At 41.6% G+C, this 212,223-nt stretch overlaps 5 protein-coding genes and 1 long non-coding RNA gene across 8 annotated transcripts; 4 read left to right on the forward strand and 2 right to left on the reverse strand.

Annotated features, from left to right (window-relative positions):
- Nucleotides 1-13,806: 13,806 nt before the first annotated feature.
- LOC115137224 (storkhead-box protein 2-like) lies at nt 13,807-87,111 on the forward strand. Its single transcript, XM_065024688.1, has 5 exons — nt 13,807-14,825; nt 63,008-63,160; nt 74,345-75,783; nt 75,898-76,934; nt 80,905-87,111. Exons 1-5 carry the CDS (start codon nt 14,504-14,506, stop codon nt 81,107-81,109), a joined length of 3,156 nt encoding a protein of 1,051 aa, XP_064880760.1. The 5' UTR covers nt 13,807-14,503; the 3' UTR covers nt 81,110-87,111.
- On the forward strand, nt 30,981-32,885 carry LOC135573928 (uncharacterized). Its single transcript, XR_010465011.1, has 3 exons — nt 30,981-31,229; nt 31,334-31,435; nt 31,560-32,885. It is a non-coding gene; the product is annotated as an uncharacterized LOC135573928 (long non-coding RNA).
- A 10,744-nt stretch (nt 87,112-97,855) lies between the features above and the next one.
- Nucleotides 97,856-104,549, reverse strand: casp3a (caspase 3, apoptosis-related cysteine peptidase a). Its single transcript, XM_029673401.2, has 6 exons — nt 104,300-104,549; nt 103,328-103,467; nt 101,886-102,014; nt 100,885-101,060; nt 99,510-99,624; nt 97,856-99,272 (listed from the first exon to the last, which is right to left on the reverse strand). Exons 1-6 carry the CDS (start codon nt 104,362-104,364, stop codon nt 99,043-99,045), a joined length of 855 nt encoding a protein of 284 aa, XP_029529261.1. The 5' UTR covers nt 104,365-104,549; the 3' UTR covers nt 97,856-99,042.
- Nucleotides 104,550-104,669: 120 nt separating this feature from the next.
- primpol (primase and polymerase (DNA-directed)) lies at nt 104,670-126,555 on the forward strand. Of its 2 annotated transcripts, none has more exons than XM_029673397.2 (14): nt 104,670-104,856; nt 105,401-105,618; nt 106,028-106,122; nt 106,273-106,411; nt 108,614-108,761; nt 111,001-111,103; nt 111,905-112,014; nt 112,308-112,470; nt 113,926-114,029; nt 115,786-115,872; nt 119,633-119,741; nt 125,081-125,157; nt 125,373-125,419; nt 125,834-126,555. In XM_029673397.2, the coding sequence occupies exons 2-14, from the start codon at nt 105,436-105,438 to the stop codon at nt 126,113-126,115; spliced, it is 1,647 nt and encodes a 548-aa protein (XP_029529257.1). In that variant the 5' UTR covers nt 104,670-104,856; nt 105,401-105,435; the 3' UTR covers nt 126,116-126,555. The 2 variants fall into 2 exon arrangements, with proteins under 2 accessions (XP_029529257.1, XP_029529256.1); XM_029673396.2 differs by lacking the exon at nt 104,670-104,856 and adding an exon at nt 104,862-104,946.
- Nucleotides 126,556-128,977: 2,422 nt separating this feature from the next.
- Nucleotides 128,978-186,669, reverse strand: acsl1a (acyl-CoA synthetase long chain family member 1a). 2 transcript variants are annotated; one of them, XM_029673394.2, is made up of 21 exons: nt 186,587-186,669; nt 158,496-158,695; nt 149,918-150,032; nt 148,932-148,996; nt 148,518-148,619; nt 147,726-147,825; nt 146,953-147,128; nt 146,674-146,706; nt 146,427-146,478; nt 144,549-144,622; nt 143,844-143,921; nt 143,189-143,323; nt 142,494-142,628; nt 136,999-137,094; nt 136,359-136,431; nt 136,011-136,099; nt 133,945-134,061; nt 132,777-132,920; nt 132,425-132,526; nt 131,233-131,304; nt 128,978-131,015 (listed from the first exon to the last, which is right to left on the reverse strand). In XM_029673394.2, the coding sequence occupies exons 2-21, from the start codon at nt 158,688-158,690 to the stop codon at nt 130,875-130,877; spliced, it is 2,094 nt and encodes a 697-aa protein (XP_029529254.1). In that variant the 5' UTR covers nt 158,691-158,695; nt 186,587-186,669; the 3' UTR covers nt 128,978-130,874. The 2 variants fall into 2 exon arrangements, with proteins under 2 accessions (XP_029529254.1, XP_029529253.1); XM_029673393.2 differs by lacking the exon at nt 143,844-143,921 and adding an exon at nt 143,964-144,041.
- Nucleotides 186,670-201,198: 14,529 nt separating this feature from the next.
- Nucleotides 201,199-201,805, forward strand: helt (helt bHLH transcription factor). The gene has a single exon (XM_029673400.2). The coding sequence runs from the start codon at nt 201,199-201,201 to the stop codon at nt 201,766-201,768; it is 570 nt and encodes a 189-aa protein (XP_029529260.2). The 3' UTR covers nt 201,769-201,805.
- Nucleotides 201,806-212,223: the final 10,418 nt, after the last annotated feature.

Here is a 212,223-nt window from a genome sequence, read left to right on the forward strand (position 1 = left end):
GCTTCTTATTTCTCCACTTTACTTTTTTTTCTTACATTTCTCCAGTTCTTTCCTGAGCTCTTATAGCTCCTCTTCTTCACTCTCCCTGTCCTCTGTTTTTCTCTGCTCGTTCGCTCTGGTCCTTGTTTTTTGCTGTTACCTTTCTGTCTTTAGCTCCAGCACCCACAGCACCTTCAACAGCTCCTAATCCCATGGCTCCTCCACGTGGCACAGGCCCAACCCCCGCTTTCTTCTCTGGTTCCACTTGCTTTACCATCAGTCCTCTTATAGCTTTATATTTAGCATTTTCTGCTTCTCGCTCCCACTTTCTGAAATCGTCCCACTTCACTTTAACCTTCTTGTGTGTTTTTTAAAAGTTGCCCTCTCACAGACTCCAGGCTTTCTGTGCTCAGTGTCCCATCAACAGGGAAATGACCATCTATTAATTTTGTCCAGCCCTCTGTTTGGTTCAGTACCCCCCAACAAATATTTTTTTCTCCATTACACTACACGGCCCTTTTGGTTCCCAGCACTGATCCTCCATCTTACTCTTACTATTTCCCTTTCCCATACTCAAACCCTTTGTTGAACTCTTCAGAAAACAAATGCTGCTTAACACGTCATCCCACATACCAAAACACATTCCCAAACACAGTAATCTCCCGTATCACTCGGTCGTTACCTCCTATGCATACATATGCATCTTCTGCGGTACCTCTAGTCTCCATAGTTGCCATAGTCTCTACAGTTTCCATAGTCCCTGAGCATCTATAGTCCCAAAAGCATCCAGAGTCCCTATAGGTATAGCATCTATGGTCCCTACAACATATATAGTCCCTCAGCTTCTATAGTCCCTCAGCATCCATAGTATCAATAGTTTATATAGTCATAAATGCTATGGTCTCTATAGTCTTGCTGATTCTCATATATATAGAATAGCACCTTTTTCTCCCCAATTTCGTGGTATCCAATTGTTGTAGTAGCTACTATCTTGTCTCATCGCTACAACTCCCGTACGGGCTTGGGAGAGACGAAGGTTGAAAGTCATGCGTCCTCCGATACACAACCCAACCAGCCGTACTGCTTCTTAACACAGCGCACATCCAACCCGGAAGCCAGCCGCACCAATGTGCCGGAGGAAACACTACACACGGTCATAAGACGCAGGCCTCCTAATTGTCCCTAGAATTTCTAAGCAAACAGCTGGAGGCAGGGCTTTCTCCTATAGAGCTCCATTTTTATGGAACGGTCTGCCTACCCATGTCAGAGACGCAAACTCGGTCTCAACATTTAAGTCTTTACTTTAGACTCATCTCTTCAGTGGGTCATATGATTGAGTGTAGTCTGGCCCAGGAGTGGGAAGGTGAACGGAAAGGCTCTGGAGCAACGAACCGCCCTTGCTGTCTCTGCCTGGCTGGTTCCCCTCTTTCCACTGGGATTCTCTGCCTCTAACCCTATTACAGAGGCTGAGTCACTGGCTTACTGGGGCTCTCTCATGCCGTCCCTGGAGGGGGTGCGTCACCTGAGTGGGTTGATTCACTATTGTGGTCATCCTGTCTGGGTTGGCCCCCCCCCCCTTGGGTTGTGCCGTGGCGGAGATCTTTGTGGGCTATACTCAGCCTTGTCTCAGGATGGTAAGTTGGTGGTTGAAGATATCCCTCTAGTGGTGTGGGGGCTGTGCTTTGGCAAAGTGGGTGGGGTTATATCCTTCCTGTTTGGCCCTGTCCGGGGGTGTCCTCGGATGGGGCCACAGTGTCTCCTGACCCCTCCTGTCTCAGCCTCCAGTATTTATGCTGCAGTAGTTTATGTGTCGGGGGGCTAGGGTCAGTTTGTTATATCTGGAGTACTTCTCCTGTCCTATTCGGTGTCCTGTGTGAATCTAAGTGTGAGTTCTCTAATTCTCTCCTTCTCTCTTTCTTTCTCTCTCTCGGAGGACCTGAGCCCTAGGACCATGCCCCAGGACTACCTGACATGATTAATTTACCTTTATTTAACCAGGCAAGTCAATTAAGAACACATTCTTATTTTCAATGACGGCCTGGGAACAGTGGGTTAACTGCCTGTTCAGGGGCAGAACGACAGATTTGTACCTTGTCAGCTCGGGGGTTTGAACTCGCAACCTTCCGGTTACTAGTCCAACGCTCTAACCACTAGGCTACCCTGCCGCCCCATGATGACTCCTTGCTGTCCCCAGTCCACCTGGCCATGCTGCTGCTCCAGTTTCAACTGACCTGAGCCCTAGGACCATGCCCCAGGACTACCTGACATGATGACTCCTTGCTGTCCCCAGTCCACCTGGCCATGCTGCTGCTCCAGTTTCAACTGTTCTGCCTTACTATTATTCGACCATGCTGGTCATTTATGAACATTTGAACATCTTGGCCATGTTCTGTTATAATCTCCACCCGGCACAGCCAGAAGAGGACTGGCCACCCCACATAGCCTGGTTCCTCTCTAGGTTTCTTCCTAGGTTTTGGCCTTTCTAGGGAGTTTTTCCTAGCCACCGTGCTTCTACACCTGCATTGCTTGCTGTTTGGGGTTTTAGGCTGGGTTTCTGTACAGCACTTTGAGATATCAGCTGATGTACGAAGGGCTATATAAATAAATTTGATTTGATTTGATTTGTACCTGGCAACCTTGGTTAGCGCTCACTGCGCCCGGCCCGCCACAGGAGTCTACCTAGCAAAGAGTTATAGATGACCTGCAGCCAGTGGGTTTGGCGACAAATATGAAGCGAGGGCCAGCCTACGAGAACATACAGGTCGAAGTGGTGGGTGGTATATGGCACTGTGATAGACTGCATCCAATTTTCTGAGTAGAGTGTTGGAGGCTATTTTGTAAATTTTAATTTTTAAATTTTTAATTTCACCTTTATTTAACCAGGTAGGCAAGTTGAGAACAAGTTCTCATTTACAATTGTGACCTGGCCAAGATAAAGCAAAGCAGTTTGACACATACAACGACACAGAGTTACACATGGAGTAAAACAAACATACAGTCAATAATACAGTATAAACAAGTCTATATACGATGTGAGCAAATGAGGTGAGATAAGGGAGGTAAAGGCAAAAAAAGGCCAGGGTGGCAAAGTAAATACAATATAGCAAGTAAAACACTGGAATGGTAGATTTGCAATGGAAGAATGTGCAAAGTAGAAATAAAAATAATGGGGTGCAAAGGAGCAAAATAAATAAATAAATTAAATACATTTGGGAAAGAGGTAGTTGTTTGGGCTAAATTATAGGTGGGCTATGTACAGGTGCAGTAATCTGTGAGCTGCTCTGACAGTTGGTGCTTAAAGCTAGTGAGGGAGATAAGTGTTTCCAGTTTCAGAGATTTTTGTAGTTCGTTCCAGTCATTGGCAGCAGAGAACTGGAAGGAGAGGCGGCCAAAGAAATAATTGGTTTTGGGGGTGACTAGAGAGATATACCTGCTGGAGCGTGTGCTACAGGTGGGAGATGCTATGGTGACCAGCGAGCTGAGATAAGGGGGGACTTTACCTAGCAGGGTCTTGTAGATGACATGGAGCCAGTGGGTTTGGCGACGAGTATGAAGCGAGGGCCAACCAACGAGAGCGTACAGGTCGCAATGGTGGGTAGTATATGGGGCTTTGGTGACAAAACGGATTGCACTGTGATAGACTGGGTATTGGAGGCTATTTTGTAAATGACATCTCCGAAATCAAGGATCGGTAGGATAGTCAGTTTTACGAGGGTATGTTTGGCAGCATGAGTGAAGGATGCTTTGTTGCGAAATAGGAAGCCGATTCTACATTTAATTTTAGATTGGAGATGCTTAATGTAAGTCTGGAAGGAGAGTTTATAGTCCTACCAGACACCTAGGTATGTGTAGTTGTCCACATATTCTAAAAGCCAATGGTGACTTTAAAACAGCTACAGAGTTGAATGGCTGTGATAGGAGAAAACTGAGGATGGATCAACAGCATTAACAATACCAACCTAGTTGACAGAGTGAAAAGAAGGCTAGCTTGTACAGAATAAAAATGCATCCTGTTTGCAACAAGGCACTAGGAGGTATACTGCCAGAAATGTGGCAAAGCAATTCACTTTTTGTCCTGAATACGAAGTGTGTATGTTTGGGGCAAATCCAATACAACACATTACTGAGTACCACTCTCCATAGCATAGTCATGGCTGCATCACATTATGGGTGTGCTTGTAATAGTTAAAGACGGGAGTATTTCAGGATAAAAAAATAAACGTAATGGAGCTAAGCACAGGCAAAAACCAGTCTGCTATCCACCACACTATGGGAGATGAATTCACTTTTCAGCAGGACAATAACTTAAAACACAACACTGGAGTTGCTTACCAAGAAGATTGTGAATGTTCCTGAGTGTTTTGGCTTAAATGTACTTTAAAATCAATGGCAAGACCTGAAAATGGTTGTCTAGCAATGATCAACAACCAATTTGACAGAGCTTGAAGAATTTTGAAAAGAATAATGGGAAAATGTTGCACAGTCCAGGTGTGGAAAGCTCTTAGAGACTTACCTAGAAAGACTCACAGCTGTAATTGCTGTCAAAGGTGATTCTACAAAGTGACTTAGGGGTGTGAATAGTTCATTAAATTAGATATTTCTGTATTTCATTTTCAATAAATTAGCAACATTTCCTAAAAACATGTTTTCACTTTGTCATTATGGGGTATTGTGTTGTATTTGATATTTAATACATTTTGAATTTGTATTTGCCAAAGCAGCAGTTACTCTTCCTGGGGTCCAGCAAAATTAAAGCAGTTTACACAATTTTAAAACATGACAATGCATTCACAGATTTCACAACACACTGTGTGCTCTCAGACCCCTACTCCACTACTACCACATATTTACAGTACTAAATCCATGTGTATGCATAGTGTGTGTGTGTGTGTGTGTGTGTGTGTGTGTGTGTGTGTGTGTGTGTGTGTGTGTGTGTGTGTGTGTGTGTGTGTGTGTGTGCGTATGTCTGTGCCATTGTCTGTGTTGCTTCACAGTCCTTCACAGTCCTGTTCCATAAAGTGTTTTTAAAATCTAATTTTACCTCTTGCGTCAGTTACTTATTGTGGAATAGAGTTCCTTGTAGTCATGGCTCTATGTAGTACTGTGTGCCTCCCATAGTCTGTTCTGGACTTGGGGACTGTGAAGAGACCTCTTGTAGCATGTCTTGTGGGGTATGCATGGGTGTCCGAGCTGTGTGCCAGTAGATTAGACAGACTGCTCGGTGCATTCAACATGTCAATGTCAAGGTCAATCATGTCAAATTGAAACCTCTCATAAATAAAAGTAGTGATAAAGTCAATCTCTCCTCCTCCTTCAGCCAGGAGAGATTGACATGCATATTATTAATATTAGCTCTCTGTGTACATCCAAGGGCCAGCCGTGCTGTATATTTAAAACCAAATACTTTTAGACTTTTACTCATTTCACTTGAGTTATTTCCTATAAAGGTATCGTTCCTTTTACTTAAGTATGACAATTTGGTACTTTTTACACCACTAGCTCCATGTATTCTGCGCTGCTCCCCCAGGCTACGGCAGCACTAGGCTACATCTCTGTTAAATTCGCAAATGTTATCTCACCGGAGAAAGCATCCAATCAAGCAAAACAGCTCTCCTCCATCTTACTATATGGAGCCTATGTATCTGATGCTGTCTGGCCAAAAAGAGTATGACATGCCATTCTCTTTTTGTCCAGACAGCATCAGATACATGGGCTACACATACTAAGACAGAGGGGCGCTGTTTCGCTTGCTCGGATGCTTTATGTGAGATCGATATGTCTTTATGTCAGCATGCGTTTCGGTCAAATAAATTATCAACATTTAAATATTTTATTTGGACGGGCAAGAAGGTATGGGGCCAGGCCCCCTAAGGCCCATGTTTGTGATGGCGCTGATCTTCTCTGGGTCCGGCTCTATACTAGCTGTGCTGATTATGCGTCCCAAGAACAGGACCTCTGATTGTGCGAAGGTGCATTTTTCATTGAGTGTCATGCCAACCTGGATGTTTATTTAAATGTATTCAAACAGGGAAATCCCAATGAGACCAAGGCCTCTTTTACAAGGGAGTCCTGCACACAATCCTACAAATGCACAGTATTTACAGTTCCAACACAATAAAAACATACAATATTTAGAAGCAATTTAAGAAAAGTAACTTACAAAACACGATCATGAAAAACAAACATTCCTCAGTAAAAAAGCCATCAACCAGCCATCTAAACGGCCCTAGCGGCACCAAAACAACCAACTTTAGAGAGTTCTGGAGATCATTCCACAAGTAAGATGCAAAATAACTAAACACAGACCTTCCAGATCTACAGTACCTACCTAACTCAGTGGAGCATTTTGCATCATTGTGATGATGTGGCCAGTGATACTTTGCTTCTTTAAAGTCCAATATCTTGAAAACTTGACTGCTGACATGCAAAACATTTTGGGACTGTGTCAACAGTGATGAAAAAAAGACCAACAGATAGTTTGAGTGGATCCTCTGCTCTACAGCCCAATCTTGCTGTGACATCTTGGGAAGAGTGCTTGAACAAGGGAGTAGATCAGCGTGGGAGAACTCAGCTGGTATGGCACCCACATCTATGGCGATACACTGGACAGCGACAGTTGAGTCAATACTGCCATCTTTAGCACTTGAAGATCTGTATGGATTGTGTACGTGTGCCATTCAGAAGTTGAATGGGCAAGACAAAATATTTAAGTACCTTTGAACGGGGTATGGTAGTAGGTGTCAGGCGCACTGGTTTATGTCAAGAACTGCAACGCTGCTGGGTTTTTCATGCTCAACCGTTTCCCGTGTGTATCAAGAATGGTTCACCGCCCAAAGGACATCCAGCCAACTTGACACAACTGTAGGAAACATTAGAGTCAACATGGGCCAGCATCCCTGGGGAACGCTTTTGACACCTTGTGCACTGACAAATTAAGGCGGTTCAAAAGGAAAAGGGGGGGTGCAACTCAATGATAGGAAGGTGTTCTTAATGTTTTGTACACTCAGTGTACAGTTCTGTATGGACTCTTTTGGCTTATTAGTGGATTTCCTAATGCCTGGCCGTCCTCGAAGTTGAGAATTTTTCAGTAGTATTCCAAATTGATAAAGACCCTTTATGAGCTCCTGACTCATGGTTTGTTTAATCCTCTTGAAAGTACGAAGGAAGATGTGTGTCCCCCCATTCATGTACAATGTTGTTCTGTGTAGTCTTCCAGGGGATATTAGGTGAATGACGTCAATGCAGGTGTTCAAAGCAGGTATGAAATGCAGGAATAAAAAAATATATAATAATCTCTGGCTCTAGACTTTGTTGATGGCAAAAAGTCTAATTTCTTATCCGGTTTCAACATTGAAGTTCAAAATAACTATACAGAACAAAAACATAAACACAACATGTAAACACATCAATTTCAAAGATTTTACTGAGCTACAGTAAGGAAATCAGTCAACTGAAATAAATTCATTAGGCCCTAATCAATGGATTTCACACGACTGGGCAGGGTTGCAGCCACTGGGGAGCCAGGCCCAGGCCCAGCCAATCAGAATGATTTTTTCACCACAAAAGGGCTTTATTACAGACAGAAATAGAAATACTCATCAGCAGGTTTAGACAGTCCAGTAAGTTAAGGAAGTCAGAAGCCATAGAAAACTTGGGTGAGTCAACATGGATGTTAAAGTCTCCAAAAAGTACAATGTTAGAGAGGGTGGGGCATACAGAGGTTGTTAGTTTAGAAAAACTCAGAGATAAAAGTCATCAGGGATTTGGTTGTTTACATTTAAAAGCAAGGCACTCAAAAGACTGAAAATCAGCAACAGCCATTGGGTTTAAAATAATGCAGTCTTTTTGTAAAACAAGAAGGCCTACACTGTGACCATGGCTGCACAGCTTTTTTTTTTTTTTATGCATTTGTATCCAAGCGCAGCTGCTTCATTAACATGGTAAAAAAGTAACCTTCTCTGTGCCATGTTTCAGTGAGGCAGATCATGTCAAAGTCATTGTCATAGATAAACTCATACGGACATTTAACCCAATACCGCTAAATCAGTGTCTTGCCACGTTTGTGTTGTTTCCCAATCTACTCTGTCACTCTCTCTCCCCTCTTCTCTCTCTGTATCAGATGGTAGGGACCAAGACAGAATATATTACAAATCATATTTGTGCAATAGAGCCAACTAACACTGTTTATTGCTCTTCCTGCTATGTATCGTGTCATGAGTGATTGGCTGATATCTGACTGTAGTCTGATGGAGTGAGCCAAGGCATAATCTGTAGAGTTCTGAATTGTTTCTCTCCCCCTAAATGTTTTTGCTGCAAGGGATATAGCCGTACATGTATTTCCTTCTTCAAAGTGTATCTAATGCAAGGGCCACTAGAGGAAGATGTTGTATAATGTAATTTGTATGAGATGCACCACTTCAAAAGAACTGAAAGGTCGTATGGAGAAAGGAAAGGATGTATATGACAATGAATGAGCAATAGTGTTTGAGTTTATTATCAAGTCAGCATCGTCAGAATAGCTTCCCAGTTCCATGCAGAGTATCAGTGTAATGTATGGTAACCTTTGTTGGATATGGCAAAAGACATAGGTCATGGCGTGGAAAGCCAAGCGATTCATGCAGCACGACCAGAAAGCCAAAAACAAGACTATCAGGACCATGAAGACCACCTAGCCAGTCAGACCCATAGTCAGCACCTAACTGGTCAGGGCCATGGACAGCGCCTGGTCAGTCAGGACCAGAATACCTAACCCAAGACCTCACCTAGCTATAGGTGTGTGTGTGTGTGTGTGTGTGTGTGTGTGTGTGTGTGTGTGTGTGTCACAATGCCTCCTCATGCATGTCAAACAAATGTCCATCAAGGGAGAAACATTCCACAGCTTTATTCAGAGGTAACCTGATCCTAATGTTCACTAAGTGTATATCATTATTCCCTACTCAAAACTTGTTTCAAAACAGCACATATTAACAATTTTTAGATGAATTATGTTAGATCAGATAATAACAACAGTTATGAATGTTTAGTTACAGTATGTCTGATTTAAACATAAAATCTGGTGCAAACCTACTGACCATCGACGTAAAAAACAACAACAAAGGAAGTAGTATACGCTATATAAGTGTTTCCCAACAGTACATATTTTTGTTATGGCCCCAGAAAAGGAGCACTCTAAAAAGGAACATGATCAGGTTCCCCTCAACTAGTATAAGCAAACAAAACACTGAAAAACGGACATTCTCTATTTCCTGTTGAGGACACAATGGCATTCCTGCTTTGAATGAGAGTCCCCTTGTTTTTTTCTTGTTTTTTGGTAGTGGCCGTCCCACTCCTCACGTCTTTGTTTTGTTTGTTGAAAAGATAGATATAGAGAGGAGAGAGTGTGCTCAAATAGCGGTGGTATATGTGTTCTGGATGCAGTGGCTTAGACCGTTAGACCACCGTTAGACCGCTACACTATACACTATGAGTTCTCTTACAATGATAAAAGCTTTGGGACGTAGTGAAAAGTGCTATAAAAATTCAATGCAATCCAATTGTATCATCTATGAGTTTCACCTAAATAAATAAACATTATTATACAGTATATTGCTATTGTATTTATTACAGACAGACTCTCCCTCTTTAAATATGTCTGTAAAATACTGTATTAAATACTCTCAACCTTTGAAATAAAGCCTACCCCTTGAATACTTTTTGAATACTTTCTACCTGAATGCCAGTAGCAAGTACTTCTTTCTAACTTTGGTCATGATGTCAAATATTGTTATATTGTTTAGAATTTCTGGGATAATAACTAATAGTGAACCAGGAATAAGCAGTTGCTTGAATGGAGAGTGTCTGGGTTGGCCTGGCTATAAGTAACTATATAGTTTCAAACACCATTTTTGAACATGTTCCATTTTTCAATATTTCCTCTCAAGGAATTAAATTCCTTCAAATATAAAGGCATTATTTCTGTAGTGCTGCAGATATTTCAGCATTTTAGATGTACCTTTTTTGCTTTAGACCAGGTAGATGGAATCGCTATTATTTCATTATACTACTAATATTGATCAATTTGCTCAGTTGAGGGATTGTTTTTAATTGCATAATGGAGTTGTGTGTTTTGTAATTCCACATGAGGAATATGCCTACTATTCCTTAGTTCACTTGTGTAGCCCTACAAATTGCTCAACTATGCAAACAATAAGCCTACAGTAGCCTAATCTACTAAGTAAACATCATTACTAGCCTACATAGACTACACCAACCTGGTTTCTGAAAGGTTCTGTGTTTATTTTCTTAGTCAACCTTGTGTTCGGTTTCGTTGTGTTCTTGAACGTCGTCCTGTCTTTCACTTTTGTTCATCGATTTCACCTGTGTTAGTTATTCACCTGGTCTCATCAGCTCCTTATTTAGGTCAGTTCATTCTGTTTGTAACTTTGTGAGCTATTGTTCGTTCTGACCCCGCAAAGCCTTTTCCTAGCTTGTTTGTGAGGACCTGTTATAGCCTTCAGTCCTAGTTTTGATTCACCTGCCTGTTTGCCTACCTGTGTATGACCATTGCCTGCCTATGACCACGTTTCCTGCCTTCTGCGAAGGCAAAATAAACAGCTGCCGCGCTCTGCCAAGTATGCCCTCGAGTTCCGCACCATGGCTGCAGGGAGTGGAAGGAGTGAGGCTGCTTTACTTACCATCTACTGAAGAGGGCTCAACAGGGAACTTCAGGCGGAGCTAGCCTGTAGAGGTGACCTGGAACTACATTGATGAAACACTCAAACGGTTTCATTCGTCCTTCTTCCCTGGCAGCGTCCAGCTTCTCCTTTGGACAAAAAAGACGGTGGTCTTCATCCATGTATTGATTACCGTTCCCTGAATGACGTCACGGTCAAGAGCCATTTCCCTCTGATCCCAGCAACCCTTGAACAAGGGGGCCGTGCCAACATCTATACAAAACTCGACCTGCAAAGTGCATATAACCTTGTCCATATGCGTGAAGGCGACGAATAGAAGACGGCCTTTATCACCGCACGAGGGCACTACGAATACCTGGCGGTGGATGCCTCCGAAGTAGGAGCCATACTCTCTCAGCGGATGGGAACACCTCTCAAATCACATCCCTGTGCCTTCTTCTCCAGGAAGCTTTCCTCCGCTGAGAGGAACTACGATGTGGTGAACAGAACTCCTCGTCATCAAACTGGCCCTCGAGGAGTGGAGCTACTGGTTGGAGGGTGCACAAAATCCCTTTCTAATCCTAACAGATCATCGTAACCTGGAATATATCAGAGGGGCCAAGAGGTTAACCTCCAGTCAAGCCCGCTGGGCTCTCCACACGCTTCCATTTTCATGTTACTTACAGTACATCCCTAGAAAGAAAAACGTAAAAGCTGATGCTCTCTCCCGTCAGTCTGACCTTCCGACCAGTAACTCAGACCCTACACCCATTCTTCCTTCCTCTTGCGTTATGGAACCGGTACAGTGGGAGGTTCACTCTGCCATACAAAAATCCCTAACCTCAGACCCGGCTCCTCCTGAGACACGAGCTGGGAAGAGGTATGTACCAGCAGCTGTTAGACCCCAACTGATGCAATGGTATCATGTCCTTGGGGTCAGGACATCCGGGCATTACACAAACCACTGAACTTCTAGCCCGGAAGTTCTGGTGGTCTTCACTGGCATCCGACGTAAGGGATTACGTACTCTCCTGTCCAGTCTGCGCCCAAACCAAAAGCCCTCATCTCCCTTCCGGTAAGCTTCAATCTTTGCCAATTCCCCACAGACCCTGGTCCCACATAGCAGTTGACTTCATCACAGACCTTCGTAAATCCTCTGGTAACACCACCATCCTTGTCATAGTAGACCGTTTAAATTGTTTTGTCTGGTTCCACATTTACCTAACGCCATGGAATTGATTGGCTGAGCGTGTGTTCCGTCTGTATGGGATTCCGGAGGACATCGTCTCTGACCGCGGGTCCTAGTGTGGCGAGCCTTCTGTGACCGACTGGGGGTTATCCTCAACCTCTCCTCCGGGTACCATCCCCAGACCAACGGGCAGGCAGAACGCCTGAACCAAGAAATAGGGAAGTACCTCCGCCAACAGTGTTCTGCCTCTCCACATGACTGGAGTCGGTATATGGCCTGGGCTGAATACGCTCAGAACTCACTCATGCATTCATCCCTCCACCTTACTCCGTTTCAGTGTGTACTTGGTTACCAACCCCCCATGTTTCTCTGGGAGGTGGAGCCTGGTACTGTCCCAGCTCTCGACGACTGGTTTCGGCGTAGTGAGCGGGTATGGGAGACTGCTCACCGGCATCTAATACCCAGAAAAGCATTGCCGACAGACGGCGCCGCCCTACGCCACTCTTTCACCCCGGACAGCGTGTGTAGCTCTCTACCAGAGACATCCGCCTCCCCTGCAAAAAGTTCTGTTCTCGCTTCATTGGTCCCTTCAAGATAACCTTCCATGTGTCTCTGTTAAAACCAGTCACCTACAGTCCTCTTCATCCTCCAGTCTCTACCCGCAGTGTGCCCCCACCGTTAGACGTCGGAGGGGAACCTGCCTACGCCATTCAGGCCATCCTTAATTCCAAACGCCTGAGGGGCCGCATCCACTATCTAGTGGACTGGGAAGGTTATGGGCATCCTCGACCAGGACATCCTCAACCCAGAGATGATCCAGGCATTCCACTGTAACTGCGCGTGAATCTATACTTCTTTCTCTCTGAGTATCCATTACAGTTTCATAGCATTTCATATTATTCTGTATGGAAATCCGAGACACTCCATTTTGTATAATATTTTACGTTTCATATATATTAATTTGTGGATGTCCATCCATTTCATGTGATATGTTACGAATTGCAGTTAGTACAGTATGTTATGAGTTAGTAAAACGTATATGTTATGAATTCCAATTTGCTGTGGCTAACATTAGGAGTGGGTAACAGGTGCGCTCTCTCGCTTTAATAGCTGGGTGCTCTGCCATATGACAATAACCATGCAATGAAACCCCAAGTTCAAGCAACATTGGAAACTCCAAAAAGTCACACAAAAAAGACAGATGTCCCCTCCTTTTCATATTTTTATTTTCAGCTGGACAGGCTAATGCATTTTGGCAGTTATGCCTTCATCAGACCAACAGATATTTCACCAGATGTATAAATGTGAAGCATCCGGTTGGCGTTTTCACTCACTACCAAATGTGGTGATGAGAGGAAAACCAGTGGGAGAAGATGAAGCAAAATGGATTTTGGCTGACATTCTGCTAATTATTATTATTTTACAGTTTATTTATTTTACAGACTTTACCCTTTGACAAAGTTTCTAAAGGCATTGTTTAGGAGTGCAAGGGCGAATTGTGTTATTGCACACTTCACAGAGTAGGAGTTTCCTAACAGAAATATGCAAATAAAGGTTCGAATGCATTAATAGGGGCTCACTAGCTCGTTTTTGATTGTACTCACCTTCTTGCTTGTTCTGCCCACTATGATTAATTTACTCCCATTTGAAAACGACAGGCTCTGGTCTATCTTGGGTTAGTTATAAAACTCGTTGCTTCTATTTTATGTAACCATACCAAACGTAACATATCATACTAATTTGAGTGTCCTGGATTTACATTTACTATGTTACGTCTAGACTGAGACCAGTCTGCCTAGACAGGTAGTCTATAGTTCTATCGCCTGTCATTTGACTGTCAAATATTTTTATTTTCACCTGTTGCAATACCCCCGTATGGAGCTCGTGATGTTCAGAGGGTTGGCTGTAGGTGGAGTTACGGTCAAATATTGGGTGGTCCTGGTCCTCTTCGACTAGGCTTCTATCTTCTCAAAGAACTGAGGGTTTGACTGTGAATGGTATACAGTAGGCTATGTGTCAGGCGTTTTACACAGAACAGAAGAAAATGTAAACCAGTTTGGATTATTTCTTCATTTTTGGATGAATGCGGAGACGCGGTGCGCTCTCATTGAAAGGGAGGCTGCCTTTTGCACACCAAATGAAGTCATGAACGGCAGAACGATGATGTCATCGCCTGCACTTGCAGCTATATTCCCTATGCACTGATCGACGCACATACACAGCTGAGGGGTTCTCACCGTTTGCGAAAGTAATACGGATAGCCTTCCTTGGGAAGTGGGTCATGGAATAATCGGTTCACCTATTTTCTTCTAAAGGCTATATGTGAAAGCTTGGTTTTGAGAGTTCATTTGTCTGTTAAATTGGTATACTACTGTCGCCTGATAAAAACGTTTGACATGTTAAGATTCGTTTTTGGATACAGATAGCGGGAACATTTATTGTAAGAATAGGCTATAGCCTACATTTCCATTTTGCGTGATGCAGATCAAATGTGTGCTGTCAGGTTTATTGTGTGGTAGCCTACAGTTTTCAATAGGCCTAAATCAAGATTGAAATATCAAGAAGATGTGCTCGTTTTGGAAATATATCAAAGTACGGAATAAAACATACTGTAAAACATGCTGCTCTGAGAAATTGGAAGTTGGTATCATTCATAGTGTCGCGGAGAGCGAAGCACTGAGACATGGATAAGTTTCTGCAGATCGCGCCTCACTCCCTGGCCATAGTGCTGTCTCGGGATGGCGCCGAAGAGTCGCCCGCGGTAACCGACAAGCTCCAGCAACATCACACAGGCTACGAGATATTTGCCGACTTCAAAGCTGTCAACATGCAGCACTTCTGGAATAAGAAAGTGACCGATGCGATATCGGAGACTTTTTTCCTAGGCTGGATTGACGAGGATGTCCTGCTGATCCAAGGGAAGGAACACCACCTCGAGGTGCTCAGAGCGGGATGGACGAGGCGGGCCCTCAAACCGCCCGGAGGTTTCGAGATCAAGTGCATCGGTAAGACTGTACTCGATCCATCCTATAGGCTATCTGTGATTATCATCATAATGCCATCCAGGCAGGTTGTTGTCACTTGTTTGTTTTGTTTATTGAGTAGCCTAAAGTACGTTTCAGGTCATCTGAACACTGTGGTGGTCCACTCTGCACAATAGGATGGTGTGCCTCAACTTTAATGAAAAACAGTAGGCCTTTCCCACTGGGCACACACTGGTTGAATCAACGTTGTTTTCACGTAATTTCAATGTACACATTGAACCAACGTAGAATAGGCGTCGAATTGACATCTGTGCGCATTGGGTTGTGATCAAATGGAATGTGTGAGACTCATGGCGCCCAGGAGGAGTAAATGGGAGAACCCTGAGGCCAGCAGAAGAGTAAAAATACATGTTAATTTATAGCCCTACCTGTGGTTTCCTTAATTCCCACTTACCTCACCATTGTTCTGCTAGTAAGGGAAATATGTGTGGGCCTTTGGAGTTTCTCTTGAAATTAGTGGGATCTGTTTGTATTTCAGGTAAACAATCAGAGCAGTAGAGATGCATGTGTGGCTAGAGCGAGTGGTGTGTGTGTGTGTGTGTGTGTGTGTGTGTGTGTGTGTGTGTGCGTGTGTATGTGTATACCATGAAGTTTGGGGACATGTGAAGATGAACCGAGGTGGTTGTCTAGTGCGGAACACTTCAGGGTCGGTCACTCATAAATGCTTTGAAAGTCTGAACAAAATATGCTTTTAGGGAGAGTAGGCTATGTGTGTTTTTTTTAATGTACTGTAAGCAAGAAATCAAATACCTATTGAGAAACACCATTGCTTTGTGAAGAGACCAAGTTCAGGACCATGTAAACATCTCTCTACCTCTCTCTCTTTCTGCCACATCAACAATTTCAGAAGGATGGGAAAGTTGCAAAACAGTCAAATATTGATTGAGAAAAAGTTTCAAACAAGGGGAGATTCTGTGCTTATTTGTCCATGGAGGGGGGGTACCATGCCCTCCCTGACCCTACTACCAAAGCAGCCAGCACTGATAAGCTTTGGAATGTTTCCCTGATAGCTAATAAATAACCACAGATGAATACAGTCTCTAATCTAACGAGGGCTCTATATTAATGCTCATGCAAGCTGCTAGTGTTACTTGTCTTGCTTGGCCAGCGCAGTGCTGAACATACTACAGATGTGGAAAACTCTGTCTGCTGACCCATCTTTCATATGACAAAACACAGTCATACTGTATCAGGTTCATGTCTTACTGAGTGCTGGAAGTTGAATTCATATTCACAACAGTTAATAATCACATGCACATTGACTTGGCTTACAAGGTGAGGAAATAGAGCTTTTGAAATTGAAAACAATGGTTGGCTCTGGATAGCAAAGTTCAGAGTCACAAGTTGGTCTAACCTAATAAGTTTGTTTGGTTGGAGTTAGCTGGTCTGCTACTCCCATGTCTAGAGAAACTAAGGTGGGGCTTAGAATCACTGGCAGATTCCAGAATTTTCCACATATTTCTAATTCCAATGTTAGGCCATTCTATTCTGTATGTGGCTCTGTTGGACATTTTCTGGTAGTGTTGTGTGGGTGGGCTGTACTTCAGCCCGCAATCTGTATCACAGTCAGTACTTTCTTCTGCATAAACCACTCCCATAGATGTGTGGGATGGCCATGGTTACTTAGACTAGCTAGAAGTCTAGGAAAGTTGTTTCTGTTTACTTGGGATACATGTATATCTGTATGTCTAGGTATACATGTATGTCTGCTTGTTCCTTTTCATTCTGAACACATACACCATGCTAGTAGATACTCACAGACTTCCAGTCACTGCGTTAACGCTAGTTAGCATTGGCTCACAAACCTACCTCTAACTTCCTTCATACTGGACACAGAGATTTAAAAATGGTATCCACAAGACTCTTGGGAAGTAGATCATTTTTATCATTGCCAAAATCCTGAAATAGCCCTTTAACGAGGGTTTTCTCACTTGCCAGAGTCTGTTTTTGTTTTTGTCGGTTTTTGTTAGGTGCAATTGTGAACAATAGTCATGTCAGACATCAAATAAATTTAATAGGCCATTAATAATTCACTGCAGATCAAGGATAAATTGTCCTACCGGCGATGTGGCTAGATGTTCATGCACTCGACATTTGAAGGTCTGAAGACCAAAGGGCTTAGGTTGATCAAGCCATGTGGGGTGGGCTTTGCCATTTGTAGAAGATAGAAAATCACATAAATTATTGTTTTTACATTTTCGCTTTAACCAGACAAAACTTTAAATGTATATTTGATGCCAATTGTCAATTGTGTTTGTCATATGGTATTTGGCTGATTATAAATTGCTGTAGGGTTGGGATGTCTTCAGTCCTGAACAATGTCCGGAATTGGTAAGCTACTGATTACTGAACAACTAAATACCACCCAAGGGGATGTTGTGTTTCTTTGAATATCAAAGCTCTTGCATGTAATCTGATTTGTGAATTGCAGCATCCGGCAGCAAATGTTTTTTTGCTATTAGATGTGTGCATCTGTTGACAGTAGCCCCTTCTTCCCCATCATGTCATTGTGGTAGTCACTGAGTAACAAGGGGGGTAGTGGAGGCAGCTGCTCCATGTGCATACCCACTGGGCACAGATGTCAATTCCACGTTGGTTCAACGTTATTTCATTGAAACGACTTGGAAACCACGTTGATTCAACCAGTGTGTACCCAGTGGGTAGGTACCCTTCATTCACTGACTATTTATCTGGCCCAATTTGACAGAGGTAGTGGAAGAATGTTGTCCTTGGTTTTCTCAAGGTTAAAACCCACACACACCCTTGAATTGAGGAAGGAAAGGCGCATCCCACCTCAGCAGGAAAGCCCATAGCAGCTGTGACTGTGGGGTTCTATTCGATTAAACTCTAACCGGTTAAGACAAAAAACAAAATGTGCATTCCTGTACTTAACAAAACAATGTTTTCGCATTGAAGCCAAAATAAAACTATTGCAATTGGATTGAAACATGCTTTTTCTCGCTGTGCGGAAAAGCCTGTTTTTTTACTTGTCCCAGAAACCTGGTTACAAGTTTAATTGAATGAAAGCCCTTTGTTTCCATTTGCGGGCTTCTAACAAAGGGGCTACGAGAAGTGTCCCATGCAGGAAGGAAAGTAGAGGGTCTGTTCAGGAAAGGAACCATGCTAAACACTGAAGCACTCTCCCCGATGGAAGGAAGAGGAGGGGCCTGGAAGAGAGAATTGGGGGAAACGATAGACGTCACAGAAATGATTCTGGCAGTATGTCCCAGGTGGTAACAGGAATGACTCTGGCTGTATTTCCAAAAGGGTGACAGGAATAACTCTGACAGTGTTTCCCAAGTGGTGGGTTGGGGCCCCACTGATGCGTTGAGAGTAATTCCTCTCTAGGGTTGCAACTTAAGACTGGGTATCGGCCAGAAACATGTTTAATTACTTGGCGGTCGTGATGGAGGCAAAAACTTTTGAAATATATATTTTAAGTAGTATACTTTATTTAGCACTGTCTTTTTCTACATATTTGTGTTTACTTGGTGGGTCACAATAATATAACAAATGGGTCACACAATGCCAAGCTTTTTGTCGCCTGCTGCTCATTACTCTATCATTTGTATTCATATTTATTAGGGATCCCCATTAGGTGCTGCGAACACATTAAAGCACTTACATTACATATATAAAAATAGATAAAACAGTAACATTATTACACCACTACATACATATCTACAGTACAAAATGTATAATACCACCATACAACAATATTACAATGTTTGCGTGTGTCTTTACCTTTGTGTGTGTCTCTTCACAGTTCCCGCTGCTCCATATAAGGTCTATTTTTCAGTGGTGGAAAACGTAAGCTATTGTCATATTTGAGTAAAAATAAAGTTACCTTAATAGAAAAGGACTCAAGTAAAAGTGAAAGTCATCCAGTAAAATACTTCTTGAGTAAAAGTCTTCAAGTATTTGGTTTTAATTATACTTAAGTATCAAAAGTAAATGTAATTGCTAAAATATACTTAAGAATCAAAGGTAAAAGTAAATGTTCAAGTCACTTCAAAGTCCTTATATTAAGCAAACCAGATGGCGCCATTTTCTTGTTTTTTATTTATTTATGGAAAGCCAGTGGCACACTCCAACTCTCAGACATAATTTACAAATTAAGCATTTGTGTTTAGTGTGTCCTCCAGATCAGAGGCACTAGAGATGACCAGGGATGTTCACTTGATAATTGTGTGAATTGGACCCTTTTCCTGTCCTGCTAAACATTCAAAATGTAATGAGTACTTTTGGGCGTCAGGGAAAATGTATGGAATGTAGTGAAGTAAAAGTAGTCAAAAATGTAAATAGTAAAGTACACATACCCCCAAAAACTACTTAAGTAGTACTTTAAAGTATTTTTACTTAAGTACTTTACACCACTGGTATTTCTATCTGATTCTACTGCTTGCATCCGTTACCTGATGTGGAATAGAGTTCAATGTAGTCATGGCTCTATGTAGTACTGTGCACCTCCCATAGTCTGTTCTGGACTTGGGGATTGTGAAGAGACCTCTGGTGGTATGTCTTGTGGAGTATGCATCATGGCTTTCATGGTGGTAAATACAGTAGACATCACTCCCAGGTCCCTTAGTTACCTCACAAGGGCAGCACTCATAACCACATAACTTAATTTGAAGTTACTGTGAAATTATTTGTGCATGGAATTTCTTTAAATAATATCAACAAATTGTGTTTTAAAACAGGCATTTAAAGTCAATTGAACAGTTGGGTTGACAATGACTTTCTAAAGGATCTGAAGAAAGTACTCAACAAAAAAGACAGCGATGAATACATTTTTCTCAGCTTTAATCCATTGTTATGATGAGCATGTTCCAGGTGACTAACATTTCGATGTCAAGCTGATGTCCTCAGAGTGACCCAACACTTGCACTCAACTCCTATTTAGAGCCTAGTGCCCTATTGAGACACAACAACGTGCAAATAAACACAAGGTTTGGAGAAAGTGTGGGCAATCTTACCCTGTGAGGGGCCGATGTGGGGCCAGGCTTTTGCTCCAGCCAAACAATAGCACCTGATTCTACTAATCTAAGTTTTAATGGAAGACGATGAGCCTTCATGGAATTCAGTGATTCATTGGATGATTCATAGAATCAGGTGTGTTACTGCAGGGTAGACCAAAAAACTGCACCCACAGAATTGCCCAAGCCTTGGAGCAGGCTTAGTTTCTCAGAGATGTAGTACCCTATGCTTCAAGACATGTTGGCTTGCCCCCTGAGGTCAATGTGGAAACTGTGAGAATAATTTTTTAAATAAAGGTGTTGGAATTATGCTTTTAATTCGTAAGGCTTTCTCAATCCCCTAACCTGTTTCAACTTGAACGTTCACTAGATTTTACATACAAAATTACAGACCTGTAAATAATAGTCCACATCCTGGATGTCTCTGATGTGTGATGGAAAGTGTTCTGTATTTACCCTCATTAGAACACTTCCTTCACTATGATTATGCCAGCAAATGGGGATACTCGGAAAACTAAAAGTACCGCATTTGGAAATGTTTTTTAGTACATGTCTAAAGCGTTTTTTTTTGTGTGGATGTTTGTTTGGAAAATAAACTTTGGCAAAAGTTTCTGCACTTTTCGTGGCACCAAAATGTGTTGAATTGTAATTGTTGTCTGCCCAGGCAGCCTACATTGACAAAGCCATAGAGGGAAGTTGATACTGCAGCTGCACTGACCTCATTGGCCGATATCAAGTAGCAGTAGCTCTGCAGATGTGGTTGCACATTGAATTAAGCATAATAAATAGTATTTTGTTTTCTCTCACACACATACTTACTCTTTTCAATTTTCGGCCCAAACGAGAAGTTGGTCCCTAGCCTAATGCTGACCATATTTTGACCTATAGTGCATATTTCCTATACACCGGTTCCATAGAAATTCTAGAATTTAGAAATTCTCCTTTGAACATGCTTTTTAGTCCAGGACAAGGCTTAATCTGTGTCTCGTCAACTGGACAGATTAAGTTTAGTCCAGGACTAAAAAGCATTCTGAATGGAGAATCTCTGTCTGGGAAACCGCATAGGCTTTTCATTTAGCTTTTCATTTAGCAGGGTGAGATTGCTAGTATTGCATTTTGTCGCTGCAGTCACCTTGCTTAAAACCTGAAGATGATTATTGATGAATTACCCCAGCCGAATGGCGAGTTTACTTGTCTTGTTACTATTTATTATACATAATTGGTTTAGCAGTATTAGGAACTGATTTGTAATTAGGCATATAATATAATTATTCATGCATGTATCTTTAACCGTCTGTCCACTTGGTTTATTAACCAAGGAGAATCATGTCTCGTTAGTGAATTTTTAGATTTTATTTTTAATTAACATGCCTCTTGCTGTGGGCTTTTGGTCTCCATTGCTGTAGAGAAAGAAAGGCATGGAATAAAGGCTCAGTGCACAATGTTTCTTCTAAGACCTCTTCTAAAACTGTACTTCTTGTTCGCCAGCTAAGCGGATGACTCATCTAAGGGGATAGCAGCCACCAGGGGGCACAACACCTGGTTGCATATGACCAGTGGCCCATCTTTTGAGTTCTGCATGACCAGATGCGCATTTAAGAGCAAATACTAAAGGCACACCTTGTAAGGTGGACCAACTATTAAAGAGTGGGCCTTTACCACCAATCAAAATGTAAACATTGCAAATGCGTCGCACTACATTTTACTTGCAAATAGTGCCTGATCTGTGCTCAATTAATGATATTAGTTTTTTTTAAACCAGGCAAGTCAGTTAAGAACAAATTCTTATTTTACAATGACGGCCTACCCTGGCCAAACCCGGACCAATTGTGCATTGCCCTATGGGACTCCCAATCACAGCCGTTTGTGATACAGCCCATGAACAAACCAGGGTCTGTAGTGACGCCTCTTGCAATGAGATGCAGTGCCTTAGACTGCTGCACCACTCAAGCCCCAGACAGTTCATAGAAATATAACTTTTTGTTGTAATTGAATAGTCATCATCTGTTTACAAACTTTCCAAGTGCCATAAGACAACAAAAACAACTTTGGTTATCACCAGGTAAGAGAGCTGTACTAATTTATTAAGTCATATTCTTTAAACAACCCTAGAGGTTTACATTGTTTCCTCAATTGAAATTACTGGACATTTTACAGACTATGGCTTTAACACACACACACACACACACACACACACACACACACACACACACACACACACACACACACACACACACACACACACACACACACACACCAATATAAAGAAATCCCAAATGCTTGCAAACTATGTATTTCATGTATTTAATAGTACATTCCAAATACTCAACAAATGCTGTTTCAAATGAGTAATTCAAATACAGCAGATATGTATTTGACCCATATCTGGCTCACTGGTGTGGAACTGAATTGATCTGAACATGTCCCGGACCTGCTGTTTTCGACTCGTTCTCTCTACCACACCTGCTGTCTCTAACGCTGAATGATCGGCTATGAAAAGCCAACGGACATTTCCTCCTGAGGTGCTGACCTGTTGCACCCTCTACAACCACTGTGATTATTATTATTTGACCCTGCTGGTCATTTATGAACGTTTGAACATCTTGGCCATGTACTGTTAGAATCTCCACCCGACACAGCCAGAAGAGGACTGTCCACCCCTCAGAGCCTGGTTCCTCTCTAGGTTTCTTCCTAGGTTCCTGCCTTTCTAGGGAGTTTTTCCTAGCCACCGTGCTTTGACATCTGCATTGCTTGCTGTTTGGGGTTTTAGGCTGGGTTTCTGTACAGCACTTTGTGACATCGGCTGATGGAAAAGTGGCTTTATAAATACATTTGAACATTGTTGTACTCTACAATGCCTATTTCTCATACAGCAGCTTCAAAATGTCAGTCTTTTGTATTGCTTTTCCTTGCGTCTGCTGTCTGCCTGTGCCTGGCTCTGTCTGTTTGTCGGTAGTCTGTTCTGTGTCTATAGCTCCAACAACAACTCTTGGCTCTTTTAAGGGATGGCACTCAGGAGCAGCTATGAGATCATCGGACTGGGTTGTCATGGCTACGAGCGCTGTTAAAGCGCGATTGAGAAATAAGATGGCTGGTGTATTGCGTCTCCCTCCTCCTCTCTTCCTCTCCTATTTTCTCTTTGGTATGAATGAACTTCAACAAATTTGACACTGTCCCCTCCGTCCCCCTCCCTCCCTCATCTCCTCTTTCATCCCTCCCTCATTTCTCCCTCCATCTATACTTATGAGTCAGCAGGCTCTGCAGCAAGCAATGGCCGCCACGCTAGAGAGACAATGACTGGGGGCTCCATTATGAGCTGGGGGCTGTGTTCACACTCAAAAGAGCCCTTTGAGGGTCTTCAACAAAAACAAACGTGCTTTAATTAAGGAAGGCTCAGTTTCTGGAGTGGTTGGCCAAGTTCTTTCTGGCCAATGCAGTGTCAGTGTCAGTCTGTGGAAACGTATTGTTGCGGGCCGTACATATGTAGTATTTTACTTTGAGACTGTTTGCTACAGCAGGAAAATAATCCTGAAGCAACAGGAAATGTGAATTATTGTGTGGATTATTGTAGGGGTTTATACATGGTTCTTTATGGCAAATCAAGTCTGAAATGTCACAAAGTGAAAATTAAAAACTTTAAAAGCCTTTTAAAAACTAAAATATACTACAAGTTTGCATTTCCTACAAGAACTGGGTGTGAATAAGTATACAGTACCAGTCAAAGGTTTGGACACACCTACTCATTCAAGGGTTTTTCTTAATTTTTATTTTTTTACTATATTCTACATTGCAGAATAATAGTGAAGACATCAAAACTATGAAATAACACACATGGAATCATGTAGTAACAAAAAAGTGTTAAACTGCCTTAATGACAGTTTTGCACACTCTTGGCATTCCCTCAACCAGCTTCATGAGGTAGTCACCTGGAATGCATTTGAATAACAGGGGTGCCTTGTTAAAAGTTCATTTGTCGAATTTCCATCCTTCTTAATGTGTTTGAGCCGATCAGTTGTGTTGTGACAAGGTAGGGGTGGTATTATAGAAGATAGCATCCCTATTTGGTGAAAGACCAAGTCCATATTATGGCAAGAACATCTAAAATAAGCAAAGAGAAACAACAGTCCACCATTATTTTAAGACATAAAGGTCACTCAATCTGGAAAGATTCTTGAAGTGCAGTCACAAAAACCATCAAGCGCTATGATGAAACTGGCTCTCATGAGGACCGCCACAGGAAAGGAAGACCTGCTGCAGAGGATAAGTTCATTAGAGTTACCATCCTCAGAAATTGCAGCCCAAATAAATGCTTCATAGAGTTCAAGTAACAGACATATCTCAACATCAACTGTTCAGAGGAGACTGCGTGAATCAGGCCTTCATGTTCAAGTTGCTTCAAAGAAACCACTTCTAAAGGACACCAATATGAAGAAGAGACTTGCTTGGTCCAATAAACACGAGCAATGGACATTAGACCGGTGGAAATCTGTCCTTTGGTTTGATGAGTCCAAATTTGAGATGTTTGGTTCAAAAAGCAGTGTGTTTGTGAGACGCAGAGTAGGTGAATGGATGATCTTTGCATGTGCGGTTCCCACCGTGAAGCATGGAGGTGTGATGGTGTAGGGGTGCTTTGCTGGTGACATGGTCTGTGATTTATTTTGAATTGAAGGCACATTTAACCACCATGGCTACCGCAGCATTCTGCAGCGATATGCAAACCCCTCTGGTTTGCGCATAGTGGGACTATCATTTGTTTTTCAACAGGCACACCTCCAGGCTGGGCTATTTGACCAAGAAGGAGAGTGATGGGCTCCCGAGTGGCGCAGCGGTCTAAGGCACTGCATCTCAGTGCAAGAGGCTTCACTATAGGACCTGGTTTGAATCCAGGCTGTATCATGTCTGGCCGTGATTGGGAGTCCCATAGGGCGGCGTACAATTGGCCCAGCGTTGTCGGGGTTTGCCGGAGTAGGCTGTCATTGTAAATAAGAATTTGCCTAGTTAAATAAAAGTTTTTAAAAATGTGATGCATCAGATGACCTGGCCTCCACAATCACCCGACCTCAACCCAATTGAGATGGTTTGTGATGAGTTAGACCGCAGAGTGAAGGAAAAGCAGTCAACAATAACTCCTTCAAGACTGTTGGAAAAGCATTCTTGGTGAAGCTGGTGGAGAGAATTCCAAGAGTGTGCAAAGCTGTCATCAAGGCAAAGGGTGGCTGCTTTGAAGAATCTAAAATATATTTTGATTTAACACTTTTTTGGTTACTGCATGATTCCATGTGTGTTATTTCATAGTTTGATGTCTTCACTATTATTCTACAATGTAGAAATTAGTAAAAATAAAGAAGAATCCTTGAATGAGTAGGTGCGTCCAAACTTTTGATTGGTACTGTAGGTGGAAGGCTAAGCTGTGACTGATCAATTTGTCTAATACAAAACACATTTGAAAGTGTGACAAAAGTGTCAATAGCTGTGCCTTTTAGGCATACTGTACAGTCAGTCATAGTTTTTTTTGTTGTTGACATCTGCTGTGATGGCAGGAACCACGTACGGTCATGTACTACCATTAGCGGGCAAAGTAGGGTACATTAAGCTACTGAGAGGAGGCTATGACCACACTCAAACGCATGAACACAGATAAAATTGTATTTGACGTACATCATTGTCCGTTTTTGTTCGTCAAAAGTACAAATCAAGTCAACTATTTGGCAACGGACTGTCAGACACAAGGTCCCAGTGTGCCGATGGCCTACAGGTACGACCACATTGAGATGCATGAACACAGATGAAATTGTATATGACGTACATTGTTGTCCGTTTTTGTCTGTCAGCCCATCTCTATTTTTTGGGGACCAGTTGTATACTTTAAGGCAACCATATTGTGCAACTATTTTATGGACAATCATCTCTGTTGATATTCTTCTGGCAATAGATGACTCACATTCAAAAAACATTGGTTTAATCAGAATTTGCAGGCACAGCATCTCAGTGTGGCCATACCATGAGAGAACTACTGCCCGCTCTCATTGAAGCCACGGAGTTCAAGGCCGACCGCGGTACTGCAGGCTTTGTTAGCAGAAAACAGAAAATATCAAATTGTATTTGTCACATGTGCCGAATACAACAGGTGTAATGCTTTCTTACAAGCCCATAACCAACAATGCAGTTTTAAGAAAAAAAAGTTAAGTAAAAAATAATGTAATGGAGGGCAAGGGAGTCTCGAGGTTTTGCTCGCCTGAGGTACAGTATCTCATTATAAGCTGTAGACCACACTATCTACCTAGTGAGTTTTCATATGTATTTTTCTTAGCTGTCTTACATACCACCACAGACTGATGCACTAAGACCACACTCAATGAGCTGTATACCGCCATAAGAAAACAGGAAAACGCTCATCCGGAGGCAACGTTCCTAGTGGCCTGGGACTTTAAATGCAGTGAAACTTAAATCCGTTTGACCTCATTTCTATCAGCATGTTAAATGTGCAACCAGAGGAAAAAAAACTTACGACCACCGTTACTCCACACACAGAGATGCGTACAATTGCTCTCCCTCACCCTCCATTTGGCAAATCTGACCATAATTATATCCTCCTGATTCCTGCTTAAAAGCAAAAACTAAAGCAGCAAGCACCAGTGACTCGGTCAATAAAGAACTGGTCAGATGAAGCAGATGCTAAGCTACATGACTGTTTTGCTAGCACAGACTGGAATATGTTCTGATGGCATTGAGAAGTACACCACATCAGTCACTGGCTTCATCAATAAGTGCATTGATGACATCGTCCCCATAGTGACTGTACGTACATACCCCAAACAGAAGCCATGGATTACAGGCAATATCTGCACTGAGCTAAAGGGTAGAGCTGCCACTTTCAAGGAGCGGGACTCGGAAGCTTATAAGAAATCCCGCTATGCCCTCCGACGAACCATCAAATGGGCAAAGCGTCAATACAGGACTAAGATCGAATCGTACTACACCGGTTACGACACTCGTCGGATGTGGCAGGGCTTGCAAACTAATACAGACTACAAAGGGAAGCACAGCCACGAGCTGCCCAGTGACACAAGCCTACCAGATGAGCTAAATTACTTCTATGCTCGCTTCGAGGCAGGTAACACTGAAACATGCATGTGAGAGCACCAGCTGTTCTGGATGACTGTGTGATCACGCTCTCCGCAGCCGATGTGAGTAAGACCTTTAAATGGGTCAACATTCTCAAGGCCGCAGGATGGATTATCAGGACGTGTACTCCGAGCATGCACTGACCAACTGGAAAGTGTCTTCACTGACATTGTCCCTGACTGAGTCTGTAATACCAACAGATCCACAGATGATGCAATCTCTATTGCACTTCACACTGCCTTTTCCCACCTGGACAAAATTGAACACCTATGTGAGAATGCTATTCATTGACTACAGCTCAGTTTTCAACACCATAGTGCGCTCAAAGCTCATCACTAACACCTCCCGCTACAATTGTATCCTGGTCTTCCTGACTGGCCGCCCCTCAGGTGGTAAGGGTAGGTAACAACACAACCATCACGCTGATCCTCAACACAGGGCCCCTCAGGGGGGCGTGCTCAGTCCCCTCCTGTACTCCCTGCTCACTCATGACTGCACGGCCAGGCACGACTCTAACACCCTCATAAAGTTTGCCGATGACACAACACTGGCAGGTCTGATCACCGACAATGACGAGACAGCCTATAGGCAGGAGGTCAAAGACCTGGCTGTGTGGTGCAAGGACAACAACCTCTCCCTCAACATGATCAAGACAAAGGAGATGATTGTGGACTACAGGAAAAAGAGGGCCGAGTACACCCCCATTCTCATCGACGGGGCTGTAGTGGAGCAGATTGAGAGCTTCAAGTTCCTTGGTGTCCGCATCACCAACAAACCAACATGGTCCAAGCACACCAAGACAGTCATGAAGAGGGCACGACAATGCCTATTCCCTCTCAGGAGACTAAAAAGATTTGGCATGGGTCCTCAGATCCTCAAAGTTATACAGCTGCACCATCGAGAGCATCCTGATGGGTTGCTTCACTGCCTGGTATGGCAACTGCTCGGCCTCCGACCACAAGGCACTACAGAGGGTTGTGTGTACTGCCCAGTACATCACTGGGGCCAAGTGTCCTGCCATCCAGGACCTCTATACCAGGCGGTGTCAGAGGAAGGCCCTAAAAATTGTCAAAGTCTCCAGCCACCCTAGTCATAGACTGTTCTCTCTGCTCCCGAATGGCAAGCGGTACCGGAGAGCCGAGTCTAGGTCCAAGAGGCTTCCAAACAGCTTCTACCCCCAAGCCATAAGACTCCTGAACAGCTTATCAAATGGCTACCCCAAAATATTTGCATTGCCCCCCCCTCTTTATATGCTGCTGCTACTCTTTGTTATTATCTATGCATAGTCACGTTAATAATTCTACCTACATGTACATATTACCTCGACTAACCGGAGTCCCCGCACATTGACTATGTACCAGTACCCCCTGTATATATCCGCGCTGTTGTTATTTTACTGCTGCTCTTTAATTATTTGTTACTTTTATTTCTTACATTTTTAAGGTATTTTTCTTAACTGCATTGATGGTTAAAGGGCTTGTAAAGTAAGCATTTTTCTGTAAGGACTACTACACCTGTTGTATTTGGCACATGTGACAAATAAAATTTTATTATTATTATTATTATTTGGTTACTGTTGATATCTGTTTCGGACAGATATGGTCTTGTTATTTATAATAATAACAATATATTTTGGTTAAGGGACAGATACAATTAAAACATTAACACATTGAATCATTAACATTCAGATGCATTGCACCATCATGCTTTAACGTGCACTAATTTAAGTCCCGTCGGTCTCTAGATGGGTTTAACATAGTAGAAAGGAAAAGTTATGTCATCTTGCTGAATCTACATTAAAGGCCCAATGCAGTCAAAATTCAGATTTCCTGAAACTAACACTGCACAAGTGTGGAACATTTGATCAGTGTTATTTCCTGATAGTTGCTGGTTGAAAATACAATCTACAACAGACTTTGCATGGGTGGAGTTATGGCCTGCCTAGTGGCATTACCAGGCGGCGAAAGTTAATAGACCAACAACAAAAAGATTTCCAAATCTATCTGCCAATAACAGCTAGTTTTCAGGTTACATGTCCCTCCAATTTGGCCCCTCCAATTAGGTCACTCACTATAAGGACCACTCCTAGACAGTACCAAGCTAAATTCTTGCTTGAGAAATAGCTTTTTTGTGTTTAAAAAAAAAAAAAAAAAAAAAAAATACTGTAGGGAACTTAATTGTTACCCAGAAATGATTTGATATTGAGATAAAAACGTCTGAATGCCTTATGTGCCAGAGAGTAATAGGATACGGCATGTGTCAAAATTGATTGATTGCTGACAGGTGTCAAAAATGATTGATTGCTGACCTTATGACCTGATGACGTGTACTGAATATGTGCCCCCCCCCTGTTCTCCCTTATGTGTGGTCATGTGTTAGAGGGTGTTTGAACTTTTTTAAGGCCCATGTCTAAACTGGACAGTCTTTTCGAAAAAAAGCGTGAACAATTACGGCGATGGCCGAGGTTATCGTTGAGACATACCCGGAACAACAACAAGTTCGTTGGAAGGCGGATCTTTCCCTGGCAGGAAAGTGGACAGAGCTTCGACGGAGCAAATAATGTTCGGGAAAAGACTTTGTGATGGGGAATTGGAAACGGATAATGTTCAGGGCTAACAGGACCCCTATATCTGTAAGAAATAGTTAAAATAAATGTTGAATTATAACGTGTGTTAAAATGTAGGTGTTAATTTTTGAAAATGTATACCCCCCCCATTTAACTAAGGGGTAGCGCTCTTTTCTCTCAAGCTAGGGTCTGGCGCAGACAACTGTAAGATCTGAAAAAAAACATGTATTATTTTATAGTCTATTCCTACATTGGGTATGTTATGAACATTACGTTTTATTAAAGTTTGTAATAATGTACAAAGACCTGCATCCAAGTTTTTTTTTATTTTGACATAAAACACGTGTGCTGCATGTTTAAATATTATTCAAATGGGTTACTTAATTCAAACATGTCTTAAAGGTTGTACGAAATATTTTGGAATTCAATAAAAGGAATGTTTAAAAACGGTATCTCACCCTTTAACTATGGGAAAAGCCTATTTAACAACGTCTTCCAGCTCTGTCGCGAAGTAAAATAGAATCAGAGTGTTTGTGTGTGTGGGGAGGGGTCTTGAGGCGGAGCAACAGGCGTGTGTGTGTGTGTGTGTGTGTGTGTGTGTGTGTGTGTGTGTGGTTGGGTGTGTGTGTAACATAAATCCTAAGGTTGGGGGGTCCCAGAACTCTTATCTGTAGAGAACCGTTTGAAACCAAGGTGTGCACTATCATGCATAAGGCATGTCGAGATATCAGCCGAACAGCGGGGTTAAACATAGATATCTCTAATCTGCGGCCCCCACACACCCCGTTTGCAGACAGAATGTCACGACATCCCCTCCTGTTGTTTGAATTCACAGCCTGTGTTCTCTAAACCAGACATACATGGGTTGGGGTGTAGCATACATCTCTCAAAAAAACTCATTCCGAACTTTTAGATAGTTAGGGACAGAACTATTTTTTAACGTTGTCAGCATTGCTTTAGCGCAAACATAAAGGCCCGAATATTGAGCTGCACGGACAGATTAAAATAATAATAATAATATTCGGAATAAGGGAATCTCGCATAATGGATATTTCTGGAGGTGAGTAAATGAAAAAAACATATTTTAAGATTTGTTTGAATATTATTGGAATATTAAACCCTAGTTATTTGGGTATTTCAGGCCAAAAGCCCAATATAGGTTAAAAAAAATTTTTTTTTTTAAGTGTAGATATAGCGTATAACTGTTAACATTGTCTAATGGAATCTAGGATCCCCGACATTTACGCAGCTTTTACGCGATTTACCTGATCTGGAACATGATGGGGGTTCGCAGGAGCAAAAGTCTGGCAGACAATCACCAACGGCCTTTTTTCGTTGTAAGTCCTTATAATTAAACACATACCCAAGAAATATTTATATATAAACATTTTAAAAATAGGTTGTACTATTTTTTAAAACTATTTTATGTATTTACAGCCGACATATAGCCCTTTATGATAAAGGATGCGTTATGGACAGCTGACACGCAGGACTTTGATGCAATTCTACCGTTCTGTACGAGCGCTTTTTCAAACTCACCGCGAATCCAGGGAACATCGACCCCCTCCCGACATATTCCAGACCCCAACAGGCAACGATCAACTGTGGCCCAAGTACACTGCTCAGAATCAAGCCCACCCGAAAACTACTGTTGGGCCGGGAACTTGCTGCTTCACGAGCCGGCGCTCCAGGGACAAGGTATGGGACCATTATACAGTTTTGTTATTAGTTATCAGCCTTTTTATTAGTTATAGATCTGTTGATAGCCTATGTTAAAACAAGGACAAATAATGTTTTTTCAGACTGCCCGGAGACAGACCCAGCAGAATCTGGAACACTAGAGGGAAAAAGTCACACACCCCCGGTTTCGGCGATTCGTCACAACAAGCGCCAAAAAAGCCGAGGTATTTTAACTATGTACTGTTAATATATATTATTATAACGGAAAGGTATTTGACATTTGTATGTAGCTAACATATATATTTTTATATCTAATAACGTAATTATGTATGTATTATTTTCATTCAGACTCCGCACCGGCGAAAACGGCACAGACGACCACATAAATCTAGAGCTGGGGGATTCCGGCGCCCCGAGCATTCCGAATGAAACACCCAACAGACCTGTTTTTAATGACATGTCAGATGTTGATGACCAGCTATTCTGTGATGCGGCCAACCTTATAGACCCAGTCAATTCTACGGCCTCAATACCTGCAGCCGAACAAGAAAGGTTTTTCACATTATTTTCCAGGGCTTTGAAATCGAGGAATGTTTTGCTATACAAACGACTGGGGGATTTAATTGAGAGACAGTACAGAGACGATATGTTATTCTGGCATAGAACAATTCCACGCATGTTAAACAGCAACACCATTAAAAAACGCAAATACAGACGCTAAAATCATACATGTAACACCAACCATTACAGAAAAAAAAAAAACGAACACTCTTAATTATCCAAAAATGGCAGAACTAACGCAACACGGGGAGACAGATGAAAGCCTCTTATCCCAGATTCCAGACGAACTCCTAGAAGTTATAAGACGTATGAACGATTCAGGAACGTTAGATGAAAGCATATTAACACAGATTCCAGCCGAACTCTTAGAAATGATTAATCGTATGAACCAGTTGGGGGTTGAGGAAAACATGTTATCCCAGATTCCCGAAGCCCTCATAACCTTAATTAATCGTATGAACGAGAGTCAGACAATTTCGGCCCAGACAACCCCGACAGCGATAGAACAACCCGTAACGCCTAGGTCCGTAGAGTCTGAAACGCCACAAGATGTTTTTGGGGAATTGGACAATTATCTAATAAATCTGGCAGCAGATGTTCATGATAGACGTGTCAGGGTTGTGTACAGGAATAAATTCAACAATACAGAGATTCGACAGTTTTTCAATTTCCTATGTGTGAATCAGAATCTTGACTATGCTGTATTTTACATGATGATAATGGACACTCTGAATGACCTGTTAGAAACAGCAAGAGATTATGGCGAACCTCGTGATGTCTTACAGTTGGAAATATGTGGAGATAGCCTGCATAATTCAGTATCTCTTATTTTACCCAATGGCGAAGCAGATCTTGAACAATTTACAGCGCTGGTAGAACGCCTTGTTCAGTCAAATTTAGCCATCATAGCCGATCGAACCCTAGAGATTGTAGTGCAAATAATACGTCAACCACAGGGGGGCGGTGGGCAGAGAAGGAAGCTTGATAGCCTAATGCAGTCAGAAATCATAAGCAATAAAAGGGCCTACCTCATAAACGTTATCAATCCCGATAATAAGCTATGTTTTGCAATAGGCCTAGCGCATTTACTTAACCCCGGATGTACTGATCTGACGGCATTGCAAAAGGCTAGAGAGATCCAAACGGCGGTGGCTCTCGGGATCCATGAAGGCGTGGCATTCTCAGACATTGTCAAATTTGAAAACCTTCTGAATTTCAAGATTGTGGTTTTGTACCACAGTAGAGCTAATGCAGCTCTCTTGAAGTTCCAAAACACCCCCCAACCGCACCCCCAGATTCTGTACTTTTATGTGCAAAACAAACATTACTATGCCGTTACAAACGTCACGGCGTTCCTAGGGGCAACCTATGTGTGTAGATCCTGCCATACCGGCTACAGCCGAAAGGGGGGGCACTCGTGCCGTTATAACTGTTCTGTATGTCAGGATGCCGAGTGCCCTATGCAGACCCTAAACTTGACACCATGTGAGGATTGCCATCGCACATGTCGTTCGACCTACTGTTACGATAAACACAAAATTGAAACATGGCACCCTAAGGCCTGTAAATCTGTAAGCATTTGTGCCATTAACAAGAAATGCCCAAAATGTCATTGCAATTACAGCCTTAAAATAGATAGCCCTAAACCACATGTTTGTGGAATCCTACAGTGTCCAATCTGTAAAGGGGGTCTGAAAAGCAGAAATGCTGAAGTGGTTCAAGAAGTGCCACACGAGTGTTATATTCAGCCCTTGGCTGAAGATGAACCTTCAGAGAAATATGTGTTCTATGATTTTGAGACAAATCAACAATCGGGGATCATTTGCCTATTTTTGTATCTACCATGACATTCACGGGGAAAAGTGGTCTGCAGAAGGATCCAATTGTGCACTACTCTTTCTAAAACATTTTAGAAAACCACAGTACCGAAACTTTACGTTCATAGCGCACAATGCTAGAGCCTACGACTCGTACCTTCTTCTGAACCCCTTGATACAGCAAGGCATAGCGCCGAGGGTCCTAGCGCAAGGGAGTAAAATCCTGTGTTTTGTAGATCCCGCCTTCAACCAGAGATACATTGACAGTTTAAGCTTCTTACCCATGAGATTGGCTCAAATGCCAGAGGCCTTGGGTTTTGAAAACTCTGTGAAAGGCTGGTTCCCCCACTTCTTCACATCTGAGGAGAATCTACACTATATAGGATCATATCCCAGCCCAGAAATGTATGGGTGTGATCAAATGTCTCCCAAAGAGCGAGAGAGATTCATGACTTGGTATGAGACAGTAAGACATGGCACCTTTGATTTCCATAAAGAGATGGAATCATACTGTGACAATGATGTGGTTATACTTCGTGAAGGATGCCTCAGATTCAGAGAAGAGGTAATCAAAGATGCAGGTATTGACCCTTGGAGTTGTACAACGATTGCATCGGCATGCATGAAAACATACCGTACACACTATATGCCGACATCCTCTATAGCGATCCCCTCGCCTGACAACTACCGACGCCAGTTCAAGGCCTACTCTAGTGGGTCCATTCAATGGCTAGAGTATATGGCCCAGGATAAAGACATTTTTATTCAACATGCTTTGAATCGAGGGGAGAATGCGTTTGGCTCTTACAATGTAGATGGCTACACCAAGATTGACGGGGTTGAGACCGTGTATGAGTACAACGGTTGTTTCTTCCATGGTTGCAAATCTTGCTTTGTGCCCCAGAACATATGTGTCCTAACCCAAAAGACTTTTGGGGAAATGTACCAAGAGTTTCAAGACAAAGTTGATTCGTTACAGGCTACTTACAGTCTAAAAGTGGTTGTTTTGTGGGAGCATGAATGGGCAGCCCTCAAAAAGTCTGATCCTCATGTTCAAGCATTCCTTTCCAGCTTTGACATCCCAGAACCTCTGGAGCCAAGACAGGCCTTGTATGGCGGCCGTACCAATGCTTTGACATTGAGGTATGTAGCGCAACCCGACGAGACAATAGGCTATGTGGATTTTACATCCCTTTATCCGCATGTAATGAGTTCCTCATGCTATCCTATAGGTCATCCTGAAATTATTCATCGTGATTTTGACTTACCTCAAAACTATTTTGGTCTGATCAAAGCAACAGTCTACCCTCCAAGGGGTTTGTTTATACCTGTGTTGCCTTACAGGGGCCCTCAAGGAAAACTTTTCTTTCCCCTTTGTCGCACCTGCAGTGAAAACATACAACAAACCCCATGTGATCACACCGATCAAGAAAGAGCACTGACAGGTGTATGGGTCACAGCTGAATTCTCTAAGGCTTTAGAGATGGGGTATCGTGTGGCCAAAATCTTTGAAGTATGGAACTTTCCAAAGAAATCAGACACTCTTTTTAAAGAGTACATCAAGACCTTCTTGAGATGTAAGCAAATGGCTTCAGGCTATCCTGCATCGGTCACAGATCAAGAAAGTAAAGACAGGTACATTCAAGACTATCATGACAGAGAAGGCATCCTTCTTGACCCTGACAGAATAGAGGTCAACAAAACCAAACGAAATGTGTCGAAATTGTACCTAAATTCGCTTTGGGGCAAATTAGCGCAGAGGTGTAATATGTTGACAACGTCGATTATTAAAGACCCTGAAGAATTTTTGGAATTCATTTTTTCGGACCAATACGAAATTTCACATTTTTCATTCTTGAGTCAAGACATTGCCTTGGTGCAATGGCGACGTAACAAGAAGTGGGTTCTACCCCCGGGTAATGTAAATGTGTTTCTTGCAGCATTTACCACGGCCTATGGCCGACTTGAACTGTACAAGCTCATGGAGCAGCTTCAGAGGCGGGTACTTTACCACGACACAGACTCTGTGGTCTATGTAAGCAAACCAGGGGATTGGAGCCCCCCACTCAGCAACTATCTGGGTGGCTTAATGAGCGAACTCGCAGAGGATGACCATTTCGATGTTCCCTGGATTCGCGGTGAGTTTGAAAAAGCGCTCGTACAGAACGGTAGAATTGCATCAAAGTCCTGCGTGTCAGATGTCCATAACGCATCCTTTATCATAACGGGCTGTATGTCGGCTGTAAATACATAAAATAGTTTTAGAAAATAGTACAACCTATTTTTAAAATGTTTATATATAAATATTTCTTGGGTATGTGTTTAATTATAAGGACTTACAACGAAAAAAGGCCGTTGGTGATTGTCTGCCAGACTTTTGCTCCTGCGAACCCCCAGAGAGAGAACACAGGCTAGAGAACACAGGCTGTGAATTCAAACAACAGGAGGGGATGTCGTGATATCTATGTTTAACCCCCGCTGTTCGGCTGATATCTCGACATGCCTTATGCATGATAGTGCACACCTTGGTTTCAAACGGTTCTCTACAGATAAGAGTTCTGGGACCCCCTGGTTGAAACACCCCCAACCTTAGGATTTATGTTTACACACACACCCAACCACACACACACACACACACACACACACACACACACACACACACACACACACACACACACACACACACACACACACACACACACACGCCTGTTGCTCCGCCTCAAGACCCCTCCCCACACACACAAACACTCTGATTCTATTTTACTTCGCGACAGAGCTGGAAGACGTTGTTAAATAGGCTTTTCCCATAGTTAAAGGGTGAGATACCGTTTTTAAACATTCCTTTTATTGAATTCCAAAATATTTCGTACAACCTTTAAGACATGTTTGAATTAAGTAACATATTTGAATAATATTTAAACATGCAGCACACGTGTTTTATGTTAAAAAAAAAAAAAACTTGGATGCAGGTCTTTGTACATTATTACAAACTTTAATAAAACGTAATGTTCATAACATACCCATGTAGGAATAGACTATAAAATAATATATGTTTTTTTTCAGATCTTACAGTTGTCTGCGCCAGACCCTAGCTTGAGAGAAAAGAGCGCTACCCCTTAGTTAAATGGGGGGGTATACATTTTCAAAAATTAACACCTACATTTTAACACACGTTATAATTCAACATTTATTCAACTATTTCTTACAGATATAGGGGTTGAATTATAACGTGTGTTAAAATGTAGGTGTTAATTTTTGAAAATGTATACCCCCCCATTTAACTAAGGGGTAGCGCTGAACATTATCCGTTTCCAATTCCCCATCACAAAGTCTTTTCCGCGCTCCGTTGAAGCTCTGTCCACTTTCCTGCCAGGGAAAGATCCGCCTTCGAACTTGTTGTTGTTCCGGGGTATGTCTCAACGATAACCTCGGCCATCGCCGTAATTGTTCACGATTTTCGAAAAGACTGTCCAGCTTATTCATCAGGGTTCGGAAAATGTGGTAATCGCGCCATTTAAAACTGAACATTATTTGAAAAAAATTTACATCCTTGCATGCTTTGGAGGATACATATGAACTGACCGTTTTCGTAGCATTTGACCTGTCAAATTGTTCACATGCTAAAATTGTCACTCTGGAGTCCGGGGTATACCCCATGGAAGTGACTCTCAGAGCCATTAGATCCTGGCGTCCACAGACTTGTTCTTCCAACGCATATCCTGGCAGCCTTGAAGCACTCAGGGCACGTTCCATTTGACACAAAGCTAGCCTTATTTTAACCTCTTCCTTCTACCCTCTACTTTTTTGAACATTCTGTTAAAAATCGCGCAACATTTCAGCGCCCTGCTACTCATGCCAGGAATATAGTATATGCATTTGCTTAGTCTGTGTGGATAGAAAACACTCAGACATTTATAAAACTGGTTAAATCACTGCTGTGGCTTTACCAGAACGGCATTTACATCGAAAAGCACAGGAAAAACTGATCACTGAAAATGGGAAAATATATCCATGCGCTACTTGAACCCATTGATAAAGGTGAACCACAATTAATTGACTGAGGTTGCAGTACCTACAGCTTCCACACGGTGTCTAGAGTCTTGTCATTTCCCTTCGAGTTTTTTCTTGGTCAAACACATGCAAGGCACCATATTTCTTCAGGTCTAGGACCGGATATTTTCGTTGAGTTTCTAGCCGGACATTTTTCCAGACGGACAGCTAATGATCTTTACATCGCCTCCTGATGAATTTTATCGCTTATTAACGTTTACTAATACCTAAAGTTGCATTACAAAAGTATTTCGAAGTGTTTTGTGAAAGTTTATCATCGACTTTTTGAATTTTAAAAAATGACGTTACGTTATGAAACGCTGTTTTTTTTCGTTGATCACACAGTCTACATATAACGATATCTAGGCTATATATGGACCGATTTAATCGAAAAAAAGACCCAATTGTGATTATGGGACATCTACGAGTGCCAACAAAGAAGATGGTCAAAGGTAATGAATGTTTTCTATTTTATTGTGCGGTTTGTGTAGCGCCGAATATGCTAATGATTTTGTTTACGTCCCCTGCGGGTCTTTTGTGGTGTTACATGCTATCAGATAATAGCTTCTCATGCTTTCGCCGAAAAGCATTTTAAAAATCTGACTTGTTGCCTGGATTCACAACGAGTGTAGCTTTAATTCAATACCCTGTATGTGTATTTTAATGAACGTTTGAGTTTTAACTAATACTATTAGCATTTAGCGTAGCGCATTTGCATTTCCAGAGCTCTAGTTGGGACGCAAGCGTCCCGAGTAGAAGCAAGAGGTTAAGCCATTCTCGCATCCTTAGCGCTGGAGAAAAAGGCTCGGGTTCTGCACGATAAAAGGGTTGGGACACGCTGTCTGTGAATATCTTAACCGTAGATTCCTCCGGGTTGAATATGTACGAAATATGGCCCTCGCTTGTACACAGAAATCCGTTAAAACATTCGGGAGCCTCTACCAAAATATCCTCCAAGCTTTTGGCGTTGGGTTCGTGACATGAGCTACAGAGCACTCCGAGAATTCCCCTTGTAGACATATTTTAGATGTTTAATATTCAGGTCTTAAAAAATGGCTTGTTCTGGACATTTATAATGCTGAGGCCCCAGCGCTATCTATAGCCCCAGACATTCCTGCTTCATAGATAACAACCATAAGGGAGATGAAACTGGGGGGGGGGGGGGCATGGGCCCCAAAAGTTCAAACACCCTCTAACACATGACCACACGAACAGGGGGGGGGCGGGGGCACATATTCAGTACACGTCATCAGGTCATAAGGTCAGCAATCAATCATTTTTGACACCTGTCAGCAATCAATCAATTTTGACACATGCCGTATCCTATTACTCTCTTGTGCCCCTGACATTTAGACAGTTACAACCAAATTCATGCATGTAATTTTGAGTATGTTAATTTTTTTGTTTGTTGCATAAATAACATAATATTGGTTTTTCAACTGTGATTAAATGTACTCCATGGTGCAGAAGTAGTCAATAATAGCCAAGAGTTCACGTGTCACGCCCTGAACATAGAGAGCCTTTTTATTCTCTATATTGGGTCGGGGTGTGACTAGGGTGGGTAATCTAGGTTGTTTTTTCTATGTTGGCCTGGTTTTCCCAATCAGAGGCAGCTGTTTATCGTTGTCTCTGATTGGGGATCATATTTAGGCAGCCATTTCGACACTGTCTTTTGTGGGATCTTGTTTCTGTATAGTTGCCTGTGAGCTAGCACGGCATGAACTTCACTGGTTGTGTGTTCGTTATTGTTTTTTGTTCGGTTCACTTTAATAAAAAGATGTCAAACCGATTTCATGCTGCACTTTGGTCCGAATGTATTTACGACGCTCGTGTCATCACGCCATGACTCATGGAGGATGATGCCTGATAATAGCAAAGTTTCATTGAATTCGCCCCCCAAAAAGTTGAATCTAATTAGGTGTATGTGTGTGTGTGTAGAAGCCTCTCTGATCTCATTAATTTGTCTCTGCCATGGCCCGTATTAATTATTAACGTCCTTGAATTACAAAAAAAATGTCAATTTTGAGGGGAAAAGGATTAAACACCTTTGGCTCTGTACATACTCAAGTTGTACAACTGATGTACAACACATCTGGCACTACTGTTGTGATACAAGCATTTGTCTGCATAAAACTAATTACACAAGTGTTGTGGAGACACTGCACAATTGTTGTGTAAACATTTTGTGTGCAGACAAACTCTCCATTGTATCACAACAATATCAGTTGTATCAAAACCTTTGCATCAAGTAAGTTGTACATCAGTTGTTCAACCTGAGTGTGTATGGGGTCTGTGGGTTGGGTGAAGCTGCATATCATCATGCCTCTAATCCCTCTCATCTTCCCTGAAATGTTATTACATCTGGAAAACTCATGTAGACTTCAGGGGAACTCCTGACTTTAAGTAACACTTTAAATCCTTGCCTTTTGGTCTATGATGATTTCATCTACAGTAGAATCTCAAAGATACAAACCTCAGAGCTAAGGACTGACTGGTCTACCAAACATTGTTGTTGAAATACAACATTTATTAAATACAAAAATTGGCTTCTGTAGGCTACATAAATGTAGATGGGGTCTTACTCTATGATCGTGATGGGACACCTTTAAGTTGTCTTTAGTGGTATCGCTCACAAGTGGGAATAAGGGAAAGAAGTCCGAAGCATGACATTTCAAGGAAGAATCCCTGTTGTTTAAAATAAATTTTTATTTAACTAGGAAAGTCAGTTAAGAACACATTTTTATTTACAATAATGGCTTACCCCAACGACGCTGGGCCAATTGTGCACCGCCCTATGGGACTCCCAATCACAGCCAGATGTGATGTAGCCTGGATTTGAACCAGGCACAACAGTGACTCCTCTTGCATTGAGATGCTGTGTCTTAGACCACTGCACCACTCAGGAGCCCATTTAAAAATTGTAAGCCAAGTAAAACTATATGCGGTTATGAATAGAAATAAGAAATGTGAAATCAATTTAAGTAGGGACTCCTGAGTGGCGCAGTGGTCTCAGGCACTGCATCTCAGTGATAGAGGCATCACTATAGACCCTGGTTCGATTCCAGGCTGTATCACAACCAGCTGTCCCATACGGTGGTGCACAGTTGGCCCAGCGTAGTCTGGGTTTGGCTGGGGTAGACTGTCATTGTAAAATAAGAATTTGTTCTTAACTGACTTGCCTAGTTAAATGAAAATAATATTGATGAAGCAAATCCTTGATGGTGTTTCTGTTGTATTATTTAATACCATTCATTGTTATACAGTGGTTATATAGAGGGGCTAATCATTTTAACAATTTCATCTAACAGCAGAGCTTTCATAGGCTGGGCCAGAAGCTGGGGGCGGAGCCAAGCTTTGGGGGTTGTTCAGTTGCATGTAATGCAGGACAGTTCCTCAATTAGCATGGGACATGTCTCAAGAGGGTAGCGAGGGAGATGGTCTCATGCTTATCCTGCCCCCTTTCCTGCAGTGGCACTGCACAGCTGAGAGAGAGTTAGAGAGGGATGGAGAGCAAGAGTGAGGGGGGTGGTTAAAAAAAACACTCAGCCAGAGGCTCTCATCATTATTACCTTAATAAATTGCTTGCAGGACACATGTGGCTGCTGCATTTTTGTGTGTGTGGATGTTATTTTCTTTCTTCTCCACTATACTTGTGTCCTCGGTCTCTCTCTCTCTCTCACTCGCTCCCCCCTACCCCTCCCCTTGTCTCAGTCACCCAGACACAGACACACGCATGCTCACGCAGAATCTCGCACAGTGGGCAGGCACGCACACACACACCCTTTCTTGAGGTTCTGGGAGCAGTGGCAGCTGCGGTGGTTACCGTTGAAAGACATTGGCCGTTGACTGGAGTTAGCTGTAGCCCTGTCGGTTGAATGAATGGATGCTCCAACGAGCCTCTTAGGATTGGATTCTCGTATTGGATTTTCACGAGAGAGGAGGAGGATATCTATTCTGGGATTTGTTTTATTTCTATGCGCTCCATCTTTTTTTTCTCCCCACCCTTTCTCGGTGTGGTGTCGTCGAGGACGAGCGGGTCTTGCGCGGTGGATTTGGCCTCCGCTACACTCTGCAATCTATAGAGTTTTTCTGTGGAGGTCGGGGTAAAGGGCGCTATTCTTTCTCCTTTTTTCCTCAAAGGGGGGGCTCTTTTGTTTTCCGGGGCTCGGCCGAGCGAGCCCTATAGTTCCCATGGTGAATTGAGCTATTGTGGAGAAGAGCCTCGACAGCTAAACTGCCGATTCTCTACCCCTCTCTTCCCCCTCCTCCACAAAAAAACTCCATTCACCTGAATCAACCCCCCTCCAACCTTCCTTTCCCACACCTCCATCTCTCCTCGCCATCCTCTCTCCTTGCCTCCCATGCCCCATTTCCTTCATCCTTACCCCTGCCACCCCTCCCCTCCCGCAGCATAGCGGCTACGTAATGTGCCTCCCGACGCATGCGAACAGGGATGCTACAAATGGTGGTTTGGACTGATCGCTGACATAAAAAAAAGGGTGATGCCTCGCGCAACCAGCACCGCCTCCGCCGCAATGGATCAGCCTGGGAAAACGCAGCAGATGCCAATCCACCGCAGTCTGGATTGAGGGGCGGCTGTAGTAGTTTGCCTGTGAATGAGAAAACGTGCGTGTGTGTGTATGCAAGCGTGCACGCTGGTCCTCCGTCATGTCTCTCGCCTGATCCCTTGCACCGGGCATCCTTGATGATTTTTAAATTTATTTTTAATTTAAGGTTTATTTAACTAGGCAAGTCCGTTAAGAACAAATTCTTATTTACAATGACGGCCTACCCCGGCCAAATCCGGGCGACGCTGGGCCAATTGTGCGTCGCCCTATGGGACTCCCAATCACGGCCGGATGTGATGCAGCCTGGTGTGGGGGAGGCACTAAGCCTCTGGTCGGCCTCCCCCCGAACACAGTAGTAGCCCCGTGGCAAGCCGCTTGCCCCAGGGGTCGCTATGAAAAAGACCCGCAGCACTAATTTGCGGCGGGCCTGGCCCAGTTCGGACCTGTCCGAGCGGCTGCCAGAGCGCACCCGCTCCCGGAGCGAGAAGGACTTCCGTCTCCAGCAGAAACACCACCACACTCCCCCTCCTCCACCCCACATCTCACCAGGTCCCCCCCGGGGCTACCAAATGCCAGGTGAGTCTGACAGCACAACCACTACCATCCCTAATTCACCATCTTGTCAGATGTTGGCAAGCATGTGTGAAGTTGTACGTGAGGGTTAGTAAGGTCTTGGTTTCTTCCAAGATCACATTTTTTCCAAGGCTACTATTGGGTTTCTATGGATATGGAATATGTGATGACAAAGGGTTGAGTTTGTGAGTGTCTGTGTTCTATAATGCTTGTGAAATATAAAATAAAAAAGTTTAAGTGACAGAGTAAAAGGGTAAAGACAATATTGGAATTGAATGGTCCCAGGCAAGGATATTGCATCACGGCGGTTTGGTTATTTATGAATTAAAACGGTAATATTAGGATTTTAGTACAACCAAGGGCTAAAATGGTAAGCAATGGGATGTTGTTGGAGCTACAGCTTTGAAACCCTCCCATCACAGATGTTTCTTTCCCCTTGAATCATGGGTTGAGGTGTGAGTGATCTGCATATCCATATAGCATGCACATTTCTGTGAGATGCTTGTCCATCTGGTACTGTTGTGTGAAGTGTCAGATAGGACTGTGAAATGGTGTATAATCAATAATGTAGTTCATGTCTATGTTTTTAATGACACCATGGTACGTTTTAAAGGGATATTTCACATTGCTTTTGTTTAAACAGACAATCTAAAAAACTAAACATTTTCGGATGAAAATAATCTCTCCCGTTTAGCATATTTTCAATTTAATGTAGAAGTCATCTCAAAATAATTTAAAACCAAATCATTGTTGTGCAATACAATTCATTATATAGATGTTTTTGGCATGAAACATAAAAACATTCTAACTTTGGAGTTTGACTTTCATTGGCGTGACTTGTTTAAATTGTGATGTTTCAGCTAGCTACATGATCTCCTTGCTTGACTGCTTGACAAGCTAGCTAATTTATAAGCCAACATCAGCGACCTGTACTGAACAAAAATATAAACGCAACATGTAAAGTGTTGCTTCCATGTTTCATGAGCTGAAGTAAAAGATCATAGAAATGTTCCAAAAAGCTTATTTCTTTCATATGTTGTGCACAAATTTGTTTACATCCCTGTTAGTGACCATTTCTCCTTTGCCAAGACAATCCATCCACCTGACAGGTGTGGAATATCAAGAAGCTGATTAAACAGCATGATCGTTACACAGGTGAACCTTGTGCTGGGGACAATAAATGTGCAGTTTTGTCACACAACACAATGCCACAGATGTTTCAAGTTTTGAGGAAGCATGCTGAGTGCATGAATGTCCACCAGAGCTTTTGCCAGAGAACTGAATGCTAATTTCTCTACCATAAGCTGAATCCAAGGTTGTTTAAGAGAATTTGGCAGTATGTCCAACCAGCCCCACAACCGCAGACCACATGTAACCATGCCAGCCCAAGAACTTCACATCCGGCTTCTTCATCTGCAGGATTGTCTGAGACCAGCCACCTGGACAACTGATGAAACTGTGGGTTTGCACAACCAAATAATTTCTGCAGGGAAGCTCATCTGCATGCTCATCATCCTCACCAGGGTCTTGACCTGACTGTAGTTTGGCGTTGTAATCGACTTCAGTGGGGAAATGCTCACCTTCGATGGCCACTGGCATGCTGGAGAAGTGTGTTCTTCACGGACGAATCCCGGTTTCAACTGTACTGGGGAGATGGCAGTACAGTACAGAGATGGCAGTACAGACATGTCTCACCAGACATGTCACCCATTGAGCACATTTGGGATGCTCTGGATCGATTACAACTGTACCCTATACGTTCTTACCTTCCTTGAAGTAATCACAGACGTGAATTGGTTGGAAGTGTGAAAGTAATAGGATGGTACCTTGCTACATGTGTGTGTACCTCCAGAAAACAAGGAAGGAAGGATGCATTTCTAAAGTATTGAAAGAAGTTCCTGGTGGTTCCTGTCCACTAAGCAAAATATAGTTGACAATACAATAAAAAGGCATCTTTGTCTGACATTTAAGCCACGTTCATTTTCAGTTCTATGTGAAATAGTTTAAAATACAGTTGAAGTCGGAAGTTTACATACACCTTAGCCAAATTAATTTAAACTCAGTTTTTCCACAATTCCTGGCATTTAATCCTAGTAAAAATTCCCTGTCTTAGGTCAGTTAGCATCACCACTTTTATTTTAAGAATGTGAAATATCAGATTAATAGTAGAGAAGGATTTATTTTATATTTGATTTCTTTCATCACATATCCCAGTTGGTCAGAAGTTTACATACACTCATTTAGTATTTGGTAGCATTGTCTTTAGATTGTTTAACTTGGGTCAAACGTTTCAGGTAGACTTCCACAAGATTCACACAATAAGTTGGGTGAATTTTGGCCCATTCCTCCTGACAGAGCTGGTGTAACCTGAGTCAGGTTTGTAGGCCTCCTTGCTCACACACGCTGTTTCTGTTCTGCCCACAAATTTTCTATAGGATTGAGGTCAGGGCTTTCTGATGGCCACTCTAATACCTTGACGTTTTTGTCCTTAAGCCATTTTGCCACAACTTTGGAAGTATGCTTGGGGTCATTGTCCCATTTGGAAGACCCATTTGTGACCAAGCTTTAACTTTGTGACTGATGTCTTGAGATGTTGCTTCAATATATTCACATAATTTTCCTCCTCATGATGGCATCTGTTTTGTGAAGTGCACCAGTCCCTCCTGCAGCAAAGCACCCCATAACATGATGCTGCCACCCCCGTGCTTCACGGTTGGGATGGTGTTCTTCAGCTTGCAAGCGACTCCCTTTTTCCTCCAAACATAACAATGGTCATTATGGCCAAATAGTTATATTTTTGTTTCATCAGACCAGAGGACATTTCTCCAAAAAGTACGATCTTAGTCCCCATGCGTGGTCCCATGGTGTTTATACTATTGTTTGTACAGATGAATGTGGTACCTTCAGGCGTTTGGAAATTGCTCCCAAGTATGAACCAAACTTGTGAAGGTCTACCATTTTCTTCTGAGGTCTTGGCTGGTTTCTTTTGATTTTCCCATGATGTCAAGCGTAGAGGCACTGAGTTTGATGGTAGGCCTTGAAATACATTCAACTTTAGATAGAATAACGTATGGAAAATGTATTATTGCACTTCTGTTAGCATTTTAAAAGCTTCTGAACTGGCAGTAATCATGTTCAATGGGTCAAATCAAGGCCAGTCCATTTGGGACTAAGTGGACCAAGCGTTGATAACTATTTTTGGTCCAAATCAAGGCCAGCTCAAAAATCAACGGCCCAATAAAGGCCAGGGTGGACCAACTTAATTTCAACCATTTATCAATTTACATGGACGTCCTGCGTCAGTCTGTACTCACTTGATGGGTGTAGATGGGTGATCTGTAGAAAAAGACAGCCAAACCAGCATTTAGGTTGGTGAAAATAAGTCATTTGTAGGGATCAACTTTGAATCTCATTGGATAGTACTTGAATAATTAATGACATGTAACAGGATGAATTTGAATAAGTGACATATGATAATCAGCCTTTACTCACAGAAATTCACTTACATTTTTAGAGAATCATAACTTTGACAGGGTTTCTCCACCCGTCAACTGATTGTTAGCTGATTCAGAATTTGAAAAGTACACAAAATCATAGAGGAAATAAGAACTTTACTAGTCCCATTTTCTATGGGATCAAAGTGATTTACATTTGTGGAAAGTGATTTATTATTTGGATTGGTGATTCACATTTGCAAATACATTTGGCTTGATATTGATCCCATAATTTTCACCCACTCTATTAGTCTTATGTACAGGATGCGCATGGTATACACCGTCCAACGAAATGCTTACTAGCAGGTTCTTTCTCGTCAATGCAAAAACAATAATAAAAGATAAGAATACAAACGTAAAGTAAATGGCTCAGTAGAATGGAAAACATTTTAGCAGAAGTATTGTACAGGAAGGCACAATTTATAGCACAATATTTACACTGGTTTTGGGGAACAAGTGCTAAAAGTTTGCGGTATTTAGCAATAATAACACGAGTCTGGTAGCAGCAGTTGTGATGTGTGTGTGTATAACATGAATGTGTCATGAAGGTGCGGCGAGTTAGTGCAGGTGGTCAGTCCAATTCAAGTGTTCAGCAGTCTGATGGCTTGTAGATAGAAACTGTCTCTGAGCTTGTTGGTGTCAGACCTCATGCTCCGATACCGTTTACCCGACGGTAAGGGAGTGAACAGCTCATAGCTGGAGTGTGTGGGGTCCTTGATGCTGCAGGACTTTCTCAGGCAACGCTTTGAGTAGATGTCCTGGATGGGTGCAAGCACGGTTCCACTGATGTACTTGGACGTCTTCACCACCAGCTGGAGGGCCTTGCAGTCGTAGACAAAACAATTCCCGTACTAGAACATGATGCAACCGTTCAGGATGCTCTCGATGGTAGTGGTAGTATTTGGAGAGAACCGGGAGTGGCATGCCAAATTTATTCAGCCCCCTTAGGAAGTAGAGGCGCTGTTGCGCCCTCTTGACAAGAGTGGTGGTGGTGTTGGTCCATGTCAAGTCCTCTGTGATGTGGACACAGAGGAACTTAAAACTGATGACTCTATCTACTGCAGTCTCGTTGATGGGGATCGGCCCATGGTCGCTGCTTCCTGAGGTCAACAATCAACTCCTTTTGTTATGATGTTGAGGGAGAGGTTGTTGTCCTGGCACCACAATGCCAGTTCACTTACCACTTCCTTATAGGCTGACTTGTGGTTGTTGGTTATCAGGCCTACAAACGTGGTGTCATCAGCAAACTTGATGATGGAGTTGGTGTCCTGCAAAGCCACGCAGTTGTGGGTGAACAGGGAGTACAGCAGAGGGCTGAGGACACTCCCCTGAGGGGGCCCTGTGTCAACATGTCACACATTAAGTTGCATGAACTTACTCTGTGTGCAATAATAGTGTTTGACAAGATTTTTTTGAATGACTACCTCATATCTGTACCCCACACATACAATTATATGTAAGGTCCCAGATTCAACCACAAAGACCATGAAGCTTTTCCAATGCCTCACAAAAAAGGGCACTTGTTGGTTGGTAGATGGGTAAAAAAACAGACATTGAATATCCCTTTGAGCACAGTGAAGTTATTAATTACACTTTGGATGGTGTATCAATATACACCCAGTCACTCAGTTGCCAGAGAGGAAGGAAACCATTCAGGGATTTCACAATGAGGCTAATGGTGATTTTAGAACAGTTAGAGTTTTATGGAGAAAACTGAGGATGGATCAACAACATTGTAGTTGCTCCACAATACTAACCTAAATGACAGAGTGAAAAGAGCATGCATTGTGTTTGCAATAAGGCATTAAAGTTAAACGGCTAAAACAATTGCTAAGAATGGAACTTTATGTTCTGAATATAAAGCGTTATGTTTGGGGCAAATCTAACATAACACATCACTGAGTACCACTTAATTTTTCAAGCATGGTGGTGGCTGCATCATGTTATGGGTATGCTTGTCATTGGCAGGGATTAGGGTAGTTCTTTAGGATAAAAAATAAATGTAATAGAGCTAAGAACAGGCAAAATCCTAAAGGAAGACCTGGTTCATTCTGCTTTCCAACACACACTGGAAGAACAAATTCACCTTTCAGCAGGACAATAACCTAAAACACAAGGCCAAATATACACTGAAGTTGCTTACCAAGACGACGACATTGAATGCTCCTGAGTGGCCTAGTTACAGTTTTGACTTAAATGGCAAGACTTGAAAATGGCTGTATAGCAATGATCAATAACCAATTTAACACATCTTGTAGAATTTTGTAAATTATAATCTGCAAATATTGTACAATCCAGGTGTGCAAAGCTCTTAGACTTACCCAGAAAGACTCACAGCTGTAATCGCTGTCAAAGGTGAATCTAACATGTAAATGAGATGTTTCTGTATACATTTTTTTCATACATATGCAAACATTTCTAAAGTGTATTTAATCCATTTTGAATTCAGGCTGTAACACAATTACATTTTGACTAAGTCAAGGGGTATGCATATTTTCTGAATGCACTGCTTGTAATCTAGCAAACAGATTCTAAAATTTGTTTGTCTTTGTGAAGTAGAGCTGGGCCTGGTTTCCAAAAAGCATCTGAAGGCTAAATGTTATTTCTGGCTCAATTATTGGCTAGGACCATGTGGACCTGGGCCCCAGCTGCAGTTGAGGCGTGGGTAGAGAAATCAGGCCACGGTAGTGCTGCGGTGTTAGCCAGCCCTCTATGTAGTAATACGTATAGAGGAGAGGGAGGAGGCTGCGCATGAGTAAGCCCTTGTTCCCTGCCTCCAGTCAGCTGTTTGAGTTGTAGAAAATCAGTCAGCCACTAAGATGACGCCTCTTAAGCCTCTGGAACTGGTACTGTATATCTTTTTTTCTCTCTCCTCTCTCTCTCTCCTCGCTCTGTTACTCACTTCGGGCCAAATCCTAATTACAGTTACGTGCAACTCGAACGTTCATTCAAATATTCAGTATACAGTATATCAATGAAGGATTTGTGTGACAGTTTGAGCTACTCATCTCGTTGTCTCGCTCCACATTCATATACTGAACGAGGATAAAAAAAATAATCACCCTCATTCTGGCCATCCCAGATGCTGACATCACTGACTAACCTCTGTAGGATTTCCTCAGGATGATTGTATTAAGGGTAGCAGAGAGGAGCTTGAGAGATGGAAGCACTAATAGCTCTCTCTTCTCTGCATTCTTCAAACATGGACTGTACACAGGCAGCAGAGTTATCATTGTTGATGTTCTTATTAATGACAATGCAAAAACTCAGTTGTTACTGTACAAATTAAGTTATTTTGCTTTTACGAGAAGCTGTAAATTCTAGATGGCATCAGAAAAATGACGGAAATTTGGTAAAATGTGACAGATGAATAATAGTAAAACCGGTGTCCTGTCAGGCAAGAATAAATGAATGAATGCAAAGCTTAACTGCCCTGTTTTCGTCATTGGACCTGTGATAGCCTCAATAACCAGGTTTCCATCCAACCATTTCATGTGGATGAATTACCTGACACGTGAAAAAAGTCACGATGGGCTGATGGAAACAACAGGAAATGCCGGTACAATTTATAAATGTCGACAGAATTTGTTCGTTCGACATGATGGGGTCTTTTTGGTATGTGAATGGAAGTGTAGCTAATATTTTTTTAGCTAAGATATTTTTGTTCTACCAGTTTTCATCACTAGCTACGTTTCCATCCACAAAAAGATATGTGCATTTACCAGCAGTGGTGGGTTTCCATCAAACTGCCTCGTTGTGAATAGCAAGCTGTGTGTAATGACTTATATACTTTGTCCTATAACGTTTAATTGATCAAATAAAAAACATAATTTATTTGTTTTATTCTGTCAATGATTTTGCCACAAAAAGCCTTGCGATAAATGTCAAATTTGCCCACCCTGGTCTAGGCACTTGCACTCACTGAATGAACACACCGAATGAACACTTATTTTAACTTAATATAATACAACAATAAAATCAATTTAGCCTCAAATAAATAATGAAATATGTTCAATTTGGTTTAAATAATGCAAAAACAAAGTGTTAGACAAGAAAGTAAAAGTGCAATATGTGCCATGTAAGAAAGCTAACGTTTAAGTTCCTTGCTCAGAACATGAGAACATATGAAAGCTGGTGGTTCCTTTTAACATGAGTCTTCAATATTCACAGGTAGGAAGGGGCCTCCCGGGTGGCGCAGTGGTTAAGGGCGCTGTACTGCAGCGCCACCAGAGACCCTGGGATCGTGCCCAGGCTCTGTCTTAACCAGCCGCGACCGGGAGGTCCATGGGGCGACGCACAATTGCATAGCGTCGTCCGGGTTAGGGAGGGTTTATCCAGTAGGGATATCCTTGTCTCATCGTGCACCAGCGACTCCTGTGGCGGGCCGGGCGCAGTGCACGCTAACCAAGGTTGCCTGGTGCACTGTGTTTCCTCCGACACATTGGTGCGGCTGGCTTCCGGGTTGGATGCGCGCTGTAAGCAGTGCGGCTAGGTTGGGTTGTGTATCGGAGGATGCATGACTTTCAACCTTCGTCTCTCCCGAGCCCGTACAGGAGTTGTAGCAATGAGACACAATAGTAGCTATTGGATACCACGAAAAAGGGGGTAAAATTCCCCCCAAAACTGTAGGTTGTTGGAATTATAGGACTATTTCATATTGGATGTTCTTATAGGCACTTTAGTATTGCCAGTGTAACAGTATAGCTTCCGTTCCTCTCCTCGCTCCTACCTGGCATCAAACAAGGAAAACGTCGACATCGACAACAACCAACGTTCCCCATGCAGAGCACAACTACTCCAAGTCTCAGAGCGAGTGACGTTTGAAACGCTAACTAGCTAGCCATTTCACATCACATCGTTACACAAGCCTAATCTCGGGAGTTGATAGGCTTGAATTCATTAACAGCAGAGCTTCTGGCAAAATGCACTAAAGTGCTGTTTGAATGAATGCTTATGAGCCTGCCGGTGCCCACCATCGCTCAGTCAGACTGCTCTATGAAATCATAGACTTAATTATAACATAATAACACACAGAAATACGAGCCTTAGGTCATTAATATGGTCAAATCCGTGAAACTATCATCTCGAAAACAAAACATTTATTCTTTCAGTGAAATACGGAACTGTTCCGTATTTTAACTTAATGGGTGGCATCCATCAGTCTAAATATTCCTGTTACATTGCTCAACCTTCAATGTTATGTCATAATTACGTAAAATTCTGGCAAATTAGTTCGCAATGAGCCAGGCTGCCCAAACTGTTGCATAGACTCTGCGTGCAATGAACGCAAGAGAAGTGACACAATTTCACGTGGTTAATATTGCCTGCTAACCTGGATTTCTTTTAGCTAAATATGCAGGTTTAAAAATATATACTTCTGTGTATTGATTTTAAGAAAGGCATTGATGTTTATGGTTAGGTACAAATGCGCACTGCACCGATTTATATGCAACGCAGGACATGCTAGATAAAGTAGTAATATCATCAACCATGTGTAGTTATAACTAGTGATTATGATTGATTAAGTTTAATGCTAGCTAGCAACTTACCTTGGCTTTTTACCGCATTCGTGTAACAGGCGGGCTCGTGAGGCGGGTGGTTAGAGCGTTGGACTAGTAACCGGAAGGTTGCAAGATTGAATCCCTAAGCTGACAAGGTAAACTTCTGTCGTTCTGCCCCTGAACAGGCAGTTAACCCACTGTTCCTAGGCCGTCATTGAAAATAAGAATTTGTTCTTAACTGACTTGCCTAGTTAAATAAAGCTAATATATATATATATATACATGTAGTATACCAAACATTAGGAACACCTTCCTAATATTGAGTTGCCATCCGAACAGGCTCAATTCGTCGGATCATGGACTCTACAAGTTGTCAAAACCATTCCACAGGGATGCTGACTCATTTTTACTTCAATGCTTCCCACAGTTGTATTTACTTGTATTTATTAGGGATCCCCATTAGCTGCTACCAATGTAGCAACTACTCTTCCTGGGGTCCAAACACATTAAGGCACTTACACATAAAATAAAATATAAAACAGTACATAATAAAACATTATTACACCACTACATATAGAGTTCCATGTAGTCATGCCTCTATGTAGTACTGTGCGCCTCCCATAGTCTGTTCTGGACTTGGAATGTGAAGAGACCGACCTCTGGTGACATATCTTGTGGGGTCTATGATGTGTGCTAGTAGTTGTCTGGATGTCCTTTTGGTGGTGGACCATTCTTGATACACACGGGAAACTGTTGAGTGTGAAAAACCCAGAGCGTTGCAGTTCGAAACAAACCGCTACTTCCATACCCCGTTCAAAGGTACTTAAATCTTTTGTTTTGTCCATTCACCCTCTGAAAGGCGCACACACAATCTGTGTCTCAATTGTCGCTAGGCTTATCAATCCTTCTTTAACCTGTCTCCTCCCCTTCATCTACACTGACTGAAGTGGATTTAACAAATTACATCAATAATGGATCATAGACTAAATATTAAAGAACACCACTGTTCGCGGCAGAGTAGTGGGTGAAACCATTCACTTCAGAAAAATGTGTGATCTTCATCAAGTTTCCTTTTTATTATGTGTTGTCAAATTCATATAAATATTTACTGCCACTGTAGTAAGGAGGGGTCTTCAGACTTTTTTGTATTATTTTCCTTGAAAGAACAGCTAGTGGGTTTTGAGTGCTTCTCCCCTATTTGAAAAGTTGGTCTGCCTGCTCTTCAGTCTGATAGAGATATATTCTGAGAGCAGGTTTGTGTCTCCCTCTACATAAAAACGGTTTCAAACTGTATAACACAATAAATAGTGTCTTTTGAAAACTGGTTCATATATCCCAAGGTCAATAGCGAACCTGACTATGCATATATTTATGTTGCCGTTAATGTATTTAAAGCCTATTTTGGCAAGTTAACCACGTGTTTGCTGGCTTAGCAATATATATATATATTTTACCTTTATTTAACTAGGCAAGTCAGTTAATAACAAATTCTTATTTACAATGACGGCCTACCCTGGCCAAACCCTAACGACGCTGGGCCATTTGTGTGCCGCCCAATGAGACTCCCAATCACAGCCGGTTGTGATACAGCCTGGAATCGAACCAGATCTGTAGTGACGCCTCTAGCACTGAGATGCAGTGCCGTAGACCGCTGCGCCACTCGGGAGCACACTTGGAACTGCTGCGTCACTCAGGAGCTAGCCATGTTAATGACGAGCTAACTAGCACCGTCAGTCAGTGCACTGTAATGTCACGCTAGCTATTGCTAGCAGGTGATTTATTGGTAATTAAAGACTTCTTTATTGAAATATTAAGTGAATGTTTATTTTCTTACTACCTTAAAAGGTTTTATATAAAAAGGGTTGTACTTGTGTTCTGTATTTATGGATTTATTTCACTTCAGATTGAGGGCTTGTATCATTACTGTTGCTCCTATCTAAAATATATATTGTGTCCTACTTAACCAGTGAACATGTGGCTGTGACCAGCCTGTCATCACTGTTTGAAAACTTTTACTGCAGTTATGTCTTACTGTATTTTTGTTATTTTCTAAACACAACGCATTTATACTATGCTTTATACTTTGTGCATTCAGTCTGATAGAGATATTCTGAGAGCAGTGAGCATGTGGCTGTGACCGTACTGTCAATGCCTGTCATCACTGTTTGATATATTTTACGACAGATAAAAAGTCAATCTGAAGTGTGGGTGTCTGTGTCTTTCTTCTGTGTGGCTATATGAAGTTGGTTACGCTCAGTGTGTATCAGTGGCGGTCGGTGCCGTTTAAGATGAGGGAGGGCGATAAAAAATGGTTATGAGCATGGCCTTATTTCTATTACAGCACATTGTATGACATTCATATTCCATTCACCCAGCTCAATGTAACATTGATAGGTTTTAGGCTACTACAATGATACTCAAATTTCCCTATAACCATCATGAGTTTGATACAACCTAGCCTATGAATGAAAGTTTACAATGTGAAAGGTCGAGAGAAATTTGAATAATCAAGGTGACCGACATCAACACATTCAACACCGCCTCGCACACTCTTGCCTGCATCTAGCTGATCTAGGGTGTAACCATTAGTCCAACAGTTGCAAACAAGAGTTTCTATTGAACAAATTCAGCTATGTTTATCCACGTTTTGTTACGTTTGCTTCCGTTGAACAAAAATACATTTAACAGAATCGGCGGAGTGAATACACCGCTGATCACACGCAGACACAGTTCACTTTCATAACCGCCACATACAAACAGCATGATCCCTTTGATCATTGGATAGTTATTTCTCACATCTACGTACTCACCTTTGCCCTTGGCTTCTGGAATTGAGGACACAACACATCAGCTGTCTGTGACCAGGTGAAAAAACCTTTCCAAGCCAAACCTTCATAGCATAACCACTAATTGCTACACACATCCTACATCGTTGTCATCATATTAGCTGACATCAAGTCAACATAGCTACTAAAATGAATGCCTTAGTAAACCCGCTACAAGTGTACAGTTAGCAAGCAGTTACACCTGCGGGCCTCGTTGGCAATAAATTAATCCAACCAAAAGGTTACCTTAACTTGGAAGAGTTCCAGTGTTGAATAGTCAGCTAGGTAACATAGCATCCTTCTCAGTTTGAACCGGACGTTTGAGTAGGCTAAACTAGCTAGCTGCATTTGCTAGCAAAGTAAGTAAAAGTGGAGGACGGAAAAAGTGGAGGACGGAAACTAGCTGTCCTCCAGCTACACCAACGAGACCCTACAGAGTGCTGTTGAGGCTACTGTAGACCTTCATTGCAAAATAGTGTGTTTTTAATAAATTATTTGGTATAGTTTTATCTAAAAAGGATACATTTTTTTATGGTTAACTCTTTACATTTTTCTCCCCTGAGGAGTGTGTGTATAAATAATATGCCATTAATTAGACACTTTGATCCTAAGTGACTCACATCCATGCGTGCTTACATTGAATGGGTGGTGCCAGCAGGAATCGAACCCACTATCCTGGCATTGCAAGCACCATGCTCTACCAACTGAGCCCCAGCTGAGTCACAGAGAACTCAACTGCTAGTCCCTTCCCTGATAATCACCCAGGTTGAGTCCTGAAGAGTTAGCTATCAGAAATTCCATAGCTCATGCAGCATTCAAAGATTGATCTATATTTCATCCACATGTCGTTCAAGTGCATGGATCTGTGATACACCACTTTTGAAACTGGCGTGTTTACAAAGGGTTACAAAAACCCAGAATGAACATCACACTCTTTGTATAAGAAGGTGTATAATGTCACTTTTTTTCTTATTTTGTCTTGTTATTCTCTCTTCACTTTGTTTTCCCCTCTTTTATTTCTCAATTCTGTCCTTTGTTTTGTCTTTTTTAATGTTGTTGCTTTTTCAAATCAAGTCTGATTTTGGTTTGACCACATTCTAAGAGTGTCAGATGAGCATTTAAAATATTCTATTGTTATCAATTAACACAATTTACCCTAGAGATCTTCAGAAGAATGGCAGTTGATGCAATTAATGTAATTGATATCAATGACCGAAAATAAATAATCTTCTTAATATCTGAATGAAATGAGTAGAACCACAATAGACAAGTATTTGTTTACACTTACAGCAAACCTCAATTGACATCAGACACATTTAATCTGAGATTATGGCGATGCCCAAAAAGCAACCAAGGCAAAAGAGCTCAATTGGGATGCATTGTCACATCAACTGCTTGAGAGAATGTGTGTGCATTACTGGTGGGGAGCTTTGAAAACTTGTGAATGCCGAACTTGATTGTGATTGGTTACACCTCCCTTGTCTTTGCGAGGACTAGTTAACTTGGAACCGGGCTCAGAGTATTCACGCTTGGGTTTCTGAAGGCTTTTGCTTTATAATATGGTGGGATCTGGCTAAATGTGTGGTGAGTGAAGGCAGGGATATTATTTAAGGGGAGAGTAGAGCTCAATTTACCCCATTCTCCCCTATAGATGATCACCTTTGTGCCTCATTTATATGGATACATTCAGAGGAAGGCAATTGGGTAACAATTATTGCATGGGACACTTTTAAATGTGCCTTTAGAGGTCACGCAATTTAATACTCATCTTTAAAACAAAAACAATTTCGGTCAAAGTAGTTCATATTAACAAAGGAAATGGAATAAATAACAGTACAGATGGATAGCAATAAAAACTGTACCATAAAGGCACAGAATTAATTGGAGGAAAAACAAAAAGAAATGGAGGATCTTATTCCGGGACAATCAAGTATAATGTATTATAAAAAATAAAGTGAATTGGATGGAAAATAAATAAAATATCACCAAATTATTTTGGAATCTTCAACATAGAAATGCTACCAAAAATAATTTCCAGAAACAAATGATCTATGATTCACTAAATGATATTTTAAAAGTGTAAGCAAAGTACTTCTCTTTTCAGTCTCCTCCATTTCCACTAACTGAAGTTAACTGTAAGGAATTTTATCATAATAATAGTGTAAAATTAACAGCTGTACAGAAAGACTTGTGTGAAGGCCAAATTGCAGAGTGGGAACTTCTTGATGCAATTACAGTCTTTAGACCAGGGAAAACTCCAGGGCTGAATGGCATACCAGTTGAGGTATATGAAACCTTTTTTCTATCTACTCAAAGATCCACTATTGGCATGTTTAACCACTCCTAAATGGTAAACTATCAGGTACGCAGCAAGAAGGTTTGATTTCACTCATACTGAAACAGGACCCAGGTAGTAAGTATAAAGATCCTGTTCATTTAAAAAACTGGAGGCCCCTTAGAATGGTGTTGTGATTCAGAAATCCTAGCTAAATGCATAGCACATAGAATTAAAAAGGTGTTGTCGGATGTTAGTCATCCTGATCATCCCAGCTTTTTTACATGGATGATACATTGGAGATAATGTAAGACAATTCATTGAAACAATAGAACACTATGAAAAATCTAGGAAACCAAGTCTGGTAATCATAGAAGATTTTGAAAAGGCTTTTGATAAAGTTTGACTAGAATTTATATATACATTTCTGGACTATTTTAATTTTGGCGAATCTCCGGGGTAAAGTTATGTATAGTTACCCCAGGTGTAAAATAACAAATAATGTCTACTTCTCAAATTATTAAACTGTCAAGAGGAGTAAAACAAGGTTGTCCGCTGTCGGTGTATCTATGTATCATGGCCATCGAAATGTTAGCTATTAAAATCAAACAATAAAATCAAGGGGCTAGAAATCCAGAGCTTAAAAACAAAGGTGTCATTCCACGCTAACAACTGAAATGTCCTCTTTTATCTGCAATCTGGATCCCTGCACAGCCTCATAGAGGATCTAGATCATTTTTCTAACATCTCTGGATTACAACTGAACTATGATAATTGTACCATTTTACGTATTGGATTGCTAAAAAATACAACTTTACCATGTAGTTTACCAATAAAATGGTCTGATGGTGAAGTAGACATACCCGGTATTCATATCCCTAAAGAAATAAAGGAACTTACTACAACAAATTTGACCTAAAAGTTGGCAAAACAATATATTTCTACTAAGGTCTATTTGTGGAAAAATCACCATGAGTAATTATTTAGTCATATCCCAGTTGACCTATTTACTTATGTGTTCAGGGGGGGCATTTAAAAAAAATATACAGTACCAGTCAAAAGTTTGGACACACCTACTCATTCAAGGGTTTTTCTTCATCTTTTTACTATTTTCTACCATGTAGAATAATAGTGAAGACATCAAAACTATGAAATAACTCATATGGAATCATGTAGTAACATGTTAAACAAATCCAAATATATTTGAGATACTTTAAAGTAGCCACCCTTTGCCTTGATGACAGCTTTGCACATGTTTTGCATTCTCTCAACCAGCTTCATGAGGTAGTCACCTGGAATGCGTTTAAATTAACAGGTGTGCCTTGTTAACAGTTCATTTGTGGAATTTCTTTCCATTTACATTTTACATTTAAGTCATTTAGCAGACGCTCTTATCCAGAGCGACTTACAAATTGGTGCGTTCACCTTAAGACATCCAGTGGAACAGCCACTTTACAATAGTGCATCTAAATCTTTTAAGGGGGGGTGAGAAGGATTACTTTATCCTATCCTAGGTATTCCTGAAAGAGGTGGGGTTTCAGGTGTCTCCGGAAGGTGGTGATTGACTCCGCTGTCCTGGCGTCGTGAGGGAGTTTGTTCCACCATTGGGGGGCCAGAGCAGCGAACAGTTTTGACTGGGCTGCGCGGGAACTGTACTTCCTCAGTGGTAGGGAGGCGAGCAGGCCAGAGGTGGATGAACGCAGTGCCCTTGTTTGGGTGTAGGGCCTGATCAGAGCCTGGAGGTACTGAGGTGCCGTTCCCCTCACAGCTCCGTAGGCAAGCACCATGGTCTTGTAGCGGATGCGAGCTTCAACTGGAAGCCAGTGGAGAGAGCGGAGGAGCGGGGTGACGTGAGAGAACTTGGGAAGGTTGAACACCAGACGGGCTGCGGCGTTCTGGATGAGTTGTAGGGGTTTAATGGCACAGGCAGGGAGCCCAGCCAACAGCGAGTTGCAGTAATCCAGACGGGAGATGACAAGTGCCTGGATTAGGACCTGCGCTGCTTCCTTTCCTTAATGAGTTTGAGCCAATCAGTTGTGTTGTGACATGGCAGGGATGGTATACAGAACATAGCCCTATTTGGGAAAAGACCAAGTCCATATTATGGCAAGAACATCTAAAATAAGCAAAGAGAAACAACAGTCCACCATTACTTTTAGACATAAATGTCACTCAACCCGGAAAGTTTCTTCAAGTGCAGTCGAAAAAAAGGAAAGAGCGCTATGATGAAACTGGCTCTCATGAGGACCGCCATAGAAAAAGAAGACCCAGAGTTACCTCTGCTGCAGAGGATAAGTTCATTAGAGTTACCAGCCTCAGAAATTGCAGCCCAAATAAATGCTTCACAGAGTTCAAGTAACAGACACATCTCAAAATCAACTGTTCAGAGGAGACTGCGTGAATCAGGCTTTCATGGTCGAATTGCTGCAAATTAACCACTACTAAAGGACACCAATAAGAAGAAGAGACTTGCTTGGGCCAATAAACACGAGACGCAGAGTAGGTGAATGGATGACCTCTGCATGTCTGGTTCCCACTGTGAAGCATGGAGGAGGTGGTGTGGGGGTGCTTTGCTGGTGACACTGTCAGTGATTCATTTAGAATTCAAGGCACACTTAACCAGCGTGGCTACCACAGCATTCTGCAGCGATACGCCATCCCATCTGGTTTGCACTTAGTGGGAATATAATTTGTTTTTCAACAGGACAGTGATCCAACACACCTCCTTTCTGTGTAAGGGCTATTTGACCAAGAAGGAGAGTGATGGAGTGCTGCATCAGATGACCTGGCCTCCACAATCACCCAACCTCAATCCAATTGAGATGGTTTGGGATGAGTTGGACAGCAGAGTGAAGGAAAAGCAGCCAACAAGTGCTCAGCATATGTGTGAACTCCTTCAAAACATTTGTAAAAGCATTCCTCAAGAAGCTGGTTGAGAGAATGCCAAGAGTGTGCAAAGCTGTCATCAAGGCAAAGGGTGGTTGCTTTGAGGAATCTGAAATCTAAAATATATTTAGATTTTTTAGATTTTTCTACACTTTTTTGGTTACTATATGATTCCATATGTGTTATTTCATAGTTTTAATATCTTCACTATTATTCTACAATGTAGAAAAAAGTAAAAATAAAAACCTTGAATGAGAAGATGTGTCCAAACTTTTAACTGGGACTGTATATTAAAGCATTAATTAAACCTCCCACTAGAATCATCAGTCATACAAAAGTTATACTTAAACCTTAACTAGTTCTCCAGTAGGTTAGTAAGAATGACTCACCCCTTTTTACCTTTATCCAGATTACAGATTATTTGAAAATGGAACCTTTTTCAAAATACCGCCCTTTCTAAAAACAAGCCATGCACAGCCGGTTCTAATTCCAGTTTCATCCTCCAAAAAAGACTGAACAAATATTACAACAAATAATATTTTTTAATTCAAATAATGCTATATTTAAATAATGCTATATTTATATATAAAAAAACAAATGATCTTGTCAAATATATTATGAATAAGAAAGGTGGAGTTAGTGGGGCAAAAAAGTATTTAGTCAGCCACCAATTGTGCAAGTTCTCCCACTTAAAAAGATGAGGCCTGTAATTTTCATCATAGGTACATTTCAAGATCTCATCTAGAGCAGTGATGTTTTGGGGCTGTTGCTGGGCAACACGGACTTTCAACTCCCTCCAAAGATTTTCTATGGGGTTGAGATCTGGAGACTGGCTAGGGCACTCCAGGACCTTGAAATGCTTCTTACGAAGCCACTCCTTCGTTGCCCGGGCGGTGTGTTTGGGATCATTGTCAGCCAGCCACGTTTCATCTTCAATGCCCTTGCTGATGGAAGGAGGTTTTTACTCAAAATCTCACGATACATGGCCCCATTCATTCTTTCCTTTACACGGATAAGTCGTCCTGGTCCCTTTGCAGAAAAAGCCCCAAAGCATGATGTTTCCACCCCCATGCTTCACAGTAGGTATGGTGTTCTTTGGATGCAACTCAGCATTCTTTGTCCTCCAAACACAACGAGTTGAGTTTTTACCAAAAAGTTATATTTTGGTTTCATCTGACCATATGACATTCTCCCAATCTTCTTCTGGATCATCCAAATGCTCTCTAGCAAACATCAGACGGGCCTGGACATGTACTGACTTAAGCAGGGGGACACGTCTGGCACTGCAGGATTTGAGTCCCTGGCGGCGTAGTGTGTTACTGATGGTAGGCTTTGTTACTTTGGTCCCAGCTCTTTGCAGGTCATTCACTAGGTCCCCCCGTGTGGTTCTGGGATTTTTGCTGAGATCTTGCGTGGAGCCCCAGATCGAGGGAGATTATCAGTGGTCTTGTATGTCTTCCATTTCCTAATAATTGCTCCCACAGTTGATTTCTTCAAACCAAGCTGCTTACCTATTGCAGATTCAGTCTTCCCAGCCTGGTGCAGGTCTACAATTTTGTTTCTGGTGTCCTTTGACAGCTCTTTGGTCTTGGCCATAGTGGAGTTTGGAGTGTGACTGTTTGAGGTTGTGGACAGGTGTCTTTAATACTGATAACAAGTTCATACAGGTGCCATTAATACAGGTAATGAGTGGAGGACAGAGGAGCCTCTTAAAGAAGAAGTTACAGGTCTGTGAGAGCCAGCAATCTTGCTTGTTTGTAGGTGACCAAATACTTATTTTCCACCATAATTTGCAAATACATTAATTAAAAATTAAAAATGTGATTTTCTGTTTTTTTTGTGTGATTTTGTCTGTCATAGTTGAAGTGTACCTATGATGAAAATTACAGGCCTCTCATCTTTTTAAGTGGGAGAACTTGCACAATTGGTGGCTGACTAAATACTTTTTTGCCCCACATGTGCAGTTACAAACATATATGGAAATGTTTGCTCTATCCAAAATTACAACAAACTGATTGCAGCATTACCACAAAAATGTAGGTAGCACGTGGAAGGGGAAGAAGGTAGGGAACTTGTTTGTTTACCCTTTATTAAAGACCAAAAATGGCAACAACAAAAAATGTAATAAATAAGAAAAAATATCAGTTTTACTTGAGGACCAAAATGTTGAACATGGCGCCATAGAGGTTGCAAAATACTTTTTTTCTTTCTTTGATGTGCTGTTTCTGTGGCACATGGTTTATGAACTGATACGCAATACAACGATTGGTTCAAAAAATGTTGTTTTTCAATTGAAATTATTATTGAAAATTCTTGCCACAAACAGAATGTTATGTAAATGAGTCATACAACCATCTCAGATCTGCAGATTTTGCTACTAAGAGACAGAATCATTAGATAATTTGATTAATCTGTTATTGCCCCTATGTAGCTTGTTTCCGGTCACAGGTACAGGAATGGCAGAAAAATCACAACATTTACCTTAAATGAACCATACAAATAGCACTGTTGGGAGATTTGGAAAACCATAGTCAATCAACAATATAATAATACTTTTATTAGAAATATTAATCTTTAACAATCTTAATGTGATTAGATAGGTTCAGAATTTATGTGAAACAGCACAGTTGAAAAAGATATGGCACATGGAAATCATTAAAGGGCAGTTTACAGAGATGGGTGGATGGACTGAGAGTGGGGTGGATTTAAAAGCTAATTTTATACATTACATCTAGTCATAACTATTATGTCAAAATATCCAATTACTGTATTGTTGCTACTGTAAAAAGTGCCATGTATGTAGAATGTACATGTAACAACAAAATAAAAATATTTTTAAACAATGTTTATGGGGGTTGATGGGCCCCCCCATAATAGAAATAAAACACTTAATTGACATTACTTGAAAATGACCATATGGAGCAGTATTAGTTCTGGGAGGAGACTCAGTCATCAGGTGACAGCCAACTGGTGGAACGGGACAGACCGCCCACAGCATCAGCTGAGCTTTGCTACCATTCAGATTTGATCAGTTACTGCGTCCCGGGGCTGTATTATGTAGGAGTGCTGATCTAGGATCGGTTTTGCCTTTTAGATCATAGTAATTATAAGATTATTATCGGCAGGAGGGACCTGATTTCTAGATCAGCACTCCTACTCTGAGACTCTTGATAGATATGGGCCCAGGTTCTTCTCTTCTCTCCTACAGTTCATTCGCTGACTGTTGTCTATTTCTCCCTGCTGTAGGTGATGTGTCTCCCATCAGCATGTCTCCTATCAGCCAGTCCCAGTTCATCCCACTGGGGGAGATCCTGTGTCTGGCTATCTCAGCCATGAACTCTGCTCGCAAGCCCGTCAACCAGGAGGCCCTGATGGAACACCTCGCCACATGCTTCCCAGGTACAGTAGCTACAGGATCAAATTTCTAGCATTAGCTCAATGACTGTGGGTATCTGCTAGTATCTGCAGTCAGTGGGAGAAATGCAAAACTAACCCAAGAACAATGTCTAAGGGCAACTTCTTCACCCTATACAGTTGGCCTATAATACACCCCAAGACTGTGTTCATTAGGCACTAAAAATTAAAGAAACAGACTGAAATAAGGAGGAACTACCTTGCCTTCTCCAATAAGAAACATTATTTTTCATTTTCCATTGTGAAACATTTTTAAACACTTCCAGTTGCATGCCCTAATTAACACAACCCCTGTTACCCCCTAAACACACACACACGCACACACACACACACACACACACACACAATGTCCTTATGGTAATGTATGCATTCATGACCCATTGATGGTTGTATAGAGGCAGTTTGTTTAAGGCATTCAAAATCCCTGTCCCCTTCACTCATTCCAGGGTTCTGAAAACAGACCATAATACCACACTGCAGCAGCATGTTTTATATGCTGAAACAAAAAAAATGTAAAAAATGAATTTCGGATTGTTCTTATTTTCCTCAATTAAGTTGAAAAAATAGGATGATCGAGCAGCAGTAAGGGCTCTTCAATACTGCACGGTACTGTCTTTCCAAGCTAGTCGGAAGACTTCCAGTTTGGTGTGGCGCCATTTCCATTCCAATTTTCTGGAAGCTTGCTTCAGTGCTCGGGTATTTTCTATATACCAGGGAGCTAGTTTCTTATGAGAAATGTTTGTTGGCTTTTCATAGCCGATCATTGAGAGTATCTCTACCTCTCCTGCTGTCTCTAGAGAGTTGAAAACAGCAGGTCTGGGACAAGGTAGCACGTCCGGTGAACAGGTCAGGGTTCCATAGCCGCAGGCAGAACAGTTGAAACTGGAGCAGCAGCACGGCTAGGTGGACTGGGGACAGCAAGGAGTCATCATGCCAGGTAGTCCTGAGGCATGGTCCTAGGGCTCAGGTCCTCCGAGAGAGAGAAATAAAGAAAGAGAGAAAGCGTTAGAGAGAGCATACTTAAATTCACACAGGACACCGGATAAGACAGGTGAAATACTCCAGATATAACAGACTGACTCTATTCCCCCGACACATAAACTACTGCAGCATAAATACTGGAGGCTGAGACAGGAGGGGTCAGAAGACACTGTGGCCCCATCCAATGATACCCATGGACAGGGCCAAACATGCAGGATATAATCCCACCCACTTTGCCAAAGCACAGCCCCCACACCATTAGAGGGATATCTTCAACCACCATCTTACCATCCTGAGACGAGGCCGTGTATATCCCACAAAGATCTCCATCATGGCACAACCCAAGGGGGGGCGCCACCCAGACAGAAAGACCACGTCAGCGACTCAACCCACTCAAGTGACGCACCCCTCCTAGGGACGGCATGGAAGAAGAGAAGCTTGAGGCATGGAAGTCTCAAAGCTTGAGACAGCTGTGGCATTGTGTTGTGTGACAAAACTGCACATTTTAGAGTGGCCTTTCATTGTCCCCAGCACAAGGTGCATCTGTGTAATGATCATGCTGTTTAATCAGCTTCTTGATATGCCACACCTGTCAGGTGGATGGATTATCATGGCAGAGGAGAAATGTTCACTAACAGGCACAGCCTATTGCACAGCCTATTGCGGACAGTCTGAGCACTGATGGAGGGATTGTGCCTTCCTGGTGTAACTCGGGCAGTTGTTTTTGCCATTCTGTACCGTTCCCGCATGTGTGAGGTTCGGATGTACCATGTTGTTATACGTGGTCTGCCACTGCGAGGATGATCAGCTGTCCGTCCTGTCTCCCTGTAGTGCTGACTTAGGTGTCTCACAGTACGGACATTGCAATTTATTGCCCTGGCCACATCTGCAGTCCTCATGCCTCCTTGCAGCATGCCTAAGGCACGTTCACGCAGATAAGCAGGGACCCTGGACATCTTTCTTTTGATGTTTTCCAGAGTCAGTAGAAAGGCCTCTTTAGTGTCCTAAGTTTTCATAACCGTGACCTTAATTGCCTACCGGTCTTAACGACCATTCCACAGGTGCATGTTAATTGTTTATGGTTCATTGAACAAGCATGGGAAACAGTGTTTAAACCCTTTACAATGAAGATCTGTGAAGTTATTTGGATTTTTACAAATTATCTTTGAAAGACAGGGTCCTGAAAAGGGGACTTTTTTTTGCTGAGTTTATATCAACCATATTAATTTGTGGGGCATTTAGATCATCATTTTTATTTTTTATTTTACTAGGCAAGTCAGTTAAGAACAAATTCTTATTTTCAATGACGGCTTAGAAACAGTGGGTTAACTGCCTTGTTCAGGGGCAGAATGACAGATTTGTGCCTTGTCAGCTTGGGGAATCGATCTTGCAACCTTTCGGGTTACTAGTCCAACGCTCTAATCACTAGGCTACGCTGCCGCCGCAAAATGTCAAAACTACAGTTGTTGCATGTGAAAACTAAAAGAATAAGTCAATCACATTTATTTATATTGCCCTTTTTATGTCAGCAGATTTCACAAAGTGCTTATACAGAAACCCAGCCTAAAACCCTAAACAAGCAATTCAGATGTAGAAGAAAGGCAGCAACCTATGAAGAAACCTAGTGAGGAACCAGGCTCTGAGGGGTGGCCAGTGCTCTTCTGGCTGTGCCGGATGGAGATTATAAGAGCCATTAAGGCCAGATTGTTCTTCAAGATGTTCAAATGTTCATAGATGACCAGTATGGTAAAATAAGAAATACATAGGACAAAGTGATATTCTGTCAGAAGATGGGAATAAAAAGCAGGATCATCTTAGGAAAGCAAAGCAACTCTGACTCAATCTAGCTGTGGGTTTCAGGTAAATAGATACACGATTTACATTAGTAAAACTTTCAGTGTGAATGATTTGAGTTTGATTTGAGTTGAATGATGATGATGTAATGATTAGAAGGTTGTTGGCTATTATTTGGGTAGAGAAATATGACAGCTCTAGTGATGATAGATCTTTAAAAATATTTTAGGAATTATGTAGAATACAGTGCATTCGGAAAGTTTTCAGACCTCTTGACTTATTCTAAAATGGATTCGATTGTTATTTCACCTCATCAATCTACACACAATAACCCATACTGAAAAAGCAAAAACAGGTTTTCAGAAATGTTTGCCATTGTAAAAAAACGGAAATGTCACATTTAGATAAGTATTCAGACCTTTTACTCAGTACTTTGTTGAAGCACCATTGGCAGTGATTGTAGGTATGATGCTACAAGCTTGGAACACCTGTATTTGGGGAGTTTCTACAATTCTTCTTTGCAGGTCCTCTCAAGCTCTGTCAGGTTGGATGGGGAGGGTCGCTGCACAGCTATTTCCAGGTCTCTCCAGAGATGTTTGATCGGGTTCATGTCCAGGCGCTGGATGGGCCACTCAAGGACATTCAGAGACTTGTCCCAAAGCCACTCCCTCCTCTCTACATTTTCCTCATCTGTCTCTGCTGCTAAAGCCACTTTCTACCACTCTAAATTCCAAGCATCTGCCTCTAACCCTAGGAAGCTCTCTGCCACCTTCTCCTCCCTCCTGAATCCTCCTCCCCCCCCCCCCCCTCCCCTCTCTCTCCAGATGACATCTCGCGTCTTGTGACGGCCGGCCGCCCAACAACCTGCCCGCTTGACCCTATCCCCTCCTCTCTTCTCCAGACCATTTCCGGTGACCTTCTCCCTTACCTCACCTCGCTCATCAACTCATCCCTGACCGCTGGCTACGTCCCTCCCGTCTTCAAGAGAGCGAGAGTTGCACCCCCTTCTGAAAAAACCTACACTCGATCCCTCCGATGTCAACAACTACAGACCAGTATCCCTTCTTTCTTTTCTCCAAAACTCTTGAACGTGCCGTCCTTGGCCAGCTCTCCCGCTATCTCTCTCAGAATGACCTTCTTGATCCAAATCAGTCAGGTTTCAAGACTAGTCATTCAACTGAGACTGCTCTTCTCTGTATCACGGAGGCACTCCGCACTGCTAAAGCTAACTCTCTCCCTCTGCTCTCATCCTTCTAGACCTATCGGCTGCCTTCGATACTGTGAACCATCAGATCCTCCTCTCTCCACCCTCTCCGAGTTGGGCATCTCCGGCGCGGCCCATGCTTGGATTGCGTCCTACCTGACAGGTCGCTCCTACCAGGTGGCGTGGCGAGAATCCGTCTCCTCACCACGCGCTCTCACCACTGGTGTCCCCCAGGGCTCTGTTCTAGGCCCTCTCCTATTCTCGCTATACACCAAGTCACTTGGCTCTGTCATAACCTCACATGGTCTCTCCTATCATTGCTATGCAGACGACACACAATTAATCTTCTCCTTTCCCCCCTCTGATGACCAGGTGGCGAATCGCATCTCTGCATGTCTGGCAGACATATCAGTGTGGATGACGGATCACCACCTCAAGCTGAACCTCGGCAAGACGGAGCTGCTCTTCCTCCCGGGGAAGGACTGCCCGTTCCATGATCTCGCCATCACGGTTGACAACTCCATCGTGTCCTCCTCCCAGAGCGCTAAGAACCTTGGCGTGATCCTGGACAACACCCTGTCGTTCTCAACTAACATCAAGGCGGTGGCCCGTTCCTGTAGGTTCATGCTCTACAACATCCGCAGAGTACGACCCTGCCTCACACAGGAAGCGGCGCAGGTCCTAATCCAGGCACTTGTCATCTCCCGTCTGGGTTACTGCAACTCGCTGTTGGCTGGGCTCCCTGCCTGTGCCATTAAACCCCTACAACTCATCCAGAACGCCGCAGCCCGTCTGGTGTTCAACCTTCCCAAGTTCTCTCACGTCACCCCGCTCCTCCGCTCTCTCCACTGGCTTCCAGTTGAAGCTCGCATCCGCTACAAGACCATGGTGCTTGCCTACGGAGCTGTGAAGGGAACGGCACCTCAGTACCTCCAGGCTCTGATCAGGCCCTACACCCAAACAAGGGCACTGCGTTCATCCACCTCTGGCCTGCTCGCCTCCCTACCACTGAGGAAGTACAGTTCCCGCTCAGCCCAGTCAAAACTGTTCGCTGCTCTGGCCCCCCAATGGTGGAACAAACTCCCTCACGACGCCAGGATATAGCGGAGTCAATCACCACCTTCCGGAGACACCTGAAACCCCACCCCTTTAAGGAATAGAGCTCAATAGTGCATCTAAGTCTTTTAAGGGGGGGGGGGGGGTGAGAAGGATTACTTTCCTAGGATAAAGTAATCCTTCTCACCCCCCCCCCCCCCCCCTTAAAAGACTTAGATGCACTATTGTAAAGTGGCTGTTCCACTGGATGTCATAAGGTGAAAGCACCAATTTGTAAGTCGCTCTGGATAAGAGCGTCTGCTAAATGACTTAAATGTAAATGTAAATGTCTTGACTGTGTGCTTCAGATCGTTGTCCCCAGTCTGAGGTCCTGAGCGCTCTCGAGCAGGTTTTCATCAAGGTTCTCTCTCTACTTTGTTCTGTTCATCTTTCCCCTGATCCCGTCCCTGCCGCTGAAAATCATCCCAACAGCATGATGCTGCCACCGTCTGATGCCAGGTTTCCTCCAGGTGTGACGCTTTGCATTCAGGCCAAGGAGTTTCATCAGACCAGAGAATCTTGATTCTCATAGTCTGTGAGTCCTTTAGGTGCCTTTTGGAAAACTCCAAGCAGGCTGTCATGTGCCTTTTACTGGGGAGTGGCTTCCGTCTGGCCACTCTACCACAAAGGCCTGATTTGGTGGAGTGCTGCAGAGATGGTTGTCCTTCTGGAAGGTTCTCCCATCTCCACAGAGGAACACTGGAGCACTGTCAGAGTGACCATTGGGTTCTTGGTCACCTCCCTGACCAAGGCCCTTCTCCCCGATTGCTCAGTTTGGCTGGGCAGCCAGCTCTAGGACGAGTCTTGGTGGTTCCAAACTTCTTCCATTTAGGAATGATGGAGGCCACTGTGTTCTTGGGGACCTTCAATGATGCAGACATTTTTTGGGACACTTTCCCAGATCTGTTCCTCGGCACAATCCTGTTTCGTGGGGCTCTACGGATGATTCCTCATGGCTTGGTTTTTGCTCTGACATGCACTGTCAACTGTGGGACCTACACACATGAGGTGTGTGCCTTTCCAAATCATGTCCAATCAATTGCATTTACCACAGATGGACTCCAATCAAGTTCTAGAAACATCTCAAGGATGATCAATGGAAACAGGGTGCACATGAGCTCAATTTCAAGTCTCATAGCAAAGGGTCTGAATACTTATGTAAATGAGGTATGTTTCTTACATTGTACATTTGCAAAAATGTCAACCTGTTTTTGCTTTAATTATGGGATATATGTCGATTGATGATAAAATATTTAATACATTTTAGAATAAGGCTATAAAGTAAAAGAATGTGGAAAAAGTCTAGGGGTTTGAATACTTTCTGAATGAACTGTATGTGAGACCTACTGATAGCTAGCTTTAGGCTAAAAGTACATTTCCTGAAGAAAATGTGGTGTGTAGTGCTAGCTTGTTTTAACTTCTTATGGTTGCAGGGGCAGTATTGAGTAGCTTGGATGAGAGGTGCCCAGAGTAAACAGGCATATTTATAATTAGTATTGGATAGAAAACACTCTGAAGTTTTAAAACTGTTTGAATGATTTCTGTGAGTATAACAGGCACCTGAGAAGAAATCCAAACAGGAAGTGAGAAATCTGAGGTTGGTCGATTTTCAACCCAGGCCCTATTGAATTCACACTGGGATATGGATGAAGTTGCACTTCCTAGGGCTTCCACTAGATGTCAACCATCTTTAGAAACTTGAACGAGGCTTCTACTGTGTTGTGGGGCTGAATAACACCTGAATGAGTCAGGTTCCTGGCAGAGAGCCATTTCCTGGTCACGGGCATTTCACATGATATCTACCTGCGTTCCATGACTTCTCTAGACACAAAGGAATTCTCCGGTTGGAACTTTATTGAACATTTATGATAACAACACCCTAAAGATTGATTCTATACTTAGTTTGAAATGTTTCTTCGACCTGTAATATAACGTTTTGAAGTTTTTGTCCGAAGTTATGCTGGACCTGCATGAGCGTTTGGATATGTGTACCTAACGCCCTAACAAAAGTAGCTACTTGGATATAAATAATGGACATTATCGAACAAATCAAGCATTTATTGTGGAACTAGGATTCCTGGGAGTGCATTCTGATGAAGATCATCAAAGGTAAGGGAATATTTATAATGTGATTTCTGGTTTCTGTTGACTCCAACATGGCGGATTGTTTTATTTATTTTCTGAGCGCCTTCTCAAATTATTGCATGGTTTGCTTTTTCCGTAAAGTAAAAAAAAAAAATCTGACACAGCGGTTGCATTAAGGAGAGGTAATATCTATAATTCCATGTGTATAACTTGTATTATCATCTACATTTATGATGAGTATTTCTGTTGAATCGATGTGGCTATGCAAAATCACTGGATGTTTTTGGAACTAGTGAACGTAACGCACCAATGTAAACTCTGATTTTTTTATATAAATATGAACTTTATCAAACATGCATGTATTGTGTAACATGAAGTCCTATGAGTGTCATCTGATGAAGATCATCAAAGGTTAGTGATTAATTGTATCTCTATTTGTGCTTTTTGTGACTCCTCTCTTTAGCTGGAAAAATGGCTGTGTTTTTCTGTGGCTTGGTGGTGACCTAACATAATCGTTTGTGGTGCTTTCGCTGTAAAGCCTATTTGAAATCGGACACTGTGGTGGGATTAACAACAAGATTACCTTAAAATGGTATAAAATACATGTGTGTTTGAGGAATTTTAATTATGAGATTTCTGTTGTTTTGAATTTGGTGCCCTGCACTTTCACTGGCTGTTGTCATATCGATCCCGCTAACGGGATTGCAGCCATAAGAAGTTTAAAGTATGTAAGGTTTTGAAATATGTTATAGTAGTGGTAGTGTCTGCAGTAGTAATGATGGTGACTGATTATAGTTGGAAAAAGTAGGTAGATGAAAATATAGAATAGCCTGAATATATGAATGTTGGTTTGGTTTATCTAGCTCGAACGGTTCAAGAGTTACTGTTGGTGAATTATTTTATTGAAATATATGCAAATGTATATATTTGTACATTTTATTTAACTAGGAAAGTCAGATATTAAGAACAAATACTTATTTACAATGACGGCCTACACCGGCCAAACCCTAACCCAGACAACTCTGGGCCAATTGTGCGCCGGCCTATGGGACTCCCAATCAGGGCCGGTTGTGATACAGCCTGAAATTTAACCAGGGTCTGTAGTGATGCCTCTAGCACTGAACATTGGGTTTGTGTCTCTAGCTTGAACGGTTCAAGAGTTACCCAACAACAATAATTGTATTATATGCTAATGTATTCTCCTTCAAGTAGTTATAATTTATAGTGGAGCCCATTTCTAGACCAGAGTTAGTGAGAACCAGAGCTAGCTAGCTATGCCCAGGACCAGAGCTGGGGTCAGAGGAAGTGCAGACCAGACTGGTAGTTGTGGTCAGTAGGTCTGTAGTTGTGGTCAGTAGTTGTGTTGCAGGATCATTGGGCCCTACAGTATAGATGTGGTCAGTACTTGTGGTCTATATGTGATCAGCAGTTGTGTGGTTGTGGTCAGCAGTTGTGTGGTTCAGTTGTTTTGTGATCAGTGGTTGTGGTCAGTAGTTTTGATCAGTAGTTTGGTAAGTAGCTGTATATTCAGTAGTCGTGTGGTTGTGGTCAGTAGTTTTGTAGTTGTGTTCATTAGTTGTGTGGTCAGAAGGTCTGGTCAGTAGTTGTGTGGTTTTGGTCATTAGTTTAGGTCAGTAGTTGTGGGGTTGTGGTCAGTAGTTTTGGTCAGTGGTTTAGTAAGTAGTTGTTTATTCAGTAGTTGTGTGGTTGTGCCAGTGGTTGTGGTCATTAATTTAGGTCAGTGGTTGTGGTCAGTAGTTGTGGTTTGGTAAGTAGTTTTGCGGTTGTGGTCAGTAGTTTTTTGGTTGTGGTCAGTAGTTGTGTGTTCAGGAGTTATAGTCTGTAGTTGTGTTGTGGTAAGTAGTTGTGTGGTTGTGGTCAGCAGTTTTGGTCAGTAGTTATCTAGTTGTGGTCAATAGTTGTGTGGTCAGTAGTTGTGGTCTGTAGTTTTGGTCAGTAGTTGTGGTGTACTGTAGTTGTGTGATTGTGGTCAGCAGTTGAGTCAGTAGTTGGTGTTGTGGTCTATAGTTGTGGTCAGAGGTGGTGTGTTGTGGTCAGAAGTTTTGGTAAATAGTTGTGTGATTCATTAGTTCTGGTCAGTAGTTGTGTGGTTGTGTTCAGTAGTTATGGTCAGTGGTTGTGGTCAGTCGTTTTGTGGTTGTGGTCATTAGTTGTTTGGTTCAGTAGTTTTGTGGTCAGTGGATGTGGCCAGTAGTTGTGTAGTCAGTAGTTTTGTAGTTGTGGTGAGTCGTTTTGTGGTTGTGGTCATTAGTTGTGTGGTTCAGTAATTGTGTGGTCAGTAGGTCTGGTCAGTGGTTGTGGTCAGTAGTTGTGTGGTTGTAGTCATTAGTTTAGGTCAGTAGTTGTGTATTCAGTAGTTGTGTGGTTGTGGTCAGTAGTTATGGTCAGTGGTTGTGTATTCAGTAGCTGTGTGGTTGTGGTCAGTAGTTTTGTGGTTGTGGTCAGTATTTGTGTGGTCAGTCCACACAAATACTGACCACAACCACAAAACTACTGACCACAACCACACAACTACTGAATACACAACTACTGACAAAAACTATTGACCACAACCACACAACTACTGACCACACATCTACTGAACCACAATCACACAACTACAGACCACAACACAACTACAGACCATAACTCCTGAGTTATGGTCTGTAGTTGTGTTGGGGTCAGTAGTTGTGCGGTTCTGGTCAGTAGTTATTTGGTTCAGTGGTTGTGGTCAGTAGTTATTTGGTTCAGTAGTTGAGGTCAGGAGTTATGGTCTGTAGTTGTGTTGTGGTCAGTAGTTGTGGTAATTAGTTGTGTTAATTAGTTGTGTGGTTGTGATCAGTAGTTGTGGTCAGTAGTTTTGTGGTTGTGGTCCGTCATTTTGTGGTTGTGGTCAGTATTTGTGTGGTCAGTAGTTGTGTGGTTCAGTAGTTGTCTGGTCAGTAGTTGAGATCAGTGGTTGTGGGCATTAGTCGTGGTCTGTAGCTGTGTTGTTGTGGTATGTTATGGTTGTGGGTAGTAGTTGGTTGTGGTCAGTAATGGTCAGTAGCTGTGGGCAATAGTTGTGTGGTTGTGGTCAATAGTTGTATGGTTGTGGTCAATGTCTAAACTACAATTGTTGTGTTTGAAAACTGAAAGAAGTGCAATAAGAAGTGATCGCGTGAAATATCTAGAGTGAACTTGGCAATTGTTGTCCAAGGCAGTTTTTGCTAGGCAAACAGTTGCCTTGGCTAAAGCCAATATGAGAAACATGCGAACAAATGTGTGCTTTGAAACTAAGTAAATTACTGCACTCTGACCCACAAAACGTATTTGCTAGATTCATGATAGTGTTAGACAAAGCAAGGAAAGTGAACTTTAAAATGCTATGTATTGTTATTGGAATTTGCAGCTGTTGTTGGTAAGCAATGAATCTGCTAGCTTTTGACATTACTTACTGTATCTATAAAGAGAGAGAGAGCTGTAACCTATAAAGAGAGAGAGCTGTAACCTATCTATTGATTGGTAGAAGCTATTCCTTATCCACTTTCAGATTTGAATAGCAGGGAAGTAGACAAAGAAGTCTTACCCTCTAACTTGTCTAAGTTGTTTGCCAAGTGGTCAAAGTAGAGGATGTGTTTCAAATGTTACATTGTTGCATTTACAGTGAATGGAATGTTTGAAGTGATGATGTCACAATGGGGCCTTTAGAATTATGAGGAAATGCCACGAAAGTGGTTGGAGGACTTAAAGTATAAAAGATATCAAGAAGTTGTAGGTCAGCACACTGGTCCTGAACAGTCTACTCATTTTAAAGTTTGAACTGCATTTCTAGCTTAAACGGTGTAAGAGGAGTCGCGACCTAAATAATAATAATAAAAAGTCAGAAGTATGACAAAGCTTTAAAGTTGGGACTTTTGCTTTGCAAGTCCCACCTAAAAATACTTTACTCTTAAAATGTAAGTTCTAGAACTCTGGTTTTGAACTGCTGAATGTAAAACTTGTCTTTCCCCCGTCTGTGTTTCTCTCAGGTGTTCCAACACCGAGCTCTGAGATTCTGCGACACACCCTAAACATGCTGGTGCGAGAGAGGAAAATCTACCCAACACCTGAGGGCTACTTCATTGTTACTCCCCAGACCTACTTTATCACCCCCAACCTCATCCGATCCAACAGCAAGTGGTACCACCTGGACGACTGGCAGCAGCAACAGCAACAGCAGTGTACCTCCCCACAGTCGGGCACCATCACGCCCTCCACCCCGGGCTGCGTGAGGGAGAGGCCCAACCAGAAGAACCACGGGGACTCCTACAACACGTACCGCGATGATACGCCCATCCCTCAAGCCCCCACTTACCAGAGGAAGTCTCCCAAGGAGCCTCGGGGAGACCCTCCCTCCTACCCTCAGCCCCCTCCGGCTCCCGTTCAGATACCGACGTCACAGTTGCAAGATCCTTTGACGGACAAGAGCAAGAGTAATGCCCCCTTCCCCTACAAGACCGACACACTGACCAAAAAAAAGGAGGGTGGTGGCGGCAGCAGTGCCGAGAAGCAGTCAAAGAAGTTTGGGCTGAAGCTGTTCAGGTTGAGCTTCAAGAAGGACAAGCTGAGGCAGCTGGCCACGTTCTCGGCCCAGTTCCCTCCCGAGGAATGGCCCCTCCGTGATGAAGATGCGCCTGCCATCACCATCCCCCGCACTGTGGAGATGGAGATCATCCGGCGGATCAACCCGGACCTGACGGTGGAGAATGTGGCGCGCCACACGGCCGTGATGAAGAGACTGGAGGAGGAGCGTGCCCAGAGGAGAAAAGCAGGCAGCTCAGCTGAGCACAGTGCACGCAGCCGGAGGAGTCGTGGTCATCGTCGGGTGCCGCACGGCAAGTCCCGTTCACACAGCAAGACGCGCGCCTCCCGGGGCGACCCTTCCGATAGTTCCAACCTGGACATGGCCATGGTAGACAGGGATTACAGCCGCTTCTTCAGCCACTCGCTGGTGCGCTCCCCGCGTGAGGCCATGTACACCTTGGAGCGCAAAAGAAGTGGTGGGACTTACGTAGTCCACAGCAACCCCAACATCACAGAGTCCCACTTCCCCATCACCCCGGAGTGGGACGTGTCCGGGGAGTTGGCGAAAAGGAGGACAGAGATGCCTTTCCCCGAGCCCTCGCGCGGGACGTCCAGCGGGAGAGTGCACCGAAGCCACAGTCACACTCAAGAAGGAAGGAAGTCACGCGACGAGCTGACCGACCAGGCTAAGGAAAGGTCCCGCTCCATGGATAACGCTTTGAGCCCTCTGGACGGAATGGGCCCCTCCTCTTTGGGGATGTCAGAGGACTATGAGCGTAGTCCCGATGAACGAAGTCGTTACTACACAGACGATGGGACTTTGCGGGCCTCCCAGAAGTCACCCCACTATTCAAGGATCATGTTCTCGGCTGCTAAGTTCAATTCTGAAATGTGTGTGCCTGATGTGGGGAAGGGGAGCCTGGGAAAGGGGAGCCTGGGAAAGGGGAGCCTGGGAAAGGGGAGCCTGGGGAAGGGGAGCCTGGGGAAGGGGAGCCTAGGGAAGGGGAGCCTAGGGAAGGGGAGCCTAGGGAAGGGGAGCCTAGGGAAGGGGAGCCTAGGGAAGGGGAGCCTAGGGAAGGGGAGCCTAGGGAAGGGGAGCTTGGACGAGTCTAGGATCCGAAGCCCACTGGAAAGGAATAAGAGCAGAGACAGCTTGCCGGCCTACAGTGATCTGAAGGGACTCTCGCCCAAGTCCTCGGCGGACGACTACTTCCAGTGCAATACGTCAAACGAAACAATCCTTACCGCCCCTTCACCTCTGTCAAAAGCAGACCACGACACGTTAACCTCGTCTGAGGGAATCCGGAAGGGCACTCCAGCCGATCGCCACACCCCTCACCTTACCTCTCCCCTCACGATGGAATACAAAGAGGACTCTTTGGCAAAGGGGCAAAACGGCTCAAACCGATCAACACCAAGCCAGACCCCAGAGCCCATGACTAACGGACGTTTGACACAACACCAACACAACGTAGACCCTGGAGGGGGAGGCGGTGGTGGCGTGGCAGACAAGAGGAAGGAGATCTTCAGCAAGGACACTTTGTTCAAGCCTCCACACAACACATTGACTGCAGGCTACGTGGAGGGCACCTACACCAAGTCGGGCACCCTGCGAAAGACCCCACACATCAAATCAGCCGAGGTCCTTGACAATCTAGAGGCCCAGCAGCCTTCGAATTCAGCAGCTTCCCCCGCTTCCGCCCTGGTCCCCCAGGGCTCCGAGCCAGTGGTCCCGTCAGCCTCCGAGGCCGCCTTTGACTACTACAATGTGTCGGATGATGACGAGGAGGTGATGGCGGAGGACACTGCGCGGAAGGAGTTAGTGGTGGCAGAGGGCAAAGGGCACGGGGAGGGTGGGGGTGGAGTTGGAACCATGCAGTGGCTTCTGGAGCGGGAGAAGGAGCATAATCTGCAGCGCAAGTTTGAGACTAACCTCACGCTGCTCAGCCCCAAGGAGACAGAAAACAGTAGCAGCCAGAAGTCAGCGCATTCAGCACGTCTGGATAGCATGGACAGCAGCAGCGTGACTGTAGACAGTGGATTCAACTCCCCAAGGTAAGCTGAACCTAGTCTGTCCACTACAGCAACCAGAGGGTTATGACCAAAAAATACATATAGAAAGTGGATATAATCACAATCTGTAAAATGTAAACACAACTGGAGACAACTTTTGGAGGTATGTTTTGTACACTCCACTACGTATTTATTTGCACAGTGACACTAAATATTTGAATTTGGCTCTTTACACCAGCATTTTGGATTTGAGATCAAATATTTTATATGTGGCGACAGTACAAAATGTCACCTTTTATCTGAGGGTATTTTCATGCCTGTTTTACTGTTTAGATAATGAATGCAATTTATGTAACTAGTCCCTCCATTTGAAGGTGTCATTTGGACAAATTCATTTATGTTCAATTTAGTCAAAAGTTTAGTATTTGGTCCCATATTCCTAGCATGCAATGACTACATTAAGCTTGCAACTCTACAAACGTATTGGACGCATTTGCAGTTTGTTGATCTCAAATCCAAAATGCTGGAGGATAGAGACAAATTAAAAGTTTTAGCATCACTGTCCAAATAAATACGTATGTTTTTGGCACAACATTGTTACGGTATCTTACATTTTTTTTTTATTTAACCTTTAAGACAAGTCAGTTAAGAACAAATTCATATTTACCTTGATGGCCTTTTGCCTATCTAGCAAAACAGTGTAGGAACAGTTGCTAACTAACTGTAAAGAACTCGCTAACTGTGGGGGAAAACATTTCACTTACTTAGTTAGCCAGGTAGTGTACCTCTATTTTCTAGCAAATGTAATGTTGCCTCCCAAAGGGATAAGGTGGCTCCACTAAGGTTTTATTTGGATGTTTGTGATGTGTCCGCTTTCCAAGTGTATTAGCATTAGTAGAACAGACCCATTCTAAGCAATGTACACAGTAGTAGCATGCCAGTGGCTTGGCCATCCTATCCATGCATCATGTTACCACACACACTTGCTCAGAGCAGCTGTCTTTAGAATGGTATTAAAGTGATACTTCGAGATGTTTCCAATGAGGTCCTTTATCTACTTCCCTGGAGTCAGATGAACTCGTGGATACCATGTTTATGTCTGTAAGTCCAGTATGAAGTAAGCTAACTAGCGTTAGCATTAATGACTGGAGGTCTATAGGTATCTCGCTAGCACACAGAGACATGTAAAAATTATGATTTTCTTTGTCACTGGCCTACACACAATATACCAATTGTTTTTCGACATTTTTACAAATTACAAAAAAATTATAAAAGCTGACATGTCTTGAGTCAATAAGTATTCAACCCCTTTGGTATAGCAAGTCTAAATAAGTTCAGGAGTAAAAATTTGCTTAAGTCACAAAATAAGTTATGATTTTTGAATGACTACCTCATCTACATTATGTACCCCACACATACAATTATCTGTAAGATCCCTGAATTTCAAACACAGATTCAACCAGAAAGACCAGGGAGGGCACCTGGTAGATGGGTAAATAAAATAAGACATTGAATATCCCTTACATTTTGGATGGTTTATCAATACACCCGGTCACTACAAAGATACAGGTGACCTGTATCTTTGAGAGGAAGGAAGGAAACCGCTCAGGTATTTCATCATGAGGCCAATGGTGACTTTAAAACAGTTAAAGTTTAATGGCTGTGATAAGAGAAACTGATGATGGAACAACAATATTGTAGTTACTCCACAATATTAACCTAATTGACAGAGTCAAAAGAAGGAAGCCTGTACAGAATAAAAAAATATTTCAATATATGCATCCACTGTTTGCAATAAGTCACTAAAGTTATATTGCAAACAATGTGGCAAAGCAATTACATTTTTGTCCTGAATACAAAGTGTTATGTTTGGAGTACCACTCTCCATATTTTCAAGCATAGTAGTGGCATCATGTTATGGGTATGCTTGTAATTGTTAAGGACTGGGGAGTTTTTCAGGATAAAAAAGAAACGGAATGCCACTAATCACATTCAAAATCCTAGAGAAAAACCTGGCTCATATTTTCCACCATAATTTGCAAATAAATTCATTTATAAATCCTACAATGTGATTTTCTGGATTTATTTTTCTAATTTTGTCTGTCATAGTTGAAGTGTACCTATGATGAAAATTACAGGCCTCTCTCATCTTTTTAAGTGGGAGAACTTGCACAATTGGCGGCTGACTAAATACTTTTTTGCCCCACTGTATTTGTCACATTTTAGCTATATTCGATTCAGTAATGTTTTTTTGAAGGACGCATAAAATGGCTTAGTAGTGCTTCTTACTTTGTCATAAACCCAAAAACTTCAGTTGCAAGGATGTTTAGATTTTTTTTGCTATTGTTGTCAACCTTGTGAACACAAACTAAGCGTAATTAAGCCGAACCTTTTAGTTGCGGTGACCATGCTAATTACCGGTACAAATGCTCACTAGCAGTGCTGAGCAGCATTTTAAAAAGTGTTTTACTCTTGTTGATTTTTATTCCTTTGCTTCTATTGGTATGTAATTGACATTTAGTGGTAGTTTCATTTCCACTGGCTTTTTTTATGGCGGTTTTGGAGCAGTAGCTTCTTCCTTGCTAGCTTCTTCCTTGCTGAACGGCCTGTCAGGTTATGTCGATATAGGACTCGTTTTACTGTGGATATAGATATTTTTGTACCTGTTTCCTCCAGCATCTTCACAAGGTCCTTTGCTATTGTTCTGGGATTGATTTGCACTTTTCGCACAAGTACGTTCATCTCTAGGAGACAGAACGTGTCTCCTTCCTGAGCGGTATGACAGCTGCGTGGTCCCATGGTTATTTGTATGTGCATACTATTGATTGTACAGATGATCGTGGTACCTTCAGACGTTTGGGAATTGCTCCCAAGGATGAACCAGACTTGTGGAGGTCTACAAGTTTTTGTCTGATTTTCTTTTGATTTTCCTATGATGTCAAGCAAAGAAGCACTGAGTTTGAAGGTAGGCCTTGAAATACATCCACAGGTACACCTCCAATTGGCTCAAATGATGTCAATTAGCCCATCAGAAGCTTCTACAGTCATGACATAATTTCCTGGAATTGTCCAAGCTTTTTAAAGGCACAGTGAACCTAGTGTATGTAAACTTCAGACTGGAATTGTGATAAGTGAAATAATATTTTGTTTATTGTTGGAAAAATGACTTGTCATGCACAAAGTAGATGTCCTAACCAACTTGCCAAAACTATAGTTTGTTGACAAGAAATTTGTGGAGTGGTTGAAAAATGAGTTAGAATTTTAGAATCCAAAATTAGAATCCAACCTAAGTGTATGTAAACTTCTGACTTCAACTGTAACCAGCACAATTTGGGAGCGTATCAGGTTGTAATTTCTGTTGACATAAACGGTTGACTCATCATACTTGCGTGTGTCCTGATTTATACTCATGTATGCAACTTTTTGACAACACTTTCTGTAGTACAGCAATAACGTAGTTTCAACAACACAATTATTGCCATTAAGGAGAACAATTGGGGATGCTGCAAATGTTTAGTAATGATATGATACAGTGCGCTGGCTGGCTCGTGGGTGTCTGTGGGTCTGGGAGGAGCTGGTGTGTGTGTGTGTCTAGGAAGAGAAATGTGTGGCAATGCACTGCCTTTGGAGCACAGCATGTTGGCTGTGTATGCTTCACGGCAAAATGATTTGACACATGGGGTTTGGGATAGCCAAATTACAATTTTACACATTACCTTGAAAGAAGTCTTTGGACAAGCCTTTGCACCCAACCGCTAATATTATTCTAACCAAAACACAATGTCCCCAAGTTAGTATGGTGTAAATTGCATGCCCAAATCCTCCCAAAGTAACTTTCGACTAAGTCATAGAGCTACACAATCCCATTTTTGGTTAGAAAATGAAGCTGTTGGTGGCAGTGGCTAGTTTGCTTCCCACTTATTGCAAGTCTCCATTGTCCCCATCCTCTAATTTTCTTTCTCTCTCCTTCTCTTTACTACACGGACGTGTCTCCCTATTACTGTCGTGGCAGGACACGTGAAAGCCTGGCTTCCAACACGTCGAGCATCATGGAGAGCAATAGACGACAGAATCCAGCATTGAGTCCGGGCCACATGGGCACCACCAGCAACGGTCCGCCGTTCAGCTTTCGCGCCATTCCTGAACCCCCCCGTACTGCACAGCCTGAGAAACTGCAGAAGTCTTCAACCTGCCTGGCATCCATCACCAGCGTCTGACCTGATATACAGACTGACAGACATCAAGGCCTGAGATGGAGGAGGTGGATTATTATGGTAGGGACTGTTGGGGGTAATGGGCGGGGGGGTGGAGAAGGCAGAAGTTGGGTCACGTTGTGCCCCCACCTTCTCCTCACCCATCCACACACACATGTCCACCCTCCCTCACCCAACCCCCAGAAAATCCAACTACTACTGGGACTGTTAACCTCACAGGCATGGCTTCCAGAGACTGTTCCCACAGCTTCAAAAACTTCACTGCAAAAAACAAACAAACAAAATGACAACCACGAAATAACAAAAACTATCCTGACCAGATTCATTTTGTCTCCCATTGCAAGAGAGCCGATCAGGAATGATCTTGATTTGGATTATATCAACTTTGATTTTTTTGGGGGGGGGGGATTTCCAGATTCCTCAATGTTGGTATTAGAGAAATGTTGATACATTTAGGATTGGAGTCACATTTGGGAAAATCTATACTTTTACATGTTATTTCCAATCCATGTCCAATGAAATGTTTTCTATCAAGAATTAGAAATAATTTATCAGGAGAATTATCATATTTGTATGTTGATGCACAGTATTAAAAATAATGAAGGAAGAGATGAGAAGGTGGAAAGGCAAAATGTCAGAGGTTCCGATTTGTGTAGCGCAAAGCAAAATAGGCTATTGTAGTTCTATCCATACAGTATAATTTATTCATAAGTACAATAATGTATACTCAAATCTTTTTTTTATATTTAAATGACCAAAATGAAATCGTTAAAACGAATATTGACAATTTAGTAAGGGAAAACAGTTGGTTTACATTGTTAGTTGAATTATTAAGTTTCCATCCTGAAGCACTAATGTGCCTTTTCTGTGGTATTTATGACTAAATTAAAAAAAAAAAAATCTTTACCCAACATATAATCTCAGGTCATAAGAATATTTTCTTGAACACACGCACACACACTCTGTCTGTAATCTTGTTGGAGGTGTGTGAGGAGTTGGCCTCGCTAATTAGTGGCTTGCTGAGTGTTGTAATTGGTTTGACAGGACTTTACTTTTATGTTTGTTTCAGATGTGTTTGCCTTTTCACAACATGTTTGCCAGAGTATGAATAGATAGACCATCAAATAAATGGTTGCAGTGGGGTGCAAATTGTAACTATATATCCCAGGGGTATAGGACAGACAAACACCTCCCTTTAACATGTTTATCACTATCATTGCCAGAGCCATCAAGGCATTTATACAACTTATGTCTGCGGTGTTTATCTGAATTGAAATGTTTTATGAAATTGAACAGCTCCTAAATTGTTTTGCAAATTGCAAAATCTCTCCAAATATTAGAGCATGCGGACTAGTGATGGCTACCTTGCAAGAGAATAGTGAAGAGTTATTGCAGTCTTGCCTCTTTATTCACAATATTGTTTGTATCACAATACTGTAAGTATCGTGTATTGGAAATTTGTTTATCTTGTACAGGTGCTAAGATTTCTATAATGAAACGCTCTATTCAATCCGCAACGCTTTATAGCGTGACTGACAATTAAAGGCAATGTTTTGAAAGGACTTTACTTTATTGTAAATTGTCCAGAAACAAGTCCATGCATCAAAGCTACATTAGGGGTTAAGTTAATGACCTCCCACATGCAGAATTGCAATGTGCATTATTGAAGGAATTGATATATTTATGATGCCCATAAAACACAGTAAGTTTATCAATCTTGCATGATAGTGATCAATTAATGAACTACACATCCAATTGTACAATTGTATTCACTTCTACTTTGAAACTCTTTTAAAAAAAAGTTATCAACAGTCTCCTCCCAGTGGGCAAAAATGTTGGTTGAAATGTGATTAAAGTTATGTCATTTAACCTGACTACAACCAGTTAAAGATACCTTTTTCATAACAACATCAAGATGCCTGGGAAAGACTGCATAACCTGAATACAAAGAGGTAAAGGTGTCTTTTTATGGTAGTTTAAAAAAATATAAAAACATTATTTTACAGTCATTAGCTAATGACCTAACAAAATATGACCATGACATCACAAAATGTGAACCTGACGGCACTACAACCGGTTTTGCCCGCTGGGATGATTGTAAGGCAAGAAGATTCCATTTTTGTCATGACACAAACAGTGGTGTTCATTATAAAACAAGTGACATATCAACATGCTCGTGAATGTCATATATCACAAAGGCTATGTCAATCACTTAATCAATGTCTGGTAACTATAGGCCAATGGATGATCATGATCACACTTGATAAAAGATTCTGTGAAATCCTAGATTATTATCAAGTTAGTAACAGTGAGACAGAGTGGAGACAGGGAAAGATTAAATAATGGATCATGTAGATTAATCAATATAAGCATAGATTTTGTTTGCAGCCTCCATACAAAACTAGCTTGCTATTCAAGCCAGTTGCTGAGGCCGTAGTTAGTTCGTTTTGTTTTCCTAACGTGTCTTTAGCATGATGTCTGCTATCAGAGATGGTGCGGGAATCATTTCTGGCCTTTTGGTAGCCTATTTGATTGGCAGGAGTCTTCCTTAGTCTATACTCATTTATTGATAGTCTTGCTCACCAAAGGCAGGATGCAACATTTAGAAAGTTATAGATAATGAGGGTTGTTTGTAAAAGTTGTTTCTAACTGCTTACAGATAAATGTTGTGAGGGGAGCAACAATCATCAGAAAATCCACAGTGTTTAAACGTTACCGACATAGTTTAGGATGATTAGCCCTGAAGGGCATCTTATCTAATTAAAACATTAAGGTGTAACTGCTGGTAACTTGTTTAAAGATATTTATTTCATGGCTAATAAGCTATACTAGCCAAAGTCCATGAAATAAATATACTGTATGTCCTTTTATTTAAATTCTTTTTAAAGAAGGGAATGCAATGCCACGTTCAAAGTTAGACATTTTAGCAATGAAAATACATTTACAATAGCCTATACTAGAGAACATCTACAAGTGATACTTTTGGATTGTTGAACATCTTTGAAGTCAGTAAGAACCAGATCTGAGGTCAAATACCATTTGAAACCTCTCAAATACTTTGAGGTTTTGCGTTAGCCTGCCTGGTGTACCAGGAGGGTGCCGTTTGCACTTTTGGGACTTTTGCAACAGGCAAACTCAATCAAGCACAACTAAGGTATTTGAAATTATTTTAAACCTAGGTTTGAAGAACCTGGACCTCATGATTATTGGGTTATTTCTTTCAGTGAATGTGTGCCTCGAGTGATTTGACTATAGTCAATTGATAAAGGTTCCGGGAAATGTTACTATACTCCATTTTGGGGTAAACTATGTTTTTGGCCAAGGAATATTAGAGAGCTACAGTCATGGCCAAAAGTTTTGAGAATGACACCAATATTAATTTCCACAAAGTTTGCTGCTTCAGTGTCTTTAGATATCTTTGTCAGGTTTTACTATGGAATACTGAAGTATAATTACTAGCATTTCATAAATGTCAAAGGCTTTTATTGACAATTACATGAAGTTGATGCAAAAAGTCAATATTTGCAGTGTTGACACTTCTTTTTCAAGACCTCTGCAATCCGCCCTGGCATGCTGTCAATTAACTTCTGGGCCACATCCTGACTGATGGCAGCCCATTCTTGCATAATCAATGCTTGGAATTTGTCAGAATTTGTGCGTTTTTGTTTGTCCACCCGCCTCTTGAGGATTGACCACAAATTCTCAATGAGATTAAGGTCTGGGGAGTTTCCTGGCCATGGCCCCAAAATATCTGTTTTGTCCTATATATGTTTTGTTCCCCGAGCCACTTAGTTGGTTGGCACTTTTGCCCTATTCCATCATACTGGAAAGGCATTGTTCGTCACCAAACTGTTCCTGGATGGTTGGGAGAAGTTGCTCTCGGAGAATGTCTTGGTACCATTCTTTATTCATGGCTGTGTTCTTAGGCAAAATTGTGAGTGAGCCCACTCCCTTGGCTGAGAAGCAACCCCACACATGAATGGTCTCAGGATGCTTTACTGTTGGCATGACACAGGACTGATGGTAGCGCTCACCTTGTCTTCTCCGGACAAGCTTTTTTCCAGATGCCCCAAACAATCGGAAAGGGGATTCATTCATCACAGAAAATGACTTTGCAGTCCAATCCCTGTACCTTTTGCAGAATATCAGTGTGTCCCTGATGTTTTTCCTGGAGAGAAGTAGCTTCTTTGCTGCCCTTCTTGACACCGGGCCATCCTCCAAAAGTCCTTCGGCTCACTGTGTGTGCAGATGCACTCACACCTGCCTGCTGCCATTCCTGAGCAAGCTCTGTACTGGCGGTGCCCCGATCCCACAGCTGAATCAACTTTAGGAGACGTCCTGGTGCTTGCTGGACTTTCTTGGGCGCCCTGAAGCCTTCTTCACAACAATTGAACCGCTCTCCTTGAAATTCTTGATGATCCGATAAATGGTTGATTTAGGTGCAATCTCTCTAGCAGCAATATCCTTGCCTGTGAAGCCCTTTTTGTGCAAAGCAATGATGACGGCACGTGTTTCCTTGCAGGTAACCATGATTGAGAGAGGAAGAACATTGATTCCAAGCACCACCCTCCTATTGAAGTTTCCAGTCTGTTATTCTAACTCAATCAGCATGACAGATTGATCTCCAGCCTTGTCCTCGTCAACACTCACACCTGTTTAACAAGAGAATCACTGACATGTCAGCTGGTCCTTTTGTGGCAGGGCTGAAATATAGTGGAAATGTTTTTTGGGGATTCAGTTCATTTGCATGGCAAAGAGGGACTTTGCAATTAATTGCAATTAATCTGATCACTCTTCATAACATTCTGGAGTATATGCAAATTGCCATTATACAAACCGAGGCAGCAGACTTTGTGAAAATGTATATTTGTGTCATTCTCAAAACTAGGCTACGACTGTATGTCTGGCAAGCAAAGCTTATAAAGTATCTGCTAAAGGAAAGTCATGGGAGAAAGAGGATGACTGGATCCAGATTCCCACATTATTTTCATGTTGTAAGAAAAGGCTTGAGTTAAATTTAAACCACATAGCACTTTAAAGCACATTTAAAGGCAACCCTCCTGGAAAATGTATAATATTGACCGACAACAACTCATTAGTGGTGCATTACCAAATAGTTCACTGACGGCGCCGTTGGATTCATATAAAAAGTGAATTGTAATGAACCTTTACTTACTCAACAGTAGAGTTGAAGGTGGTAAGAGGGACAAAGGAGTTAGGCTACATGGTAGGCTTGTTACACGAGAGCTCATTTACATGAGCAAATTGGGAAATCAAATGCATTTAATTACACTGAAACCACTTACAACAGTAATTTTTTCATAGTTAGTGGACCATTTGTTAATCCAGCTATAATGTAGCTACTACATTATTATGGTCAAACATTCTTCTGCAGTGTGACCTAATCCTTCATCAGTGATAAATAAACAAGTTTTAGTGCTCCTCTGCTTTACCGTCTCCATTTGTAGACCTGGACTTTTGTGCACTGTCACTAAACTATAATGTTTTAGTAGACAAAATAGGAATGCAACACTTCCTCCAATGAAAACATTATATGGAAATGATATTGTTAACGTCAACTACTTATTTTACTGTACAGACTAAACATCATACAACTGACTACATTTTTTGTGTTGTTTTTCCCCTTTGCATTGAAGTAAGCTGCCTTAATAAAAACACCCTTGTGAATAATTGGCACAAACATTATACAACTGCAGAAGACATGGCAGTATGTATCTAAATGTGCATATTGGGTAGTGTGATGATGATGATTATAATGGGACAAAGAGGAATTCTGCTTTCAGACATTGCAGTGCGGGTCATCATCTACTGCACTTCTACTGTGATGTTTGTTTATTTGTTTATGAGGACACACAAGGTACAGGTTTTAATCTCCTCGCCAATGTTTCAGTACAAAGTAATGGACTTGTATCGAGTGACCCTATATAACGACATCAATATCGAACTTTGTAAAATACATTTCAATAAAACCTCCCACTACCGCGTATGGATTATTCATTCTCCGATCCAAAGTTATGCTTGCATTCAGTGCTTTGAATGCATTTTAGGGGCATATTCCCCACTGTTTCAACTGTGCAGCTATTGCTGCTCGAATTACAATAAAGAACAGGTGGGGTCCTGTGTCCAATGATTGGATAATGCTTGAAAAGTGTTTTGGTGCAGCCTGCTCTCATAGACTAGACGTTACATAGTAAACGGTAAATCCGAGACACTCAAATATGAAACAGTATGTTACATTTGGTAGGGTTACATAAGACAGAAGGGTACTTTAGGCAAAAATGAAAGGAGCGTGGTTGGCTGGGGTGCGAATGTCTAACCACCCAAAGGTTTAGTGATCGAATCTCATCATTGACAATTTTAGCTAATTAGCAATTTTGCAACTACTTTCCAACTACTTAGATTAAACAGTTAAGGTTAGGGAAGGGTTAGCTAACATGTTAAGTCCTAACCTTAACCCTTTAACCTAACCCCTAGCCTAGCTAACGTTAGCTAGGTAGCTAACGTTAAATAGGTGGCTAACATTAGCCACAACAAATTGGAATTCATAACATATTGTCCGAATTGCAATTCGTAACATATCATACAAATTGTTATTCGTAACATATCATACGGAATGGATGATGGACATAATATACCACAAATATACCATACAAAACATAACATGTCATTCTAAATATGAAATGCTCTGAGACCAGGTTTGTTGGTGGAGAAAGCTGACATCTCCAACCTATGCAATTTATATTAAAAAACAACTCATGAAGTGGCAATCCTGATGGTTAACATAGCTTTGTTGGGATGACATGGTATTTGTGTTGTTATGACCAGGGATGGGGTTGATTAATTCATTTTGAACTTGAAGATCTTGTCCCTGTCATTGACTTCCATAGTTTTTTGGTTAGCAGCAGCTAGTTAAAGAGATTCAACAGGATCTTAAAGATGCGTTATAAATGTTTTGTGTAATTTCAGTATGTAGTTTTGAAAGTAGCGTTGACGATCGTAAGCGGGTCCACGAAAGGTGGGCACAATTATGTACAATGTTATCCACTTTGTATGATATGTTAAATCCTGCAACACCAATTTTTAAGTGCTTAAATACATTTGACAGGATCTTAAGCACTTACAAGTTCATAACATATTGCATGAATTAGAATTCGTAACAAATACGAATTGCAGGATTTTTTTTTACACTACTAACCATGAAAAAAAGCACCAGACCATTATTCCTCATCCACCAAACTTTACAGTTGGCACTATACATTGGGGCATGTAGCGTTCTCCTAGCATCCGCCAAACCCAGATTAGTCTGTCGGACAGCCAGATGGGGAGGCGTGATTAATCACTACAGAGACTGGTCCAGAATCCAATGGCGGCGAGCTTTACACCACTCCAGCCGATGCTTGACATTGCACATGGTGATCTTAGGCTTGTATGCGGCTGCCTAGCCATGAAAACCCATTTTATGAAGCTCCCGACGAACAGTTATTGTGCTGACTTTGCTTCCAGAGGTAGTTTGGAACTCGGTAGTGAGTGTTGCAACTCACTACCGCTTCAGCACTTGCGGTCCCGTTCTGTGAACTTGTGTGGCCTACCACCTCGCGGCTGAGCCGTTGTTGCTCCTAAATCTTTCCACTTCACAATGACAGCACTTACAGTTGACCGGGGCAGCTCTAGCAGGGCAGAAATTTGACAAACTGACTTGTTGGAAAGGTGGCATCCATTGACGGTGCCACGTTGAAAGTCGATGAGCTCTTCAGTAAGGCGTTTACTGACAATGTTTGACTATGGAGATTGAATGGCTGTGTGCTCAATTTTATACACTTGTTAGCAACAGGTGTGGCTGAAATAGCCGAATCTACTAATTTGAAGGGGTGTCCACATACTTTTATATATATAGTGTATGTTAAGAATTCCCATTCATAGAATATGTTACAAAAAATAGAGGTAAGTCCTAGAATAGTACAGATATGAAGTGAACATGTTTAACCTATTAATGTTGCATTTAGGTCCATCGATGTACTTTCCTAGAAGGCCTATTGATGTTTATTGTAATCTACACCTCGATTAGGTTTATAGAAATCATTATTTTGATAAATTATTTTCAATTTGAGCTTCATTAATTCTATATTGCCTACACTTTCTCGTTCTGAACTTCTAATGCGAGTGGGGCGGGTGTGGCTTTGTTATAATGATCACAAGAGCAGCTGCTCAACGATTTGACAGCTCCAACGCTTCTGACACCGCCAAAACATCAGCTGTGCGGGTGTCGGCTATCGTCGGTTAAACGCTTGCGCTTGATCTGTTTGAATCTTGGCCTAATTAAAATGTTTACATTTGGAAACAGTGGCCAGGTAAATAAAACCAAAGCATGGGTTGCTGTCATACCTTGTCCATAGACTGCTGACAGCGTAATGAAACTAATATGTCATTTGGGTGCACTATGCTTTAACAAGTCACAGAACATATTCTGACTGTGTCAGTGTCACGGGCAACTAGCCACAGTAAGTTTAGTGATTGTACTGAATATCAACTGGCACCATATTTGCTTAAAGGTGTTCACTTCCTAGCCGGAGCAAGTTGTAGAATTCTTTGGTCATCATTTTGAAGGGAAAGGTCACTGGAAAAAAAAAAAGTGTACTTTTTTTCACATAAAGAGCATGATTTAAATGAATTTAGGAGTTGCCGCATTTCACATATCCAGGTGCTATATGGTCTCCTGTACATTTTATTAGACGAGTGGCTCTTGTACACAATCATGAGCGTAGACTGTAAGGATGTTCACAATCTTTTTGTATTTTTCTCTTTATTTTCGTCGCTTTTGTTAACTCCCAATGCACCAGACTCATACACACACATGCTACCTCCACCACCTCTCTGACAGCAGAGCAAGACAGTGTGTCAACATCTAGGTGCTGTGTCTGTGGTACACAGTCATATATAGAAATGACCAGCACTTGATTTTAGGAGTTTGCAACAATATAAAAATTTTAAGACCTCTGCATGGCTATTCATCTAAGATGTTACTTGGAAACTTGGGGCAGAATCAAACCAAGGACTGTGGGAGACTTTCACTGCACAAAAAATGTTAATGTTTCGTAAAAATATACTTTCATGTGATGCAGTAATGGCATCACTTTCTTGCAGCGCAGGTTTGTTGTAATTCCAGCCCTGGGGTAGTTTGCTGTAAAATTAAATGGTCACACAGCATTTGGACGGAATGCTGAAATATACAGATTGGTTAAGTAACCTTAATTTCCAGGCTTCCTCGCGTAATGAACGAGATTTGGGATGTATGGTAATGTGAGACTAGCCCGCAGTCTGCTAGGTAAAAAATATGTTGAGTAAGTTTTCCATCAAACTGACATTGAACATCAACAGATGTTTTGGTTGAATTCACAGAAAGTGGGCAACATACACGGTTTGTCTAATTTCAACCAGATTTCAACCACAAATCAACAATTTGGATTTCAAGGGTTGGTTAATTTCAAATTCGTTGACAACTCAATCAAATATCCACAAAAATATGATGTTGATTTGAGATTTCGTCAGGTTTTTGCCCCGAGGGGGAACATTTGGGATTTTAGCGCCGCATAAAACATTCCTAAATTATAACAGTACTGAACCATACTGTAAATGAGTGAAATTAGGGATTTTTTTTGTAATGTACAATATTACAAAAAAGTTCCTATTTGTGTAAAAATGTTGTTTAAGTGATGGTTATAGGTTTTGGTTATAGGTTTTAAATGGTGCTGTTGTTTTTAAAACACTATAAACATGGCCATCAGATTTGCACATTTTCTTGATATCTGCCTATACACAAAATGAATGTTAAGATCTGCCAACTTTTTGAAGAGTAAAGCAAGATATACAGTGGGTGTTGCAAGATCTTTCACATGTAAAACAATTATATTTGACATCTTTCATTTGGCAAATTATTACACTTAAATGACCACCTTTTAAATCACTTGTTTAGTGAGGTTTGGACTTGACAGGTGTGCCGCACACTCTTAAAAAATACCTAGTAGAAACTTTGGGTGTTTATGTGCTGGCTCTAAATAAATAAAAATACTAAGCATATAACTTTGATATCCTGTGTGTGCTTTTCTCTGTGGATATATTCTTACATTGACCCTTTTGGAATTAGCACTGCAAACATCTACTTGGAACCATTTTTTTATAATCTTGGCTGCAAGGACTTTTGTTTGAACTTGACAGGATGTTGACCAGAAAGGGAGTATTTATCAAGGGTTTCACGGTGTTTAGGTTTTAGTTTAGTTTTTATTCATGTTACACATTTTCATCTAAAACCTGAATTGCAGGTTTTGGATGAAATAATTATACTAGTGGTGGAGTTTAATGATGGAGTTATGGTAAACTTTTTTTGCTTTGTAATTCATAGAAAGGTTTGTGTCCTATAATTCACCCGGGGTGTGTGAAATCATAAAATTTATTAAATCGTTTTCCCCCCTTATCAATCTACACACAATACCCCATAATGACAAAGCAAAAACAGTTTTGAATTTTTTTGCACATTTTTTTTTTTAAAGAGAAGAAAATTAAATTAAATTCCGTAAGTATTCAAAACTTTTACTCAGTACTTTGTTTAAGCACCTTTGGCAGCGATTACAGCCTCAAGTCTTCTTGGGAATGACACTACAAGCTTGGCACACCTGTATTTGGGGATTTTCTCCCATTCCTTGCAGATCCTCTCATGTCTGTCAGGTTGGATGAGGATCGTCGCTGCACAGCTATTTTCAGGTCTCTCCAGAGATGTTCAATCTGGTTCAAGTCTGGGCTCTGGCTGGGCCACTCAAGGACATTCAGAGACTTGTCCCAAAGCCACTAATGTGTTGTTTTGACTGTGTGCTTAGGGTCGTTGTCCTGTTGGAAGGTGAACCTTCGCCCCCAGTCTGAGGTCCTGAGCGTTCTGGGCAGGTTTTCATCAAGGAGCTTTCTGTATTTTTCTCCGTTCATCTTTCCCTCGATCCTGGCTAGTCTCCCAGCCCTTGCCTCTGAAAAACATATCCACACCATGATGCTGCCACCATGCTTCACTGTAGGGTTGGTGCAAGGTTTCCTCCAGACGTGACACTTGGCATTCAGGCCGAAGAGTTCAATCTTGGTTTCATCAGACCAGATAATCTTGTTTCTCATGGTCTGAGAGTCTTTAGGTGCCTTTTGGCAAACTTCAAGCAGGCTGTCATGTGCCTTTTACTGGGGAGTGGCTTCTGTCTGGCCACTCTACCACAAAGGCCTGATTAGTGGAGTGCAGCAGAAATGATTGTCCTTCTGGAAGATTCTCACATGTCCACAGAGGAACTCTGGAGCACTGTCAGAGTGACCAATGGAGTGAGCACTGTCAGAGTGACCAGAAGGCCCTTCTCCCCCGATTGCTCAGTTTGGCCGGGCAGCCAGCTCTAGAAAGAGTCTTAGTGGTTCCAAACTTCTTCCATTTAAGAATTATGGAGGCCACTGTGTTCTTGGGGACCTTCAATGCTGCAGAAATGTTTTGGTACCCATCCCCAGATCTGTGCCTCGACACAATCCTGTCTCGGAGCTCTACGGACAATTCCTTCGACCGCATGGCTTGGTTTTTGCTCTGACATGCAGTGTCAACTGTGTGACCTTATGTAGACAGGTGTGTGCCTTTCCCAATCATGTCCAATCAATTGAATTTACCACAGGTGGACTCCAAGTTGTAGAATCATCTCAAGGATGATCAATGGAAACAGGATGCACCTGAGCTCAATTTCGAGTCTCATAGCAAAGGGTCTGAATACTTATGTAAATAAGGTATTTCTGTTTTTTTCTTTTATAAATTTGCAAACATTTCATAAAAACCTGTTTTCAGTTTGTCATTATAGAGTATTCTGTGTAGATTAATGAGGGGGAAAAGTAATTTAATACATTTTAGAACGAGGCCGTAACGTAACAAAATGTGGAAAAAGTCAACAGGTCTGAATACTTTCCGAATGCACTGTATATTAATATATGGGTTCAATTCAATCCAGCTTACATGCAGTACATTAGTTTACCCAAATACATAAACTGTACCTTTTTATTACCCAAATAAAACAGCAGAATGATTTTGTGGTAATGTAATCAAATAGCAGACAGACTCCCTTCTCAAGTAAACCTTATGAAGGGCACGTTCCTCTGCCCATGCGTTGCTGATGCATTCCATATCTTGCAACACCTGGATAGGTATTTTCAGTATCAGCTAACCACATCCATTATGTTATAGCAATTTGTCATTTGATGACCCTGTCGATGACGTGGCAAGCAACCATTGATTGATGCCTGCAAGGTCTGAGCAGGGGAACGCGATCCATATGTTATAGCATGCCGCTTTTCAAACCAACTGGGAACTCAGAAAAATACAAGGTCAAATCATGACGTCAGTGATCTTCAGGTCGGAAAGTCAGAGCTCTAGAAAGAGGCCTGAGTTCCCGAGTTGGAATTCTGAGTTGCATGACCATTCAAATTTCCCAGCCGGAGCTGTTTTTTCCTGAGTTCCCAGTTGTTTTGAACGCACTGAAGTCGGAATTTGGAGATTCCCGAGTTCTCATTTGTTTTGAACACAGCAACTATCTGATGCCCGACTGCACAGTCAGTGACGTGGCACGCAGACATTGGTTGATATATGCAGCGTCTGAGCCGGGGAATGTGACCAATATCGGCCTCAGTCTCAAATCCAATCACCTTCCAGTACTACTATCTGGTGACTGAAGGAGCACGCTGCTTATCCCGCGTTCAAAACAACTGGTAACTCAGAACTGGAAAATCTCAGACTTCCAACTTCAGTACGTTCAAGACAACTGGAAACTCTGAAAAAAACCTAGCTCCGACTGGTATTTTTTCTTTGAACGGTCATCCAACTCAGGCATCTTTCCAAAGCTCCGACCTGAAGATGACCGATGTCATGACTAGACCTTGTTCCCAGTTGTCTTGAAATCACCATTAAGAGGTTAGTGATGTACCCGTGCCATATGACTAAACTAATATGAGGGCCTAGACCCATTTCAGTCCCTTGCCTCTACCTATATAGTATAAAAGACCGGAAAGGACTAGATAAGGGTAAACAATATGTTGGTCTTCCTAGACCTGCAGTCGGCAGAGTGGGGATTCTTCCATATTGCTTTCATGTTTCCAGCCCTATCAGATCTGTGGAGACAAAAGGGGCTAGGTATTGAAATGAAATGTGGCCATTAAAACTTAATCTTCACTCCAGCCAACAGAAATTGCAGCAACAGCAACCTCTTGTGGCACAAGTAACAGCACCAGTGCCCTATATTGTTGTCATCAAAATCAGAAAGGTATTTTGCTTAGGGCCGGGATTCAATGTAATTCGCATTATAGCGAGCATGACCTTTAAATGTTAATGCAATCATTGTGAAAGCCAGAACATTGCCTTTAAAAAATGCATTGTCTACAAGTGTGATCGGATTGAATTGCATCCTAGTTTGGACCTCAAACATTGTACAAATATTTCTACTGTTGGCTTATATTGTGTTTTTTTTTTATACAGATGACAATTTTGATACTCCTCACTGCATCCTGTAGGCTTATCAAAAGGTTGGCTGGACTTCGCTAAAAACCCATAGATCTCTTCATTACTCCATTTTTGTATACAAGGCCCTACTTCATAGACTTCCGTCTTATCTAATTTTGCTCTTGAAGTATAGACACCTGAGTTGCCTAACCCCTTCACAGGATTGGTTAACTCTTGATGTTCCTAGGGTCTCCACCGAGCTAGGTAAATATGCTTTTAGTTTTAATGCACCGTATTGCTGGAACAAAATTCTAAATACATTTGATCTTAATATTCTTGTGCTGTTCGGTATTGATTGGGTAATTATTCATTTTTCGGAGTGATTTGTGATGTTTTACTTGTGCGTCCCATGACTGTATTTTAATTCATGTATATTTTGTGTATAATGTAGGTATTTGTGTTGTATTGTGCAGGACACATTTGAAAAAGAGGCCTAGGTCTCAATATGTCTTATGATAAAATAAAGGTAAAATAAAAACAATATTTACATGGTCATTTACCAGATGAAGGGTGAAATAATTTTACAAACTCCAAAAAACTACTTTTATTTTCTGTAGACAGCAGGTGGTACTGACTAGACAAACTGTGAGGACATTAAATTATTGAGGATGGTACAGTTTCTATGACAATGGAGCAGAGTATTTTTTCATTGCACTCAATAGAACTAACAGTGTAAAATAGACATGACCAATGTTGCCTCTAAGCGGTGCGCATGCTAGGCCTATATTATGACCAAATAGCCACAGTAGCCTACTTGACCACTGTTAAAACTAACTTAAAGCAGGTACAGTGTTCACAGTAAACGCGCTCCGGACGTTGCACAGAATTTTCGCAACATTAAAGTTTGCGCTCAGCAGACCTGAAATTTGCTCAGTGATTTAAAATTATGTGGGAACATTGGACATGATGTAATCATGTTGTACGGCGACAGCTTATGGACAAAGGTAATACATACACGTTTCTCTATGGACAACCATATCACCAAAGGACAGTATTAAAAAGTTATTAGCAAAAATCCATCATAACTCCATGCATTGAATTTGACAATGTAAATATGAGAAACGGTCCTACTTTAAAATTACAATATAATAATTGATTTACATGGTAGGCCTAATTACTTTGTAGGTACTGTCGGGTTCACCTAAGGGTCATGAAAAGGGTTGTACCAAGATGTTTGATGTATTGGAATAATTGATTATTCTCATGTTGTATTAATAGAAGGGGAGGGGCTATAAGACCTCTTTGCCTCATTAAAAAGAGGCTCCTCTGAGTAATGTGTGACTGAGAAGAAGAAGCTCTGCAGGGGAGGGAAGGAGATAAGACTAGTCAAACATTCCACAATAAATCAACTTTGGGGAGTGGACGTTTACTGCTAAGTTTTAGATAACACTAAAAGCCATTGTTTATATAGCTTGGGAGGCAGGGTTTTGGTCTCAGGAGTAAAAAGCTAATGATGTAGGTAGTGACATCACCAGGCTAGACTGAGGATCTAACAAAACAACTTGAGACTTTTTGTTTGATGCAGAACTTACTCTGAAACATGCCTGCTATGTTCCTGATTGTCAACTTCTGTCTGCAATTGCATTAAAAGGTTTTGAATTATTTAATTAAATATATGGTCATAATGCATGCACCCACGTGTCATCTCCTCGTTGGTTTTTAGGAGCATATACCCACGTGGGTGATTGAAAGAGGAAGTGAGGTCCACACTTCAGGTAAAATTACAACCCAATGTTTATATCACAGGACAAATTAGCTAGCAACAGCAAGCTAGCTAAATTGTCATAAATGTTTGCTTATCAACCTGTCCCGAAATTAATGTAATTGGTTCAGAATTTGTTTTGATATTTCAACCTGTGTGTCCGGATCGCATCTGGTGTGGATGGACAAAATCAACATGCGTGCGATGGCGCACATCTGGTCAGCATGTAACTGTACGCGCAGCAAATACATGCCCATTTCCACATGCTTTTGGAAACTTGGGCAGAAAAGTTAACTTCGACCCACTGAGAAAAAAGAGACAATGTTGAAGTGTAATTCAAAATGGAGAGTTGAAAATTAAAAGAAGTGAGGACCAGAACAGTGGCCTAATGTTTGGGAAAGATGTTATGTGTGATGATTTTGAGACACTATACAAATTTGACAGTCACAAGATGGGGAACTGTACTGTTCAGATGGATAATAAACTGTAAACTGCTATCACAATAAACTGTTCTCTGCCTAATCAGTGTAAAAAAAAGGAGGGGGGGGGGGGGGGGGTCAATGCAAATAGTCCGGGTAGCCATTTGATTAGCTGTTCAGCAGTCTTGGGGGTAGAAGCTGATCAGAAGCCTTTTGGAACTAGACTTGGCGCTCCGGCACCGCTTGCCATGTGGCAGAAGAGAGAACAGTCTATGACTAGGGTGGCAATATTTAGGGCCTTCCTCTGACATCCACCATCTGGTATATGGCAGGAAGCTTGGCCCCAATGATGTACTGGGCCGTACCCACTACACTCTGTAGCGTCTTGCTGTCAAAAGCCGAGCAGTTGCCATACCACGCAACCAGTCAGGATGCTCTCGATGGTGCAGCTGTTGAACTTTTTGAGGATCTGATTACCCATGCCAAACATTTTCAGTCTCCTGAGGGGGACTGAAAAGATCATCGTTGTGCCCTCATCACAACTGTCTTGGTGTGTTTGGATCATGATATTTTGTTGGTGATGTGGACACCAAGGAACTTGAAGCTCTCACATTGAGGGAGACCCTTCCAGGTCTCTGACGACCTTCTTGTGGGCGGTCTTATCGTTGTTGGTGATCAGGCCTACCACCGTTGTGTCATTTGCAAATTTAATGGTGTTGGAGCCGTGCCTGGCCGTGCAGTCGTTAGTGAACAGGGAGTACTAAGCACACAACACTGGGGCCCCTCAGGGGTGAGGATCAGTGTGGCAAATGTGTTGTCCAGTTTGAGGTGAATTATCACTGTTCTGATATCTAGAAGCTCGTTTCGGTCCTAATAGACGGTGGCAGAAACATTATGTACTAAGTTACAAATAACGCGACAAAAACACATACAAAATAGCACAATTGGTTAAGAGCCATCTCCTCTGGCACCATTATGATTATTTATAATATAATTAACTCCTGCAGAATTAAGCAGTTCTTGCATCCGAACTGAAATCTTATCAGAAACATGTTAGGTCATTTTCACAGCTTTAATTCCTGTCAAACTGATGTCACGTGTACATTTTGTACAGAAAATCTTATTGCATTTTCACTTTATCACATATAGTTGGGTGGTTGCAGATGGGTTATTAGCAATTGCGGGCGGGTGAATAAAACAGCTGACCCGCACATCACTACCGGAGTGCACCTTTAAGCTTCTACAACTGGGCCTTTAATATATAGACAAAATGTCTCTGCCAAGTTAGAGAGGACACATCCTGTCTATCAGCATACACATCCTATCAACATACCACACATTTGTTACGCCAGGACAGGAGAAAATGTTTTTAACCTACAAACAGAGTAAGCATTTGGTCATGTTCAGGTCAGGAAGAGCTTTCAATTGACCCACTTTGAAGCCTTATTTCTGCAGAATTAATTTAACAGGATTGTTTTTTTTCACAGAATAACTATAACAAACCTACACATTATCCGGCAATTTAAAAAATATCATCAATTTAAACCCACACAAAAGACAAATGTAACATAATCCCTTCAGAAATGCACTTCGACTACTCATTCAAGTATCCAACAAAATGTGTGGTTCTAGACATCGTAAAAATAATCAAATAAAAAGTTTAAAGAAAAATGAGGGAGAAATGCTGGTGCTTGTAGATGAGTTGCACATCCACGATTTGATTACTACACACTACCCCTGCATTCTACTCCCAAAACGTTATACACATCCTCCGTTAAACTTTACACACAAGGGATCATTCAGTAAGAAACAGGTTTGGGGTCAATTCAACTTTCAAATCAATCAGTGCATTTAGGAAGTTTTTTAAATGTAACATTTACAATTAGGATTTCACACTTCCTCAGTTGATGGAATTGAAATGTGAACTGACCCCTACCCTGAAGAATAGTCAACTTCTTGACATCAGGCTGAAAGCATGACAGAGGTTTCAACCTCCAACATAAAATGTGATACTTAAGTTTAAACCAAGTCCAACTTGAGCTAGAGTGATTGAGCAGTGGTGTTAAAAATTCAGCTAATACAATCCACAACCAAAACAAACACACATCTATTGCCCTCACTCAGATAGAAGCTGGTACCAGGAGTGTGACCATAGGAGTGGCGAGAAAGACCATAGGAGTTGGCGAGACAGCTAAAACCAATCTGGGACCAGGCAAATGAGGAGCTTCTTCAAACCTTTCTCCGTTCAGGATGTAAAGTACATCTCTTTGGTCAGCATTGATACAATGCAGGGGATCTGCTTCTTGGCATCGAAGCCGGGAGAGTTTGACGCAGACTCAAACTCTGTCGCCACCTTGTGGTTGACCCGGGTCAGGATGTGTTGGACCTCCAGCTCTTTGCTGTACTTGCCAATCATCTCACACAGAGATTGGATAAACCAGGAGCCAGTCTGAGTGTTTCTCCATGAGTAGTAGCCTGTGGGAAGACATGTGAGAGCACATAAGAGTCAAGGGCCTGGTTTGAATAATTCAGAAAATGCATCCATGCTCAGATAATAACAGATCTAAATTGGATGGATTGGTAAAGTAAGAGGGTGGTAGCCTTGCATTCACAGATCCAATTACTTATAGATCTGTGCACACCTCAAGGAAACCTGACTGGAGACTGCTTCTATGTGTGTGTGTGTGTGTGGCTTTGGAACATGTCTTAGACCTGGAGCTGTGGAGTAGGCATAGAGGAAGTCTGCTTCCACAGGGATCTTGGTTGAACTCCCATCTGAACTGCTGTCTGCCTCGATGCCCCCGTCCAGATCAGTACCTCTGCAAGCCTGCTTGTCACACACACGGGGGAACAGGAGACATGGATCAGTCATAGTCACACACGAACGCATATGGCTACCTTTTGAACAATCCCTCCCTCACCTCTTCCTGTCATCCAGGACCTCTATACCAGGCAGTGTCAGAGGAAGGCCCTAAAAATTGTCAGACTCCAGCCACCCTAGCCATAGACTGTTCTCTCTGCTACTGCACGGCAAGCGGTATAAGAGTGCCAATTCTAGGTCCAAGAGGCTTCTAAACAGCTTCTAGCCCCAAGCCATAAGACTCAAATAAAATGGTTACCCAGACTATTTGCATTGCCCCCCCCCCCCACCCCCTATTTTACGCTGCTGATACTCTCTATTATCAATGCAGTCACTTTAATAACTACCTACATGTACATATTACCTAAAATACCTTAACTAACCGGTGCCCCCACACATCGACTGTGTACCGGTACCCCTTGTATATAGCCTCGCTATTCTTATTTTACTGCTGCTTTTTAATTATTTGTTACTTTTATTTCTTAGTATTTTTTTCTTAACTGCTTTGTTGGTTAAGGGCTTATAAGTAAGCATTTCACTGTAAGGTTGTATTCGGCGCATGTGTTGTATTCGGCGCATGTGACAAATACATTTTTTATTTGATTTGACTGTGGACGAGACGAACCTGTTTTGTCAGTAGGGGATTCAATTAGCCTCTATCTTATACCTTCTTTTAACCTTAACTTCATATTGTTGTTCTAGTGCTTTGGAACTACAAAAATCTCTGAAACTGGAAACACTTATCTCCCTCACTAGCTTTAAGCACCAGCTGTCAGAGCAGCTCACAGATTACTGCACCTGTGCATAGCCCATCTATAATTTAGCCAAACAACTACCTTTTTCCCTACTGTATTTATTTGATTTGATTTATTTTGCTCCTTTGCACCCCATTATTTTTATTTATACTTTGCACATTCTTCCACTGCAAATCTACCATTCCAGTGTTTTACTTGCTATATTGTATTTACTTTGCCACCATGGCCTTTGTTTTGCCTTTACCTCCCTTATCTCACCTCATTTGCTCACATCGTATATAGACTTGTTTCTACTGTATTATTGACTGTATGTTTGTTTTACTCCATGTGTAACTCTGTGTTGTTGTATGTGTCGAAATGCTTTGCTTTATCTTGGCCAGGTCGCAATTGTAAATGAGAACTTGTTCTCAACTTGCCTACCTGGTTAAATAAAGGTGAAATAAAAATAAATAAATAATAATGGCCACAGTACCTGGATGAAGAAGAGTTTGGGCTTGCCCACCAGCGAGTTGCAGCGGTCGCCCCGGAACAGGCTGGTGAGGCTCTTGAGCTCGATGGAGGCATCCGTCCCGAAGAACACGCCATCATCCCCGTGACTCAGCAGGACACACACGAACGAAGCGGAGCAGCTGTGGTCCTCCTTGGAGGCTGGAAACAGCATCAAGTTTTTGATTGGTCCTTCACAGAATTTAGAAGGCTCTATCTGCTGTTGCTACATATATTTTTTTACTTATAAATGATTGATTATTGATGTACCCATTGATTCTTGAAGAACATAACATAAATTCCTCATGAGCTTAGTTAAACTGTCATACTCCATCAGAACCCAACATATAAGCTTGCATTACTTCAATGTTTGTAAACGAAGTAAATGTAAACAGACACTGTACAGCGTTTTAAAGCATGGATAAAACTATAATGTTGATATCATGGATGATCAGTCCTGGCATCCATAGCTCTGTCTATGAGTTGGGAATGGTTACATTTCTTCAGCCCCATCTCTCAACTTTTTACTGAAACATTTGTGGGGAAGGCGTTTTGTTATTGTTTCAACTGCGGATTGCCCCTTTAAAAAGGTAGACAAGAGCAGTAATTGAGACAATTTCCAGAACAACAAGAAGTGAGAAACGAGACGCTCATTTTCTTCACCGATGTTTTCACACAGCTATCACGTTGCAGGTGAGTGAATGAAGCGCAACAGACACAGAGCACATGTGCAGACACTGAGAGCGGATCGTTTTGCATCGTGCTCACCTGCTATGTTTTTGCTTAACCCTGTTGCTCGTGGAAACGTAATATTGTTGATTCTCAGTTTAAGTACAGGAGACCATGTACTTTCACTTGTTTTTATTGTGAATGGGCTGCTTTTAAAACGTAATTTACTGAATGTCTTCTGTGTATGATCTTTATACGAAGACAAACCCATCTTCGTGGTGGTTGTCAGTGGTGGTGCTGACTTTCAAACATGCTTACCTGTGGTTAAAACATGCTTGATCTGGTCCACTTTCTGGTCATTGTAAACCTTCACCTTATAACCCAGTTTCCCAAACACCTTCATCACGTTGCCTGCATCCACATCTGTGCCATTGCGTACATTCATACCTTTAAAAACAAAGTAAAGTTATTAGACTAATTCAATTTGCTTTCTGGATATGTAATGTGTGTCATCATTGTGTACATACAGCCTTTACACAGTAGTGGAAAATGTACCTGATTGTCATACTTGAGGAAAAGTAAAGATACCTTAAAATGACAAGTAAAAGTGAGTCACCCAGTAAAATACTACTTGAGTAAGTCTAAAAGTTTTGGGTTTTAAATATAATTAAGTATCAAAAGTAAAAATGTAATTCCAAAAATATCGGGGCCTCCCGAGTGGCGAAGTGGTCTAAAGGCACTGATTCGCAGTGCTAGCAGTGCCACTAGAGGCTCTGTTGCAGCCAGCCGCAACCGGGAGACCCATGGGGCGGCGCACAATTGGCCCAGCATAGTCCGAGTAAGGGGAGGGCTTGGCCGGCGGGGATGTTCTTGTCCCATCGCTCACAAGCTCCTGTGGCAGGCCTGACACAGTCGCCAGGTGTATGGTGTTTCCTCCAACACATTGGTGTGGCTGGCTTCCAGGTTAAGCGGGCATTGTGTCAAGAAGCAGTGTGGCTTGGCTGAGTTGTGTTTCGGAGGATGCACGGCTCTTGACCTTCGCCTCTCCTGAGTCTGTATGGGAGTTGCAGCAATGGGACAATACTGTATACTACCAATTGTATACCATGAAAAAGGGGTAATATATATATTTAAGTATCAAAAGGTAAAAACATAAATAATTGCAAATTCCTTATATAAAGCAAACCAGACAGAACCATTTTTATTTTATTTGGCTAGCCAGAGGCACACTCCAACACTCACACATAATTTACAAAACAAGCATGTGTGTTTAGTGAGTCCTCCAGGTCAGAGGCAGTAGGGATGACCAGGGATGTTCTCTTGATAAGTGTGTGAATTGGACCATTTTCCTGTTCTGCTAAGCATTCAAAATGTAACATACTTTTGGGTATCGGGGAAAATGTATGGAGTAAAAAGTACATTATTTTCTTTAGGAATGTAGTGAAGTAAAAGTTGTATAAAATCTGAATAGTAAAGTACAGATACTGCAAAAAACATTTTTTTAAATAGTACTTTAAAGTATTTTTACTTAAGTACTTTACATCACTGCCTTTACAAATATTCTTACAGTAGTAACCCAGCAGACAAAGCTGGGTGAGGTAATGTCATTACAACCATTTTACATAATCATGTTATAATGATGTAATTTCAACTAGTTTCCCCCACTGAGAAGAAGCTGAACAACAAGCTTTATGCAAATACAAAACATAAGTATTAGACATAGCCTAGACCCGGAGTCTACAAATGAACGAACACAATACCTGTTCTTCTGTCAAAGTTCTTGTTGTTAATGATGATACACTGGCCAATGCTGGGGTAGCTGAGGCTGTACCTGAAGCTATGGGACTGAGGCTTGGCATCCACCTGCATAGACCCAGAGCCACCACAGGGGCCCTCTGACCTAGGAAACAAATAGATGCCACTTAGCAGACGCTTTCATCCAAAGTCACTTACATTTTCGTGTGTCATGCACACTGAGAATCCCTCTGAGAATTGAACATACGACTTTGTCATTGGTAGCTCTTACCAACTGAGAAACACAGGACCACTAGTTAGATTACAGCAATACGCCAAGCTGATACTCTGTGTAAGTCAGATCTCAGACTGGGTTTTGAGTAAGTATACACTTGAACCGTTGAAATACTTTTGAGCATCCTTCCCTCAAAGTAATAACTGATCAGACATGTGGATTGTGTGGAAGCTGTGAGATGGTACCCTTACTTTTCATCTGTAGAATCAGTGATTACTTTAAGAAAGGGTGGAAGGATGCATTTCAAAAGCATTTCCCAGGCAGGCCCATAACCCAAAATTCTCCCAGGGGTGTTGCCATGTGGCTGACACTGTGCCTTCTCTCTCTCTCAGACTGTTAGCAATATCTATGAATAACAATATAATACTTGTTCAAGAGATACAATAGATCTATTGTAAAACGTCTCTTTTTAGTCGTATATATGGCTGTGTGTTCGTGTGTCAACTATAGGCGTGACACAATAACAATTTTGGCAATTTCCTGTATGTTGTCTAGCATGGACCAAATATAGGCATCAAACTCCATGGCCGCAACACGATCATCAAGTAACAATGTCGCCTAATGTCCTGATTTCATTACAAAAATGTATAATGACATGTGGTCGTCCGAATGACTGGTTAATATCGCAACTCAAAACAACTTTACCACGGTTTGCTAGGCTACTTCGTAAAATACATGCATTGAGATAAACAAAGAATCTCACTCTTGTCCATCGCCCCGCCTAGCGTCAACGCAGTCCCCAGCACTCAAATCGTTTGCTGCTGACATGGTATTCTGCGAATCGATTTCAAACAAATGTCAGTGACTATATAAAAATGTTGTTAGTAATGTTTTGGTCAGACCGTGCAAATGGCCACCCTTATATCAAGCCAATATATTGTATGCACATGTCTTCCTATAGTTCTTTGTTACAAACAACAGTCCGCAACCAACCAATAGTAGCGTCCGGAGTAAACAATATTAGAAAACGTCACAATCGAAACCAATGTAAGGGGGCGTTCGGTTTCCACACTTCCACACAACTCATATGATCCCATCTAAAATAATATTGATAATAATAAACGTGTACATATAAATGGTGGCTCCATATTGGTGGGCTATATGCATTTGCAATATTTCATATCCATATTGCACGAATTCAGCATGTGCTCAATTAATTGGATAGTAAGGCACACTTCTAGCGCACTGGAACGCACCATACGTTCTTCCATGAAGTACGTAACATTTCGCTGAAAAACAACGTTTTCAACACGGGTTCCTGTAAGTAGATAGATTCAGTTCCTGCTTTAAGTCGAATTCTGTAACGTTAGCTAGCTAGCCAATTAGCTTAGTTTAGGAAACGTTAAGCAGGTTTGACATATTATTATACATTTTAGTGTTACTAGCATTAACAACATTACATATTAAACTCAGCTCCGGCTAAATATGCAGTGTGTATGGCTAGTCTGATTTAATCAGTCTGTATACACATGTAATTGGTACCAATTCATACACAATCGAATGCTTGCAAACAAATGTATGAATGTAGCTAAAACAATCTTGTCATTCTCACGGGCTGTCAGTCATTGCATCCAATGTGTCTGAATTTGAAAGTTGGCCCTAGCTAGCTACATTAATCCAGCCACATTCCATCCATTCTCTGCTAGGCCTAATAATGATGGGGCTTCACAATCACATTGCTGCGAATGAAAAATCAGAGATGGAGCCATAGGTCTATTTTAATGCCTTCAGTATTGATCATTGCTAAGTTAGATATAAATAACACTAATCAAAAACTTGTTTTTATTTGATTTCTTACATGCAGAAATGACTGTGGTGGCAGCCAGCATCACATAGAAGATGAACAAGGGTGATTGGGGAAACAGATTGAAGAAGGTGGAAGAACTAGCTCAGTCCTTCCAGCAGTGTCCTTTGACCTCATGCTACAAACCTAGGCTGTCCCGGCCATGGCAGCCATCCTCCATATGGAAGCTCTTCCCTCGTCAATGTATGGCTATCAACTTTGCACAGAGTTGCAGAGAGGTATGCACCAGCATGTCTGGAGTAACATGGTGCCAGATCCGTTTGTGCTGTCATGTTTGACATTGACCATAGGATTTGACAAGAGAGCACAAACAGATCTGTGAGCAGGCTTTATGTCCTTTTGTGTGATGTGTGTTTCATTGCACTTCCATTTTATATTACCTTTATTTAACTAGGCAAGTCAGTTAAGATCATATTCTTATTTTCAATGACGACCTAGGAACAGTGGGTTACCTGCCCTGTTCAGGGGCAGAATGACAGATTTGTACCTTGTCAGCTCGGGAACCTTTCGGTTACTAGTCCAACGCTCTAACCACTAGGCTACGCTGCCGCCCCAATGAGTCATAATAACAGAAAAAATGACATTGTTTTCAGCTAACTGTAGTTTTGACTGCCCTCTAATTCAAAGGACGTACACGTGTTTGCACTTGAGAAGGAACAGACAAAGATGGGTCAGAGGATCTTCCTGGTCACCAGTTACAGTGAGCTATGGCATTACTACAGGTATGTATAAGGTTACACCATTCACTTCAATACAACTGTATTTATACCTTCATAGGCAGTTAAGAAATAAGAAAGTCCTATTTGTCATAACTGAAGACTGTTAACCAATGGTACTACTGCACTTCAACCCTTTCAATTTCAACTAATTAGTACCTACAGGCAATCTCTGATGCATTGCTATGAGGTGATCCCAGAGGGGGCTGTTTGCAAGCTATATTTTGACTTGGAGTTCCACAGGCCCTCCAATAAGGGCTTTGATGGGAAGTGCATGGTGGCCTCCCTCATCCAGGTACGCAAACATTGAATGCTTCCTTCCCTCTCAAGTGCAAAATAGACTTGGGTCAAATATGTTGTTTATGGTGTTAGTTATGTCATTGTTATGACAATTTACTTTACACTGACATGACACACACAATGTTTAGATCAGCCTATTAGCGAGGCTAATAGCTAGCAAACTGGCTAATCAAATGAATGGTTTGTGGCATGACAGTGTAAAGTCAGTTGCCATAAGGTGAAGCCAGCTGCCAAGACTGTTTAGGACAAATGTTATTTAATTGTTATGACAGTGTTATGTAGCCCCTATGACTTATGGTCCAAATGAAGTGGGATCTGTAGAAAGTTGTTTTTTGTTGTACATTCTGAGGAATTAAATATTAATGTATCCACTCTCAAATTCATAGACAGAGCTATGGATGAAAAGACTCACTTGCATAATTTTAATCATGTTTTGAGGCTATACAGTGTTTGTTTACAGCTACATTGTTTACAAACAATGGAGAAAAACGAGCTTATATTTTAGGTTCTGATGGTATGACAGTTCATCATAAGTTATATTCTTCAAGAATCAATACCGTTCAAACGTTTGGGGTCACTTAGAAATGTCCTTGTTTTCCATGAAAACAAATATGAAATTAGTTGCAAAATGAATAGAAAATATAGTCAAGACAAGGTTATAAATAATGATTTTTAATTGAAATAATAATTGTGTCCTTCAAACTTTGCTTTCGTCAAAGAATCCTCCATTTGCAGCAATTACAGCCTTGCAGACCTTTGGCATTCTAGTTGTCAATTTGTTGAGGTAATCTGAAGAGATTTCACCCCATGCTTCCTGAAGCATCTCCCACAAGTTGGACTGGCTTGATGGGCACTTCTTACGTACCATACGGTCAAGCTGCTCCCACAACAGCTCAATAGAGCTGAGGTCCGGTGACTGTGCTGGCCACTCCATTATAGACAGAACACCAGCTGACTGCTTCTTCTCTAAATAGTTATTGCATAGTTTGGAGCTGTGCTTTGGGTTCCTGTTGTAGGAAAAAGTTGGCTCCAATTATGCACATACAGGGTATGGCATGACGTTGCAAAATGGAGTGATAGCCTTCCTTCTTTAAGATCCCCTTTACAAATCTCCCACTTTACCACCACCAAAGCACCCCATGACCATCACATTGCCTCCACCATGCTTGACAGATGGTGTCAACACTCCTCCAGCATCTTTTCATTTTTTCTGCATCTCACAAATGTTGTTCTTTGTGATCTGAACACCTCAAACTTAGATTTGTCTGTCCATAACACTTTTTTCCAAATCTTCCTCTGTCCAGTGTCTGTGTTCTTTTGCCCATATTAATCTTTTCTTTTTATTGGCCACTGAGATATGGCTTTTTCTTTGCAACTCTGTCTAAATGCCCAGCATCCCGGAGTCGCCTCTTCACTGTTGACATTGCGGGTACTATTTAATGAAGCTACCAGTTTAGGACTTGTGAGGCATCTGTTTCTCAAACTAGTCACTATAATGTACTTGTCCTCTTGCTCAGTTGTGCACCGGGGCCTCCCACTCCTGTTTCTATTCTGGTTAGGGCCAGTTTGTGCTGTTCTGTGAAGGGAGTAGTACACACTGTTGCACGAGATATTCAGTTTCTTGGCAATTTATCGCATGGAATAGCCTTCATTTCTCAGAACAAGAATAGACTGACGAGTTTCAGCCTGTAATCGAACCCAGATGCTGATGTTCCACATACTCAACTAGTCTAAAGAAGGACAGTTGTATTGCTTCTTTAATCAGGACAAAAGTTTTCAGCTGTGCTAACATAATTGCAAAAAAGTTTTTTAATGATCAATTAGCTTTTTAAATGATAAACTTGGATTAGCTAACACAACTTGCCATTGGAACACAGGAGTGATGGTTGATGACAATGGGCCTCTGTACGCCTATGTTGATTTTCCATAAAAAATCATACGTTTCCCGCTACAAAAGTCATTTACAACATTAACAATGTCCACCCTGTATTTCTGATCAATTTGATGTTATTTTAATTAACAAAAAATGTGGTTTCTTTAAAAAACAAGGACATTTCTAAGTGACCCCAAACTTTTGAATGGTAGTGTACATAATTAATTTAAAAGTCCAAAAATGGATGTAGCAATCACAGATTGAACCTTTAATGTTTATTAATATTTATATTTGGTAATGCTGTTTTCTCCTGTGTGTTTACAGTATGTGTGTGAGAAGCTGGAGGAGGTGTATGGGATTGAGTGCTCTGGGAAAGATGTTCTGAACCTTGACTCCAGCACAGAGGAAAAATTCAGTCGCCATCTCATCTTCATTTTACCAAATGCAGCTTTTAAGGATAACCTACATGTCGGTACGTAATCTCCTACTGTCTCTGATGAAAAAAGTGGAAACGAGACCGTAGATAGAGATATACAGTTGAAGTCGGAAGTTTACATACACCTTAGCTAAATACATTTAATCCTCGTAAAAATTCCCTGTCTTAGGTCAGTTAGGATCACCACTTTATTTTAAGAATGTGAAATGTCAGAATGATAGCAGAGAGAATGATTTATTTCATATTCTATTTATTTCCTCACATTCCCAGTGGGTCAGAAGTTTTCATACACTCAATTAGTATTTGGTAGCATTGCCTTTAAACTGTTCAACTTGGGTCAAACATTTCGGGTAGCCTTCCACAAGCTTCCCACAATAAGTTGGGGGAATTTTGGCCCATTCCTCCTGACAGAGTTGGTGTAACTGAAACAGGTTTGTTGTCCTCCTTACTCGCACACACTTTTTCAGTTCTGCCCACAAATTTCTATAGGATTGAGGTCAGGGCTTTTTGATGGCCACTTCAATACCTTGACTTTGTTGTCCTTAAGCCATTTTGCCACAACATTGGAAGTATGCTTGGGGTCATTGTCCATTTGGAAGACCCATTTGCGACCAAGCTTTAACTTCCTGACTGATGTCTTGACATGTTGCTTCAATATTTACATATAATTGTCCTCCCTCATGAGGCCATCTATTTTGTGAAGTGCACCAGTCCCTCCAGCAGCAAAGCACCCCCACAGCATGATGCTGCCACCCCCGTGCTTCACAGTTGGGATGGGTTCTTCGGCTTGCAAGCCTCCCCCTTTTTCCTGCTCACATAACGATGGTCATTATGGCCAAACAGTTGAATTTTTTGTTTCATCAGACCAGAGGACATTTCTCCAAAAAGTACGATCTTTGTCCCCATGTGCAGTTGCAAACCGCAGTCTGGCTTTTTCAGGTTATGTCGATATAGGACCTGTTTTACTATGGATACTTTTGTACCGGCAAAGGTCCTTTGCTTTTTGTTCTGGGATTGATTTGCACTTTTCGTACCAAAGCACATTCATCTCTAGGAGGCAGAACGCGTCTCCTTGGTGAGCGCTATGACGGCTGCGTAGTCCCATGGTGTTTATACTTGCGTACTATTGTTTGTACAGATGAGCGTGGTACCTTCAGACATTTGGAAATTGCTCCCAAGGATGAACCAGACTTGTGGAGGTCTTGGCTGATTTCTTTTTATTTTCCCATGTTGTCAAGCAAAGAGGGACAGAGTTTGAAGGTAGGAATTTAAATACATTCACAAGTACACCTCCAATTGACTCAAATGATGTCAATTAGCCTATCAGAAACTTCTAAAGCCATGACATCATTTTCTGGAATTTTCCAAGCTGTTTAAAGGCACAGTTAACTTATTGTATGTCAACTTCTGACCCACTGGAATTGTGATACAGTGAAATGATCTGTCTGTAAACAATTGTTGGAAAAATGACTTTTGTCATGCACACAGTAGATGTCCTAACTAACTTACCAAAACTATAGTTTGTTAACAATTCATTTCTGGAGAGGTTGAAAAACGAGTTTTAATGACACATGTAAACTTCCGACTTCAACTGTATACACTGAACAACAATATAAACACAACATGTAAAGTGTTGGTCCCATGTTTCATGAGCTGAAATTAAAGATCCCAGAAATGTTCTGTTGGCATGCTGACTGCAGGAATGTCCACCTGAGCAGTTGCCAGATAATTTCATGTTAATTCCTCTACCATAACGCCTCCAACGTCTTTTTAGAGAATTTGGCAGTATGTCCAACCAGCCTCACATCTGCAGACCACGTGTATGGCGTCATATGGGCGAGCAGTTTGCTGTTGTGAACAGAGTGCCCCATTGTGGGGGTGGGGTTATGGTATGGGCAGGCATAAGCTATGGACAACAAACACAATTAGATTTTATCGATGGCAATTTGAATGCACAAAAATACAGTGATGAGATCCTGAGGCCCATTTCTTTTGTGACCAACATATGCATATCTGTATTCCCAGTCATGTGATATTCATAGATTAGGGCCTAATTTATTTATTTCAATTGACTGATTTCCTCATATGAAATACTGTAACCCTGTAAACTCAATGAAATTGTTGCATATCGATATTAAACTCAACTTCACAATATTATTGCTTTATATTGGAGGTAGAAAATAAAATGAATTGTTTTCTAATCAATGTAGGCTTGTGCTGATTTAAAAAATATCTCTCATCAGTAAATCAAGTATGCATTTCGTCTTTTTTAAAGGGCAATTTATCCATTTGATTCTGCAACCAGTGCTGAGCGTGAATAGGAGTGGAAGTGAACTTGAGAATGACATGGGTGGAGTCACAGAGGACAGTGGCAAAAGGTCTGTCATTTGATGTTCTAAAACAAATTTTGGTAACACTTTATCTTATTATTCCAAGAGATTTAACGCAATTACTAACTAAGAAACTAATTGATAGATTCATTCAATACTACAACACAATACTTAAGGGTTTAGAAAAGTCAGGTCCATAATAATTGGCACCCTTGATAAATATTGGCACAAAATACTGTATAAATAAATAATACAAATACTGAGATATATTGCATGTTCCATATAATGGGGAAATTATATTTTATACTAATACAATTGCTTAATGAAATATATTTTGTTTAAACAGTAATACAAAAATTCTCAAATATAGGGGTCAAAAATAATTGGCCCCTCTCTTTTCAGTACTCTAGCACCCTCCCCTTGTGAGGATAGCAAAACTGAGCTTCATTCTAAAATGTTTAATAAGATTGGATTGAAGAGGGCAATCCATAAGAGCAGACAAAGGATATCAAGGATCTGTATGGAGGAATGGTCTAAGATCCTTCTCAACGTGTTCTCCAATCTCATTAAACATTTTCGAAAAGGGCTCAGTTTTGTTATACTCCATACATTGAAAACGGGGGTGCCAATAATTTTGACCCCTATCTTTCTTATGAAACAAAATCTCTTTCCCTGTGCAGTTATATTAGTATAATATAATAAAAAAATAAAAAAATGGAATTAAATTGAGCATACAATATAGCTCAGTATTTGTATTATTTATCTTGTACAGTCTTTTTATGGTTATCTTTATCAAGGGTACCAATAATTATGGACCTGACTGTAAATCCTATGTATTATTATTATTAGGGGGCTGATTGGAAGTCCACAGGCCAAGAGGCCCAGACAGGAAGAGAGGGACCTCAGCTTCCTGTTGGTGAAAAACAAGGACGGACAGGATGGGCTTTTTGTTGACCTCGGTAAGTGTCACCTGAAGCATCTTGAAAAGTCGATTTTACCTTTACTTTCAAATGAGGCTTAAATAGTAGATACAAGCATTGACAACTAATCTTTGTTATCTTTGAATTTTGTTCTGTTTTAGATGATTATATCTCTATTTTATTGCTGTGTTTGTCCATCAATTATTTATTTTTTATAACCAGTCTATAGTTGTATGGAATTTGATTTATCTTGTCAATGCATTGTAAATTGTGTCAGTAATACTAATTTCCACTTGTTTGTGTTAATTTATGTTACAATGGATGAAATGTAGGTGTGTACACCAAGAACAGAAACTTCCGTCTCTACAAGTCATCTAAGGTGGGGAAGAATGTAGCCTTCACTGTCGCAGAGGACAACAAGTTCATCACCAAGCCTAAAAGGAACATCTCTGCAGAGGAGAGCTTGTTCCAGTCCTCCTTAATCAGCAACGTAAGGTACAGATGAAGTGAAGGGTGGAGTTGCCCCTAGATTCTGATCTTTGGTCAGTTTAGCATTTTCCCCATAACTGAGCAGGTTGGCATTTATTGGGATGTCTCAGGGGATGGTGATCCTAGATCTGTGCCTAGGAGAAACTTTACCCAGGAACTACAGGTGACTTGACTGTGTACTGACCTGGCAAAGCTGGTTGAAATCATAAAAATAAAAAAAATGCTATCAAACAAGCCCACTGAATGCTGGTTTCGTCATGCGACATTAAGTGGGAGGAAGGAAGAGCAGGGGTGTGTGTTGAAGATTAACATTTGGATTGAGATGGAAGTGCTTGACTATTCAACATGCTTAATATTCTGACATTTCAATTAGAGGTCGACCGATTGTGATTTTTCAACGCCGATACGGATTATTGTTGTAATAATGACAATTACAACAATACTGAATTAACACTTATTTTAACTTAATATAATACATCAATAAAATCAATTTAGCCTCAAGTAAATAATGCAAAAACAAAGTATTGGAGAAGAAAGTAAAAGTGCAATATATGCTATGTAAGAAAGCTAACGTTTCAGTTCCTTGCTCAGAACATGAGAACATATGAAAGCTGGTGGTTCCTTTTAACATGAGTCTTCAATATTCCCAGGTAAGAAGTTTTAGGTTGTAGTTATTATAGGAATTATAGGACTATTTCCCTTCCCTCTATACCATTTGTATTTCATTAACCTATGACTATTGGATGTTCTTATAGGCACTTAAGTATTGCTAGTGAAACAGTATAGCTTCCGTCCCTCTAGTTAGCGTGCGCTAACTAGCTAGCCATTTCACTTCGGTTACACCAGCCTCATCTCGGGAGTTGATAGGCTTGAAGTCATAAACAGCGCAATGCTTGATGCACAACGAAGAGCTGCTGGCAAAAAACGCACAAAAGTGCTGTTTGAATGAATGTTTACGCGCCTGCTTCTGCCTACCACCGCTCAGTCAGATACTTGTATGCTTGTATGGTCAGTCAGATTATATGCAACGTAGGACACGCTAGATAATATATAGTAATATCATCAACCATGTGTAGTTAACTAGTGATTATGATTGATTGTTTTTTATAAGTTAAGTTTAATGCTAGCTAGCAACTTACCTTGGCTTACTGCATTCGTGTAACAGGCAGTCTCCTTGTGGAGTGCAACGAGAGAGAGGCACGTCGTTATTGCGTTGGATTAGTTAACTGCAAGATCCCCTGAGCTGACAAGGTGAAAATCTGTCGTTCTGCCCCTGAACAAGGCAGTTAACCCACCGTTCCTAGGCCGTCATTGAAAATAAGAATGAGTTCTTAACCTGACTTGCCTAGTTAAATGAAGGTATAATTATTAGTTTTTTAAATCAGCAAATCCGATTGTTATGAAAACTTGAAATCGGCCCTAATTAATCGGTCGACCTCTAATTTCAATATTGGTCTGCAGTTTCACCGGACAGAAGATTCTGACATGGGACCTCCATGACGAGAGGGACGGGATATGCCCCAAGCCTCATGCTCAGCTGGGTTCGACTTCACACTATGTTTCAGGTACTGACCCCAGAAGACAGAGCTGTGTGTGTGTTGTGTACGTGCGAGCAAAGTTGTTAATGACCTCACCCAAACCAGGTGAATCATTCTATAAAATACGAGATTATTTGTCACTGGTCTACACACAATACCCCATCATGTCATGGAATTATGTTTTTAGAAATGTTTACAATTGAAAAGCTGAAATGTCTTGAGTCAATAGGTATTCAACCCCTTTGTTATGGCAAGCCTAAATCAGTTCATAACAATTTGCTTAACAACTCAGATAATAAGTTACATGGACGCACTGTGTGCAATAATGGTGTTTAACACCATACTACCTCATCTCTGTACCCCACACATAATTGTATGACCCCTCAATCGAGCAATGCATTTCAAACACAGATTCAACCAGGGAGGTTTTCTAAACCCTCGCAAAATAGTGCACCTATTGGTAGAGAGGTCTTAATTAATTCTTTTTTTAAATAAAGCAGACAATGAACATCCCTTTGAGCATAGTGAAGTTATTAATAAGGCTTTGGATGGTGTGTCAATACACCAAGTCACTACAAAGATAAAGGCATCCATCCCAACTCAGTGGCCAGATAGGAAGGAAACCACTCATGGATTTCACCATGAGGCCAATGATGACTTTAAAACAGTTAGAGTTTAATGGCTGTGACAGGAGAAAACTGAGGCTGGATCAACAAAATTGTAGTAACTCCACAATACTAACCTAAATGACAAAGTGAAAAGAAGGAAGCATGTACATAATAAAAAAATTGGCAAAATCCTAGAGGAAAACCTCCTTCATTCTGCTTTACATCAGACACTGGGAGATTAATTCACCTTTCACCATGACAATAACCTAAAACACAAGGCCACATCTACACTGGAGGTGCTTACCAAGAAGACAGTGAATGTTCCTGAGTGACCAAGTTACATTTTTGACTTAAATCTACTTTAAAATCTTTGGCAAGACCTGAAAATAGTTGTCTAGCAATGATCAACAACCAGTTGAACAGAACTGAAATAATTTTGAAAAGAATGTGGAAATGTTACACAATCCAGATGTGGGAAGCTCTTAGACGTACCCAGTAAGACTCAGGGGTGTGAATACTTTTGTAAATTATTTCTGCATTTTATTTTAAATGAATGTGCCAAAAAAATTAAAAAACATATTTTCACTTTGTTATTATGAAGTATTGTGTGTAGATGGGTGAGAGAAAAAATCTGTTTAATAAAAAAAAATTCAGGCTGTAACACAACAAAATGTGAAATAAGTCAAGGGAATGAATACTCTGTGTGCAAAGCTGTCAAGGCAAAGGTTGGCTACTTTGAAGAATTTCAAAAATAAAATATATTTTGATTTGTTTAACACTTTTTTTGGTTACTACATGATTCCATATGTGTTATTTCATAGTTTTGATGTCTTCACTATTATTCTAGAAAAGAGTAAAAATAAAGACAAACCCGGGAATGAGTAGGTGTGTCCAAACTTTTGACTGGTACTGTATATATATACAGACACAGATGAATACACTTTTGTATTTTGTATGCACTTTTGGGACTATTCCATTGCGCCAGGCAGGCTATGTCAAGCTCACGTCTAGTATTTTAAGGAATATGACATATGTATTTGACCCAGGTCTGAAGATTTCATTGCCAATGTTAAACTTCTGGCTAATACTGGTTTTGACTGAAGAAAACAGGGGTTATTGAATTTAATAGCCTTTCTATGAAAGATATTGTTTTGTTTGTCATCCTTCAATATAAGACTCTTTGGGAGGCTACCAGTGTTCTCCCCACAAAGAAGTGGACAACTTTGTTCTTTCTGTGGTGAAAAAGGATGGCATCCAAGGAAGTAAGTTTTAAAGCACCTGTTAGATAAATACTGTATGTATTATTTTAGATGCACTGTATGTAATAGAGGTCGACCTATTATGAATTTTCAAAGCCGATACCGATTTATTGGAGGACCAAGAAAAGCAGATACCGATTAATCGGCCGATATTTTACAATTTATTTGTAATAATGACAATTACAACAATACTGAATGAACACTTATTTTAACTTAATATAATACATCAATAAAATCGATTTAGCCTCAAATAAATAATGAAACATGTTCAATTTGGTTTAAATAATGCAAAAACAAAGTGTTGCAGAAGAAAGTAAAAGTGCAATATGTGCCATGTAAGAAAGCTACATTTCAGTTCTAACATGAGTCTTCAATATTCCCAGGTAAGAAGTTTTAGGTTGTAGTTATAATGTGAATTATAGGACTATTTCTCTCTATACGATTTGTATTTCATATACCTTTCACTATAGGATATTCTTATAGGCACTTTAGTATTGCCAGTGTAATAGCTTCCGTCCCTCTCCTCGCTCCTACCTGGGCTCGAACCAGGAACACATCGACAACAGTCACCCTCGAAGCAGTGTTACCCATGCAGAGCAAGGGGAACAACTACTCCAAGTCTCAGAGCGAGTGACGTTTGAAACGCTATTAGCGCGCACCCCGCTAACTAGCTAGCCATTTCACATCGGTTACACAAGTCTAATCTTGGGAGTTGATAGGCTTGAAGTCATAAACAGCGCAATGCTTGAAGCATTGCGAAGAGCTGCTGGCAAAACGCACGAAAGCGCTGTTTGAATGAATGCTTACGAGCCTGCTGGTGCCTACCACCGCTCAGTCAGACTGCTCTATCAAATCATAGACTTAATTATAATATAATAACACACAGAAATACGAGTCTTAGGTCATTAATATGGTCGAATCCGGAAATTATCATCTCGAAAACAAAACATTTATTCTTTCAGTGAAATACGGAACTGTTCCGTATTTTATCTAACGGGTGGCATCCATAAGTCTAAATATTCCTGTTACATTGCACAACCTTCAATGTTATGTCATAATTATGTAAAATTCTGGCAAATTAGTTTGCAACGAGCCAGGCGGCCCAAACTGTTGCATATACCCTGACTCTGCGTGCAATGAACGCAAGAGAAGTGACACAATGTCACCTAAATATGCAGGTTTAAAAATATATACTTCTGTGTATTGATTTTAAGAAAGGCATTGATGTTTATGGTTAGGTACAGTCGTGCAACGATTGTGCTTTTTTTCCCGCAAATGCACTTTTGTTAAATCATCCCCCATTTTGCGAAGTTGGCTGTCGTTGTTAGGAAGAAATAGTCTTCACACAGTGACACAATTTTCCTAGTTAAAATAAATTCATGTTAGCAGGCAATATTAACTAAATATGCAGGTTTAAAAAGCTATACTTGTGTATTGATTTTAAGAAAGGCATTGATGTTTATGGTTAGGTACACGTTGGAGCAACGACAGTCCTTTTTCGCGAATGCACACCGCATCGATTATATGCAACGCAAGACACGCTAGATAACTAGTGATTATGATTGATTGTTTTTTATAAGATAAGTTTAATGCTAGCTAGCAACTTACCGTGGCTTCTTACTGCATTCACGTAACAGGCAGGCTCCTCTTGTGGAGTGCAATGTGCAATGTAAGGCAGGTGGTTAGAGCGTTGGACTAGTTAACCGTAAGGTTGCAAGACTGAATCACCGAGCTGACAAGGTAAAAATCTGTCGTTCTGCCCCTGAACAAGGTAGTTCACCCACCGTTCCTAGGCCGTCATTGAAAATAAGTATGTTCTTAACTTCTTGATGCACCTGTTAGCGGGATCATTTTCGTCAACAACCGTTGAATTGCAGAGCGCCAAATTCAAATTAAATTACTACAAATATTTAATTTTCATGAAATCACAAGTGCAATATAGCAAAACACAGCGTAGCTTGTTGTTAATCCACCTGGCATGTCAGATTTCAAAAAAGCTTTTATGTAAGGACATCTCTCAGTAGACAAAACATTACAAACAGCTAGCAGCCAAGTAGATTGGTCACGAAAGTCAGAAAAACAATCAAATGAATCGCTTACCTTTGATGATCTTCAGATGTTTGCACTCATGAGACTCCTGGTTACACAATAAATGTTCCTTTTGTTCCATAAAGATTATTTTGATATCCAAAATACCTCCATTTGGTTGGCGTGTTATGTTCAGAAATCCACAAGCTCGAGCGGTCACGACTGGGCAGACGAAAATTCCGTAAAGTTCATAGAAGCATGTAAAACGTTTTTTTATAATCAATCCTCAGGTTGTTTTTACAATATAATCGATAATATTTCAACCTGACTGTACCTTCTTCAATAGGAGAGAGGGAGAAAATGTCTGCTCCGCATTCCAAACGCTGCTGGTGTAACAGTACTCTTCTTGCGTTGTGTACAATCAGTCATCGACACGGAACTCCAATATGTAGCACCAGTCATGTAGCTTTATTCTGATAGGAACGACACAAAATTGCACGTCATGCAATGCTCGTCTCACCATCCAACTCTGCACTCACGCACGCTGGTTTGGTGCTTGTTCACTGGGCTAGTTACCAAAATAATACAATTACAATATAATATCTTTAACAATGTACCTGATAGGAACGACACAAAATTGCACGTCATGCAATGCTCGTCTCACCATCCAACTCTGCACTCACGCACTGTACAAAATATATGAACCCCCCCCCACCAGACACAGTAAGTTGCTAGCTAGTACTGGCGGGAATTCTTTACAACAAAATGCACAACAAATATTCTCCAAAAACCGCTGCATCTTATGTGTGATGTTCAAATAACATTTACAAACAATTTGATATAAATTGTACATTTAAATCATCACTTGAGAGTATAAAAATCACTTTTGATGTACAGTGCTTTGCAGCCAACATCTTACCGCTGGTTTGGTGCTTGTTCACTGGGACGATTCTAACTGGAACATCCCCCCTCGTAAGCAAGCTACGCAAACCAGCCAATAAGATGCCATGTTGAGTAGGTGAAGGCAAGACAAACTCAAACCAAAAACCCATTGGCTTAACAATAAAGTGGCAAGCGGAATCACCAATATAACCCTGTTACACTGGCACCCAGCCATACAATGGTGCAGTGTGATCTTTCTCGCTAATTTTTCAAAATAAAAGCCCGAAACTATGTCTAAGACTGTTCACAACATGTGGAAGCCATAGGAAAATGAATCTGGTTGATATCCCTTTAAATGGAGCGAAGGCAGGCAATGGAACAGAGAGCTTTCAGGAAAAACAGCACTTCCGGGTTGGATTTTCCTCAGGTTTTCGCCTGCAATATCAGTTCTGTTTTACTCACAGACAATATTTTTGACAGTTTGAAACTTTAGAGTTTTTTTCTATCCTAATCTGACAATTATATGCATATTCTAGATACTGGCCTGAGAAATAGGCAGTTTAATTTGGGTACGTTTTTCATCCAAACATCAAAATACTGCCCCCTACACTCAACAGGTTAACTGACTTGCCTAGTTAAATAAAGGTTTTTAAATCGGTGTCCAAAAATACAGATTTCCGATTGTTATGAAAACTTGAAATCGGCCCTAATTAATCGGCCATTCCAATTAATCGGTTGACCTCTAGTATATAATAAAACAATCTAACTGCTGCTGCATTAAAGATCTGTAGTGTATCAAATTTACCAAGTTGAAGTGTTGAAATATAAAAGTTTCCAATATTTTCCCTAACAGGCATACGACGGTGGAATTACTTTGTTTCAGAGCAGTTACTTGTCTACGACATCCTAAAGTACCGCTGGTGTCAGAATGTTCACCGGTGCCACAAAAGCAACAACATCATGTGAGTGTCTAGTTTGGAATTGAGGGGATCTGTCTCAGTAGTCCAAAGTGTCATCCTTCCTTCCTCTCCTTTTCTCCTTACTGGATTATGTATTGATCTAAAATAACTGGACGGGTGAAAGCAAATAGCCCTATAGGTGGCCACCATGTTCTTTCCACCTATCCTGTTCTTTCAGATCAGTGCAGTTGAAGGAGAGGAAGCCATTTTAAATGCATCGTGATAAAGCCCTTTGTTACTGAATCCAGAGAGGAAGAGGCAAAGCATCTGTCCACGCGAAAATATAGCGTCAAGCAGTGGGAGTGGGGATTTTTGTATAGAGGTCAATGGAAGAGTGTTGTTTGGTCAACATAAAAAATGTATTGCTAATTTGCTACTTGAGGCTTATTTGATTGAATTGAAGTTTTGTAATGTTTAGGTTGTTACAAATGTACATAAACAGTGGATTCGAAGGTATTCAGATCCCTTCCCCTTTTCCACATTTTGTTACGTTCTATTCTAAAATGTATGAAATTACAATTTTCATAAATCTACACACAATACCCCATAATGACAAATCGAAAACAGTTAAAAACATAAATACCTTAGTATTCAGAACCTTTGCTATGAGAGTCAAAATTGATCTCAGGTGCCCGTTTCCATTGATCATCCTTGCGATGTTTCTACAAATTGATTGGAGTCCACCTGTGGTCAATTCAATTGATTGTGCATGATTTGTAAAGGCACACACCTGTCTATATAAGGTCCCACAGTTAACAGTGTATGTCAGAGCAAAAACCAAGCCATGAGGTCGAAGGAATTGTCCGTGGAGCTCCGTGACAGGATTGTGTCGAGGCACAGATCTGGGGAAGTGTCCGAAAAAATGTCAGCAGCATTGAAGGTCCCCAAGAAGACAGTGGCCTCCATCATTTTTAAATAGAAGAAGTTTGAAACCACCAAGGCTCTTCCTAGAGCTGGCCGCCCGGCCAAACTGCGCAGTCAGGGGAGAAGGGCATTGGTCAGGGAGGTGAACAAGATCCCGATGATAGAGTGGCCAGATGGAAGACACTCCTCAGTAAAAGGCACATGACACTCCTATTTGCCACATCTTCAATTTAAGCCTACTGGAGAGCGTGTGCCCTCAGGCCTGGGGGGAAGCTAAAGTCATTCTGTTACCCAAGAATAGTAAACCCCCTTTAGTGGCTCAAATAGTAGACCAATCAGCCTATTACCAACCCTTAGTAAACTTCTGGGAAAAAATGGTGCTTGACGAGATGCAATGCTATTTCACAGTAAACAAAATGACAACAGCATTTCAGCATACTTATAGGGAAGGACATTCAAGAAGCACAACACAAATGACTGATTGGCTGAGAGAAATTGACGATAAAATGATTGTGGGGGCTGTCTTGTTAGACTTCAGTGCCGCTTTTGACATTATCGATCATAGTCTGCTGCTGGAAAAAAGTATGTGTTATGACTTTACATCCCCTGCTATAATGTGGAGAAATAGTTACTTGTCTAACAAAACACACAGGGAGTTATTTAATGGCGGCCTCTCAAATATAATCCAGTTAGAATCAGGAATCACCCAGGGTAGCTGTTTAGGCCCTTTACTTTTTAAATTTTTCACTAACGACATGCCACTGACTTTGAGTAAAGAGTGTCTATGTATGCGGATGACTCAACACTATACACGTCCGCTACTACAGCGACTGAAATGATTGCAACCCTCAACAAAGAGCTGCAGTTAGTTTCAGAGCAGGTGGCAAGGAATAAGTTAGCCCTAAATATTTCTAAAACTAAAAGCATTGTATTTGGAACCAAACACTCACTAATCCCTAAACCTCAACTAAATCTTGTAATAAATCATGTGCAAATTGACATGACTAAACTGCTTGGAGTAACCCTGGATTGTAAAACTGTCATGGTCAAAACATATTGATGCAGTAGTAGCTAAGATGGGGAGACTGTCTATAATAAAGTGATGCTCTGCCTTCCTAACAACACTATCAACGAGGCAGGTCCTACAGGCCCTAGTTTTGTTGCACCTTGACTACTGTTCAGTCGTGTGGTCAGGTGCCACAAAAAAAGGTCTTAGGAAAATTGCAATTGGCTCAGAACAGGGCAGCATGGCTGGCCCTTGGATTTACACAGAGCGCTAATATTAATAATATGCATGTCAATCTCTCCTGGCTGAAAGTGGAAGAGATTGACTTCATCACTACTTTTATTTATGAGAAGTATTGACATGTTGCATGCATACCCCACAAGACATGCTACAAGAGGTCTCTTCACAGTCCCCAAGTCCAGAACAGACTATGGGAGGCACACAGTACTACATAGAGCCATGACTACATGGAACTCTATTCCACATCAAGTAACTGACGCAAGCAGTAGAATTAGGATTAAAAAAACACCTTATGGAACAGCGGGGACTGTGAAGCAACACAAACATTGGTACAGACACACACACGATAACATACGCACTATACATAAACATGGATTTAGTACTGTAGATATGTGGTAGTGGTGGAGTAGGGGCCCGAGGGCACACAGTGTGTTGTGAATGTATTGTAATGTTTTTTTTTATTGTATAAACTGCCTAAATTTTGCTGGACCCCAAGAAGATTAGCTGCTGCTTTGGCATCTGTAATAAATACAAATACAGCCCGCTTGAACTTTGCAAAAAAGGCACCTAAAGGACTCTCAGACCATAAGAAACAAGATTCTCTGAACTCTTTGGCCTGAATTCCAAGCTTCACGTCTGGAGAAAACCTGACACCATCCCTATGGTGAATTATGGTGGTGGAGATGTATTTCAGTGGCAGGGACTAGTCAGGATTGAGGGAAAGATGAACAGAGCAAATTGCAGAGAGATCCTTGATGAAAACCTGCTCAGGACCTCAGATTGGGCGAAGGCTCACCTTCCAACAGGACAATGACCATGAGCACACATCCAAGATAACACAGGAATGTCCTTGAGTGGCCCAGCCAGAGCCCGGACTTGAACCCGAGCCAACATCTGGAGAGACCTGAAAATAGCTGTGCAGCGACATTCCCCATCCAACCAGACAGAGCTTGAGAGGATCTGCAGATTAGAATGGTAGAAACTCCCCAAATACAGGTGTGCCAAACTTGTAGCGTCATACCCAAGAAGACTCGAGGCTGTAATCGCTGCCAAAGGTGCTTCAGGAATGGCTACCCCTCATAGCCTGGTTCCTCTCTAGGTTTCTTCCTAAGTTCCGGCCTTTCTAGAGATTTTCCTAGCCACCGTGCTTCTACACCTGCATTGCTTGCTGTTTGGGGTTTTAGGCTAGGTTTCTATACAGCACTTTGACATCAGCTGATGTAAGGAGGGCTTTATAAATACATTTGATTGATTGATTCAACAAAGTACTGAGTAATAGTTCAGTTCAGCTTTTCAACATTTCAAAAAATCGATTTTTGCTTTGTCATTATGGGGTATTGTGTGTAGATTGAGAAAAAAAGAATAAGGCTGTAAAGAAATGTCAAAATTCAAGGGGTCTGAATACTTTCCGAATGCACTGTAAGTGGACACATGGCATCCCTGCAACTGAGATTTTTTTTTATATACACTGCTCAAAAAAATAAAGGGAACACTAAAATAACACATCCTAGATCTGAATGAATGAAATATTCTTATTAAAAACTTTTTTCTTTACATAGTTGAATGTGCTGACAACAAAATCACACAAATTATCAATGGAAATCAAATTTATCAACCCATGGAAGTCTGGATTTGGAGTCACACTCAAAACTAAAGTGGATCACCACACTACAGGCTGATCCAACTTTGATGTAATGTCGTTAAAACAAGTCAAAATGAGGCTCAGTAGTGTGTGTGGCCTCCACGTGCCTGTATGACCTTCCTACAACTCCTGGACAGTCTGGTGGAACGTGGCATTGGTGGATGGAGCGAGACATGATGTCCCAGATGTGCTCAATTGGATTCAGGTCTGGGGAACGGGCGGGCCAGTCCATAGCATCAATGCCTTCCTCTTGCAGGAACTGCTGACACACTCCAGCCACATGAGGTCTAGCATTGTCTTGCATTAGGAGGAACCCAGGGCCAACCGCACCAGCATATGGTCTCACAAGGGGTCTGAGGATCTCATCTCGGTACCTAATGGCAGTCAGGCTACCTCTGGCGAGCACATGGAGGGCTGTGCGGCCCCCCAAAGAAATGCCACCCCACACCATGACTGACCCACCGCCAAACCGGTCATGCTGGAGGATGTTGCAGGCAGCAGAACGTTCTCCACGGCGTCTCCAGACTCTGTCACGTCTGTCACATGTGCTCAGTGTGAACCTGCTTTCATCTGTGAAGAGCACAGGGCACCAGTGGCGAATTTGCCAATCTTGGTGTTCTCTGGCAAATGCCAAACGTTCTGCACGGTGTTGGGCTGTGTAAGCACAACCGGCACCTGTGGACGTCGGGCCCTCATACCACCCTCATGGAGTCTGTTTCTGACCGTTTGAGCAGACACATGCACATTTGTGGCCTGCTGGAGGTCATTTTGCAGGGCTCTGGCAGTGCTCCTCCTGCTCCTCATTGCACAAAGGCAGAGGTAGCGGTCCTGCTGCTGGGTTGTTGGCCTCCTCAACGTCTCCTGATGTACTGGCCGGTCTCCTGGTAGCACCTCCATGCTCTGGACACTACGCTGACAGACACAGCAAACTGTCTTGCCACAGCTCGCATTGATGTTCCATCCTGGATGAGCTGCACTACCTGAGCCACTTGTGTGGGTTGTAGACTCCGTCTCATGCTACCACTAGAGTGAAAGCACCGCCAGCATTCAAAAGTGACCAAAACATCAGCCAGGAAGCATAGGAACTGAAAAGTGGTCTGTGGTCCCCACCTGCAGAACCACTCCTTTATTGGGGGTGTCTTGCTAATTGCCTATAATTTCCACCTGTTGTCTATTCCATTTGCACAACAGCATGTGAAATTTATTGTCAATCAGTGTTGCTTCCTAAGTGGACAGTTTGATTTCACAGAAGTGTGATTGACTTGGAGTTACATTGTGTTGTTTAAGTGTTCCCTTTATTTTTTTGAGCAGTGTATATATATTGGAGTTGCGCCTGTTGTTCACATGCAAATCTGCCCTCATTGGCTAGACTGTTCCCACCTGCTCCAATTGTTAGAGCACTCAATCCCGTCTCTTGTCAGTATATTGATACTCTTTGGTGAATCTCTGTTTTCTTGATTCCTTAACCACCTCCTCAAAATGCATCTGAGGAGATCCTTGATTCCTGCCCTAGGACCTTCTCTTGCCTCCTCACAACACAAGGAATTTACTTTTGTCCCTCTGACTGTTCTTTCTCTTTTTCCCCCACAGGATTCTGGTGGATCTTAAACAGGAGGTCTGGTACCAGAAGTGTCATGACCCTGCTTGCAAGAGCTTCAGATCTTCTAGTATGCGCTGGTTAACATTGAAATATTATTGAAGTAAAAATAGTGCTGACTTTGATTAAAATAGATCTAATACTATTGACACACGTAGTCTTATCACCACAATCAAGAGCCTGTGTTTTAGGTGATTGGTGTACCAGTATGTCATGAATTGAAATGACTGGAACAGCAGGAAATCTTACAGATTGTGCCTTTTAAACCAGTCATTACTCTTCCAGGTTACCCATTACCACAGGACATCTGCGTCAGCTACCTCATAACAATGGTGAGTTCTGCACCTGTTCCCCTCATTGCTACAAAAGTCTGATTCGCCTCAGTCACACTTGTAATTTTCTATTAAAATGGCCACATCACCACAAGAAACAGAAAGAGACTGTTGGGTACCCGATTTCCTCTGGCTACATTTATTTTACTAGGCAAGTCAGTTAAGAACAAATTCTTATTTTCAATGACGGCCTAGGAACAGTGGGTTAACTGCCTGTTCAGGGGCAGAACGACAGATTTGTACCTTGTCAGCTCGGGGATTCGAACTTGCAACCTTTCGGTTACTAGTCCAACGCTCTAACCACTAGGCTACCCTGCCTGCCGACCCACATGAATGGGTCTCAAAAAAGAATCTCACAATAACAAAAGTAAAAAATAAAGCTATTAAGCTGTGTGTTTGTCTATTTGGTGGCAGGATGAGGAGGACCAGGCATATCTGATGGACGACGTGGGGAACATCGAGCTCAGCCAGACACTCCCAGTGGAGAAGTACCTGGGGGGCTCGGCAGCAACACTTCCCCAGAGAGAAGACGGCGATCCCTGGGGGGATGACCAGGCTTACCTGGAGGCCCTGGAGGATGTTGAGAGAAGCACAGGCGATTTGGCAGAGGATGATGTCCCAGATGAGCTTCTGCTCCAAACCATGACTGAGTTTGAGTCCCTCAAAGATTTGTGCTTGTCGGCCACTAAGTGCTAAGTGCATTTTCCCTCAATTCTGTTCATGGAGAGACAGGGTGACCAGGCTTTTGCTCCAGCTCAGGGGGAACCCACCCCATTCAACTATTCGAGGGCTTGATGGTGTGTTGAGGTGCTGGGCTGGAACAAAAGCCTGCCAGCCTACAGGAGCAGAATGGAAGAAGACTGCATTAGAGGGAGGTTATACTTGTCCAACAGTTCATTTCTCATTTGTAATACAGGCTCCTGAGTGACGCAGTGGTCTAAGGCACTGCATCTTCATGCTAAAGGAGTCACTACAGACCCTGGTTCGATTCCAGGCTGCATCACAACCGGCCGCACAATTTGCCCATTGTCGTCCGGGTTAGGGTTTGTCAGGGGTAGGCAGTCATTGTAAATAAGAATTTGTTCTTAACTGACTTGCCTGGTTAAATAAAGGCTAAATAAAAACATTGAAATTCAGTACAATCCTCAATTTCAATTATTGACTGTTAATGCACTTTATAAAAGAGGTTTTTCCCAATTACCTAGGCCTATAAGCAGGGGTCTCCAACAGGTCGATCGCAAGGTGCAGATTGCTCGCAGCCCACCTATGAGTAGCAAGCCAAACAATTCTGAATGTACATGCAACTTTCATGTGTTCCACTGCAAACGGTCATAAACAAATCTCACAAGTATCAGACACTGCAAGCTCTCAGCTACTATCTAGTCAATGCCGCATTGACATTATCAAACCCCTGGTCAGCCACTATTGGATTAAAAACCCAAACCTAACACAATATCTGCCATATTAATTTCCAGTAATATTGCGTTTGTCTATCACTCTGTGTAGCCAGAAATACTTTCCCAAAACCTTTATTTGCAAACTTTGCCATGAAATGAGCAGCAGCAGTACACATTCCACATACATATGCAATTAAAGGATAATTACACATGGATTTTTTCGTTTCCTCCAGATTCAAGCATTGCCATGGACTCAGAACATCCAATTATGTTTCTATATGAACAATTGTATTTGAGTGAAAAAAATTTAAGTAGCTCTCATGGAAGAAAATGTTGGACGCGTTATAGTGTGACAATTACCACAAATGTCTGGGAATATGCCATTAAAAAGAGCATCGTCAGCGGTGTAGTGCGCTGCACAATAAAGCACCTTGCTTTGAACGTTGGCCCTACTGGTTCTGATAGCGTAGAATTGTATATAGGATGTTTCTGATAACTGAACATTTACCAACTCCTTACCTGTTTTCTGGTCCTTGTTTGTTCTGGATTATTTTCTGGGTGATTTGACTGCGAACCATTTCTGCAAATTGAGTCACCAAGCATGGAAGGAAGCTAAAGTAATTCCACTGCCTAAAAATAGTAAAGCACACTTTGCTGGCCAATCAGTTTGCAGCCTGTTCTTAGTAAACTGATGGAGAAAATTGTGTTTGACCAAATACATTTTACATTTAGCAGACGCTCTTATCCAGAGCGACTTACAGTAGTGAGTAGATACATTTATTTGTACTGGTCACCCGTGCAAATTGTACCGACAATCCAGGCGTTGCAAGTGCCATGCTCTACCAACTGAGCCACACAAGGTAATTCTTCAGGCACTCAACTAGTACTGCATTGACTAGGATGAAAGATTGGTTAAAATAAATGGATAATAAGATGAGTTGGAGCTGTATTGTTAGATTTCAGTGTAGCCTTTGATCTTAAATTGTTATTAAAGAAACTCACTTGCTATGACTTTACGTCACCTGCAATCACATGGTTGGATAGTTATTTAGCAAATAGAACCCAATGTCAAATGGATGTTTAATCAGATATGTAAAGTGCAGTGTCCCTTAGGGCAATTGCCTTGGTCCGTTAAGCCTCTATTTTTACAAATGATTTGCCACAGGTCGTACACGAAGCTAAAATGACTATGTGGATGATTCCACACATAACATATCAGCACCCAAAAGCCAGTGAGCTCACTGAAATTCTAAATAAATAGTATCAGAATGGGTGGTTAATAATAAACTAGTCTTAAATACATAAAACTAAAAGCATTTTATTTGCTTCAAAACAGTAAGACCTAAACCTCAACTGGAGTTGTGCATAAAGAGTGACCCCTGAGTAGGTTGAGGAAGCGAACTCCTAGGTATAACATTGGGTCAGTTATCAAGTCATGAAGATGGGGAAATGGTGTCTTATTAAAAAAAGTTAATACAACAATCAACTGTACAAGTTGTTAAGGCTTGTCCCACCTTGATTACTGTCCATCCGGTAATATGGTAAAGTGCGGCAAAGAAAGACCTAGCAAAGCTGCAGCTGGCTCAAAACACAGCAGCCCATACAGAAGATGCACGCCAGTCTATCCTGGGTCAGGGTTCATGATAGATGAACTGCTTCTCTTCTAGTTTGAGAAATATTACTGCAAATGAAAATTCAAATAGCATTTAGCTTAGACACCTATACATATCCCACAAGACATACCACCAGGGGCCTCTTCACAGCAACGCACATTATTATACAGAGCCATGAATGTATGGAACTCCCAATTACAATTACTCAAGCAAATATCAAAATTACATTTTGGAAACAGATTAAACATCTCATGGAGCAGAGGGAACTATGAGGCAACAAACATTTTTTAGATGCATTGTTTGTATATATTATTTTTTATTATGAGACTGTCCTTGTCTATCAGTGTTTTGTTACTTGTCATGTTCTGTGTTTTTTGTGGACCCCAGGAAGAGTAGCAGATGCTTCTGAAAACACTAATGGGAAACTAAATAAACAAATAATGAATAAAGTTTGTTTTTTGTGATGCCCGAAATCAGTTTCATCATAGTGTACATCTCAAATAATGTCTGTGTACAACAACAAAAAAGTACAATGAAGCAGAGAGTGCTACAGTAGGACAAACAGGTTTATTTGGTACAGTGGAGTAAATGAAAAGGTATGAATTTTACTCCTGTACAAAAACACATCGAAACCGAACTCTGTCGATTTAAGGAGAGCTCAATTTCCTAGTATTGGCCGTCTGTGATGGTGTCTCGAAACATGATCAAGCAGATAAACCCAATCATGTACAGAACAATGTTAACACAATCATGTACAGAACAATGTTAACAAACAGGTCAATGTGCATCATGAGCACTTAATTCATTGTTAAATAACCTGAATTCATAAAGGACCCTTTTGTTCTTTGTTAGATCTCAAAGGAGACTGAAATGTCTATAATGTGGTTCCTTATATAGAGGTAAATGATGGTTAGGCCTAACAAATAAGTCACTATTTTTGTCCCAAAAAAACAAACTCTCAAGGGGCAAGCGAGCCATGGCTTGATACTGGCCAGCTTAACCTGATCATTCTCCAGAGTCTTTCATTAGGCATCAAATGGGAGAAAACATCTTCAAAACGGACGGTGAGTGTGCATTTCAAATGGACAAGTCAGTTCCACCACCTCCGATTGAAGCATTGGATTTGTGTAAGCATGGGCTATCTAGAAAGACCTTGCACCATTTTACATCCATGGGGGGGGGGGGGAGAGACAAGTGCACATTTCGGTGAGAGAATTGGGCTGCTAGGCTCCTGATTGTTGCCTGCTGAATATGACCCAGGTATCCCTTGGCCGACAGGACTGTTTTCTATGGATAGAACAGGTCCCAGCGTGTGCATTTTGGCACATTGAGGCCACTGTAGTTTTCAAAGGACACTTACGGAATAAATGTTTCTGTGTGAGAGCAGAGACATTGGTGGCACTTTAGGTTGTGTGTTTTTGTTCTGGTATTGCACATGCAGTCTTTTATCCCTGCTGTGTGGGAGGCTTATTTCCTTTGCGGCCATTCACACCTTTCTGAATGGACAGCTTCCTACTTGTCTTGTGCTAAAATAGTTACGGAAGGTTCAGAAAGGTTTAGACAAGGCCTTCTGACAGTACAACGTTGAAAAACAAGGGAATGCAGAAAAAAAAGAAAGAAAACATGCACTTCTACTGTATCAACCGTGACCCATTGAAGTCCTCTCGTGACTTTTCTACAGATACACTATTTACAGTAACATTCATCAATGATATTAAATATCAACTTAAATTAAAAGAAACAAACATTAGACTGCTATAAATAGCTACTGTATTTCTCAAGTTGAACAAGACAGTACTAATATCTTGCGTATGGTGATTTGTCTCAGTCTTTCAACAACGGAAATGTCTGCATGGGTGTAGTCTTGAAACATAAAAAAGTAGATATACAAACAAAAGAGAATAAAACTAAAGTTTGTCAGAACTTAAAGATTAGTAAAAACGGGTTAATTGAAACTGACAATTGAGGGATGACCGACCGATAGTCGAGAAACTCCTAACAGGCGACTCGATCGGCACTTGAAATGGCTGACAGGAATGGTTGACAGAGTCACATGGACAATAAGGCATGAACCTCTCCCCCTTTCACTATGGCCTAAATATAAACAAATGTAGATAAACAACCTGTGCACTGCAATCTACTCCTAAAAGTGATTGCGCTGACATGCGCTGCGTTTATGGCAAACGTGATCTCTGGGAAATCACCTTTAAAAAAAGTCTAATCACAGTGCATGGGTCTACCTACGTTTGTTTGAATCCCGGTTTAACATAAGTCACTCTCTCTCACACACACCATCTCTTCTACAGCACAAGGGGACCAAAGACACTGTCACAGTAGACAAGAGAGGGCCACAACCGTCACCTCCGATGGGCATTACAGTCAAGGGGAGCAGGCTATGGTTTCCAGATTGTCACCCTCTGCTTCCCTTTCCCCTCTACCTGGGATTCACATCTTGATATTGGCATAGAGCAGGTCAATCTGCTCTCGGAAGTGACTGCGGAGGTCTGTTCTCTTGGCCTTTAGCGTGGGCGTCAGGAGGCCGTTCTGGACGGAGAACATCTCCGTGTGCAGCGAGATATCTCTCACCTGCACGAGACAGCATGTTATTAATTATTCAGCTTATTATGTGTTTAGCATCCCATTGAGATGCAAATGTTGTTTCGTTTTTTCCCTCCAAGAGTACTACTCTGGGCTAGAGGCAGCATTATAATCATGCACAATTTGGAACCAACATCACTTGTGAGTGTTACCGTGTCTAAATGGTCCCTAAGGAATGTGTGGATCGTTAGGAAGGATTCCTCACCTGCTCAAAAGACTTCAGCCCCCCTTCTTTCCCCAGCCTCAGAATGTCCTCCAGAATGGCATTTTTCATCTCCTGGAAAGATAGGCACTTCAGACAAGGCAGTGTAGACAATACATCTTAATGGCTGTACTTAAAAAGTTCACTCAAACTATCTTTCAGTATTTTGTTCGTTAGTCTATCATTAATACAATCCCACCCAAAATGTGCATGTCAGAAGTCACATTTTCTATATGGAGCACTTTCAGTACAAACAAAAACTGTGATGTGTTTGAGATGAGATTGGTTCTGTTCCGATATCCACACTAGCATGCACAAAAATGGTAACCGTGCAAGCCTTCATTCTAAGGCTTTACACGCAAATCTTATTTGTCACATGCGACAAACACAACAGGTGCAGAGCTTACTGTGAAATGCTTACACAGAAGCTCTTGACCAACAACACAGTTCAATAAATAGAGTTAAGAAAATATTTACTAAATAAACTGAATAATATAAAAACAATAACAAGGCTATATACAGGGGGTACCTGTACCGCGTCAATGTGCGGGGGTACATGTTAGCCAAGGTAATTTGTACATGTCGGCAGGGGTAAAGTGACTATGCATAGATAATAAGAAGAGTAACAGCAGTGTAAAAACAAGAGGGGGGAGGGGGGGGGGGGCATTTGATTAATTGTTCAGCAGACTTATGGCTTGGGGGTAGAAGCTGTTAAGGAGCCGTTTGGACCTTGACTTGGCGTAGTCGAGACAACAGTCTAGAAAATAATTTTTTGGGGCGTTCCTCTGACACTGTCTAGTATATACAGTAGGTCCTGGATGGCAGGAAGCTTGGCCCCAGTGATGTACTGGTGCATACGCACTACCCTCTAAGGGGGTATGGCATCACCATACCACGTAGTGATGCAACCGGTCAGAATGCTCTCAATGGTGCAGCTGTAGAATTTTCAGGATCTGGGGACCCACGCCATATTTTTTTCAGTCTCCTGAGGGGGAAAAGGTTGTTGTCGTGCCCTCTTCGCGACTGTCTTGTTGTGTTTGGACCATGAGTTACTGTAGAGGCTCTGCAAGATCCAGTGACATTTTGCCGAGGACAACACTTGTTGAAGTGTAAGAGGTATGCTAGCATGGACTGTGGAAATCAGCCACTGAATACACTGTCAGGTAAATCTGCCATACCATTGAAGCTAGCTAACCTTGCTTGCACACATCTCCAAATAAGAACCTTCGATGCCCTTCTTCTTTGCCCATCCTGGTAAGAAGTCTGGATCAGGCACCACAATGCCCACCAGGCATGCCTGTGTCAAACAAGACATTTTAAAACATTTAGCTTTTTAGAATTCCATAAGCATTTACACTAATTTACAAATGTAATCAACATTTACATGCAGTGGCTTATATATGAAAGTCATAAGTGTCACCCAAACAAGTTTCAATTAGACAGTGCACACATCCACAACCAACATTATGCATGTACATACCCAACCACAAACAAAGTGTTTCAATAGCACAGCAGAAGACTTGGCACACATGTGGTTTGTCACAAACCTGCAAGCTATCGCCATGGACAAAGATCTGGGCCACCGGGTCGCTCCGGATGTAGATGTTCTCGACCTTCTCCGGGGCAATGTACTCTCCTTGAGCCAGCTTGAAGATGTGCTTCTTCCTGTCCACGATCTTCAGAATACCATTCTGAAAGTAGAGTAAACAAACTTAATCAGTACTTAGTTAACTACATCAGATTTCGCCCCATTACTACTTTCCCACTCTTAGTCAGTCATAGATTGAGGCATAATGTCTGCTGATCTCTTTTGCCTGGTACTTATTTCATCATCATCATCAGCTAAGCAGGGTAGGTCCTGGGTCATCAGCTAAGCAGGGTCGGTCTTGGTCGCTCCCTGGATGGGATAACAGATGCTGCTGGCAGTGGTTTTGGAGGGCTAAGGAGATCCCATTGCCCCAGGGCAGTGAAGGGAACATTGCCCTGCGTAGTGTGCCATCTTTTGGATGGGACAATAAACGGGTGTCCTGACCCTCTGTGGTCATTAAAAATCCCATTGCAATCATCATAAGAGTAGGGGTGTTAGCCCCATTGTCATGGCTAAACTCCCAACCTGGCCCCATTTCATCATGGCCACCTAATCATCCCCCTTATTCCAAACTGGCATATTTCACTCCTCACCTCTCTACCCGATGTGTGGTGAGTATTCTTAGGCATTCTGTGGCGGCAGGTAGCCTTGTGGTTAGAGTGTTGGACTAGTAACCGAAAGGTTGCATGATCGAATCCTCGAGCTGCCAAGGTAAAAAAAATCTGTCCTTCTGCCCCTGAACAGGCAGTTAACCCATGGTTCCTAGGCCATCATTGAAAATAAGAATTTGTTCTTGCCTAGTTAAATAAAGTTAAAAATTAAAAAAAATATTTAAAAATTCTGGCACAAAAATGGTAACCGTGCAAGCCCCACCAGAGGACAATTTCCCATCCCCGCCTTATAGGCTAGCTCAATGTTTCCCAATCTTGGTCCTGGGGACCCAAAGGGGTGCACATTTTTGTTTTTGCCATAGCACTAACAGTTGATTCACCTAATCAAGTCATCATGCCTAAAGATTGGGTCTCCAGGATCAGAATTGGGAAACCGAGCTAGCTGATTAAAAAAAAAAAAAAACATTAAAAAGCGTAGCCTAGTGTAGAGTTGAATGTAGAGTTGACAGTACTTACAGGCAGCCACTTCCCAATGTCTCCGGTGTGGAGCCAGCCATCCTGATCCAAGGCCTCCTTTGTCTTCTCCGGGTCATTCAGGTAGCCCTTAAATACGTTTGGTCCTTTCACACACACCTGCGAAGAAGCAGAATTATATATACATCAAATACAAACATGGGACCAGGATACACACCCACCTCCTCAATTGTGAAGTATCAAAGCAAGCTGGGAACACCCCCACCCCAGTATTCCAGTCGGTCCCAATACACACGGTAAAGCGATCAATGGAAGGGAGACCAAGGACACAGTCATTGGCGCCCATTCAAAACAACGTGGATATTAATCAAATCCGTTCTAGCAGGCCCATAATGTGGTTACTAAAATCTGATTTGGCTGTTTTCGCTGCATAATGTTTAGAAGTTGTTCTTTAGGGTTTAGAAAATCCACTACGTGACCAAAAGTATATGGACACATGCTGGTCAAACATCTCATTCCAAAATCATGTGCATTAATATGGAGTTGATCCCCTTTGCTGCTATAAAAGCCTTCACTCTTCTGGGAAGGCTTTCCACTAGATGTTGGAACATTGCTGTGGAGATTGCGTTCATTCAGCCACAAAAGCATTCGTGAGGTCGGGCACTGATGTTGAGTGATTAGGCCTGGTTGCAGTCGGCCTTTCAATTCATCCCAAACGTGTTTGATGGGGTTGAGGTCAGGGCTCTGTGCAGGCCAGTTAAGTTCTTCCACACCGATCACGACAAACCATTTGTGTGGACCTCACTTTGTGCACAGGGGCATTGTCATGCTGAAACAGGAAAAGGCCATCCACAAACTGTTGATACAAAGTTGGAAGCACAGCATCGTCTAGAATGTAATTGTATGCTGTAGCATTAAGATTTCCCTTCACTGTAACTAAGGGGCTTAGCCCAAACCATAAAAAACAGCCCCATTATTCCTCCTCCACCAAATGCATTGGGGCAGGTAGCATTCTCCTGGCATCCGCCAAATCCAGACACATCCGTCTGACTGCTAGATGGTGAATCGTGATTCATCACTCCAGAGAATGAGTTTCCACTGCTCCAGAGTTTAATAGCAGTGAGCTTTACACTACTCCAGCCGACGCTTGGCATTGAGCACGGTGACCTTAGTCATGTGTGCGGCTGCTCGGCCATAGGGAAACCCATTTCACAAAGCTCCCGACAAACAGTCTCTTGTGCCGATGTTGCTTCCGGAGGCATCTTGGAACTCAGGGGGGTGTTGCAACCAACAGACAATTTTACGCACTACATGCTTCGGCACTCCCGTTACGTGAGCTTGTGTGGCCTACCACTTCGTGGCTGAGCCGTTGCTGCTCCTAGACGTTTCCATTTCACAACAACAGCACTTACAGTTGACTGGGGCAGCTTTAGCAGAGCAGAAGTTTTACGAACTGACTTGTTGGAAAGGTGGCATCCTATGACGGTGCCATGTTGAACGCCATGGAGCCCTTCAGTAAGGCCATTCTACTGCCAATGTTTGGCTGTGGAGATTGCATGGTTGTGTGCTCGATTTTATACACCCATCAGCAACAGGTGTGACTAAATAGCTGAATCCACTCATTTGAAGGCGTGTCCACATACTTTTGTATATATAGTGTCTGTCTGCTAAATGCTAACTCCTGTTCAGATAAGCTGGTAGCATAGCTAGCCATATAGAGAGCGATGGTGGTATATGAAGTCGTTTTTTAAGTGTAATGCAGTTGATTGGTGACAATGACATGAACATGTATTGGAGTTGACAGGCTAATTTTGATGGGTGTTAATGAGGAGATTCTGATCTATCAACAACACGGGGGCCCCATGTGTGGAATTTCCATGGTGTTTACATTGTTTTGTCAAACTCCAAACAAACTTAAAACCCTACCACTGGGCTTAGCCCTTATTCTTCAATGTTTGCAGATCAGTATGGTGGAAGCTTTACCACTGTAGTGCTTATACCTATCCAGACCCTTCAGATATGTTGACGTCGACTAGTTAGGGCCAAGGGGGAGGGACAGAGAGCAATTTGAGACTGAGGTGTGACTTCCATTGGTCTAAACACCTCACCTCTCCTTCCCCATTGGCAGCAAAGTAGTTCATCTCAGTCACGTCCACCAGCTTTACATAGTTGCAGGGCAGTGGAGCCCCCACATGACCTGGGCAAAAAGAGATGAGTTGTCACATTCCAGTAACACTTTATTTGGCTGTTCTTTCATAATACCAACATGGTCTCAAAGGTTTCATGAAGGTTCCAGTGAGCCACACAAGACACCGAAGTAAAACTGTTCTTGTTCATTGTAGAATCAGAGTAGAGACATTTGTGTGACTTGTTTGTTGGATTAAACATGTGGTGGTATGCATTGTGCGATGTGGTAGCAATTGAATGCTTCAGTAACGCTTGAATATGTGTATTACCTGCTGTCCAATCCCCAGGCATGGACATGGTGCACCCGGCTGTGCACTCAGTCTGACCATAGCCTTCATAAAACTGTCAAGTAGAGGCAGCAGATATTTATTTGAAAGCATTGTAATTAAGTAACTTGTGTTTCTCATGCTAGTGTCATCTATCTTTCTGCACCACAGCAGCCTGAGTGCCGAAAGGTTGCCGAAAGGTGTGAGGTTGATTCCCAAGCATGACGTGATTGTTTTGACTGATAGAAAGATTGGCAATAATTTTCTTTCTAAGGCGAATCCTGTTGAACAAACAGGAAAGTTCAAAGAGGGACCTGCCTCTCTAGGATATGAGACGGGCTAGATTCCAATTCTCTACTTGTAAACTTCCCCTGAAGGATTGAAAAGGTGTGATGAATATGGGGGAAACTCCTTCCAGCCATGCTTGCACCAATCCAAACAATGCTTTTAAAAAGGCATGAGAATTAGTTTAGAGAATTGGAACGCAACCAGGCTCCGCATCCAAATTCCTGAGAAAGGTTGCATTTGTGCACTCTTCCCCACGCATTTATAAGCATTGGATTGGTGGAAGCATGGATTAGAGGGAGTTTATCCTTTCTTGCACCTGTCATTTCATTTGAAAATCCATGAAGGGAAGTCTCACCTGGCAGCCAAGAGCGGCCCGAATGAAGGTCAGGACGGTTGGAGACACTGGGGCCGCTCCTGTGATCATCAGCCTCACACGACCCCCAAGACTGTTCTGGAGAACACAAAGGAGGAAAGACGTTATTGACATCCATGGTTGTACCTCACACAATAGAACAGAGATTCTCAAATTTGGGTCGCACATGTCTGAGTAATAATATATATTTTTATTGGGGGGGGGGGGTTTAAAAAGAGAAACAAAATGCCAGTCATGTAGAAATGATGAATTTACAATTTTAAATAATTTAATATAGAGCTATTAGCAGTGCCATTTTGGTTGATTTTCTGGTCTCAAACCAGTGAGTTTGTTAACCTTCAACGACGGTGACGACCAGTTTTGAAGCCTACCAGTTATTTTATTGTTGCCTGTATTAAATGTTATTTTGGCATTAATGTGTCAGCATTACTTCCATGCTCGCAATGAGGCAAGTAACAGTGAAACATGCAGGCGATGTAAGAGTTTTAAACAGGTCAACATTCACAAGGTCGCAGGGCCAGACGGATTACCAGAACGTGTAGTCAGAGCATGCGCTGACCAACTGGCAAGTGCTTTCACTGACATTTTCAACCAGTCCCTGACTGAGTCTGTAATAACATGTTTCAACCAGACCACCATAGCCATTGTGCCAAAGAACACTAAGGTAACCTGCCTAAATGACTACCGACCTGTAGCACTCACATATGTAGCATGAAATGCTTTAAAATGTTGGTCATGGCTCAAATCAACACCATTATCCCAGAAACCATCCTTAGTTTTGACAAGATAAAAATCTGTCGTTCTGCCCATGAACAAGGCAGTTAACCCACTGTTCCCCAGTAGGCTGTCATTGTATATAAGAATTTGTTCGGTGTTAAAAATAAAAAATAGTTTAATACATCTACCAAATATTAATTTCCACAAAGTTCTGCTTCAGTGTCTTTAGATATTTTTGTCAGATGTTACTATGTAATACTGAAGTATAATTACAAGCATTTCATAAGTGTCAAAGGCTTTTATTGACAATTACATGAAGTCGATGCAAACAGTCAATAGTTGCAGTTTTGACCCTTCTTTTTCAAGACCTCTGCAATCCGCCCTGGCATGCTGTCAATTAACTTCTGGGCCACATCCTGACTGATGGCAGCCAATTCTTGCATAATGCTTGGAGTTTGTCAGAATTTGTGGGTTTTTGGTTGTCCACCCGCCTCTTGAGGATTGACCAGTTCTCAATGGGATTAAGGTCTGGGGAGTTTCCTGGCCATGGACCCAAAATATAGATGTTTTGCTCCCCGAGCCACTTAGTTATCACTTTTGCCTTATGGCAAGGTGCTCCATCATGCTGGAAAAGGCACGGTTCATCACCAAACTGTTCCTGGATGGTTGGGAGAAGTTTCCCTCGGAGGATGTGTTGTTACCATTCTTTATTCATGGCTGTGTTCTTAGGCAAAATTGTGAGTGAGCCTACTCCCTTGGCAGAGAAGCAACCCCACACATGAATGGTCCCAGGATGCTTTACTGTTGGCATCACGCAGGACTGATGGTAGCGCTCACCTTGTCTTCTCTGGACAAGCTTTTTTCCAGATGCCCCAAACAATCAGAAAGGGGATTCAGAGAAAATGACTTTACCCCAGTCTTCAGCAGTCCAATCCCTGTACCTTTTGCAGAATATCAATCTTTCCCTGATGTTTTTCCTGGAGAGAAGTCGCTTCTTTGTTGCCCTTCTTGACACCAGGCCATCCTCCAAAAGTCCTTCGCCTTACTGTGCATGCAGATGCACTCACACCTGCCTGCTGCCATTCCTGAGCAAGCTCTGTACTGGTGGTGCCTTGATCCCGCAGCTAAAATCGACTTTAGGAGACGGTCCTGGTGCTTGCAGGACTTTCTTGGGTGCCCTGAAGCCTTCTTCACAACTATTGAATTGCTCTCCTTGAAGTTCTTGATGATCCGATAAAATGGTTAATTTAGGTGCAATCTTACTGGCAGCAATATCCTTGCCGGTGAAGCCCTTTTTGTGCAAAGCAATGACGGCACGTGTTTCCTTGCAGGTAACCATGTTTGACAGAGAAAGAACAATGATTCCAAGCACCACCCTCCTTTTGAAGCTTCCAGTCTGTTATTCAAACTCAATCAGCATGACAGAGTGATCTCCAGCCTTGTCCTTGTCAACACTCACACCTGTGTTAACGAGAGAATCACTGACATTATGTCAGCTGGTACTGTTGCGGCAGGGCTGAAATGCAGTGGAAATGTTTTGGGGCGATTCAGTTCATTTGCATGGCAAAGAGGGACTTTGCAATTAATTGCAATTCATCTGATCATTCTTCATAACATTGAGTATATGCAAATTGCCATCATACAAACTGAGGCAGCAGACTGAAAATTAATATTTGTACTGTACACATTACCTGAATTAAACCGGTACCCCCTGTATAGCCTCGCTATTGTACTGCTGAGCATTAATTATGTTACTTTTATATTAATATATTTTTTTATTTTGGTATTTTTCTTAAAACTGCATTGATGGTTAAGGGCTTGTAAGTAAGCATTTCACTGTAAAGTCTACCTGTTGTATTCAGCACGTGACAAATAACATTTGATATCTGCCAGCAAAAAAAATAAAAAATTATATATATATATAAATAAAATCATTGAGTTAATAAAGCCGCATAGAAACACTTTTTTGCTATCTGTGGTGGTGGGGCAGCCAGCAGAAAATACTGAGCGTAGGGGTTGGTAGTGTTCTCTAGTTGCCACGTGATTGACTTAGTGTTCTGTCACTCATATGGACACTACATCACCGCAAAATCTAAGGTGAGTGCTAGAAAATTCAAGCCCCTTGGGTGCTGCCATAGTTATATTACAAGTGCCCATCCAAGAAGGCAAAAGGTCATTGGCCACAGATAAATTTACATCAAATAACATATCTACCGTAACTATGATTGGACTGATCATCATGAAGGAATCAAGTCGACAATCTACTGGCAAATCCTTTTCAATCTTTGTCATATGAAGAAAAATTATCGATAAAGCGAATTGGTGCTCATCGGCCATAAACATTACACAAGTTGAAAATCGCAAATTCAACAATGAGTGGTTTGGAAGGAATCTGCTAAACAGTCACTAGCCTGCTATTCAGGGGAGTTGGTGTGTGGGCCAAGTCTGGGATTAAGAGTCTCTTTTCCAAGCTTCAAAGGATAAACATTCAACATTGGCCATGCTGTCAATCCAGCACGACTTCTGCTGCATTCAAAACAACTGGAAACTTGGATATTTCAGACTTCAGTGTGTTCAAGAGAACCTTACCAATGCTACTACACCTGACTTTGGGACTGCTGTTGCGACAGCTTTTTGTAGGCCCTAACATTGTGGGCACTTTCACCATTATAGTCCAATTAATCTATTGTTTAGTGCTGTGTAGCGGCTTAGCTGCCAAGCATTCAAAAAAATAGTGGGGTGTCTGCCCCACCAAGATTTATATGCTAAAATCGTCACTGATCAAGAATATGGGCAAAAAGTCATTACTAACAATGAAAGTGTTGGGAATGTTGTTCCCATGATATTAAATGTAGAAATTTTATGAAAATACAGCATTTAAAAGACAGAAAAAAATATAAAAACGTAACATGTAAAGTGTTGGTCCCATGATTCATGAGCTGAGAAAAGAACCCAGAAATGTTCCATATACACATTAGGCTTCTCTCTCTCAAGTTGTGTGCGCATCCCTGTTAGTGAGCATTTCCCCTTTGCAAAGTTAATCCATCCACCTGACAGGTGTGGCTATCAAGAAGCTCATTAAAATAGCATGATCATTACACAGGTCCACCTTGTGCTGAGGACAATAAAAAGGCCACTAAAATATGCAGTTGAGGGTGCATGCAATTGGCATGCTGACTGCAGAAATGTTCAATTAATGTTAATTCTCTACCATAAGCCGCATCCAACATTGTTTTAGACTATTCGGCAGCATGTCCAACCAGACTCACAACCGCAGACCACATGTAACACCAGCCCAGGACCGCCACAGACTTCTTCACCTGCGGGTTTGTCTGAGTGGGTGTGTCTATAATAAAGCCCTTTTGTAGAGAAAAACGAATTCTGATTGGCTGGGCCTATGCCTTATCAGGCCAAACCATGGCTGTGCCCTTGCCCAGTCATGTAAAATCCATAGATTAGGGCATTTATTTCAATTGACAGATTTCTTTATCTGAACTGTAACTCAGTAGAATCAATGACATTTTTGCATCTATATTTTTGTTCAGTATAGTTTTACAGATTGCATTTCGAGCAATTTTTTGCAATGCAAATCCTGGGTCGCGACAGACAACCTGGTTAAATATGGGTCCAGAGGCAAAACCATGAGAACCACTGCAATAGACAACCTTAAGATAAAAGTATTTTTCGATATTGGAGTCTGTGGGGGTATTCAATCGGGGACGATGTTGGAAACATATTATCCTCTGGATTCTACTTAGTGCATTTTCCCCCCAATCAAACTCAGTCGGGATCGGTGTGCCTTCCACGGGACGGTTGAGCTAACATAGGCCAATGCCATTAGCATGAAGTTGTAAGTAACCAGAAAATTTCTCAGGACAGACATATCTGGACATAGACATATCTGATCTTGGCAGATAGATTCAATTCTTGTTATCCAACTGCACTGTCCAATTTATAGTAGCTATTTCAGTGAATGAATATCATACTATTGTTTGAGGAGAGTGCACAATTTTGAACATGAAAAGTTATTAAGAAACAAATTAGGCACATTTGGGCAGTCTTGATACAACATTTTGAACAGAAATGCAATGGTTCATTGGATAAGGCTAAAACTTGACATACACTGATGCCATCTAGTGGCCAAAATCTAATTTGCACCTGGGCTGGAATAACATGGCCTTTCAAAGATGACACACACATATATATATTTTCTTTTTTTCTTTGTATTATATTTTACCAGATCTAATGTGTTATATTCTCCTACATTCCCTTCACATTTCCATAAACTTCAAAGTGTTTCCTTTCAAATGGTACCAAAACATGCATATCCTTGCTTCAGGGCCTGAGCTACAGGCAGTTAGATTTGGGTATGTCATCTCAGGCAAATGTTGTTTTTGTTTTTTTAAAAGGGGGCTAATCCTTTTAAGTATTGCATTATAATGCTTCATACAAATTTGCCATGATGAAAAATACTAATGTGTGGCACTTTCTTACCACCAATTATTTTTTACCATTAACCCTCATCTTTACAATACCAACAATGCTAAAAAACATTTTTATTTAACATATTTTTACCTTTACCTTGCTCGGGGATTCGATCTAGCAACATTTTGGCTCATGGCCCAACACTAACCACTAGGCTACCTGCCGTTCCTAACCTTAACCCTCACCCAGAACCAAAACTTGGCTCATATAAGTAGCAACATTAAAGTCAACATTGTCCTTTCTAGCACGACCATCAGGTTCCTATCCATGGGTACCTGGACTTTTTGGAAGATGAGCTTGTCCCACAAGCTGTCCTTCCTGACTATGCCATTCATCATCTCCGCATGCTTCCTCCTGGAGGCGAAAACCAGCAGCCATCTTTTCAGTGGCGTGTTGGCCTGTCCGAAGATCTTTGAAGGAGAGAGGAAAATAAATCTTATTTATCTTGCAAAGGATATTGGTCTTATGCCCAGCTCCCAACCTTGTGCCTTCATCAAGGGCAAAACTGGAGTGGATGGATAGCAACAATCTGGAAAGCAGCAGACCATTGGTTGACAGTTCAGTTTGCTCTTTTATAGCCCAGCCCAGGATTTGAACCAGTGCCTGTCCAGCTACTGGTCCACCCGTCTGACCTCTGGGCTACCTACCACCCCTTCTCCAAAGAAAAGAGAGTATTCAACAATATATCAAACCCCAAAGCAATCTAGGCCACTGAGCTATTTGAAACATTTGTGGTCAAATTCAGTTCAACCCACCTTTGCAATGTTTATGAAGAGTCTTGGTTTTCATACCATTGCCTACACTTACCCATGCTATAAGTAAGGTTTCAATACACATGTACAACTATTCCAAGACATTTTTCTAGTCATCTTTTATGCATGTCCCATTAAAATAAATCCAGCTACTGGTACTAAATGATAGGGTCATATTATTGTTGAAAACATCCTTCAGGGTCTACAGTATATCTGACCTTGTCAAACATGCGGTTGAGCAGGCGGGGGACGACAGGGAAGACTGTTGGCTGCAGGGTCTTCAGGTCGTCCATCAGGAGCCGAATGTCCCCCTGGAAGTAGCCAATCCGTGCCCCGTGCACCAGGATCACTCCCTGGAGAAGGGTGGAGGTGTGAGAAGGAGGCAGATGAAAAAGGAAGTGTCCGTTAACTGTCAAGTACACGTGTCAAATATGTTCCAATACATTTTAGGTGATCTAGCTTTGAGTTTGCACTTTTGTGTTAGTGGGCAAACTAAATCAAACTAAGCTCAATTATTTGACATCAAGTGTATTTAAAAAAGGGCGCAATCCACAATTGCTACAACCATTTTTGGCCTTTTATAATAAATATAATTATCTACACACACACATTTTTCAAGAATCCGTGTGTGTAACTTATGCCTGATGAGCTTCGTCCAACTGTCATACCCCATCAGAATCCAAAATAAGCTTATTTTACTCCAATGTTTATAAACAAAGAAAATGTCAACAAAACACTATATAGCCACAAAACAAGGTTAAAACTCCAATTCTGATATCATGGATGGTCAATCCTTGCAGTCTCAGTTTTAACAAGGGTAAAATGAAACGAGGGGTTCCTGCTTCTCGTCATTCTATCAGTTTCAGTACGTACCTCCACTACCCTCTCAAACATGTGTGCTAGAGGTAGGTAGGACATGTGAATGTCGTGGAGGTTCAGCATGCAGTGCACCTGCGGAAGACACACACCCACCCGCGTCAGGCATTGCATTACCTCAAAAACCCTCTCAAACATGTGGGCCAATGGCAGGAAGGAGATGAGCACATCCTTAGTGCTGGGCTTGAGTATGCTCTGAGTAGACAGAGCGGAAAAAAGATATGGAAGGGAAAAAGGAAAAAAAAGGGAACGGATAGGAGAGGACAGACAGGAAAGTCAGTCAACATGAAGATTGAGGAACAAGAGCGAGAAAAAAAATAACTGACTGGATTTTGAAGGGCATTTAGCAGGGGGGTGGGTAAGGAAGTGCAAAGAAGGCTTGGTAATAGCAGCTTTCCACACATTGTGGAATACAACAGTACATATTAACATGACACTAAGCATAATAAAGTGCCCATTTAGTTTTACTTGCCCATCTAAGCAGAGGAAAATGTTAAGATAAAAATAGCTGTTTTTAAGCCAGGTGGGTTATTGCAAATAAGAACTTGTTTCTATTGTTACCAGGTTGAATGAATTCTACTTACTGTTATAAGAAAACACTTAGTTTCACGATACCTATATTTCTTTTGATATTCACAATGCTTACGCTTCCTTTGATAAGCCATTCAAGGAACAAATTAATCAAAAGGGTGGTTAGTTTACCTCTGTTATCTTGATGAAAGCAGCACAATTGGCAATAACATTGCCATGTGTAAGCATTCCACCCTTTGGGTTTCCTGGGAGTAAAAGAAAACCATTTATTAAATCTTGAAGGTTAGATGCTTCACGTTTTCAGTACACAATATCACTAATAAAAAGAGTCAGTAATTCATGTGTGTGGGAGTCTCCCCATTCATGGAAACGGATTAGTACAGTTCATCAACTGGATCATTCTTGTCACGAGGGTCCAAGTGTAACATACATCCTTCTGATCATGCATGTGCACAGTATGTCAGTGAGTGTTTCTTCACACTTGACTATCATACATGTCAGTGTCCTGGCCTATTTTTTTCTACTGTGTTGCTTTTGAAATAAGACTGTTCATACTCTTAAAAATGTCTACTCTCTCTACTTTGAATCCCTGACTATGAAAAGCCTGACCATAAGAGTCTTGAAGTGTTTGAACCCTCTATAGCCATTATGGTTATTCTCCGACCCTGCTGGTCCCCTATGAACATCTTGGCAAAACAAAATCGGGACTTAAATGGTACTCTTAAATCTCTACCCGGTACAGCGAGAAGAGGACTGGTCACCCCTCTAGGTTTCTTCCTGTTCCAAGGAGTTTTTCCTGGCCACAGTGCTTCTACCTCTGCATTTCTTATTCTATGGGCTTTTAGACATTTACATTTAAGTCATTTAGCAGACGCTCTTATCCAGAGCGACTTACAAATTGGTGCGTTCACCTTAAGACATCCAGTGGAACAGCCACTTTACAATAGTGCATCTAAATCTTTTAAGGGGGGGGGGGGGGTGAGAAGGATTACTTTATCCTATCCTAGGTATTCCTGAAAGAGGTGGGGTTTCAGGTGTCTCCGGAAGGTGGTGATTGACTCCGCTGTCCTGGCGTCGTGAGGGAGTTTGTTCCACCATTGGGGGGCCAGAGCAGGCCCCCCAATGACCATTTTAGGATGGGTATCTCAAATCAATTCATATTTTATTTGTCACATGCGCCGAATACAACAGGTGTAGGTAGACCTTACCGTGAAATGCTTACTTACAAGTCCTTAACCAACAATGCAGTTCAAGAAATAGAATTAAGAAAATATTTACTAAAATCAAATATAAAGTAATAACGAGGCTATATGAAGGGGTACCGGTAACGAGTCAATGGGCAGGGGTAAAGGTTAGTTGAGGTAATTTCCAGTGGTGTAGTATTTTTACTTGGTCGTATCTGTACTTGACTATTTATATTTGGGACAACTTTTACTTCACTATATTCCTAAACAAAATGTACTTTTTACTTCTTACATTTTCCCTGACATTTTGAATGCTTAGCAGGACATAAATGGTTCAATTCACAATCTTGTAATTTATTTGTAAATTATGTCTAAGCGTTGGAGTGTGCCCCTGGCTATGTGTAAATTTTAAAAAATGTAAACATGGTTCTGTCTGGTTTGCGTAATATAAGGAATTTGAAATTATTAACACTTGACCCTGATGTATATTTGATCAATTACATGTATTTTTGCTACTTAAGTATATTGAAAACCAAATACTTCTAGACTTTTACTCAAGTAGGATTGGGTCATTTGTACATGTAGGTAGGGGTAAAGTGACTATGCATTGATAATAAACAGCGAATAGCAGCAGTGTAAAACAACGGGGGGGGGGGGGGGGCAATGCAAATAGTCCAGGTGGCAATTTAATTAATTTCTTCAGCAGTCTTATGCCTTGGGGTAGAAGCTATAAAGCCATTTGTGACAACTACCGATGTAAAAAAAATAAAAAGCTTTATAAAATACATTTGATTGTTTTAATGTGGGATATGCAAATTCTGAAATACCGAGTAATGACATGAAGGCAGAATTAATGCACACACACCTGTGGTTCCACTAGTGAAGCAGATGAGTGCCAGGTCCTCTGGTGTTGGGGGCTATAGCAGACCACAAAGAGATTTAAGAGCGAACTAGTAGCACGTTATTTTAACAGTACAGACATACCAGATATTCACAAACAAATAACATAGTAAAGACAGTAATAACCTACTACTTATATTTGTTTCTTTGGGATTCATTAAATCACCACTGTTTGAAAGAACCGCAATATGGATTTGAACAGTCCTACTCACCAATGGCTGGTGGTGGTGGGCCTTGCCAACAGCCTGAGGGTGACAATGGAACAGTAAAGAAAATATGACACAATTCAGTTACATTTTTTCCCGCATTGAAACATCAGCTCTAACATAAGAAAACATATCTGGGATAAGCAGAACTAAACAAAACTAGAGAAAAGATCAAAATGAGGACCCTGCTCGAACAAGCTGGTTCTCTCAATGAGCCTCTGGATAAGAGCCTTGGCTAAACGGGAATACTGCAAACATAGAAGTACATCACATTTTAGAGCTTACCTCCACATCCTTCAGGCTAAGGATCTCGATGCTGCTCTGCTGCCCGCGGGCCATCAGCTCCTCGTCAAAGGCCTCCATGAGCACGATGGTCTTCAATGTGTGCTCCTTGCCGCTCACGCAGTCCAGGATGAGCCGCGCTTTCTCCGCCAAGTCGCAGATCACCGTAGAGATGGCGGCTGAAAACATGGGATGGCACTGGGTTATTTATTGTCAACTTATTTTTTTATGTTCCGTGACGGTCGAGGTATAGTCCTGTCTTTTGTCCTGAGAAATTAATTTAGTTACACATTAATTGAACGTTCTTGTATAATGCCTACAAGTAGTGACATAACCATGACTTGTCATCTAATGACATGTAATCTGCATAAACTCTTTTACATTTTCAGTGTTATTGTGAGATTTCAGTGTATCATAATGCTTCATAAGTTTATATGACAATCTAAAGTAATGTTTGAAATAATAACTTCTATATCATAAACAAATATTTGACACAAAACTTCTATACCATAAACAAATCATTCTACAGCTGGTGAGGAAGCCAAGAGACACATTTGCCAGTGTGGAATGGAGCTACTGTAGCCCCTTCGCACATGTAGATCTGTAATATAGAATATTGTGTGTGTGGTACCCATGAGTAAAATAGAATAACTAGAACAGGAAAAGCCCCTTAGTTATTCTATTTCTAAGGAAAAGTCTAGGGGTCGACTTTGGATATCAGCCCGCACTTTTGTGACCTTGTTCCAAATGGTGTTTGTGGTTGCCTTGTGACATACCTTGGTCGATGATGTATTCAATGGCCTCAAGGCCTAGCGTGTCATACAGTGGTACACACACCAGGGAGTATGTGTAACAGGCCAGCTCTGAAATGGTCCACTGTAGGAGAGGACATGGATAACATCAGTACAGGGGTAAAATTTGATCAAGGTTTGACGCAGAGGTCTGAAATCGTTCTTGCTAAAAGCATATACTAGACTCAGCAAAAAAAGAAACGTCCTCACTGTCAACTGCATTTATTTTCAGCAAACTTAACATGTCTAAGTATTTGTATGAACATAAGATTCAACAAACGAACTACACAGACAGTATCTGATGGGCCACCAGTCACATAAGTACTGCAGTGCATCTCCTCCTCATGGACTGCACCAGATTTGCCAGTTCTTGCTGTGAGATGTTACCTCACTCTTCCACCAAGGCACCTGGAAGTTGCCTTCCCTGTAACGCACAGCGTTGATTGCCTGCAATGACAACAAGCTCAGTCCGATGATACTGTGACACACCTCCACAGACCATGACAGACACTCCACCTCGATCCCGCTCCAGAGTACAGGTCTCTGTGTAAAGCTCATTCCATGACGATAAACACGACTCGTCAGTGAAGAGCACTTTTTGCCAGTCCGGTCCAGCGACGGTGGGTTTGTGCCCATAGGCGACGTTGTTGCTGGCGATGTCTAGTGAGGACCGGCCTTAAAACAGGCCTATATGTAAAAGGGGATGTGCGCACAAGTAAAAGGAAGAGTGTGCAAGAAAGAGGGAGATAAAGAATTGTTGCTGCTCATTCCTCTTACCTCTGGCCTGTTCTGGGAAAAGATGCCGATATGCTTGTCTCCAGTCTGGGAGTGCCCCCTGTGGAGGAGAGCCGAGCCAATGCACTCTGCTTTGTCTGCAACCTTCACAAAACAAATAGCAAAAGACGCTCTTACTTTTCCCCATTTGAACAATCATATGACCCATACCGGTTTGAGGGAATTCATTATGAATTACAAAGATAAAAAAGTAAAACATCTATATAAAGATGGGCACTATGCAAATCTCTCATTTGTTAATGGCGTATATATCCTATTCAGTTAATTGTTTAAAAAAAACTGCCTGAAGAACGAACTAATTAACCAAATTAGCTATAAAATGTCTAAAGTCCGTTGCTCAAAGAGAAGCCAACTGGAACTACCTTTTCCATCTAAAAAAATGGCAGTATAGCTCACCTCTCGGTATGACAGCCACTCGTAAGGCTGGTTGGGTTTTCGTGATCCTAGACAGGGCCCATCATCTGGAAAGTAAAAGACAGTGCCCTTGTGACGACAACACTGCGGTTCTCTAAATGCTTACTGATGGAAAACGATGGTCCTTATACGATATTCTTCTCACAACTTAATACAAAAGTTGTAGAATTTTGTTTACATTGTTCATTATTACTCCAGTGTTGGCCCTCGGGAACATAAACATTTTGCTGCACCTGCGATAATGTGCAAATATGTGTACGCGACCAATACAAGTTGATTTTATAATAAGTCAGTTAGAACCAGACCAGGGTTAAAATACTATTCAAACTCATTTTTGTCAGTGCTTGATTGAGCTTGCCTGGCACAATGGAACCAATAGAATACAAATCCTTCCATCTGGCGCTCCAGGTGACAAAAGCTCACCTTCAAAAAGTATTTGAAAGATAACAAATAGTATTTGAACCTAGGTCTGGTTACAACCATAGGTCGGCAGAATTGCACTAATCTTGCAGAGAATAATGCACACATCCCAATAGTGTGCTGCTGAAAATAATAGCATGATGCAGACAGTTTTAGTAGAACAACTTTAATGAAAAAAGTTAAGAAACCCTAAATTCCTAGAGGTAGAGTTTCAGACGATGATAACTGTATAATATTGCATGTGGTGATTTCAATTGAATTAGGCACATTACCATCAAATCATTGTGTTGTAGTTTACCTTGCCATGTTTTTGCAATATATACAGACTATTTATCAGCATAACATACATCTCCCTCAACTGTATATTACTCAAATGAACTATCAAAATATTGATTTACTAATAAGGTTGCTTACTATTAAGACTGACTTGTCTGTGGCTGCATGCCTGTTGTCCTTTGAGTCTATGCATCAACTAAATAAAGATAAGATTTTAAAAAATACACCCCACCAAAAAAAAGAAACCGTTGTGTTTGTTGAAGAGTACTCACTGGACACCCGCAGGCCTCGGAGGAATACTTCGTACATGGTCCGCGCGTCACTGTAGTAGTGTGTCATGTGCTCATCATCGTTATTCAGAATAGACCGCCTGACGTAACCGTCACCCTGTGAGGAGAGAGACATAGTTAAGTTGGGTCTTAAGAACATTTTGAAATAGAGGTCGACCGATTAATTAGGGCCGATTCCAAGTTTTCATAATAAATCGGAAATCTGTATTTTTGGACACCGATTTGGCAAAAAAAAAATCTTTATTTAACTAGGCAAGTCAGTTAAAAACACATACTTATTTAAAATGACGGCCTAGGAACGGTGGGTCAACTGCCTTGTTCAGGGGCAGAACGACAGATTTTTACCTTGTCAGCTCAGGGATTCAATCTTGCAACCTTACGGTTAACTAGTCCAACGCTCTAACCACCTGCCTCTCATTGCACTCCACGAGGAGCCTGCCTGTTACGTGAATGCAGTAAGAAGCCAAGGTAAGTTGCTAGCTAGCATTAAACTTCTTATAAAAAAACAAACTACACATACACATATTACTACTTTATCTAGCGTGTCATGCGTTACATATAAATCGCATTCGTGAAAAAGGACTGTCGTTGGGTTGCGCCAACGTGTACCTAACCATAAACGCCTTTCTTAAAATCAATACACAGGTATATATTTTTAAACCTGCATATTTAGCTAAAAGAAATCCAGATTAGCAGGCAATATGGGGTGGACAGGGCAGTCTTACCCGATGAGGGCTGGTGTGTGTACAGAATTCTGTTCTAGCCAAGCAGCAACACACCTAATTCAAATAACCAAATTCTTAATTGAAGATTATGGTTAGGTGATTAGTAGAATAGTAACTGCTTGGCTGGAACAAAGGCATGCATCCACACCAGTTCTTGCAGGGGGAAGATTCATTGCCCATTACTCAATGAGAGCAGTTTTATTCAATCTTGGTCCTGGGGCCCACAGGATGTGCTGGCTTTTGTTCAACACTGTATGAACACACCTGATTCAATGAATCAAGGGCTGGATCGATTGAAATGAAAGTGTTACTGCTAGGCAGGAAGAAAATGCTTGCTTAATGTGTGTGTGTGTGGTGTCCCAAAAACCATGGTTATAGAAATAAAAATGTTAGTCTGGAAAAAAAAAGGTAGAAAGAAATATTTTTAACGAAGATTTTGAATACATATTTCATAATTCCACACTTAACCTCCTGCATTCAAACCAACCATGAACAAATGTCTCATGTCTTAACTAAAATGGAGTAAATGGTGTCATGCCCTCTGTGTAACCCTTGTGTTAACATGTTGCAAGTGGCCTAGCTGCTGCACTCAGGAATTGCTTTTATGTAGCTTTAAGAAATAAGCCAAACATCCAAAGGCACTCCCCAGATCCTATTTCGGTCACAATGAGACCATTCAGGCTGACTTGACAGACAGAGACACAGAGAAACTTGATCATCGTGGTTGTGTGTCATAATTATAATGGCAGTTCGGTCACACACACACAACCTGTCTTATGGATACGTAAAAAGTATTCCATGGAGCAAAAGATTCAGCACAGATTTCAGGTTATTTACTTGGCTACAGCTGTAGCATGGTTTGATGCAAAACAATATGTATGTTAGGACCCATGTTAGCATGCCCCAAATAGCATGGGTACACATTATTAGTCATATGTATGGGAAACCTGTGTTATACATCTAACGAAATGCTTACTTGCATGTTCCTTCAACTAGTAAACAATAAAAGATAAGAATATGAACAGAAAGTATAATACAGGAAGGCACAATTTAGTCCAATATTTACATGTGTATTGGAGAAGGATGTGCAAGTATATATATTGAGCAGTATAAATAGAGCCTGGTAGCAGTATTTGTGATCTGTGAGTGTAGCATGAATATAAACTGCATGAATGGAGCACACAAAAACATTAACACCTGCTCTTTCCATGACAGACTGACCAGGTGAATGCTATGATCCCTTAATAAATTCACTTCAATCAGTGTAGATGAAGGGGAAGAGACAGGTTAAAGAAGGATTTTTAAGCCTTGAGACAACGGAGACATGGATTGTGCGTGTGTGCCATTTAGAGGTTGAATTGCCAGGACAAAATATTTAAGTGCTTTGAACAGGGTATGGTAGGTGCCAGGCGTATCGATTTGTGTCAAGAACTACAATGCTGCGGGGTTTTTCCACACTCAACAGTTTCCCGTGTGTATCAAGAATGGTCCTCCACCCAAAGGACATACAGCCAACTTGAGACAACTGTGGGAAGCATTGGCGTCAACATGGGCCAGCATCCCTGTGGAACGCTTTCCACACCTTGTAGAGTCCCTGCCCCAACTAACTGAGGCTGTTCTGAGGGCAAAAGGGGTGTGTGTGTGTGTTATGTTGCGTATAAATCAGAGCAGGTTGTCAGTCCAGTTCAAGTGTTCAGCAGTCCGATGGCTTTTCGAGCTTCTGAGCCTGTTGGGACCAGACCTCATGCGTCGATACTGTCGGGGAGACTAAGGGAGAGAACAGCTTGTGGCTGGGGTTGTGAGAGTCCTTGATACGAGTGCCTTCCTCATGCACCGTTTTGAGTAGATGTCCTGGATGTGTGGGAGCACGGTCCCAGTGATGTACTGGGCCGTCTTCACCACCCACTGGAGGGCCTTGCACTCGTACAGGAATTGCTCTGTCCACCAGGCCATGGTGCAACCTGTCAGTATGTTAAAATGGTGCCGTGGTAGTATTTGGAGAGGACCCAGGGCGGCATGCCAAATTTCTTCAGCTGCCTTAGGAAGGAGAGATGCTGTTGCGCCCTCTCGCATAGAGTGATGTTGTTATTGGTCCATGGCAAGTTCTCGGTGATGTGGACACTGAGGAACTTAAACATATGACTCTACTGCAGTCCCGTTGATGTGGATTGGGGCATGTTTCCTCTTCTGCTTCCTGAAGTCAAGAATCAACTCCTTTGTTTTGCTGACGTTGAGGGAGAGTTTGGTGTAATGACAACGCCAGCTCACCTCCTCCCTATAGGCTTTGTTGATTTGTTGTTGGTTCAGGCCTACAACCATGGTGTCGTCAGCAAACTTGATGGAATTGGTGTCGTGCAAACCCACGCAGTTGTGGGTGAACACTGAGAACACACCCCTGGTGGGCCGCTGCTTCAAGAGTCCGTGTGTAGGGGATATTGTTGCTGATCCTCACAGCTTGTGGTCTACCTGTCGGTCAGGAAGTCCAGGATCCAGTTGTAGAGGGTGGTGTCCAGACCCAGGATTCTGAGCTTGGTGGGAACAATAGTGTTGAATGCTGAACTGTAGTCAATGAGCAGCATTCTCACACAGGAGTTAATCTTGTCCAGATGTGTTATTGTCATGTAAATAGCAATGAAAAAGCCATCTTCTGTGGATCTGTTGGAGCAGTAGGCAAATTGGAGTGTGCCTGGCATTCTGGCCTTGATGTGGGCCATGACCAGCCACTCGAAGCACTTAATGACGGAGGTGAGTGCAATGGGGCGAGAGTCTTGGGCATGTCACCTAGTTTTTCTTTGGGCACCGGGACAATGGTTGCCTCCTTAAAGTTGGTGGGCACTATAGCCTGGGACAGGGACAGGTTGAAAATGTCAGAGAAGACACCCACCAGCTGGTCTGCACACACTGGCCAGGGAAGCCATCATGACAGGCGACTGAGTATTTATTCATTCATTCGAGAGTTTCTCACGTCAGCCTCGGTGAACAAAAGCATCTGGACATCCGGAGCAGCGAGAGTCTTCCAGGATGGCTCGGTATTTTCTGTCTCAAATTGACCATAGACTGTGTTAAGCTTGTCTGAGAGGGAGGCTTCTATGGGAACCGCACAGATGGATATGCTTTTGTAGTCTTGTAGTCCTTACCACATGCGACAAGAGTTAGCTGTCGAACATATGTGTTGTTTTTTTGCGGCCCTAATAGATTTACAGAGCTCTTAACTGCTTGCCTTGTACGAGTCATTGGGGTTCGTTCTGCTGACATTGACCCCTGCAGAACAAGCTCTCAGCATTGTACAGATATCTTAATTTATTCAGGGTTTTTGGTTGGGGTAGGATGTCCGGATTGTTATTGTGGGTATAAGCAACACATTTCCTAATGAAGCCTGTGACTTACAATGCATATTCTGCAATGTTGATGGATAAGTCCTGGGTGGATGAATCTTTGAACATACATTATACAGTGCATTCGGAAAGTATTCAGACCCCTTGACTTTTCACATTCTTACACCTTATTCTAAAAAATAAAATTAATTAATTCCCCCCCTAAATCTACACACACCCATAATGACAAAGCAAAAGTGTAAATTTATAACAAATATAAAAAATTGATATATTACACAGTACTTTGTTGAAGCACCTTTGTCAGCAACTACAGCCTCGAGTCTTCTGGGATATGACGTTACAAGCTTGGTACACCTGTATTTGGGAAGTTTCTCCCATTCTTTTCTGCAGAGCCTCTCAAGCTCTGTCAGGTTGGATGGGGAGCGTCGCTGCACAGCTATTTTCAGGTCTCACAGAGAGGTTCAAGACCAGGCTCTGGCTGGGCCAATCAAGGGCATTGAGAATAGTCCCAAAGCCACTCCTGCGTTTTCTTGGCTGTGTGCTTAGGGTCGTTGTCTGTTGGAAGGTGAACCTTCGCCCCAGTCTGAGGTCCTGAGCAGGTTTTCATCAAGGATCTCTGTACTTTGCTCTGTTCAGCTGTCCCTTGATCCCGACTAGTCTCCCAGTCCCTGAAAAACATCCCCACAGCATGCTGCCACCACCATGCTTTACCGTAGGAATGGTGCCAGGTTTCCTCCAGTCGTGACGCTTAGCATTCAGGCGAAAGAGTTGAATCTTGGTTTCATCAGAACAGAACATTTTGTTTCTCATGGTCTGAAAGTCTTTAGGTGCCTTTTGGAGAACTCCAAGTGGGCTGTCATGTGCCTTTTATTGAGGAGTGGCTTCAGTCTGGCCACTCTACCATAGAGGCCTGATTGGTGGAGCGCTGCAGACTAAATCTAGTGCTCTGTCCGAGTGACCTCCCTGACCAAGGCCCTTCACCCCCGATTGCTCAGTTTGGCTGGGCGGCCAGCTCTAGGAAGAGCCTTGGTGGTTCCAAACTTCTTCCATTTAAGTATGATGAGGCCACTGTGTTCTTGGGACCTTCAATGCTGCAGACATTTTTTGGTACCCATCCCCAGATCTGTGTCTTGACACAACCCTGTCTCGTAGCTCTATGGACAATTCCTTCGACATCATGGCTTGGTTTTTGCGCTGACATGCACTGTCAACTGTGTGACCTTATGTAGACAGGTGTGTGCCTTTCCAAATCATGTCCAATGAATTGAAGTTACCACAGGTGGACTCCAATCAAGTTGTAGGAACATCTCAAGCATGATCAATGGAAACAGGATCCACCGGAGATCAAATTTCAAGTCCCATAGAAAAGGGTCTGAATACTTAAGTAAATATGGATTTTTTTAAATAATTAATTAGCAACAATTTATAAAAACCCATTCTCAAGTTGTCATTATGAGGTATTGTGTGTAGATTGCTGAGGGTTTTTTATAATCCATATTGAAATAAGGCTGTAACGAAAACAAGATGTGAAAAAAATCAAGGGGTCTGAATATTTTCGGAAGGCACTATACGCACAAACACGTATGTGGATACCCCTTCAAATGAGTGGATTTGGCCATTTCAGCAACACCCATTGCTGAGAAGTGTATCAAAATCAAAAACACACAGCCATACAATATCCATAGCCAAAAATTGGCAGTACAATGGCCTTACTGAAGAGCTCAGTGACTTTCAACGTGGCACTGTCCTAGGGTGCCACCTTTCCAACAAGTCATTTACATTAATGTCCTACCAAAGCTGGCCCAGCCAACAGTAAGTGCTCTTATTGTCAAGTGGAAATGTCTAGGAGCAACAGCGGCTCAGCCGCGAAGTGGAAGGAAACACAAGCTCGCAGAACGGGACCGGAAACACGTTCTCTGGGGTGATGAATCACTCTTCATCCTCTGGCAGTCAGACGGACAAATCTTGGTTTGGCCGATGCCAGGAGAACGCTACTTGCCCGAATGCATAGTGCCAACTGTAAAGTTTGGTGGAGGAGGAATAATGGTTAGTTAGTTCCAGTGAAGGGGAATATTAATGCTACAGCATACAATGAATTCTGTGCTTCCAACTTTGTGGCAACAGTTTGGGAAAGACCCTTTCCTGTTTTAACATGACAATGCCCCAGCGCACAAAGCGAGGTCCATACAGAAATGGTTTGTCGAGATCAGTGTGGAAGAACTTAACTGGCCTGCACAGAGCCCTGACCTCAACCCCATCAAACACCTTTGAGATGTATTGGAATGCCGCAGCAATGTTCCAAGATCTAGTGGAAAGCCTTCCCAGAAGAATGGAGACTAAGGGGGAACCAACTCCATATTAATGCCCGTGATTTTGCAATGAGATGTTCAACAAGGTGTCCACATACTTTTGGTTACATAGCGCATTTCAAAAATCAGTATACTCATTTATTTTTTAATTCTTTAAATGTTTTATTTAGTTAAATAAAAAGGTTAGGGAACACAATTATTTGTTGTGAGTATTAAGGGTGGGGCAACTGTACAGTGTGTACATCAAACTCCTTCCCTCTCTATCAATACCTACTCCTCAATCATTTCCCTCCAAGAACTCCAAATTTGACCAGATACTTTGGCCCATTTTTCTCTTTTTCTTCTTTGGGCCCCCATTATTAACCAAATTAGCATAAAATTCTATGCAAAACCTATATTTACAAATGTCCACGGGTTTAAGATGGACCAGTCCATCTGGCATTTGTCTTAACTGCCCTATGGCCAATCCGTTTCTGCAGCAGTCAACCACAGAGCAAAAAAAAAAAACTACTAAAAACTGCTATGTGCTCTGTGTTGGCCACAGCTGCACTAGACAAAACACCAAGCCTGCTTTTCATTGCAGAAAGTTGTTTCCTACCCTCCTGCCCTAGCTCACTCCCCCCCCCCCCCCCCCCCCTTTGAGGATCTTAAATGACTAAATAAAGCTAGGGTAAAGCTAGCTAGGCTACCTGGGGTGGCTGAGGTTAGAGAAACTGGTCACCTTCCACTCACAGCGAATGAGTGTGAGTGAAGGGGGGCAGAGAAGAGGCAAGTTGTAGCTGGGTGAAGTGGAGTGAACAAGGACAGAGGGGGTGAGTGAGGAGTGGTGGCTATTTCTCGAATAGAAGACAGCCTAGATGGTTGTCATGGTGACAAAGGGGCCCATGCTGACAGGCCCAGTTACAGTGTGGTCTCTCTCCGATTCTCCACTCTGGGTGAAGTTTCCTCAAGGTACAGATCTAGGATCAGCTTCCTCTCACCCAATCCTAACCTTAAACATTTCTAGGGAAAATGCTAAACAGACCCAAGATCAGTGTCTAGAGTGTAATTACACCCTACTCTCTGGTCCTCCTGGGACCAGCTTTGAGAACTGTATATCATTAGGGTTTGTGTATGTGTGTTCAAACCACTGCTACATCTTCTCAAGCAAGACAAAGACGGACTTTTTACCTTTTCAAACTTCACATAGAAAAACAGGCAGCAGATGCTAGAAGAGAAGACTGCCCCCACCCTAGTATTTACCATTAGTAATGAATCATGATATGAGTATCGGCCTGCATAATGACTTTGTATTGTACGTTGAATAGAGGGCTGGCTGAAAGAACGCAGACACTAGTGTTTTTCATTACACAACAATTCTATTACACATTTTCATTGTCGTCAACACACACACACAATAACAGATGAGGACTGTAGGAATGCAGTGCTGGCACAGTAAAGAACTTCTTGTGTTTACGTAGGTCAGAGCAGGAACAGATTTCTCAAGTCTTCCCACTGCCAACACCAGGGTGTGTGCACTCACTCACACACCCATTAATCTCACTTCTTAAGCAAGACAAATACAGGGACTTACTTTGTATCCAATTGAATCGGGGGAGTCCCGTAAAATGCTTCAATCTGTACTAGTACACACAGTGACTCACTCAAAAATCTAAATAGTCTTGGACTACATGCTCAGACATGCACACTTGTTGTCTGGCCTCCTACTCTGTTACTGGGATATAATATTTTGAAAGTAGAAAGAGAAATCTGGTCCCACACTTCAAAGTGTTGTTAATAAAATGAACCTGTATATTAACCTGTGCAGACAAACCAACGGCTACAGTACTAAAAATACATGACACATTGTCCAAAGCACCCATATTAACGGTCTGAACCGCCTTAAACCAAGTTAACATTACAACACTCTTTAGAAATGTACACAAGAATAACTTAATGTGGACAAGTACAATGCCATACAGTAATGAAGCCTGATGCATCTATAGACAGTTGTCTTTTGAAACGTGTAGCCTTTTTTTGATGACAAATCCAGCCATTATTTCCTCATCACTTCCTCCTATGCTGTTAGACAAGTTGTCTCAGAAACAAAAGGAAACCTATGCTCTTTGGACTTGTGCTGGAACATTTAAAAAAAAGGGGCACACTGGGATTTGAATATAAAGAAATAGAAGTAACGAAAACGTTCCCTTACCGCCATGGCCACTGACTGCATGTTGAGGTCGCAGGGCGGCTTGAGGGCCTTGGGCCGCGTGGCGTACCAGTAGGTGGTGAGGGCGGCAAGGGCGCCCACACCCATCAGCATGTTGGTGGGCAGGCTGTGCATGTACTGGCGCACATCCTCCAACTCTGGGATCCGCAGCTGTCTCAGGAGCTCCTGGGCCTGCATCTTCTCTGTTGTAGAGAGAGAGAGAGAGAGAGAGAGAACAAACATTTAGTGTAACACATCTGTAGTATTTGAAAAGTTAAATTTCCATCTCCCCTAGCACCTAACTACCTCCTCAATATGTAAAGACATGAAAGAACTGCATAGGGGAAAGCAATAATCGCCAGAGGCCTCGGCCTCGTGTCATTCGCCTACCCTGCACACTGAGGACTGAGCACATTTGGGGTGACATGTTTTACTTCAAGGTGCTTTGGTTGAGGGTGGATCTACATTTATTACCAACATATTGTTTGTACCCATCTCATCCCCTTGGTTCTAGAAACATAGTAGATACTACTGAAATTGGTTGGTCCCATTACTCTCAAATGGCTTCCTTTCCTTTGTCTGCACTCACCTATAATAAGTAGATTGCTTAAAATCGACAGTAATAGTAGGCTTCCTTGATCACATACAATCTTAGACCAGTGCAGCTGACGGAAATGAAGAAATCACTTCAGAACATTGACAGAGCTACACATTTCATAAAAACCGTAAACAAGATGGGAGAGAAAGGGTTTAGCGCAACACCTCACCAAACTGAATCCAAGGGAGGAAAATAGTTCCTTTTTCATTTTACCCCTTTTTCTCTCCAATTTCATGGTAGCCAATCGGTAGTTACAATCTTGTCCCGTCGCTGAAACTCCCGTACGGACTCGGGAGAGGCGAAGGTCGAGAGCAGTGGGTGGTCGAGAGCAGTGGGTCCTCCGGAATAAAACCCAGCCAAGCCGCACTGCTTCTTGACACAATGCCCACTTAATCCGGAAGCCAGCCACACCAATGTGTTGGAAACACCGTACACCTGGTGACAATGTCAGCGTGCATTGTGCCTGGTCCGCCACAGTAGTCGCTAGTGGGCAACGGGACAAGAACTTCCCTGCCGGCCAAACCCTCCCCTAACCCGGATGACGCTGGGCCAAATTGTGCGCCACTTTGGTCTTGGCCATAGTGGAGTTTGGAGTGTGACTGTTTGAGGTTGTGGACAGGTGTCTTTTATACTGATAACAAGTTCAAACAGGTGCCATTAATACAGGTAATAAGTGGAGGACAGAGGAGCCTCTTAAAGAAGAAGTTACAGATCTGTGAGAGCCAGAAATATTGCTTGTTTGTAGGTGATTAAATATTTATTTTCCACCATAATTTGCAAATAAATTCATTAAAAATCCTACAATGTGATTTTCTGGTTTTATTTTTCTCATTTTGTCTGTCATAGTTGAAGTGTACCTATGATGAACATTTACAGGCCTCATCTTTTTAAGTGGGAATACTTTTTTGCCCCACTGTATATTCTATTGTTTTCCCCATCACCATACACTTGACGTGCAAACATAATGAATGCCTTAGGAGGGCAAACTGACGCGCAAAACATTTCACAAACCAATCCTGAACACAGGTTTCCATCATGATATCAGGACACCTGCACATGGCACCTCTCATTTTCTGTGGGGAAGTAAGATGTGGTGACATTTCCTGTTTGGAGTGCTTTGATAGTGAGCTCACTGGAATCCCCTCTTCCCTGCACACAAAGCAAGAGCTCTGTATAAACACTTCCTTGAAGTCAGCATTAAATCTCATGATCCAGCACGGTTTAATTGATCCAAGCAAAGGGGGTGGATTGATAATCCAGGGTGTAAGGCAACATGTGACAACTGTGGGGGTACTTTCTACAGCAGGGATTGTCAACAATAACCAGCAGCGGGCCGATTGTTTCTTGAGCAGCTAGTCGGGGTGCTGGAGCATAAAAATAAAATAATTTGTAGACTGCAAATTGACCACAAGAAGCCCAAACAGATAATATATTTCACTAAAACATTTTTTATTTTACCTTTATTTAACTAGGCAAGTCAGTTAAGAACAAATTCTTATTTTCAATGACGGCCTAGGAACAGTGGGTTAACTGCCTGTTCAGGGGCAGAATGACAGATTTGTACCTTGTCAGCTCGGGGGTTTGAACATGAAACCTTCGGTTGCTAGTCCAACGCTCTAACCACTAGGCTACCCTGCCGCCCCATTTCAAACATCTATAACGCATGAGAATACTTGGGAACATATTTCCTAAATAAAAATGTATTTCCTGGTGTTAAGTCATATGTCCAACAATGAAAATACAAAGAAATATACTTTTTTGAATAGTATTACCGTAAGGAAGAAAGAGGCATCTTATAGTACAAGGCCCTGAGGCTCTAGTCACTCACTCTCCACATGGAGACCAGTGACCATCATAGGTCACAGTCTGAAGGAAAGTCACCTCACAACATGTTCAATGTCAACTGCTCTTCTGTCAATACAACAACATTCAGCCAAACTGAAAGTTGTATTACATGTCTATTTGATTATTTTACCAGTAAGTTGACTGAGAACACATTCTCATTTACAGCAACGACCTGGGGAATAGTTACAGGGGAGAGGGATGAATGAGCCAATTGTAAGCTGTGGATGATTAGGTGGCCATGATGGTATGAAGGACAGATTGGAAATTTAGCCAGGACACCGGGGTTAACACCAATACTCTTACGATAAGTGTCATGGGAACTTTAGTCACCACAGAGAGTCAGGACATCCGTTTAACATCCCATCTGAAAGACAGCACCCTACACAGGGCAATGTCCCCAATCACTGCCCTGGGGAATTGGGATATTTTTAGACCAGAGGAAAGGGTGCTCCTACTGGCCCTCCAACACCACTTCCAGCAGCATCTGGTCTCCCATCTGGGGACTGACCATGACCAACCCTGTTTAGCTTCAGAAGCAAGCCATTTTGAGTCAATACAACACCATGAACCAACACCTTTTAGCATTAAAACCGTGAAGGGTCTTTAAAACTAAAGACAACTACACTTCTACTCTCATTTCCCTTCAATTGTGACAGAATCGTTTTTGGATGATCCCATTTGTTCTTAAAAAGCACTTCTTTGCAGGGCAGAGGTTTGTTACCATTGGAAACTGCACAGCAGTCTCAAAGGTGCTTCATCCTGTCTTGGCACAATTAGAGATCAGCGTGAGAGGTAGAGAGAAACAGGAAAGAGTGAATAGGTCACCCTATGCCCTTTGCCCCTAGACTGCCTGCCACTATTGATGACAGAGAATGTTTAGTTAGACAGGAAGATGGCTCAATTTTGACTTCCAAGAACAGTGGCAGTCACATTTTAGCCTAAGAAAATATTCAAAATAAAATGATATTCACATTGTGACAATCATTGAAAAATAGCAACAAGAAAAAGGAGAGACTAACTGCTCTGTATCAGTAGAGGTACCTTTACCTTGTATACCTGAAGTAGTAGCAATTGCTCACAGAGGGGACTGAGCTACAGTAGACCTCTATGAACAGAGTGACGCTCACTTTCAAAACAGCAGGCGCATGAGGCGCTGACCCTCTTCTGAGCCACTCATTGGAGCTCCACTCAAGGAGGCAGTCCTTGAAAAGCGCGTGCCGGTCTGGGTTAGGACCACGAATAGGGCTGTGACGGTCATGGACGTTTTGAAGTGACCATCGTCATAAAAAATATATTTATTAAATACATAGTCCTCTCCTTCAATCTTGACTGCATGTGCTGCTGCTTCAGGGGTGGGGTATTGTCTAAGCAACCAAAGACTCAAATCAGAGACCGTTCTGTGTTTACTTACTGGCAGCCTCCTGCACCTCTCTGATTCAGAGGGGTAGGGTTAAATGCAGAAGGAACATTTCAGTTGAATGCATTTAGTTGTACAACTGACTAGGTATCCCCTTTCCTAAACTGACAGCTAGGGGATAGCCAGCCTAACTTGCTGATATCTCGGTGAAGATAACAAATACTAATTGAATGTATTTAAACTTCTGACCCATAGGGAATGTGACGAAAGAAATAAAAGCTGAAATAAAAATCACTATTATTCTGATATTCTTAAAATAAAAGTGGTGATCCTAACTGACCTAAAACAGGGATTTTTTACTAGGATTAATGTCAGGAATGGTGAAAAACTGAGTTGAAATGTAGTTGGCTAAGGTCTAAGTAAACTTCGACTAATATAAATGTATTAAAACATTTTCATGATGTCTTAATCCATTATCGTCGGTTACACGATTATAGAATTACCGTGCCAACCCCAACCACAAAAGCCCGAATAGATCCCCATCATAGTGATTGAAGATTTAGTCCAGGATGCTAATGTTGCTAATGGCAGAGCCATCACATCTGAAACATGTTAATGAAGAAGAATCTAATCTCATGTAAACAGGCCCCGCGGGGTAGACCATTCACAGGAATAGCTGGTAGCATGACGCACACACACTGCCAGGGAAATTAGAGATAACAAAGAAGAGGTAGGAGGGTAAATGTTGCAGTTTTTCCTGAACAACCTCTAGATAAAACTGCTTAGGTCAAACAAAATGGTGGAATTATTAAGACTAGGGTAACTACCACAGCCAAATGCTCGCTATACTTAAAAACATTGTCATTTCCCTCTCAGCCCCACTCTTATCTTTGTTTCCATACCAACCTGCCCACTCTCCTAAGTGTGTGGTATGTGCATACAAGCGTCTGTATGCATGTATATACCACACACATAAGGCACATATGTGCGCGCCTCAGTCAGCTGGCCGGGGGAGAAGGGACATGCCACAGGCATCACATGGCTTGGCTGGGACTCGTTTCCAGGCTAAAGGTAACCCTCCGCTGCTTCTCCCCCTCCAGCCAGCCCCTCCATAATTGGCCTGGGAGGATGATGGGCCAATGGCAGCACTCGCCCACCAGTCACCCCACTCAGCTAGAAAACTGAAGACATTGGAAAAAACTGAGGGGGGGGGGGGTTCACAATCCAGCTGGTCTGTTTGACCGCAGAACGCACAGAATACAGCACTGTCAACAGCTAAAAAGAAAGTGGTATGTGGTTCAGTCATTTCAGGGCAAGTCAAGTGCATGAGTCAGACGATCTAGGTTTATACAGAAACATTCTTGCAGATCCCCGGGATATGGCGTGTGATGTTAATAAAATATGGAGTGTAGATACTTTTACTTAGGAAAACTAACAGAGTGGTTAACCTGAGCCATGTTCAAAATATAAAATTGTAAAATTCAGGTTGTTAAATGGTAAGTTACTTGTTGGTGCCCTGCACAAGTTTTGAATATGCTGCAACAAAGTATTCACATACAGGATAACTGTAGGGGATTGACAAGAGAAGGATCAACTATACTGAACAAAAATATAAAAATGCAACATGTAAAGTGTTAGTCCCATGTTTCATGAGCTGAATTAAAAGATCAGAATTGTTCCATGCACAAAGCTTTTATTTTTCTCAAATTTTGCACACAAATTTACATCACTATTACTGAGCATCCTTTGCCAAGATAATCCATCCATCTCGCAGGTGCAGCATATCAAGATGCTGATTAAACAGCATAATCCTTACACAGCACCTTGTGCTGGGGACAATAAGATGTGAAGTTGTCACAACACAATGCCACAGATGTCTCAAATTGAGGGAATGTGCAATTGGCATGCAGACTGCAGGAATGTCCAACAGAGCTGTTGCCAGAGAATTCAATGTTCATTTCTCTACCATAAGCCACCTCCGTAATTGTTTTACCCCCTTTTTCGTCATAGCCAATTGGTAGTTAGTCTTGGCCATATGGGAGTTGCAGCGATGGGACTCGGGAAAGTTGAAGGTCGAGAGTTGTGTGTTCTCTGAAACACAACCCCACCAAGCTGCACTGTTTCTTGACGCTTAACCCCGAAGCCAGCCGCACCAATGTGTCGGAGGAAATCCTGTACACCTTGCAACCGTGTCAGCGTGCATGCGCCGGGCCTCCTACAGGAGTCGCTAGAGCGTGATGTGACAAGGACATCCAGGCCGGCCAAACCGTCCCTAACCCGGACGACACTGGGCCAATTACCCGTCGCCTCACGGTTCTCCCAATAAAGGCTGGCTGCGACACAGCCCGGCCTCAAACCACGTGTAACCAAGCCAGCCTCTCCACATTCAGCTTCTTCACCTGTGGGATCATCGGAGACCAGCCACTCGGACTGGTCGGAGTGCGATGGGATAAGGAAATCCTGGCCGGCCAAACCCTCCCCTAACGACACTGGGCCAATTGTGTGTCGCCTCATGAACCTCCAGGTCACAGGCGGCTGTGACACAGCCTGGGATCGAACTCAGGTCTGTAGTGACGCCTCAAGCACTGCGATGCAGAGCCTTAGACCACTGCGCCACTCGGGAGGCCCCAACATCCAGCAACTTCTCACAACCATTGAAGGAGTGGGACAACATTCCACAGGCCACAAGAAACAGCCTGATCAACTCTATGCGAAGGAGAGGTGTCACACTGCATGAGGCAAATGGTAGTCACCCCAGATACGGACTGGTTTTCTGATCCACACTTTTAAGTCATCTGTGACAAACAGATGCATATCTGTACTCCTAGTGATGTGAAATCCATAGATCTGGGCCTAATAGATTTATTTCAATTGACTGATTTCCTGATACAAACTTTAAACTCTTAAAATCTTTGAAACGGTTGCATTTATATATTTTTTCAGTGTAGCTTAGTTTGGCTGTAGACAATGGCTTCCCCTTGTTATGGGGGGAAAGCTATGAGTTTGCTATAACATACACAATTCAGAGAAAGCTCTTCCTAGAAAAACACGGGGCAGTGAAGCCAGATGACGTCACCAGTCCAGGTCTAAGAAGATAGATCGATATGTAAATATGGTTGATTCTATGTATATATATTTTGTTTTAAGAAAAAAGCGTGACTTCCCATATCCGAAAAGGAGATTTAAGAATTGAAATGGTAACACTTCCTATTTACTTTATTGTTTTATTTCACCTTTATTTAACCAGGTAGGCTAGTTGAGAACAAGTTCTCATTTGCAACTGCGACCTGGCAAACAAAGCGTAGCAATTCGACACATACAACAGAGTTACACATGGAATAAAAACAGTCAATAATACAGTAGAAAAAACAAAACATAAAGTCTATGTACAATGAGTGCAAATGAGGTAAGATAAGGGAGTTAAGGCAATAAATAGGCCATGGTGGCAAAGTAATTACAATATAGCAATTAAAACACTGGAATGGTAGATCGGCAGAAGATGAATGTGCAAGTAGAAATACTGGGGTGCAAAGGAGCAAAATCAATAAATAACAGTATGGGGATGAGATAGGTAGATAGATGGGCTATGTACAGGTGTAGTGATCTTTGAGCTGCTCTGACAGCTGGTGCTTAAAGCTAGTGAGGGAGATGTGAGTCTCCAGCTTCAGAGATTTTTGCAATTTGTTCCAGTCATGGGCAGCAGAGAACTGGATGGAAAGACGACCAAAGGAGGAATTGGGTTTGGGGGTGACCACAGATATACCTGCTGGAGCGTGTGCTACGAGAGGGTGCTGCTGTGGTGACCAGTGAGCAGTAATAAAGGCAGGGCTTTACAGAGGAGAGACCTGTAGATAACCTGTAGCCAGTGGGTTTGGCGACGAGTATGAAGCAAGGGCCAACCAACGAGAGCGTACAGGTCGCAATGGTGGGTAGTGTATGGGGCTTTGGTGACAAAACAGATGGCACTGTGATAGACCGCATCCAGTTTGTTGGGTAGAGTGTTGGAGGCTATTTTATAGATGACATCACCGAAGTCGAGGATCAGTAGGATGGTCAGTTTTACGAGGGAATGTTTGGCAGTATGAGTGAAGGATGCTTGGTTGCGCTATAGGAAGCCGATTGTAGATGTAATTTTTGATTGAAGATGCTTAATGTGAGTCTGGAAGGAGAGTTTACAGTCTGACCAGACACAAAGGTATTTGTAGTTGTCCACATATTCTAAGTCAGAGCCATCCAGAGTAGTGATGCTGGACGGGCAAGCAGATTGAATAGCATGCATTTAGTTTTGCTTGTGTTTAAGAGCAGTTGGAGGCCACGGAAGGAGGGTTGTATGGCATTTAAGCTCGTCTGGAGGTTAGTTAACAGTGTCCAAAGAGGGGCCAGGAGTATACAGAATGGTGTCGTCTGCGTAAAGGTGGATCAGAGAATCACCAGCAGCAATAGCAACATCATTTATGTATACAGAAAAGAGTGTCGGCCCAAGAATTGAACCCTGTGGCACACCCATAGAGACTGTCAGAGGACCGGACAACAGGATTTGACACACTGAACTCTCAGAGAAGTAGTTGGTAAACCAGGTGAGGCAATAATTTGAGAAACCAAGGCTGTCGAGTCTGCCAATAAGAATGTTGTGATTGACAGAGTAGAAAGACTTGGCCAAGTCGATGAATACGGCTGCACAGTAATGTCTCTTATCGATGGCAGTTATGATGTCGTTTAGAACTTGAGCGCGGCTGAGCTGCACCCATGACCAGCTCTGAAACCAGATTGCATAGCGGAGAAGGTATGGCGGGATTCGAAAATGGTCAGTAATCTGTTAACTTGGCTCCCAAAGACCTTAGAAAGACAGGTCTGTAGCAGTTTGGGTCTAGAGTGTCACACCACCTTTGAAGAGGGGGATGACCGAGGCAGCTTTCCAATCTTTGGAAAGCTATGAAGCAACTATGAGCACCTAAAGCATGCATTGTGGTGCATTATGCAGTACATAATGCAAAAAATGCATCAAAGAGATGGAAATGTACAGTATGTCTTAATAAAAAAAGAGAATACTGAACAATAAGTTTAATAAGTGTTGCCATCTCACACCCAGTCACAAACAAAGAAATTCAAGGAAAGTCTCCATCGTACATGATTAGGTCCATGAATGAGCTTATTCTGAATTAAGTCAACTCCCCTACACCTGAGACAGACCAACAGACAAGTACCACACCAGGGTTCAAATATATTAACAATTTCAACAATTTTGAGCATTTGATTGAGCCTGCCTGGAGTGCCAGATTTGGGACTTTTCTATTGGTTTATCGAACCAGACAAACTCAAACCCAGCACGGAAATTATGTGTAATGTATTTGAAACTAGAGGTCGACCGATTAATCGGAATGGCCGATTAAAATCAGGGCCGAGTCCAAGTTTTCATAATCGGAAATCGGTATTTTTGGACGCCGATTCTGCAGTTTTTTATTTTTACAACTTTATTTAATGAGGCAAGTCAGTTAAACACATTCTTATTTTCAATGACTGCCTAGGAACAGTTGGTTAACTGCCTTGTTCAGGAGCAGAACGACAGATTTTTACCTCTCATTGCAATCCACGAGGAGTTACGAGAATGCAGAAGCCAAGTTAAGTTGCTAGCTAGCATTAAACTTATCTTATAAAAAACAATCATAATCACTAGTGATAACTACACATGGTTGATATTACTACTTTATCTAGCATGTCCTGCATGCATATAATCGATGCGCATTCGCGAAAAAGGACTGTCGTTGCTCCAACGTGTACCTAACCATAAACATCAATGCCTCTCCTAAAATCAATACACAGAAGTATATATTTTTCAACCTGCATATTAGCTAAAAGGTTAGCAGGCAATATTAACCAGGTGAAATTGTGTCACTTCTCTTGCATTCATTGCACGCAGAGTCAGGGTATATGCAACAGTTTGGGCCGTTTGGCTCGCTGAGAAATCATTTGCCAGTATTGTACATATTTATGACATAACATTGAAGGTTGTGCAACGTAACAGCAATGTTTAGACTTAGGGATGCCACCCGATAGATATAATACGGAACGGTTCAGTATTTCACTGAAAGAATAAACGTTTTGTTTTCGAAATGATAGTGTTGACCATATTAATGACCTAAGACCCGTATTTCTGTGTGTTATTATATTTAAGTCTATGATTTGATAGAGCAGTGACAGCGGTGGTAGGCACCTGCAGGCTCGTAAGCATTCATTCAAACAGCACATTTGTGCGTTTTGCCAGCAGCTCTTCGCAATGCTTCAAGCATTGCGCTGTTTATGACTTCAAGCCTATCAACTCCCGAGATTTGGTTGGTGTAACTGATGTGAAATGGCTAGCTAGTTAGTGGGGTGCGCGCTAATAGCGTTTCAAACACTCGCTCTGAGACTTGGAGTAGTTGTTCCCCTTGGGTAACGCTGCTTCGAGGGTGGCTGTTGTCGATGTTTTCCTTGTTTGATGTGAGGGAGGATCAAGGAGAAGGACAGAAGCTATACTGTTACTGGCAATACTAAAGTGCCTATAAGAATATCCAATAGTCAAAGGTTAATGAACTGGGATCTGTATTAAGCACACTATCCCAAGTCCTGAAGCCAGGCTTTTAAACCTTTCCCACTCCTAGGCTTGTTCCAGATACAACCCCTAGCCCCTACCCACTCATAGGCCTGCTTCAGATACAATGCCAAGCCCATTCCAAGGCCTGGTCCAGAAACATATCCTCTAAAGCTAAAATTAAGGGAATTCTTTAGAAGACTAGGGATTTAAACTGCTATAGGTGTATGAAAGCGGCGTGCTAGCTCAGTTTCAATTGTTTACAGTTAGAAATGACCAGAGGGCTTACACTGTCACAATACCAGCAACTCTACTTCTAGATGTAGTGTATTCAGTAAGTGGGACTTTCTGAACCTGGCAATTGACATAAATCTAATTCAAATAGAGCTCACTTTGAGATAGAACATTCAGGAAGATGCAATTCTGTAACGTTGCACCCTCCTGAAAAGCCCCTCTTGAATCCACCTTGAATTCTCAGGACCAAAACCAACAGGCTTCCAGTCTCAGTGATGTGAAAACTCCCATAAATTGGAGGAAATCAGCAGCACCATATTTATTCTCTCCTGAATTAGCACAGTATGGATACTCTAGCCTAGTGCAACAACCTTTGGCATACAGAAAAAAAAACTCAACTGCCATGCACTATTCAGTTATTGAATAGGCGGTGTGTGTGCGCATGAGTGTTGTGATTTGTTAAGCGCTGATGCCTCATTGATAATTCAACAGCATTAGCTACAAATAGCTCTGGATGATGTAGTAAAGGGGCAGGGGGATCGTCATTCTATACATAGAGTTAACGTACGAGACACACACGCGTTGGGGGAAGCATAATAGATGTATTTTACTGCAAGGATAGCAGGGAGGTCAATCCAGACTAGTGTGACTGAGGTGGCTAGTTGTGGACTGAGTGTAGGGGGGTGGGGAGGTGGAGGTAACTGCAAAGCGATCCATCCTTCTATAATTAGCCCCGCACGGACACAGCCTCATCTTTCACCCTCAATCCCCACTCCGCTTTGGACACAAATGTGACTTTGGTGGGGAGAGAGGCATTCATGAGGACAGCAGGTGACCCGAGAGGAAATCAAATGTGCTGGGTAACGAACACACTGTACAGGGTCATAGAGAGATGGGACATTGGGAAGGGGTGAATGTGAGGGAAGGTTGTCCGCCCTGCAGGCATGGCTCGGTGACTGCAGCCTCCCGGTCAACAGGACCAAAAGACAGTCTGCTAAAATGGCTTCAAAACTAGCCATAGCCCGGTCCCAAATCTGTTTGTTCCGTCTTGCCAACTCCTATGGTCATTCTCATGCCTAACTGTAGCCATATAGCACAAACAGATGTAGGACCAGGCTTTCCTAACCTGCCAAGTTTCCATGAGGCTCCCACCAACACACTGCAGAGTGTAGAATCCCTTTATTTGCCAAGACCCATCACTCCCATTTACAAATAAAACCAGGGTCAGCACTTTTATTTGGAAATGACATTTACAGATTGCACCTAAGTATCTGAGTCTGGGCTATGAATCCTAAAAACATGGTAGAGGACAATTTCAAAGTCATACTTGATCAAATCAGAGTTTAATTGCAGTTTAATTTCAAACTGCATGTGCGTTTGTCAAAAAGCCATTCATAACCATGATCAAAAAGAGAATAGCTCTGTACGCATCTCTCTACATGTAGCATCAAACAAAGCGCCAAACCTGCGGTCTTGACATTCAAATAAAATGCAGGCGTGCAAAGGTTTCCTAAATCCATGAGTCATGGTTCGGTTCATACCTCAGCTCAAAAAGACTTAGTGTCACAGGATAAATTGTCATCCAGTGGTGAAGAACCATTAGGCCTAAACCCCAAATGTTATAATGCACATTCATACATATAAAACTATAAACAGTTCATTACAGCACTCCGATCCCACCGTGGCTATACATTATTATTAATCTTTTTTTTTTTTTAGGGGCTATTGATTTTCTTCGCAAACAATTTAAAAAATCACCACGCCGAAATGCTACAAAACTCAAAAGAATTTGGACTAATATCCATTTAGCATCTAACTATCAATGGAAAGTATTAAATACCCTTAATCTCATCAGCTTTAGCTCATTTAGCCGTTTACAGAGACAGAGGTAAGCTCTAACTTTACACTCAATGGAATGGGGCTCTTGCCAATGACGCGCTAATACCTTATTACCTAATACCGACCCTGCCCGAGTGCCGATTTCCTGTTTGACCAGGCCGTGGTCAGAGTCTTGGTAGAAGTGTTGTGTAAATAAAGGCTCACTTGCTGTGGCCTGAGGGCTTTGGCCGTTAGTAACCCCCGCCAAAGATGAGCGGAGCAGGCGGGTCGTGGTGGAGAGGCAGTGCACCCTTGGCCCTGTTCCACAGAGTGGTGTGAGAAGGGAGGGAGGAAGAAAGAACAGGAGAGCGAGAGCTCCGCAATCTGAAGTGGAAAATGCTAGATTCTCATGTGAGAGACGTCGAACATTCGAGACGAAAGAGAGAGAGAGGACCAAGAGTTTCCACACCACATGCCTCCATTTCTAGATTCCCTTGAATGGTTTGGGATGAATGCGGTCATTGTACTTCAAAGCTGACAGGACAAGAATCCTCCGCATGATAATCACAAGTTTGTAAACTAGAGCAATTGGTCTGTGTGCACCGCAGCAAATTAAATCAAATGTTATTTGTCAGATGCGCCGAATACAACAGGTGTAAACCTTACAGTGAAAGGCTTACTTACAAGCCCTTACCCAACAAGGCAGTTCTAGAAAATACCTAAAAAAAGACATAAGAATAACCAATTATTAAAGAGCAGCAGTAAATAACAATAGCGGGGCTATATACAGGGGGAACCGGTACAGAGTCAATGTGCGGGGGGCACCGGTGTCAAGGTAATATGTGCAGGTAGGGCTGGGCAATCTGGCCAAAATCTCATATCACGATATAGGTCATTTCATATCCCGATAACGATACATATCACGATATTGCACATTCTGTAATATCAATGGATAAATAGTTTATATAAAATGACCACATGTAAAGGCCTACTTCTAATTCCCTTTTGAATTATACTCAACATATAAAAATGTACTTACTCATATTTGATTCTTTCTCCTTTTATTTAGAACCTTGGTGCAAATTTTAAATTAAGCATATAACAGAATATGAATGTATAAAATGTGCGAAAATATAGCTCTATAAATATCATTGTATCACACACACAAAAAAGTATTTAGTCAGCCACCAATTGTGCAAGTTCTCCCACTTAAAGATGAGGCCTGTAATTTTCATCACAGGTACATTTCAACTATGACAGACTAAATGAGAAGAAAAATCACGGGAATTTTAATGAATTTATTTGCAAATTATGGTGGAAAATAGGTATTTGGTCACCTACAAACAAACCTGTAACACAGACCTGTAAGAGGCTCCTCTGTCCTCCACTCGTTACCTGTATTAATGGCACCTTTTTGAACTTGTTATCAGTATAAAAAGACACCTGTCCACAACCTCAAACAGTCACACTCCAAACTCCACTATGGCCAAGACCAAAGAGCTGTCAAAGGACACCAGAAACAAAATTGTAGACCTGCACCAGGCTGGGAAGACGGAATCTGCAATAGGTAAGCAGCTTGGTTTGAAGAAATCAACTGTGGGAGCAATTATTTAGGAAATGGAAGACATACAAGACCACTGATAATCTCCCTCGATCTGGGGATCCACGCAAGATCTCACCCCGTGGGGTCAAAATGATCACAAGAACGGTGAACAAAAATCCCAGAACCACACAGGGGGGACCTAGTGAATGACCTGCAGCGAGCTGGGACCAAAGTAACAAAGCCTACCATCAGTAACACATTACGCCGCCAGGGACTCAAAATCCTGCAGTGCCAGACGTGTCCCCCTGCTTAAGCCAGTTCATGTCCAGGCCCATCTGAAGTTTGCTAGAGAGCATTTGGATGATCCAGAAGAAGATTGGGAGAATGTCATATGGTCAGATGAAACCAAAATATAACTTTTTGGTAAAAACTCAACTCGTCGTGTTTGGATGACAAAGAATGCTGAGTTGCATCCAAAGAACACCATACCTACTGTGAAGCATGGGGGTGGAAACATCATGCGTTGGGGCTGTTTTTCTGCAAAGGGACCAGGACGACTGATCCGTGTAAAAGACAGAATGAGTGGGGCCATGTATCGTAAGATTTCAGAAAGGGCATTGAAGATTAAACTTGGCTGGGTCTTTCAGCATGACAATGATACCAAACACACCGCCTGGGCATCGAAGGAGTGCCTTCGTAAGAACCATTTCAAGGTCCTGGAGTGGCCTAGCCAGTCTCCAGATCTCAACCCCATAGAAAATCTTTGGAGTGAGTTGAAAGTCAGTGTTGCCCAGCAACAGCCCCAAAACATCACTGCTCTAGAGGAGATCTGCATGGAGGAATGGGCCAAAATACCAGCAACAGTGTGTGAAAACCTTGAAGACTTACAGAAAACGTTTGACACAGGCCTCATCTTAAGTGGGAGAACTTGCACAATTGGTGGCTGACTAAATACTTTTTTGCCCCACTATATATATATATATATATATAAAAAACACTTTAGGGGGGCTGGCCTGTTTTGCGTGTTATTTTGGCATTAATATGTGTCGCATATCAATTTGTATTTGGTACATTGGGTCGAGTGTTAGCACCAATTCACGAAACCCCCGTTACTCAACCGTGTAAATTGGGGCCATGTCTTTGCAGATGTAAGTTATAACGGCAGCTGTTCTCATTCCATCTTCGTGATTCTTTGCCATATGGTGTGCCGTGGGAAAAAGCCTCTTGCAACAGAGTCGGGGGGGGGGTTTGTGTTGAGCGCTCGACTGTACTTTCGTTGGTCTCATCTGTATACTCCCTCCGTACTGTTTCACATGATTCTTGCGTAGGATGTAAGAGGTTAGTGGTGTTTGAGCCCGTTGTCAGTACCGGCCTGACGAATATTTAGCAGAGGACGGTTTTCTGGTCAGTGTCAGACTTCACAAACCACGTCCATCGGACCGAAGTAGCCCCTCTTTTAGGTACAAGTTCCGTGTCGCCGTGATCTGTCACATTCACTCTCCTCCATGTTTGGTTGTGATGCAAATTCTTCCACACGGCACGTGGAAGAACGCAAAGCGCAAAGCGTCGTCCAATTGACAAAAAATATTGCTGTAAAGTGTGATTTGCGACAACAAAATAAACGAGAGCAAAATAGGATACCATAGACGTTTAATCATCACACAATATATATATGCATCCGTAATGGGTCAGCGGTCAAACGACCTCCACTCATCACTGTAAAACGCTCCCTGAAACACTTCAGCGAACAGGCCTTTCTAATCGACCTGGCTGGGGTATCCTGGAAGGATATTGATCTCATCCCGTCAGTAGAGGATGCCTGGATATTTTTTTTAAATGCCTTCCTAACCATCTTAAATAAACATGCCCCATTCAAGAAATTTAGAACCAGGAACAGATATAGCCCTTGGTTCTCCCCAGACCTGACTGCCCTTAACCAACACAAAAACATCCTATGGCGTTCTGCATTAGCATCGAACAGCCCCCGTGATATGCAGCTGTTCAGGGAAGCTAGAAACCGTTATACACAGGCAGTTAGAAAAGCCAAGGCTAGCTTTTTCAAGCAGAAATTTGCTTCCTGCAACACTAACTCAAAAAAGTTCTGGGACACTAAAGTCCATGGAGAATAAGAACACCTCCTCCCAGCTGCCCACTGCACTGAAGATAGGAAACACTGTCACCACTGATAAATCCACCATAATTGAGAATTTCAATAAGCATTTTTCTACGGCTGGCCATGCTTTCCACCTGGCTACTCCTACCCCGGTCAACAGCACTGCACCCCCAACAGCAACTCGCCCAAGCCTTCCCCATTTCTCCTTCTCCCACATCCATTCAGCTGAAGTTCTGAAAGAGCTGAAAAATCTTTCGTGTCGTCTGAGATTCCCAAAGATTGGAAAGCAGCTGCGGTCATCCCCCTCTTCAAAGGGGGGGGACACTCTTGACCCAAACTGCTACAGACCTATATCTATCCTACCATGCCTTAAGGTCTTCGAAAGCCAAGTCAACAAACAGATTACCGACCATTTCGAATCTCACCATACCTTCTCTGCTATGCAATCTGGTTTCAGAGCTGGTCATGGGTGCACCTCAGCCACGCTCAAGGTCCTAAACGATATCTTAACCGCCATCAATAAGAAACATTACTGTGCAGCCATATTCATTGATCTGGCCAAGGCTTTCGACTCTGTCAATCACCACATCCTCATCGGCAGACTCGACAGCCTTGGTTTCTCAAATGATTGCCTCGCCTGGTTCACCAACTACTTCTCTGATAGAGTTCAGTGTGTCAAATCGGAGGGTCTGCTGTCCAGACCTCTGGCAGTCTCTATGGGGGTGCCACAGGGTTCAATTCTTGGACCGATTCTCTTCTCTGTATACATCAATGAGGTTGCGCTTGCTGCTGGTGAGTCTCTGATCCACCTCTACGCAGACGACACCATTCTGTATACTTCCGGCCCTTCTTTGGACACTGTTAACAACCCTCCAGGAAAGCTTCAATGCCATACAACTCTCCTTCCATGGCCTCCAATTGCTCTTAAATACAAATAAAACTAAATGCATGCTCTTCAACCGATCGCTACCTGCACCTACCCGCCTGTCCAACATCACTACTCTGGACGGCTCGGACTTAGAATACGTGGACAACTACAAATACTTAGGTGTCTGGTTAGACTGTAAACTCTCCTTCCAGACCCATATCAAACATCTCCAATCCAAAGTTAAATCTAGAATTGGCTTCCTATTTCACAACAAAGCATCCTTCACTCATGCTGCCAAACATACCCTTGTAAAACTGACCATCCTACCAATCCTCGACTTTGGCGATGTCATTTACAAAATAGCCTCCAATACCCTACTCAACAAATTGGATGCAGTCTATCACAGTGCAATCCGTTTTGTCACCAAAGCCCCATATACTACCCACCATCTCGTTGGCTGGCCCTCGCTTCATACTCGTCGCCAAACCCACTGGCTCCATGTCATCTACAAGACCCTGCTAGGTAAAGTCCCCCCTTATCTCAGCTCGTTGGTCACCATAGCATCTCCCACCTGTAGCACACGCTCCAGCAGGTATATCTCTCTAGTCACCCCCAAAACCAATTCTTTCTTTGGCCACCTCTCCTTCCAGTTCTCTGCTGCCAATGACTGGAACGAACTACAAAAATCTCTGAAACTGGAAACACTTATCTCCCTCACTAGCTTTAAGCACCAACTGTCAGAGCATCTTACAGATTACTGCACCTGTACATAGCCCACCTATAATTTAGCCCAAACAACTACCTCTTTCCCAACTGTATTTAATTTATTTATTTATTTTGCTCCTTTGCACCCCATTATTTTTATTTCTACTTTGCACATTCTTCCATTGCAAAACTACCATTCCAGTGTTTTACTTGCTATATTGTATTTACTTTGCCACCCTGGCCTTTTTTGCCTTTACCTCCCTTCTCACCTCATTTGCTAACATTGTATATAGACTTGTTTATACTGTATTATTGACTGTATGTTTGTTTTACTCCATGTGTAACTCTGTCGTTGTATGTGTCGAACTGCTTTGCTTTATCTTGGCCAGGTCGCAATTGTAAATGAGAACTTGTTCTCAACTTGCCTACCTGGTTAAATAAAGGTGAATTTTATATATATATATATATATATATATATAGCCCAGCCCTACATATAGATTGTTATTATCTATGCATAGTCTTAAAGTGACTATGCATAGATAATAACAGAGTAGCAGCAGCATTCCAGAGGTGGGGGGGGTTGCAAATAGTCTGGATAGCCATTTGATTAGCTGTTCAGGAGTCTTAAGGCTTGGGGGTAGAAACTATTTAGGAGCCTCTTGGACCTGGCGCTCCTTTACCGCTTCCCGTGCAGTAGCAGAGAGAACAGTCTATGATTAGGGTGGCTGGTTTCTTTTACCATTTTTAAGGCCTTCCTCTGACACAGCCTGGTACGGAGGTCCTGGATGGCAGGAAGCTTGGCCCCGGTGATGTACTGGTCAATACGCACTACCCTCTGGAGTGCCTTGCAATCGGAGACCGAGCAGTTGCCATACCAGGCAGTGATGCAACCATGCTCTCGGAGGTGCAGCTGTAGAACCTTTTGAGGATCTGAGGAGCCATGCCAAATCTTTTCTGTCTCCTGAGGGGGAAATAGGTTTTGTCGTGCCCTCTTGACGACTGTCGTTGCGTGCTTGGACCATGTTAGTTTGTTGGTGACGTGGATGCCAAGGAACTTGAAGCGCTTATTCTGCTCCACAACAGCCCCGTCGGTGAGAATGGGGGCATAATCGGTCCTCCTTCTCCTGTAGTCCACAATCATCTCCTTTGTCTTGATCACGTTGAGGGAGAGGTTGTTGCCCTTGCACCACACGGTCAGGTCTCTGAATTCCTCCCTATAGGCCGTCTCATCATTGTTGGCGATCAAGCCTACCACGGGTGTCATCAGAAAACGTAATGATAGAGTTGGAGTTGTGCCTGGACGTGCAGTCATGAGTGAACAGGGAGTATAGGAGGGGACTGAACACGCACCCCATGAGGGGCCCCCATGCTGAGGATCAGCTTGGCGGATGTATTGTTACCTACCCTTACCACCTGGGGCCAGCCTGTCAGGAAGTCCAGGATCCAGTTAGAGGGAGGGGTTTAGTCCTGAAGTCCTTAGTTTAGTGATGAGCTTTGAGGGCACTATGGTGTTGGACGCTGAGCTGTAGTCAATGAATTAGCATTCTCACATAAGTGTTCCTTTTGTCCAGGTGTGAAACTGCAGTGTGGAGTGCAATACAGATTCATCTGTGGATCTGCTGGTGCAGTATGCAAATTGGAGGGGTTCTAGGGTTTCTGGGATAATGGAGTTGATGTGAGCCATGACCAGACTTTCAAAGCATTTCATAGCTACAGACGTGAGTGCTATGAGTTGGTAGTCATTTAGGCAGGTTACCTTCGTGTTCTTGGGCACTGGGACTATGGTGGTCTGCTTGAAACATGTTGGTATTACAGACGCAGACAGGGAAAAGATGAAAATGTCAGTGAAGACAATTGCCAGGTTGGCCAGTGCATGCTCAGAGTACACATCCTGGTAATCTGTCTGACCCTGCGGTCTTGTGAATGTTGACCTGTTTAAAGGTCTTCCTCACATTGGCTGTGGAGAGCGTGATCACACAGTCATCCGGAAGAGCTGATGCTCTCATGCATGTTTCCGTGTTACTTGCATAGAAGTATTTTACTCATCTGGTAGGCTCGTGTCACTGGGCAGCTCTGTTACCTTTTGTAGTCTAATAGTTTGCAGGCCCCGTCACATCCGACGAGTGTCGGAGCGGCAGCTCTACCCTTGAGCTCAGTGTGAATGTTGCCTGTAATCCATGGCTTCTGGTTGGGGTACGCATCATCGATGCAATTATTGATAAAGCCAGTGACTGATGTGGTGTACTCCTCAATGCCATCAGAAGAGTCGAGGGAGAGCTTGGTGCGCGTTTCTGTGTGTGAAGTAAAGGTGGTCTAGAATTTTTTTCCCCTCTGGTTGCATGTTTAACATGCTGATAGAAATGAGGTAAAACTGATTTAAGTTTTCCCTGCATTAAAGTCCCCGGACACTAGGAGTGCCGCCTCTGGATGAGTGTTTCCCTGTTTTCTTATGGCAGTATACAGCTCAGAGTGCGGTCTTAGTGCCAGCATCGGTCTGTAGTGGTTTGTAGACAGCTATGAAAAATACAGATGAAACTATCTACTTAGAGAATTGTGGTCTACAGCGTATGAGATACTCTACCTCAGGCGAGCAAAACCTCAAGACTTCCTTAGATATTGTGGACCAGCTGTTTACATAAATGCATAGGCCCCCGACCAGTGTCTTACCAGAGGCTGCTGTTCTGTCGAAAGAGTGTATAACCCGCCAGCTGTATATTCTTAATATCATCGTTCAGCCACGACTCTGTGAAACATAAGATATTACCGTTTTTTATGTACCGTTGGTAGGATAAACATGCTTTCAGTTTGTCCCATTTTATTTTCCGGCGATTGAACATTAGCTAGCAGGATGGAAGGCATAGGCAGATGAGCCACTCATCGCCTGATCCGCACAAGGCACCCAGATCTCTTTCCACAAAATCTGCATTTCCTTCTTCAGCGAATAACAGGGATCTGGGCCTGGTGTCTGTATTATATCCTTCCCCTCCGACTCATTGAAGAAGAACTCTTGGTCTAGTTTAAGGTGAGCCATCGCAGTTCTGATGTCCAGAAGCTATTTTCGGTCATAAGAGACGGTAGCAGCAACACCATGTACAAAACAAGTTATAAACAACGCAAAAAAAAAAAAAAAAAAAATAGCATGGTTGGTTACGAGCCAACAAGACCCGTGTTACTGATGGGCAATTCCACGGTAGCGGCAATGCAACTTAAAATCTATGGCGAAATAAATAAATAATTGATTTAAAAGTAACGAACCATACAACTCTATGCACAAGGACTACTTAACAATTTACAGACAAAAACACATTTACTGGAAGTACTGTGCAGGTACAAAGTTTGTTGAAGAATTTCAGTAAAATCTCCTTTAGGTGACCACGTTTTCCATAAACGCTTAAATATCTGCTCTGAATTAATAATAAAAAAATGTCTGCAGAAAGAATGAGGTGTCAGCTATGACATGACACCTGGAGTTTAAAAAAAAATATGTCCACGGACATCCGGTGTCAGTCAGTGCTCTTTGGGTGAGGATGCTGGTTAAATGGAAAGAGGGTCACGAAACTGTCGGTCTCAAAGTAACGGACCATTTGAATTAACAAACACGTTTAGCATCTCCTAGCTTCCACAGAGCCTTCAAACCACTGATGCAGACCGTAGGAACATCTATATTTTAAAAAGTCTAATATCCATTTAATATAGCCTACATCACAATAAATACATTATTTATTTTAGACAAGTCTAAAGAAAATGTAGCCCATTTCAGAAGAACAAAATATTCTGAGTTTACCTTATGTTAGGCCCTGATCGGGCTATTCCATATGGCTGTGGGCTACACAAGTTAATTTAACAGACATGGTTTGCTTAGAATTATGTGGCATTATTTTACAGTATGTGGAATACAAATAAGCATAGCTGAATAAAACTGATATTTTCTCCAAACGATTTCCAAACGAGTGCGCACATGCGGCTATTCTGTGTTGAGCAATTAACAAAGAAACAGGTCCTCCTATATGCTTCATTTAGAGTTATTTATGACACTTCAGTTGTGATACAAGCATTAGGCTAAACTTTTAGATTTGTAATACTTTCTAAAGCCTGCATGATGCAACTAAGGATGATTTGAAGGGAAAAAAAGTAATGAGCTCTGCTTCTTGCGCAGGCTACACACACTTCAGTCTCTCATTCACAATTTGACAAGCACTTGATAATTCTCACCTCTTAATTTAATCTAGTCTTTACATAGAGCCTATAGATGGAACCAATTATTTAGAATGGCCTACAAAAAAATAGTAATCCATAGCCTGTACTCAAATAGCAAATGAGGTTGTTATTAATATGCAAGCAGAGGCAGTGCATCCATAAGGCTAGGGGAAGCTTTTCCTAAAGTAAATTGAATTAAAATTATATAGCCTACTCTAGTCTATACAAAATTAAAATTCAAAATAGGCTAGTAAAGCATGATTTGGCCACGGAAAATCATTTGATTATAAATCGTATTGCATAGTCGGAAGGAAATGCAGCAGACATAATTGGGGAAGGTTAATTGTTAAATTGCGACTGTCTGAAAAGTAGGAGGCGCCAAGCCAGGCATATGGCAATATTTCAAAATACAAATTTCAGGAAAACATGGTTTGGAAAGTAAATGCTGTAAAGAGAAGATAAGGAGACAACTCATCTGTCTTTTAGTTATCAAAATTCTCAAGTTAACTGAGCGAACAACAGTATAGCCCATCTTATTGGCACCAACGGAGAGCATCGGCAATATCCCAGGTGAGTGCGCACATTCACCATTTATCATCATTGTTGAGTCAGTGGTACTTACTTTTTTTTTTATTATTTCCTCCTCCAATTTAGATGGACTACTATACTTTCTCTCCCTTTCTTGTAGGCCTATTATATGGACAATGTAGTTTTTATTGAGCCATTTGTCAGTTTCAGCAGAGTAGGCTACCCTGTAATTTGTCATTTAAAAAAAAGATTCTGCTAGTGTCTCCAGTCATATAAAGTGTAGTAGAATTGCATGAAATTTATTTTTATAAAGAAAAGCCATATTTTTCCCGATGCAAAGAAATAAGCCATGCAAAAAAAGCCAGGCTTTTTGGTATCTTTTAGTTGTCATTGTAATGGCTCAGTTTTCACATGCGCTTGTGCAATGACTGGGTTTATGAGAAGATGTTTCACTAGGCTGTGTTCTCTAACGGTGTTCCAGGGAACCTAGGACTATAGGCTACATTTGGAGTTATTTGGCCTGTTTAGTTAGATGCCAACCTTATCAAAACATATAGGCCTATGGGCTAGGCTACATGTGTGTGCCTATGATTTGAAAAAGTTGCCTTACTGCACATGCTGGGCATCATTCACAAGTGATAAGAATAGAAACGTGATAATAAAAAGAAACGTCCCTTTTCGGGACCCTGTCTTTCAAATAATTTGTAGAAATCCAAATAACTTCACAGATCTCCAATGTAAAGGTGTAAAGGGTTTAAACACTGTTTCCCATGCATGTTCAATGAACCATAAACAATTATGAACATGCACCTGTGGGAACGGTCTTTAAGACACTAACTACTTACAGACGGTAGGCGATTAAAGTCACAGTGATGAAAACTTAGGACACTAAAGAGGCCTTCCTACTGCCTCTGAAAAAAAACAAAAGAGAGATGCCCAGGGTCCCTGCTCATCTGCGGGAACATGCATTAGACATGCTGCAAGGAGGCATGAAGACTGCAGATGTGGCTAGGGCAATAAAATGCCATGTCCGTACTGTGAAACGCCTAAGACTGCGCTACAGGGAGACAGGACGGACAGCTGATCGTCCTCGAAGTGGCAGACCACGTGTAACAACACCTGCAGAGGATCAGTACATCCGAACATCACACCTACGGGACAGGTACAGAATGGCTGCCCGAGTTATACCAGGAATGCACAATCCCTCCATCAGTGCTCAGACTGTCTGAAATAGGCTGAGAGAGGCTGGACTTAGGGCTTGTAGGCCTGTTGTCTGGTGAGGACCTGTCTTACGTCACCGGCAACAACGTCGCCTATGGGCACAAACCCACCGTCGCTGGACCAGACAGGACTGGCAAAAAGTGCTCTACACTGACGAGTTGCGGTTTTGTCTCACCATGGGTGATTGTCGGATTCATGTTTATCGTCGAAGGAATGAGCGTTACACCGAGGCCTGTACTCTGGAGCGGGATCGATTTGGAGGTGGAGGGTCCATCATGGTCTGGGGCGGTGTGTCACAGCATCATCGGACTGAGCTTGTCGTCATTACAGGCAATCGCAACGCTGTGTGTTACAGGGAAGACATCCTCCTCCCTCATGTTATACCCTTCCTGCAGGCTCATCCTGACAGGACCCTCCAGCATGACAATGCCACCAACTTTTCTGCTCGTTCTGTGCGTGATTTTCTGCAAGACAGGAATGTCAGTGTTCTGCAATGGCCAGCGAAGAGCCCGGTCTCAATCCCGTTTAGCACGTCTGGGACCTGTTGGAACAGAGGGTGAGTGCTAGGGCCATTCCCCCCCAGAAATGTCCAGGAACTCACAGGTGCCTTGGTGGAAGAGTGGGGTAACATCTCACAGCAAGAACTAGCAAATATGGTGCAGCCCATGAGTAGGAGATGCACTGCAGTACTTAATGCAGCTGGTGACCACACCAGATACTGACTGTTACTTTTGATTTTGACCCCCCTCTTTGTTCAGGGACACATTACTCCATTTCTGTTTGTCACACATCTGTGGAACTTGTTCAGTTTGTGTCTCAGTTGTTGAATCTTGTTATGATCATACAAATATTTACACTTGTTAACTTTTCTGAAAATAAACAGTTGACAATGAGGACATTTCTTTTTTGCTGAGTTTATCCATCTCAATTTAAGTCCACAAAGGGATGTAGCAATTGTAGATTTAAAGTGTGTCATGTCTAACTTTAGACAGCTAACTGCAGTTAGATTCAAGATTAAGCAACAACTAGGCCTAAACTTCCTGAGGATTTCCACATTTGATTAATAAAAAAGATAGACACATTGTGGTCCATCTCCTACTTCAGGCATACAGTCATAAAAAAAAACACTGCTTAAAAAATTAATGGAACACTAAAATTTCACATCCTAGATCTGAATGAATGATTCTTATTAAATACTTTTTTCTTTACATAGTTGAATGTGCTGACAACAAAATGACACAAATTATCAATGGAAATCAAATTTATCAACCCATGGAGGTCTGGATTTGGAGTCACACTCAAAATCAAAATGGAAAACCACACTACAGGCTGATCCAACTTTGATGTAATGTCCTTAAAACTAGTCAAAATGAGGCTCAGTAGTGTGTGTGGCCTCCACGTGCCTGTATGACCTCCCTACAACTCCTGGACAGTCTGTGGTGCAACATGGCATTGGTGGATGGAGCGAGACATGATGTCCCAGATGTGCTCAATTGGATTCAGGTCTGGGGAACGGGCGGGCCAGTCCATAGCATCAATGCCTTCCTCTTGCAGGAACTGCTGACACACACCAGCCACATGAGGTCTAGCATTGTCTTGCAGTAAGAGGAACCCAGGGCCAACAACACCAGCATATGGTCTCACAAGGGGTCTGAGGATCTCATCTCGGTACCTAACGGCAGTCAGGCTACCTCTGGCGAGCACATGGAGGGCTGTAGGGTCCCACCAAAGAAATGCCACTCCACACCATGACCGACCCACCGCCAAACCGGTCATGATGGAGGATGTTGCAGGCAGCAGAACGTTCTCCATGGCGTCTCCAGGCTGGCACATGTGCTCAGTGTGAACCTGCTTTCATCTGTGAAGAGCACAGGGCGCCAGTGGCGAATTTGCCAATCTTGGTGTTCTCTGGCAAATGCCAAACGTCCTGCACGGTGTTGGGCTGTGTAAGCACAACCCCCACCTGTGGACGTCAGACCCTCATAGAGTCTGTTTCTGACCGTTTGAGCAGACACATGAACATTTGTGGCCTGCTGGAGGTCATTTTGCAGGGCTCTGGCAGTGCTCCTCCTTGCAAAGGCGGAGGTAGCGATCCTGCTGCTGGGTTGTTGCCCTCCTACGGCCTCCTCCACATTTCCTGATGTACTGGCCGGTCTCCTGGTAGCACCTCCATGCTCTGGACACTACGCTGACAGACACAGCAAACCTTCTTGCCACATCTCGCATTGATGTGCCATCCTGGATGAGCTGCACTACCTGAGCCACTTGTGTGGGTTGTAGACTCAGTCTCATGCTACCACTAGAGTGAAAGCACCGCCAGCATTCAAAAGTGACCAAAACATCAGCAAGGAAGCATAGGAACTGAGAAGTGGTCTGTGGTCCCCACCTGCAGAACCACTCCTTTATTGGGGGTGTCTTGCTAATTGCCTATAATTTCCACCTGTTGTCTATTCCATTTGCACAACAGCATGTGAAATTTATTGTCAATCAGTTTTGCTTCCTAAGTGGACAGTTTGATTTCACAGAAGTGTGATTGACTTGGAGTTACATTGTGTTGTTTAAGTGTTCCCTTTATTTTTTTGAGCAGTGTATATGTTTCCGGGTCTATTTTGTGGCACATTTGGAGAGATATAACATCTGTAACATACAAATACGAACCAGACCCTTTGTAATATATCATAAAAGGCATGAGAAGATCTTCTGTAGAAGTTACCACATGGTTGTCAGTCAACACATCACTTCATATCTGAATTCAAAGAGGCATGAATGCATGCTACTACTGACAACATATATATTTTTTAATTATGCGGACTACTCCAGATTTTCAGGAACACACTGTCCCTGGGGGTTGTAGTCAACTCTCAATAGGAGACTTTCACCTTTCACCTAAAGAAAGGAACAGCGGTACTGTAATACTGACAAAATACTTTCCCCTTTGTAGTATATGAACAATGCTACGCCAGATAACCACATGGCAGACCAATCCAGTGGAGGAAAAAAAAAGGGTTTGCATCTCAAGAATATTGTCAACAGGAGAGCTGGTTAAAAGCAGCGCACTCAGACAGTGAATCAATGTCAAAAACAGACTCCAGGCAACATTCCACACAATTCCTCTAATGTGGTTGTCTGCTGTACCACAACGAGCCAAGTATTGGCCTAGCTTATGACGTCAAATGTTCAGGTGTTCTACCAAACCAAGTTTCAATGGCACCTGTCAATATTTGAACTTGGGCCTAATAAGTAGGCTACAACCATTGGTAGCAAGTGTATGCCTTTGAAATTGCTGTGAACTTGAAGCCACCCTGGACTGGCCTGGGCAGGGCAGGGTTAAGAAAGTGTGCATTACAGCTTTCTGGCAAAGAACATTGAGGACTTAGTAACACCAACAGGTCTAAATCTTGCTTAATAATGCTTAGGAATGAACTGTTTAGAGAAAGAAAAAATAAACCTTAATTTTAAAGGTCACTAAGACTGAAACCCTGAGTAGGCTAATGCAGCATTGATAGGCTTTGAGCTACTCTTTGAAAATAAATAGCTACATTGCAATTTCAACAGAACCTTGCACGATCACTTAAATGGGTATCCCAATTTCCCTTTAAAATGAAACATGATAAAGAAAGTTATTGTTAATTTCAAAATCAAAAGTATTTAAATTGTTTTCTCTGTGCATCGGCGTAGCCTATCGCTTTTGCTTTACTAGTGGAAATATTGTATTTTATGTTGATTGTTTAAATAAATGGTTTTTAAAAGTAAATCAATTGACCTATGAATATTTTTAGAGATTCACTTATAGTAACTCAGCAAACTGTCGAAGCAAATGACAAGGCGGGGATGCCACAACACGAGTTTGACAATGGATACATTGTCTCCTTTTAAACTTCTATTACAATATTAGCGAATTAACTAACAATGGCGTCATTCGGACTCCTTTCACAAGTTCTAAAAGCGCGCATCACCATAAAACGTTTCTAAACAAAGTTGAGTGTCTTACAAACGTAGTATCATCTCCTTTCAGTTCACAACTGATACGACCTTTTTACTCAATCTCTTCCACTAGACTGCCTTGAAAATTTCGTCTTTAGTTTGCGGTCGGAAGAAGTTGATATATAGTTTAGAGGAAGAAAAAGTTATACAGCAGATAGCTATTTTTATGACTACGTGTTGATTCACCGAGCATGCTACGAAATAGGGAACGCCTGTAAAATATAAATATTGTTTTTGTATAGGCCTAAGTCTTAAAATGCGTAGTCTATCCAGCCAGCGATGTGCACGTAATCTGTATTGACAATATGATGGATATTATCTACATTTAAAACGAATTAATCCACCATCAGACATCTAACGTTACGCCTTTTGAAAACTGAGCGACTGTTGTTTTTTTAATGACCCAGTTATTGCGCAAACACACAATGCATTTCTTATTTTTACATAGTTATTGAGTACAAACTTGGAATAATATAATTGAACAGGCAAAGCATAAAGTTAAACATCCAACAAACCTGTGTCAGGCAGCCTCCTAGGTGTGAACCATTCACAATCTTTAAAGAGGATGTAGCGCTCAACAGTGGATCTCACTTGTAAAGCAGCTGCTTGGCCAATCAGTGATGCTGTCTAATATTTCCCCCATACAATTTTCAAAGGCGTGTTTTCATTGGACAATTTTTATTGAACGTTACGTCCGCGTCCATCTTTTTGCACATTCCATCACACTTTATTTACGTCACATTATTCAAATTTGCTCAAACAACTTGTATTTGTTTTTTAAAGATGCTTCGGATGCAAGTTTGTTCAGACAAGTTCAATTTTGTTCCAAATTCAATTTCAATACAATCTTTATCAGAACAATTCATGTAGCCTACGATTTTATTACATTTTTTGTTGTTTTTGACAACACAGTTTTGCCACATTATCAGACATCCATTAATTAGGCCTACCCTTTTTCTCATATGGACAAACGATGATATTCCACCAGGCTAAAGGACATTATAGCCTACAGTATGTAAAGGACATTGTATGGAGCCAACTGCTCAATTGCTTATGCTGTCTAGCCTAACTTAACTTCATCCAACCAACTAATATTAAGATTGTCAGTCAACAGTCAAGTTACTCACACACTGTATTCTGTGATCTGATGGTGACAACTAACATTTACAGGATGAATTTATGCTTTAATGTCGCTTTAAAATCCTTTAAAAAAAATCCCTTTAGCCTTGTGCCCTAAACCTGTGCTTCTATTGTGCCAAAAAGCTCCCTGAAAAGAATTAAAAGTTTGATCACATATTGACAAACCAACATATACATCATCAAACACATTCAATCGCATTTGATAAATGGCAAAAAGGAACACAAACTTGTTCTTGTTCTTGACCGGCCATCAGTGTCCAGATCTCCAATTCAATAGAGCAATTGTGGTGTGTCGACTCATGGAAGCAAGCATTCAACAAAAGAGCACAGAGAAATCTGAGGGAGCTGGTGACATTCCCTAGGATTGGTCAACAACATCCCGAGCAGGTGCCTCAACCAAGCCAGTGGCTGATCCCAATGATGGGGAATGAATGTAAAGTAAAAAAACATACTATTGTCCAAATACGTACATTAAAAAAATGTGTGTACAATCTGTGTACAACACTGTTTGTCTGAGAAAAGGATGTTCCATGTCCACCTGTTTTATGAAATAATATAATAATAATAATAATAATAATATATGCCTTTTAGCAGTCTTACAGTAAAGCGTGCATACAATTTTTACGTTAGGGAGAACCCAGGAATTAAACCACTATCCTGGTGTTGCAAAAGCCATGCTCTACCAACTACTAGCTGCAGAGGACTGAACGTAAAGGACAGTACATAAATAGCAAATAAAAGTTTCGAGAAATAATACGTGTATGTGTGTAGATGTGTAGTAATAGTGTAGATGAAGACAGTTTTTGGTGTTTTATCCTTTACTGAAAGAAACAGGTGCCAATATGGCATCTAGTGCAAACTTGGGTAAATCTGGCCAATAGTTCTGTGCAGAGCCCTGTCTGCAGCCACAACCGCAAAGTCATAAAGCAACCCACCACTACATCCCATCTCTCACTTTTTCCCACTTGGGAAAAACAGTAGGTTGAATGGACTTTCCATAGAGCAGTTCAGGTTAATGTTACAAGGGGGAAAAATGGGTTGATGTGGGGGCCATCCCTGACAGTAGGTCTACATGTTCTACCCCTTTAAGCTGATGACAAACAATAATTATGAACATAATGGATTGGATTTCTATAGTGCTTTTCCACGAGGTGCTCAATGCACTTAGAGTTGAATGGGCGTCAACTCAACTCATCCAACACCAAGGTCTGCCATCAAATCAAATCAAATCAAATTGGTCACATACACATGGTTAGCAGATGTTATTGCGAGTGTAGCGAAATGCTTGTGCTTCTAGTTCCGACTGTACAGTAATATCTAACGAGTAATCTAACAATTTCACAACAACTACCTTATACACACAAGTGTAAAGGGATGAATAAGAATATGTACATATAAATATATTGATGAGCGATGGCCGTGTGGCATAGGCAAGATGCAGTAGATGGTATAGAGTACAGTATATACATATGAGATGAGTAATGTAGGGTATGTATACATTATATAAAGTGGCATTGTTTAAAGTGACTAGGGATACATTTACATCCAATTTTTAATTATTAAAGTGGCTAGAGATCTGAGTCAGTATGTTGGCAGCAGTCACTCAATGTTAGTAATGGCTGTTTAACAGTCTGATGACCTTGAGATAGAAGCTGTTTTTCAGTCTCTCGGTCCCAGCTTTGATGCACCTGTACTGACCTCATCTTCTGGGTGATAGCGGGGTGAACAGGCAGTGGCTTGGGTGGTTGTTGTCCTTCATGATTTTTTTGGCCTTTCTGTGACATCAGGTGGTGTAGGTGTCCTGGAGGGCAGATAGTTTTCCCCCGGTGATGCGTTGTGCAGACCTCACTACCCTCTGGAGAGCCTTACGGTTGTGGGCGGAGCAGTTGCCGTACCAGGTGGTGATACAGCCTGACAGGATGCTCTCGATTGTGCATCTGTAAAAGTTTGTGTGTGTTTTCGGTGAGTATGAGGTTATTTTCCTGACACCACACTCCGAGGGCCCTCACCTCCTCCCTGTAGGCCGTCTCATCGTTGTTGGTAATCAAGCCTACCACTGTAGTGTCGCCTGCAAACTTGATGATTGAGTTGGAGGCGTGCATGGCCACACAGATGACTGACGAGTTTAATGTCTACAATGCATGTTTGCTTCCTATTGTGGTCATAACTGGAATCTGTTCATACTGTAATAACAATATTTCATATTCATATACAGGTACATCCTCAATAGTACAAAGTGTTTTATCAATCAACTTTTTTATGTTAAATTACAGGCTTTTAATTTTACATCATTGGAAAGCTTTGCCTTTCTTTCGAACCATAAATGTTTGATTATGGAAAACTGTTATTTGATCAAATGATGAACCCCATGATTTGTTTTGCTCATTATTTAATGTGACCAGACCAATGGCGCACTCTAGAGTAGGACCCATCAAAGTGAGACTCAGCAAATCATTGATGTCAGACTATCAGTTATGTTTATTCAATGAAATGTCAAAGACAAAAGGTTCTAATCTAAAACTTAAACTAAAGAGGATAATTTAGTCATTATTTCATTGTCAATTTGAAGAGTATTTATTTGAATGGCTGACTACATATTACTTTATTCGGTATTGCAATAGAATGCATAACATTCATAAACATGTGAATGCTAGAATTGTTTTAAACCATGGACCCCTAGGTACGGTAGTGCAAACTTCACTTCTAATTGCCCCCTTTTGGCGATTCTAAATATTCAATATTCATTCAAATCCCCCTGCAGCAGGATTGTTTTCCTCCTGCGACAAAATGGGTCATATTAAGATCTGACATCTGTAGGCTACAAAATAGGCATTTTTTTCGGATAAAAAATGATCAGCACTTCAATTATAGGTAGCGTTACAGTTTTTACAATCACTTTGGTGCAAGTATGTTGTACATTTTAACTCTAAGCAAAAAAATCAAAGTAGATTCTCAAAATGGCTTATGTTTCAAAACTATAAGCACATTTTGACTGAGTAAAACAAATACATTTACAAAGTCACTTGTTCATTGCAGAAAATCACTCTTTCAATTTGGAAAGTCTACATATTCAATCAAAGTATCTGCTTTTCTCAAAATGCAATATTCACTTTACTTTTAATACTATTTTCTTGTCATTTTTTAACAATATTATTATCACCTAATCAAACTGCCCAAAATGGATAACTACTGAACTCAAATGATATAGTGCTTAGTTAACGTATAGTTTGCTAACTGCTGAACACTGTACATTTCTATATGTTGACCTCATATCAATTTGACATGAGTATATGGATGTGGCTGTAAGTACTACATCATTATTCTCCATCCACCAGTGTGCTCCAATAGGACAAAGTAGAAAGATTCACTCTACACTCTAAAAAGAAAAGGTTCGTGGAGTATCCTTTAGGGGTTCTTCAAATTGAAACTGTGGGGGAACCTCTATATGTTATTCAAAGAACCCTTTAAATGGATCCTCGAAAAACATTTTGAAGAACCTTTTGGGGTTTGTTTTTGAACTATCCCCCCCTGCCCTATTATTGTTATTATTATTATTAATATGCATAGCAGTAACACTATATTTTAGTTGTCAGTGTTAATAATGATTTTAGTGACATGTTAATGTGTTGATGTTCTCCATATCCATAGCCAGAATGAGTGAGTTTGCATTGTATGGTGATCGAACCAGTTTCCTGTTGTATTGTCACGCCCTGAGTGTTTTAGGTCAGGGCGTGACTAGGGGCGTTTCTAGGTATTATATTTCTATGTTGGTGTGTGTGTGTGTGTGTGTGTGTATGGTTCCCAATTGGAGGCAGCTGATGATCGTTACCTCTAATTGGGGATCATACTTAGTGTGTCCTTTTTCCCACCTGCGATGTGGGATATTGTTTTGTATGACCTACATATGCCTATGTAGGTCGCGATCGTTATAGCGTTGTTGTTTAGGAAATGTCACTATCAATAAAATGTGAAACGCTGGTCCAATTATTCATACGACGGTCGTGACATACATTCATCAGAGGTGTAGGGAGGGTGAAGTCTGTGAATCGCAAAAAATAGTACAGGTGTTTAATTTAAAAAACATGCACACGACAGAACATGCACACGATACCTTGGTTTTTGTAGTGAATGAAAAAAACTGTTTTGATAATGGTTTTCGTGCACATACCTTGTCCGTAATGTAGACGCCTATGGGGTTTTCATTGAAGAGGTAAGGGAGAAGGATGGTACATACCAATACCAATTGACATACCTTTGTATGCCTCCTCTATATACCTACAGACACAAAAGTGAGCAGTTCAGTCACCTCTACCCAATACAGTTAACCTTCAACATATTCTTATAGTATACATATTCTTACCTCTGTTGATTGATATCCATTGAAATTTGTCAATTTTTTGTTTTACAAAGATTTGCACAAATATGAAAAGATGGTATCATCATAAAACACTATCAATTTAGATCATATAAGGGACAAACCTTAAATTGAGATCTTTACATTTTTCAGTTAAGTGTCTGGGCCTGCTCTCCTTTCATATTAAAATCCAAATGTTTCAGTTGGGCAGTTGGGTTCCTGCAAAAAAAAAAAAAAACTACTAAGGAGGTTTCTCAATGAACCCCACCTCCTATGGGGTTCTTGAAGAACCCTTTGGGGGTAATTTTCAGTGCCAAGAACCCTAAGGTTTCTCAAACTTTAATGATCTTAGAAGAACCCTTGTAGAACACCACATTTTTTAGAGTGTTGTTGCTACCATTATGAATTATAGTGTTGTGTATGTACCATGCACTTCTGTAATACCTGGGTTGTATTTAATAATATATTCCAGTCATTATCTAAATGCCAATGATACACTGTGAGCTGATTCATTTCAAGCAGGGGATACAGCATCAGTTTACAAGTCATGTGGAAAATGTGATTTAGTACAATGTTGCATGCGGCAGAAATGGAATACATAACTGTCCTACGTTTTCACAGTAGCCAATACCCCTATTTCTGATGATTTGTCTTACGTATGTACTGTATAAGGATAATGAAACTGTAAGACACACATTTCTCAACTTGCTCACAACCTGCCATTACAATCAATCAAATCAATTATAAAGCACTTCTTACATAAGCTGGTGTCAGAAAGTGCTGTACAGAAACCCAGCCTAAAACCCCAAACAGCAAGCAATGCAGGTGTAGAATCACGGTGGCTAGGAAAAACTCCATAGAAAGGACAGAACCTAGGAAGAAACCTAGAGAGGACCAGGCTATGAGGGGTGGCCAGTCCTCTTCTGGCTGTGCCAGGTGTAGATTATAACAGAACATGGCCAAGATGTTAAAATGTTCATAGATGATCAGCAGGCTCAAATAATAATAATCACAGTGGTTGTCGAGGGTGCAACAGGTCAGCACCTCAGGAGTAAATGTTAGCTGGCTTTTCATAGCCGATCATTCAGAGTATCTCTACCACTCCTGCTGTCTCTAGAGAGTTGAAAACAGCAGGTCTGGGACAGGTAGTACATCTGGTGAACAGGTCAGGGTTCCATAGCCACAGGCAGAACAGTTGAAACTGGAGCAGCAGCATGGCCAGGTGGACTGGGGACAGCAAGGAGTCATCAGGCCAGGTAGTCCTGAGGCATGGTGCTAGGGCTCAGGTCCTCAGAGAGAGAGAGAGAGAAAGAAAGAAAGTAAGAAAGAGAGAAAGAAAGAAAGAAAGAAAGAAAGAGAAAGAAATAAAGAAAGAGAGAAAGAGAGAGAATTAGAGAGAACATACTTAAATTCACACAGGACACCGGATAAGACAGGAGAAATACTCCAGATATAACAGACTGCCCCTAGCCCCCCGACACATAAACTACTTCAGCATAAATACTGGAGGAGGGGTCGGGAGACACTGTGGTCCCGTCTGACAATACCCCCGGACAGGGCCAAACAGGCAGGATATAACCCCACCCACTTTGCCATGCAAAACCCCCACACCACTAGAGGGATATCTTCAACCACCAACTTACCATCCTGAGACAAGTCCGAGTATAGCCCCCAAAGGTCTCCGCCACGGCACAACCCAAGGGGGGTTCCAGGCAGCAGTAGCCTCGTTGTTAGAACATTGTGCCAGTAACTGAAAAGCTGCTGGTTTGAATACCGGAGGCGACAATGTGAAAAATCTGTCGATGTGCCCTTATGTTTCAAAACTATAAGCACATTTTGATTATGATGATAACTATTAGGATTTTACTTCACAGTAAGTAAAATATTTATATATATTTACAAATCAGAGATGTAGTCTACTGTATAGTATGTAACAAATGCATCTCCTATACCAAGGGGTACTCAACGACTATTTGAGAAGATACCTTTGCCACAAATTTCCTAGGTGGCAAAGGTATGGATATTGTAAATTATCGGTTTATAGTTACCAAGCCCCACCTTGCGACTCACCCATGCAACCCCAAACTGCATTAAATTGAAAGCCCGACTGAGTTCCTAAAAAATAAAAACAATTGTTAAAGTCGGGAAACACGCATTCCGCATTGACCCCATTCTGGGTTCGGATCTGGACCGCGGTCTGCCTGTAGAATATGGCTGCCCTAAAAATACAACAAACCCTCCGGTGTTGCTAATCCTCAAAAGAGGCTTGTCAGGCTTTAATTTGTTTAATTTGATTACAGTACACCTATGTTGTCATTATATTTGAGCAATACATTTATTTTGTTGCATCACTGATTGTGAATGATGTCTTCAGTGATCACACCTTTGGTCAACACATGGCATAGAAATTATGGAAATTTGATTTTCAGGAAATGTTTATGGGTAGTGCAATGTGTAATGTGAAAACAGTGTAATGTACTGTAATTTACAGTACTGTAGCATATTATATTCAAAGGGCAATTTTTAAACACGCATTTTTCGCTATTGGATTAAATGGTTGTTGAAAGGACTCAATTGAGAAGATATCATTATGTTGTGTTTTGGTGATTAACTCAATGTACTCAATATATTTTGGATCAAATGTTGTGTGGTGAAAGATGTCTCCAAACAATATGAATACACAATAACATATTTTGAATACAAGGCTTGCTGTTTTACAAGGGTTACCAGTTTGGAGTTTTGAAAATTCCCCACATAGGCATACTTCTGAAAATAGCACCAAAGCCATTGAAAAAAAATGTAAATTGTAGCCTAGTTAAAATGACTAAATGGTCAGCCTATCATTCATTATCTGATGAATTGGTGACTAAACAAAATGTTCTCATGGTATTTCACAGAATAACTTGATTTTGCATGAATGACTCAGGGAAAAAACTGTGAAAAACGCAAAGAATGCGCAATCAAAAGATAGGGCATTACAATTGTTATCAGTTTAGAGTTTTGTACTTAGTTTTTTTAATATAGTACCACATACATCTAAAAAATGTGCCAAAGTGATTGAAAAAAAAACGGTAATATGATATATATAACATTGATGATTTACATTCAACCACCGTTATTTTCACCATGTATTATTTCTGTTTGTATTCCTTATTTATTTGATTTTCACATACAATGGTGAGCGTGTGAACTGAGGCAGATCAGACTCAGGGTGGCGCGAGAAGCTAAAGGATTGGTGTCTGGGACTCACGATAGGTCATTGCGGGTCACAGCGCAGCGCATGACAACGCAGCGTCCAGTGGTTGACACTTCATTACCATAAGGACTGGATTTTTTTGTTTGTTGTAAGAATCATTCTTATACCTACAACTAATAATTTCAGAAATAGGTTAAAAACATTGACTACCTCATATGCCTACGCAGTTCTTAGAATTGGGTTTTTAACCTATATGAGTAGAATATTATTGTAATGAAAGAAAATAAAAATAAAAATTGCATGGTTTAGTACATTCGTTTGATGACTATGTTAAATTATACTTAGGGAGAACCATTGGTTGATTCTCATTTTATGTGATGGTACTTGCTGGAATATTCAATAATAACATTATGCAGGGGGATTATGATACAGTGCCTTAAACATTTATGAAAAATAAAACACTAATCTTCATTAGATAAGTATTCCACGCCCTGAGTCAATACATGTTAGAATCACCTTAGGCAGCTGTTACAGGTGTGAGTCTTTCTGGGTAAATCTCTAAGCACTATTCACAACTGAATTGTGCAACATTTGCCCATTATTATTTTCAAAATTCTTCAAGCTCTGTCAAATTGGTTGTTGATCATTGCTAGACAACCATTTTCAGTTCTTGCCATAACTTTTCAATCAGATTTAAGTCAAAACTGTAACTCTGCTGCTTAGGAATATTCACTGTTCTTAGTAAGCAACTTCAGTGTGCATTTGGCCTTGTGTTTTAGGTTATTGTCCTGCGGAAAGGTGAATTCATCTCCCAGTGTCTGCTGGAAAGCAGACTGAACCAGGTTTTCCTCTAGGATTTTGCCTGTGCTTGAAGCCATTCCATTTCTTCAGTCCATAACGATTACATTTATGAAAAATATGCTTGAGAATATGGAGCGTGGTAATCAGTAATGTGTTGCATTGGATTTGCCCAAAACATAACACTGTATTCAGGAAAAAAATTATTGCTTTACCACATTTTGTGGAGTATTACTTTAGTGCCTTGTTGCAAACAGGATGCATGTTTTGGAATATTTGTATTATGTACAGACTTAATCCTTTTTACTCTTTCAATTAGGTTAGTATTGTGGAGAAACTACAATGTTGTTGAGGCATCCTCAGTTTTCTTCTATCACAGCTATTAAACTCTGCAACTGTTTGCCGGAGAGGAAGGGAATCCCTGAGTGGTTACCTTCTTCTCCGGCAACTGAGTTAGGAAGGATGCCTGTATCTTAGTAGTGACTCGGTGTATTGATTAACTTTACCATGGTTAAAGGGATATTTTTTTTTAAATCCTTTTTTTTTACCCATTTACCAATAGGTACCCTTCTTTGTGACACATTGGAACACCTCCCCTGGTCCTTGTGGTTGTATCTGTGTTTGGAAATCATTGCTCAACTGAAGGACCTTAAAGATAATTGTATGTGTGGGGTACAGAATCATGTTAAACACTGTTATTGCAGACAGAATGAGTCTGCAATTTATTATGGGATTTATGCGATTTTTTTTCACCCAACTTTTAACCTAAATCCAATGACAGGATGACATTTTTTGCTGAATTCACATTAGTTAACAACAACCAAATTTAAATCAAAACTGGACGTTGAACTGACATCTGTGCCCAGTGGGATGCAAACGCTGCCAATATGATTTTGTTTTACATGGATGCAGGCTGTTAGGTAGCCTAGACCTTTTCTTCCTTTCACCCACTTTAACCTGCCATTGCACCTAAACTGTTTACGCTTGGATCAACCCTACTCATGTTAACTTTCAGCGAACATTTGGATAACCATGATAGCTTTGCCCTCATGTGGGTGCTAGCAAGTATACTCTGTAGTGTTAGGTATCAACAGTTAATCCAGTAGGGATTTAACCTAACGTAGCAGGCGTAAGAGAAACGCCTGAGCAGAGTTTCTACATGTGGTTTTCAGAGGAAAAGGAAGCTAGGTTTAAAATTGCAACTCCACTTAGTCTAGTAGGGGCTGGAAGCTATAGTGAGCTTTGATTGGTCAATAGCACAACTATGTCTCTGATTATTTGCATTGAAAATTAATATGACTCAACTCCTAATGTATAACTGTGCATTTTCTTAAGAAAATACTATGTGTTTGCTGTTGGTGGTATTATGTTGCTCAGATAATAATCTATTGGCATATTTTACCAGCCTGGTCTCACAGACTAGACGTAACATAGTAAATGTAAATCTGGGACACTCAAATTAGTATGTTATGTTAGTATGATATGTTACGTTTTGAATGGTTACATAAAACAGATGGTTACTTAACGCAAAAACGAAAGTAGGATGGTTGGTCAGGGTGAATGGGTGAGCATGTATAGTGAACATCAAGCAACCCAAAGGTTGCGAGTTTGAAACTCATCGTGGTCAACTTTAGCATGTTAGCAACTTTTTGACTACTTACTACTTTTGAGCTACTTTCAAACTACTTAGCATGTTAGCTACCCCTTCCCCTAACCTTAACCCTTTTAGCTAACCCTTCCCCTAACCCTAACCTTTAGCTAACCCTTCCCTTAACCCTTTAACCAAACTCCTAAACTAACCCTAACCTTAACCCTAACCCTAACCCTAGCCTAGCTAACATTATTGTTAGCCACCTAACCAAATTCGAAACATATTGTACGTTTTGCAAATTCTTAACATATACATTTATCAAATTTGTAACATATAATATGAATTGTAATTCATAACATATCATGGACATCCAAAAATGAATACATCCCATACAAAATGTAACATATCATACTAAATGGTGTGTCTCTGATTTACATACAGAATAAAATGAAATGCTCTGAGACCAGGTAGATTTTACATGACCTATATAAGGCATTTGGTGCTTAGATTTTATTTTATTTATTGCAAAATATTAGAGTTTGTCATGGACTTGATCTGCTCTTATGCACTTATTATTTTTGTTTAATGCAGAACCTAATATACAATATGAGCTCCCCTTAAGTTATTGTATTTTGTGGTATTAATAAATAATTAGGCTTCATACATCAGATGACTGAATATGATATTTGTTTTATTGTGGTTAGAATACTGAACAAATAACGCCATATGAAAAGATATTTATCATTATTTTAAACATCCCACGTGATCTGAACATTTAAAATGTGTATAGTACGGAGCATTATGGTATATGGAGTATACAGCATGGAGACGCAGTAGTCCTAGTGCCCAAACATCCACCAGTGCACCATGCCTGTTTTACATCTATGTAAATCGTACAAATGACAATAACAAATCATTAAGCAAACTCATAACTCGATTTTTACCACAGTGATTAGAAAACATGTAATTTAACGTTTGAAAAAATAAAATGTAGTTATAAAACGTGTCACACGGTAAGAAAACTCTATGACGCATCGTCTTTAACCAACGTGTATAGTTCCTAAAGTCTCGTTTTAGACTTTCGACAGAAAATAGTCATACTATAAAACTGAATAAAAAGTCTTAAAAACGTTGTTGTTCTTATTTCAAAGACCACATGTATAAAGACGTGTTAAAAAATCCACAATATAAGTAATGGGATTTAATGCCCCAGTCCTGTTCAACGGCGCCTTTCTCTAGTGGTGCTATAAAAGTCTCCAACACTTTAGAAGTCCTGGGATCCTTTATATTTGATTTAATCTCCATTTCTTTTATTTCTTTTTTTCTCTCCAAAGTTGCACACAGGATCAATTATATGAAACACGGCGAAACTTTCAAGATTAAAACGTCCCGATGAAAAAAAGCAGACGAGCAAACGGTTTTGGCGCATGAGACCCAGGGCTGAATCTGTGAGACGGAGCGTACACAATAAACCTGTTGTTAAACTTGCTGTGAAAATATGTTTGAAGAAAATAGACAATTGTTGTACGAAATGTATTCAAGTATAAAATAATGCCCTTTGTTGGGGAAAACTTGAGCAATGTGAGGGTACAAAAGTCCCCTGTGGTATTTACTAGGCTCCTTTGTGAAGTTTGCGCTTTGGCGTCTCCACTTGGCGCATTACCCAGGCCCCTTTAAACGCGATTGTTTCTTTCTTTCTAATGACGTTTACCGGATCAAAACATGCTCTTAATTCGATCAGAAAGCTTCACCCTTCACAACAATACCAGAATAATTTCTCCCAAAGTTTGTTAAGTTGACCGAAATTAGGCAAATGAATAGGGGTCTCCAGGCTACCCCTGACGCAGGTGACGGGGATAATGCACGTTCACACCAGCTGCATTCTTCTTTATTTCTCCCTTTTCTTTCACAGCATTATTAAAATTTAGGCCAATGAAACTATTCACTCGACTCAATAGACATTTTCTTATAGGATAATAGGATACAAATTGAGCCTCTCCAAAGAGTCCTCAGTGGTGGGTAACCCTCGTGTGCCAAAGACTGCTGGAGACGCCGGCCGGTACGCAGGCGACGCTCGTGTGCCAGGCCCATCACACACCTGCCTAGGACTCACACGAAAAAAAGAATGTAAACAAAAAGCTTGCCATCTCTCATAAAAGATGGACGTGTCACCAAGTCGTGTGAGAAACGAGGAGAACAAACGGGGGACTCCGTCTCCAAAAGATCTCCCTTGAACTTGGCGGAACAGCCTATTAAAGGCTTACTTAATTACTCTAATGGCACTGGACAGGCCTTAAAACTCAGACAGGGCTTGGGTGGAAGTTAAGTTCGCTTGCTGGGATTTGTAAACAGGCGATCGTGTGAGAAACGCGAGTTGGAAAAAAGAGGGGTCTTTTTTCGTCGGCTTTGTTTTCAGTGCGCGCACTGCGCCTGGTCGGATCAGGCGAACCCAACGCTCAATTCACATTTCCCGCCTGGGTTGTTACTATGCAAATAATATTCTAAAAGCAATCACGTGCATGTCTTTTGAACAGCCACGTGGATGAACAAAGCAAGTCTGCCCCCCTGCTAGCTGATGGCTTCAGACTTTTTACTTGTTCTTTAACTGATCCTAAATGCACACATTTACTAGAAGCTTGCTCTTTAATCCTACGGAATAATTTAGACCATGAATGCTGGAGTCCCTCGGATGATCACTTTATAAGGGGCAGCTTCTCAGCTCACCTCTCAGTCTACCTAGTCTACAAGCTAAGGAACACATCCAAACTGCCTCACGGCATTACTATTTTGAATTAGAACTTTATCGGCACTTTGCTAAAGGATGGCATCCAAGATGAAGGATCGCAAGGTAGGCGCTTCCCTTCTGCGCTCTGGGATGGAAACCTACTCGGAAACCGTGGCCTTTTCTAGTCGTTATTTGAATATTTATTACAATATTTTACTTTGGTACTCATAATGTACCATCATTATGTATATGTGTAGTCAAAGGCGAAATTTGGTTCCACGGAAATTGATCTGATAGCCTACTATGCTTTTGCGCACTTTAGCTAAAACGTAACCAATATAGTACACATTTGAGTTAGCAAAAACGACAAAAAATGTAAATAATTATTTTAAAGAAGAAAAGTGGCTGAAGTTGTCACTGCAATAGTATAATTGACGGTTCGAAGCACATTAGTGCCATACTCCATGGTTGTGTTTGAACTTTGGCACCTGCCTTGGCCCATGTGATGCTCAGTAGCGCTGTTGCGCTCTAGTGCACCAAAGCGCACCAAGGTGGCTAGGCAAGGCAAGGCAAGGCAACGTCTCTTTGCCGTTTGGTTTCCAAGTAGTTTCGTTCATTCTAGTTTCAATCAGCTTTTTGTTCTAGGTTTCCAGAGCTATACACTTTAGACATGGCCTACTGTTGATTATGTTTGTTTGTCTAATCATTTGCGTTGTTATTTTTCAACAGAGAACTCCCATCTCCCATAAAGTAATAGAAAAAAGAAGACGAGATCGCATCAACCGCTGCCTAAACGAACTGGGGAAAACCGTGCCAATGGCGCGCGCGAAACAGGTAGCATGCAGTTGTACAATTAAATAATCTTATTCACAATTCATAAACAATCGCCTAAATTATCTTATTCAACATTTTATATTGGCTAAATATATGTCTTATTGTTGCATTATTAAATCCTTGCTATGCGTGACAAATAGCGTAGCCTACATAATGTCTGCCACCTGTTTGATTTTGTGTATTTAAACGACGTAATATTATTTTTCTAATATATATTTTTTTCTGATGATAGAACTCTGGAAAGCTGGAGAAGGCCGAGATTCTGGAGATGACAGTTCAGTATCTACGAGCGCTCCACTCTGCAGACTTCCCCCGAGGCAGAGAAAAGGGTGCGTTTTCCTGTCCACTCCAAAGCGCACAGACCCGGGGCTCTCACCCAGAGCGCATCCGTATCCTGTTCCACCTTCCTTGACTCCATTCCGGCTGTCTCGTTGACATATTTATCGTCGTAATATCAATCATCATCACTGTAGTCTATATCGTAAATATATGCTCACATTTGAATGTAATAGCTTAAAGAATATTGGAGTTTCTGTGTGTTTTCTAATCGTCACCTTCTTCGGATTCCTTTTAGGTGAGCTACTGGGGGAGTTCGCCAACTACTTCCACTACGGCTACCACGAGTGCATGAAGAACCTGGTGCACTACCTGACCACGGAGGAGAGGGTTGAGACCAAAGACATCAAGTACGCAAGGATCCTGGCCTTTCTTCAGTCCAAGTCCCGGGTCGCCACCGAGCCGGTGTTCGGCTCACTGGGCGCGTTTCCAGACCAGGCAGATTATCTGTGCCAGTTGCACTCCTCCCCGGAGTCACTCCAGAGTCACAGCCCCAACGACTCCGTGTTTCAGCAGAGCCCACCCGGACACTTCTCTTGGCACAGCACGGCGCGCAGCCCGACCATCTCGTACCCAACGGTGCCGCTTTCCGCACCGACGCAACAGCACCATGGTGGCTACCTGTCACCAGTGCAAGGACTTGACCATCACTACTTCAACTTTTTCAACGGCCACCCGCACGCGAATGCGTTCAGTTTGCACAGTACGCAACATGCGTTGTAAATAGAATCCGGTTACCGTTTTGTGTTGTGTTTATTTATATATGTGTTCATAATAAATACTTAAAGATTGTGGATATTGTATACTGTACAATACATCTTCCTTTTTAAAGCAAAGTAAATGTTTATTTCCCACAGTTTGTTGTTTTCTTGTGGTGTTATAACGTACATTGTTAATCAATTGGTGAAAACCTCCCTAAAAACCTGATGGTATAATAGCGTTGGTCTATTGATTATGAATAGGCCTAATTGTTCATTCTTCTAAATCATTTATTACAGAAGAGCTCTGCCCATTTCTACACAAATATATATTAGTTAACTTTTTTTCACAGCTTATTTTCAACTAACCAAGGGTGTGGTGCTTTTATTCAAACCGTTTTTAATCCAATTAAATCACATTTTATTGGTCACATGCACACATTTAGAAGGTGTTTATTGCGGGTGTAGCGAAATGCTTGTGTTACAAGCTACAACAGTGCAGTAGCATATAATAATTCACAACAATACATCAACATCTAAAAGTAAAATAATGGAATTAAGAAATATATATAACGTCCTTAACAGGTTATTTAGCAAGTTCCAGAATATCCTAGCATTTTTGGAGCGTATGGCAATGTTAGTGGACACGGATTGTGGCCTATTTAATTGCCAGTAAGATGCTTGTTGACAAGCAACCGTGGTCCACTTATCTTTATAACCTCTATAGGCAGTTGTCATGTATCGATAGGACCTTAGGACACTTACAATTAAATAAACACTGAACTAACTCACTAAACTGGGACTTCTCTTCTTCTGTGAAGGATGAACTCTTGTTAACTCAAATATGAATTATATGTTGAGGTTGACAGTTAGGCTACTCTCCTCTTCCTCATCAGACAGTTTCTTTCCTCTTCCTCATCAGTTACTCCTCTTACTTATTAAAGCATATGTACCAGCATAAATATGCTGGAGGTTGCTTTTCTATGAATTGACGATTTTTAATGGCTATTGAAAGTTGAAAAAAGAAAGAAAGTCACACTCCCAAATACATATTATTCATTATAACTCATTGCTGAACTAATGTTTTGGCACCCTTCTGGGTGAAGTACAGATGTAAGACCTAAAACTGACCACCCTGTTGCAGGATTACAAAAACTTGTAGTGTATGTGAGATTTAAAAACACTTCTGAGTTTGTAATTTTCACTTTTAAATGTCAGGCTTGATTTTTCCTTACAAAAATCTATCACCCCTACCAACATTTCCATTAATTATAATCCACATAATAATTCACATTTCCTGTTGCTGCAGTATTATTTTCCAGCTGTAGTGTACTGGCTCAAATTAAGATCCTACATATTTATCAATGCTTTTACTAAGTTATTTAAAGGCAGTGCATCAGTGCAACCAATGGCTATAGTGAGAGGTGTTGTCTTGTTAAGTGATGGGATAATATATATATATATATATATATATATATATATATATATATTAAAATCATTGAGTAAAATAATAGCACATTATGAAATATGATTATGAAAATATTGATGACAACATATTAGGTCATACACAAGCTCCATCATATACTTCTGCCAGATTTGGGCTACACATTTTTTAAGATGGGGTCAATAAGGTATTGTGCACTTCTTCTTGGTTAAACACAAATTAACAAGCTGGTCATATTATCCATCAAAATAGGTGATTGGAATAAGTGTAATTTTATGCAATGGTCTGTTGAACTCCAACACCATGATTGACATTTAAGCTTCTTTCCTGGGTGATCCATTAATAACAGTGCATATTCACAGTGCACCATCCATCCATCCCTAGTTTTCTCCACCTATATTTAAATCAAATGCAAATAACAAAATATAGCTGCAAGCAGCAATGCCGGGGTTCAAGCTGTGGGCCCAATGTGCCACCATCAGGACAAATTTGACACACCACCCTAAAATGAGCTAAATCTGTGCTCCTTATCACGCTTGACAAATATCCAAACTCCAAATTAAACAGATCATGCAATATGCACATTTTGGACTATTTTTAATGATGTTGACTCCTTTAAAAGTCTTCTTCTCCAGAACCACTACACCAGTCAGCACCACATTTGATATGTACAGTGCCTTCAGAAAGTATTCACACCCCTTTATTTTTCCACATTTTGTTGTGTTACAAAGTGGGATTAAAATGGATTTAATTGTATTTTTGGTCAATGATCTACACAAAATACTTTGTAATGTAAAGTTTAAGAAAAATTCGAACTTTTTTTTTGTTATGAATGGAAAATAAAACACTAATATATTTTGATTAGATAAGTATTCAACCCCCTAAATCATTGCATGTTAGAATCATTTTTGCAGTGATTACAGCTGTGAGTCTTTCTGGGTAAGTCTCTAAGACTTTTGCAAACCTGGATAGTACAATATTTTCCCATGATTATTTTTAAAAAGTCGCCATAGATTGCCATAGATTTTCAAGACAATTCAAGTCAAAACTGTAACTCAGCCACAGGAACATTCAATGTTGTCTTGGTAAATAACTCCAGTGTGCATTTGGGCTTGTGTTTTAGGTTATTGTACTGCTGAAAAGTGGATTTGTCTCCCAGTTTCTGTTGGAAAGCAGACTCAACCAGGTTTTCCTCTAGGACTTTGCCTGTGCTTAGCTCTATTCCTTTTCTTTTTATGCTTAAATCAAATCAAATCAAATTGATTTATATAGCCCTTCGTACATCAGCTGATATCTCAAAGTGCTGTACAGAAAGTCCTTGCCAACGACAAGCATACCCATAACATGACACAGCGTCAACAATGCTTATAAATATGAAGAGTGGTACTCAGTGATGTGTTGTGTTGGATTTGCCCCAAACATAATGTTTTGTGTTCAGGACAAAAAGTTAATTACTTTGCCACATTTTTTTGCAGTATTTAGTGACTTATTGCAAACAGGATGCATGTTTTGGAATATTTGTATTATGTGCAGGCTTTCGTCTTTTCGCTCTGTAATTTAGGTTAGTATTGTGGAGTAACTACAGTGTTCTTTATCCATCCTCAGTTTTCTCCTATCACAGGCATTTAATTCTGTAACTGGTTAAAAATCACCATTGGCCCCATGGTGAAATCCCTGAGTGGTTTCCTTCCTCTCCAAGTTAGGAAGGACTCTTGTATCGACTCTTGTAGTGAATAATTGTTGACTCAAGACATTTCAGTTTTTAATTTGACTTAAAAACATAATTTCATTTGATATGTGGTATTGTGTGTAGATCAGTGGCATAAAAAAAACTATTTGAAAGTCAGGCTGTAACACAACAAAATGTGGAAAAAGTCCAGGGGTGTGAATACTTTCTGAAGGCGCTGCTGCTATCTATGGATGCACATCTTCGAACACAACATTTTACAACACTCTTGCTCAAACAATATGGCAGCAATAAGCCAATGAATCTGCATTACTGTTTTTCCCTGTCCAATAATGTCACCATGCAGCCAAACTGAGCCATACTTTAATAGACAAATTAGCTAGACTCATATCCCTTAGCATGTGTGCTATATAATATTGCCTTGAGAGAGCTTGGTCCATAGATGCTACAGACAAAGTTTCATCTACAAATCCATCATGGTGGACATTATGGGTCCTTGAGGTGTCACGGTCGTTGTATAGAGGAGACCAAGGCGCAGCGTGATGAGAATACATACTTCTTTTTAATAAACGAAGAACACTTAACAAATGTGCCGCTATATAAACTAAGTGCTGACACAGGCAACTACACATAGACAATAACCCACAGATAAACCAAGGAATATGGCTACCTAAATATGGTTCCCAATCAGAGACAACGATAAACAGCTGCCGCTAATTGAGAACCAATCTAGGCAACTATAGACATACATTTACCTAGACAAACCAAAACCCCATAGATGTACAAAAACCCCTAGACAAGACAAAAACTAAACAAACCACCCTTGTCACACCCTGACCAAACCAAAATAATAAAGAAAACAAAGAATGCTAAGGTCAGGGTGTGACATGAGGCAAATTTTTGACTGTGAGGAGAGGGAAATGAGTACCACATTTCAGGACTATGTCACACAGATGGGGTGAGGTGCATGACCTTTCAAAGTTTGCATTTTAAATAAATTGTTATAGCTCCACCAAGTGGCCAATTTGCATGGCATTGTAGGATATGGTGAGGCCCGTGGCCTTTTACCATCATGCAAGGTTGCACTCTCCCTAGTTTTCTCCACCTATATTTAAATAGATTGCTTATAACAAATACGAATATGCGACACTCTCTCTCACACACAGAGAGGGTTGAGGGCTAAAGGAAAGGATTAATCTCCTTGTTTCAACATAGAGAGAAGCAATGGTTTCTAGGGGCACTTCCAGCTATATTTAAATATAATTCAAATGACAAACACGATTTGTCGACATTCTCTCTCAAAGAGGAGGTTCTTCTAGGGAAGGGTTCATCTCTGTCCGTTAAACATCATGAGAAACAGGGGTTTCTGGGAAGGGGGGCAACTCCATGCTTTAAGCCCCTAACTTAAACAAGCTTGCATGTTAGGTCCCATTCACCCCTCGCTCCCTCAGCCAAGCTAAAGTTTATCAACGAGCTTTCAATTACCAACAACAGTCTTTTGTCACAAATATCAATCCATGTCTGTATCTACACTGTTATTCATGGTTATAATGGGTGAACTATTGTTAGTAGGGAAAAGATCAGTTCTTCATGCCAGTAAGAAATAAAGAGATCTCTTGATGTATTCTGACAATGAAGTGAAAATGTTCCACAACACCAGTAATGCAAATGTTTTTTAAGATTATGATTTGGGGAATTTTCATGATGGGATTTTCAAGGATTACAGATTAAATATGAGAGTTCTCACACAGTTTCGGCATAGGCAAGTTGCATAATTTCCATTTATTTAGGCAAATTAGGGTAGACTATTCATCATTGTGGGTCGGATTAAGGTTTGCAGTTCCGAGAACAAGATGAGGGCCACCTTGGTTTAAAAGTTGCCCTTCATTTGCATACAATTGTCAGTGAGCCATGGTGTGCATTGTTGATCCAACATTGGAGGAGGACAGTGCTCTAGCCCAACCATTTTATCAGCAGAGAGATCAAATCAACCTTGGATTTGCAAGCCAACTAAAAAAGTGCTCTTGCCTCAACCATGGTCCATGTCTTATGCCATCATGAAAATATATGTATATTTCAACCCTTCCATGAAAATTTTGTACATTTTCAGTCCTATTGCCATTCTTTAAAAAAAATCTTCGAACCTTCAATTTAAATTTAGACCATTTCAGCCTTCTTTCCCTCCTTTAAAAATATTTGGACCCATTTCAATTTGGAAAAACTTTTAGCTAGACTCTGAGAACTCAATTGTGGCAGGGCCTCTGACTTTCCCTCACATAGAAAATAAAATGTCTTCAGACCAGTAGGGAGCTGATTTTGTCCAGCTTGTGCCTTAAATGCTCTTCCCTTGTCTCTCAATAACTCAACTAATCTCCTCCCCAACCCCTGTCCCTTCACTCTTTCTTTAAGTAAGTTGTATGGCATTGCTTTCCAAAAGAGCGGTGAGAAAAGAGAGGTAAAAAAGAAAGTGAGAAACTCATAGTGGTTTTTGCTAGGGTTGCCCCATTGTGGTGGGCCTGAATGGGAGGACAATCTCTGGTTCCTTGGGCTTCATCCTTGAGTGATTCGGAAGAAAAATAATCACCCCCATGAAATCAAAGTGTTCTCTGTAGAAGGGAAGGAAGGGAAGGACTAAAGCTGCTTGCTGGGCACCCCAGGCCCCTCTCCCCCAGGCCCTCTCCCCTCTTCTGCCCAGGTCAGGGAGCCCTGCTACCATTCTCCTCTCCTGCTTCCACCAACAAGTACACTTTCACACACACACACACACACACACACACACACACACACACACACACACACACACACACACACACACACACACACACACACACACTAATTAGCCAGAGTGTCCCATGGGTGCGAGTTAAAGCAAAGAGAGTGAGGAGTCTGCAGGTGTCCTTGTGTGGACGAGAGGATGGATAAATGGACAACGTTCATCGCCTCGCCAGCTACTGACCAAAAGGGGAAGAAAGACAAAGTGCCCACGCAGATGGAAAAGTGATAATAAGATAAAAGAGGAGGGCTTTTGAAAGAATACTTGGTCCCAACAGCCCCAATATTGGTTTTAAATCCGTGCTCTAAAAACAGAGTTTAGTGGAGAAAAAAAGACTCCCTTTTCAGCCAGATGAGTAAGATTTAGCAACAGCACTCACCATGAATAATAATAAATTGAACACAGAAACAAAGGATCCCCCCCAAAAACATGTATTGTTATGTAAACTGATTCTCAATGAGTGAGCTTTGCATGTCTCACTGGTTAGAGAATGTTCATTTTTTGTATTAATATCACACACTGAAATTTCACAATCCACTCTTTCAGAGTTCCCTCTTTACAGGAATGTGGAAACTGAAGCACATGGAGTGTTTGTTACATATGAGCACCAAAAGCATTGGGACAGTGACATACTATTTGTTGTTTTGGCTCTGTACTCCAGCACTTTGGATTTGAAATGATACAAAGACAGTCAGCTTTAATTTGAGAGTGTTTTCTTCATCCATATCAGGTTAACTGTTTAGAAAGTATAGCACATTATGTACATAGTCCCCCCATTTTAGGGGACAAAAAGTATTGGGGCAAATTCATTTCCATGTGTATTAAAGTAGTCAAATGTTTCATATTTGGTACCACAAACAATTGCTGTATTTTTTGGTTGTGTTTCAGATGAATACTAATGAATAGTAAATCATGTATTATGTCATTTTGGAGTCACTTTTTTTCATGAACAAGAATTGAATATGTTTCTAAACACTTCTAGACCATGATTACGGATAGTCCTGAATGAATCGTGAATAATGATGAGTGAGAAAGCTACAGATGCAAAAATATCAATACCCCCAAGACATGCTAACCTCTCACCATTACAATAACAGGGAAGGTTAGCATTGTTGGGGGATATTTGATATCTTTACATTTACATTTACATTTAAGTCATTTAGCAGACACTCTTATCCAGAACGACTTACAAATTGGTGCGTTCACCTTAAGACATCCAGTGGAACAGCCACTTTACAATAGTGCATCTAAATCTTTTAAGGGGGGGGTGAGAAGGATTACTTTATCCTATCCTAGGTATATAGTAGTCTTTCTCACTCACATGTACAGTACCAGTCAAAAGTTTGGATACACCTACTCAGTCAAGGGTCTTTCTTTCTTTTTTACTATTTTCGACATTGTAGAATAATAGTAAAGACATCAAAACTATGAAATAACAGACACGGAATTATATAATAACCAAAAAAGTGTTAAACAAATCCATACATATTTTAGATTTTAGATTCTTTAGTAGTAGCCACTCTTTGCCTTGATGACAGCTTTGCACACTCTTGGCATTCTCTCAACAAGTTTTGATGTCTTCACTATTATTCCACAATGTAGAAAATAGTCAAAATAAAGAAAAACCCTTGAATGAGTAGGTGTGTACAAACTTTTGACTGGTACTGTATATCTACCAGATCTCACAGTCTCAATCGTTAAAATTATTTTTATTTAACCTTTATTTAACTAGGCAAGTCAGTTAGGAACAAATTCTTATTTACAATGACGGCCTACCCCGGCCAAACCCTCCCCTAACCCGGACAGCGCTGGGCCAATTGTGCGTCGCCCTATGGGACTCCCGATCATGGCCGGTTGTGATCTGTAGTGATGCCTCTAGCACTGAGACAGCTCCTTAGACTGCTGCACCACTCAGGAGACAGGTAAGAGTTTAGGTTTGGGATAGGCTTAAAACAAAAATATAAAAAATGACTTTCTATCGCTGGATTCAAACTTGCAACCTTTGGAATCAGAGGCAGATACAACGCCATAACTAAATCGAAACCTACTTGAAGATAACACTGTTGCCCCTTGTGGCTGGTTTCCACGTCATCTCCCAATTGTCCTCAGACATGGATGGATGTCAAATACTGACTTGTATCAAGGGTGATCCGGCTGAAATATATACACTCCCCATATCATTTATTTGAACAGTGAAGCAATTTTTTTTTTTTTTTTTTTACATTTGGCTCTTTCCTCAAGCATTTTGAATTTGAGATCAAATGTTTCATATGAGGGTATTTTCATACATATCTGTTTAACCGCTGAAAATGAAAACCCTATGTATCTAGTGCCCTCATTTGAAGAATTATTTGTATTTGGAAAAATTCACTAATAGTGTATTAAAGCAGTCAAAAGTTAAGTATTTGGTCCCATATTCCTAGCACGCAATGACTACATCAAACGATTGACTCTACAAACTTGTTGGATCCATTTGAAGTTTGTTTACATTGTGTTTTGGATAATGTTTTGCCCAATAGGAACTGAATGGTGAATAATGTATTGTGTCATTTTGGCGTAACTTTGATTGTAAATAAGAATAGAAGATGTTTCTGAACACATGGATAATCATGAACAAATTATGAATATGGGACCAAATACTAAGCTTTTGACTACTTTAATAGACTTCAAGTGAATTTGTCCAAATACTTCTGACTGGGGGGAGTAGATAGATATTGTTTTTTCATTTTTAAACAGTGAAACAGATACAATGGGTATCGTAAGTCTTTTTTCACATTGTTGCGTTACAAAGTGGGATTGATATAGATTGAATTGTGATTTTTTTTGTGTGTCATTGATCTACACACTCTGTGTGAAATAATAGAGGTTGAAATTATGTTTTAAGGACTACCGCTTCCTCTGTCACCCATACATACAACATCTATCTGTAAGGTCCCTCAGTCAAATATTGAACTTGAAGCACAGTTTCAACTACAAAGACCAGGGAAAAGCCTCATAAAGAGGGTCAGTGATTGATAGATGGGTAAAAATAATAAATCAGACATTGAATATCTCTTTAAGAATGGTCAAGATAATAGTTATGCTGTGGATGATGTATTAAACCACACAGACACATGAGATACCTTTGTCCTTATGAACTGAGCTGCAGGACAGGAAGGAAACTAAGGGATGTCACCATGAGGGCAATGTTGATTTTAAAACAGCTACAGAGTTCAATGACTGTGATGGGAGAAAACTGTGGACAGATCAACAACATTGTAGTGACTCCACAATAATGACCTCAAAGAAAGAGTAAAAAAATAATACAAATATACAGAATAAAAATATTCAATACTGCAAAATACACGTTTTGGCCTAAATGCAAAGCCTTATGTTTGGGAAAATCCAACACATCACTGAGGAACTGCCTCCTTATTTTCAAGCATGGTGGTGGCTGCATCATGAAACGGTTATGCTTGACAACTGCAAAGACTGGGGAGTTTTTCAGGATACAAATAAATGGGATAGAGCTAAGCTCAGGCATAATTCTAGAGGAAAACTTTATCAGTCTGCTTTACACCAGACACTGGGAGAGGAATTCATATTTCAGCAGGACAATAACCTACAACACAAGGTGAAATCTATACTATAGTTGCTTACCATGAAGACAATGAATATTCCTGAGCGGCCAAGTTACAGTTTTGACTTAAATCTGCTTGAAAATATATGGCAAGACTTTAAAGTGGCTGTTCAGCAATGATGCCCAACTCCTTGACAGAGTTTGAATATTTTTCTTTTAATAATGGACAATCCAGGTGTACAAAGCTGTTAGAGACTTATCCATGAAGACTCATACCTCTAATGACTGCCAAAAGTGTTTCTAACATGTATTTACTCAGTGGGGTGAATACTTATCTAATCAAGGTGTTATATTTTTTATTAATCTTTAAAATGTAAAAAGGTACTTGCACATCTGAGCTATCCTTGTTGCAGGTGCATTTCAACAACTGAATAACATCCCTTGATAAAGATCAACTGCCATGTCTAAAAACATGTTTTTAGAAATGTTTGGAAATGTATTGAAAATGTAATACAGAAATATCTAATTTACATAATTATTCACACCCCTAAGTCAATACATGTTAGAATCACCTTTGGCAGTGATTACAGCTGTGAGTCTTTCTAGGTAAGTCTCTAAGTGCTTTGCACACACGGATTGTACAATATTTGCTCATTTGCACAAAAACTCTTCAAGCTCTGTCAAGTTGGTTGTTGATGATTGCTAGACAGCCATTTTGAAGTCTTGCCATAGATTTTCAAGCCGATTAAAGTCAAAACTGTAACTAGGCCACTCAGGAGCATTCAACGTCGTCTTGGTAAGCAATTCCAATGTATATTTGGCCTTGTCCTGCTGAAAGATTAATTTGTCTGCCCGTGTCTGTTGGAAAGCAGACTGAACCAGGTTTTCCTCTAGGATTTTGCCTGTGCTTAGCTTTATTCCATTTATTTTTATCCAAAAAAAAAAGTCCTATTACTTGCCGATGACAAGCATACCCATAACATGATGCAGCCACCACTATGCTTGAAAATATGAAGG

Source organism: Oncorhynchus nerka, linkage group LG11, assembly GCF_034236695.1.
Source record: "Oncorhynchus nerka isolate Pitt River linkage group LG11, Oner_Uvic_2.0, whole genome shotgun sequence".
Taxonomy (NCBI): Eukaryota; Metazoa; Chordata; class Actinopteri; order Salmoniformes; family Salmonidae; genus Oncorhynchus; species Oncorhynchus nerka.

What these genes read in the sequence shown, in the direction of transcription:
- LOC115137224 (XM_065024688.1), top strand. Translation starts at nt 14,504, where the DNA reads ATGGATAAGTTTCTGCAGATCGCGCCTCACTCCCTGGCCATAGTGCTG. An exon ending in TTTCGAGATCAAGTGCATCG is followed by an intron (nt 14,826 to 63,007) that starts GTAAGACTGTAC and finishes TCCCTGCTGTAG; the next exon opens with GTGATGTGTCTCCCATCAGC. An exon ending in CCTCGCCACATGCTTCCCAG is followed by an intron (nt 63,161 to 74,344) that starts GTACAGTAGCTA and finishes TGTTTCTCTCAG; the next exon opens with GTGTTCCAACACCGAGCTCT.
- casp3a (XM_029673401.2), bottom strand. Translation starts at nt 104,364, where the DNA reads ATGTCAGCAGCAAACGATTTGAGTGCTGGGGACTGCGTTGACGCTAGG. An exon ending in AGGCGGGGCGATGGACAAGA is followed by an intron (nt 103,468 to 104,299) that starts GTGAGATTCTTT and finishes TTTGTTTCCTAG; the next exon opens with GTCAGAGGGCCCCTGTGGTG. An exon ending in CAAGCATGTTTTAACCACAG is followed by an intron (nt 101,061 to 101,885) that starts GTAAGCATGTTT and finishes TGCTGTTTCCAG; the next exon opens with CCTCCAAGGAGGACCACAGC.
- primpol (XM_029673397.2), top strand. Translation starts at nt 105,436, where the DNA reads ATGAACAAGGGTGATTGGGGAAACAGATTGAAGAAGGTGGAAGAACTA. An exon ending in TAAGGATAACCTACATGTCG is followed by an intron (nt 108,762 to 111,000) that starts GTACGTAATCTC and finishes TCTTTTTTAAAG; the next exon opens with GGCAATTTATCCATTTGATT. An exon ending in ACAGAGGACAGTGGCAAAAG is followed by an intron (nt 111,104 to 111,904) that starts GTCTGTCATTTG and finishes TATTATTATTAG; the next exon opens with GGGGCTGATTGGAAGTCCAC.
- acsl1a (XM_029673394.2), bottom strand. Translation starts at nt 158,690, where the DNA reads ATGCAGGCCCAGGAGCTCCTGAGACAGCTGCGGATCCCAGAGTTGGAG. An exon ending in TCATCTTCCAAAAAGTCCAG is followed by an intron (nt 137,095 to 142,493) that starts GTACCCATGGAT and finishes TGTGTTCTCCAG; the next exon opens with AACAGTCTTGGGGGTCGTGT. An exon ending in GCCTGGGGATTGGACAGCAG is followed by an intron (nt 136,100 to 136,358) that starts GTAATACACATA and finishes CTTTTTGCCCAG; the next exon opens with GTCATGTGGGGGCTCCACTG.
- helt (XM_029673400.2), top strand. Translation starts at nt 201,199, where the DNA reads ATGCTCACATTTGAATGTAATAGCTTAAAGAATATTGGAGTTTCTGTG.